This window comes from Scardinius erythrophthalmus, assembly GCF_964197995.2.
Source record: "Scardinius erythrophthalmus genome assembly, chromosome: 24".
NCBI classification, from domain to species: Eukaryota; Metazoa; Chordata; class Actinopteri; order Cypriniformes; family Leuciscidae; genus Scardinius; species Scardinius erythrophthalmus.
The window spans coordinates 10,361,466-10,613,039 of record NC_138244.1 but is presented as its reverse complement, the minus strand read 5'-3'; the positions used below and the strand labels follow the sequence as shown (position 1 = coordinate 10,613,039).

The 251,574-nt window shown below is 37.2% G+C and overlaps 2 protein-coding genes across 6 annotated transcripts; one reads left to right on the top strand and one right to left on the bottom strand.

Moving 5' to 3' along the window:
* Positions 1-42,446: 42,446 nt before the first annotated feature.
* On the bottom strand, positions 42,447-204,514 carry agbl1 (AGBL carboxypeptidase 1). 2 transcript variants are annotated; one of them, XM_081355542.1, is made up of 24 exons: positions 204,394-204,514; positions 174,518-174,585; positions 168,374-168,437; positions 166,136-166,282; positions 163,890-164,021; positions 162,174-162,267; positions 153,505-153,542; positions 147,504-147,712; positions 146,984-147,152; positions 143,438-143,502; positions 140,814-140,930; positions 135,097-135,482; positions 131,891-131,974; positions 130,193-130,285; positions 129,630-129,778; positions 127,761-127,848; positions 127,474-127,603; positions 125,844-125,997; positions 113,614-113,794; positions 85,959-86,088; positions 83,385-83,516; positions 82,124-82,300; positions 69,122-69,285; positions 42,447-44,051 (listed from the first exon to the last, which is right to left on the bottom strand). In XM_081355542.1, the coding sequence occupies exons 1-24, from the start codon at positions 204,506-204,508 to the stop codon at positions 43,787-43,789; spliced, it is 3,351 nt and encodes a 1,116-aa protein (XP_081211668.1). In that variant the 5' UTR covers positions 204,509-204,514; the 3' UTR covers positions 42,447-43,786. The 2 variants fall into 2 exon arrangements, with proteins under 2 accessions (XP_081211668.1, XP_081211669.1); XM_081355543.1 differs by lacking the exon at positions 204,394-204,514 and adding an exon at positions 193,749-193,908.
* A 2,446-nt stretch (positions 204,515-206,960) lies between these two features.
* On the top strand, positions 206,961-222,211 carry enc2 (ectodermal-neural cortex 2). 4 transcript variants are annotated; one of them, XM_081356725.1, is made up of 4 exons: positions 206,997-207,121; positions 209,496-209,606; positions 211,558-213,405; positions 220,921-222,211. In XM_081356725.1, exons 2-3 carry the CDS (start codon positions 209,543-209,545, stop codon positions 213,369-213,371), a joined length of 1,878 nt encoding a protein of 625 aa, XP_081212851.1. In that variant the 5' UTR covers positions 206,997-207,121; positions 209,496-209,542; the 3' UTR covers positions 213,372-213,405; positions 220,921-222,211. The 4 variants fall into 4 exon arrangements, with proteins under 4 accessions (XP_081212854.1, XP_081212852.1, XP_081212851.1 ...); XM_081356728.1 differs by lacking the exon at positions 209,496-209,606 and having other exon boundaries at positions 206,961-207,045; XM_081356726.1 differs by lacking the exon at positions 209,496-209,606 and having other exon boundaries at positions 206,974-207,121.
* Positions 222,212-251,574: the final 29,363 nt, after the last annotated feature.

The window sequence follows — 251,574 nt, the reverse complement described above, 5'->3', positions numbered from 1 at the left end:
TCCTCCTGTTCCAGCTGGCAGCACTCCCGTGCAAACTCTCACCTGGGCACCCCTAATGGATAACATGCAGCTTTGCACATCATCCGAAGGAGAAACTCCGTCTTCAGTTGCACAACACGACCTGCCAAACGTTCTACCAACTCCTGGAAGGGAAATTCAACAGGTTACTGCTCAGGTACAAGGGAACTGGGATATTTTATTTGACTTCATGAAAAGACAAGAAAAAAATGTGAATGATCTTACCCAAGAAATGAAAGTCACTTCTTCTCACCACAAAAGTCAACTTGCTGACCTTACTGCAAAAATGGAGGATAACAAGAGTCAAGTCTTCACTCTGTTGACCACCACCAAACAACAGGAGGAATCTGAAACAGACAAGTTGACTAAAGCTGTGAAGCAAATGATTACAGATGAACTGAAAAAGGTGGAATCTAATATGGTGTCGGAAATGCGTTTCATGGTGGACCAACTTCAGTCAGAAGTTCAGCAGGACCTCAAAGCTGTTCAACACGCATTTCAAATGAATCACGATCACCATACCACAGAACTTCAGCAATGTGTCACTCAAATTAACAAGTTCTCTACATGTGTAAAGGAATTGAAAGATGAGATGGAGAGAGAGTTTCAAGGACTCAAAAAACAGATTGAGGAACAAAACGTGGCACCACCAGTTTCCAGCACCCGCATTACTTCAGCTCTGCCATCTGGGTCTTCAACTTCTGCACCTCTTCAACCGTCATCTGTAATAAAAAGTGACCATATCAGGTTAACTTTTCCCACTTTTGGAAGGCTATCAGATGATGCAGACCCCCTACTGTACCTAACTAAGTGTCAGGATTTCTTGGCTCTCCATCCCCTCATTGATGTGGATATCTTGGCCACCTTCCGTACTGTCCTACATGGGACCGCGCGTGACTGGTGGGAGGTCAGACGTTCCAGCATAACCACATGGAGTGAGTTTGAGGCAGCTTTTCTTTCTGCATTCTTATCTGAAGATTATGAGGATGAACTGGCTGAACAGGTTAGAACAAAGATCCAGGGTGAGAAAGAATCTATAAGAGACTTTGCTTTTTCCTACAGAGCACTTTGTAGAAGATGGAAGGCTGATCTAACGGAAGGTGAAATTGTAAAGATGATACTGAAAAACATCAAGCCGTACCTGGCCAGCCAACTTCGTAGTCGAGTGAGTACTGTGGAGGAGTTGGTTAAGTTAGGACACCAACTGGAAAAAGATCATGAACAACAGCTTCGATATGAAGGTCGACTGGGTCCAAAGCAGCCCCCCACATCACAAAAACCCTCACCGAACCGACCTGTTGAGAATGCCCCCGTTCAATGTTGGAGATGCAGAGGACAGCATCCGCCAGGGAAGTGTCCACACTATATACCTCCACAGTCCCCGCAGCATCCATATTCCTCTCCTCAGACAAGGGGTCAGTCTTCGAACAACTCTGTTACTGCCACGAGAATGCAGAAGCCTCCATCGACCATCAAGACGACCATAATACCCACAGGCCCTAATGCACCGATGTCAGTACCTCAGCAATTGGTTGTTCCCATCAGTATTGCTGCCTGGACTGGAAAAGCCATCGTGGATACTGGTGCAAGTTTCACTCTTATTCATGAAAGTCTCATGAAGCTGTTTCCATCATCCACTCAGCTCCACCCATGGTCCCGTGGACCTCTCTACTTGGCAAATGGAAAAGCAGAGATTCCATTAGGATGGATGAATACCACCTTACAACTCCATGACCAAGCTTTCACCATACCTGCTGCTGTTCTGACGTCACAAGCTCTCGCCTATGCTGTAGTCCTAGGTTTGGATTTTATCTTCTTCAGTGGGATGCAGCTTAATGTCATAGACCAAAAATATTCTTTCAAGTTTTCTCTTGAAAAAGAGTATCCTTTTCAACCAGGCAATGCCAGTGTACCAATTGTAAGTCCAACACAAGGAAATCTGCCACAGAAGAAAATCAAACAGAATCTATCTTTACTAAGTTCTATTCCACCTCCATCTACTCAACTGCTAATTCAACACCCTGACAGTATGGATAAAGAAATGTTAATTCAAAAGGCAGTGGATGAAGCTCATTTACCTCCAGATGGTAAACAACAGTTGCTCCACATCCTGCAAAGCAACCCTCAGGTGTGTACTCCCCGGAAGGGACGTACTGATGTTCTGCAACACCACATTTATACTACTTGCCAAGTACCCATTAAACAAAAACCATATCGCATGTCTTCTCTAAAACAACTTGCCATGGATGAGCAACTTGAAGAAATGCTGATGGAAAGAATTGTTGAACCATCTCACTCTGGTTGGGCCTCACCAGTGGTTTTGGTTCCTAAAAAGGATGGAAAACTTAGATTCTGTGTGGATTACAGAAAAGTTAATTCGGTCACAGAAAGTGATGCTTACCCTTTCCCCAACATTTCAGAAATCCTGGAGTCACTCTCTGGAGCTGCCATTTTCACCACTATTGATCTCAACAGTGGCTATTGGCAGGTGACAATGAACCCCGATAGCAAAGCCAAGACTGCCTTTATTACACCTGCAGGGCTCTATCAGTTTAATGTTATGCCTTTTGGTCTCAAAAATGCTCCCGCCACATTTCAGAGACTTATGGAAACAGTCCTGGGGGAGTTAAGAAGAAAAATATGCCTCGTCTATATAGACGATATAATCATTTACTCACCTTCGATCAACCAGCACTTCCATGACCTTCAGACAGTTCTTCACAGGTTGGAAATGGCTGGGCTAACTATTAATTTGAAGAAGAGCAAGTTCTGTCTGCAAGAAATCACCTTTCTGGGACATGTTGTCAGCATTCAAGGCATTTCAGCAGACCCAGGTAAGACAGAGGCCATTCACGTCTACCCTGTGCCAAAAAACCTGAAGGAGGTTCAAAGGTTCCTTGGATTAGCGGGCTGGTACCATCGGTTTGTCCCGAACTTTTCAAGAATAGCCGAACCCCTCAACTCACTGAAAAAAAAAGGACAACGATTTCAGTGGACAATACAGTGCCAACAAGCATTCGAACAATTAAAGTCTTGCCTCACCTCATCACCCATCCTTGGCCATCCAGATCTTGCACTCCCTTTCACCGTTTACACTGACGCCAGTGACACGGGTCTGGGTGCAATTCTGGCCCAACGGAAAGGTACTAGGAAAGATACTAGCAGGGAGGAAGTGATTGCATATGCAAGCAGATCCTTAACAGGAGCTGAATTAAATTATACCGCAACTGAAAAGGAATGCCTGGCAGTAGTGTGGGCTTTAGAAAAATGGCAACACTACCTGGAACCCAAACTTTTCACCATTGTCACAGACCATTCCGCTCTACACTGGGTCATGGGTTCCACCAAAACCACCAGTCGTCTCATCCGTTGGGTACTGCGACTGCAGAAATTTGATTTTATAATAGAGTACAGAAAAGGGAAACTCAATGTAGCACCAGATGCTCTATCCAGGACTTCTCAAACCTCAAGTTGCAGTCTGTACACCAGCCACAAGGACCCGGAGCTTCCATTGTCAGATGTTGTCTTGTGGGAGGAACAACACAAAGACACTGAAGTTACGAAGTTATTACAAGCAGTTGCAGAAAACAGTTTAAGTCTGGTAGAACAATACGAAGTTGTTGAGGACAAATTATATCATAAAACATGCCTCCCAAATAACCAGTTGCACTACCGTGTGTACGTTCCCAGTAGTCTTCGGCCCTCTCTGCTGCAGCACTATCACTCCAGTCCTCTTAGTGGCCATGGAGGAATCTACAAAACGTACAAGCGACTCCAGGAAGTAGCATTTTGGCCTGGCATGTGGTCTGATGTGAAACGTCATGTCAAAACCTGTCTAAAATGTCAAACTTTGAAAAATGATAATCGAAAACCTGCTGGAAAATTGCAGCAAATTACCACCACACACCCAAACCAAATGCTAGGAGTTGACATCATGGGTCCCTTACCACGGAGTTCAAATCAAAATGAATACCTGCTAGTGTTTGTTGATTATTATTCGCGATGGGTTGAGTTATTCCCCATCCGTCAGGCCACTGCACAAAGTGTTGCTTCCATCTTCCGAAAAGAGATCCTGACTCGATGGGGCGTTCCGGATTTCATTCTCTCAGACAGGGGTGTTCAGTTTGTCTCAGTTGTGTTCAGAGAGCTGTGTGAGAATTGGAGCATTACATCCAAACTAACTACAGCCTACCATCCACAAACCAACATGACAGAAAGAGTTAATCGTACCCTCAAAACTATGATGGCAGCCTACGTAGATGACAATCACAAGAAGTGGGATCAGTTCTTGCCTGAGTTTCGATTCGCCCTGAATTCCGCCATCCAAGAGACCACTGGACTATCTCCAGCAGAACTCCAGCTTGGCAGAAAGCTCCAAGGACCAATGGATAAAATACTTCGTGGCCCTAACTTATCTCCAGACACTGCTTCTTACGATGTGGTCCACCACCTCCATCAGCTGCAAATGCAAGCTAAAGAAAATAGTGGAAAAGCCAAGATGAGACAACTGAGGAACTATAATAAAAAGAGAAGAGAGTCAACTTTCAAACATAAAGACAGAGTTTGGCTGCGAAACTTTCCACAATCAAGTGCAAAACACCACTTTAGTGCAAAGTTGGCACCAAAATGGAAAGGACCGTACCGTATCCTGAAACAGTTGGGTCCACTGAACTATCAAATAGCTCGGGAAGACACAGGAGAAGATGTACGTACAGCACATGTCTGTAACTTAAAAATGTGTTTTCCAACAGCTGAAGAGTTGGAGTCTCTGGAAAAAAACAACTGTATGAGATATTTCAAGAACCCTCGGATGATGAAGAATTTTTAGGTTTCTAATACATGTTTTTTTTTTAACAACCGTGGGTTGTTTTCTTCCAGGGAGGGAGAGTGTGGCGATTTAAAAAAAAAAAAAAAAAAAGGAGCTTTACGCCACATCTTCGTTTTGTTTACTTTTATTTTTACTTTCACTTTGCGTGTATGGGGAGGCGTTTTTCAATTAACGGAGGAGGCAAGGAGGATATAAATGTGGGTTCGTACCTGAGAGAGGTCGCGTCATCCGAAGGTTTGAAGCTGTGGGAGTGTTTGTTTGGATTGGTATTACCGTATGAAGGGGAGAGACGGCCGCTTGTGAGCTGAGGTTTCCTGTGAGTGATGTCTGGTGCGTCGCGGAGTTCACTCAACTTCACTGCGTTGCACATCCTGATCATCTGGTTTTAATAAAGCTGAAGACAAGTATGGGCTGCTTAATCCGCCGAAACGGTGCCTGACAACAACACCCCCTAGATCCCTTCATAAGCAACAGTACCTGGTACTTGGTCAGTACCTGTGCGCCGCCATTACACCCACTCATTCATTCATGCACGCACTCGCAAAACATTCACGCACGCACTTTTGATATGTTTATAAGTATTACTGTGATTGTTTATTGATTATTGTACCTTTTAAGTTTGTTGATGTTAGTAAATTTGAACTAATTAACAGAATGTTTATTCTATGTTTTTTTTTTGAATGGTCCTGGACGCGAATCTGCCTATTGGAAACGTGACACAGGTGACGCGGCGATTGCTACAGGGATTTTTTCTTTTTCTTTTCACCCTTGAATTGCATTGTTGAACAGTTTTTTTTATTTTATTTTTTTTTTTGTTTATTTTTTTGGTTCTTGAAGGTTGTTTTGTGTGTTGTTTTTGGGACATTAAAAAATAAATTTCTTCTTTTTGCTAACAGTTGTCGCTGACAATTTTTTTTTTTTTTGTAAATATTGTAACCGGTGGTTTTTGCTATCCGGGGAAAAATACCATCTTTGTCAGGAAATTCCTGGCTGGCGCCCGAACAGAAAGAATATATTATTTCTTTGAAAGACTTTTTGTGCCAGGGTGGTCACCACCGTTACACCTTTATTACAGTGTAATAATACATTGTGCTATTATACCTTTATTACAGTGTAATAATACATTGTGTTATTATACCTTTATTGCAGTGTAATAATACATTGTGATTCTACCTTTTTGCAGTGCCATAATACATTGTGAATTATACCTTTATTACAGTGTAATAATACATTGTCTTATTATACCTTTATTACAGTGTAATAATACATTGTGTTATTATACCTTTATTACAGTGTAATAATACATTGTGTTTTTATACCTTTATTACAGTGTAATAATACATTGTGCTATTATACCTTTATTACAGTGTAATAATACATTGTGTTATTATACCTTTATTACAGTGTAATAATACATTGTGTTATTATACCTTTATTACAGTGTAATAATACATTGTGCTATTATACCTTTATTACAGTGTAATAATACATTATGTTATTATACCTTTATTACAGTGTAATAATACATTGTCATTCTACCTTTTTGCAGTGCCATAATACATTGTGAAATTATACCTTTATTACAGTGTAATAACACATTGTGTTATAATACCTTTATTACAGTGTAATAACACATTGTGCTATTATACCTTTATTACAATGTTATAATACATTGTGTTATTATACCTTTATTACAATGTAATAATACATTGTGTTATTATACATTTATTACAGTCCCATAATACATTGTGTAATTATACCTTTATTACAGTGTAATAACACATTGTGTTATTATACATTTATTACAGTGTAATAATACATTGTGTTATTATACCTTTATTACAGTGTAATAATACATTGTCTTATCATACATTTATTACAGTGTAATAATACATTGTGTTATTATACCTTTATTACAGTGTAATACATTCTTATTATGCATTTATTGCAGTCCCATAATACATTGTGTAATTATACATTTATTACAATGTAATAATACATTGTGTTATTATACCTTTATTACAGTGTAATAATACATTCTTATTATACATTTATTACAGTGTAATAATACACTGTGCTATTATACCTTTATTACAGTGTAATAACACATTGTGGTATTATACCTTTATTACAGTATTTACGTTTATTTCACTTGGCCAAAGTGAAATTCTGTAAATTATAAAATTAAATTTACAGAACTTCACTTGGGCCAATTGAAAAATTTAGATGTTATCGGTCACTTGAAATTTTTGATTTGGGAGGGTTAGAAATTTTTTACAGTTCCGTTCCATCTCGCGCTCATGCAAACTTTTCAAAATATAGGCTACTTCACTGACTGTGAGTGCGGATTAATCTAGTGGAGCTTTCTTTTCAAGCGCTCAAATCACTCCCGATGGAGATTATATCAATTATACTTGGCAATAAATAAATAGGGGGAGACCGGGGATGGAAGTAGCACTTTTTGTTTGAGCATCAGTGACTCAAAGGTTGTTTGTGCTAGATCTCTCAAACTTTGATACATGGTAGCCACATTTGTCTACTACAAATAAAACTCACTTGGACTGGACACGTACTTCACAATCCCAGATTATGTGAGTTAATGACAAATACAACAAGTTCCATTGTTAAAACCTAAAAACATTATAGCTGGGGATAGATGAGAGGACATTTGCTGAAATAATATCCACACTGTCTAATTTATGCAAGAACTTCATTGAGGAACAAAGAATAATCCGTTTTTAATAAAGTGAACCATTTAAAGTGACAAATTGTATTTTGTAAATTGTATTGTAAAACCTATTGTTATGTGAATTTTGTGATATCACATTAAAAAAACAAAACAAAAAAAAAACAGAATGTAAACACCAAGATGCGCATAAATTTGAAATATGTGTACAAAAAAAACGTATGTGCTCAACTGAGGCAGATCCCTCAATGGATCTGATTGGTAACTGGATTTATACACTGAAAAAAAAAATATTAATTGAATTTAATACAAATTTTTATGGTAAGTGGTTGCACACAATTGATTTTAGCTACATTTAAACAAATGCATTAAGTTGAACTTAATACATTTTAGTTCAACTTAATGCATTTGTTTAAATTTAGCTAAAATCAATTGGGTGCAACCACTTACCATAATTTTTTTTATTAAATTCAACAAAATAATTTTTTTCAGTGTAACTGGACCCATTGGAATTATCATAAGGGGTTGGTTGTAACATTTTTAATGAACTGTTACAACAATCTCCACCTCAAACAACCATAACATTGCAAACCGTTTTACCATGTGGGTTTGAAGTTAGCATGAACGCAAAGCATCAAATTAAACTAGAGGATTGTCTACTTTAAGTTATGTATATCAAATAATTGAAGCATCTAAAAATAATCTTGATAAAAGATTCACATTGTTAACATAACCACAGCTCTTTTCTGACTCAATCTGACTGTCATAACTGACCCCGTGTTACAACACTCCTATATCTCCCCCTATAATAAATATTAAAGTTATATGTTAATGATTTATAAAGAAATTAAAATGACATAGTGTGAATCTAACAACATATAAGTCTACGCATTACTTGAATAAAAAAATCGAGTTGTAACGTGCACAACTGTAACTGCATTCCTTTTAACACTTTTATCCCCAATACTGCTCACACGTACAGTGGTAAATTGTCACCATCAATGCAACAGGATCATATGGATATGAAATACCTGGTCCATAACAGTGATGTATTCAGTGCTCGCCACACATCCGAGCAATGCTCTTTGCTCCCTGCAGACCCCCATCGCCCGCAGTCTCCATGTTCCCTTTAATCATTTTAATGGACAATTCTGGGATTGCAGGCGATCTGGCAGCTTTTAATGAGATGGGCTTTTACCTCATATACCTGCTGTGGTGTTTTATAGTTGTGGTAGAAGGCTGCTCTTTGTTGTAATCTGTTTGTTTTCGCTCTAGCTTCCGCCCCTCACCGAGTCACCCTTTAAAAAACTTGTATAATCCCTTCGGCGAGGAAAATGTCAATCAGTTTGCTCTATACATTCGGCATCCGATCTATGGGGTGTGAAACATGCTCAAAAGACAGATAAATATGCTAGTGTTTAACCTTGTGAATCCTGGGAAGAGATTTGAAGCCTCTAGTGGTGTGTAAAAGTAAGCTAAAGACAACTAAACAGCTTCTGTTTGGTCATCTTTTTTAACATGAATTTGTCTTCTTCTGATATGAAGCTGGGTATTCCTGGCTACAGTTTTGGGACCACTATAGGACCGCATTTATACGATCTGACGTTTTTTTGTACTTGCAGTTTTATACTATTTTAGAGCACTTCCTATTCAATTCTGTATTTGTATTATTAATTTTCAGGAAAAATTTAGTCGTTTAATTATTTAAATTAAATTTATATATTGCCCTAACCAACCCCTAAACCTAAACACTTCCGTTGGTAACCCTATTGAAATATACAGGTCTACTCTGTTGGAGTATTGGCTAGGGGGCGCTGTCACAAAAAAAAACTGCGGTCCTGAAATTGCAGCCTCCAGTATTACAGGAATATGTTTAGAGCAAGTTTACTAGTATTGGGAGATATTTCAGTGACTGTTTTTCCAGGTTACACCAGTAGGTGGCGACAAGTGACTGATTACAACTGAGTAATCGAATCATTCATTCAAAGGATTCGTTCAAAAGTGCTGATTGATTCAGAAACGATGCAAATGATGATGGTCGTTATTTAAGTGACTGCTTTGACTGTTGGTGGAGTAAAACATTTAAAAACTAACAGTGATATTATGTCTAAAATACAAGTCACTCAGCATTATAGTATTTTTATTGAACTGTTGTACGTTACCCATCATCTGCCATATTTAACAAAGAATAAATGAATGGAGATAGATTGTTCATAAATATAAATGTCAGCGAATTTATAGGGTTTGTGCAAATTTGAGATCTGTTTATAATATTTTTTTGGGACCTGATATGGATCAAATGCCATCAAAAGTATCTCTGTTCATGTGTTTTTGTATTCACCGTCATTACTCTGCCTCTGCTGACGGTCATAAATGTGGCGGGATGGTAAAAGTAAAATGACTGAAACAGATTAATACACACATATGCAGAGTATGGACAGGAGCAGTTCATCACATTAACTATGAAGTATGATTTTAACATTTAAAGTCAAATAAACAACTTAAACTTGAAATATAGTCTATATATTATACTATTGTGACTACAGTATATGAAGAATATAGGCCTATAGATCATCTTTGTTTGTAAATAGCACATCAAAAGGTAAACTCTTGTCAAATTAGATCTCACAAAAGAGAAAGATTAAATGAATAAGATGACGTCTACAGCATTTAAAAAAAAAATCTATATAAATACTGGTTAAGATATACTTCTTGTCTTTCCACAGAATTTCATATTTGACGTCTGTTATAATACAGTGGTTTTTGCATTGCAGAATGTCTGAGCGGCTTTCTTCCATACAATGTAAAGTAGATGTGACCATCATGTTCTTTTTTTTGCATATTAAAAGCAGCAACAAAAGAATAATAGCAAGAAACCCATTCAGAAGACCATTCATACCATTTGTATACTACATTGCAAGTTTTCTAAAGCTTTGTGTGTGTAATATTCACTATATTCATTAAAAATCTTGGTCAGCATTCACTTCCATTGTGTGGAATAGAGCAGCTAAACATTCTGCCTAACATCTCTATTTGTCTTCCAAAGAAGAAAGAAACTTGTACGGGTTCTGATGAGGGTGAGTAAATGATAGCAAACTTTTTTGTGTAATTATTAATTAAAATTAATTAAATTATTTAAATTAATTTAAAAAATCATTTTTCACCATCCCTTTAACCCTCTTGTGCTCCTCACAGTCAAAAATGACTTTTTCAAAATAAATTTTTCAAAATTATTATTATTTCAATTAAACGAACGTACTATATTTTAGTTTGATAATGTTTTTTATTTAATATTTTGTATTTTTAGGGGATTTTATGGTACTAAATTATATTTATGGAATAGGTATAATCCATTTATTACCTGTTAACCACTTTTTGAGCATAGACCTGAAAATAAAATTTCCAACTTAAAATTTTGTTAATCTTGAATGCTTTGGATCATAGACTTAAAGATCTCTTTTAAAAGAAGAGATTTGGCAGATAAAAGGTAGAGAAATGTAAGTTTATTATTATGAAAAATTTACAATATTTTTACATTTTATATGAAATATATATTTTCCAGAACGTTTTATTCTAAAAGTAATTTACTCTTTTACTAGATGAAATTAATCTCCCATTAATTTCTTACAGAAGCGTATTGCATTCACTTGAGGGAAAAAAAAATCTACTGTTTTTCTGAATTAACGAGTTAATTATCTCAGAATTACGAGATAATTTTTCATGAAAAAAAAGTTCTTGCTCTGTTTTTCTGAATTAACGAGTTAATTATCTCAGAATTATGAGATACATTTTTCTCGAAAAACATTTACTTCCATGCAATCCAGCTAAAATCGATCTCCTGGCAGGATTTTGAGGGATCTCATTAATTCAGAAAAACAGAACAATTTATTTTTTTATTAAAAATTATCTCATAATTCTGAGATAATTAACTCAATAATTCAGAAAGACAGAGCAAATACATTTTATTTCAAGAAAAAATTACCTCATAATTTTGAGATAATTAAGTCATTAATTCAGAAAAACAGCAAAAAACTTTTTTTCATGAAAAATTCTCGTAATTCTGAGATAATTAACTCATTAATTCAGAAAAACAGAGTAGTTTTTTTTTCCTCAAGTAAATGCAATACGCTTCCGTAATTTTTAAACAATACATGTGTGACTATTTTATTATGTCCATGATTTGTGTGTGTGTGTGTGTGTGTGTGTGTGTGTGTGTGTGTGTGAAGTAAAAAATTCTATATATATATAAAAATAAAAAATGACCATACAGCACCAGATGGTTGGATACCTCAGGGACCGTCCCTAAATTGTTCCTAAATTTTAAATTGCCTTTTTTTTTATGACATGCTGGGAGAAAAAAAATAACCTGAACATTGGAAAATTTGTCTGTCATCTCTTTCATTAAAGATGATGAGACGTATCAGGGTACGATAACAGAGCTATAATGTTACATAGTCATGATGCTGGCAGTTCGCATCTCAGAGCAGAGCAATCAAATGGTTTCTGTGCCAGCAGTCAAAATTTAATGATAATCTGTGTGCCAGACAGATTTTGTCTATTCAGTAGCTAATAAACATTCTTCATATAGATTATTTGTGAGATTGTAATATGTATCATTTTGGTCATATAATGCAATATATCTATAGTACAATCACAGCAGCATTTAGAGGCAGGGAAGCTTGCACACTGGATTTTGAGATAGTTAGATGGACACAACTAGAGGCCACACCGCAAGGGACAATTGGAGTCTGAGTGGAGACATAATGGACAGATAAGGTCCAACAGCCCGGGGAGATTAAATGACAAGACACTAAGTGGCTTTAAAGATTACAAAGGGGAAGCAAATGGAGACACACACACACAATTTTACAATCTGCTTGGAACTGATATTATAGTTGTACACAGAACGCAACTAGGGCTGGGGTGATACATCAAATATTTGCAATGATTTTGCTGGCAAAATAAAATGATGCAACATTGTGAATATGATCATTTTAATATGCTTTTATTTTGCAAAATAAATGGACAGTTAAAAAAAACTGTCATATTTCACTCTCTTTTCGTTCCAAATTTGAATGACACTCTTTCTTCTGCAGAACATGAAAGAAATGTACCATGAAAGTTAATGGGGACCAAAACAATGCGTATAATAGTATAAAAAACATGCATATTGCATATTATACATATTATTTTTAACACAGTAGCATTTCAAACTTGAATGGAACAGTGTTTTTGAACAATGTCCCACTCATAAAGAAAAACTTATTTTCTTCAAATTGGTTAAGTGAATGATTTAGTGAGTCACTCAAAGACAGTTCCTGATCTTAAAGGAGAACTCCGGTCAATTTTAACATTGAGCTCTTTTTATTGTAAATTTGGAGTGCTGTCAATACAGAGAACAACGACAAAAATCGGTGTTGCCTACACCGTGTTATCCTCTTTTTAAAATTTGCACCCTGTTGACTTCAATGGGGCAAGTTATAAACCTGCTTTTAGCCTCTTAACATCCTTGATGTGTCATTACAAGTGCACAGGTCATGTGAGTGATTCCTTCAGAGTGATCACGGGTGAATCTGACTGCAGTAGATGTGAAAGATATGAATAAAAATGAAGTTAATTCGGCCAGCGCTCATACCTGTATTTACATCCTGTTTTCGGTCGAAGTCCAAAGTAGTCGATTGTCGAGTTCACGCGCATGGGTTTAGTTACCTATGATCACGCGCGTGAACTCGACAATCGACTACTTTGGACTTTGACCGAAAACAGGATGTAAATACAGGTATGAGCGCTGGCCGAATTAACTTCATTTTTATTCATATCTTTCACATCTACTGCAGTCAGATTCACTCGTGTTTACTCTGAAGGAATCACTCACATTGGCTGGGCACTTGTAATGACACATCAAGGATGTTAAGAGGCTAAAAGCAGGTTTAAATATTGCCCCATTGAAGTCAACAGGGTGCAAATTTTAAAAAGAGGATAACACGGTGTAGGCAACACCGATTTTTGTCATTGTTTTCTGTATTGACAGCACTCCAAATTTACAAAAAAATTAGCTCAATGTTAAAATTGACCGGAGTTCTCCTTTAATCAGTATTTTGAATGAATTGGTTGAGTCGATGATTCAGTGATTAACTTGTCGCCACCTAGTGGCATATCAATGTAATCAACAGAAAGATACACTGAAAAAGCATGTATGTTAAAAGTAATATCCCACAAAGTAATTTTGCATCTGCTTAGCTTAAAATGATATACATTTGCATTATACCACCAAGAAACATAAATGAGCTTTTGTCCGCTGCAGATTACAACATCAGCACTCTGTTTGTTTCCTTTGTTTTATTTTAAACCTTCCAGCAGTGTGTCATACTATCTAAAGCAGTGTGTTCAGCGGTCTTGCTGTTGTTTAATTAGCACCATCTACCATGTAATTACACACACGGCAACACTGGAAACTGTGTGCCAGTTTTATCCAATCTGAATCAAAATAAGAGGAAGGGGACGCAGTTATTTTCTGACTATGATCATAACACAGAATTGGATTATTATGGCCCTTGCTCAAAGGAGATAAAGCAGCAGTATAAACTCTCATAATACATCTTATAAACATGGCCGCTAAAGCTGACAGCACGGGCTGATGTAGTCAAGATTGCACTGATACATTGCTCTCTCTCTCTCTCTCTTTATTTTTTTATATAGACATTAAGATAATAAACTAAACTCTTTTCACACTGTTACTTTAGTTTAATTGGTCCACCAACAAATGTCCAGCAGTTAATCACATCTCAAATCATGTGTTGTGGTAATAGCATTCTGGTTTGGAAATTACATTTGTAAGGTTTTTTTTTTTTTGGAATTCAAAAAAATTACTTGACATATTTGTCTTGCTAAGGCTAATTTATATAAAATATAGCTAGCATTTTAGGTCTCACAACTGTTTTTTTTTTTGGTTTGGTTTTATATTCAGGTTTTCATATCTTTGATTTTGGATAATTCTCACAGTCATGGTGACTGAAATGTTATTCCTTGCCCTCATGTGATCTTGCCCTGTTCTTATTGGCTGTTAAGGTCATGTGTTTCTGTGTTCTGTTTTGTGATTAGTTTATTGTCATGATTATTCACGTGTTTCTTGTTAGTCATTGGTCTTTGTGTATAGCCCTCGTGTGAACTTTGTCTCTTGTCTTGATTTTTTATCTGTATTCTGTTGCTGGTGAGTTCTCTTCATGTTCAATTTTAGTACATGGCTTTTAGTCAAGTTATGTTCATGTCAAGTGTCAAGATTTAAGCAACGTACGAACAGACCCCTTGTATTAACACTTAGGAATCTTTATGAATCACAATTATTCTTAAGTCTAATAAGAGTAAAATTATGTCATTCCTAGAATTTTGACAGAAAATTTTACTGCATGAGTGGCTTCATGCATACGGCCCCTGAATTCAGTGTCCAAATTTGACTCCTATCCTACCCCACAAATTGATGATTTGATTGATAATCTTGGAATCTTAATCCTAATCTTAATCCAAACTCCTGTTACATACTTTATGGTTCTGCAGAACCAACATCCGGTCTGAAACTGCTGGCCTGAAACTGCTGTTACAGATGATGCTGTAGAACCAATGTCCGGTCTGAAACTGCTGGCCTGAAACTGCTGTTACAAATGGTGCTGTGGTTCTGCAGAACCAACATCTGGTCTGAAACTGCTGGCCTGAAACTGCTGTTAAATATAGTTCTGCAGAACGAACGTCAGGTCTGAAACTGTTGGCCTAAAATTGTTGTTACAAATGTCAATGTGAGTTCTGCAGAACTAATGCCCGGTATGAAACTGCTGGTCTGAAACTGCTGACCTAAAACTGTTGTTACATATGACGCTGTGGCTCTGCAGAACCAATGTCCGGTATAAAACTGCTGGCCTGAAACTGCTGTTACAGATGATTCTGCAGAACCAATGTCCAGTCTGAAACTGCTGGCCTAAAACTGCTGTTACATATGGTTCTGCAGAACCAACGTTTGGTCTAAACTACTGTTATATAGTTCAGCAGAACGAACATTCGGTCTGAAACTGCTGGCCTTAAACTACTGTCACATATAGTTTTTCAGAACCAACTTCCAGTCTGAAACTACTGGTCTGAAACTGCTGGCCTGAAACTGCTGTTACAGATGGTTCTGCAGAACTAAAGTTTGGTCTGAAACTGCTGGCCTAAAACTGCTGTTACATATGACGCTGCATGTGGTTCTGCAGAACCAACGTCACGTCTGAAACTGCCTGCCTGAAACTGCTGTCACATTTGGTTCTGCAGAACCAACGTCACGTCTGAAACTGCTGGCCTGAAACTGCTGTTACACATGGTTCTGCAGAACCAACATCCGGACTGAAACTGCTGTTATATATGGCACTGTGGTTATGCAGAATGAACGTCTGGTCTGAATCTGCTGGCACATAGTTTTACAGAACCAATGTGCGGTCTGAAATTGCTTTTAAATGGTGCTGTGGTTCTGTGGAACCAATCTATCTACACTGTAAAACTCTAACTTCAGAATACTCAATTATTCTACTCTAATTAGCTCAAAATATTTAAGTAAATAACTCAAAAAGTAAATATTCATAAATCTGATTAAGCCAATCTTAAGTTTATATTTCATTTTATTTAATATTTGAGTACACTGTTTAATACTACTATGTACTAATTCCAAAAAAATAAATAAACTTATGTATGACTCATAAGCTAATGAATAGATAATGCTTAAGTTCAGCAAAAAAAAAAAAAAAAAAAAAATACAACAGCTGTATAATTTTATTTTCTGTCTCTGAACATTGTGAAAACTCTACAAATAGAAAAGTTTCTGAACATTTTTCAGTGCTGTTTTAAGAAATCAGACCATATGTTTGACAGAAGAATTTGAAGAAATACAACTCTTAAAGCAATGCATCACACTGAAAATGAAAAGTATAGCCTATATATATAATTCCAAAAAATATATAAACCATGCATCAGACTGAAAGTGAATTAGAAAACATATACATATATATATATATATATATATATACATATATATACATATATATATATATATATATATATATATATATATATATATATATATATATATATATATATATATATATATATATATATATATATATATATATATTACATACAATATAAAAATAAAAAATAAAAAATACATCAAGTTTATGCTGGCCTGCAAAAATGTAATCTAAACCACTAAACCTTACAGTAACAACATACTTCTTATGACACTGACTGATTTCAGTTCAGTAATCAACGACTGTTGTTATGCACTGGGCTAACGTTTGCAGGTTAATTTGCACGTTACAGTTCTGTAATTTTGGCAATGTTCACTGCATATTCCACAAATGAACGTGACATAACGGACATGCAATACTTACATTACATTATCACACCAAGTACTCTCAGTCACTAATGGCCCTTTCAGATAGGACGCGGACCGCGCTGCGCTATGAAATGAAACCGATATATTTCAATGGCTTGCGCCGCGCGACTCGGACCAAAGCGGAGCTCAGTAAAAAGTGGCCAATAAAAACGGTGCATCCACACAACCGCGGAAATCAAAATTAAAACTCCGCCTACTTTTGCTCTGGCCAGCGTAACGCAAATCAATCTGTATCTGATTCTGAAGGGCTACATTTTTTTCTCCATTTAATAAAGAACTATTTCGTCAGAAAGATATTTCTTGAGAAAGAAATACAGTTACAAATTCAAGCATTTTCAAGCATTTTATCCAAAATTCAAGCACTTTTCAAACCTTGAAAACACAACATCAAAATTCAAGCACTTTCAAGGATTTCAAGCACCCGTACGAACCCTGAAGTTAAAGAGAGCTTGGTAAATATAGTCAGGGGGCCAAAACTGATATTAAAACTTTGTTGGACACTTTTTGGTACAAGTATACAACCTATCCAGTATTAATATTTAACCCCTCAACATGTGTTCAACTTCTAGCCAGGTTGACAGCTTAGAAAATGTTTTTTTTTTTTTTTGTCCATTTTAACACTATATTCTTAAAAGTGGTAAAAGCGGATTTTTTTCCTCAAAGTGCTTCCATTTTCTTCCATGTTACCTATTGTAATTTTGGGCAAATGTGCAATATAATCCAATTTATGTGCAAGCATGATCTTTAAAAAATAATAATCAATAAATACCACAAGAGTATCACACCACAAGGGTCACTGTTGTGTCAGCACAGCTGTGATTTGGCAGCAGATTGGGGCAGTAGATCCAGAGAAGATGATCACAGCAGGTGTCAACAGTACAGTCTGAACAAAACTTTATAAAGGAGTGAATCACACAATCACACAACAGATTAACTTGATCTATTTGTCTACACAAATGTAACCTGCGTCGCGGCGACAATACAACCCTCACTTACAAATAGCGAAATATGCAAATGAGCGTGAAGTGCACCGCTTCAAAATTTGGACCAGTGACCAGAAGACCAGAATCGCTCAAGAGACTGCGTTAACAGCAAGGGGAGAAAGAATTTATGACAAGCACTCGTTGCGTTAGAAAATTTGGAATGATGTATTAAGGAATTAAATGATAAAGCAGTGAAATTTAAAGTCCCTGTAAAGGCAATTCAAAAAAAAAGTTCTAAACACATTATAAATGTTAGAAATGTATTGCTAAATCATATTACAAAGACTGTGCACTGTGAAGTACTGAATTGTGGAGTTAGACCGTTAAACAGTTTTTCACCGTTGCTGTGTTCCGGATTTTTTGGGCGGGGCTAAAACGGGGGCTCGATGACGCACTGAGGCCCCCTGAGCTATTGGACACGCCCCTACTTGATGACGCACTGGAGCCCCATTCACATCAGTTTGCAACTCAATCGCGAGTTACTGTCAGTACGATTATTTACTACATCCTACAGTTTGCTAGCTAGCTATGCCTTCGTCACGGAAATGCGTATTACCTGGATGCGATCACGTACAAAACAGATCGGTGTCCTTATTTAAATTTCCGAAAAACTATCATATCAACAAGAGGTGGATTAATTTTGTGAAGAGCCACATGATGGAGAGCTGAGGATCACCGCCAAAACCCGCCTCTGTAGTGATCATTTTACACGGGATAGTTTTATAAACTTTCGTCGCAGACAACTGGGATTCATTCACTGATAATCCGCTGTTACTGGTGAATGTGGCCGAACCGACTATCTCCCGCCTCGGCCTTCATCCTCCCGTCGCGCCGACAACTGGTGCCATCGTCGGCAGTGCGTGCCCACCAATGAGTGTAAGTTGCCTTGTGTGCTTATGTCATAATTATAGTAGGTAGTCCAGGCTCGAACATGTATGGCTTTGTAAAACAAATTAAGCTGCTAGGAGCATCCTTTCCGGCTGTAGCGGTGACAGTTGAGTGTTGTTGTGAGTCGACGGCAGCGAGCTTTCCCGCGAGTGGGCGTGGTTTCAGCGCAGCCAGCGGACACGCCCCCAGCGTTTGAGAGCAGAGACTACTGCTCATTTTTTCAAGATTTTGATCGCTTATTTGATGTACTTGCCGGCTTTTTTTATCATTAAAATTTGACTGGGTGGCTAATAACACATTTTTCTGTGGTGTGACAAACTCAGAACACATACTTAATTTTGACTTTACAGGGACTTTAAAACATCACATCACACAGGAGGGAAAAAAAAATATATATATATATATAATGACCAGGAGAACAGCAAAGATTTGCCGTGGAACAAATAAATGTAACCTTAATATAACCCTAATTTATATTTCCTATTTAGTTTATAATTATTATTGTTTCTCTCCTTTTTTATTACCTATTTAGTTTCAAGCTAATAAATTTAATTGACCCTTATTCTATTAATATATGTATATAATTTATTTGTTTACCTATTTATTCAATTTGTTTCTAATTGGCTTATTTAAGGTTAAGTAAACGTTTTAAATTCAAATGCAATCCTTCCAAATGATAACCTTATAAGAATACCCTTTTTACTCTCGTTCTCCAAGAAAAATAAATACAAATAAAATATAAAATCAAAATGAATTGAAATGAAATACAATGGATTTTGAAAAATAAAAAATAAAAAATAACAGTAGAGAAAATAAAATACAGGTCAAAATTTACTGCTTAATTAGCAGTCTCAAATTCAATACAATTCAGATTCCTCTTTTTATATGTATATAATTTATATACACACTAATTCTCAGTTCCAGTTCGAATGCCGCTCTCACGAGATCCTTCTTCCGCAATGTATCTCGGATCAACACAGTTCAATTCAGATGTGTGCACACAATCATACCACTCCGTTCGTTCCTTGATTCACAAACTCGGTCCTTCCTTATATGGGCAAATGGCTCGCCAGTTCCCGCTCGCAACGGTTTTTTTTTCCCGATGTGAAGCAAGCAGGGACAATTCACATACAATTCTCCAAAATCGTCCGGTGTCCAGGAAATGTGCAGCATCCGACTCAGAAAAGACAAAAAGTAGAAAAGAAGGAAAAAAACAAGAAAAAAGGGGAAAAGGAAAGAAAGAAAAAGACCCAACCTTGCAAAGACAAGGCCAAAAATACAATTAGACATTCCTTTCAAAAATATACATCATTAGAGCAGTTAGTCTGCATTTAAACAACATCCAACATTTTTTTTCTTTTACTGAAATTCCGTCTTACTTTAGCACATATAGTTTGTATGTGCAAAGAGCTATTTTTCCGATGACGCACTTAGGCCTCATCTGCCCGTATTACATGTGCGTCATGACCGCGCATTAACTCATAGCTCAAATACACGACGAAATTCGCTAAAATAACCTCAATTAACCACTCGAGGTGGCTTTTAACTCTGAAACATGAATTATTCAACACATACATGCAATACTCTTCCCATTATAAACGAAAAGGGTCAACTCTTTTACATACAACAGCATATTACATCAGAATTTAGTAATTCAATACAATTTATCAAGTATTTTACACACAAAAATAATTATTTAATTACAACACTCACCAAGAGAACTCAATTCATCGGCTATGAAGGGCAAAACTTCCAACTTTGGAAATGTATTCTCTTCGTAGCAGTCAATATCACGTTCACTCATAACGTTTGACTGATGAATCTCACTCCGCACTTTAATCTAAAAGTTTCTCTATTGTTTCTCTGATTTAAATCTTGGTTTGTTTGTTCTAATTCTCGTTTCTTTCTTTAGGATCGCACCAGCAGCTTCTGTAACTTGAACTAGCCAGTGTTGCCAACTATTTTCAAAGGAAAGTAGCTAACGCCTCCCCTAAAAGTCGCTAAATGTCGCTAGATGACGTCATACGTCAATTTGCATATTCATGGTGTCATCGCGGCTTACTTGCGTTCTGCCTGCCTAATGTTTTTTTTCTCGTTAAAATAATGTACACATACTGTGTTTTTATAGAACATACTATACTATAATATAATATAACATAATATAATATAGTCGAATGTCCAATAAAGCTGTTCTCATTTACTATATTTTTTTGTCAGACAATAGAATGAGTAGCTGTTGAATGACTATTTTTTTATATGTGTAAAATTATCTGAAGAGAGAGTTCGGGAATTGGGTGAACTAAAGCATTGTGATAGTGAGTATTACAAGTGATAAGCACAAGTAATAAAATAAAATGGTCAAACTAAATTATTTAAATATAAAACAAAAAATAAGTGATAAGTCCGTCCATGGAAACAACACTGCTCATTCACGTCTGTTCCGTGCTGCTGCTGCTCCTCTCTCAGCCATTCACTGAACAGAAGACGCATAAGAGAGGTGTGTGACGGCAAGGAGAACGCAAACCTCGCGCTCGCAGGACTGTGCTGGCAACATTTGGAGGTTACTGATGTTTGTCCAAAAAGTAGCTAGATTTGTCGCTAGTCGCTTTTTTGAAAAAATGTCGCTAAAGGGGTCTGAAAAGTCGCTAAAAATAGCGACAAAGGCGCTAAGTTGGCAACACTGGAACTAGCCGCTTCAGTGTCTCGCAAAAAGTGTTGCATCACCCTTGCCCTGAGTCCACCTATTAAGGCGGGGCTAACTCCCACTCGTTGAATTGAACCAATCTTTGTCTTGCTAAATTGGATAAATTTTCTAAATGAGTTTTATGATTTTAGTTTATGCATTTTCTTATTTTCTCTTAGAATCTTAAACTTTCTATTTTTTTTCTTTCCCCACAGACATTAATAAAATAACTGTTTTATCTATATTCACAAGTGTTAGTCTTTTTTTTTTCTCTCTCCTTACATCAACATAATCTCTTTAGTGACCTGGGTTACACAAACATTTACCTCAAGATTCTACCATTCTACCATCAAATGTTGCCAGAAACAGGTAAGCTAAACTGTTTTCCAACTAGCTATATACTTAGCAGACATACACTCACCTAAAGGATTATTAGGAACACCATACTAATACTGTGTTTGACCCCCTTTCGCCTTCAGAACTGCCTTAATTCTACGTGGCATTGATTCAACAAGGTGCTGAAAGCATTCTTTAGAAATGTTGGCCCATATTGATAGGATAGCATCTTGCAGTTGATGGAGATTTATGGGATGCACATCCAGGGCACGAAGCTCCCGTTCCACCACATCCCAAAGATGCTCTATTGGGTTGAGATCTGGTGACTGTGGGGGCCATTTTAGTACAGTGAACTCATTGTCATGTTCAAGAAACCAATTTGAAATGATTCGAGCTTTGTGACATGGTGCATTATCCTGCTGGAAGTAGCCATCAGAGGATGGGTACATGGTGGTCATAAAGGGATGGACATGGTCAGAAACAATGCTCAGGTAGGCCGTGGCATTTAAATGATGCCCAATTGGCACTAAGGGGCCTAAAGTGCCTAAAGAAAACATCTCCCACACCATTACACCACCACCACCAGCCTGCACAGTGGTAACAAGGCATGATGGATCCATGTTCTCATTCTGTTTACGCCAAATTCTGACTCTACCATCTGAATGTCTCAACAGAAATCGAGACTCATCAGACCAGGCAACATTTTTCCAGTCTTCAACTGTCCAATTTTGGTGAGCTCGTGCAAATTGTAGCCTCTTTTTCCTATTTGTAGTGGAGATGAGTGGTACCCGGTGGGGTCTTCTGCTGTTGTAGCCCATCCGCCTCAAGGTTGTGCGTGTTGTGGCTTCACAAATGCTTTGCTGCATACCTCGGTTGTAACGAGTGGTTATTTCAGTCAAAGTTGCTCTTCTATCAGCTTGAATCAGTCGGCCCATTCTCCTCTGACCTCTAGCATCAACAAGGCATTTTCACCCACAGGACTGCCGCATACTGGATGTTTTTCCCTTTTCACACCATTCTTTGTAAACCCTAGAAATGGTTGTGCGTGAAAATCCCAGTAACTGAGCAGATTATGAAATACTCAGACCGGCCCGTCTGGCACCAACAACCATGCCATGCTCAAAATTGCTTAAATCACCTTTCTTTCCCATTCTGACATTCAGTTTGGAGTTCAGGAGATCGTCTTGACCAGGACCACACCCCTAAATGCATTGAAGCAACTGCCATGTGATTGGTTGATTAGATAATTGCATTAATGAGAAATTGAACAGGTGTTCCTAATAATCCTTTAGGTGAGTGTATAGCTAGGCTAATTTACTTTCATAATTACTAGCTTACTTACTAATAGGTAAATTAAGTTTTGTGCAGATGTGTAATGGAAATATTATATTTTTAATTTATTTGCTGCACATCAGCCTATTTTACAGTCTTCTATAACTAAAAGTGTTAATAAGTTTGTTAGATAGCAAAGCCCTCAGTTTATGTCAGAGGACATTGTAGTGATCCACTCAGAAACCAATCAGACTAGTGTAGTGAAAAATTTCTTTGCCTTCAGATGAGATGACATGGATCCAGAGGGAGCTGTAAGCCTAGCGTCCAAAGAAAAAAAAAAAATAGGAAGAGATATTGATTGGGAAAAATGTTTCATTTGTCAAGACAAATATGGAAAATACAGCCAAGATAAAGCCCTTTGATTGAAGTGATTTTTCAGGAAGTGGTGTCTTTGTGCTCTTTCTAGAGATTATTGTAGTATAATATTGTGCAATATTTTTTGCAATATAATAGACCATTATTACACACCATTATTTGCATTGCGCTTAGCTTGACCTTGCTTATTCAATCCATTCAGTCTCAAAGGGATGAGACTGACAACCTGAGAGCCAACCTCTGCCAACCTGAGAGCCACTGCTTTGATGAGGAAAAACATACCTTTGCCATACGACTATTACATAGTTATTACTACTAACTAGTTACTAACCACTAACCCTAAAGAAGTGAGAGAGCAGTTTTGTTAGGATGGAATTAATAACTATAGTGATATGTGAATTAAATATAATTTGTGTTACAACTAATACACTAATTAAGTCAAATAGCACCATAGACCATCATCTACAGTTCTAAATTTCCGCCTTGACATTAAAGTATTATAACTTGTGCAGCATTGCACTGTCTCTCCCTACAAGCTTTAAACTTGGCTTGACTCATTCCCATAGATATGGGTACTGATTGATAGAGGTTTTGGGATACTAGGTTATGTTTCCAAGCTGATATTCACTTTGAAAACTGGTTCTCTTTAGGCGGAGATTGTTTTTTTCATGTTCTAGTTCTGTTGTCTCTTACACTGTACAATAAATGTTCATTTTGACACTTCAGCAGACATCCCATGAGTGTTGGCTTTCATTTGATACCATTTCTATGAATATGGTCCTTGTGGTTGTGGAGATATTCAACATTTACTGTTGGCATGTCGTGTTGAGCAGGAAACCAAAAAATTGGCCTGAAATTGCTTGTACAAGTCACACACACACAAAAAAAACTCAGCTTGACAACCACCCTAATATCTTACCTATGGGTGTCTTCTAACTAAAAAAATAGGGTGACAGCTTGTACCAAACCATGTCCGCAAAAGTCTTAACGGAAGCCCTTTTCAGAATTGGCCCCCTGACTAAGACAGAGAATGATAAAACCCACACTAAGTGCACACATATCCTACATTTTAGTCCAGATCAGTAAGCTATTTTAAGAAAAAATGTATATTAACATATAAATTAGATAATTAGATCATCTCATTTATAAGAAACAAACCAGAATCTACATTCAAACCATACGTGGGAAGTTTTTTAATGTGGGTTTTATCATGTATGACATTGGAAATAATCAAAATATTTGAGTGAGTGTGCAGTTCAACTCTTTACTACATACATTATTATAAATGTATGTAACACACGCCTATTATAAATGTGTCTTTTGTGTGTTCACACAATAGACTGTAAAAAAAAAAAAAAAAAAAAAAAAACAAGTTCACTATTTCCAATATCCACTGTAATGTTGCCCCAGAAACCATGTGGAGAATGTTTTAATGCAAGGAGTAAACGGTCTTACCAGAAGAGGCCATCTCACGCGAGCTAAAGACAGGCAACAAAAGAAAATGAATTTTGAAAGTGAGTAGAGAAGACTAGGGGCAGCTGCAGTAAACCTACATGTGGTTAGCTAAGTTTGAGCCAGACAGAACATCAACCTGACCATCCAGAACTTTTTGTCTCTCGAAATAAATTATAGACCCATCCACTGATATATAGAAATGAATTTATATCTACCTACCTTAGCTTTATCTAGATAATCGTTTATGAATAATAAATGTTGCATCATTGCTAAACAACAACTTTAGCAGATTAACATACCTCAATTCGTGTCGATGCACAGCCTCCCCCTACTGGACGCATCAGGAACAACAGGGGCGTAAAACTGCCTCTTCCGGCTTCAGGTCTGTGGACTCCCCCTACTCTTAAAATGATTTCTGAAGGATCATGTGACACTAAAGACTGGAGTAATGATGCTGAAAATCAGCTTTGAACACATGAATAAATTACATTATAAAATGAATTAAAATAGAAAATATTTTTACTGTATTTTTATTAAATAAATGCAGCCTTGTTAGACATCTCTCAAAAACATTTATTTTTTTCAAACTTTATATAGGTAACAGTTAGGCTACTGTATAGACGAATCCGGCGAAACTACCGGAAGTAAGCGGGCGCCATTACTGAGCTGTTGCTGGGTAGCGTTGCGCCATTGCCTCCTATTGGTTTGGTTGCGTCCACTGGAATAAACAGCCCGCGATTTACGACTGTCACTAACGTTACATCTACAACTTTACTATTCTTCCTCTGCAGTTATTTGAACAGTATAAGTGTTGTTAATGGTCTGTGAAAATCGGACAGGTCCTTTAAGAACTAATTTATCATCTGGTAGAGTGTGCATTATTTGACCAACCCATAGGCTACGGAGCTTAGATAATTTTTTTGACCCTCTATCAGTGACCTGTAGTTGGCATTTTGTTGATCATCGGATGCCAGGCTAAGGAGAAAATACTCTTAAATACCTTTAAAACAACCGAAGGGGCGCGTTGGGGCAGTAGTAGCATTACTGTATTTGCTTGACTGTGACTCTGAGAACCAACAACGCTAGCAGTTAGCTGTACCTTACCCTTTCCTTTTGAAATGTGAAAATGAGATAAATAATGGTCACAAAATAAAAACATGAATTCGTTTATTTGATATCATTAATTTATTTATTGTTGCCAAATGGACAGATCTTTTAATAGTTTCCTCGTTAGCTTGTCTAGCTACCATAGTTATCTTATTGCCAAGCTATTTTCATAAATAATCTGTAAGATCGTTTGTACCTTCATCTGTGACTGGAGGCCACTGTCTAACATCATCAACCCAACAAGTCATACTGCCTGGCTGTAGCTGTCATCGAGGGTGCGTTTGCGTTATCACGGAGGTTTGTTTACATACTAGTAACAGCTCAGTAATGGCGTCGCCACAAGATGGCAGCCTACACAGAACGCTCGTCGGATTCGTCTATAGGTTAAATGGCAGCTCGCAAAGTTCGATCAGAGAAACGCCACAACGACGTGACGTAGATGACGTAATTTTCGCCGCAGTTACTATACTTAAAAATATTCAGTAAAGTAGTGGTTTGCTCAAAAGAAATTATCCACACAAAAATAAAACTAAACTGCTCGTCCAGAAAATGTCATTGTTTTAAGTATCATGACACAGATTTTAATTGTATTCTCAACTTTAAGTTAAGTTAGTTCGGGTTTACAGTGTCTAACTACTAAATTGAACAAAACTATTTCAAACTTTCTGGCTAGGTTTTCTTAAGCCAGCATCAAAGTTGGTCTACAAACTTTTTAATCTTAATTTATTTATTTATTTGTATGTTTGTTTGTTATTATTATTATTATTTGCACGCTACTGTTTTTACCGTGGTACACAAACATTTGATAAATATCAAATATTTGCGTACCACGGTAAAAAACAGAATCATGCAAATTAGATGCTACTCTAACTTAGAGGCAAAACTCGTGGTGGAAATGATGCCACAAATGAGGAAAAATTTCTTGTTAAATTTTATTTTACACAATAAATATTTAAATGTTTATGATGGTGATTATTATAGTTTTTATAATAATGCATTTTTTTTTTACTTTTATTCAAATAAAATGTATTCATATTTTTGAGATGGATTTTCATATTTTTAAATCTGGGTCTGGGACAAGGCAAACTAATAAATAAATAAATGATCAATTGGAAGGTAAGTAGTGTAAATGAGTAAGGCATGGTAGAAAGTTTCCAAGAACATCTATTTTTGTTCAGTCGCTCTTCAGAAACTTCAAGAAATTTGTAAATTGCTTGTAATAAAATTTGTCAATAAATATTAAGCATAGTAAACAAAACTGAAGACAAAATGCAGTGAAGGTGCCAACTCGATAATCATGCACCTCCATCAATCTAGATCTGCTGCAGATCTTATGAGGAAAAAAGACAAACACCTGAAAGCCAAATTAGGAAGCAGATGAGGTTCAGCTTAGTTGAGCTGAGCGTAACAGCTACACTGGGCATGTGGCGGGTACCCATCATCCACCTCATCTGTCATACCGGCATCTATCAAACTGACAGTCTTTCATTCTCTCCACATGTTGAAAAAGAGGAAAATAACACACTAAACAAGTGACAGTGATGAAGAGCAGTCTTCCACAACCGACTCTACTTCGCATCTAACAATCTCTGCCACGAGCAGGTTTGATGGAAGATACTCCATGACTTAAATGACATGTTCTTTTTAATAAGAAAACACATGTAAAGGATAAGGGCCTCCCCTATCATTTAACATCAAACGTGGTCCCGTGAGAGCATAAATGCATTTTTATCAGCGGGACATCTGAGAAAGGACATACTCAAATATCCTGAAGCCCATCTCCTGATCCTCTCCACCACTGGGACTAAACTAAAATGGCAGGACTAATAGTGATTTCTGGGTCATGGAGAAGAAGAGCTGGAAGCAGTAGAGCAGACACTTTTATTTACTGAAGAAAAGAGCAAAGCTTGAGAGGAGTCACAACCAGTACAGATGTACGTGTTTCTACAACTAACTGGTGCTTTGATGTCCCAGTAGGGGACAACAGACAGACGGACGGAGACAGACAAACCCATCAAATAAACATTTCAATATTGATTGACACTTTTCTCTCTTTTTCATCACAGCCAACATATTTGACCAAAATGTGTTTTCCCCGAGAGTTCTTTCTTGATTACCAAAGGATGTCAGTGATGAGCATGTTTGAGATCAAATATGAGACATGTGATGCATGATGAAATCAAAGAAAAATCTAAATTTAATAAAAATTTTATAATTCATCTTTAATTGTACTTAGAATGTATAAAATGCTATGAAATAAAGCTCTAAAATGTTAAAGATGTAATTTACATTTCTGGTCCTGTCCGGGGTCAAAGACACGCTCTTATATTTCTGATAGCTTTACTTACTAATTTTACGAGACAAATCACATCTCCATCAAGATGAGCAGCTGCACTTTTCTTGCTCTTCTGGACCTCGTATTTTCAGGATGTTGTGGGACATGTTATGGTTGTTCAGAGAAATTTCTTGGAAAACATTTTGAAGGTCCATCTGCATTCACATAAAGACTACACAGCTTCTTTATAAAATGTAAGAGAAAACCATGCATACCCATTTTAGTTCATGTGCTGAAGAAGAGATTATGTGAAGGGAAACACATTCCAGTCAAGCATCTGCAGATGACAGGAGCTGAAGTTACCCTTTAAGCATTGCGCGATGCCACCTTGATGCGTTTCAGTCTTCTCTGATGAGCTCTGGACAGCTGAAGCGGGTTCTCATGGGTTCTTCCAGACATGCTCAATTCCTGCTCATCGCGCACAATGTGTTTGGTTGCTGTCCGTGGTGCTGAACGCCCGTCTGTGTGTAAGCTGGGCTGACAGCGGCCTCACTTTGTTTGAATGCGAGTCAGTTCCAGTTATACCTATAACACAAAGCCCCAACAACCTGTTTTAGTACACTTGCTGTGCAGGAAGAAGAACAGTTCACTTCCTGCATGATTAGATCTGACCTGCCAAATAACTGCTGTTGAAAACAGGACGTAATTGCAGGCTCATAATGTGAAAAATGCTGTTGGCAGTGTTGTACTGCAATATTTGCAGCAGCTGTTCATTGTAAAAAGTTTTTAAAGTTTTTTCTGTTCTCCCTCTAAAGTTAGAAACAATGATAAAAGTAAACAAGGTGTTCATATTTCATCTGTTATCAAAATAAAGGTTTCTCAAACAATAATGAAAGCTATATTACCATACATACGTATGATCTGTGGCTAGCTAAGGGAACTTAAGAGTTAATTCACTGACAATATTGTAATTAAGGTAGTCTAAAAGTTCAAATAATATTGACATTTATTTTAGAAAACCAAAAGAGTTAATTTACTATTTTGCGGTTCATAAACTGCTCGGCTTAGCAGATCAAATGTAATTAAACAAATCATTTTGAATGCATCAAACTTAAGATGTTGCAAAATTGGCAATCCATTCACATAAAATATAAAAAATATTTATATGGATCTCCCGATGAGTTTTTTCCTTTCACTGATCATTTGATTAAAAAAAAAAAAAATCATAGATTTTTTTAGCTTTTCAAGATTAGTTTCATATGGAAGCTTGTTTCCGCCACTGAATAATAAATAAATAATAATAACTGCAACTTTTTATCTCACAATTCTAACTTTTCTTCTCACAGTTGCGATATATCTAATCAGAATTGTGACTTTTTTTCTCAGAATTGAGAGATATGAAGTCAGAATTGTGAGAAATAAAGTCGCAATTGCGAGATATAAAGTCGCAATTCTGAGAAATAAAGTCGTAATTGCGAGATATAAAGTCGCAATTCTGAGAAATAAAGTCGCAATTGGGAGATATAAAGTCCGAATTGCATAATATAAAGTCGCAATTGCGTGTTATAAAGTCAGAATTGTGAGATATAAACTATTCTGAGGTAAAAAAATAAATAAATAAAAAGTCCGTATTTTTTTCCCTTAGAATTGGACTTTATATCTCACAATTGTAAGTTTATATCTCGCAATTCTGAGAAAAGATGTCAGAATTGCGAGATATAAACTCGCAATTATGTGATATAAAGTCGCAATTGACCGTTCGCAAAGACCCGCCCCCCTTAGTTAACTGTCGCTATGTCCGACAAGCTACGCCGTTCTCACGCCACACCATGTTCTCACGCAGTGAAAAATACATCGCGGAGCAGAGAGGAGACTGACAACACGCTGACAGACCAGGTTACTTTTCGGTTACGTTTGATATTAAACATATTAAACAAAGTCTTACCTTTCAAATTTGGTCATTTTTTAAAAGAAATTTCAACAATAAATACCGTTTTGTGGCTCTTTAATGTGTCGTGACAGATCGCTGTAGAGCATCAGTTAAAGCTGCTCGTGAACCGATCATCTCTTCTTTCTAGTTATTTATAGCCTCAAATAAACATGAACAAACATAAGAAGGAATGTTGTTTAACACGGAGAGGCGTCAGTACACTCCGTTTTTCAAGTTCAAATACTCCCATGTTAATCTACTAACTCTCCTGACTGCTTTGTCGGACAAAATGGCGGATGGCGAAGTATGATTGATCAGATCACCTGTCAATCAAGCTCCCTGTGAAGGGTCAATTGCGAGATGTAAACTCACAATTGTGAGATAAAAAGTCGCAATTATTATTATTTATTTATTATTCAGTGGCGGAAACAAGCTTCCATAGTTTCAAGATCTAAAATGTATCCTATTGACAAAAGAAAAATGAAAAATTCTCCTGCAGGAACAACTCATGGCTTCACTCTGTTATGAACAGAAGATTAAACATGCTATGATAATCTTTCCAGTCAATTTTTTTTTTTTTTTTTTTTGGTATGATTGGGTGGAAAAAATTCACCTGAGACTGTGCCACTCTAATTAAAGAGGATCGGGAGTCTTTCCTCTCACGGACTTTCCTTTGTTCCCTCCATTCTTGGCAGAGTTAATACTCTCTTCCTTTGTAATCTCCGTCTGTCACTTGTGAAACCTGACCAAAATGAACGATGCACAGAAAAATATGTCAAGGGAATACACCAGTTTGTCATCCAGCATTGACTCATCATGATACATAAGAGGAAGAAGATGTACTGAAGCAGACTAAAGTCAGAAAACACATGATATATAAAATATCACCAACACAATTTGAAACTAAACATGAAAATAAATAGATTCAAGTGACAATACAAGTTATAAATGAATTATAATTTTTCATATGAATATAGAGGTTTTATAGGTTTTTTAAAAGTTAATTAAGTGCACAATTTTAACATAAGACTTTTTTCCTGTCTTGGCTGTGTTCATTTCAAAGGCAGCTGAGCTTATCTGAGCTTTTCATCACCAGATGCTGAATAGATTCAGTCAATAACAGCGAAGCTTCTAAATCCTAAGGAGTTTGTCCATGGCAGATTGAAGTCATCTTCTGATGAGACTGTAAAACCATAAAAACCTTGAATACTGATAGCTATCTTTACTAAAAGCTGCACTTTTATAGTGTGTGTGTGGGGTGGGGGGTATTTCTGTTGTTTTAAATGCTTAATGCTTTCTGTTGTTAAATTCTTTTCTTTTAAGTAAATTTGAAAATTTGGCTTAATTGTTGAAATGCATTTTTCATTCACTGTATGTGTATGCGCATTTCTGTGGATGATGGGGAATGATTAGCATTTATGCATATCAGTTTAAATGGAATGACAGAAAAGGACACAGTTAATGAGTAATTGTGCGCTGTTTTAATTATTGAAGCCACTGACCTAGAACATCCTCAGGTCTTGGTGGATATCAGCTGATTTATTTTAACGCTTCCCATTCTATTAAAAAAACATAATAACTAAAGGTCTGTGCAGAAAATGTTCTTATGCTTATAATAATAATAACAATAATAATATATTTGAATCACACTGATTTGCATTAATTGTTCTAGTTTTTGGACTGTTTGATGATAATGATGAACAGGTTAAGGAAAATGAACTAAATTCAAGATATATTCTCTGAAAACAAGTCTTAACTTATGCAATTTGCATTATTGTGTCAAGGATGTGTATGTATACACACATGTGTATATGGCACTGACTTACACACTTCCAAAACTTCTTGCACAGAGTTTGGTGTTATGAAATGCCAGAGCCAGAATCAAACCTGTACAGAATTAGAATCAGTGAAAAGAAGAAAACTAAAATAAAAAAATGAGCTTGTACAGACACTGTGGAATGACCTATTTAAGTTCTGTGAATTAGGGACAAAATCTTATTATTGAACATGGTACATTGCTTCTTTTTTTCTTTTTTTACATTGCATAAATATTTAAAATCTTCAAAAACTCCACAGTTGAAGCTGCCAATTTCATTGGCTCACTTCAGGGAATGTTCTTTCTATTTCAAAGCTGTTGATGCTTAAATATGACCAGAAAGCAGATGGAGATCAAGGTTTGCTGTCTGTAAAAGTTGTTGGGCAGATCCGAAGTAATATTATCATTGACTTTCAAAGTGGTTCTTCTGAATAAAGTTTTTTTTTTTAACTTTAAAAAAAAGTAAAAAAAACTTTTAACCCCCCCACCCCCCCATGCCAATGAGGCATCAAATATGTATTTGTTTATTCTATATTTTTATCTCTATGTAACATATGCTGTTTACTATAGCCATAAAGTAAACTTTAGTTCTAAACTAAAGTTCAGAAGTTTTCTGCTAGTCTCTCATGTTTCACTATCCTCTTTAGATTCGGCTGATACGCACAGGCACCTTATCAACACGGGACACGCTTGTTTCTGGAGATCACCAGCTCTCGACTGCGGTCGGCTGTTCACGGCACATCCACATACCTGATTCCAACAGACATTCGGTAAGTCTTTGGTAGGTCTTAATCATCCTCCTAAAGCTGCTGCTATAAGTTACAATGAATGCATTACAGTTAAGTACCGAAGGCCTGGCCGTCCCAGATGGGATGAGAGGGTCCACAGCTGGCCATGTTTACCAAGCATTTACTTTCCTAATGGGAGAAAAGAGAGAGGGAGAGAAAGAAAAATAAAGACACTGACTTGGCAGGAAGTGGCACACAGCTCAGTCAAAGAGTTTTTGGCAGAAACAGCGATGCTATGGATATTCAGTGCTTTTAGAGAATAGGATGGAAAATCAAAGTACAGTTAATCAAAGTATTAATCAAGCTGGAGGGAAACTCTGACCTCCTGATTTCAGATCATTTTGAACCTGATAAATGAGTGATATTTTCCATGTGATTAATGTCTTGATTATCAACAACAACAAAAAATCCCCCTAATTTTTGTCCTTTCTCGTTTCGTTTTTTGTTGCATCTGAAATGTATTGGTAATAATAATGCATTGTATGGTTAAACAAAATGTAGGTGAGTATTTATTATGAATTTCCCATTAAAATCTTGGTTTTTATAATAATTTCAGGTTAATTTGAACAATATTTATTGTAGTTTATAGAATTAATGTGTATTCACTTATCTTGATATAAAGCAATTTTATTTTATTTTTTTTTTGCATTTTTTCTAGGGAGATGACATTATTTGCATGTGTATCTGAAATAATAACAATAAATTGTAACAATAAATATTTTTGTACAGTAGGTGAGCGCTTATTATGAATTTCCCATTGAAAAATGATTAAAGTCTTAGTTTTTATAATAATTTCAGGCTATTTTGAAGCTCTTAAATTATCAATATTTATAGAATGAATGTATATTCACTTATCTTAATATATCTAATGCTTTTTTATTTGTATTTTTTATTTAAATATTTTGTATGTTGTATCTGAAATAATAATAATAATAATAACAAAGTGCACATTAAAATAAATAAATAAATAAATAAATGTGAGCACTTCCCATATAAAATTGCTTTAAAGTCTTAGTTTTAATAATATACGCATGAACCTGCATGAAAACTAACTAAAATGACATTTATGATCAAATTGCCTTATTAAATCATTAAATTAATTTAGGAATAATTAGTAAAGCATAGTCCAATGAAGTATTGCCCCAAATGGTTGGTCTGATAGTGTTAAAGTACATTTTATCGAAAATAAATTACACAAAATAACATTTTTTTTTTAACTGTAGAAAGAAACTGTTGTAAAAGGAAGATACAAAAAATATATATATATATATGTATATATATTTTTTTTGTATCACCAATATACGCCCCATCAGCCATTGAGCGCCTACACTCGAATGGAGTGTAACAGCAGGACGTGTGCCCAGCTTCCCTCTGCCCTCTACCTGCCTGTGTCTGCCAGTGTGTACACACACACACATTAAACATGTATGATGCCCATCCTGAGCAAGACTCCATTATTTATTTACAGGAACCGTTTCGTCCCAATCCCTTCATGGAATACAAATGAAACATGGCTATTTGTATTCCAGATTGCATTCATTTCCGTCGATAAAAACAGTTCTTTACTTCTTCAAAAACACATTCTGTTATTTCGTCAAATAGCTGTGCTGTTGTTTACAACCACTGTGGCTGTTTTGAGGTTGATTTAACCGTGTAATGAGTGTCACAATTGTGTTAATGTATTCGTAGGGTGAAATCATTTTAGTTAAATCTGATGTGGCATGAATATAGAAATATGATCAGAGAACAATCTGTTCCAAACTCATAATGCGACAATCAACTCTCAACAAGCAATAATTTCAGGTGTGTTCAAGGTGAATAAAAATTTAGGATGCCAGGGCGCAGATGGAAATCAAGGTGGCAAACTTATGATTGCCGTCTGAAAAAGTTGTTGGACAGATCTGAAGGAATATTATCACCGGCTTCTGAGGAACCGCATTGAGAGCCTCGGGAAAAGACCTTGAATTTTGTAGCCTTTCCGTCACTTTTCCAGGTTAAACATTGAGTTTTCTAAATGTATTTATTTTTGTTGGACAAACATGCATTTGCTCCATGCGCTAGGATTTCCACAGACATTTTTCTTGATTTTTAACTCAAGCATCTCGAAAAACACATAAAATCCAAAACTCTGCTCCGAGATATATGCCCATTAGCTGAGCAGAGGTGAAAATGATAGCCAAGGGGGAGAGAGATGTTATTTCTACAGCGTTACGAACAGGAAACCAAACAAGAGACAGACGATCATTCTTGTGTGGCTCTGTTGCCCACAAAACATATAGAGGCACTAATTTAATTTCATGTTTCATTGGCTGCTGTGGTGCCACAGACAGGAACGTTAGAATGGCATCCCGAAGGTTGATGTGTGACTTTGCAGACTGCATGGAGGAAGGTCCTGATTTCTGAAGTTTCACATCTTATCAGTTGTCTATGGAGCTTTGCAACTTAAGAAACTATCATCTTGTGTCGAAAGATGATTGGTTAGTAAGTGCAGGTATTTCAAACCTGATATCATGAGTAATCATAGCTTTTTGTATGTAAAGTGCAGTTCAGTATTAGCATATTGTCTGTATCTAAACTTTAGAAATGTTCGCAATGTTCACAAATTCTTTCATTAGGTTTATAGAATTTTGAACACATATACTGTAGATATAAAAAATAAACAGAAATAGCTATATAACATTTAAACTATAAATATAACTGTATTATACACTGTAAAAAGTGAACAGTTGGATCAACTTAAAAAAAATTACTTCAATTGGTAACACCTAAAGAATTTAAGTTTTCTCAACTTAAATTATCACGTTTTACGTACACACACACACACACACACACACACACACACACACACACACACACACATATATAAATATAAATATATGAAATGTAAATATACAAATATTTTATAATATACAAATTAAATAAAATAATATTAATTAATTTTATAATTATTATTTTTATTATATTACGGATATTATATTATTTATGCATTTAGATACTGTCAAAATTCCAGTATTGTACATTTTAATATTTGTTCAAATTTACAAAAATATATGTGTAGGCCTAATTGTTATGCAAATATAAATATTTAATATTGAGCTACATTTCTACTAAAAAAAAAATAAATAAATAAAAAAAAAAAAACATTAACATAAAGGGGCATCATTATAGAAAATAGAACGAGTGGCTGTAAAATTGGTATTTAAATGTATTTGTATTCCAAGACTCCTTTCAATTCAGCAGTCAATATACAACAGTTGATATAGGAATTCATATTAATATAGCTACATAACAACTGCAACATAAGGTTAAAAGGCTTTATTCCTCCATTAAAACTCCTTTAATTAATTAATTTAAAAAAAGATGGTCTGCCTCAAGAAATAATAAGTAGGCCTACTCATTTCATTATTTAAATGAGCATAGACAAAGCAAATCAATAATAGGATAAAACCAAGTGGACATTGCTTATTAATATTATACTCACAGTCTGCATTTAAGACGGTGAAATGTCACCTTATCTCCTTCGTTTGCTTATTTTTGTTCAGCTTTCTTCCAGTCTCTCTCTAGAGTGATTGTTCTAATCTAGGCCATAATGAAATTCCCTGCAGAGAAACATTATGTGTAGGGGGGGCGGGGGGCGGGGGGCGGGGGGGCTGAATGAGGGGATATTTAAACAATTTATGAGAGCACGACACACAAGCAACTGCCGTCACCTTTTTCATAAAGCAAAACTGATAAAGCTTCGGACACACAATAAAACCTCAGATCACAATTAAACCGAGCGTTAAAGTGGAAGCTGCACTATGTCTCACGGCAGTCAGACGCTATTGACTCGCAGTGGGATTAGCTGTGTTTTATTTATTGCCGATAATCTATTGCTGAGTTCTTGTTGAGCGTGATGATCTGGAAGAGTTATGTTGGAAAAAGCAAACAGAGAAACATTTACAAAAAAACCTTGAAAAAGTACAGGCTGCAATCACGAAACTGCTAAACCAGCCATGAAATGTTTTTGTCTGGACGAGGGTTTGATCGATCTGGCTGTTGTTGCGGTCAATGCTCTACACATGCAGGTCAGAAACAACTCAAAGCTGATATTTAATACACAAAACAACCTTCAGGCTATCAACACATGCAATCATAACTTTTTGTATTATATGCTGGTTGACAAGATTTTAAATTGCCCATTAATGTCACTGAGTTCTCAAAAAATGCTGTTGAAAGTGGATTGGATGGAGCACTTGTACTTACACACTTGTAGCCAATCAGCAGGAGGGGGCGTGTCCACTCATGATGGGGGAGGAGAGAGAGTGAGCAAGAGGGAGATTTGAAGAAAGATTGTAGAAAGGCATTACAAAAGAGAAAAAGGTCAGAGTAATATCACTTAAAGGGGTCATGAACTGCATTGTTTTATAATGTTTCCTGTTGTGCATTTAGAATGTTAGTATGATATTTACATCAAAATGTGTCATAATTTAGAAGTAAAAGGCATTTTTCCTACCCTGATTTTAGCCTCTGATTTGAATGCTCTGTTTGAAGGGGCGTGTCTGCTGTGAGACTGCAGTGATTGGCTGACAGCTTTGCATATGAAATAAGTATTACAAGTGGAACTCTCTCGAAAACTTTTAGCAAGCTTTTACTATTACAGCTCTCAAGGTTAACTAATCGTGTAAAGTGTTGATGATATAGTATTATATTTAAATGGCATTAGATAGTGCCTAAAGCAGGGATGGGCAAACTCGGTCCTGGAGGGCCACAGCTCTGCAGACTTAAGCTCCAACCCTGATAAACTCTCCTGCCTGTAGCTTTCCAGTAATCCTGAAGACATTGATTAGCTGGTTCAGGTGTGTTTGATTAGGGTCCCAGATAGATAGCAACCATCTAAGCAATGTTAATCTGTATTGAATCAACATCTCTTTTGCTCCAGCAATTAAAGGGATAGTTCGGCCAAAAATTATATTTAACCCATGATTTACTCACCCTCAAGCCGTTCGAGATGTATATGTCAATCTTTTTTCAGACGAACACATTTTCAGTTATTTTAGAAAATGTCTTAGATCTTTCAGTGGTTATAATGTGAAGTAATGGGGTCCAACTTCGTCAAGTCCCAAAATGTGCATGCATCCTTCACAAAAGTAATCCATCCGGCTCCAGGGGGATAAACGAAGGCCTTCTGAGGGGAATCCGTGCGGTTTTGTCGTAAAAATATACATATTTAAAACTTAAAAATAACTGGCTTCTACGTCACGACGCTTCCTACGCTACGTCATACGCTGCATCCATCTCCGTGAACGCGCGTCGACCGCTACCGGAAGCCAGTTATTTATAACGTTTTAAATATGTATATTTTTACGACAAAATCTCCAGCCTAGAACAGAGTAAAAGCGCTCAGATTCTCAATGCTTCACTTGAAGACCAAATTAGCTGGAGATACAGTCACAGTTACAATGAGATATTTGGAGTAAGATCACAACCGGTGTGGTAAAAAGTTAATTAGCTGCTTAAAGCAAATTGCTGCTACGGGCTACTTGTAATTTGATGGAGTTAAACCTTAATCGTACTTCTTTTAAGAACTGTTAACTAAAGGTTCTTTGGTCGTAATGTTGTCTTGCAACCTGTATTGAGCAGAACCAATATTTGCAGCACAATTCAATCATGGCCATCCTTCCTCGGATTGTCAATAAAGCGGCTGTAGCTTTCCTGACATGAATGGTTAGTAGTGCAACACATTTTCAAAGTTGTGCATGTCTCCCTGAGAGTAGTGCATTAAATCCCCTTCGCAAGAGCAGAGAAAGTGGTCAATTATCCACTACAGACAAATTTAACACAGGTAATTTAGTGTCACACTCTTTTTCACGACTCTTATCTGCTATGACAGTGAAGCCTGAGGCGAAAACAAACTTGAAAGCAAAGTGTGCAGGGGCATTACAAGGGAAAGGATAATTCTCTTTAAAAAGGAGATTTTTTTTTAAACTTCTTTTTAAAGGAGAGAAAGTTTGTTCTGTAGGGAATACGCTTTATAGTTTCCAAATGTCTATACCAGTCAAAAGTTTGAACATACCTTCATCCTAGACTATTGACTTATGTAAAATATGAAACAAATAAAAGCTCTTGGATGCTTTGTAAACAGAAATGAAAGAATTTCCAATTATGATGTTCCTTCACTGTCTATTCCAACCTTATTGAAAATATTATGATGGACCCCATTGACTTCTATAGCATTTACTATGGAAGTCAATGGGGTTCATCAACTGTTTGGTTCTTCAACATTCTTCAAAATATCTTCTTTTGTGTTCAGCAGAAGGAAGAAATTCATACAGGTTTGAAACAACTTGAGGGTGAGTAAATGATGACAGAATTTTCATTTTTAAGTGAACTATTCCTTGAATGGGCCTTAACGTATCAAGATACAAGAGATACATGGCTCAGTAAAGTTCTTTTACAACCAGCATTCATAAATCAAAAAATGACACATAATATCCAGATGGCCCACTGACAAGAAAAACAAATGGCAGAGTTAATGATCAATGTAAACAGGTTTCAGTTTGATAGGAAGATCTACCACACAAAGCATCCAGCAAAATCTAATCAAGTTAAAAGGGAATGACGCTCATTATAAACAGAGCTTCTAAGCAATGTTTTATTCATAACACTCGGATGCTTTTCAATTCTGTCATATGTTATCCATTTTGGACAGTATTAAATTTCTCCTGAGGAGTTAGAGGTATAAATTAAAGATGAACCGGCGTCCTTCTTGAAATGATCCTCCTGTTGAAATTGCATGTGTTTTACATGCATGTTTTTTTTTTTAACAAATAAAGCACCTGTTGATACACACTTTTATTTTATCGGAATGAACTGAAAAATGCATAAGCAACATCCATATTTAATGAGAATCTTTTAACAGTAAAGGTATGGAGACCTACAGTTTGCATTGACCTCTCAAACCTGGCACACTTCTTACAGGGATATTTCACCTAAAAAATCAAAGTCTCTCATCATTTACTCACCCCCGAGTTGTTCCAAACCTTTATGAATTTCTTTCTTCTGCTGAACACAAAATACATATTTTGAAAGTCGGTAACAAAACAGTTGATGGGCCGTTTGACTTCCATAATATGAAAAAAAATTAAAAAATAAAAATACTATGGAAGTCAATACATCAACTTAAACTATAATAATTTATAAAGATTTGAAATAAACACATAATTTAAATATTTGTTATGTGGAAAATATATCTATATATTTTAATTTGTGAAAAAAGTAAGAAAATATGATTTAATTGTATTTAATATAGGCATACACAAAATGATAGCTATGAAATTACCATTAGCAAAACAAAGGAGTCATGGTGCGTTCAAGTCCTCCGGGGAAGTTCGTACTTAAACTTCGTGTTTACGGCGGCAGGTGCGTTCAAGTCATTTTCGTCGGAGTAAGATGGCGGTGTGTACTTTCTCTTAATTAATTACACAAAAATACAGCAAGGTTCTACTCTAGTTCTAGAAAATGAAGAACAAAGAAATGTGCATCAAGTGTGCTTTGTTTTTTTTATGTTTTTCATTAATTTATGAAGCCACTGCAAACTTTATCGTTACATTGTTGATATATTATAATGCCAAGTAATTAGCTTACTTCGCTGTAAATAGAAAACCCTGACAATATCACTGCTAAATACCTTTCGGTTTTGTGGTATCCGCCGTGTTTCTCACTGACACACCCACAACTCGTAAAGATCGGAGCTTAAAGAAAATCCCGAGCTCCCCACTGGTATTTACGACATTGTGGTGGCGTTCACGTGCGTTCAACTCGTAAATACGAAATATACGAGTTGAACGCACCATCAATCATTTTATTCAAAAAAAATGCTTTAAAAGTCGTTTCCACCATATAATGCTATTTAACAATATACATATGCAGTGGGAATATTCATAACATTTCAGAACAATGACAGTTCTTCTGTTATCCACTGTTACATCCTAGATTTTTAATGGGTAAATCAAATAAACTAGTGGCTTCCAGAAGAGTTTTGAAGTAAGTTTTTTAACTAAAAGTGTACATTTTTGATGAAACAACCCAAAACAATGTTTAGTAAGTAATATATATTAGAAAAAAGGCCTATAGAACCCTAAGGTTCTTTACTTCAAAAAAAAAAAAAAATTATATTATAGTATTATAATTGTATTTTATACCTGACAGAACCCTTTAAGGTTCTATATAGAACCATTTTGTGTATGTATTGGCATTTGAAAAGTCTTTTGGCAACATTATGCCGTCCTTCCTTGTGTCTCTGAGCACTACAGAGCAGCAGTGTGTAAAATCGGAGCCCCCTATAGATATTTGGAGAAAGCCAGCTGCCAGCTGAACATATGTGGTAATGTAGTAATCACTATCACAGGCTTGAGAGCTCCTGCAGGGTCATTCCTCTGCGGGCCTCGGCCGCCAACGTCTCGGTCTGCGGTGGGTATAGCGCCAGACAGAGCTGGAGAGAGACACAATTAAGAAATGCAGTGGTGTGTGTCGTACCTCGCGTCTGCAGCATACCAATGAAGACCAGCCCACCTCTCCGGTCTCAGGTATGGCCCACCCCCGGCACGATCTAATTAGACCATCTCTTTGTAAATGGGAATGAGATTACAAGACCAGGATAGCATGCCGTTTGCCGCGAGGTCACAGCTAAGTCATTACCAGGCCCTAGATCGAGCCCTGAATGACACAGGGAGAATGAAAATTGAGTCATTGCCCATACTGTCTTTATCAGAGAAATAAAGACTTACCCTTCTGTTTACTAGGTTACATTCAGTGCATTCGGTTTTTCTGTGTAGAAACTTCACTACGGTTGTTTTAACTCCTGTGCAGTGTGTGTGTGTGTGTGTAGGCTATATATAAAAGGCCCTATATGACTTATAAGCTGTTTTCTCATGGGGACCAAAAAAGAAGAAAAAAAAAAGATCCCACAAGGTCAAAGATTACTATTATTATCCTTGTGGGGCCATTTGTTGTGTCCCCACAACGTAGGGTTTACCAGGACCACTCAATCTCCCTCTCTCACACACACACACGCTCACACACTTATTTATTACTGCTATTAAAGCTATAGTATACTATATCATATGGGTTGCAGGACACCGCTGCATGCTGCACTTAATAACACCCTTTAGCTATGATTCTATTCATAAAATGGCTATATTCATTTCAAACAGAAAACATTATAGAAATACAGTAATATTGCTGGTCGGTTATCAAACTTCTGTCCCACAGACCGAAGATGAACACATTTCACGCAATGGCAGAATTACCTTTGAGCTAAAAGCGTCAGTCTCTTATGGCTGGCTTCTGTTGGCTCCTGAATTTAAACATGGACTGACATGAGTTAGTTTTTGTAGCTTTGCTCTCAAACCAAAGGCTGTGTGGGTCAAAACTGTGCGGAGATGACAGAACTCATTATATGAAACATTCAGAGGAGAGTTTGGATGAAATCTGTCTCAAAGGCTCCGACTGCTTTTGTAAAACAAATTACATTTTTTACCGAAACCCCAATGTCAGCTTAAATTGCATAAGATGAAAAAAGGAAGAAATTAAAGACCAAGACCACAAACAGCATTTATCTGACTGTATTTTACATTTTATTTAGTGTCCGTCACTTTATATTGTTTCAGTGCTCATAATATGACTTATCAACAATGATTAACAGTATGAGTTTTGTTCACTTAATAACAGTCGTAAAAATGTCACAGCAGAAAATTTTCGTAAACACCTTTATTCTTTTCATTTTTACTTATATATCTATGTAAGCATGTTTATACATAAATATATTAAAAAAGAAAAAGTAATACAGTATCTCTCTCTGTATATACATTTTATACGTATTTATGAGTATTTGTGCGTATTAATATTTTTATGCTTAGAAAATCGCACATTAACCTAACAACATGTTACTACAGTATATGTAGGCACTAGAGCAAGGACACCTCATTATATATGACCCTGGATCACAAAACCAGTCACAAGTCACACAGGTATATTTGTGGCAAAAGCCAAAAATACATTGTATGGGTCAAAATTATCGATTTTTCTTTTATGTCAAAAATCATTAGGATATTAAGTAAAGATCATGTTCCATGAAGATATTTTGTACATTTCCTAATGTAAATATAGAAAACATTTATTTTTGTGAGTGAATGCAGCCTAATCGTGAACATAAATGGACAACTTTAAAGGTGATTTTCTCAATGTTTAGATTTTTTTGCAGCCTCAGATTCCAGATTTTCAAATAGTTGTATCTCGGACAAATATTGTCCTATCCTAACAAACCACACATCAATGGAAAGCTTATTTATTCCGCTTTTAGATGATGTATAAATCTCATTTTCAAAAAATTGACCCATGTGACTGGTTTTGTGGTCCAAGGGTCACATATTATGAACTATCAAGTATCACTTTGATACTAAAAACTAAAACCATAAAAACATCTATGATAATAAATATACATTATTAAAGGTAAACTTTATATGCAGTGCTATCTTACAATGTCAAGTGTTTACTAATGCGTTTCAGTGCAAGACCAGTTATATGGCAGAGTACTTTAGTGAACAAGCTTCCGGCTTCTATTTAAAGTAAGAGCAATCGTAAACAAACCCACAACACCTGCAAACGATTCACCGCAAACACCAAAGGACCGAAACACCCAATGAGCTCATCACGCCATTATGATTATGCATTACTCTTCAAGTGCTGTTTTATGTGAGAAATACATATTCATGTAGTTTATATCAGGGAACACAGGTGGAATCTCATCCATGGGGTGTGCTAGCAAATGTTTTGCAGGTGTGGACGTCTTATTTAATTTCTTAGACTCAAGACTAAATGCTGAATATTTCCGTTTCACCCTTTTGCTCAGCTTATATAAAATATAAACAGAAAAGGCAAACAAAAGAAGCCTAACACAAGTAGCCGTTACTGATGTCAATGGCGTTACGCTGTCCACTCTTGATGGTTAGAGTCTCCAGGGCGTCCTGCTGCAGGTAGTGAGGAACAAGGTGGTTCCGTCGCCTCCCGATCCTACACACTTCCTCGTCTTCATCCTCTTCCGCACTGGACGTGTTGCCGTTCACCTCCATGTCCAGTTCGTTGGCACCAAACGGGTCACTGCAGGAGGAATACTCGATCTCCTCTGCGCAGGGCGGCTCGTCGTCCTCGAAACAACTGACCAAATAAACACAAAGGTCATAAGTTGGCTAGTAAGTGGTGTTATCATGTTTTGGTTACTTAAGGGGAGACACCCCAGGTGAATAGGAAAAAAAAAAAATGAACTAATAGATATCAGCATGAAACTTCCCCAGTTGATTACTGACATTAAGACAAATATCTTTTGCATTACAAGTTTTTAGAATATTTATGTTTAAATATGCAAATTAGGTATTATCTCATTAAAAATGTGCTAATTTACATATTTTTCAAGAAGAGAAATCTGAACATTGGATAACGCCAGATTCAAAATTCTTGTTTCATTTTGTTGACCTATTAGAGTCAAAGGTTTTTACAGAGGGGATTTTGGATATCTCTTTTTATCACTCCATTAATCAGAAAAGACTGTCAACAGCCCAAACAAATCTAGTTTCGCCCCGTTTTTAGGCATAAAATGTTGTATAAATCAGAATCTGAACGATATATGAACAAATCCCTCGGTGAAAACCTTAAGAATATAGATAGGAATACAACTGGAAGGTTTGGTTTGTGTAAGTGCTGCTGAAGTGGAGATTTCTGGCTCAGAGTATGAGAAAACCATTTTGAGAAAACGGCCTTTAAAGATTCGTATTGTAAAAATTCATACTTTTTTAGTGGAAACAACTATTTACAGACAAAACATCTTATCAAATCATTAGCAATCAACAATACAAACCACCTAAAACACATCAAAACTTATATAACATAGCATTTATGGCCTTCAACTGAACAGAACCCCAGTCAAAAACAGTCAAAAACACACACCGGAAATGTCAGAGCACGTCACGTGATGCATCTGAACGAATCACGTTGTCAGAAATTGACATCAGCCAATGAGATTTCGCTTTTAGAGTTGAATGCCCCATTGTACTTTCACGATTGGTTGCTGATAAAAAGGAAATGACCATATTTGGATCCGACAGCATTGTACAGGAGAGAGAGCTCTCAAACAGTATATGACATGTGATGACAGTGTGCAGGCAGCGATCACAGAGCTGCGGGATGATGTAGAACGCCAACTTTTGTTGAATTTAGGAGAAATCTACAGATGCAAATAGACAAAGTGTAGTAAAATAAAGACCTAAATGTGTATTTCTGACTTTTTTTCACCACAAGTCTGAAAGAAGACATGAAGACAAATAGTCGAAAATCTCAAAATTGACCAGTGAAAAAAAAAAACGATGTTTTTGCCTGCCGTGTCTCCCCTTAAAATAAAGCTGAAATAACATTAAATATAAATGTTAGATGAAAACCGAATTGCAATTAGTCAACTAACTGAAAAAACTAAAATAAAAACTATTTAGGACTATTTTCAAAAATCAAAAACTCATTCTGAAAACTCAAGCTCATTTATAAATGCCGCATTTATAAAAAGTGCCCTAGCATTTTTAAACTTGTGCCGATTATAAGAGAAGTCACAGAGAATTTTTGTTCTTATTTCCATTTTATTCTATTTAAATGGTATCCGCAAACAGTGACTGACTGTCGTAAAGTTGAAAGCAATACAGATTTAATAATGGAAATATTTAAATCTAAGCCGTGACTGATAATCTGGTTTGTTTCTGATCTTTTTTGTTTTGGCTAATAGAAGTTCTGAATGGCTTGTGACCGCGATAGAGATGATAATGTTTTGTATCCGAAGCATGAGCTGTAAAGGCTCCGCCCTCTTCTGGAAAGTTGGGCGGGGAGCAGCAGCTCATTTGCATTTAAAGAGACATGCACGAAAACAGCATGTTTTTCCTTCCACTCAAACATGTGGGACTCATTTACAGCATGATATAATAAATGATATGTGGGGTATTTTGAGCTGAAACTTCACAGACACATTCTGAGACATATTACAGCTTATAAAAAGAGGCATAATATGTCCCCTTTAAAAAGTTAGTAGCCAAATAGGCTGGTGAGTGCTTTTGAAAAAGGCCTTAGTTTTGAAAATGAAAATGAAAAAAATGAAGTGCTCTGTAAATCATCACTTCATCACCACAGAGCAAAATTAATCTGAACGGAAACGCATCGCTCTGTCCCCGCTGCTGCATCTGGCGAAGGACGCTGTGACCTTGAGTTTGCGGAGTGTTTTGATTGACAGTAAACATAAAGCCCAGTCACACTAATCAGATCAAAACCACAGGGATCCATGGAGAACGTGGATGTGATGAACAATCCGATTCGCCCGTCCTCGCCACCGGTATGTGTGTGCGCGCACGTGTGAGTCTGTTTATCATTTTCTCTGCCCTGGGTGGAAATTAAAGGGAAAAAAATAACATCTGGTGTGCCACAATGTGAAGAACAACATTGTATTTTCCCCTCTTCATTATATGGGAAAGATGAGATGACGCTCTGGGTGAAAGACAGAGTGTGTGGGAGCGGTCTCATGAGACGCAGGAGACATGTCCCTTTCACAAACAAATCACGTCCTCTTGACTCGCAAAATGAACCAATTTGTTATGCGGTTGTCAGTGCGGCAACAGGTGCGCGCTACTCGTCTATTCTTCTGCTGTGACTGGATGTCCAAATTCAGTGCGGGACACATAACAAGCAGGGATATTAGTGTCTGTTTTGTGGTCGAGCACCTGTCTTTTGTAAGGAGAGATGATTTGCATATATATACCACATGACTGAGTCTAATAAGGCCTTTTGAGTATTTGAACAGTTCTTTATAAACAAAGATTAAACAAAAGCTTATGGAGTTTAGAGAAACCTTTTGCTTTGAAAACCGTAAAGGGTGTGACAAGTCGTCTGTTATTTTTTGGACACAAAAAACAAAAACTTGTTCAAGCATTCTTGCTCGCCGCTACTAATTAAAATGATTCATCAAGATATTATGGAACACCTAAAGGGACATGGTGATGGAAAAAATATGAGGTGGAAGAAAAAGATTATATGTCAATGCTTTTTGTGTTCTCTAGCAAATGTTTTTTTTTTTTTTTTTTTGCGAGGAAACGTAAAGCTATTGCGAGCGAATGCAAAGACATTTTGGACAAACATTTTGGGATAGCAAACAAAATCACCATTTTTCCTAGGAGAAGTAAGATATAAAAGGTTGACGATACAATAATATAAAACACACACACACACACTCTTGTACATCTATCTTTATGAGGACATTCATTGACACAATGCAATCTCTAGCCGCTTACCCTAACCTTACCCATCACAACTAAGTGCCTAACCCGAAACCTTACCCTAAACCCACCCTCAACCTAATTATAACCTTATCCCTAAAACCAAGTCTTGACCCTCAAACAGGCCTTTAAAGGGGTGTCAGAAAGTGAGGACTGGCCAAAATGTCCAATGGTCTAAAACTCAAACTGGTCCTCACAAAGATAGTTGTACAAGTACACACACACACACGCACACACTTATTTAATTTTAAACTTCTTTGGAAGCAATTTTGTCCTTTGAGCTCTGGAGACTCACTCATTGAGTTATGACACTGCAGGAAGGACAAAATCATTATCGACTTCCATAGAAATACCGCAGAGACGTGTCAATATCCTACAGAATGAACTCATAATGATCGGTTTTGAGGAAACAAGGCACCTTCATCTGTGTAAAGCTACACCACCTCAAACTATACAGTTTAACAGTGATGCAGGTTTCTGACTTGATGAGCTCTATTCTTGACTTCTCTGAAAGCAAAGACTTACTGTGCTTATGCAGGTCTGCTTTCAATTACTTTAAGTGGCCGCTGAGCGAGAGCTGTGTTCATTTCTGCGCCGCTTGGCCACGGCGAGTCCATACATCTTTATGCCATTCAGCAGGTCGGCTTTTCGGCACTCAATCATAAAAACACAACACCGCACATCTCGAAAGATCGTAAGATGACAGTGTAGACGGAATAAGAGAGAGATAGATACAGGGGAGACTAGGGCTCGTTGTCTCACTTTTTTCTCCATATTTGATAAGGCAGCTTCACTTTCTGTAAATGTCTCTATAGACACGTAGCTTAAAAAATATGCAGTTTATTAGTGTTATTTTAGTAATATGCATATTTGTATTACATTTAGTTTTATATTTTCAGTTTTAATTTTAATTTTAGTTTCAGTAACAATGTAATGTGCTTTTGACATTTAAAAAAAATAATAATTCCACTTAGATTTATTTATTTCAGTTTCAATCATTTTAGTACAAAATAACTTATAATAAACTTATTTTAAGTTAGTTGCATACGCAACACTTCTAATTTTTGCATTTTAAGTTTAAGTATTTTATATAATATTTATATTTATTTCAGCTTTATTTCACTAACCAAGTTTTTAACTGTTTAACACCACTGAACTTAGCAGGCATTATAGGGTAAACTTTCACAGTGGGAACTTGCCATTAAAATCAACATTAATTGGCATTTACAACCCATTTTTCTGTAATGTGACATATTTCCAATTGAAATGGTGTTATCAATCGAGAAATTACTGGATGCTGAAAAGTAAGCGTGCATGCCAGAATGGAACTCAAACAAGGCCAAAATAGCTATTTGACTATTGGTTAACATTATCCAATAGGCCCAAGTGATGTCAAAGGAAAACGAAATTTGTTTAAGAGGAAAAACAAGTAACTGCATTATGATTTAAGATTATGAACACGATATTTTGTGCTTTTTGTAATAAGTAACAACTACCCCGGTCTCCTCAATGGAAAAATAAAGCGCAAAATGGAAGAAGATCGAATGAAATGTATAATTCAATTCCATAAAGTCAATGGTGTCTTAGAGGAAGTTAAATCTGTCCTGTGTGGCTAATTTGCTGCAGGTTTCCAGAACACAATCACCTGCCATTTCAATTAATCCAAGATCACTTGTAATTCACTGTACGGATGGAGGACAATCAATGCCTATCAGGAGGATTATGCTGCTGTGGCTGGAGACTGAACACAGGGACTCTGGGCGATAGATAAGCGGATAGTTGCAGGGTTTGCGGCTGACCACTTGGCACATAGCACTTGCTTTTAAATGCGCTTCCACTGTCAACCAGCAGGGGCTAACTGGACTGTGCTAAACAGACATCGACTCCTTGATTTCGTCATCCTAAAAGCAGAGGGAGGAAAAAAACAAGGTTGCTCTTGCTTTTTAGAAATATAGTATCTGATATATTTTAGCTATAATCTAACAATAACGATACAAAGCTTCAAAACGTCCTTGTTTCCAGTATCTCAAACAGTAGAGTATGGTGCTAGCAATGGGTTCGATTCCCAGGGTAAGCAAGAACTGATCAAATACGCAGCTTTGGATAAAAGTGTCTGCCAAATGCATGAACGAAAATGTAAGGACACCCAGAGTAATTACGTAAAAATGAGACATTCAGAAATCAGCATGGTTATGATGTTACAAATATGTATGTCCATCCATATTTACATATCAACACATATTCAATAGTCAGCATTATGGTGGAGCATTAGTAGTCACTTCATATTCAAAGAGGATAATCTCTTTATTATATTACATTATATAAAATGTACAAATAATATATATAACACATATATGTACTGTATGTAAAAGCCTATAAATTCTGTAAAAGTTAATACATAAAGTATTACGTAAATATTTGAACATTTATTTTGTTATATTTGTCATATTTAATAATCAGTTTTGATAAATTAAAATATTACATATTATCTGTATATAATTATGTTCATTTAAACAAAATTTTTAATAATAATTATTTCAACTAATATTGCTCATGTGTAATAGATTAGGGGTATAATAATTATATAAATCATATAAAATAATTATAATAAATAATCATTATTAAAAGCCAGGCAATTTTGTTTTTAACCCCTTACCAGACAGCCCCAATTTTGGCAAGCTTTTACTAGGTTGTGACTTTTACTAACTGTGTGAGTGACATTATTGCATCAGAGATGTGTCACTTTGCTCACAGCTGATTGATCCAGTTTCGGTTTAAGATCTCTCAACCAGAACACAACCAGACCCGGAGCAGGTTAGCCGTGGAGCGTGATGAACACTGCTAAGAGCCAAACCACTTTCATGGTGTATGAAAAAAAAATCTCGGGGTTGGGCACACCTATTATATAAAATGTTTTCACCGTTTGACTTGTCAAATGCTCGTCTGATGTAAAGATATAACAATTCTGCCCTGTTTCCTTCCATCCCATCCAGTGAGTGTTTACCCAGCAGATATAAGTTCTTATGTCTTATGTTTTGCTATAGTTTTGATGGTTGAAATACTTGATTTGCGCTTTTGTCAACTCTAAATGCTCAGAGTCATCTCTTAGACATGGGAAGCAGCTCGACAAATCCACTATTTTGGTTTAATGATCTACAGAAGTCTCTCTTGGCTCGGCTAAATTGGTACGTGTGCTTCTGAAACACTAGCGCGTTCTCCATTTGTCACCTCGCCAGCACGCTAGCAGAAAGAGTTTGAATTCCACTTTGGATAGTTGCTAAGTAAATATATCATTCATTCAAGTATTATGCAAATATTTACAAGGCCTGTGCCACATTTCGATGAATATGAGTACAGAAATGTGGCAAAGACAGTTTTTTCCCTCTCTTGTGGAGCACCAAACGAATCAATAGTAAACAGAAATTGACCCTGCAATCTACATACACATTGTGAATGCAGACATTTGATTGCATTATTATTCCGACAGGCTGTATATGTCTGCTGGGACGATGATTTCAAACAAACAAGATTTTCTAACAATTTGTTTATATTGTAGGCTATGAACTGCAAAAAAGCAGTACAATGCTCATTATCATTACCTTGACTAACCTCACATAGTTAAATGTATGCCTTAGCATTTTGGCTGTTTTCAGCATATTTTGCATTTGCAATTCAAAGGTATTCTCAAATCTTGTCAGGGGTGATCAATAGACCACAAACTGTGGCTTAGACATCATAAGGAAAGCATATTTCTGTTTGCTTCTCTGGATATTCAACAGAAGAAACTTTCTGTAACTTGAAAGACAAATATTTTTAAAGGTAATATAACTTTTCGAAAGAAAGAAAGAAATCAACAAAATGCATACACACAATAACGTTGCAAAAGATTGGTACAAATTATTATTTATTTTTTTAAAGAAGTTGCACTTATTAGATCAAAAGTACAATAAAAACAGTAATATTATTACAACTGAAAATGATTATTTTATTTGACTATCTTCAGTGTCACATGATCCTTCAAAAATCATTCTAATATGCTGATTTGCTGCTCAAGAGACATTTATTATCATTATCAAAGATGAAAACAGTTGTGCTGCTTAATATTTACTTTTTTCCTCCACAATCCTTTAATAGATAATTGAAAGAAATATTTTGTTACCTTATGAATGTCTTTACTGTCACTTCTGATCAATTTAATGCATCTTTGCAGAATTAAATGAGTTCATTTCTAGGTCTTTTTTTGATAACTGAAGAACACGTAAGAGCGACATTTTCACACGGGTTATAGATTCATTGTCAGGCCTAAAATGAGATTTATGTAATTCAACCACAAATATTTTATTTACATAAGTCATTTCCTCATTTACTCTCCCATGGCTTGTCTATTGTGTGTGTAGGCTACAATAGCTCAGAAACCTTTTGTTAGTTTTGTAATTATATGCAATCTCTATCGGATTATCTATGTCATCCCATCGACGAATTCCAGAGCAATCAGAATCGACAATCAAAACACAATGGAAGTGAGAGACGGCCTCCGTCTGCTCCCACCATCACCTCCTGACCAAGAACAATCCTCGGGTCATTAGAATTCTCCCCTCGCTTGTTTGATAAAGAGTCTTAGCGGCTTGAATTTTAAAAGCCTAATTTTGCAGTGAAAAAAAAAGAAAAAGAAAAACAGCTTCAGTTGGGGCTGGAGAAGACATCTCTGCTCTATTCAAATCAAAAAGCAATGAAACAAACTCATTCAGACACGAAGCTGCTATTCTGACACAAGTTCAAGATGCATTCAAATCACTATATTCATGAACAGCGGATTGTGCCATAAAGTTGATTTGACCAATTTCAGTTTCAGAAACTTCATTTTCTGTAAACCCCAACCAAACTTTGATGCCACCATCAAAACTTTACTTTATTAACACTACGCTCACAGAGAAATGCTACTATAAAACACAGCTACAATAATATATTTTCATATTTGGTAACATTTTGAACTAATTTTTCATTTGTTAACATTAGTTAACTGAACATTAGTTAACAGTGAACAATACTTCAACAGCATTTATCTTAATTAATGCTAATCTCAGCATTTACTAATGCATTTTAAATTGTATCTGTTAACATAAGTTAATGCACTGTAAACTAACATGGACATTTTTATTAACAAACATTAACAAAGGTTAATAAATACTGTAAAAATATATTTATTATATATTTACTTTACAAATATATTGTAAAGTGTTACGAATATGTATTTATAAATCCAAATATTAAATTATGAGTCTTAACTCTTTCCCCGCCAGTGTTTAAAACAAAAAAATGTCGTCAGCCACCGCTAGCATTTTTAATCATTTTCACAAAATGTTCATGGCCCCTAGAATATTTTGGTGTATGAATATCTGAACATGCAATATATCAAAAGAAAGAACTGACCCTCTGCTTTTAAACAAACAATCAAATAAACCCTGTTTTATTCTATAGCTTCATGTATTCTTTTTATATCAACACTTGAATGTGGGTAAGTTTCATAAAAAAAGCAAAATTTTGAGCAAAAAGCTGAAAGAATCACGTTTTTATATGAAAAATCTGAGTCAGAAGGATGATGAAAACATAGATGGAGTAGATCGAGTCCATCAACACCCCCAAAGATTCACACTCTTACAGTTCATCCTGGGTCGACATTTCATTCAGTAATTTTTTGTTTTGTTGAATCAATTGTTTGATTTATATGCTTACACATGCTATGGCTTGTTTCTGCTTCTTCTTCGCCTGTGTTTTGATCCGGAGATACTCTATGTGTAATAGCGCCCCCTAAACACTAAGTATTTTTTTTTGCTATTTTTCAACAAAACTATTAAATCTGTCAAATAATGCAGTTTTATCTCTGAGTAAAGCTGTTGTTCAATCGAAAAAGATAGAAAAAACACAGTTATTCAATAATGATAATAATAAAAACAAACAACAACAAAAACATTTAACAATTTCACAGCTTATATGGTTGTTCTCTTACGAGAGTTCTCTCGTACTGCGTTTTGCTAAAAACGCTATGGGAAAAGTCTCTTTTCACGAAAACACTGAAGCAAAAAATTATCCTTAATTTTCATATATGTAAAACGCGTTGCGGCAGCAGCAGACAGCTGAAGCAAGACGGCTTGTCTGCTCATTGGCTGCTCTGCGGCAACTGCATAAGCCTATCGAGCGCAGGCTGATGCAACATCAGGCCAATGAGGGCGCTTCGCGCCCTCCTCGCCACTTCCCGCCGAAACGGGCGTGGCTTATCCCTATAAAAGGAGCTCGAAAAGGCTGATTCACTCAATTTTTAATCTCTTCAGCGAAGCGCACGCATCGCTGGATCACGGAAGCAAGCGTCGTTCGAAGCAAGCACTTCAGCGGGACGAGCCCTCGAAGCCGCTGGCCAACGCCGCCTTCTACAGCCGTACCTGCTGCGCTTTCCGACGCCTATATCCTTTATTGCTATATTGCTCTGTTTTCTGTGTGTGTGTGTGTGTGTGTGTTCGCTGCAACACTCACCCCTAAAAGAGCTGCGTCTTTTTCAAGACGCCTTCTCATGCAGCGCTCGCGCTCGCTGACGGCGAAACGCCCTCACTCCGAGCCAATTGCCTACGGTGACTCTGAGGACTCGCCAGGCATCCTTCCGAGGCTGCCCTTCCTGGAAGCGGACGGCGGGATTAGTTTTTCTTTACGTTACAAGAAAAGCTACCCTGCCTCCGCGCGCGTCATTCACCGGCGAAGGAGAAAAGAGTGTTCTCAGTCCCACCGTTGGTCGGTCTCTCCTATTTTCTCTCATATTTCTCGGTTCCCTGTTCGGCAACTGGAAATATTATTGCAGCAAGTGAGTCTGTTATAGCACGCTTGCCTGCCAGCAAACGCCGAAGAATACATGTTGACGCCACCTTTGCCGCCAATGCTTCACTCTGTCAGTCCCCTGAAGGCGACTGCAGAGATGCATTTTGCAGCCAGCGAGCGCGTAGTACCCGCTTGCCTGCAACCGAACACCGTTTCTACGGTTCCCGTGCGTCACTGGCGAAAGGAGAATGGAGTGTTTTCAGCCCCGCTGAAACTGGGCGATATCTACTCTTCTCACATTCAAAGCCTATATCCCCCTGTGGCTCAGTGGCGGAATTATAGGTTTTCCGCATGGGAGACCGGAGTTCTAATCCCGGTCTAGCGGCATATATTTTTATGCCGCCAATGCTTCGCTCTGTCGGTCCCCTGAAGGTGACTTCGGAGATGCATTTTGCAGCCAGCGAGCGCGTAGTACCCGCTTGCCTGCAACCGAACGCCGTTTCTACGGTTCCCGTGCGTCACTGGCGAAAGGGGAATGGAGTGTTTTCAGCCCCGCTGAAACCGGGCGATATCCACTCTTCTCACATTCTGGCATATTTCAGGCGTCTGAAAATGTTAGTATTGCATGTCGTGCTTACTCGCATGCCTGCAAGCAAACGCCAGTGTGGATAATACTCGCGCTGACTTTGTCTATGTATCTTCACTGTGGTCCAGTGGTAGATTATTAGACTCTCGTGCGGGGGATCCGAGTTCGAATCCCGGGTCTGCCGGTAGAAAATATTTTGCCGCCGAATGCAAATCACTCTGTTTGTTCCCCGAGAGGCAACTGCAGACGTGTTTGTTTTCGCAGCCCACGAGCACGTGGTACATGCCTGCAAGCAAACGCCAGTGTGAGAACCAGACATGGTTCCCAGTTCTGATGCAGTTGGCAGATATCGCTCCATGGCCACTGCCGTTGAGGAGAGATCTCCTCTCGCAGGCCGGGGGCTCGATTTGGCTCCCACACCTGGAACTGTGGTCCATCATGTGTGGGCGCTCAACGGATACCCGTTGGTCTCACAGAGGGAGTCGTGAATACCATCACTCAGGCTAGAGCGCCGTCGACTCGGCGGCTTTATGCTTCGAAGTGGTCGGTTTTCTCCGGCTGGTGTACAGCTCGGAGCCTTTCACCCCTCGAATGTGAGGAAACGGAGGTTCTCTCCTTCCTACAAGAGCTGTTGGATAAGGGCAGATCCCCTTCCACGCTCAAAGTGTATGTGGCGGCTATTTCAGCGTTCTCTGGTTCAACGCTGGGTCAGTCGCTGGGAAGGAATGATTTAGTCATCCGCTTCCTCAGGGGAGCTAGGAGACTGAATCTACCCAGACCTCCTTCAGTCCCTATGTGGGACCTTTCTACGGTCCTGGCGGCCATGAAAAGTGCCCCTTTTGAGCCTATTCAGTCTATCAGCCTCAAACACTTATCTTTTAAAACAGTGTTTTTGATGGCTCTCGCTTCAGTGAAGCGCATAGGCGACCTGCACGCGCTCTCTGTGAGCCCGACGTGCTTGGAGTTTGGTCCTAACGACTCTAAGGTCATACTCAAACCTAAGCACGGCTATGTGCCGAAATCCCTCAACACGCCTTTTCGGGCTCAGGTTATTTCCCTGGCTGCCCTGCCGGCGTCGAGTGAGGAGGGGGACTCGAGTTTTCTTTGCCCAGTTAGGGCTTTAAGAACTTATATGTCCCGCTCTGCTGCCTTCAGACAGACAGAGCAGCTCTTTGTCTCGTTCAGCGGACGTTCCAAAGGAATGGCTGTTTCGAAACAGAGTCTATCCAGATGGATAGTTGACGCCATAGCGCTGGCTTATACTGCCAAAGGCATTCAATGCCCGTTGGGAGTTAGAGCGCACTCCACGAGAGGCGTTGCTTCCTCGTGGGCTTGGTCTAGCAGGATTCCCTTACAAGATATATGTATGGCGGCAGGCTGGGCCTCTCCGTCTACATTTATTAGGTTTTATAACCTAGAGGTTCCCGCCTTGCAGGCTAAGTTTTTGTCGGTGTAATCTACTTACAGGCGCTATGCGCTACCGACTATACTGGGCAGAACTATGTAAGACCCACGTTTTCCCGCATTAGTGCAGGCTCCCTGCCCTGGCTATGTGATGTCGTATTCGTGTCTGTGGACATGTCTATATAAGGACGGAGGAAACCCCTTCCGTCTTTAGACTCTCCCCATGAGGTAATGTAAGCCCACGGACGCTACAGTTTAGGGAATTGAGGCTTCCTCCCTTATTCCCTGACTCTGTGTGAGTCTATCCGGTGATTATGCACTGTATGCCTGAAATAGCTTCCGGTGATCGGTGTTTTTATCCCGGCACGCACGGCGTTTTGCAAGGGGTTCCCATAGCGTTTTTAGCAAAACGCAGTACGAGAGAACTCTCGTAAGAGAACGTACTCGGTTACTAACGTAACCTCGGTTCTCTCTAGAAGAGGGAACGAGTACTGCGTTCCCTGCCGTGCGTTTGGTTTGCTCTGGTTCGCTTCGGCGATCAAAATTGAGTGAATCAGCCTTTTCGAGCTCCTTTTATAGGGATAAGCCACGCCCGTTTCGGCGGGAAGTGGCGAGGAGGGCGCGAAGCGCCCTCATTGGCCTGATGTTGCATCAGCCTGCGCTCGATAGGCTTATGCAGTTGCCGCAGAGCAGCCAATGAGCAGACAAGCCGTCTTGCTTCAGCTGTCTGCTGCTGCCGCCATGCGTTTTACATATATGAAAATTAAGGATAATTTTTTGCTTCAGTGTTTTCGTGAAAAGAGACTTTTCCCATAGCGTTTTTAGCAAAACGCAGTACTCGTTCCCTCTTCTAGAGAGAACCGAGGTTACGTTAGTAACCGAGTACGGTTTCTTGGACAGAAGCATCTGCTTTATACTAGGGCTGGGGTAAACGATTATTAATTAAACGATTAGTCGGGCGATTATTTTATCGATTAGTCGACTAATCTAACGACTAATTGGAATTATTTATCCTGTCTGTTATTCGCATATCTCTGTCGAACCGACAAACTCGACAGCTGTCTGGGCACGAGTAAGTGCAGTGCCAAGTTTGACGTTGTTTGGATGAGAAATGCAAAAGATATGTCAAATATATCGGTAAAAGAAGCACTTAGAAGGTTGTGGTTTAAAAATAAACATTCTGACATAAACACACTGTTTACTTCTGAATAATATAGTATAAATGTGATAAATCCTTTTTTTATGCAATTAATCCATTGAATCAATATAAAAGTTATTTTTCACATTGATACTGTTGAAAATACACAACAAAGTAAGTTGATCCACATATGACAGCCTCTGAACTCGGTCAATACTAATCTGGACTAAACATAGGCTACATTCAATAAGCCATCGCTAAGAAATACCTTCTGAACGACGGCGACCTTCTTTTTTGACGGCGATCATCTGTAAAATGGCTTAGGTCCTGCTCGGTTTTCGTTGACTTTTAGTACAAGAATTGAAAGTTTTTTGAAAGATCCCCTGGGGTTAACGTGTCAGCATTCGACAGAAGTTTGACGCTGTCGTGTGAGAACAAGCAACAGTCGGCATTTCTCTTCCTCCCGCGTGCCTCATCTTCTTAATCTCCTCACGTAAATGATTAGATTTCGATGGCTTACGTTTCTTCCCTACGGCAGAATCTATGAAGGTAAAATGATGCCATAAAGTATTGCATGCGCAGGGTAAGATTTGTGAAAGTGTACATAAGATTGCAAGCGTAAATTAAATTTGCATGCGCAAGAGAAGATTTGTAAAGGTGTAAATCGCCTTTCAAGTGTAAGAAAAAAATATTTGCAGCATTTAACTGTTATTCGTAAGTGTAATTCATGTATTGTGAAGCTGCAGCTTCATGCTAACGCAAAATAAATAGGATCTGTATTCCTCTGACTTCAATTTTTCCGCGCTTACACTTTTGGCACGGTTTTTGCGCTCAAATACGGCCAAAAGTATTGCAGGCCCGTGAACAGCAATTTGCGACCGAAAACAACAGAGTTAGGAACTGCAAAACAGATTCACTGCATACAATCAAACTTTGTGTAAAAAATAAACTGTTGCAAATGTCTAAATGTGTGCATAGGGCAACAAAGTTACCGAAATAACCCGATTTGTACAGTTACGTCTTTCTTTTACCTGCGCTTCCAGTTTTGGCACGATTCTCTCACTGAGTTTTGCAAGCGCGAAGAGGAGGGCGGGTCCACCTTCTTCATGTAGCCAATCAGATGAGCTTCTCGCTGACTCTAGGTTTACTCTTATCTGATTGGTTCAATAAACACGCCAGTCACCAGAACACATCTTTATCTTCATTTGGCTCAGAAACCTTCTGGTTGCCGAAATGGTACTTTTAATGCACACATACATGTTAAATAAATAGATAAACAAATAAATAAACAAATAAGTCATGATTGCTTAATAAGCTGTGCACCATTAGGATGACTATATGAGTACATACTGAATTTCGAGCTGGTGTGTTAAGAAAAAAAAATAGTATCTGAACTACTGCATGCATAATTTCACCTGTCTACTGATTGGTAGGATTCCACTATTATGTTACAATAATATTTTTTCGTGTATTTAAGAGCATCTCTATGCACCATTTATCACCTGTAATGCCATCGTGTAACCACTAGATGGCTGTATAGCCCTATATATGAACATATCAAGATGCTGTATATTCCCTGGTTGCTGGGTTTTTATTCAGACATAATTAGTTACTTTTTGTCAAAGTTGAGTTTATGTTGATTTAGTATCAGTTTTTCATTACAGTCAAATCTGGACACAGAGAAAGCATTAAGTTATTTATACTAGCTACATATAATAGCTTGATCAGTCACACGAAAGTAATCACTAAATCAGAATCAATATTGGCAGTGCGACCAAGACATATTTCAAAATATGTAATTGAGTGTTAAATGCCACGAACAGAGACATGATGTGAAAAACACTGCATCAGAATTGTATTATTACATAAAGAATGGGTATTAAATGTTTTGATTGTAAAGTTTAACATCTGCTCAGTGGTGTAACAGATTATATAATATATCAAATTTCAATCCAGTAACGTTAACACCAGCTTGAAATTCAGTATGAATGTTAGTCAGCTTTAATCAGCTTAATGGTGCACAGCTTATTAAGCAATCATGACTTATTTGTTTATTTATTTGTTTATCTATTTATTTAACATGTATGTGTGCATTAAAAGTACCATTTCGGCAACCAGAAGGTTTCTGAGCCAAATGAAGATAAAGATGTGTTCTGGTGACTGGCGTGTTTATTGAACCAATCAGATAAGAGTAAACCTAGAGTCAGCGAGAAGCTCATCTGATTGGCTACATGAAGAAGGTGGACCCGCCCTCCTCTTCGCGCTTGCAAAACTCAGTGAGTGAGAGAATCGTGCCAAAACTGGAAGCGCAGGTAAAAGAAAGACGTAACTGTACAAATCGGGTTATTTCGGTAACTTTGTTGCCCTATGCACACATTTAGACATTTGCAACAGTTTATTTTTTACACAAAGTTTGATTTTATGCAGTGAATCTGTTTTGCAGTTCCTAACTCTGTTGTTTTCGGTCGCAAATTGCTGTTCACGGGCCTGCAATACTTTTGGCCGTATTTGAGCGCAAAAACCGTGCCAAAAGTGTAAGCGCGGAAAAATTGAAGTCAGAGGAATACAGATCCTATTTATTTTGCTTTAGCATGAAGCTGCAGCTTCACAATACATGAATTACACTTACGAATAACAGTTAAATGCTGCAAATATTTTTTTCTTACACTTGAAAGGCGATTTACACCTTTACAAATCTTCTCTTGCGCATGCAAATTTAATTTACGCTTGCAATCTTATGTACACTTTCACAAATATTACCCTGCGCATGCAATACTTTATGGCATCATTTTACCTTCATACGAATCCACCACAGGTTCATCAATGCCGTCAAATGTATTAATTTTTTTGTTTGTTTGTTGATCAAAAAGTGCAAAGTAGATAAGGGTGTCAGAGATAGGATGTCGGGTGTCAGAGCGCCACTGTTACTGTTTACAATGCGTGGAATGGTGCGCTGTGATTGGTTGAGCGGATTTATGGCATTCTGCAGAGAAAGGAGACTGGCGTTTGTCGCGGTTTGGAAAGAAAGGGCAGAAACATGGCAGAATAACACGGCGGGCGGTGTGAGTGTGGCGAGCTGTACCTCCGGGAATGGTGCAAAAAAAATAAAAATAAATAAAGAAGCGTCGACGCAAAAAATATGACGTCGACGTAATTTTGACGTCGACTACGAACCGCTACAGCACTACTTTATACATACTTTATACTATATCGACTAAAAAAAAAGGACAGATACGATTAATGCAGTTAATAAGCATAAAGAGGCAGCAAGATGCTTCATGTTAATGACATTACTGATATTTTAGCTCATTAGAATGCAGAATCATGATTTAAATACACTAAAAAATGAGTTAAGTATATCTGGAGAGAGGTGTACACAACCACATGGCATGTAATTACTTCTCAAATCCCCTGGTTAAGACCTGCTCCAAATATATATATATATATAAATAAAATAAAATATCATAAACTACTTACAATGGATTACAGTTTCACATCCATAAACTACTTATGAGGTGGCAGCAAGTAAGGATAAGACAGATAATACTACTAAAACTGTACTTACTTTTCTCTAAATATCATGATCTTTCCAAAATTATGACACTGTGACTATAATAACTGCAATCAAAAGTTAGTCAAGAAGATTTAAACCTGCAAACTATTAGCAAAATACTAATAAATGCTAATACTAATACTAATAAACTAGCATATATACTAATAAATGACACAATATATATTATTCTAATATACTAATACATGTACTATACTAATATATAAAAACTGAATCAGTTTAAATAAAAAGTATAATAAAATTTTTGCCATTAGCGATTTAAAAACATAATTTTTGGATTTAAACCCGTTTAAACTATATAAATAATAATATATTATAATAATTTACTAATAAATGTACTATACTAACATATACTCATATATTTAAATGCAGTCATTTTTATTAAATTATTTTAAGATTTAATTATTTAAAGATTAAATAATTATAAAAAGATTAAAGAAAATTATTATTATTATTATTAATACTTATTACTATACAATTTTTATTTTTGAAAGACCTATATGGTCAATCACTATTTAAAGAGAAAATGTCAAGTAATAAAAAAAAAAAAATCAGTGGTAAAACAAAATCAACAGGCATTTTAAAGACCTCAATGACATGCATTATTTCAAAATAATACATTTTCTACCCTGAACAAAATGTCAGGCTCTGCAAAAAAGTCCAAAGTTCCGGAAATAATTTAATTTGCAGATTAGAAGGGGCAAGCTGCGTGCGAGGGAGTGTTCGTGTCTGCGTGACGGCAGGGAACAGAGATTCAATCAGCTCTCTCCTGAGAGACGGCCATCGCTGCACAAGGATACGCAGCTCTTGTTTACAGTGTGTGCTCTCACAAACTATTACAGACACCTCATAAGAGATCTGCCAGCAAATATCTCCAAGAAGGCATTAAAATCAACGCCACTCAAAAGCTGTTTGCAGCCCACTTTTCAAGCTCTTATCTTCCCCTCCCTTCTCTGTCACTGCGTCTGAACGCATGCTAGTAAAAGATGTGCAGAGGTAGTTTCATTTTACAACACATCCTGCTATCAAGCCTGTTCATGCGGGGACTGTAACACAGGGAACAGCGGCTCTGAATTTTAAGTATGCTTATAATGATTCTTTTGGAGGGTCTGTCCAATTGTGCATTCATAATTAAACGTGCAACTGAACAACTAAGGAATATGAAGTTCTGGCAAACTTTCAGAGGTGCAATACAATTAGTGGAGCTTCCCTGCGGTTGATTGGTTCAGTGATTTTTGGTGGACTGTTTAGAAAAGAATTCCTAAGATGCCATTTCATGGACTAAAAAGTAGATTTAGCACATAAATTTAGTGCAAAAAATTTGCAAAACTGCAATGTAAAAATGAACAACCCCTGGCTCACACGCAAAATTATGTACGAACTTTTGCTGCCTTCAGTGTATTTTCAGAGCATTTTTTGAGTTTTAAATGTTATTTTTATATATAATGTCACTTAATGCATTAAATAGCTTGATAAAAAAATATTTACATATTAAATATTAAAAAAATAATTATGTTAAAAAAAGAAGGAAAAAATACCATGGTGAACCAAAATTCCATAGTAAATACAAGTCATTTGACCTCATTTACGAATGGGTAGTTATAGAAAAATGTTATTTTTCTGAACCTATGACCGACATACATATGACAACTCATAAACCAGTAGCATCCCATACCAGAAATGCACTGCTCTCTTGATAGATAAAATGACTAAAATAGGTTAGTGCAATCAATTTCACACATTCACTTAGCGTAATATATTTAAAAAGTAAATTAAATAAAAATAATTATGCAATTAACAGCCCCTGACTTGATTATAATATGAATATATATATATATATATAGTGCTATGCATAAGTTTAGACACCCATGCTAAAGTTGACTAAAAAGAGGAATAAAAAAATCATCTTTTGGAAATTGAACTTAATGCCTTAATTAAAAAAAATAGGAAAAATCCAACCTTTAAGGATACCAATTTTCTTTATGAATGAATAATGTATCATAAATAAATAAATGTTCTTCCTTAAAATACAGGGTGCGTAAGTTTGGACACCCCTATGTTAAATTCCCATAGAGGCAGGCAGATTTTTATTTTTAAAGGCCAGTTATTGGCATGGAGTACTTTCCATAAGATCATCTCTCAATGCAAATCAAACCAGCTATTAGGCTAACTGAAATAAAACCATGCCAATCTCTAGGTATGGTGAAGGCTATGTGATGATGTGGGGCTATTTTAATTCCAAAGGCCAAGGGAACTTTATCAGGATGCATAGTATCCTGGATCCATGAAGTAACTGGCCTTTAAAAATAATAAATCTGCCTGCCTCTATGGGAATTTAACATAGGGGTGTCCAAACGTATGCACCCTGTATTTCAAGGAAGAACATTTATTTATTTACCATACATTATTCATTCACAAAGAAAATTGGTGTCCTTAAAGGTTGGATTTTTCCTATTTTTTTTAATTAAGGCATTAAGTTCAATTTCCAAAAGATGATTTTTTATTCCTCTTTTTAGTCAACTTTAGTATGGGTGTCTAAACTTATGCATAGCACTGTATATATATATATATATATATATATATATATATATATATATATATATATATATATATATATATATTGTATCATTTTATGCAAATATATGTGCATTTTTTAAGTTTTAAATGGCATTTTTATATATAATATCACTTGATGCGTTAAATAACAGGCTTGATAAAAAAAAAAATTTACAGAAAAAAAAAAGAATTATGTTAAAAAAAGAAGGAAAAAATACCATGGTGAACCAAAATTCTATAGTAAATACAAGTCATTTGTACATACGACATACATACATATGACAACTCATAAACCAGTACTCCCTCAGGAAAATAACTAAAGAATGGAGACTGCCTTGGAAAGCAGTGTGATGCATGCCTATTTCTCTCTAAAGAATACTTAAATGCTCTAAATTAATTGAAATGAAGCAAGCTAACTGGCGGGTTCAACCTTCCTCAGTTTCCTGAAGGGCGACCATCATTTCAGAGTGGATTAACAAGTTAATGTAGTTTGTGGTAACTTTTGATGGAATAAGTTTCACAAGTCGGCTCAATTTTCATTGTTGGAATAGCTGAAGGTGCTGGGTGAATCCGAGGACAACATTGCAAAAGGATAAAACGGGCCAATTGCCATGTAAATTCAGCTAGAATTGTTGAGGAAATATTAAAAATGATAATAATCAATTGCTGTTGTTCTTATTAGTGTTATTTCTTGTTTTTGCCTGTCTGTTTGTTTGTTTACCCTTTTAAAGATCCCCCTTTTGTCTCTCAATTGAATGTGTTTCATGGTTGACTAAGCTTTCAACTTCGAGGCTTTGGCGAAGCGCTCTGATGTGGGGGAAGAAAAGAAATCGAGCTCGGGAAGAATTACACAGCGAGCCAGAACATACCGTGGGGACTCATTTCCAAACTGCGTAATGAAAGAACTGAACAAATGTGTCAAGCTGTAATATAAAATGTCATGAAAGGTGTGGAGACGTTCAAAGCCGTTTTTATGAGAGCTGGTTATCTTCTGAGGGGTCTGGCATCAAAACGGCTTCTTGGACGTCTTTAGTTCATTAGATAAAAAAACACTTGCTGGTAAGTGACGTCATAAGGAAGCGTTTCTAAGGAGACTAAAATTGAGGTCAGACACAAAAATTTAACTTTTCATTTTAATGCTCAGCCGTGATAGAAGCCCATTTCCGAACCTATTCCAAAAAAGTCATGCTTTATTATTAGAAAATCAATTCTGTGGACTTTTTTTTTGAACTATGAAAGCAAAAAGGCTGAACTTTTGACACAAAATTTATAATAGACTTGAACGTGAAGAGTGTTCATGTGAGCCGCAGGGCTTCATTTGAGATCTAGCAAGTATTGAGCGTTCTGTCGGGCTACACAAAAGTGTTGGGCAGGAAAATAGCATCCATCTGAATGTGAATTGTTTCCCTCACAGAGGAGTCGCAAACAAAAAGGGCTTCCTCTCAGCTCTGAAAGCGCTCGCTTCTCTTTTGTGTCTGGGGCTCGAGGTGAATTAACCATCCACATGACTTTGTCTGGGATGATTTTGGATGCATGCCGTCAGTAGAGCCGGCTTTCCTGGACTGACTCGCAAAAAGCACAAAAGGCACGACTAGAGCTGTGAAGTTGGCGGTCACTGCCTTTGAGTGGAAAGTGATATCCATCTGTTGTCATCTGCTGTGCTGACTGTCAAAAGAAACTGATCAAATCACTACAGACCTTAAAGCAGAAAAGACATCCTTAATAGAGATGGTTTCTCTCTCTCTCTCTCACTCTCTCTCTCACACACACACACACACACACACACACACACACACACGTTGGGTTTCCATGTTTCATGGGGACTTTCCATAGACAATGATTGTTACACTGTACAAATTGTATATTCTATCACTACACCCTATCCCTACCACTAAACACAACCATCACAGAAAACGTTCTGCATTTTTACTTTGTCAAAAAGACATTCTGTTTGACGTATAAGAAGTTTTCCTCATGGGGACCAAAAAACAATTACCTGGTTTCCCTACGTAGTGACATTTTTGACCTTGTGGGGACTTCACAACGTAGGAATAACAGGTACACACACACACTTTTGTTTTGCTATACTTGCAGGCCCTCCGTAGACGTAATGGTTGTTATACTGTCCAAACTGTATATTCTCTCCCCTTGCACTAACCCTATCCCTAAACCAGCCCATCACACAAAACTTTCTGCAGTTTTACATTTTCAATAAAACACAATTTATTATGTTTATTAATCAATTTCCCTTGTGAAGACCAGCCAGAAATTTGGTCCTCACAAGTATAGCAAAACACGCCAGCTGAAAATGAACCAAACTCTAACCCTAAAATACAACTGACCTTTTCATTATTTAGTGTCTTTTTTATCCAATTTTCCTTTCAAAGATGTTCTTTTGGATTAAAAAAAATGTATGCCGATAATTATTTTCACGTTATTGTCCGTAATTGATAGATGGCTTATATTAAAATTAGGGCTGTCAAACGATTAATCGCGATTAATCGCATCCAAAATAAAAGTTTGTGTTTACATATACGTGTGTGTATGGAGTATAATTATTTTCTATATATAAATACACACACATGCATATATATTTAAGAAAAATGTGTTATTTATATATAAAATATTTATATATAATATAAATTATATATAATATAAATATATATACACAGTATATACATGCAAATATTTCTTAAATATATACATGCATGTGTGTGTATTTATATATAGAAAATAATTATACACCGTACACACACATATATTATGTAAAAACAAACTTTTATTTTGGATGCGATTAATCGCGATTAATCGCTTGACAGCCCTAATTAAAATGTTATACCATTTTGTCTAATTAAATACAAAAATGTAAATAAATGCTGAGTGAATTTAGACATCACACTATTATAATGTACAGTATGAAAAACAGATATTCATTGTGAGATCTGGGAAATATTTATAAAATAATTATAAATCATATAAAAATAAACATTCGTCCATCCATTTGCCAAGACGCTTGCCCTATGTTAGGTCATGGGGATGGTACATCTAAACATAAACAGAAAAATCATAAAAAATTAATTAAATATAAAATCAATAAATATAAAAATAAACATCAAATAAATATTCAATTTCGTCCGATATATATAAAATATTGGCCAATGCTGAACAAAAACGATAACCAATATAAATCGTGGAACCCAAATTTTTACATTATTTGTCAAATGTCAAAAAACACATTGGTGCACATTGGTTGCGGTTGAGGAGATTACCCTATGTAAAGCGCTTTGAATGCTGAGAAAAGTGCTATGTACATGTAATGAATTATTAAATGTTCAGTTATTTCAGTCAAAGACTGAAATCGTAAAAGTGTATTTGTCTATGAAAGTAAAAAAAATGATGAGCTATATCTTACATCCATCTAAGTAGAGCTCTGGTTCTGGCTGAACCAGACAAGGCTCATAAGCAGAATTCTACAGTTGTGCATAACTGAGTTATGCAATACTCTCGGGTTAGACCAGTCAAGTTTACAGTTTTCTCTTCAGTAAAGGGAAGAAGAAGAGGGGAACAATAGAAATGCCGTGAAATCCTGGAGAAGAGAGAGGGGTGGGATAATCTCTTCAGAACACTGAGCGGTCTGTGCGGACAAGATGTAACAATTCAAAATGCACACAAAAGGGATTTAATTGAACTTCGTAGAAATCAATAGCTCAGCTTTGGTCCATTTCATTCCATGACAGAAATCAAGACTCTAAGTGAATTTTAACTTGAGGATACTGGGGAAGGGAAAATAGAGGGAGAGGAGAGAAAGAGTGTGTGTAGAGAAGAAAGGAGTTGGAGAGACGTAAGGAAAACAGAGAAAGTGGCAGTGCTCCCAGGAAACCCCTTCAGTGGCAAATTGAAAACTTGAAAGGGAGCTGATGCACTTTGAATGAGTCTGTCCACGTCCCACAGCTCGAGATCATATTTAAAAAGCCAAAGTAAAATGGCTGCCTCACTTGGCAACAGCAAATCTGGAATATGACTCTTAAAGATCATTAACAAGGTCACTTTGGCAACGTGGTATAGTGCTTAGAATGCGGCATTTTACAGATATTCCTCATTCTATTTTTACAGTACTAAGAAAAATCGAACCGAGAGTTATTACGTCATTGTTCTATTTGCATACTGACTGCAATTGGTTGGTTAATTATGTGAGTATTCAGTATGCAAATATAGACATCTACACAAGCTGCAGACAAAAAAAAAAACAAGACGAGCAAAGTCATGACAACAACAAAACACCTCTGATGCAGCATTTTATTTACCCAGAACCACATCCTAACATTTAAATTTACCCAAAACTTCAACATTTCCTCCCCATATATTTCCTTCAGGACAAACACATTTTCTCACACTTTTCTGCAATTATTTCCTCTTTAAACCACCTAATATACTCCATCTACATATTGTTTGTAGATTGTTTATGCATGTTAAGTTTTTATATATTTTTTTTTATATAATTTAAGAAAGCCCCGCCTCCACTCACTCACACCAGCTCAGAGATCCACTCGATCAACTTTACTGTAGAAGACTCTGCACAATGGCAAGTGGAAATACTGGTTTAATTCAGCCATATATGTTTGAACCAGAAACTGATTCAGAAGAAGAGAAAGAGTGAATTATAGGGTTGTCTACAAGTCGAGGTATCAGAATGGTAATGCGTTTTATGCATCTCTCTACAACGTCGGACACATAACGGTAATTAATATGATTAGCCTTTGGCTTGACTACGTTATCAAACAGCTAATAATGTGCTGCTAATGTTACACAAACCATGTTCCCCTTCGCCACCTCATAGTCAGGCCTTCTAACAATCAGAACTCAGAACATCAGTGGAGAAAGACATATAGTTCATCATAACATCGTAATATACATCATATACATAATTCACCTGCTATATTGATAAATGTACCCGATTGTTCATATCAACAGAAAAATATAGCGGGATAAACTGGACTCCCCTGCTTTGCAGCATAGTAATGATGACATGCTAAAGCCCGCCCCCCTCGTGACGTGATTGGTTACAAGGTAGTTTGTGACGTAAGAGACACCGGCGATTTCAGACAACGTTCTTGACTGTCTTTGTTCACTACAGTTTTAAGAAGAAAATACTCTTCAATGGTGTTGAACTATGAATTTGCGCATGGCTTGTCTTAAAACACATTACAAACACCACAGAGACAAATAAACAACATTAAAAACTTGATTTTTTACCACAGGGGGACTTTAATTAAAAAAAAGTGAACCATAAATGCAGAACCCCATCAATTTCTCTCTCCCTCTATAATGTTCCTAATTTTAATAAAAACTTTAATGCTATTCCTTTGCTGCTGTGGGCTTGCACTGAGATTCCTTTAGGAAATGCGCATCTAACTCTTATTTTCATTCTGCTCCACCGAAGCAGAATCGTTATCATAATATAGTTACAGACAATTATAGTCATCAAATATAAATCCCACAGGGCCAGCTGAATGTGCATATACTAACAAAAAAGTGTCTAATTTCAAATAATTAAATGCAGCTGAGTAATTTGTGTGTAGCAAAATAAAAAGATTTATCGTTCAAATGAATATTCCTACTTTAAAAGGGAATAGAATAATTCTCAATAACTTTTGTTTTTTACATTTTATTCAAGGCCATGTCTAATTAAACTCTGCCGTATTCGCAAATTTGAACATCTGTATTAATAGCAAACCCAGCTGAGAAGCACTGTTTTAAAGTATTGAGTATAAACCACTGATTTAGAAAACCTTTTTATTGTGGTCTATTTTGACGAGTTTTGAAGCCAGAGACGTATGTGAGGTCAAAATATCTTCATTTAAGACTCACGTATTGGATTTGTGGTCGAGCAGTCTGTCGTCCAGGTCCAGCAGGGCAGGCGCGTGTTGGATCAGACGGCTGTTATAATGGATGGAGTTCCTCCTGAGGGTGAGAAGACTCTGGCTGAACTTCATTCCCATCTCCTCCAGCTCCCGCGTCCCTGTCTGCAAGCCCTGCGAGGTGAAAACATTTGAGATTTAAGATTGACAGACTGATTGATGGGGGCTGTCAAACAACATTTACAGACTTGTCTCTTAATTCTGGAGCCGTTTCGCAAGTGACCCTTCTGCGTTTGCTCTGTGAAAATGTATGAAATTTAAAAGACATGAAAATCATTGATTTAAAGAGCAAAATAACAGTAAAATACAAGTCAATCAAAACAAGGTTGTTAGATTCAAAACACCGAACAAAAACAGACAACAAAATTAAAATGTCAATACAAAACAAAAAATACAAACACAAACCAAATATAAAAAACAAACCAAAAGAAAAAAAACTAATAAAAAATAATAATCAATATTTAAAAAAAATAAATAGACAACAAAATGAACAATTCAGATGGTAAAACTAAAGGTTTATGAAAAAAAAGTTTATTATTAGCATTATTTGTTTGCAGATGCCACTCGGTTTGATATTTTTTAATCTAGTAACATTAAGTGAGTCTTCAGAGCCCAAATATCTTGTGTGGCCACTGTATTTGCAGCCTTTTGTAGCACATTTGCTGAAATTTAGCTGAAAGTAGCATTTAGTCAGGTCCCAAAATGAATCTGCATTGACACCACAATGTTATTGCACACTTCCCGCTGTGCACAAACTCTCCTCTCATATAATGCACTGTTCCAGAAATAACCGTTAATGGAAATTCAGACACTAACCATATTTTCTGCCACTAGTAAACAAACACCGCACAGGCATTGAAACGTTCACGCTTTTCTAGGCACACAAACCCCAGCAATAACCCCATGAGTCCTGACTCAGTGGTTCAATGAGCTGTGGATTACTGCAGGTTAACAAAATCAATAAATCTGCAGCGTCTCCATGTTTCTTCAGCGCTCCACTCACTGGTGAAGCCAAAACAAGCATCTACTCATCTACGTAATTATTCATGCTTCCATCAAATTCAAACCAAAACATCCATTATACTGTATATATTTATGATATAAAGTAAATGTCTTGAAATAAACTATATATATATATATATATATATATATATATATATATATATATATATATATATATATATATGAAGACTTCAGATAAGTGCCATCTGAAATTTTCTTCTAGAATGATCATTTTTATCAAGCTTGTATGTTTATGCTCAGTTATTTCACTTTAATGGCAATGAAAATTACCTATTAATTGTCATTAAAGTGAAATTACTGAACCTAAATGTACGAGCTTGATAAAAATGCTCATTTTAGAAGAAAATTTCAGATGGCACTTAGAGGCTTTTGCATCTGAACTCTTCATTCTTTATATATATACATTTTAAGCTAAAATCTAAAGATAATAAAGAGATTCAATCAAGACATCATGCATCAACTATGTGCAGTCAGTTGTTAACAGTCAAACAACATGAAAACAGTCATGATTACAACTTTTTTTCCCCCATATCATATTGATTCTTGTCCAAATAAAGTCTTTAACCTTGCCTGTTTCAACATTCAGTTTTCTGTCAGATTACGCCTTTCATAACATCATAATGATTACAGATTATTTCGTCACGAAGCAGCTGCACCTGCTCGTTCAAGCATGTTATTGGCGTGTGAACGCTGCACGCTTCCCCTGAGAAAGTGTGGCAGTGAATCCCCGTGAGCCCTTCATTCACTGCAACCCTGGCCTGGTGAGATTGATCCCCGTTTGCCTGCAACGCAATCTCCATTAGAGACCATTCATTATGAGCGATCGCTGCAACCAAACCAAGCGAGAAAAAGGTGGCACAATTTTTTTTAGATGAGCCACCACACTTATTTAGTCTGCATCTTTCACCCCATGTGATGCCTTCATCCAGTGCTGGGAAGACTACTTACCAATTGTAGTCCATTACTGAAGGCAAATTACATCATGGAAATTAATGAATCTATTACATTACACATTTTAGGTAATATGATCAGACTAATTTTTGATTAATTCTAGATGACTTTTGACCTAACTCGTTTATCTCATTGATTTAAAAAGGACAATCATGTGCCATATTAATACAAAACTACAAAGAATTTTTTTTTTGTTATCAACAAATACATTTTACATTAAAAGAAATAATAATTTTAAATTAAAATACAACATTTATTAAAACAGGTTTTTAATATTTAATAAGTAAATAAATATTGTAATTTGGCTTCTCGATTTTCGGTATAATTAAAGCCTCCTGACTAGTGGCTGCTCTGTGCGTGCAATTCCATAAAACTGCAAGACTTTTTGAACATATACAAGCAAAAAACTTTTAAACGGTACATTTAAAAAAAATTGGGATATTAAATGAATTCTGAATAATGTACAGGCATTTTTGTGAATATTAAGCAGTCATGTTTAAAGTAATCATCAATTAAAAAAAGACTGTAATATGATTATGAGTACTGTAAAATGTAATGTAATCTAAAATGTAATGTAATCTAATTACAGGTTTTTAATTTTTGGAATCTGATTACATAAACCAGATTACAATCAGTTACTACCCAGCACTGCTTACATCCCTTCTTTCTCTCTTTCTCTTGCTGTAGAAAAGCGAGTCTTGGTTGTGAACTCAGCATGCCAGATGAGTCAGAAGTGAGCTAGCGTCGGCGCTAATACCTTAAGAGTCTCGCCACACTCTGGGGAAGCGGCCAAATTAATGGGAAGCCGTGTAAGGAAGAGAATGATGGGCGAGCAACACCAGGCACACCCACCTACACCTGACCTTTACGTGATCAAGAGACAGAGTACAAAAACACACACACACAAACGTCCACGCCGTAGACACAAACTCACTCTGTCAAGACCGCCGCAAACATAAACAGACGTTTACCCGCAGCCTCCCTCCAACCGGCCAATGAGACGCTGAGGTGCCAAAAGCGAGGGAGAACTGCTCAGTATGAGTGCGGCTGTGTGTTCTGGGTATCGCTCTTCAATAATTTAGAGGCAAAACGGGGGGTTACATGTGTAGAATGCATAGAGCCTGGGCTGTTTGTTCGGAGTCGAAAATCGATTCTCACCATGTTTGCATTGAGAAGGCCACACTGATCATTTCAACTGACACAAGGCCCTTTTAACTTCCTCTCGGATGCAATCGCTCATGTTAAAACACTTGTATGTTTAGAGAGGAAGCTGAACCCATTAATGTTTGCATCCAGAATTGCAAATTAAGCACAGCAAAGCAACTACATCAAAAACGCTGTCAAGAACAACCATATCTGACATAGTTTTACATAAAAAATAATAAATATGTATATAATGCAGATGAATAAAATGTTTCACAAGGAAAATGTGGAAGCAGTTATGAACAGCTCAGTAGACGTTCTTCAGATGTTTGTACAACATTCAGATGATGTTTTGTGATATTTATGATTCAGACTGATGCGCATGAACCTGATCTCTTAGGATTTCAGATATTCGCACACTATATTATTAGAAAGTTCCCACACTTTCTGCAGTTCATTTCCATGACATTCAGTAATTTTTTTATGGATCATTTAAAAAAAAGATTGCGCTCACAAAGAGATTTCCTGACATTTTCACATTTTTCACCACAATATACAACTTGAATAACAATAAAACAGACAGACATTTGAAGGTAACTGCAGTTTGTTACTGGAACAGTCTCACATAAATTTATGTTGAATATTGGTTGTTGGCCAAGCATTCGCGTCTGCGTTTGCGTCCTTGCATAATGTGTCTTGCCCAACGGGCATCTTGGCGATGTATATGTATGCGTTTAGTGAATAAAGACATTTCCAGGCATCAGAGCTGATTAACTGATCAAAGAATCCGAGTAATTTGTTTTCAACCAGTTAACAACCGTTGATTTAACACTCGCTGAGGAACAAATAAAGCAAAAATATGACTTGCGTAATAGATGAGTCCCAAACACAGACAAATATACACACTTTGCATGCTCTTGTTTGCAAATTAGCCAATCTAAATCACTTTGTGCCTAGACTTTTTGTGTGACAGAGAGAGGAAAATAATTAAATAAAAAGACGCTTGTTCACTTATGCAGCAAAGCGTTTTGGTCGGCAGGGGCAAATTCCTTGTTTATTGGAGTGACAGTTTTTCTCTTTGATAAGGCCAGAGTTGAGGAGAGCCAAGCAGGCAGCAGGAAGACTGCCAAAACCACACACAGGCATAGCAGCTATCATGCCCTTTCAGAGGGCCCAAGCCATTAGAGAGGTAAATTACCCCTCCTGATCGCTCTTATTAACTCTAAGCTAATCTCAGCGGCATACGGCTTGATCACCATGGCACTATGCCACTGAATAGACTGGAATCAATCGTAAGAAATGGCCCCGTGGCAGCAAATAAAAAAAAAAATCTCGATTTTGGAGCATTAAAGTCGAATAGATGAAAGGACATTCATAGGGATGTGAAAACTACATCTTTTGTGTAATATAGCGTATAAAATATATTAAATATACGATAATGTATCATGTACATTCACATACATTCACAAAAAAAAAAAACAGTGCTCGATACAAACAAATCAAAATCACTCCGGTAAAGACACCAAGGATGATAACTATGAAGATAACCATAACCGATATCCGATTAGCCTCAACATCAATGCATGATGTTATTTTTATTATTCGTTCTTGATCTTGTTTTTGTCATGTCTGGAAGTATAGAAAAGAAGATCCAGCGACTATGGTGTCAGATATGCTAATAACTTGTTCAGATGAAATACTTTTCAGATATACACCTGAAATGGTGATCACAAGCAACTGTACATCTCAATTCCATAAATGACTTACATTTTTCTTTTGAACCACAGAGGGCGATAGAGAGGCCAAAGTACTGTAGTGCAACATTCACTACATTTACTATTCCCGCTGATTTACTCCAATGAATGAGTGAATAAAAATGTGTGAGCGAATTTGAGTGCACTTGAGGAGCTGCCGAACTCGACACGCCATCTTAAAAACAGCCAAAGATGTCTGTGTACATTGATCACCATTGAAAAATCGATCTTCAACAAATATATAGTCTGAACAAAAAAATAAAATCTTGAATTTTATGGTTTAAGTTATGGATTTGTTAAAACATTTTTGAATGAATGAATTTGAAAAGGTGAATTTATCATGCTAACAGCTAACAACCCGTTAAAGCTACTTGTCAAAAGAAGCTTTAAAAGTAGTGATGAAAGACTAATATTGTGTCCAAATGCTAATTTAACATCTTGCAGGTATAAAATAACGCAATTTCTTCTCCTATATGTTTAAATATTTAAATGCAACAAAACGCAGGATCTCTAAATTCATAAAAAAAAAAATCTAGATAAACTAAACTAATCGACTCGTCATCCTGGCCAAATTTTTTTTTTCAAGTTCCAAGTGATTTTGTACATTTGAATAATTTTTTTGAATGTAACTTTGCTAATTAGCATGTGGCATGCTAATGTCACTGTCGGCATTTCAAATGACAATGATGTATAGCATCTGAACTGTCTGGTCTTGCGTTGCATCGCTCGCTTACCTCCTGGCATATACACACAAAACACACCTTTCTTCCCTTCAGCCTGCAATCATAAATCAATGACAAGTCACACAAATGCTAACTAGTGGCTACTTGGCCACTTTCAACCAAGTGCTTTATTTCCCCTGAGGCTTCTGTTGCTACGTCTTGTAGTTAAACAATCTAGCAGGAATTTTTTTTTTTTTTAAGCAAAGAACTCTTTGGAACTGTTTTCCAATAGAGGCCCAAGCATATCAGAGCTCTGCTAGCAAGCCTCAGTGTCATTGATAAAGTGAGTCATGATCAGAGTTACTGACTCAGCGGCTCCCTCTAGTTCTAAGCTGTAACACTGCACCACTGGAAATTACCTAACATGTGTTTCTTACACAATCCCTAGAAGAGTAACAGAGTAAAATATAGCTGCAAGCAGCAATTATCAGGGCCAAGCGCAAGAAGACGATAAGACATGCCAACATGCTGCAGTGTCAGACCAACTGCAGCAAGGAGGAATTAAAGACATTTAAAGAGGATTTTAGGCAAAATGGCTGAACAATCATATATACAGTAATTAAAAATATGATTTAACGGTTTATCACTTTCGACCAATAGGTGGCACATTTACGAAATTGATGTGGTGTGGTCAGAGTGAGGTGACAATGACACATACAAAGTTTGGTGTCAATATGTCAAGGCATTGCAGAGATAAAGCCTAGTCATTTTGGCATCATGCCTTAACTTTGCTACTGTGGTATACGAAAACGGTTTCGTCTATCGACACGAAATCCATAACATTTTGTCGGCACGGCCTGGAGATGATACGATTAAGATTTTGGTGAAAATCGGACAAATGGTCTAGGAGAAGTTCGAAAAAGTAGAAGAAGTTTAGCTGACTATGACAAAAATGGTATACTGGCTAACCTTTCCCGCAAGCGGTTCTATGGGCTGCCATAGACTTCCATACGGAATAATAAGAAGAAGAAGAAGAACGCCAGCAATTTCAAGAGGTGCCTACGCACTTTCAGTGCTTGGCCCCTAATTAGCTACTGTTTTTCTTAGATGATCTCTGAGAAATATCTGGAATATCTCTGACAGTGGTATATTATTTTTTATCTCAATGCTTCTCATCATTTATACTGTGATTAAAATCTAAGTTTTTTGGGGAAATTAAAAGTTAGTCAAATTGCAGAAACTGCTCAGAAAAATCTATTTATTTTGCTATTCTAGCATGATAATAAGATTTACTGCATATTATTATTAGCATTTACACAGTATTGTTTTATCATTCCTGGCAGTAATTTTGTAATGTTTTTGTTAATTTTAAAATCAACAAATGAGCAAAACAAATTTCTTGCTACAGTAAATGCTAAATAATAAAGTATATATAAAATAATAAATAATTTCATCTTTCATGAAGTCCTACATAAGCCGTGTTTCGTTGGGAGTGAAATTGTAAAGAGAGTCAGGGTTGGTTTTGATCGACCATATGTTTCCTGTGGCCCCTGGAGTTTCAGCTAGAAACTTTTAAAGATTGATAATCATAAACTAAGTGGAATTATTAAAGATGATGTTAAAATTAAGCTCATGCAAACATCATCTGTTTATTCAAGCGAGACACATCCAGTAAACATCACACTTACAAATCACATTCCATAAATATGGTTTGTACATTGTGCCTAAAAACATAACAAATAGTCTCAAATCTATTACTCTGAGACAAAATGAGTTCTTAGTTCCTGAACCTTCTTTAAAAAATTCTCCTTTAAACAAAAAGCCAAATTAGAAAGCTGTGATTGCATTTGAATTATTTTCTTCTGAAATGTTAATAATCAGAGACACTAAGGAAGAGCCATTGTATCTCGTTGTATCCAAGTGCATATGGGATTGTCGACTTTTAAAAATATTTTTTTTTACAGTCAAGTATACAGTATCAATGTTAAAATCCATTTCCTTTTAATAATACATATTTATATTTTATAATTTTTGAAGTAGAAAATGTATAATTTCAATAAACAATAACAATGAAAATACTTTATTATCAATAATAATAATAAATAAATATATTTATTTACTAATTTTCTATACAATTTATGCTAACTAACCTTCATCGTATGTCATAACATTTGTTTTAAATATTTCAAAATCCTAAAATGGTGTTTTTTTGCAGATTTTGAAACTCTACACACGATGGACTTTTTAACCCCACTGCATAAAAAAAAAGTCCAGGCAGCTTTTTTACTTACTTGGACATGTCTATCTGTTTGTGTGTGTGTGTGTGTGTGTGTGTGTGTGTGTGTGTGTGTGTGTTTGTGTGTGCGTGTGTGTTCACATGGTGTGCATCAGTTTGAAATGAATCTTTATTTAAAATCCATGCTCTCTTCCAGTAGACCAGGCAACTGACATTTCCTCTCATAGTCCTGCATGACACCATCATTTAAAATCAGCTACTGATAAATAGTGAATGGAAACAGAGATCCGATTCTAAAAGCTGGACCTGCAGCAATGATTTAGAGAGGTCTGTGGTGTTCATCGTTTGAAGTGCTAGCTTTCCCTTCACCTTGGAAAACATAGAGATGGAGACGCCGGAGGCATCCAGAACATCTAAGCGCATATCACACAACCAAGAGAGAGGAAGTCCAGACGAACGTCGAAACGCATGAGAATTTCAATCTCACAACATCTGAAGAACACTTAAAAAGAAGGAATTGTTTCATTTAAAACAATAATTGAATCAAAAAAATCTTACATAATATATATTTATATTAATTGTATTAATAATTGTATTTATTTACATTACATATACATTTTGATTTAATTATAATTCTTTATTCACAATATGATATATAAATGTATGTAATTATATGAAAATTATATGTATATAATTTGTAAATCATTTAATTTTTATTTTATTATTATAATTATTTTTTATTATATATATATATATATATATATATATATATATATATATATATATATATATATATGAAGACCTCCGATGCAAAAGCCTCTAAAAGCCACCTCTGCCAAAAAGGAGATAATTATATTGAGTGAATGCTCTCTGCACATACTGTAGTATAAGTTTATCAAATACTTTCACTTCAAACTCACTAAATCTCAGCCTCAGCCCATTCAGAAATTATGGTACTTGGGTAGAAACCTATACATAGGAGCACCTGATAATATGTATATATATATATATATATATATATATATATATATATATATATATATATATATATATATATAGATAGGCCTATATATATATGAAAAAGCTCTTGCATGGTGCAACCACAGATTAAACTTTTCCATAGACTCGTCTTTGGCGTATAATTTAATGGAAGTTCTCAGCTGATTGTCAGACCTGCACACTCAGCACAGTCAATGTCCTCAGTTTGCTGCGCCTTGCAAAATATTGCCGTGGCCATAATTAAAAGCCGTCCTTTGATATTAATCACATATTATGAGAGTTGCTTTAATCAATTTGCAAACATCAAATTACTGTCTCGAGCATATGTTCCTCAAAATGGCTGTAGCCATCATTATTTCTTTTTTTTTTTAAGAGATCCAATTAAATTTCTGGAAATCGTATGGGTCATAACTCCACTTACTGTCCTGAAATACAATTATCAGATCAGTCATAGTCTAGGAAAAGCCTCTCAGTGGCAGCAATAGAGCATCCCATCCAAACAGTCAATCTGATTCATGTCTCCAGCCTGTCGCAGTTGATCCACAATTCACCTTGTATGACACATTTATCCCAAAGTGAACATGAAACTGAACTCACAAGCCATTTTCCTTCTAGAATGTCACATATTTTTGCAGTATGGGATACGATTTGAATTGATTGGATAAGTAAAAAAAATACAAGCCAGAATAGAGCCAGGTGATTGGAGGGATTAGGCCAAAATCTTGGTCTTGGTGATGTCAGCCATGAAGGAAAGTTGCTTCAGATGATGAAACTTTTTTTTTTTATTTGGACTAATGTGCACTGATGAATCGTTCACATATAGATATAGATATATATAATTTCATGAAATGAAAAAGCAATGTCTGCGCTGAAGCTGTGTTTCTCCAAAGTTTCTCCAACCTTCAAACAAACTATACCAAGTCTAAATATCTGACATTGAATCAGACAGTATTTACAGCATATTACATGTCAATTTTAAGTTGAGGAGATAAATTACCCACTAAAAATGTTCCAAGTTTGCTGCAAACTCCCTGTAGGCTCACTAAGCTAAAATTCAAACTTTGCTTCACAGTTTCGTTTCGAGACAAAAGTGTTTATCCTAGCTGCGACTAAATTGAACCTAATCAGAATGTAGCACTCGGCATACTTAATTAAACGAACTTTGTACCAATTTCATCACGCCTCTCGTTTATCTTAATCCACGTGTTTCCTCAAAAAAACGACAATAGCTGATTAAGTTTAGAAGAGAAAGAAGTGCAAAGGAAAGGAAGTGGGGAATTTCATTCGGCAGTCTGAAATTGCAAAGCTAAGGTGATTAAAGGTGCCGTCTTTGTGATGCAAATGAGATTCCTTTTGAAGATTATCCTTCGTTTGGCAAAAGACACCACTGCTTTGAGTGGGAGACCGTCAGAAAAGGTCCTACCGGTGTCATTGGCAATCTTGGAAAATGGATAAGTTTCACTTCCTTTTCAGTCCAGAGCAAAAAAAAAAGCTTGCCGCCCAAAGCTCAGATTTAGTGAGATGTTTCTTTTATGGTACAGGTGTAGCTGTCTATCTGATCAGGGATTCGACTAGGCAGTGATGACATTTCAGAGACAGCGTTACTCCGAATGACCCAGGCTCTGATTTACTGACTGAGAACGTAATTAAGCTTCGCTCCATTCCCGAATCCCAGAGCTCGTCTGAGCTGCTAATTGGCATGAATTAGCTGTGAACAGAGGGAGTTTCTATCCACTCCCCACTCTTTTCTCTCACTCTTTTTTTTTTTAATGTTCCCACTCACACTAACTCACATTAAAGGACCCGGAGAGGGCCCACTTGAATTGGCTCCACAGTCTAATGGTCTGCCAGGTTCCTGACATCGGCAGTGAATATTAGTACAGACTTTTTAATCAAGAGACTCTCGGGCTGCCGCCCATTGCTAAAAGTACATGTACCAAAACATCTGGCCTGCCAGCTGCGCTTGTATGCCCCGCTCGTAATGAAATGTCTGATTTTCTGATCCATTAGTCCAAATCTATACACATTTAGAAGCTCATGCGTCCTGCATATTGTCCGATACGCTCTTCAAACACCAACAGGGATGTGGATTAGTCTGACAATGGACATTCGGATAGGTTCGGAAACACAATAACTGACTTTAAATGACTTATAGTTATAAATCGAATAAAATATACATTTATACATCAAAACTATATACAATATTAATTATAAAATAATAATAAATATAAAAAAGTTTATGTTAATTGTTTTTTTTTTTAAATCTGTTTATAAAATGAGATTATATACTGTTTATATACACTGTCTTTTTTAGTTGCTGAAGTATTGAGCACATAAACAGATTTTTTTTTTTTTTGAGAGAGACCAAGGCTGTTCCACACGCTACTGTTTTGAAAGAAGAAAGCAAAGTGGCTCTAACCAGCACAGTGAGAGACATGGACGTTCCAGATGCACAACAAGACAAGGAGTACATCAGAGACTACAGTCTGAGAAACAGACCCCTGACTGGTGCTTGGCTGGCAGCTTCATTGAACAGTACAAACTAAACATCAACAGTCAGGAGAAGACTCCAAAATTTTTTGGGCAGACTGCCAGAGAAGATCTAACACTGACACATAAGAAAAAAAAAACTGTTATTGAGCAAAATAACAAAAATTGGATGGTAAACAATTATGGATGGATAACTCTAAGGTCTTGTTAGTCAATCCTGTCTTACTGAGAAAGAATAGGGCTGTTCTCACCTGTCCACCTGCTAGCTGGCACAGATCCTGTCTGTTTTATTTGAGCTACAAGTCCCATTTTGACTGGGAATAAGAGATTAAACTTAATAAAATGTCTCCCTCAAGAGCTGACATTCTCCTATCAGACATTTCTCCTCAACCATTAGCACTTTCTGAAAACATTTTTCTTACTTGCAAAACCTTTAGAGGTGCAGTCCATGGTCAAGAGTAATTCGGCACCCTGTCCTTTATTAAAGGGCTGCCAGACCTCCCGGAACGTTCACAAATGTCACCGCGTTAGAATCACTCTACTTTGACTAAATCCCATCTGCCAGTATCGCTAATATTACCAAGTTTGGCCTGTACAACATGACTGTTTGCTTAGCTAGCTAAGTACCAAACCAAGTCCTTTTAAGGCAAGCCAGTTCACTCAGTGGCCATCTTGGGTAATGTCCCCAGGTAGCTATTTTCTATATATTTTCTAGCTACTTCCTATACAATAGTACAATTTGTCAAGATCATTTTGCATTAACAAATATCAAATTAGCAATAAAATCAAAATGCATATCTGCTTCTTATACTGTACCTGGTACCAAACCAGGCAAAAACTCTGCATAAAAGTGAAAATGAAAAAAACGAGAAAAAAAAAAAAAAAACCCTTCTGGAAGTTAATTCTCAGGGAAGCTGATACGCAGGTATCTAGGCTACGATCTGAAAACCGCATGTGGCTAAATAAGCAGGTTAATGAATGATTATTAAACTTGTAGATGGGGCGAGGATGAGTAGATAATGAATACCTGGGAAAACGAGGGATGGTCCCTTAGACAGCATCATTAGAGAAGAGGATGGCTGTGGGAAAGCCAGATGGAGAATGCCAAGGGATAAAAAGAAGGTCAGATTTAAGCTAGGCGCTTGCAGCTAATCTGATTAAAAATGGAGTGTGGTATATTTCAGCCACATGAAAGGGATAGTTCACCCAAAAATGAAAATTCTGTCATTTACTCACCCTCAAGTTGTTCTAAATCTGTATGGGTTTCTTTGTTTTGTTGAAAGCAAAAGAAGATATTTTGAAGAATGCATGTAACTAAACAGTTGCTGTTTCCCACTGACTTCCATAGTATGAAAAATAAATACTACGGAAGTCAATAGGGACCAGAAACTATTTGGTTGCCAACAATATCTTCTTTTGTGTTCATTAGAACAAAGAAACTCATACAGATTTAGAACAACTTGATGACAGAACTTAATCAAGTTGGAGAACTATCCCTTTAAAAAGTTACATCGTATGAATATGTGGAAACCTCTGAGATGGCGATCTTTGCACTAAAATTCTGCACGCAAAAGTGGCACAACCGTTTCGTGAAACCTCTGATGTTTATCGAAAAACTACAAAGTACAGGAAAGTAAAACAGTTCATTCACTAAACCGTGTATTCGACCGACCCTTTCATCTAAAATGGCTGACCTTGTAGATGCCCTGATTGCAGCCGTTGTAAGTGCTTTCCATGGTGTAGCTTCGGAGAACACCGATCTCCCTCCAAACGACCACCCGCGCTGTGGACGCCCGAGACTTCTCCACCAGATAGTTGCAGTTGTTGAAGGAGAACGCAGGTGCTATTCTGTCCAGAGTTTTTGCGATGGTCTGTCGACACAAACAATGCATACGGTTTGAAAAAGTATCATGCATTTCATTGTATTTGCATTTTTATTCCACTGTTTTTAGTTCTAGTTTTGTGTATATTTAGTTTAAGAGACTATTTTGCATAGATGGCAGACATCAGACAGACAGCAGCCAGTGATGCCATATTTTTCACATTACAGATTCCACAGATTTACATACACATATCCCTATCCTTTAACTCAATTCGTCACAGCCTGTATGTTGGGGAGAAACTTCCTTGGGCACTAAACTGTTATTGAGATCTCACTCAGTTTTGTAACACTGATTCTAAAATAGAAGTAATAAAAATATACATGAATGAGAATGAACATATAGTAAAGACTATAGAGTTGTGAAATGAATGTGAATAAGATCCACTATCAGGCAAAAGTTTGGGGTTAGTAAGATTTAAATATTTGTATTCACCAAAAATGTATTTAATTGATCACTAGTGACAGTAAAAACATTTATAATGTTACAAAACATTATGGTTTCCACAAAAATAAAGTAGCACAACTGTTTTCAACATTAATCATAAGAAATGTTTCTAAAAAAGCAAATCAGCATAATAAGATGATTTCTGAAGGATCATGTGACACTGAAGACTGGAGTAATGGCTGCTATGTCATCACAGGAATAATTTACGTTAAAATACGTTACGTTTGATCATTTCAGGAGAATTTGTTAAGAAATGATCAAGATCATATTAAACATAGCACATTTTTGATTGCAGACTGGTCTCTTGGCAAATCTGAGCACAGTTTGAGACATTATTTAGACTTGGGTCGGTTTGAAAATCTGCTAAACGATGTGACACAATTCACAGCCAATCAGAACATATTATGTTTAATATCCACTTGGCCAATGAGATTTTTCTATGGGCAGAACCAAGCGCAATGACATGGTAACAAAAAACAAGAAATCAAAAAAAAAAAAAATCGTCAAGGGACAAAAACAAAAATTCACCACTTTCTCCCTTTTTATCGTATTATCATCCAGGAGAAACATTTGAGATATTAAAGATGATCTCATGTATGAATGTCTTTGTTATAGGCAGTAAGTGTACCCTGTATCCCGGGTCTTCTTTTAGGGAGGCCGTGTTAATGGGAGATCCAGACTGCCACAGGGTTTCCTTCATACTGCAGCCGTACAGAAACACATTCTTCTTCCTGGAGTGACCGTGGTAATCGCAAAACACCTGTGGGATGTGATAACACAACAGTTTTTCAAAAGACATAGAGCGAAAATGGCAAGATTGTGCTGTATTTGTGCGTCTGTGTGCGTGAATAACAGCCAAGGACAAGGAGGTCAAACATAAGGTGGAAACAAAACGTCTTGTTTTAGCTTTCATGACACGACAGCAACACAGCGTTAACTTTAGGCCGAGCGCAACATAATTCATCTTGTCACAAGACACATATACGTGTAAAATGAGGGGAATAAAACGCTAGACAATGCATTGAGTTTAGACTCTAATTCAAATGTTGTCTCTTGTTACCACTAATTGGTTGACAGTGCATGTCAGCTTTTTGTAAAGGCTCAACAAGAGGACTCCATCCTCATTCATTAACTGCACGTCACATTTTTTTACATTGTAAGTTTTGGAGAAATGACAACGTTCCTTTGACCAGGTAGGCTGCATAATTATAACTGTGATCAATTATGAATTGTGCCATTATTGATATGTAAATCTGGCTAATTGTGTCAAAGTATTCGCTAATGTTCTTCGCAACAGGTCAGTACCACTCAATTACAGGCCTGCCAATGGTCGTTTCTGAATACTTTTTTATTCACTTAATTGCATAATTTATTTTAAGATAAATATTTTAACATTCCATCAGTTCCAACCCGTTATTTGATTTGATTTTTTTGGCAAGCATCAGTTTGGGTTGTACTGGAATGTTACTTGACCATCTTTAATAGTGTATTCTCTCAAAAGTGTTGGCGAACCTACTTCTGTTGCTTTGTTTTCCCCCCCTGACTTGCATAGATAGGGCAATGGGTCCATTACTCCATTTCCTGAGAAGCTTCTTTTGAAAAAGGACAGGGGGTGGAAAGGGACGGAGGTAAAGATAGATGCTATTCTTTAGTGCTTTAACAGCATCAGAAGAAGCTCAAAGGAACTGGACAAGACTCTATGAATAGACCTGACTAAAAATAAAAAAGCTCTTAATTTTGTTAGGAGACATGAACTAGAGGTCATCTAAAACTCTGTGACTCTTTCTGCAAAATATATAGTTTTGGCAGTAGGTGGCAGCGGTGACTGTCTTTATTAGTGAGACATTCAAAAACTTTATGAGTGTATTATTACATAATTTACTCAACTGATTCACTCAAAATGCAGATTCCTTCAGGAACAAAACAAGTGACTCTTTATGAGTGAATCATTGAATCCTTTAATCAAATGATTCATTTCAAACAAACAAGTGACATTTATCATTTTATTTATACAACTGATTTGCTCAAAATGCTGATTACTCCGTGTGTCCCAATTTGCATTCTATACAGCCGAAATAGTATTCTGGATTATTAATCTTGAATGCTATATAGGGCAGATGGTATAAAATGGAGGAAAAAGGGACTGTCTTTATCAGCTGTTTAATCATCTACTTTACTGATTCTATCAAAAAGCTGTTTCATCTGGGATTCATTCAAAACCTTGAAGCAGTGAGTACACTGTCTTCATGAGTGTGTGATTGAATCCTTTAATCAAGTGTTTCATTCAAAAACATTCATTCATTCAGGAACGAAACAAGTGACTGTCTGTATGAGTGAGTCACTGAATCCTTTACTCAACTAATTTAATTCAAAAACACTAAATAATTTATGCAGTTCGAGAATTATAGAACTATACCCCTGTCCGTCGTCTTGTCACTGAATTATTAAATAATTTGATAACCCTCGTTTCAATTTATCAGTTGGCTGAGGCAAATTAATAATTTAGTAACTAAATTTAAAACTAAATCTTTGTAAGTGAGGTGCAATGGTAATATATCTATTCTTTGTAAGTGAGGTGCAATGGTAATATAGGTAATATATCTAATATATCTATCCTCCAAATATCAGAGATGCACAGTCTCTAAGTAATTTCAAATCTCTTTTAAAAACGCATTTTTTTAGGTTAGCTTTTACTTGATTTTTTTATTTTATTTTTTGTATCTTGTTGTATTGTATTTTATTGTAGTGTTGTATTTTAAATTTGCTTGTTCTAGTATGTAAAGCGCCTTGAGAAGCTGCTTTAAAGGTGCTATATAAGAATAAAGTTATTATTATTATATTATTATTCTACTCTTCTTAAAAAATATATCTTAATTAGTCACTCATTTAAGTCAGTCTTTCTGACATGATTTCATAACTTGTAATACAGTTCATTTAATTAATTTAATTTAATTTAATTTAATTCATTTCTGATCAACACTGAAGTGCTTGGATCCACAGAGGTCTTATTCTTAAGTATGTATGGTCTGGTCTAATATCCAAATCGGTCGTACCCAACACACATTTATGGATTTGGTCGCCCCTGACCTGCATTTAGAAGCGGAAAGCTTCAAGATCATGGAGCAATTTCCGGCGGGCCCCTCATGGAACTTTAGGACTCAATAGGTCAGTTACAGTGCAGTGAGATTTAATGGAAACTTACCAGCGGAGTCCTGCCTATGCTGTTGAGGTAATAGAGGAAGCCTTTGGTGTGGTAAATTGTGGGGCTTAAATTAGGGTCCGGCTTCAGCCACTGTCTGTTGAGATCCTCAGCGGTGAGAGAACAGCGATTACTGAAATAAATGAAAAGAAGAGAGATTAAAAAGAACAGAAAGCCAACTTTAAACTAACTAAAAGTCCTATTTGGATTTTATGAGCACTTTAACGATTTTCCAGGGATCAAAGTAACATCAAAAACCATCTGAATTTAGAATCCAATATCTGATTCAGCGTACCTGTGTGTTTTAAGACAAGATAACCAATCTGACTCTCTCTGTGTTTGTCTGTGTACCTGTGTGAATATTAAAACCAGTGCAATTGTGACGTTCCCATATCAGCGTCTTCCTTTACAGGTTACTGAAAGGTCGCCGGTGAACAGAGCTATCTAGCGCACCACACAACCAGTCTGTTGATTAGAGAGCGAGCAGCAGCTGAGCTTTATCTCCAGATAAAATCCTACTGGCATTTGGAGGCAGCTTGCCAACTATGGACTCCCCCACATTCAGTCCCTGAAAGCCAATTATAAGACACAATGTTCAAACATTAACAAATTGATAGGCCGCGTTTGAAATGGCTGAGCGAGACAGTTGACTCTCTGATCCGTGTGATGATTTCTCTGCAGCGTTCTTGATCTGGAATGAGCCAAAGCCTGTAATATTTTAGTAAAACACAATCGGCACCTGAAAATAAACATTCTGGCTTTTCATCAAATTCTGTGGTTGTTTTCACAGACATTGGTAATGGGTGCGCAAAAACAAAAGATGGAAGCCGCAGTCTTTTTTGCCTCTGAACAGTTTGTTCAAACAGACTTTTTCAAAGGATATTAGCGATTAAACTAAGATGCTGTTAGATGTATTAGAAATGAAAGGAAAAGCAGAACTGCATTGACTATAAATACAACCCTCTGAAAAGCAAGGTGCTGAATAAGTTTGCGCAAAAAAGCCAGAATCTCCTGAGACTTTCATGATAAACAAAAATGCCATATTCGAGGGGTCTGGAGACAAGGAAATTACTGTATTTTGTAGGCGACAAAACACGCTTGTTCAGGCCAGTTTCCAATGTACCCCAGGGGGCAGCAAAGTGGAAACGGCAAGAAAATTTTTCCTCCTAAAAGCTGTCTATAGTTTAAAGTGAAATCAATTCGCTGGCAGATCGGGCTGGGTTTACCCAGTCGGTCATTATGTATCAACTGCCTGATATTTAGATCGTAAATATTTGATGAACCAAACTGAGACTTTTGCAACGAACAACATCAATGACTTCATGTTTTTTCCTCTTTTTTTTCGGGGCACCATTTTGTTCTTGACAGGAATAATTTATGAACACTTCTCTGCTCTTGCGTCTGATGACAACTGAGAGGTGGAACAGTATTTTGTCCCCTTTTATGGTTCAACGAAAACTGACGGTTCCTCTAACACATCCTGCTTTTAAAATGTCTACTTCTCAATATTTCACCTAGTGCACTGCAGTGAGTGACACATTCTGCAGTAGCCCAAAGCAACCCTGGTCTCAAAGGCCAAATATAATTCAAACACAATAGTTCCAGGTTTATTATTTAAGAGAAATAAAAGAAAATGACTTCATCCAATACCAATTAACACATGAACTGAATGTTTAATGGCCATTTTACTCAAACTAACCTCAAAAACACAACATTCAATGACATCTCGAAATAGAACACTTATTGGGCATTTGACTCCATCCACCTTAAAAACAGAATGTCTAATGGCCATTTGACCCATGTAGTATAGGCAGTTGACTATCAAAAACAAAGCACCTAATGTAATTTGACTCCACCCATCTCAAAAACCAATTGCCTAATGATCATTTGACTCCACCCACCAAAAAACTTCAGGCAATCTTGGTTCCCAAGGTGCTTATCAAATAGTAACTAACCCATGTAGTGTAAGCATTTGACTCCGACACAAAAACAAAATACTTAATGGTAATTTGACTCCACCCACGTGAAAACAAAACACCCAGTGGACATTTTACTCCACCCACCTCAAAAACTGAATGCCCAATTATCATTTGAGCTTCGCCCACCTCAAAAACTCTTGACTCAACTCGACCTCACAAACTAAATACCCACGGGCCATTTGCTTCCGCCAACATCAAAAACATCCAATCAAATGCCTCCTGACTCATTGACAAAAGCAAACACATTACGCTTCAGCATGCAAATGCTAACTGCACTAGAAACATTTATTTCACAGCGGGCAAGAGCTAGTTAAGACTTTAATTAAGAATACTGTTGTTCAAGTGTATACGGATTATAACACAATCATCGTTTATACAGTTTATGAACCAAAAAGTTATAATGAAGCCATTAACGCAAGTCACTCCCCCTTTATAATCACCCGCTGAAAAATAGAAAAGCATTTGATGCTCACTGAGATAAGAAATGACAGAACAGTGGGAGTTTTTGGAGAGAAAACTGCATCTCATACATTTGTTCACATTAACTATTCATAAGGATATGAAGTGGCTGTCAATGAGAGGAATCAATGCAAGTATCACCTCACCTTCATCCAGAGATCACGCTCAGTTTAGCTACAACACAGATAAATAAGAGAATGGGGGGAATTATCAAAGCCTCATCTGGCTTTTCCTATCACTGCCACACTGATGACACACAACTCTACCTCTCATTCCAGCCTGATGACATTTCTGACTGGATGAAGAACCACCACTTTCAACTAAACCTTACAAAGACAGAGCTGCTTGTGGTCCCGGCCAACCAAACACTACACCACAACTTCTCCATTCAGCTTGGTTCGTCATCCATAACTCCATCAAGGTCAGCCAGGAACCTTGGAATCGTGATTAATGATCAATTGAACTTCACAGACCACATTGCTAGAACTGCCTGATCCTGCAGTTTTCCCTTATACAACATTAGGAGGATCAGGCCCTTCCTATCAGAGCATACTACACGACTCCTTGTCCAAGCACTTGTTCTATCCAGACTGGACTATTGTACTGCTCTCCTGGCTGGTCTTCCAGCTTGCACTGTCAAACCTCTGCAACTGATCCAGAATGCTGCAGCAAGACTGGTCTTTAATGAGCCGAAGAGAGCACACGTCACTCCTCTCCTCACTAAATTGCACTGGTTGCCAGTTGCCGCTTGCATCAAATTCAAGTCACTGACGTTTGCCTACAGAACAACCACTGGCTCTGCTCCCTTTTACCTAAACTCATTAATTCAGACTTACGTGGCATCCAGGAACATACGCTCTGCAAGTGAACGCAGTCTTGTGGTGCCATCTCAAAGAGGCACAAAATCTCTTTCTCGGACCTTTACCATGACTGTTCCCAGCTGGTGGAATGATCTGCCAAACTCAACCAGAATGGCTGAGTCAGTGGCCATTTTCAAGAAACGGCTGAAGACGCATTTTTTTCAGCAGCACTTAATCCATTAATACTAACACTTTCTCTTCTATTCTATATCTATTTATAAAAAAACAACAACAAATAAAACAAATACATGTACTGCGCTAGATTAAACTGGGAAGGGTCATGGCACTTGCATATTGTTTTCCTATTGTTAGTTTAACTGCTTCTATTGTTCTCATTTGTAAGTAGCTTTGGATAAAAGCTAAATGAATAAATGTAAATGTAAATGTCATCTCGCTCTTCCAGTCACATCCGTCCAATACTGATATATTTTATGGGTCTAACTGCTAAGCATTATGCAGTGCGATATAGATCTTGTATAATTTGCTTATGATTGATTTGGTAACCATTAGGAAAGGACACAAAAACGATTCCTCGAGCCACCTGATGCAACAATAATCTCAGAAATCGATAAGCAATCCTGGAGTTACTTAAATTGTATGATTGTTGTTGTGCAGCACTTCTCACCCAAAGTGCTGTTTTTAAATATGTTTTAGTTAATAAATAAACAAATACACACACACTACTTCATTATCAGACTGTTATAATACTGACACCGTCTTTGGGTCTTCATGTCCTCTCAGCCGACACTAACCCTTTGAACTCACACACACTATTATACTGCGCACACACAGTCACTTCCTGATCAACTTACTGAAGCAGGACAGTTCAATTTACTCTCATGGTTACAGATAGATCAGTTGGATCAGTCTCGATAGCTTTTCGGCGCCTCGGCTAATGAGGTTATATCCTCGTTTTCTACTCAAATCTCCATCAGCTGAGATGGGCACAATCAGTGACGTTTAGTCGAGCGAGAAGAAAAAGGAAAAGATATAAAGATGGCAGTGTTGTGAACTGACCGTTTCCAGAAAAAAAAGGATACTATGGATGTTTTTGAGCCAATTAAGGTCATCATGGCTGATTGGTTGATGGTACCATAAGAATGTACACTACAGAGCCTTTTACTAGCTAATATATGTCAGAATTTAGTTTGTGTGTAATTATATATATATATATATATATATATATATGCAACAAAAGCAAGGAGGACAATTCTGTATTTAGAGTGTGCACTGTTTGGTGGGACACGAAGACCTGCCATTAACGGAAATTGGAAAGTGAAAATTCATTTTCACTTTTGTTTGTACTGTGCTGATGGCATGGATGATAGAGGTTGAGGTCAGAGAAAAACTAGCCGACTCTGTGAGCCCAGATCTGATGATGTAAAGTCTTTCTCCCACACGTCTCCTCTGACTCATCAGTACTTAAGGGAACGGGTATCTTGTTGGTTCACCTTCAAGCTGAAAGTGAAGTGTTATGTTGTATTTCAGCCATCAATAATGGATAGTGCTGTTGGCTATTGTTTGATTCATGAAGAGAAACTTGCCGGCCGGTTTTGACAAGTTTCCTCTTCAGTCTGCGTATAAAGGCCTGTTCACATCAAGTCCAATGATTCTCAACAATATTGGAGCTTTATTGTTTTTAAACAAATCAATGTTTTTGGATCTTTTTTAGAGAACTGACTTGTTTTTTAACGTGTTTTTTTCTTCCTTAACAGACTGAAAGAAGGTGCTCACTGGTCACCAGGTACTGTAATCTACAGTACAGAAATATTCACAGAATGAATTAGTAAACATACAAATTACAAACAACTTTTTAGTGAATAATTAAACAAATCTGCATTAATCTTTGCGGAATGCAATCAAAAGTGTCAAGTTACAAAATGAATCAGTGAACAGATCTATGTAAATCTTTAGTCAATGAAAACAAAAGTCAAGTCACAGAATATAAAGTACTGTATTTATACACAAATATTTGTCATTCTCTGAATGTTTTTATACATCTAATCAGCCCCATTGTGAATGAGTTAATCGATATATATTAATCATACAGTGTATTCATTTAAAATCATGTCAAAATTTTGACTGTGCACACAGGCCATAATTCTGTAAACCTTTAAACTGCACAATGCAGTAATTATGCTCTACCTTTTTAGAAGCACATTCTTATCAGTGGAGGAAGAGGGGCAAGTAAGCGTGAAGTGCATTTATGGTGAATATAGAGAGACGTGACTGTTATGGTAAAATATAACTTTGAAGAGAGGCTGCAGGGATTATCATGTTCATAATGACGTTCCATTCAACAATTAAACTACAGGAATGATGAATTATTAAATGATAGGTGTTATCTTGAGGCAGAGTTTTCCATTTAGTGCTTTTTAAAAAGCAACTTTTGCCATTTGTTTATCAGAACTAATGTTCCTAACAGTGTTTTATAGATTGCAAAGCAGCAGCGCCAAAACAAGTTCTGAAGAGAGGAGCTGCTGGCGAGTTGCTTGTGACTTCAGAACACGGTGATGGTTCTGGTCATGAATATTAATTTGTTTAGGTGTTAATAAATGCCACTTTGGGTTACCTAACAACCTAATTGATATTATTTTGCCAAACCCTTTTCTTAAACTTATCATTTTAGAAATCCACGTTCCAGACTATATAAAAAAAAAAAAAAAAACAGAATCAAACATGAATTAATTGATAATATGTCTGCCACCACTTAGAAGATTGGGGATGATAGAAAATTAAGAAAATAAATGTATAGCATATATATATGGATTATTACAACTAATGGCAAAATGAACATTTGGAAATGTAAACTGATATTTCCTACTGACACACTACAGCAAGAGATATAAATATCTGGCCTAAAACTGAAAATACTAGAGTGAAAATACTAACGTGCCTAAGACTTTTGCATAGTACTGAATATATATAAAGATGTAGCGTTGCTGTCTGTCCCTCTGGGAATTGGTCTAATTTCAAAAATACAAGTATTACAATTCTCACATCACTACTTAATGACTGTGAAGACGCAGAAAATCTTTTTTTTTAATTAATGACTTCCAGAGTGAAGCTTTGCATCATTTCAAGAATAGGGAACAATCTGTCACCCCAGTGAATAGTGTGGAGTGCTACTGATTGACTGACTCTGCCACAGAAAAACTGTGGAAAAGAAAAATGGAGCACCATCTTTCATAAGCAACAAAACAGGGACATCAGAGAGAAGAGGGAGGCATTAGCTAAACCTTGAGTTCTCATCACAACACATTATGAAAGAAATGAACAAAATATAGATCTCGCCGCTCAAGGTCACAGAGGATTAGAGTGCTTTAATAAAGCAAGTAAAGCCTATGAAATCTGCAAACAATTGTCTTCATAAAGAAAGCATTCTGTTTACATAACATATTCAGGTTTGTCAGAAGCATCATGCCCTCTCAGATTTTTGAACTTGATTTTAGAAAAAAAAAGAAAAGAAAAAGTATGTTACACCCAGTGTTGAAAAGTTACTTTTAAAAGTGATGCATTACAATATTTCGTTGCTCCCTAAAATGTAACTAATTGTGTTAGTTACTTTCTATGGAAAGTAATTACGTTACTTTTAAGTTACTTTTTCTCACCTAAGCTGGGCTTGCTTGTTTTGTTTTTTTAAATAAAGACATTTTGGAAAATGTACAGACCCTTTCACACCAAAAGTGAAATGAATAAGCCTCAGTCTGAAGGAAATGCAAATTCACACCTGTACAGTAGAGGGCGAAGCTAAAAAAAAAACCTTTAGCTGTGCTGCCATTCTGGATTGCAGTAGAATAAGATGCAGGAGAATAAAGTTCAACACTTTTACTTCAGCAATAAAAAACAAAAAATGAAAGACAAATGTGATGTTTATCTAAAGTGATTTTTGCTTATTAGTATGGTTGAATTAGATCATTGAAGGTCAGCAGCAAAGACATTTGTTAATAAAACTACTCAAATGTCCTAATTGAACTAAGACCTAATCCTGGCTAAGTCTAAACCCTGTCTGTGAAACCAGACGAAAGTATTTTAGTTTTATTTATCATATTTAATTATTGCAGATGTGCTTTTATTCATTTTGAGGAATATTTAATATGTTTTTGTTCAAGTGGGATGAGTGCTAACATTTAGTTTAAAATGACAATAACCATCATGTTTACACAGCGGCACGCACAACGCCTCATAGGCACAGGAGAGGTGTCAGTCATTAAATGGGAAAACAAAGTAAACTGACTTATTTGAAAAAGTTAATCAGATATTTTGTTGTAATTTTAAAAGTAATGCGTTACCCCCAACACTGGTTACACTATCTGCAGATATTTTGTTTTAAAATAAACATATTGTCATTTACCCTATTGTCTCCCTAAACCCATTGGACACAAAAGAAGGTATTATCAAAATGTCAAAGCTGCATTAATGAATGTTTAGTTGTTATTTTGCTCAGATAAAAAAAAAAAATATGTAAATTATTATATATCTAAATAATAAATACATTTTATTTTAATTGTGATAATTGTGATAAAATATGATAATGTATATACATAAAATAAATATGGATTTGAACCTGCATCCCCTTGCACACTAAACAAGAACTATAGCACTTGACTAAGTCCTTTATGACACTGATTAACTTGAGTAACAGTAAACAAGACAAGAAAACAGAAATTTTTGGTTTACTTCCAGAAAATGTGTCAAATATCTGTTCTTTTTGTATTGAAATATCTGTGCTGAATTACCTTGGCTCTGCAAATTAGATTCCTCAGACTTCCTCAAACAATCACAACACATTTACTTCCTTAAACAGTCACGACACATACCTTTACTTTCCGTTAACCTTGAGCAATGAAAATTCTATGCTTTTCTTATTGTGAGTAGTGACTGTCTTTTTTTTTTGCTTCTAAATTAAATATAATTTCCAATACAACATATGCCTCTTTAGTCCCTCATCCCCATTCAAAGCTCCGGCAAAACTATTGTTCCAGTGCGGCTACATGACTGACGTGTCCCTCAGGACAAATCCTAGGGAATGAGACGGGGGAGCAGATGTAGGACACGAGCATAAATGACAGCTACAACAGAGACTCTATTTGGTTAAAAAACGGCTTTGGTGTTAATATAACCAATTAAGCAATTCCTCAAGCACTGAGTTCAACATCCATCATTACCGATGAATTCATAATGGCTTTTGCCAAGCAGATTTTACATTGAACATCAAGTGGCCACACAACACAGTACCAAAATGGTTTATCGTACAAAAGTAACAATAATGGCTTTAAAATCAAACATTTACATCTATTAACATTACCATGAACATGAAAAACGAAAAATGGACACTTTTGTTACTAAATATGCCATATTTTCCGTTACTTTCATGTTAAGCAATCTGTCCATGTTGACATCTGCATAATTTCTGAAGAATTTGCATTGAGCTAATGAGAAAGGAAGCACTTTCTCCTCCCACTTAAAAATTTAAGAGCCTAATTATTATGCTACCCAAAATATACATGAAAATATACCTATTTGCATTTTTTAAAGGGATAGTTCATTGTCATTGTCAAATAATTGTCAAATAGTCATTTACTCAACCTCACGTCACGGAACACAAAAGACATATTTTGAAAGATGTTGTTATATTGTTAGTTTGAATGCTTCTATTGCTCTTATTTGTAAATGAGTAAATGTAAATGCAATGTCTTGGAAAATGTTTTGTCCAGGGACAATGAAAGCCAAATGGGGTACCCCAACATTCTTCAAAATATCTTTTGCGTTCTGCAGGGGAAAAAAAGTCACACAGGTTTGAAACGAACGAACTATCCCTTTAATTGCCTTTATCCTTGTTTTTTGGTTTTCAACCGACCAGTTGAGAACCCCTGACAAGTTTCATCAACCGAAACGGCTATATTGATTTGACCAACCCAAAATATCCATCCACGCTGAATTCAATCTGCATTTCAGCATAAATGGACCACGTAGGTAGCATGAATCCTACTATAGTAGCGTATAATTCAGCTGTCAAACATGACCTTCATGCTTCCTACGTACTCTTCCAAAACGCTTCATATTAGCTTGTGTGTGGCACTTCTAAAGCGCAAGGTAATCAGCATCAGTGACAGGCCAACACAAACCAGCCACTTGCCACTTCCAGACGCCCCCTGCTCCTATACCGGAATAGAAGCGTCATTCAGGTCTGAACGCCTTGCCTACACGTTCCTCAAACATCTGCACTGCCAAACCCTGTTAATATCCATCAACATAAAAGGGAGATGACACCTCTTTCAGAAATGTGAAATGAACGTAATGCTCTCCTTGGCTGCGGCTAACACACACGGTAACCGGTTACCAGCGATTTGGTCCCCGCATTGGGCGCCACATGCTCCTGCTTTTCCCTTAGACAGAAATAGTATCTCTAAAGTATCCTATTCTTTTCCTTCCAGTGTTAATCTTAAAGAATGGTGTTTAATTGCAAGTATCGAGCGTGAAAATGGTACTGGTGGTATTTCTCCATTCACAATGATGATTTCTAGCCAGGAATCAAAACGCCTTTTTTGTTGTGCACGACTGGGCAGCGCGGCATTATCACCAGTGCAGATTGCATAAGGGAGATCTGAAGCGGCCTTGTCTTGAATATTCATGTTTTGCTTATTAATGCCTGCAGGGCACACAAATTCTCCAGGGGGAGACGGAGTCATATGAGCTTGTTTAATATCCCCCTTTTGTTTGGCGTGGCAATTATAGAAAATGAAGCAAATACAAAGTCGTTGAAGCTCGATCGACTCGCTCGCTTGTGAATTCAAATATTCATGATGAACTTGGGGGAAAAAGTAAAATAAAGCGGTCATTTCATATTCCCTTTGTAATAAGGACTGGAATCTTCATTACACGCGCTCGGTATTATAATTTCATATATTGTGCAAGATGCCAGAGTGTGATAAAATATTCAATTATATTCATAATGCATAGAAGAAAAATACTACCGTGGCAGCAGAAAACCGCTTTTGAGTTCAAATAATCAGGAATTGGATTATGGTACTCTGGAAACATGACACCCTATTTTATTTGACGTGAATGAAAACAAGGCTGTGAGGCAGTGTTACTATGTTCTCCTAATATAAGCGAATTTGTTTCTTCATAAAGTCACTTTTAAGGAAGTCATGGGATCCACAACTTCTGACTGGGATTAATCATTTGGCAATCAATATCCAAAAGCAATAGTTTGACATTTTCTGTTTCTATTTTCCCCAGCCCCTCACCCGATTTTCAATATTATAATTTTTTTTAAAAAATAAAATAAAGTCAAGTCAAGTCAGATATATATTTGTATAGCGCTTTTCACAATACAGATTGTATCAAAGCAGCTTCACAGTATTAAATTAAAATAATACAAATATTCTGGCCAAAAAACGGTATATTTTACTTTTTTTCTGCTGTAGCAATCAAAAATGCAAGAAAAAAAATCTCCAAATCTCTTCTCACCTTCCTAAAGGCATTACAAAGTGCAGTACAGACAGCTAGAAATCCCTCTTGCTTGAACGAACTGCATGAACTGTATGTGTGTTCAATACTGAAAAGAGAAGCACTCCTCACATCTACTGTAAAATATTCCCACACACCAGCACACATGACTGCCCACACACACACGCTCTTATCTTTAAGAATGCGGAGGTTCACTTTGGCTTAGAATAATCACGTCAACCGCCGTCTACGGCCAAGCGGTCACACCGTGGAATTCAAATGAGCCCCATGTAAAATACACAGGTTTCAGCTTCATTTAAATAAACAAGCAAGTTTAACACTATGCCTCGCTCTTCAAAGGCATCTCATTACAGTGTGTTTGTTGAAAACAATATTATTGTTTAGGCTTGTAATTTATTAATTCATCTCTTTTTATTCTTACGAATTCCTAAAATTTTCCATTGCAGCAGTGCAGCTGCGTTTGTAATCAGATGTTTTTCATACCTCAGAAGAAGAAATAAGATCAAATATGTTGAATGATTCACAACTTAGGTTTTAAGCCACTGCTGGTGCGAAACGATGTGTTTCAAAAATATGCAGGATAGTGCAGAATTATGCATATTCAGGGGTGATGTTGGATCAAGTGCTTACATATTCAAAACTCCCACAAACACAGGGTTCAGGTCATTGTTTGGTTTCACAAACGAGAAGTCAGGAGCTAAATAACTAAAAATAAAATGCTTCATTATTGCCCAAAAATATTCATATCTAGTATATTATATCAGGAACATACTCTACGCATATATGCAAATACAGACACAAATGCTTGTGGTCTTCTAGTACATACTTAACATGTTCTTGTGGCAGTAACAGACTCCAGTACTCAAGGGGGCGCCAGAGTTACCTTCAAATCTCTGTGGCATTAAACTAGGGCTGCGTATCACATTTGGTGATAGATGAGCAAATATTGAATAAGAACAATAGTAATTTCTTGCTAGAAATGACATCAAAAAATTTGGTCAAAAACATACATTCACACACAAACCATCAGCCACAACTTTCAGACGGCATCTTTATTTTGAGCTCAAATGTCATAGAATCGAACGCACAGGATTGCGGGTTACGTATGGTCCATGTATTTAGGCAGCTCCAGCCCTACAGGATTCTCTTCAAACTGTTTGTTCACAATGTCAATATTTAGGCTTATAAGTAAAAAATCAATTTATCAGTTTCCCAAATGACTATCAACCATAAAAAAACTGTGAAAATGCTAAATGAGTTGTGAAGAAAAATAGATAAAATCATTCAAGTAATCAACTGTAAATGTGGATAAATAAATTAAAGAATGTAGAATTAGACAATCATAAGTAATCAGTTAAATTAATAAAAACAAAACTAGTAAAAAAAAATCTATAATAATTATAGAAAAATTATTATTTTATTTGTCTACTCCCCATTCTATTGCCCTATTATTGACTTCCCACTGAACCAAATCTGCTGTGATTCACTACTCGGTCATTTGTCGATGTGACCCTTATGATTAAACATTAATGTTGCAAAAGCCCCGTGTGGTTTTGTAATAAAACACATTCTGGCACATTTCAGAACACAACAACACATGAAATCGAGAAGTATTTGCATTCACGTAATTGTGTGTAATATGTTTCATGCCTTAACATCCCAAAGCTTCAAGTCCTCATTTCATCTCATCTCCTATTCTAGAAAAATCAGAAATAGTAAAGCCTTTTCTGATAGTATGCGTACCAGCAATCTGTCTAAGTCTACATTTGGGTTTCTGCAACAAGCTTCAATTTGCCTAGGCAATAGAGACTTACAGTGTCATTAGAAGTATTATGTGTTACTGACATGAAGCTGTCGCTTCACATTTACGACTAGCGCAAGTTCTGTTCTGCTGGGTTAACTGGGGTTGCTGGGTATTCATTTGGCTCTTTTGATGTGAACAGAACAGGCTAACATCTAGATAATAGTTTGTTCTCATCTCAGACATAATACTGATCCTCATTTTAACGCTTTGAGATGAAAGCGATGTCAAATATGCAAGCTTTGTTGCTACCTGTTAATTCTTGACACTCATCTGCTAAGTCTAAGAAGCATCAAAACAACTAGCATGACAATCCAGCACAACTGAAGGATTAAACTCTTATTTTGCTCTCAAATGAAATGCAAGCTAAGCTACATCTATCATTTGCGAAATGACAGTTTTATCATACATTTACACTCCTACATTTGGCTTGTGCCTGGCAATCACTGGATCGGAGTTTAGTCCCGGGAAGTTCTGTACGAGTTGAGGGGGATAAAGCGAAGTGCTTCGCTTACTCATAGCACTCAGTGTTATCTTGCCCGGACAGCATGGCTGTAATACTGGCTTATGTCTAGCTGTATAAAAATCTAAACACATACGTGGCAATGTTATTGTACAGTTCAGGTGCTTTTGCCAATAGAGGACAGAGCATTCTGTGAGGCCTGCAGTTTTATTCAGATATACCTCGCTGTCTTAATTTGTCCCCAGGCAAGAGTTGGCAAAGGAACAGAACTTCTTCCTGAGGTGAAAAATAGGCTGGACTCAACTGAAAACACAAGGCAGTGGTCATATTAAGAAGAAAATTAAGACCAAACAACAACTGCCCTCTTATTTCAGGTAATATTAATACTAAAATTAAGCTTAGTAATAAAAAACGACACTCAACTCTTTTACAACGATGCCATTCCTAAAACAATCACAGCTATATCATAATAATTAAGACTCTAATGTTCACAAATACGTCCATTTCTACAACTAATTTCAAGTGATACAAAACAGCTGTAGTCACCATGAAATCAAAATGGACAATTCTTGTTTTTATGGATATTGCAGAATTTATTATAAATGATTTATCCGTGTACATCGGATAAATATATATATTTATTTATTTATTTATTTATTTATTTTTTCTTGCTCCAGAAGCCATTTCACTTGAATATACATCCCAATTGGAAAGAAAAGACTATTGCAACTTCTGTTTCGCGTCGACTTTAAAGCACTAGTCATATTTGATTTAACCTAGAGACTTTAGCAGAAAATCTACGCTGGTCTTTTCAAAATGGTTGTCGAATTCCAAAAATCACAAATAAAATGGCCCACAGAAGTAGCCAATACAACTTGTGCTCTATATTAGTCTTAACAATTCAATAGGTATATATAAGAAACAAACTGAAATTTAAGCCATTATTCCCTAAAACTTCCCTCTCAAATTTTGAAACTTTCAAATATTTCATGTCAAGATGTGTCGTACCAGATTTGACGGCAACAGAACCCTTGAGCTGTACTATATATGAATGTACACAAACAAAAAGTCATACAGGTTTGGAACAGCATGAGGGTGAGTAAATGACAAATTTCATATTTGGGTGAACTATCTCTTTAAAATGTGTCATCATGTATTGTTTGATAATACTAAGTATTAAGTTATCCAATTTCTTTGCTAACTTTCCTTCCCACTTTACTTGAGGGATACTAATAGAGTGTATTCTCCAGGATCCACACTAAATTATATTGTTTTGAGTTTCGCAGGTCTGAAAACATTAGCAGTCCACCCTGGAGCAAAAAGCAACAGAGAAGTGCTTCTTCCTGCCTGGATATAATGAGCACTGTATTTTTAACATTCATTGATCTCACCAAATAAGAAAGAGGAAGGAAGAGGAATTCACATTGTCATTTAATTTTATGATTTTTTTTTATGACCCATCTATGACCTCCATGGTTTAATTGACAAGTTTTTGCCAACAAAATAACATGGTCTATTCAAATGAGCTCTCGAATTTGGGACTTGGAAAAAGCACAGCATGCTCCACAACTGCGGGAGATTAATTGAGTAAACGACAAGGTTTGATCAAAACCGAGGGTGCCTATTACAGGAAGTGTCGGCTTACAGTTAAATCCAGAAGAAAGGCACACACTATCACCGAAAATCATAGACAAGCGGTCTCAACTAGTGGGTTGTGCTAACATGCTAATAAAATACGACTATAATTGTACATACCACTGACATAGAGAATAACACTTAAACCGACCAACTTAGTATAAAAAAATAAAATGATAATAAACAAATGTAAATAAATAAGCAAAATACTATTATAACAAACAAACAAACAAACAAACAAACAAATAATTTTATAATAAAAAAATCAACAAACTAATATGTTAATTAAAATAAAAAATATACAAAATAAACAAAATGACCAAACAACCAAAATAACTAATTTAATAATAAACTTTTAACTGCTTATAAATTATAGTAAATAAACAAGTAAATAAAATTAAAAACTACAAAAATAAGCAAAATAAGCAATTAACTAAAATAAATGAATAACACTAACATAAAACAAACAAATACCACTTTTTTTCTCCAGCATTTCCAGAATGTTACCGAATATATCTGAGTATGCAGGATGCATCCACTTGGTTTAATCCACTTATACTGCATTATATTTCATGAGATATCATATTTTCTTTCCATACGTCAGCATGGTAGCAGAAGGGGAACAGATGCTACGTAATGAATCTGCATTGCATCCGCTAGAGTTTTTATTAATCCGGGTCATCGTAGAATGCCTGGTGGAATTTAGTCATAAGCCACCGGACTGTGCTTTCCATCTGTTGACGTCGTTTCAACACACTTCCGAGTAGCTGTGTCTCCATCAGACAGCTGATAAAGCCAGTGAGATGAGTGGTGAAGCGTCTTCAACAAATAGAAAACAAAAGGTCAGTTTGCTAATGAATAAATTCTTCCAGACGTTTGAATTTGTATCGCAGCTCTGGCTCTCATGCCAGCCCATTCTGTCTCTGCGTGTGCAATTTCCTGTGACGCTCAGCAGGCCATTTCTCAAGTCCTTATCACTCATATGTCCTAACGGTGATGATAATTACAACCCCCAAATACCGTGTGGCTTATACCCGCTGACACAGCAGGCCCGCTTTGAAGACAACCAATACAAGCAGTTTAATAAACAATACCTCAATGGTGTGCCACCGCTTCTGGATTCATTGACCTGCGAAATTGTCATTGCCTCCACTTATAAAGCATGACAGTCCCTTGAACTCTTTTGTCACGAGTCACCTTATAAACAATAAACGGGATCCTGCGCAGATAAACTTGCTGGCATTGAACAATTACTGGTGTTCTTACCAAAGCAATAGGGAAGTTCATGGAAAAAGGAGGGAAAATGTCAGCTTCATGAATTGTCATTTTAAGAAGAATCTTTACAATGAATAAGTATGGTCTGAATCATTTGTCTGAATGTTTAAATTCGCTTATGATTTTAAAGAGGATGTTGGGGTAAAAAGTAAGTTACGATTATAGACAAGTAGCAGAAATGTTACAAACAACTCAAATTGTTCAAACGAATTGATTCACGGAAATGAATTGGACTTCCCATCTCTGGAGGAGGATGTTTAATGGTGGGGGCTGGTGAGAAGGGCCTTGAGATTAGACCCAAGACCCTCTTTCCATCTCATCATGGCCCATCCATTGTGACTGATCAACTGCCCCAGGGTGCAATGTGTTACGTGGGCCTTGCTGCGTTGATTTCTGTTAGACTCTAGTGTAAATTGAATGGATGGAGCTGCCAGCTCAATCCTAATCTTGGAGCCAACAGCAGGTCCCTCAGCCTCTGACAGCCAGATAGCTTGTGGAACAAGGTTTAAAAAAAATGGAACAAACGGTTGAGCCCACACCAAAATGTACACTTTTCTTTCAGAATGGGGGACAGCCTAAATCAAAATAAGGTAAAATGTATCTTGCATACCATCCAATCATAAAGGATCTTGAAAAGCATTAAAGTATGAAAAGTTACATGCCGGTCGCTATCTTCGGCCAATTTCATTATCCTCCTCATCTTTTTCCCCTCAATGACAAATGGACCATGCGGTGCTCTCTCGCAAAGATAAGCTCAGGATAGTATTCTTCCATCATCTTTTTCAGTCAGCTTTGATTTGGCTGATGCTTCGCTGCGTGCTCTGAAATTTCCCTGTCCTCAAGCAATATCAAGTGTGAACTTTTGTTGAAGCAAATATTCATTCCTCTACATAAAAGTGCAAAACAAACATCTTTTCATTTTACTACATCTCACAAAACATCCAATCCAATATGGAACAAATGCATCACCTTGAAGTGTATTTGAAGGTGATTTGTTTATTAAGCCCAGGCTCAAATCTTGACGCAACAACCGTCATGCTCATCTTGATTAAATTCCGTTCTCAACAACCCAGACTTAAAGAGATACCTCACAAAAAAAATGTAAATTCTGATATTATTTATGGATCCTCTCAAATTCAAATAAAATGGGTACTGGAGCTTTCAAGGTTAAAAAAGAAGCTAAAAGCATCATTAAAATGCATAAGATATGTTATGATATATTTGTGATTAGTCAGTGAAAATCTCAAAATTGTGAATTAATTTAGAAAGCCATACTGAAAAAAAACCTCTCGAAATTACTCAGAAATTGCTAGTGAATTATATATATCTTCTTTCAAATCTCATACCTGCACACACTACAAGATTCGAAAATCGTGGCGCATCACACACTACAAGACATTCTTAAGATTATAATGCCAGATTCAGCACCTCGCGTGACCTCACGGGGAAGCGGATGTAAACCAAATGGATACTGTGTCGAGGAAACTTGCTGTAGACATTAAATGAGGAGACATGATAAAGGCAGGCATGTTGTTTCAACCAGTCATTCCTCCATCTCTGAAACTCCTGTAGTCTGAGCCCGGCTTAAAGGTCAGTAAATTACTAAATTTTCTAAATGAGCAGATTTCTCGATTTTGGGTGGAATATCTACCTTTATGTCAGTGAATATAGTTACGGAACCAGTGGTACCAAAAGAGGACATCACAATTCACTGCACGTGGCGTTAGTATTAACTGACTTTTCTCCCTGGCTTTGTGCATCTTTATTAGGTAACACAGCTGCTTCCATGGAAGCCATTAGAATCCCATCGACACATTTGGTGTAGTAAACATAGATAATCAATAGCCTGAATTTATGGTCGCTTAGAAAAAATAATCAGCATACATCAGCACTCTGATAATAGGGGACGGTTGGCTCCAGATACAAGCGTAGAACACAAATGGATAGATTATAAAGCAGAAGGTCAGACGCTCGATACGGATCAAGCATCGCTCCCTGGAGATATTGCACTTCAAGGTGTTGGTTACGTTTAATTTACCTTGTGCGGTATGGATAGCGACATCTTTGTCTAAATAAATCAGCTGATGTCCGTGGTCGTGCTCCTTCATCCGATCAGGCAAGTGGATCATCTTCACGCCTCTGCTTTCGACCACCAGAAAAGCTCTTAGATAGATGTCCCTAGGTCACAGCCATTCGTTCTGGATGGGGCGATTTCTTCAGTTGTGCGTGACCTCTCCATCCCCCTCCATTTTAAACTCCTTCATCGTGTTTCTCTTTTAGGATGACATCCAGCAGCTCATGAACCTGAGAGCTCACCGTGAGAGATTACAAAACAACGAGCGCCTCCACATGTGAGAAATGTGTCTGTTCAGCAGCCTGTAGGCCTGTCTGATGAGTGGGCCTGAATTACGCCTCACACTGGTCAACCTCAAAAGGCCATTGATTGTTGGCACATATTATGGCTTCAAAGTCTCTTAAAACTACCAATAAGGGCTAAAACCAACAGAAACCCTCTTTAAAGACAACACAATAAATAATAGTGGTTGGACAGAGCGTAAACAGTGCAGTAGGTTATTTTCTAGTCATTAAAAAAGGAAAATAAATGGAAATAAATTGAGTTGAATTGAATTGAGACCAAAATAAATTCATTTTTTGGACAAACACAAACACCACAGATGTTCAATGAATAGAAAATTCAACAGAGCACTCTTCACTACCACTTTTTCATGACAAACTTAATTTCTTGCAATTATTCACTTCATATCTCAAAATCATCTCAATTTATATTCTCATAATTGTTAATATCTCATAATGTTACTTAATATCTGAATATTGTGACTTTTTATTCTAAATTTGGTTGAAAAAAATCCAGATCTTATTTTTCACATTATCACCAAAATGTTATTTTCATCAACTAGCCATTTGTAATCATTTCAGGTGGTTATCAAGTGTGGTATGATTTCAGGTATATGACATGACAAAATATTGCCAACATGTGAAGGGCATTGAAATGTCAAAAACTCACAAATAAAACTAAACCGTGTACAAATTAACACTGGGTGGCCATCATCTGTACCAAAGCAACTCAGAGGAAGAGAGAGAGAGAAGGAAGAGATGAGGAGGTGAAGATGGTGGGGGCTTGGCTGAGGGTAAGTTGGCTGTGGTCACTGTTACCCCAACGGAATGATGAACAGCACGGGCCAATATCCATTTTTCTTCTACCTGTCTGCCTCCAGCCCACGGGGGCCTCCACAATATGTCACTGTCGCATACTGGACTGCCCCCATGCATCAAAACGTTTTAATACAGCTCAGCCCACTTCCAACCATCTCCAGGTTTGGGTTCATGGACGGGAAGCCGCCCCCGATCTGTGTTTGTTTCATGTGCGACACACTATGAATGAATCAATCCATGCTTTGGTGCCTTTACATGTACAATAAAACGATCACCTCACTCCCGGTGAGAACAAATATCGCTCAGACCGTCTCATTGTGAGATGTTTTTGACCGGTTTGTTGTTTTTTTCAAATTGTCTAGGGGAAAAACATACGAATGAAAGGAAAAGAACAAACAACAAGGCCGGAAATGAGTGGCTGCAGGCATTGGAAAACAGGCTGATAGGACAGATGGGGCGTGCGCTGGAGATTACAGAGACTGTTTAAACAAAAACGGTTTCCATGTTTCCAGAGGGAACAATGAGAAACAAATCCTTGTTAGGAGGGATAGTTTTTTCGTTAGGGGTGAGGGACAGCGGGATAAGGCCTGAGGGTAAATTTTATATTATACAACCTTAGCATCTTTAATCCAGCTAGGTACTGCAGATATTAATGAATCGAGGGAAATAGCTAGAAATGTAGAGCAAATTCAAGGCCAGTTTCAGAATGAGAAAAGCACAATATTACACCCCACTTCCTCTTGTGCAGCAGGTGCCGTGTCTATCCAGCCAGCCAATACCTTGAGAATAAAGCCAGAATCTGCGTCAGCACCAGTAGCTGAACAGGGTCAGGCTATCTTACATTTCCTGTCTGAGGAGGGGAAAGTGTGTTTCACGCCCCAAGAGCAGCCAGAAAAAGCGTACATTGCCGGGACCAAATATTTCAGAGTTCATCTCGCTTTACAGAGCTGAATCATTTCCATTGACGTGACAGTATTGTACTCCATGTTCCTGACAGGGGTAAAGAATATCCCAGCTGGGTTATTTCATTACCTGAAAGCTGTCACTGGAGAGTTTCTGAGTGTCAGCAACAGGCAGAAAGTTGCTGAATTGAATTAGCGCCAGGTGTGGTGCTGGGCACAGCTAAAACCGACTTGCCACGGTCACGGAGTACATTTGGGCGTGGGCAAGAAAAGGAACACTTTACAGAAAGTTGCTTCCAGCTGAATTGAATATGATTTTTTTTTTTTTTTTTTTTTTTATGGAGCTGCATACGCTTCATACTAGTTATGAATATCAAGGCCGATATTCTTATGAATTCGGATTTACTAAAAGGTTTGCAGGCAGAGCAAAGTGACCCAAGAATGAATTTTTTTTCTGCTATGATCCATCCAAGGTTGTATTCATATGAAGTGAAAGTCATGCCATTGAAAACCATTAAGTAGATTAGCTTAGCTTAGATTTATATGAACTACACTAATATCGCTAAACAGTTAAATATAACTTTCTCAAATACCTTTATATTATTATGCAAATGTTTAGAAATTAATGTAAATATCTAGATGTTTTTGGCCAAACAGCCTGTTCCGTGTGCCACCCAATAAATAAATAAATAAATAAATAAATAAATAATAATAATAAAAAAAAGTAAAAAAAAAGTATAAATAAAAATGAAACAAACAGTTAATTAAAATAATATATAAAAGTAAAATATAAAATAAAATAATTCACATTGGTCTCGAACACTCAAAAGCAGAGTAAAACATCATCGCAGCACTGTTGGTCACTTGGCCTCTCAAATGATGACCAGAACCATTGTATAGTGTAATTAAACCAATAACTAAACATTTTTGTATAAAAAATAAAATAAATAAATACTCAAATTGGCTCCATTTCCCACCTCAGTTCTTAATTATTCGGCTGATTAAAGTCATCTACTTAAGGAGACAAAACATCCAATATGCACGTCCAAGTTGCTAAATTGTGTACCTGAAAGACAAATCTTTAATTTTAAGAGCATCACAGAATTTAACTGTATTTATTAGGTTGAGAAAATAATTGTCTCAATGAAGTCCTTTTATGCTGATGAGTCAATCGAGATCTACAGCCTGTGAAAGCTAACTCACTGAGCTCATTTCCCAAACAAACATTGCAGAAACATGGGCAGTCGTGCCATATTCTCAAAGCAAACATTCTGAAACATGCCATAGGGTGAACACACGACACTCAAAAGTGTTGGCATCCCAGCTCACGCACAGATGACACATCAGGGGCCTCTGTGAAAAGGTACGTATGCCGGTGTGAGAACACAGATCCAGCTTGTACGGGCAGACAGCTGTGATCATTACCTCTAAAACCCTTTTCAACCATTCTGTGATCTGACAGGCCAGTTAAAAGCCTTTAAAGTTCCCCTGGCTCGCCAAACCAAAATTTTACATCACAGCCTTCAGGTTTCCACTGGTCACAGTGGTCAAACAAATTAAATTTTCAGACCAAATCTTGCATCTGAACTAACAAAGCATGATTTACTGCTTGTTTGTTGGTTCGTTTTACAGAGTCTTTAGTCAAGCAAACAAGCCGATCGCGTTCTTATCCAACGCCATATCTGGGTTGCTAGCCCACACACGCATTGGCAGCTTATGAGAGACCTCATCTGGTGATTCGCCACAGTAAGAGAAAGCACTGGCAGATGCCTGCTCAGTGCTGAGCGCAGCCTGATCCGTGCCAGCCGTCGGGCCGATGATTCATGTGAATTGCCCTAAATGGTTGCAATGTGCCAAGCTGACACTGGCCTGGGGAATAGGTGTGGAATAGTTGTCAAATATATCCAATAATCAGTGAATCAGATACATCTGTCCTCTCCAGTCAATGCAAAATATTTGGCTGAGGGAAATTAAGATACAAATAAAATGTTGCCTAGAAATGGACAATTTGAAGATTTAAAGTTTGATTCAGGCCTGTGAAATCTCTAGGATGTGCAAATCGACATATTTTGATAAAGGACAATTATTATTTATTTTTTTGTCTAGACTAGTCAGTCTTAAAGGGATAGTTCACCCAAAAAATGGAAATTATGTCATCATTTACTCACCCTCAAGTTGTTCCAAACCCATAATGAGTTTGTTTCATTGACTTCCATAGTAGAAAAAAAATATATACTATGGAAGTCAATGGCTAGCATCGACTGTCTGGTTCCCAACAAAATATTTTCTTTTGTGTACAACAGAAGAAAGAAACTCATACAGATTTGGAACAACATGAGGGTGAGTAAATGATGACAGAATTTTCATTTTTGGGTGAACTGTCCCTTTAAGGAAGACACACAATTAGGGGTCGTTGACACAATGTGTTTTTGCATTTTACTGCACTGCTTTTCGGTTATTTTTCTATGTAAACATGCTAGATGTAGGCCTGTCACAATAACTACTTTTTGTTGGGCAATATATTATCCCAGAAATAATTGCGATATTATTGTCATTTAAAGACAATTTTATGCCACTGCACTGAATATATAATCATAACAACACAATAATGCAAGTAGGCCATTTGCTAACAAAAAGTGCAAAATAACAAGTAGAAATGAAAACACACTTGCAAATGCACAAAAGGCACTTATATGGAGATTTTCCATCACAGATTTCACCCTGACTGTAAAGTATTGCTGCACACTATTGCTGAAAAACACAAACCTTACTTAGCAGTCAGATTTATATGAACAAAGGCACAGATGCCTCAACCGGCCATATCTGCTGATAAATCTATTTTTCTAGAGGTGTGTTTTTTAAAAGTTGAAGAACTTCTTTTAACTTGAGCGCAGCGGTTTATAACGCCGCGTCATGCACAAGATGGCGCGAAAGACATGAACACAACGGTCAAACACGTCCGTCTAGCACAAGTTTGCATGGAAAACCGAGTGCATTTGGACTTATTCTTCCAAAATGTCTGTAGTTGTCAGAAAAACACTATAATGCCTCGAATGAAACCTTCTTTTCACCTGTCGACTAGGAGAGCAAATAAGATGACAGAGACAGCACGATGGGAAAAATGTTGCCGACATAAATTTTTCTGTAAACATAATAGGCAATATATCGCGTCACCAAAAATTATCAAGGTCATGTCCATATTTTGTGTAATAAGTCGATATATTGATTATCGTGACAGGCCTAGCAAGATGGACATATTGGACTGCTTACGTCTTGTGTGTTTTGTACATGACACAACGTTTTAAAAACGCAGTGCTCAAGTCAAAAGTTCACTTCAACAAAAAACGCGTCTCTAGACCTTGCATTTTTTCCCCTCTTCGACTGCCCTCTGGCTCATGTTAACAAAACAAAAAATAATAATCTCTCTGTGAATGGCCTCTTAGGATAATCATATCAATCAAACTCAACTTCAAACTTTAAATTGTTAAAGGTGATGAATTTGTTAAGGTGGTTCAAATATGAACCTAGACTAGTCGTCCACCAACCCGCTATGAGGTTGACTAATTTTAGCTTCAACGTTTTAGAAAAGCAACTTCTGTTAGAGTTTTAGCATACTAACAGTTTCAGTGTCACACAAAACGTCACTCTGATTTTGAATAATTGTGAAGTCCAAATACATAATTTATCAATGCTTTATGTTTACCAGTCCAGCTTTTATTGTAAGCAGTATGAACAGAGAAGGTGATCAGGAACAATGGGACATGACGCCGCAGGCTATGTGCAGCTGATGTGTAATTCGTATGGGAGTTCACAATGTCGGAAACCCAATTGTATTTGACATTACCGAGAGACGCTTTTGACAACAGCCTCTGTGATGAATACACCCAGAGATGAAAACATAACCTCAGAATGCCTCTGTTCACACCTCTCTTGTTTTGTCCCATGCTAAGCCAGAGCAGGAAGTGAGCTCTGTAATCTCACCCCCCAATGTGTCGCTCGGCAAGATAACACTAGACGCCAAACTGCTGTTTGTCACAAGTCACATCCGTTCACATCTCTCAGTCCCTGCAGTCAACAAAAGATTGCTGAACGGATTGTCTTTTTCCAATTTCAACAAGAGAATCAAACAGATCTCTGTGAATGCTAATGCTACATGCTACATAAACAGCACCGAGAGAGCTAAACTTCACACTGTTGAATCAACAAACTTGAAAAATGTGTACAGCTGCGTGCTTCTCTCGGGTTGTTGTACAGATCTGAGTGGTTTAAAAATAATATATTGTAAATCTAGCCACAAACAAAAGCTACATTGCACCTTTCTGAAGTAAAAAATGGCCTATATAATGCTAATTTGATAAAAATTTGTTCTTAAACATAAACATTCTATACAACAAGCCATTAATGATCATCATCTAATTGTACAGTTAATAAGCCACAAATATGAGTTTGAAGTAATCATAATCATATTATATTATCTAACAGTATTATAAAAAAGTTTGTGCTAATAGCATTTCACAATGAACGCCGCTTTCACATCTCCATAAACACTTTTTCCTTGTTGTTAAAATACAATTCAAAACAGACAGAGGGTTTCACAAAATATCAGACCCCTTGACCTACATTATGGATATTCTCTTTAAAACTTGATGGAAGCAAATGTGACCTTTTCACACATTGTCATTTCCATTTCAAAGGGCTTGCAACACCGCTGTATTTATATCTATGCAATACTGCATTACCATATAAATGAATCAGACGAAAGTGCCCATATTTAGAAGATGTCCAATCTTAAAGGTGAGCTCTGCAGCTTTGTTAGTATGCGGTGGACTTTGTGCAAGTGCATTTGTGAATTCTGTTGCTAAACTTTTAGGCTTTGAACACACTAACAGTGACAAATTGAATAAAACTACAAAGTTATTTATCTACAGTAAATACACAATGCATATATCAATGTTGCTTTCTAACTGCACCAACAGCAATGCATCTGTGTTATTGAGGATGCGAGATCAGCGCTTAAGGCATCGAACGCTCTCCTACTTACCTCGGACCTGTCACCAAGCAACAAGCTGCCCTGAACTGTTAATAAAGGCTATACCCACACAGGAAGTAATACCCTTAAGGTGAATTTGGCGCTTTAAATTTGTCACTGTAATTTGTAGGGGCTGATGGGAAAACAAACACTAAATGGTTTCAATAAGAGTCTGGGATTGCATTGGTGCACGTGCTGTGAAAAATGTATTTACTCACCCTCATGTCATTCCAAACCTGTATAACTTTTCTTCTGTGGAACAAAAAAAGAAGATAGTTTGAAGAATGTTTCAAGTGTTTTTGTCCATACAGTGAAAGTCAATGGGGTCCAAAACAACAAAAATTAGACCAAATCTTCTTTTGTTTTCCACAGAAGAAAGTCAAATGAGAGTCAACAACATGAGGGTGAGTAAATAATGACAGAATTTAATTTTGGCTGCAGCTTTTAAGATACTATTTACACTAAGTACAAATAGTAATTGCCACAATTTACACTAAAGGAAAATAGCAATATTTTCTTTGCACAAAGTGTAAATAGTAGTTAAATGCTATTTATTCTTAGTGCAACTTTAGGCAGATACTATTTGCACCTCACTGTATTGTAGTAATTATAAAACAGTATGCAATACTATTCAGTGTATATGATTATATTTATTAAAATCATTAATGGATGCTGCCTTATTGGGTCATTACTTATCCCTATCCCTAAAGCCCTCCCCTACCCTTTTCACATGTTATTCACAATATTCAATACCCGTTAGGCACTTTATTTCCACTTTTCGAAAAAAATTATTTAAATGAATGCCTCTCTGAGCTGATATGCAATAGGAAAAGGTTGGAATCGAACTTAGTTCGAACTTGCCAAGAGCTAACACCACCTACCTTACTCTGACTCAATCAGATAATGGTGAGCAGAGTTAGTCTAAATAGCCCCTGCCAACAAGGTGGGCTATTTGCACTTGTGTCTCTACCCCACTTACCCTACTCTCTTGTCCATAAAAGAGCCATATCTCTTCTGATTATTGCACATTTCCAAACTTGGAGCCTATAACTTCAGGAGATCATGTGGGAATTCATTGACGCGCTTGTTATGAGGTTACTAGAGGAATAAATCCATGCTCGGATGGAAAGAGTGAGTCTCCTTTAACTCGCCGCCCACTGATCTACACCTCCATTCTCTGAGCATCCTCTCTAATACAGTTAGCATGCCTGATCAATAGCACGGCATACAGAAGCTCCTGTGCACATGACTGGAGATAAGGGGGAGGCCACGCAACAGAGGAGACCCCGGTCTCTCGGCGAGGAAACCAGGTCACCCTCGGCCGTGAGGAGAATCGATTATTCCCTGACTGTGAATAGAGTGTTGATAAGCCGGGAAGGAGAGCTGTTAAATAGGCTCAGCCACAGAGTTGACCTCTGTATTGGTTTTACACATGTAAATACTATCTAGCTCAGAACAGCAGGGGAGGTATGGCGATATCGGGTAGATTAAAACATGCTGGCATTTGTCTTTTTCATTTCAGCACTCAATTCCAAGGGCAAAAAGGTGACTGCTTTAATGTGTGCAGCTCTGTTGGACAAGATGGTGACTGAACTTTCAGGCAGGAAGAAATAGCCTGCTTACAGATGCCCAAGGCAATCATTAATATTATTGTGCCAAACGCGGGGACCTACTACTCATATGATGACGAGAGTTCACATATAACCTGGAGGCTGTGATGGAAAGATTTTTAGTTTAAACCGACATGGTTTGACATATTTGTGACCTGTCACTGAATTGTTGGAAAAAGAAGAAGAAAAGAAAACATAAAACCTCACACTCATACATACAATAATTATATACAATTACAATAATATATATATATTCATTCTAGTATTAAAAAGTATTTTTTTACCAGGACATCAAAACCAGAATCAGAATCATGGACCACATCAAAATCTGGATATCTGAATCTACATCTGACATAAAAATCTGCAACCGAATGAAAATGTTTATTTTTGTAATTTATTTTGTAAGGCCATTAGTTTAACATGTTAAATAAGTGTGAAAAGTTTAAGTTTAAGTTTAAGTCTTTTTTAAGTAAAAAAAAAAAAGTGAATTAATTATGAAATAAAAATTATATATAAATATCAAATAAATATATGTGATACATTATATGTATTACATATAATGTATGTACATACTGTATGTATATGAAAATATATGTTATTATTATATAAAGAAATAAAAGAAATGAAAGTCACAAAAAAACTGTGAAAATTACTAACGCCTATATAATAAAAACAAAAACCACAAATGAATCATGTCCCTGATCTGTACATAATATATTGCGTAAGTGCAAATCAAGCTCAAAGTACAACCTTCATTCAACCATACAAAAGTTCTCAAATGATGTTCCTCCTCATTCAACACTTACCGAGATCAAACAACACACAAACAGCAAAGGTGCCAGTATTACAGCACACGTTCTTGTATTCAAAGACAGCTAGATGCTGCTCAACAAAATGGAACAGAATGCAAAGGTTTATTTTTTTTCCCCCACATTTAAAGTTTTGAAAGTAATAAATGAAGTAATTTTGCACAATGTGCATGCATGTGTACATACTTGCCATTAATGACCCCATCAGGGTTGAGCATGGGGATGATTTTGAAGATGTAGGCCTCTCTCAAGCTCTCGGCCACAGGATCACTGCTGCACAGGAACTCCAGCGTGCCCTTCAGTACCCAGCTGGCATTGCTCTCTCCTGGATGAACTCTTGCTGTCAGCACCACACATGGCCGGTTACCTAAAAGAACCATCAGGACACTAAGGTTTAAATTTATAAACATATTGCTTAATTATACAATTATATTACTTTATGACTAATACTTGTAACTATAACCAGTGGCATGAACTGAGTAGCTTCTATTGTGGATTTCTCATTTTTAAAAATAGAGAAAGCCACCAAATCAGTGTGATGAGTGTGATGCTTTGCTGTCAGAACATTAAACGGCAATTAAGGAACGTCAGATTTTCAGTTGACACCTCCCTCGACTCGTTTCATCTGGACAGGCAATTACATCACCTTGCTGAGCAAGTTTACAAAGCCAAAAGAGAGGGACAAAGCTTATCAAAAACACATTAAAATTTAATTTAGCTTGACTATTACGGCCCTGGCTGCTGCCCCACAAAAGACGGCAGAAGGAGCAACTAATTTGTGTGATTCTGGTATTGATGATTTCATAATGAGTTTCTGCATGGTCTCTGTTTATCCGCTCTTTCACCGGCTCCGTTTCATTTTCTGTATTTAATTGAATCTGAATATGTCCATACAATTAGGCTGGGATGATTTTTTTTTCGTACTTTTTTGAGCCGTAAAATGAGATAATGCCGTTATTGCTGCCTATTCCCATTATAATGAATAGCATACGTTTGTCATGAATAGTAAGTGAATAGTAACCTACAATTTTGCATTTAGCTTAAGGGTCAATGACAAATAAGGACGGCCAAGATGATGACAAGGAAATTATTTTGAAATAAGTTAAGAAATCTCTGATCCAGAACCCCTAAAAGGAACATGGAAAAACATGAGATGGGAAGAAAATAATACAGTAATTCAATGCTTTTTCGTTTTCTTGCAAATGTTTTCAGTTCCCCTGAGACATTTCAGTTTGCAAAATGTTTGTGCTCCCCCGAGTTTGATTTCTTTGAGTTCATAATCTGTTTGTAAATTACTGTTTATATATAAGAGTGTCACGTTATTGACCCTAAAACAACAATCTGTAAGTTGATTACGGAGTATAATGCAGTTTAAATGCTGAAAACAACTATACCACACCAAAACAATACAGAAAAAAAGCAGGTATCTCTAACAAAAGTGTCCTACAGATAAAATATGCTTGATAAATATCACATCAGCTTTGTGCACGGCACTCAATTCCCCTCAAGAGCCGGCTGCTTCAGCTCCGCAAAATAAAAAAAAAAAAAAAAACGGAGATAATTTAAATTCCAATTCAAGTCGGAATCAGAGACTTCAGGCCCCCAATGTATTCGGCTGATCACCTGATGATGTCTCGCCTGCAAAGCCTCTGTCCTCTCCACTTAAATTCTCTCTCCATCTGTCCTTCATCTCTGCCTTCACACTCTCTCACTTTGGTGTTCTTGCACATCCGTTTATCACTACTCTGTCTTACCAATTAAAAAAAACGATTTTGTGCAGTAACCTGTGAACTACTGGTCTTCTTCCATTCTAAATCCAACAGCAAACTACACTGCACAAATACGCTCAAGGAGCTATTTTTGTCCATCTGTGAAAAGAAACCCCCACATTTCCATTCCATGTGTATTTCCGCCTTTAACACACTTATTTACATGTTCACACAGCTAAATTCCCAATAAAATATATGTTGTCTGCCACACACACAAAGCGAGTGAATAAAGACGTGGGAGTGCTTCGTGAAGCTACGAGAGAATGGAGTCCTTCGTTAGATCTTTGCCGCTACCACACAAGTCAGCCTTCCCACGCTCCCAGTGGGAAGAGTACAGCCCGATCCTTTAAGAACCGGGCTTTCACTCCGTGTGTACGGAGGAGTCTTTGGCACACAGTCTACTTCAACCCAAATGGTATACAGAGAAAGAGCAAGAGAAGTGAAAACAGAAAATATAAAGGAAAGGGGAAGATGAGAGGGCAAACCAACTCCCTTTTGTGTCTTTGTCTCTCCTGCTGCTTCACGGCTATCTGAGCAAACTTACCTCCCACTGACATTGCCTAAAAACATCTACTTCCTCTTTGTGTGCATGTACAGTATGTAAATGTGTGGGGTGTGTGTAAGGGTTTAAATAGCCAGGTTTATGTGCCTCTGTTGAATGGCACTTAAGACATTCAAAGGAAAGGCTTTTGAAAGTGGGGCTTATAATACTGCACATTATGAAGAAAAAAATACAGGTTTCATGGGTTCCTTGAGTGTAGTTGATTTCCATAAAGATCCAATAGAGTATGAAATGTCTCCCAGTCCTCAGATTTATAAGAACGTGTAAGTGGCATTCTTAGACTTAAGCCCTATTCGGACTGGACTAGTTTAACATGGAGAGGTGGGTAAAATAATAATTACCAGAGCTTCTCAGTTATTTTAGTCCCGTCCGAATGTGCCATCTCAGTAATCATTACGGACAATGTCAGTAAAGATTACGGCGACTTTTACCTTCAGTAAAAAGGTCCGGGAAAATGACCTCAGGTAATACTAATCCCGTGCAAATAGACCCGCTGTAAATATGTATGTAAATATTTTGTCATTTCCTGTTTAAAAGTAGTTTTCCGCGTTTTTTCAAGTATGGAGACGCTTGAAAAAGCATTCAGTTGTGTTCTAGACGCTGGGACAAGTCTGTGGCAAAACTCAAGTGTTTTCCACATACCATTCAGATCAGAAAGAAGATTGAAAGCACTTGTTAGAGGCACAAATAGGGCTGTGACGGTGGGTCCATTACCACCGCGGTAGTAATGGACCCAAATACCGGTGGTGTTGCGGTGGTTGGGGGGGGGGGGGATGGGGTGTTAAAAAAAAAAGAAAGAAAAAGAAAGAAAGAAAGAAACAACACACTAAAGCCTGAAAAGCATTGAAATAAATATCAGTAAATACTGGTAACTTACATAATATAGTAAAGTTGAATCTATAAAAAAAAAAAAAAAAAAAAAAAAAACCTTTCCACACAAAGGCGCGTGATAAAGCCTACCGCTCTGCGCTTTGAGAGGGATGTGGACACGAGCAGGAAAGAGACCATCGATCTCGTTTCTGATATCCTCATGTTTTCTACTTGTAAAAGGTATGAAGAGCGAATTTTATCTTCCACAAGGGCAAGGCATTTAAGCTGTTTGCGCGCTGCCAGAGAAAGCAAAACTAAAATCACCCCCGGGTGTGAAACGCGCTTTACAAAATGAACTTGACGCGCCTTACCAATTATCATATGTCTAACAAGCACAAACTGTGTTAAAAATAATTTGACTTACAAGTAAAAATGTTGGCTATCTGTCCTACAGCGTTTTTCTACTTTAACACAGTAAAGAATACGAAAATAATCGACCTAAAAGCGAACAAAGGAAGAAACGTTTAACGCGTCTTTGGGTGAGACGCGAGTGAAGATATGGGAAAAGAAAAAAGAGATTCCATGCAGGGATGAGTCACGATTTTTGAATATTCGATTAGTTGATTTAATTATAGAATATCTAATGTTCTAATGTCTGTTGTGCGATCATTCTCTAAAATAAAATCTCCATGTTCTGGTGCTGATGCAGTGGTGACACGTTCATGTAACCGGAGGGTGACGCAGTGCTGCAAATAACGCACATAACAGCTGTCACAAAGAACCGGCAAAAGTAATGATTATGAACGTGTCAAATATAGCAAGGAGACATTTGAATTGTTTATTAATAAAGTGTTTTGTGTGCGTGTGTGTGTGTCAGTGTCGAGCTGCAAAGATGAAGTTGACGATGCTCACTCTTGCAGTGAACGCGCCTGAGAAATGCACACTTCATACGGAAAACATAAGCATATGCTAGTCGGTTTATTTTCGTTTTGAATTGTTTTGTTTAAAAGTAGATAATTCAAGCTTTCTATAAGGAATAACTAATGGAATATTTTTAAATTCGCTAATAATCGGGTGACCAGATCGCAAACCAGAATTCGAAGCCGACAAAGCTTAAGTTTATGGGCTCACGTAGGCCACAACTCTCTCATTCGTCATGAATTCAAACTTTTCCATGGCTGCGATATAACATTTAATTGCTAGACTATTATTTCTTTTGTAAACAAAGCTTTGTGTGTCATAATATTAATATAAAAAAGCATTCATATACAAACATTTTTTTAGGCAAAACACCGCCGGTACTACTCAGCCACCGCGGTGGCGCTTTACAACCGCGGTGGTGCGGTTGTCAAGTTTACCGGCACAGCCCTACAAAACATATTTTTTTAGTGTTAGGTAAGTGCCTATTACCAACACAATCCAATCTGAAGTTAATTAATACATCGTTCGACCGGACATAACTGTTTTATAAATATAGGTTATGTGTTTGCGCACGTGATATCAGGAAGCAACTTAATACGCACATGGCGACAGGAGGGTGACGGCGATGCGCAAATCGAGTTACCCCTCCCACTTCTGCTAGTTTTACAGAGATATCTTTTCCCATGTGAATTGGCCATTAATATTACAGACGTTCTGTGGTAAAATTACATTACTCCATCTACCCTTGTAAAGTTAATCCTGTCCGAATAGGGCTTTAGACACAACCTAGACTTAGACCTAAAAGCCAGCACTTTCCTTTAGCATACATACAGTGATTGCTAATTTTACACGCTTTAAAGTGTCCATAGATGTACACCTAGACCCCACACTACAAAAAATTAAGCTAGCTTAGTATTACACTCCAGACTTAGATCCAGACATAGACCCAAACAGAGACGCAGACGTAGAGCCAGAAATAGACCCAGACTTAGTTTTAAAATGTCTTCAGACATATAACCAGAATTACTCCCAAATATAGGCCTTGACTTATAAAATTAAGTTAGTTTTACACACTTTAAAATGTCTGCAGACATAGACTGCAACATATACGCTAAAATACAGTACAGCCCAACTTATCAAATGAAGTTTGTAGTTTTAGACACTTTATTTATAAATATCCACAGAACCAGATTTAGACACCAACTTAGACCTTGACTCAGACTTTGACTGCAGCACTTAAATTAGTGGTTAGTACACTTCAGAAGCAGCAATAGACATAGTCTGGGACTATGTCTAATTTAGGTCTAGAACTTAGGTTGGAGGTTGGAGACGTTTCCTTAATATCACACACAACAAAGAGTAACAAATGAAGCTGTTAGTATTACACTTTAGCCTGGTTTCACAGACAAGGCTTAGATTAAACCAGGATTAGGGCTTAGTTCAATAATGACATTAAGTAGCTTTTATAAATGTGCCTTAGAAAAAGTAATTACTATTGTGCATCTTGAGACAAAACAATGGCACTGACATATTTTAAGATAAGTCAGTTCAAGTTGCTTTCAGTAAAACAGCTCAAACATGCATTTTAGTCTGGGACTAGGCTTAACCCTTGTCTGTGAAACCCGGGGTTTATGTCCTAAGACAATGACCTAAACTTAGACGTAGACTCCAGCACTGGTCAGAGACTTGGACAGGACAGAGTAACAAATTAAGTTGCTAGAATCAAAATCTAGCAAACTCTATAAAATCTCTGTAAATAAATGTTCATATGTGTCTGCCAGTCATATAATTTTGCTTAAATGTGTGATACATTTTTAATCATCAGTGGAACATACTAACACACTCTTCACTAATATACACGCCCAGGGAGAAAAAGTCTACGCCTCTTGATCGTGAAGTACAAAGCCAGCCTTAAGCTATCAAAACCAATCTCTGTAATCCTTTCCTGTATATGCAAATCAGGTCCAATTAGAACATATCAGACTTGTCCATTTGTAATCATGAGATGAATTTGCCCTGCAAAGCTTATGAAAATGCAGCTTTTAATTTAGCCTTTTATTAATTAAAAGTCTTCCACAGGAATCTCATTCGTGCTCATTTCTTGGGTTGTTAATTATCAAGAGTAATCCCGTTTAGCATGACAGTTTTGCCAAAAGCGATCTGCAGGGAGACACTTTCCGCGACAAGAGGATTCACTGTTTTATGTGTCTGTATTTTTTATAATGGGGTCATCCTAGTTTTTACAATGAAGGCATCTTTATTTTACAACCATATTATCTGATTTTATAATTAGACTCATAATCTTTATTTTATGCGTTCAGATTTATTATTGTGTATGACATCAACACACCAATAACAAAATCAAGGCAATTTGCATATTTTATTTGTATTAAATATTTGTATTAATATTAAGATATCAATAACATACCTAATCAAAACACTATATTAAATATAGTATATTTTATTAAAATATTTTACCACTGAACATGACTACAGGTGTATTGGCTGTAAAATGCAAAATAAAGTTATTTTGACGACAGAAATTTCATAACATTTTCCACTAATATCTTAAAATTTACTACGTCCAGACTTTCCAGGTTTGGAAATCACACTTTTAAAATTCCCTGATATTTTTAAAATGTCCATGAAAATACTGAAATTAAACTTTTTTTATATATCATTTGATCATTGCATCAAAACCATCTCATGAAAGCATAAAGATGCTTAATAATATTATGCATGTTAAAATATGTCCTCAAAACTCTTTTTTTTTTCTGGCTAAAATAATAAAATGGCAGGCAAAAAATCTGTAACATCATCAATCAGATCTCAAATCAATGGGACAAATATACCAGTTCTGAGAGCTGATCTTCCAGCCGAGCATCGGCCCCAGCAAAATATTAGTTGAAAAAAGGGGCAAAACCCAACGGCGAAGTCATTATTTTCATGTAATGAGCCCAGTTTTTGGATTCTGTCCAGTGGACTGTGGGTGAAATGGGGGTTATGACGTCTATTTGAAGAGACTTCGTGAACATGAAGGACAGAGCGATAGAACATATGGCGATATGAAAAGAGAGAGAAAGAAAGAAACATGTAGGCTGCAGGATGCATGGGGGACAGCCAGTTAATGTAGAGTCAAACGCAAGCAGAAAGGCATTGCAAATAGGATTTATCATTCACTGTCAGCAGAAGGCATGGGCAATGTGACTAACAGATAAGAACCTGTATTTCTGTTACACACGTTTAAGGGCTTTTCTAAATTGTCAACGGCTGGAAAACATTTATCAAATTTTCATGGCCCAGCCAAATAAATGAATATGTAATTTTAACAATTGAGCCATGCAAGGTCATGTGAATGCCTAAAACAATGCTGTATTAATCAGAAAGGTTATGTTATTGGTTAATTATTGGTTAGTGTGTGTGTGTGTGTGTGTGTGTGTGTGTGTGTGTGTGTGTGTGTGTGTGTGTGTGTGTGTGTGTGTGTGTGTGTGTGTGTGTGTGTGTGTAATTTACTGATTTATTTAATATTAATAATATTAATGTCTATTTAAATATTGCAGAGTATAACTAGAAAAAAGTATGTAGTTACAAAGTATAATAAAAATATTATATTCAACTAATTTCTTACTATTTATTAATTTACATAACCTTTCCAGGCTTGGAAGTCACAGTTTTACAATTCATGGATATTTCCATTTTTTATGGGAAGACTGAAAATATAAAAATACTCTTCAGTATAACAAAAAGTTGAATTTCTTGCATAGCACCCAGAATGTCCCAAATACATAATAGCAGAAAATTATAACCTGCCTGTGATATACACCTCAAGGCAATGCACACAAATAACAGTCAACTAAAATTGTTTTTGTTATGTAACGTGACATCTTTGTTATTTAGGGAGTGCTGCAAGACATTTTAACTGACGCTTTTGTAAGAAAGCACAAAAGTGTAAACGTACAGTATGCTGGTGTTGTTTACAGGTACAGCTAATCAAAGGGATTTGTTTAATTAGAACCCTGTGAGAATCCCTGAGAGTTATGCAAATACACCAACCACAAATTAAGCCGTTAAGTTTATCCGGTTGAATTGCTGCCGTATTAATCCATGTTGTTCTGTTGGTCAGCTACACAACTTTAACAGTACACAAAAGCTGACACGGCTTGCCTGATATGTCATATTAACAAGTTCTCATTCCACAACGATGTCCAGACGGTTTCTCTCTTGTTCGCACAGAAACAAGCGGTGACCCGCACCACCTTCTAATCACCATTGGCTTATAAAAGCGGCCTAACTTGTTTGTAGTGATTGATGTGGGGCACCATGATTACAGATAATCATATCTGAGGCCTTTAATTCAATAATGCAGTGGACGGGAGTTCGCGTAAGTCCTGCATCTGAGAGAAATTGTAAAGTGATTATGAAAATCCCACTATGTGTAAAGGCAAAGCTCATGGGCTAATGCTGCTAAACCCCAATGTGCTAATTAAGGTGTAATCCTCCGACAGGCAAATGTCAGAGTTTGTTGCCGCATTTTGCCACAGATAGCAGCCGTATGTGTACAGTTCACAAGTAAGTAAGTACAGTAAACTCATAAGCGTTCATTTGAAATTGTTTACATGTCATTCTATGAATCGGTGTCATTTTTACAAGCAAATGAATGTATTTTAGGGGCAGTCATGGCCTAATGTTAGAGAGTCAGACTGGTACCCGAAGGTTGCGGGTTCTATTCTGAATACCGGCAGGAAAAATTTAGGTGGGGGAGTGAATGAACAGCACTCTCTTCCACCCTCAATACCTTGCTCAATACTTGAACAAGGCACCTAACCCCCAATCACTCCCCGGGCGCCTCAGCAAAAAGCTGCCCACTGCTCTGGGTGTGTGTGTGTGTTCACGGTTTGTATTGTGTGTGTGTGTTCACTACTCACTGCTCTTAATGTGTGTGCACTAACTTGGATGGGTTAAATGCAGAGGACGAATACTGAGTATGGGTTACCATACTTGGCCTTTACGTCACATCACATACATTTTAAGAATAGAATTTTAAGAATCTAATAGATATTGGAGTTATATATTTTTTTTTTTTGTAATTTATCTTGCATATTACATATACACATCTGTCTATGGATGGCTTGATAGAGAGTCTGATTTACTGACACTCTTTTTTTTTTGTATGGATGTTCAGATTAATGAAATGCACTGTGATGTTTCGGCATGGTGTCAGCTGGGACGACACACTCAGCAGGACGATGACAGATGGATGAGGTACCCTGCATGTGTGAGTGTGTGTGTGTGTGTTTCGGGGTTGATGTTTACACAGAGCCACGTGAATCTCGCTGGATGCTGTTCACTGCGGTGAGGCTGTGTCTGACTGCTGCTGCGGCTGTCACAACAGTACTGTGTGCCAACTGATGGGAAAGATATTTTCTTCAAATTTGGTAGACTATACATATTTGGATAGAACTGTACTATAACTTATTTCTATTTAAGCAGCGATTTTGAAAATATTCCAGCATCCTTATGATATGGCCACTTATAAGATGCAGCTCGCTTGTGTTTTTTTTTTTTAAATGAGATTTTATCAAAATGTGTATACTTTTTACAATAAAAATGCATATTCTATCTAAATTGAATTGCATTAGATGTTGTGTTGTGGCAACGTGTCATGAGTCTCAATTACAAAAAATATGTTCACAATCAGGGGCACGGCGAGTAAGGGTGCAGCATTTTCACAGGATTGTAAATGCAACGCAAATTTTAGTTAATTTACATTTATTCAATTTTAGCATTAGGTAATTTATTTGTAATTAACACTTTAAGTGGGCTATTAAAAAGTATTCGTATTAGTGAGTGCAAGTCCACCTTCGGTGTTGTGTAAGTTAGGCAGTTTTTTGTGTTCGTTTTGATTTCATGTCGCTGTGCAGGTTGTTTTATTGTATATGACGGTATAAAGAGCTCAATAGCCTTTTATTTAAAGGCTTAATTTATGTCCTGTCGACCGGTCCGTTGTGTGCAGTCAAATGTCTCGGTGTGTTTGCAGGTTTAAACGAGTGTTATCACCGCTACACGTTGTGCTTCTTTGAGTTTTGACGTTTTTTATAGACTCAATATTGTTTCTTTTTTGCAAATGTGGTTTAGCACCCCCAACCTAAAACATCTTTTTGCACCCCTGGTCACAATTGTAAGATACAAAGTCCCAATATGAGCTATAAAGTTGCAATTACAAGAAATAATGTTACAATTGTCAGATATAAAATTACATTTTGAGAAAAATAGCTGCAACTGTAAAGTCACAATTACATTTTTCCAAAATAGAAACTGGCTTCCATAATAAGACGAATGTAATATTTTTTAAGAGAAATTCAATAAATATATAAAAGTATGTTCATTTTAAAAAGTAACTTTCCCAGCACTTTGCTTATTACTTATGTATTTTGCTTTTATAACTGGTATGTTGATCATCGAAGTGTTAAAATAGCAGGACATCTATTCACTAAAAATAAGTTCTGGAATAATAATCATAAAGGGTCCCGAGGCTTTCAAAGGCTAGGATAGGAGTCATATTCAAAGTGTGATGCTGTTAAAACAATATCACAGAGTCTGAATTAAAAATAAAGGATGCCATGTCACTGATTTCATCAGCCAATGAATTCCTGAAGAAAGCCCATATGAGTGCTTTCATCGTGATTTGATTACACTAGCATAAACAAATGCGCACACAAAGTTCAGGCACAGCTAATGTAAATGCGCTAATAACTGGCAGTCTTTGATCAATGGCATAAGTGTCAAGTTTGCGAGCAGGTCACTGTGTTTGGCAGTCTTTGGGAATTGTCAGCAGGTCACTTTGCAGTATGTCGGAGTGTCTTGGGGACTGTCAGCAGTCGGTTGATCGGAACAGGCCGTCCCTCCACCCCCAACCGAGCCAGATGCTCCTTGTGGGTCTATGGGGAGAAGGCTGCAGATGTTTCGCCTCCATATTCATCAGGAGACGAGGGTTGGTGAGCATCGTGCTACCCATAGGAAGTGGCCCACAGCTGGGTCAGCACGTCCCTCTAGGTCTTCCTTCAGTCTGAAACATCTATCTCTGTAGTTTCACCTGCAGCTGACAGTCACACCTGTCAGCTTTAATGCAAGAGTGGGTACGAGTACAAATTCAAAACTGTAGACTGTGAGAGTAGATGTGTATGTATGTGAAAGTAGAATGAGTGTGAATGTGAGAGTGGAAATGTATGTATGTGAAAGGAGAATGAATGTGAATGTGAGAGTAGATATGTATATATGTGAAAGGAGAATGTATAAGTGTGAAAGTAGAAATGTATGTATGTGACAGTAGAAGAATGGATTTTGGTTTATACGGCCCCTCATACATATATGCACACACACACACACACACACACACACACACACACACACACACACACACAATACACACATATATATATATACAGTATATATATATATTGCACTGGTAGCCAATAGCCGCTTGCATCAAATTCAAGGCACTAATGTTTGTAAAGAACAACCACTGGCTTTGTACCCCTATACATAAACTCACTACTTCAGACCTATGTGCCCTCGAGAAACTTGCGTTCTGGAAGTGGCACCGTTCACTTCCAGAACGCAAGCTTCTGAAGGGCACATTGGTCTGAAGTAGTGAGTGGAGCCATCATCCCAAAGAGGCACACAATCATTTTCACTGACCCTTGACTGTTCCAAGTTGGTGGAATGACCTGCCTAACTCAACCTGAGCTGCTGAGTCTTTAGTCATTTTCAAGAAACTGCTGAAGATGCATCTTTTTCATCAACACTTGATTAATACTAACACTTAATATTCTATATAAAAGAAATTGTTGACAGTTGTTGACTAACTGGGACTAGTCACAGCACTTGCATGCTGTTGCTCTGTTGTTGGTTTGATTGCTTCTATTGCTCTCCTCATTTGTAAGTCGCTTTGAATAAAAGCGTCTGCTAAAAGATTAAATGTAAATGCCTTTGAAGTGACTACCAACAAGAAAGAGTCAACCTGACTTCCTCTCAATCCATACAGTATGTGCCCTCCTAGTTCTACTAACTTTTTGCCCCCTGGAATAACATACGACTCAGGTAGTGAGTCAAGCACTGTCATCCCATCTAACGGTGTCCTCCACACATACATCCACCCACCCACCCAAAAAGACACACACACACACACACACACTGATGCTCCTCAACTCCTCCTCTGACAGGAGGCGTCAAAGCTCAGATACTCTGTACAGATTGTACGAGCACACACACATACTCCTTTAGCTTAGCACACAGGTGTGTTGACACACAAGAGCATAAATCTGACTCATTGTGAGTTTTACTGTCAGACTTACGCAGCTGGTGCAGATGTTTCCAGGCTCTGGAAGTGGGACAGGCAGTGATTGTGACTAAGGAGCAGGAGTTCCCCGCCAGCGTGTCACAGAGGTTTTGTTGCCTGAAGAAAACTTTCTGTGGGTCGACTGACTTCTCCAACATCTTCAAATGGGTCTAGAGAACAATTGCAAAAACATTTGCTTTAGTCACTAGCCATTATTACTACTGATGCACTGACATTAAAGCAACCAAAAATATATCAGTTTAGAAGGGCTGAAATCATTGACTGAATCTGATGGCGTGTTCTGACTGTGCCAGTGTCTATTTCATGCACACAATGTAGACAAGCTACAACAGGTAATCATCTCAGCTGTATGAACACTATGGCTAGGTTGACAATAATGATTTCTTTATTTAAATCGATTTTAAATCTTTTAGTCTATGCTGATTTTAGCTGATGCGCGATCAAAACTACACTAAACATTATTTGTAGAGCGCCTACCATACAATAATCGCAATAAGCTTTTCAAAGTCAGAGCATCTTTTCGAAGTCATTGACTTTTTCGAAGTCAATTTTATAACTAAATTGAAACAATAAATGTTGCTTTGATGCGTGACAGATCGGTGTAGCCTCCTCAGTTCAAGCAGCACATGAACCAATCATCTGTTCCTTTATAGCCCCTTTCACACAGAGATTCCGGAAAATACACGGATAATGTGTCCCGGGATCGTTTGATTTTGGTTCATTCACACTGCCAGTGATTTTCCAGAATCTGTGAGTGTGTTCACACACATCCCGTAAAGATCCCTTTTCCGGATTCGGTCGCACACAAACACATCGCGTACCGTTCCACAAAGCTGGCGAACGATCTCAGCTTCAGCGCGGATAGTAAGGAGCTCCCTGGTCTCTGCTTTATTCTATTTTGCAGACATTTTTTCATTCTTTCTTTGTTGATGACGAACACAAACTTTCTTCTAAGAGCAACAAAATACCCTTTTACGGCATTAGTCCTGGCTTTTGTTCACACAGGGCGCGTTCCGGGACTGATCCCGGCAATGTTACTAGGTCCTCATCCCGGCATCGATCCCGGCATCAATCCCGAGACATGTTTGCGTTCACACAGAAGGCACTCTAGCCATTTTACAGCAATTTCCCAGGATCAACATGCTGTGTGAAAGGGGCTTAGTTACAGTTGTTGAAATAACCTCTAGTTACACTGTAGCATGAAATAAACATCTGAAGACATGTCGAAAGAAATGCATCATGTCTCATGTAATCGCTCAATCAGTGTTCCAACCACGGAAAGACGTCAATAAAACTGATTGTAAACAATGTCACGTAATGTTACATACCTCAGAAAAGCCATTCAAAGTCCATAAAGTGATAGTCAACTAGAAAAAATTACTAATTTTGCTAAATATATGCACTATATTATATTTTCATCATATTTTTACTTAGTCTGTGGTAGTAATTATTTAAAGTATGTTTGAATAAATGTCAGCCACCGTTTAAATGTTTACATTTAAATGCATACATCAGTTTTCGTAAAAACAAAAATTAATTTTGGTGAATTACTAATTATGATTATTATTATCTCCATTATCTCCACAGAGGACACATATTCATACAAAGAGGGTAATTCCAAACACCTGAAGGGTGGTGTACGTGTAAGGGTAGTGGTAAGCCAAGTAGCACACATCATCATCATGGTGAAAGGTCACCGTGAAGGTCAGCGTGTAGAAAGAACATTTTTGACCTCTCCTAGGGCAGAAATTATTTCTGTGGAAGTCAAAAGCACAATTAGATGCTACATGTGCAGTATATTGAACAAAGAATAGATTTCACTTTTTCAAGAAAAAGTACAGTAAAGCGAGGTGTAGTGAAGGAATGTGGGGTTAAATGTGAAGAACTGAAGCAAAATGCAAAAGCAAAGTACCTGTAATAGCAGATTTCAGAGCCTGATCGCACCCAGTGTGGTCTGCCCTCCAGAGCCTCTCTCACAGAATACAGCACAGGCTGCATGCCTGAAACAACACGGGACAATCATACAGTAATGAACCATGTCAAACAGTCAGTCATTTAAAGGTCATTCTGTAATTGCTAAACATGCAGATTGTTAGCTTTTGCACAAAAACAGAGACGATAAAAGTGGATGTTTTTAGTGTGGCCAATTGCCAAATCAAATAATTCTAAAAATATAAAAATCCAATCATTTTTGGGTCTACCCTGAATTCAATAGGTAAACATGACACAGCTTTCCAAAAATGCGGCCTCAAGTTAAAAGAAGTTCAACTTTTAAAAAATGTCTCTAGACCATGTTGGCCCTTTTCCCCATTACACTAACCTGGAATTTTAACCGCAAAAGTGCATTCTGTGTGAACTGGCCCTTAGGATGCATTAAATTGGTTAAAAGTGACATTAAATACATTTATTATACTACAAAAGAGTTGTTGAGTTGTTGACTGAAATTAATGATAAATGTTTCTTGAGCACAAAATCAGTATATTAGAATGATTTCTGAAGGATCATGTGACACTAAAGACTGGAGTAATGATGCCGAAAATTCAGCTTTTCCATCACAGGAATAAATCAAATATATTAAACTAAAAACTAAAAACATTGAATGAGGAAAGCTAAAATCACCAAAACAGTTACAGAGCAGTTATATTAAAATAAATAAATAAATCGTATCTGTTTAAAAAAAAGCTGATCGGCTCTTTCAATGGAAAGGCAAGACATTCCTTTCTTAAAACCAACACGCTGAACCATTTCTCCAAAACACTGACTCCCCGAAGAAGAAATGATGACAGAGTTCCCTGAAATGCATTCTCTCAAAGTATATGTTTGTTGAGAGTATGTTTTACTCAAACTCAAATAAGGTCAAAAGTAAAGGACATCTCATTTAATATAGAGACATAAAACACTTGCTTCGGGCCAGCATGAGTGTCTTAAAATGCCCAGCTGCACACCAAAATTAAGAAAAGGCAGTCAAGGGCCATTGAAAACGCTTTATGGGGGGAGGAACTTTAGAAATGTCGGAGCATTGTATTTTTCTGGGAATATACGGCTAGTGTCAGATTTAAGAGCTGCTCAGGCCCACCGCTGTGTCTGAGAGCAATGTGAGGCTATGATATGATTTAGCTGCTACCACTGTGGCATCTTCTCATGCCTGGTGTGCTGTATTTCTTTTGAGGAGAGGAGGGATGTCAAAATCAGTGCCATCTAGAACAATCGTAGAATATACAACCTTAGTGTGCGGTATTAAAAACAGCTCTTATAACCCTCACCTGGTCCACATAACAAACAAAGCATTGTTTACACAAGGAGGACACATTGTGGTGATTTGAGGAGATCATGTTCATACCACAAAAGATACAGAATGAGTTGTGTACCAAAATTTTGTATTAAATAAGTGTACCTTGGATTAAAGTGTGCATAAATACCTATTACTAGTTCTTTTGTTTTAGTATCATTGAGATACTTTTATAGTTTAAATGTATTTTTACATTTTTATTTTTATTTAGTTAATTTAAAAAACGTTGTGTTTTTGTCACTTTTTTTTATTATGTTTGTAGTTTTTAGTCATTTATTTCAGTTTTACTTTTAGTTAATTTGATAAGTCAAGTTAAAGTTTTTTATATTCTATTTAATTTTATTCATTATTATTTTATTTATTTGTATTTTTAATAGTTTTAGTTAATTATAATAACCCTGGTTTCTAAAACAACATTTGCTGATCCAGGAATAGGATATACTACTTGTGTAAACCATATGGCTCCATGGTAGTCACTAACGTATGGCTTACCGTAGTTATACTGGCTGTTTCCTTTCTCACAATTGATGATGTTGAAACGATAAGGCACGCCAGCCACCATGCCACTGACTTCAAAATAGAACCACTGATAGTGTGCAGAAGAGTTGACATCAGCATTGAGAATCAAATCATATTCATGACTGCGAAAGATAGACAGACAGGAGAAAATCAGACAAAGTGGGTGTAAGAGAGAATAGGAGAGAAGTAATGAGAGAGAGAGAGGCTGAGAAATGTGTTGCGTAAACGACAGAGAGAAATCTCACTCCATCCCTATCTGTTGTTACGGCGCTACATTTCATTTGGAAAAATATAACATCGGCTCTTTTATTTAAGCGCATCGGAACTGCTCTGTAGACGGCGTCTTTGATTTGATCTTGCATGCGTTGACGAGACAAGCTTGCTGAAAGAGTGGAAACATAAGAATGAGGGAGAGAGAGTGTGACTGCAAACGCACTACAAATGAGGCCCAAGGGCACTCGCCGCGCTGTCTGCAGTACATGGTTGAACGTCTGTGTGCTTGTGTACGTGCACTGTATTGTAATGCAGAGACTCACCTGCGGACTTGAATGGCTTTTCGCAGGTTCCCACTCTCAAATTTGGAGAAAAATCGAAGGGAACTGGGACACATATCAGTGGAACACTGTAGACTGAAGAAAGAAAGACAGAAAGAAAGAAAGAAAGAAAGAAAGAAAGAAAGAAAGAAAGAAAGAAAGAAAGAAAGAAAGAAAGAAAGAAAGAAAGAAAGAAGGAAAGAAAGAAGGAAAGAAAAAAGACAGGAATGAAGAATAGAATGAATGTATGAAGGAAAGAAAATACAGGAAAGACAGGAAGGAAGGGAATGAGGAAAAGAGAAAGACAGGGAGGAAATATAAAAAAATGAAGGAAGGAAAATAAGAAGGAACATAGAAAGAAATACAGGAAGGAAAGAGAAAGATGTAGTAAGGAAGGTAGGAAAAGATAAAAATGAGAATAAAGGAAGGAAAAAAGAAAAACAAGGAAGCAAAACAAAAACAATAAAGAACAACAGAATGAATGTTGGAAGGAAGGAAGGAAGGAAGGAAGGAAGGAAGGAAGGAAGACATGAAAAAGAGAAAGGAAGGAAGGAAGGAAGGAAGGAAGGAAGGAAGGAAGGAAGGAAGGAAGGAAGGAAGGAAGGAAGGAAGGAAGGAAGGAAGGAAGGAAGACATGAAAAAGAGAAAGGAAGGAAGGAAGGACAGAATGAACGTATAAAAGGACGGAAGCAAAGACATAAAGGAAGGAAAAAAAACAAAAAAGAAAGAAAGAAAAGACAGGAACCAAATTGAACATAGGAAGGAAGGAAGGAAGGAAGGAAGGAAGGAAGGAAGGAAGGAAGGAAGGAAGGAAGGAAGGAAGGAAGGAAGGAAGGAAGGAAGGAAGGAGGAACAAAGAGAAAATTTAAAGACAGGAAGCAAGGAATGACATTTAAAGTAGAAGGGAAGGAAATCAAAGAAAACAATGGAAGAAAAAAGAAAAAAGGAAAGTAGGAAGGAAGGGAAATAGGTTGAAGGAAAGGAGAAAGGGAAGGAAGGGGGGTTAAAGGAATTAAAAAGAAAGACATGAATGAGGGACAGAAAGGAGAAAAGGTGAAAGAAAAGAGAAAGAAAGGGACAAATTAAATTAAGTCTGATAAACAGAAAAGCATGAATAGAAGAACAGATGAAAGAAAGAGAGATACATTTAAGGACAGCTGTGCTGATTGAGCATGTTACACTCCACCATATTGTCACATTAGCTTAACAAACAAGTGAATTATCACCATACTTATCCCAGATATTGATTCACAGCAACCATGATTCTTGCTAAATCATTCATTCTACACCTTTTGCATCAATAAATTCCAGTCACGCTGCAAACGACAAGTAAATTCACAGCAGAACACTGTCCACATGATGGAGGCACACGGCTCAGATAACACAACACTGTTCTTTACTGCTAACCCACAAACTACATGACAGACGACAAGCTGTCCATCAGCATCTGAGCTGGCAGAGAGACACTGTCCATTCAAGGGTTTATCACCCAGAATGCCCCTGACACACACGGTCACGTCAAATCAAGCTTGACTGGATAAACACACACAAGGTGAGGACTGAGGAACTATACGATTAAAACCCAATCTCAAATAAGACTGCACCTAAAAATGTATTTCTACCACAATTACCCTTTTCAGATCTCTATAGTAATTGTTTCAGTTATAAAGCATTCAAAAAGAAAAAGAAAAGAACTGTTACCTGGGATCGTCCATGTCAAAAACAACCTTGTTGATGATGTCCTCTGGACAGATGAGACGCTGAATGTCTTCAAAAACTTTCCTCCTGAAAAAAAAGAAAAAAAAGATTTGAAATCAGTGACTTTGATTTCCAAGAGTAGATATATATATGTATACTGTACATAAACTAAAAGTGGCCCATATGCCATATGACTTGAGTGCTATATTGCTGTATATATAATATTACATCATCTTATAATATTTGATTTGTAAATTAATCACCATTTTGATTCAATTATTTTCAATTCATTCAATTCTCAAGACTGGCCTGAACGACTGATTCATGAATCTGGTTGATCCAGTTCATGAATTCATGAAACTCATGGTCAACAGCTCACTGGAGAGAAGATTATTGGTGAATAACGATTTACATTTTCACACAAACTAATAATACAGTATGCAGACGTCTGCCTAAAGCAGTGATAAAGGCGGGACTTTCTCAGTTCTGTGGATGAGGCAATTTCCAAATCAAATCTATAATGCCTCCTCTTTTTGCACTGCATTATGCTAATTGGCTAATTTTCTTGGTTGTTTGAGTGCATTATTTCTTTGTCGCTGATAAACAACAATAAGGCCTTTCTCTCGACGCGAATGAGCAAAATGCGAGAGAGAAAAAAACAATCTGTGTGGACTTTTCAATCCCGAGAGCAAATTTCAGATGATAATGGGGTTGAATGAATGAGCGAAAACAAAGTTAACAGTCCGCTGTGACCGGCAATAAACTGGGCGCGCTCTCATCAAATTGTTTACTTCATGGAAAGAACTATAAAACAATACGACATAAACAAGCATTCTGTCCTTCATTATGTTAAATCCTGAGTGTAGACCATTACAAAGGTTAAAAGTAAACCTTGTGAGAGTCATTTTCCTGCAACTATTGTCAAAATGTGTCAGACATGTCTAATGTGTTTTAAATAAAACATTTTTTTTAACAAACATTTTAAGATGTCAAATTCAACTGCAAATGTTTTAGATTATCAAAAGTCAATGGTGGAGTAGGAAACAATATGTGGAGTTAAAACTAACTTTATTCAAAATGTCACAGGCTGTATGACACGTTCTTCTTAAAACTCCAAAAGTGACTGTTTTTGAGTTAAAATGACACCAATAGAACTCATATAAACTTATCTTACCCTTGAGGAAACACAATAAACTACAGAAATGACTGTAATAAATGTCTATTCCCTTTAATCTCCCCCTTGCACATTGAAGAAAGTTTTCGGCAAAAACAAGTTTTCCGAAGGGGGCTACCATAATTAGATATAGATTTAAGGGCTTTTCCTCACTAGAGAAGAGTTTGGGTGTTTGAGAGCAAAGCAGCCAGCGAGAGCAGAAAGGCTCACTTAAGGCAAGAGAGTATAACTCTGAGAGAAAATATTTTAATGGATTTCATTTCTACTTACAGTGAGTTTAATGACTCAGTGCCGATGTTTACAATCATTTGCATATGGCAATGTGTAAGTAAAGATAGGCCTTAAATTGTGTCCACGTGAGCTGATTTAGACAAATGAGCTTATAAATGAAGTTTAATATTTGCATCGGTTTCTTTTTCTGGCAATCTCAACAACATGCAAACGTATAAGGTTAAAAACAGCTGCATTATGGAACACAGAATTTGTGCAAAAACTAAAAGTACAAATTAAGGCATCTTTGGGGAGTTGTTTTGAAAGCGCCTTTATGGAACGGAACATCTTTTTGTTGTTTTTCATGAATGCTTTTCGCAGTCTGTAATGGCACAGCTTTTACGAGCAAACAAAACACTAGAGTAATTCTCCTCCATTCCCCAGATATGTCTTTCAAAGTGACTGTCTCTTTAAATCTTTTAATACTGAATACTAAATGTGATCACTGGTGAATGGAGAGCTCCTTCATGTTGAATCAGGATTGTATTTGCAATACAGACTTTCATAGATGATCAGAAGAAGAATACTGTGAAAAATCTTTGATAGGATCACAAACAGCAGGGGAAAATACAGCTAGATACAAAAAAATTAAATACAGCCCTAATAGAAAACACTTTGCATATGTTTTGTTATCTGTGATGTCTTAAAGAGTGAATCACTGAATCATTGGCTCACTCGAGTGAGCCAATAGCACTGTATATGTATATGTGTAATCAAAATTATTCAACCCCCATTGCAAATCAGGTTTATTGCCAAAATTTAGACTTTCAGCTGTTTGCAATGAACAAATCAAACAAAAGTAATTGAAATAGTTCAACACAACACTTGTTTCAAGTGGTTTCCCCAAATTCAACTTAAAAGGCAACTTTTAATGACTTGATGTCTTGAATGAACACACTAAATGTTCCCAGAGACACTGTTGGAAGCATAGTTCGCAAGTTCAAAGTTAAAGTAACAGTGGTTACACTACCTGAATGGGGCAGAGAAAGGAAGCTATGAATGGCTGCAACCAGATTTCTGAGAAGGCAGGTTCAGAAAAACCTGCAGCAAGACTTGGTGGCAACAGACACTGAGGTTTCAGCTGCACAGTAAGGTGCGTACTCAACGCATGCTGGAACTCCAAGACGTACACCATTACTGACCCAAAAGCACAAGGAAAGTCAGCTCCAATTTGCTCAAAATCATATAAATAAGCCACAGACGTTTTGGGAATCTGTTCTGTGAAACGATGAAACAAAACTGTAACTTTCCGGCCCTATGGGTCAGCGGTGTGTCTGGAGGAAGAAGAATGAAGCATATGCTGAAAAGAACACTCTGCCTACAGTTAAGCATGGTGGTGGCTCAGTGACCACTTTTAACATTTGAGCTATTTCAATTACTTTTGTTTGATTTGTTCATTGCAAATAGCTGAGTCTGTACCTTTTGCCAATAAACCTGATTTGCAGTACATTTTACAGTACATTTTAACGTATTCTTTATTCTGATTTTCTTTGCTTGTTTTTTTTTAAACATACAGCATGTTGCATAAAAACTGTTGAATTTTCCTATTTAACCAAAGTAATATTAACAATTCTCCATATTTTTGGGTCAGCAAGTTACTATGCAAGACCTTTTGTTCCTTTAGCAAGGGATTACATTTTTTGGTACCGTGTTGGGTCGCCACTTGTGAACCAGTTGAGAATTTGAACGGATAATTCCTATTAACTCCTTCCTTTAGTCAAAATATATGTGGGACATAATTTAAGTGAAAGATTTAAATTCTCACCTCTGCACATGTGGTGGTCTTTTAGCCATGGGCTCTTGCTCTTGAGGAGGCAGGTGTCCCCAGAAGTCAGGGAAGGCTAGGATGGAGTATCCAGCAACAGACTTGGTACTGGCAGCAGTGGCGGTGTAGAGACGTGGATTATGGTTGGGAATGCAAGTCCCGTACCTCTCCAGAAGCCTGTCCACCATGCTGGAGTGGCCTTCCTGGCCTCTCCTGGAGCAGCTGAGGTAATGTTTATGGAAGTCTCTTGTCTGGAGGTGATTTTCTTCTTGGTCGGAGAGCGATGGGGAGTCGCCCTGGTTACTTGCCGTCTTCTTGTTCAAGTCCCTGTCCAGAGTGCTGTCATCATCTGAGCTTTCATCGACCTCTGAGCTGGAGTCCAAATCCTAGAAGACATGATTTCCCAACTGTTAGAAAGAAGCTGCAAATCTAATGTTGATATTCATGGGGGAAAACATCAAGAGCATCCACAGATGTCAGCTCTTTATACTTGTGGCCACATCAGCAACTCTTAAATCAAAAGTGTAAGAGAAAACAGCAAAAAGGAGACAAAGAGAGATTACAGTAAACATCACCCACAAGATATCCTGTTTTCCCCCTGGCACCGCCAACCACACAGTACCGCAGAATAACAACCCAAAATAAACTCTAGAGGAAATAAAAGGGTTTCTTGAGAGAATATTGAGGGAGGAAAGCCAAAGAAGGGTAAGGAATTGTTTTGAGGATGCAGCCCAGAGTGGTGCACATCACTTCCAGCTTTCTATTGACTTCAAAAGGGTGATACTGACAGCAAATAGGGTCGTCCAATTACAGTCTTTGACAGGCATAAAATGAACTGTATCAAAATAGCCACGGGCCCTAGCTGCTTTTAGAGCAACCAAATAACAATTTAAGCTCACGCCTCATACATTTCCATAAATTTAGCGGGAAAAGGGTCCGTGGTCCAATTCCCTGGCTCATCCCAAAGGTGAACGTGAAATGTCCAAGAAACACGATAGATACGATGTGCTGACTGATGGAAATTCCAGCAGACATCATGCCGATAAAAGCCTCCATCATCTGCGTTTACCTCCCTATGGAAGATCTTTGAAATCTGAACGGCAACCCACGTTCCATCAGTTGCTCTGATCTTCAGCACAGTGCACATAAACTGTATACCATCAAAGTGAATTTGTTAGATACACTTTAGTACTGCACCCTCTGCTATATCATTGCATTTAAATTTCACTTTTTCCACTCCTCACACTCCTAAAAATATGTGTAAACACAAAAACGCCACAACTTCCATGAATACCAATAGCCGAGGATGCATTAATATAAATGAACCCTTGCTGTATAAAAACGTCTCGGGTTTGAGGCTGCATATTGCATCTCAGGGGGGGCCTTGCTTTGTCATATTCGTTTTTCGAAACCACAAATAACAACACTAAAACAATGTAGCAGCACAGATATGTTTTTCAAAGACTTATTTTAATCATGAACTTGATACAGACAAGTACAACGGCCCTTTTGATGAGCTCTGGGAGTGGGACTGTGGGAACGTGTGCTTGGTTGTTCGTTCAAGTGGGTGAGAGGGAGAAAGCAACGATTTAATTCACATAGGGAACGAACTAATCTGTTTTTAGGTCAATTCAATTACACAATCCACCAACCATTAAAACCTATTCATGTCTGACGGTTTTGAAATCAGCACATAAAATAGCAAATAAATTACCAAAATTGTGACATTTGGGAAAGTATTCCGCAGCTGTCAAACTCAATTCAGAATGGATATTTCTGGCTCAGCAAGTTTGCAAATATCATGAATTGACTTGAGTTGTCACATACAAACTGATTTGGGGGAAATTTTGAAAAGTGTAGCTTTTCAAGCTATAAGGTACTCAAACTATAATGAAGCAATTCTTATAAAAAAAAACTATAAAAAGCAGCTACATTGAAGCTATTGCAGGGGAAAATATAAGCATAAATAAACATTCAAAAATCAAAACCTTAATTCACAACTTACCAGTAAAATATTAAAGTGTCAAATTCATACACAGCTGCCACTATTAAAATAAAAATAAAAATCAGATTTGTGTGTAGGGCAATATAGGGTATATAATATATACTGTATATTATCAACACAAACATAAAATAAAATTATAAACTAAATATTATGAGTAAGCTATTTAAAATTGTGCAGTAATGCTCGCCATGCCTTGACAAAGGAACTGTGTCAGATACAAAACAAAAAGGCTCATGCATGTCGAGTCTTCGGCTTAGTCAGCAGAGAAACCAGGATGTTGGTGTCATGCTGAATTGAAATGCACATCTAATTTTCAACTCCTGGCTGTCCTGTACAGTATCACACAAAGAGTGGAATATCAAAGGGAAATGTATTATCCTGAGGCGAGTCCTCGGGGGAAGAGACCCTTACGTTACCCTCCCTCTGAGAGCACAAGCTTTGTGCCAATCTCGCTTTCCGGGTTTATGTTTCACATCTCAACCCTTTATCAAGCCCACAATATTTCTGACAGCTCTGCAGTTTTACCCGTGTTCTCTTCCGTGCAACACAGGTATCTTCAAATTAAATTTAATGCTTTTTAATGCCTTTTTTTACATTTTTAATGCCATACATGACCCATGACTAACCACGGATATTTTATTTTATACAAATATATATATTAGTGCTGTCAATCTATTAAAAAATGTAACTCGATTAATCACACATTTAACCCATTTAATCATGGCCTTTGTTTTGGCCCAAAGATTATAGGTGGAGCATCGTTGTCATGCAAGATTAATAGCGGGGAACTGATTGGCATGAATGTCCTGCTGTAAATTCTTTTCATCTTGGTATTTTGCACAGCATGAATAATGCAGCGATGTGATTACAATCCCTGCGTCCAATCCAGTCGCAGACTCTCCAGATCACAGTGGCATTTAATGATAATGGGAGAGATACATGAAAGATGCGTACGGAGAAGGGATGGACAGTATGCTTTCAGGGTTTGATATACTGAGTTAAACCAGAAGAAAACAATGCAAAATTGTATAATGAACATTAGTACATTATAATCAATTATAGACAATCCAAAAAAAAGAATTCATTTTAAATAATATAATATATTATAATATAATATAATATAATATAATATAAATATAATATAATATATAACTAAAGCAAAGATTAATGTCCAAAATAAATTATAAATAAATGTAATGTTTTCATGTTTTTTATTGTGATGACAAATTAGAATTTATTGCATTTTATATTATGAGCAATAATAATAGCAACAATCTTTTTTTTTCATACAGCCGTAGTATTAAACAAATCAAATTAATCACACATATAAATGGGACAAATCCATCTAAGATGGTCGGGGTGAGTAAATAATGACATATTTTCATTTTTGGGTGAACTTCTCCTTTAATAACTACTCATTATGAGGAAGAAGCATGGCAAGAACTGCTTGGCCTTTATGTCTACCATTTGCAGATAGAATTGATTTTAAAAATGTTAAATTGAAACAAAAAAGTGAATTAGTAGCTCGTCATTTCCCTTCGAGACCTGGAATTACAACATCAATACGTGCGAGAGGAAATGAACCAAGGAGAAGCAGCTTTTCAACAGCAGTAGTACATCATGTTATATCATTTGAATTAAAATAGTGGCAGCGTCTGAATAAGAAGGGAGTTGAACGTCGATGGACCGGGGGTGTGTTGACATTTCTATTAGTTTGAACTCATCGCATGCTAAAGGCAGTCACGCAGGGATTTCTGCAAGACAGCCGCAGGCGTGCTATTGTGCTGCTAGAGCAGCCGTCAATCAAAACGATACCAGTCGCTCATGATGGGAAGGGTGGTGACACATTTAAAATGAAGAGTCACACTGAACATATTATAGAACTTGAAATGTCATCACTCATTCCTGTCAATGAGCCTACGGTTGACTGACCCGCAGCAGGGTTAAGAGCAGAATGGTGAAATCACCAGAGGTCGTGCAACCAGCTATAAAGACAGTTTGATATTGATTTATGATTTATGACATTGTTTTTATTCAAAATAAAAACTGAAAATAAATATTAGATTTTGAATGTAGGTAAATGAACAAGAAATATTTAAGGTTCAACACTATTTCTGGATCACTGTATATATGTATGTATACATATGTATGTGTGTATATATATATATGTATATATATATATATATATATATATATATATATATATATATATATATATATATATATAAAGCTACCACATAATTATTAATTTGTGACTACTGAGGGATCAGATGAATCATTTTTTGTGGACGTTCAGTTTTCCCCAGAACACTTCAGGTCAGCATAAACAGGAACAAAATCACTCTATTAAGATGAAGAGTGAGGCAAACATGCCGGCGTTGTAAGGATTTTTTTTAAAGCATAATGAGGTAATTTTCGGTACAAGCAGTGTCCCTGTTGTGCTCTTAAGCTGCATAGTGTTGTCGTTGCAGTAGGTATTATAGCACATCCTGCTCCCATCAAAATCTCTTACAGCTTCCACACAAGGTCCATTTTCACCCCAAGTGCACTTAGAGACACTTCATATAAACTTTATCCTGGGTGTCTACCATTAAGAGCAGTACACTCGTAACTTTCACGCCTGGCTGCAACAACTAAACCCCAGAGATGCTGACGGTTTCCAAAAAATCTCTTTGAAATATTTCTCAAGAGCGGATTAAAGTGAACATGAAATCAAAATTCACCCCATTTACATTCTTAATGCACATTCCTGGTCTTATTGTGCATGGATTATCAGGCACGTTATTCTCAAGAAAAATGAACGCCATTTCATGTTGTCATCATCCTGAAGTTAAGCATTAATATTCTGGGTTCTATATACTGTTAGTTACACTCAATCGACAGCATCTGTGGCACAGTGTTGATAGCCTAAAAGTGAATTTCCAAAAATCTGGGTTGCATTCAAACACAATGGAAGTAAATGGGGCAAATTTGTGAACAAAATATTTTAAACAGTGTGTGTGTGTGTGTGTGTGTGTGTGTATAATCGTTGTTTCAGTAGTATAGCCACAAGATAACAAGAATATGCATGTTAGCATGATTATAGTGTCAAAAAAATCACTTGGTAACCCTTTCTATCTAAAGTTATACCCAATTTTATAACTTTATCATCGTGACAACATGTCCTAAATCACTGTAAAAATGATTTAAACAGCTTTACAGCTCAAATAATACACACATTTTAACAGAATATCTATTGTAAGTGCTATTATGAAATTAAAAGCGTGACATTTTTGCTTTTAAAATCCTCCGAAAATTGGCCTCATTTCGTTCCGTTGTATATGTCTCAATTATAACCTCGATTTTGCCTTTTTTAAAGAAAACAAGGGAGACTCTTAAAAAATAAAGGTTCGTCATTGGAATCTATGGTTTCATGAAGAAGCTTAATCCATTGTTCTTCACACTAAGAAAAAAAATGGTTCTTTTAAGAACTGTTCATTTAAAAGTTTCTTTGGGGAACCAAAAATGGTTCTTCTATGGCATCAGTGTGAAAACCCCCTTTTGGAACCTTTTTTCAATGTAATCAACATTATTTCATAAATGCTGACGTTTAAACGTATCTTGTATTGAACCTGAAATCTTTTTGAAAAGCATTGTTTTGAAATACAGTGCTGATGTAGGTATGGAGGTTCAATGGTTTTGGTTTACTGCATCAGAGGGTGAAGACGTTCACCTGGAAGTCATGGTGCAGCTCAGGGCAGAGGCGCACATATTGGCCCAGCTGCTCCAGGGGTCTGTCAGGCTCTGGTCGGGGACAAAGCTTGTTCACATCTGTTTCCAGGTCATCTTCCTGCCATGGAGAAACACAGAGCTATAAACGCTGTTCACTCATAAGCTTGACTGCAGACTGAAAATATATGTCTTCCCCTGTCACTGCATGTGAGGACCAGAGGCCATGTGACCAGCTCCAGCCAACAGAATGCAGCAGGCTCTGACCTTCACTCTGTCTATCTCTATGGCAAGTGGGCCAAGCAGCAGATAAACAGGAATTGCACACCTTATTTGCCAGGTGAGGCATATGTAAGCGGTCACCCCTACAGCTGTGGTGTAAATGTCAATCTCACACATACATACGGAAAAGACATACGGGTTTAATAGCATCACTTTACCCAATTTCTATGGCTTTTATAGATTTCTGAATATCTTTCCAATAAAGTGAGTATTAACTTGAAGATCAATCTCACAATCTAAACACTTACATTATGTTTTGACTAGGGCTGTCAATCGATTAAAAATTGTAATCGATTAATCGCATGATTGTCATGAGTTAACTCGTGATTAATCGCACATTTTTTTATTTGTTCTAAATGTTCCTTAAATTAATACTTTTCAAGTTTGTAATACTCTAATCAACGTGGGCATGTATAAATATGGATGCTTTATGCAAATGTATGTTTATTATTGAAACCATAGTCAACATAGAGCATGAAGACGAGACATGTTTCAAAGGTCATAGATGTTTTTCAAAGAACTTGTTCATGTCTATTAGACACATGTAGAAAGAACAAAGAAATACCAGGTTCCCATTACTTCTCTTTCTTTGCACTGAGCAATTAACACAAACATGTTTAGATTTTTGCATGACAGGGCAGCTCTTCTGAAAATGCTAAATGAACATTTATTATTTATTATTAGGCTACATTATAGTTTGTCTCTCTCTGTGCCCATTTTGATGAAGCTAAATTCTCAATAAAACAGTTTTCATTGGTATATTTTACTGTTTCTGTTGTCAAACAACGGAATGAATATGAAATGGTGACTGAAACGCGACCCATTAAGACATAACCAGCTCTCCATTCCAAGATGTTAATCTGCACAAAAATCCTGATAATCGAGCCGTCGTCTGATGAAATCAAATACACATAAGATAAACACAATATCTGTTTTGCGATTTCGGCTATACTTGCATGTAAAATTAGAGAAGCAACATCATATCTGTGTTTAACTGAATTAAAGTGCTGCGAGACGCAGAGAGAGAGGTGCGCGCGCATGCTGGGAGAGCAGTACCGGCGGTACCGGTAGATTCTCAGAAACTAAATAAGGTTTGGGCGCTTTGTTGAAGGGAAAAAAATCGCTAAATGGGTCAAACAGAAAATACGCGCTGCGTTAATTGAGCGTTAAAAAAAATTGTGCCGTTAATATGATTTTGCGTTAACGCGTTATTAACGCGCTAACTTTGACAGCCCTAGTTTTGACATAATAAAAGCCTACTTACATTACAAATACACCTATAATGTTCACATTTTATACAAATAAAAATATTTTTATTTCTATAAAAAAAAAATAAAACATTTATTGGCCCTTTAAAGCACCTTAACATTCTTGTGTTTTTTTACATTATGAGGACAAAATGGAAGAGAAAAATAATTATAAGTGGATAAACTTGAATCATTTAAATATGTGGACATGTTTACAATTATTTTGGCTAAAGAAAAATCTAAAATATTTCATTTAAAGGTTAAAATTATTAAAAATAGATATATATTATTTATTCATTTATTTGTTTTGCATGGCATTTATCTGCTGTAGATTCACATTAAATTCAACCTTTCTTATTCAGAAAATTGCCTTAAATTACCAGATTAATATCAGTTTTTAATTGATTTATTAATCTCAGATTTTTTGTTTTTTTATCAAGACTCAAATACCGCCATTTCTGTCACTGAATAGTAGAAAAGTAGCATATTTGGAGAGTGTCTCTCAAAACAAAGTTTTAATGTAAATTCTTCAGTGACTGTCAAACAGTAGAAATATTATGCCCACATATACTTATATGGTATGTGGGCATATCAGGGTCACTGCTAACCAATTTGGGTAATATTTCACTGTAAATGTCCATAACTAAATCTTAGAGCATGAATTCACACTACAGAGTGGGCATAAAGTACCATGTGGCATCTTAGTCATGGCAAGAGGATGAAGCGCAGACATGGAAATAAAGAAATGCATTAACAATATTTGAAGAGAGTGTATAGGGCAGAAGAAGATGAAAGCACTTTGGTTTGGTGGTGCCGTCTCAGCAGCGACAGGATTGTGAAGTCATTGATTTATGGCTGAATCAGGGGCCCTATTATTGAAGTTATGTGAGAACAGGAAGCCGCTTGTGTCAGGCTCCTGTCAAACGCAGAACCTGCTCTTCAATCACATTTTAAGAGGGAGAATGAATCAGTGGAATTTACCGCACATCGTTCGCTCTGTCAAAATTACGACGCAGGATCGAACAGACCGCGATGTGTGCGTGCATGCGTTGAAGGTGCTGCTCACGTCTTCCTCGAGAACGAATCTCAAAACACTCACGTAGTCCCTGTTGTCTGGCTCCTCGTTCTCCGTGTCTTCGTCACTGTCATCTTCTAAACTGCCATCTTTCAATAAGGAAGAAAGAAAGATAAACAACACGCGAGACTAAGGCGTAAATGTCAAGATGAGCAAAATATGGCAGTTCATCTGTAGGATCAAACAGGACCTGCCCAGAGTCCTCAAACATTAGCTCTTTATACCTCTGATGTGTTCACATAAAAGCAGATATCTGCCACATACTCTGGTGGAGTATGGTATGCTACCAGAAAGGACAGACAACCATCAAACAAAAAGAGTTTCCAAGCATAATTCAGTTGAAATAAAATAAAAAACACAAGTAAAAATCCAAAATAAATAAATATAATTATTTATATTAAATAATTGTATAAATAATTAAATATATATATATATATATATATATATATATATATATATATATATATGTGTGTGTGTGTGTGTACACATAAATAACATAACATTTAATTTTATAACAACCTCTGCTAAACCAAATGACTGGTTAGTGGTTACATAATTTTTCTTTTTAAAAAGTGTGTTCAAGGTATTTTATTTGGTGTGGATGAGGAGTAAATTGACTGTGGGATAAATTAGGATGAGTCATATATTTTAGAGGGAGGATGTGAATTAATATAACCCAGTTTATGAGAGCTAATAATGTTAATGGCAGCATTGCTAAAATGTCAAAATCACATTAAGTAATTTTGCTGTTAGAACAGTGTTAAAATTGTAGTGTTAAACAAGTTTTAGCTTAGCTTTGCTAGTTTAAGTGGATTTAGCTGGTCTCCTAGCTCCCTAAACCCTTCTAAAACCATCAAAATAGGCTAGCCTAATAAGCTTGATGGACAGCTAAGACCAGCAAACCACCTTAGGCTGGTTTAAGATTTTTGGTTTCACTTTATTTTGATGGTTCCTTTAACACATTCTGTTGACTATAAGTAGCGTTACACCTACAGTACATGTCTAATAACTCACATTAGAGTGTTAATAGAGTATTAGAAGGACTGGAAAGTTTAGGGTTAGAATAACAAAGTTACAAAATTGTCAACAGAATGTTCAAAAGGGACCATCAAAATAAAATGTTAGGGTTTTAAAATAGTTATATATAACAGATTGATGCTAAACACTAAACCACTGCCGTAATCTCTTACATCACCTAAGGGTGTTTTCCTGTGATTTTCGCAGCTAAAAGCTAGTAAGACAGACGAAACAGGCCAAAAAGGAAGTACTACAGCTACAGTCCAATCGTCTTGGAGATTAACATCATCTTATCTGCCTGGCCAGATTGGACAGCAAATATGCTCAGTGTTATGGGTCACTCATATCTTTCTGTTTAGAAGGGTTTGTCTTCAGCAAAGATGCTAACGTTAGCGGTTAGCATGTTAACAGTGCGAAAAACCTGCAGAAACTCCTGGATTAGTAAGCAGGGTGGGTCACAGCGTTATCTCAAACCAGATAGAGGCGGCAACACGTATCATCCCGGTGGGTAAAAAAAGTCAACCGCACTATTTATTACGATAAACAGATAATCATTTAGTTCGGTCTGATATCGGCCTTCCCAGCTCTCCGGCTCCCTTGCTCGAGATAAAAGAAATGGGAAACTCATTAGTGAGAACGGCCCAGCAGGAAAACTATTGCGTGGTGTCTGAATCTATAAGGTGTTACGTATGAAAAGTGTGTTGAACAACAATATTCTAGACTTTTGTGCAGAGAAAAGGATTAACGCATTAATACATGTGGTGGAGATGTGTGGTACGTACAGTACATATATAAAAACGTGCACACTAACACGCTTCACTATGCTGTAGTGAGTCGAGCACCCACGGTGTCATTGGGCAGGGTTGCCTGGGCAACCAACTCAGAGCTCCCTGCAAAACAAGTGAGTATAGACTATTGTATTGTGGGTCAGCGAAGAGCAATCTGCTGTTCTCTGGCCAAGCATATCTTCCGTTTCTTGTTTTCCTTTACTCTGTTTACGGCTGCTCGGGTTCCGACCTTGTTCAAAGAGAACATTTGCATAAGATGACCTAGTCAAAAAGAAAGACGTCTGCCAATTGAGGGTTGCACTGTAGTTAATTTATGCGCAATACTGCTGTACAGCATTAGAGTTAGAAAAAACAACATCTTAGTCAAAATGGCCTCTGAATCTGGTTTAGAACGACTGATTCCTCACATTGCCTGCTTTCACAAGGTTCAGTCTTGACATTTACTTCACAGCAAAGGTCTGAATGATCACAACTTGTATGGCTTGTATAGCTTGTATGGCTATATGTAATAAAATATGTGAGAATATCCCGAAAATATGTGCATTTGAATTAATAATTGTATAAATTATTATTAATAATTAAATAATTGTATAATTGTATTAGCATAGCACACATTTGGATTTGTGCCAAATGAGAGAAGTAAATAAGCGTGCATTACCCACATGCCAGTAGTTACGCTTTAAATAAATTCATTTATAATTGTTTAATGAATTCTATAATAATTTATGTCTGTTTCATACTTTGTTTCATATTTTTCATCTTTGTTTTGTTCTGAATACCATTAAATTTAAAAAGGCTTTATTAGAATAATAAAATGTGACTTATATACCGATGTGTCACAATCTGTGTGTTTAGATTTGTTTTCATGGACTTTTAGTTTGCATTCATCAGTTTCCTGTTTCTTGTGTTTCCTTTGTTCCTAATTTCCCACCAGTCATCAGTTGTCATGGACACTCATCTAATCATCACACCTGTCTGTTATGTTGTCATTATCACTGTGTGCTCTTTGTGCTCCTTTCAATTGTCTGGTATTGTTTGTGCTATGCACACTGAAGCGTTGTGTTTGCTCATTGTATTTATTAAACTACTCAGTTATTTTAAACTACCTTCGTGTCCCGTCATCATCCTTGGACACTGAACATTACACAATGCAACTTATCAGTGATTTTTTTTTTCTCTCTCAACAATGTAATTTGGACCGTGCGACTTATAGTCAGGTGTGACTTATTTCCTGGAAAATAAGGTAACATATAGAAAAATAATTTAAATTGAACATGGAAGTGTCAAATTTAAATCAGTTTTGAATTCAAATCAATTCAATTTAAATGAACATTGTTCAGTCTTTTGTTTTATTGATAATTCTATTATTAGTTATGAAAAACAATTTGTTGCTTGGAAGGAACCAATGAGAGGTATGGATATAAACACTTTCAAACTTTCCCAACTCGCATACTCTGCATTATACAACTCCTACTATAGAAGTCTAATAGAGGAAAAATGGGATATATTGTGTTGGCTGAAAGAATTTTCTATACTCATTAAATGTCCAGCGCCTGTGTGATAACAGGGGCAAATTTGGCCTGGCCGATAAGGACTTTGTCAGGCACTAATAGCCAAAGGCAGTGTGTAAAGGCTAAATATCTCTAGTGGGACAGACTCAGTGTCCCTAACGGACAGACTGTGCGAGGAGAATAATAGTAACTGTTGGGTGTTTGGCAGTGCAATAAAGAAGCTGGCTTAAAAACCCAGGGAACATAAACCTTACCGTAAAGTCCTAAATCAGCATCCCAGTCATCGACAGGCCTCCCAGGAAGAGGAAAGCTGTAGGCACTCTTATCTGAGGTCAGTGGAAGAGGGACTTTGGGATTGCACTTCCTCATCAGCTGGATCGCCGGTTCCACCAGAGATTCAAGGCCTTTCATGGTCAAGCAGGTCTTCAGACGAAACGTAATCAGTTAGAAATACTTCAAGGTGCTACATGTGATCTCCGAGCAACTTTTCCTTTCGGCAAAATATGTAGCAGAAGCAAAAATTTGCTTCTTTACAGCACATTAACAGACAGTTAGAGCATCATCTGGAAGCGACTGGGGCTGGTTTACTTAGCAAGGTCGATAAAAATCACAGTGTGATATAAAGGCAAATGATTAAAGCATTACGAACAGAGAAATGTAATTACGGAAGGTAGTAAAAAAAAAAAAAAACGAAAAAAAAAGTTCAAACACAAAAAAATATCACAATATGAGATGTAATGAGAACTTTGAGACCATAGTGGGCTGATTTATCACCTGAGTGGTCTGGAAGAGAAGACTAATGCCACCTTCGGCGACCATGGCATCTCTGCCCACATCTGAGTTGGCGGCACGTTGCAGGCAATGCAGTAGGGCTCTACGGATAGGAATATTTTTAAGGTTGGTGTCGTTGCTGTGCCAGTCTTCGTACACCTTCAGAAGATCTGCGATGTAGCCTTTTGCGACGGCGGTCCGACAGTTGACCTCTGTAGAAGAACACAAAGAAAATTCTGTATCTTTAATCACACATTAAACGTTGATTTATTCTCTCAGCAAGTAAATATCAAGTAAGATGTTCAGCCTGACCAACAGCCTTAAATTGTAATGTTTTGTCAGAGAACATGTCTAGAAGTCAGTGTTGAAGCTACTACAACTGTAGCTTGCCAGGCTAAATGCTAATCATATTAACTTTACTAAGCTACACTACAAACTGCTTTACATATCTACAGTGAAGCCAACTAAATATTTTGCTATAAAAGAGGCCTCTGTGATTCAGTGAATCAATTCCGTTTGAACCAGTACACTGAATGAAACCATCTGAACAAACTGATTCACTTAAACAAATCAGACAAAGCTACATATGAAGTTTATAAGTATGTTTAAGTATTCAATAGCATGTTTTGTCAAGTTACGCCACTGCTTGAAAAAAAAAAAAAGTTTGTTTCTGCTGACTCGATATTTACAGTAAAGATGTCCAGCCTGACAGGTAAATATATTTAGAAGAATGTTTTAGGGAAGCTAATACAGCTGTAGCTTGCCAAGCTAAAAGCAAATCATAGTTAGCTACACTAAAAGCTGCTAAAAAAATGATCTACATGGAAGCTAACAAATATAAAAATTACTAGGATATTGGCAGTTTATTAGTACTTATAAATAATAAGGAGTTTATTGAGGCAAATAGTTTGTTAATAGTGAGAATTGGACCCTAATTTTAAGTGTGACCAAGTCGTAAAATGACGCAGACACTTGAATGACGGCCAGTTGAATGAAACCATCTGAATGAACCAATTCACTAAAACAAATCGGATAATGCTACATGTGGAGCGGGAAAAAGACAACTTAGCAGCATGTTTTGATACATGCCTTCTTATGGGGAAAAAAAATTGTTTGTTACTGGACATGATGTTACATTTGAGAAATGTAACTAGGTGTGTAACGACTCTACTTTTCTATTTACCACTGTAAATATTGCTCATACTCATTAGCTTAATGACCAAGATGTATATCATTCATTATCACTCTTTCCAAGTCCTTTGTCCATAAGGCTTTTGAATAATTAAAATCTAAGAGGCTGACATCCATTTAACCAAGAACACAGTGTCCATTTGAATACATGCCAAATTTGTTTTTGAGGAGAAAGAAGCTTTTTTGCTAGTTAGCATGTTAGAAACAGGCTAATATTTATTGGAAGCATCTGTATGTATCATTCATATTCAAATTGACCTCTCTTTCTCTCTCACTTTCTCATGTCACGCTCTGTTGCGCTATGTATTAATAAAATGTAATAAGAACATACATCATTCGGGCACTAAAGAGCCATATCAACAGAATGCAATAACACTGGGATGATGGAGAGGGAACAAAAAACCATGTGACTCTGCTTGTCAGAGCGAAAAGATTTCTCAGTGTGGCACAAAAGGTTAAATGAGATCAAAAACAAGATGGCGGAGAGAGAGCCACTCTAGACGAAGACTTAATTTCCGTTCTTTAAGTCAGTGACAGGTCTGATGCCTGAGGTAGAGCACGGTTATGTCTCATAGCGCTCCTTTGTTCTCTATGTCGTGAATCAGTAAATCGTGAACTAGAATACTGCCACTAGCAAGGGTCTTGTTCTACTAACCATTAGGACACTGATGACTCAATTACTTGTGACGAAATTACGAGGTCACGCTAAAATGTAGCTGGTATCAATAACGTCGCTGTGTAATATGCATCATGCATCTCTGTTGTAGCTTATAAAAGTACAGTGCCATTATGAAATATGAGTTTGTCCTTTACTTTTTATTAAAAAATAATCCATAATGGCATTCACACATAAATATAGCATAATACAAATATAGAAGAAAAAAAAATAGGACATAAACATAAAATAAAATTTGAAATAGAATCTAAATAAAATAATAATAGTGAAAAAACTTTTTCACAAAGAACTTTTAAGTGCACTGACTAGTGAACCCTTTGATACTACAGTCCCCCCTATTACTGTCACAATTAGGCTGCCCTTGTACATATACAATATTTCCTACATAGAATAAAACACCTAGTGATGCAATTCTTTGTTTGTGCCAATAATCTGTATCTTAGCAACCAAGTTTGATGACATAATTAACTTCTAATATCTAATATCAAAATGGTCACATTAATACAAACACAAGCTGTCTGCTATAGGGATTCAAACAGTGACTCATTCAGTTACAGCTTTAGATGAATACAAAAAGAAAGATTATTTTATATTTACATCATTGCTGCACTAAGTATTCAATGTTTTATATGAATAAACACTTAATTCGAAGCTGTTTAAAGGGTTTAAAAACTAGTGAGCCGTTTTAGTAATGCAGTGAGCTGTTTTGTTGTCTACTAAAGTTGGGCATTAACATGGCAAAGGAAGATTAACAGGAAGATACTCAAATAAACATAAAAATACATAGCGCATGAATATTGGATGAAAGGGTCCGTTTTTGTTGAAATTGAATACATTTTTTCTCTTGCTTTGTCAGCCACCTTGGATGGAGTTTGTCGAAATACATTGCGGATCATCAAAAATCCATGCACAAAAACTATAGCATATAGTGTAAATAATATAAATGCAAAATAATTAAATATAAAATAAATAATTATGAAATTTAGAAAATAAAAATAGAGAATACATTAAAAGAACAAACAGATTGAAATTAAGGAAATGTTTCAAATATTAAGGCTACGCAAAAGAATCAGCTAAAGATTGAGGTCACTGGTGAGCTCTATCAGCAGATAAACCGAAGCCAAACTGTTTATTCAAATGAACTAAATGTTTGACTTACAGCACTGCACTGAACCTTGAGTCCATTTGGGACCAACTACTTCATGTTGATCTGCTTTGTGGTTTCAAAGATTCACTAATAGCATTACAAAGAGACAAACAGCTCATCACAATGCTGTTGGTGAAGTGAATATTGTAGTTTGTGTGTACAATTAAATGGGAGTATTTTTGTGCCCACAACCTATGCAAATGTTTTTTGTTTTTTTTTAAGAGTCCACCTCTGGGACTTCATGAACACCTAAAACAGTCCCACAGGAAACAGTTAACGATTAAATGGAAATTTAGTTTTATTACAAAATGAAAGTGCTACATTTTAATGCCATTTCAAATCTATCTATCTATCTATCTATCTATCTATCTATCTATCTATCTATCTATCTATCTATCTATCTATCTATCTATCTATTTATCTGTGCAGAGGATTTGTTTCAGATTCACTGCGTGTCTTCCACTGATCTCTTTCCAGGATTGAACTGACATTATTAAATCAGTGTTTGAAAGCCCACCTGCGAAACTGTCAAAAGAATTTCCACTCTCCTTGTTTTAAGAGAAATCCTCCAAGCTCCGTATTCGGCTGGTTTCTCCATAAATCTCTCAAGCCGAAGACGCTCAGAGAAGGGCAGGGGCCTCCATGCGAGGGAGCTCGCAGGACTCTCAGCCCAAAGTCTCATTGCTTCTGTTGAAGGGGTTGGAAAGCGGCCAATCGCTCTGTGCACTCAGCGCATCTAATGGAGGCCGTGGCAGAGAGCAGCGGGAGTGTTTGCGATATGAAGGTCAACGGTATTTACTTCCATGCACGCAAACCATTCGGTGATGGAATTACAAAAGGAAATAAGGGAAAAAGAACAACACTTTCATGTTGTTCTGGGTAGTTACGGAGCCTTGGGAATAATACTTTATAACGGAGAGCTGAAACTTGAAGGTGTGTGTTGTGAATCTACTTCTTTGGCTCGTATCCCTCCAGAGCTCCCGGTATGGGAGTCATGAACTTAAGAACACTGCAGTTCTATGACTTGCACAAATACAGCAATCTGAAATATTAATGCCTGCGATGGTTTCTATCAGGCTTGGACTTCTAGAAGGAATTTTTGGTGCAGCTAATATAGCCTTAGGATTTTCTAGGAGAAAAAAGCAAGGTCTGGAACAGTGGAATATGGAATGTGATGTCTCAGAATATGAAAATGTCCTGTCATCGCGGACTCAGGAGATTCGTTCTCTTATAATCACTGTTACAAAAGCTGCAGCGCAGATCTGATCCGTAGAAAACATGACAATACTTCTGCAAAGCTCGCTGAAGGAAATATGGCCATGTTAGATGATTATCAAGCATTCGCCAAGTCCTCCGGAGAAATAAAAAGCAAGCAGACAAAAAGGCACAGTCGACTTAGCTTTGCCCGATGGAGGAGAATTAATTGCGGCATCACTGGCCAGACGTGTTTCTTTTAGAGGAGGCTCCTAAAAGCCCCACAGAGCATTACGTTATTCACAGGCTCACTGACTGCAGAGCATCAACAGGTGCAGCGCCTGTGTTCTCAATGGGAGAGCGCAGGACGAAACTCACAGAGTCACACTGCCCCCTGCAGGACCATATGTGAACTGCAGGTAAAGTGTGCTAGTATACAAGGATGGATAAATAGCTCTTGCTCTATTCTGTTTAAAGCAACAACAAAAAAGCAACTCAATTTTACTCTGTTTTTGGGTTGAGTATGTGATTCTTGTGGAAAAAAAATAAACCTTTTTTATCATGGTGCAGAGAGAGGGCTTGTTTTAAAGCAACATCTCACACAGTATTTTAACGTTAAACTGTTTATGAAAATGTCTAAAATCTAATAAATCAGCAACAAATTGTTAATGGTTGTAAGAGGCATAATTTTTATATACACACACAGAAACTCCAAAATGCTATTTATTTTAACCTAGATGATCCATGACAGTTTTATGTCTTGTGATGGCTGTTTATGAGTCCCTTGTTTGTCTTGAACAGTTAAACTAGGAAAATCTGAAAATGCATTAAGCAGGGGGGTGAAAACTTTTTTTAATTTGAAGAACAGGGTAAATTGTACTTAGTTTGTCTTCTGGGAAACATGTACGTATCTTCTGTAGCTTCTGAAGGGCAGTCCTAAAAAAATGTGAAAAAAAAATGTGAAAAATCTTCATCATGTTCATAAGTTTTCACCCTCTAGCTCTCCTTCTTGAGCATCAGTGAATGTTTGCAGCTTTCGTAGTAGTTTATGAGTCCCTAAATTGTCTTCATTGTGAAAAGATGGATCTCAAAATAATAGGGTACACATATGCAAAAGATGCTGGAAATCCAAAGAATTGGCAGGACCTGTAGGATTTTTCTGAGGAACAGAAGTTTAACTGTTCAGGACAAACAAGTGACTCATCATGAACAACCATCACAAAAGAACAACAACAAAAACAGTAACAACACGCAGTTCTGCTTATGATCTCTCTTATAATACCTATAATTTCTAAAATGTATATTTTAATTACCATTTTATTTTTTGTCACTTCATTTTGCTTTATTTATATGTTTTGGAACAGAGCTAAGGTGTCTCAAACCACAATCACAGCATAAGCATGCTGGGTGAATATGTCCACAGAAATATTATTGTAATGCACCCAACATGTTCATAAAACATAAAGCAAAAGGCAGTCGTGGCCTAATGGTTAGAGAGTCAGACTGGTAACCCAAAGGATTCGGGTTAATTTTTCAATACCCGTGAGCAAGGCACCTAACCCCAATCGCTCTCCAGGCGCCACAGCAAATGGCTGCCCACTTCTCCAGGTGTGTGTGTTCACGGTTTGTAGTGTCTGTTTGAATGTGTGTGTGTGTGTGTGTGTGTGTCTGTTCACTACTCACTGCTCCTAATGTGTGTGCAACTTGGATGGGTTAAATGCAGAGGACAAATTCCAAGTATGGGTTACCATACTTGGTTTTCACTTCATAAAAGAGAAAAGAGAAAAAAAACTTACTTGAGCATAACATTGCAGCAAAAGCATTGGTGGCCGCCCTGTGGAAAAAAAAGAAAACACATCTGACATTAACAAATGTATATGAGGCATTTCATTTCTGCAGTTGCGTCATGCTATTCTATCCCCCCTCTGAACACACATAAAGCTAAGTACCGTGGGCACACTTCCAGCTGCACTTAGCATTGGTGGGGTGGTGGAGAGACTGCTGCCTTATAGAAATATATAAATAAATAAAAAAAGATTGCTGTCATTGTGATCCTGAGCATTTATTTTGCAGTGACAGGGCCGCTGATTCAGCACAGTCTCCATATTCCTGTACCCGATACACATGGGGCGAAAGTAGAATAATTGTGAATGGCTTTGCAACAATCTGCCAATAAATATCACCACTGGCCTGTCGGGTGACACAATTCAATGTCTTGAAATATGGGGAGAGAGCAAGCTATGATTTTGAGCTTCTGAGATGAAAAAACAAGGAATAGAAAGAAAGAAAGAAAGAAAGAAAGAAAGAAAGAAAGAAAGAAAGAAAGAAAGAAAGAAAGAAAGAAAGAAAGAAAGAAAGAAAGAAAGAAAGAAAGAAAGAAAGAAAGAAAGAAAGAAAGAAAGAAAGAAAGAAAGAAAGAAAGAAAGAAAGAAAGAAGTCTACACTCAAGTGCACCATTTGAGACTGAGCCACAGAAATACTTTATTCTGATTAACCCATCCGTGCCTTTGTTTCCGTTCCATTGCTTTAGTTCAGTCGTGGCCATGTTTTATTCATTCATGTCTTGTTAATATGAATTACGAATTAATACAACATGTTCAAATTTTAACAAAAAATTTGAAAGTGCTCAACGATTTCTTAATTAATGGACAGATATATAGGTCTATATATGCGTGCAGGAGTAGTTATCTGTCCTGTTACAAAAAAGGACAGACAATTATTAAAAGTATACGTGAACTTATGAAATGTGTAGCATTTTATTAGCGAATTATTCAATGAAAAACTCCAAACATTTGTTTTTGTGACAAATATTAAATAATGTAGTGACAGTTTTAACATACAAATCCACCACAAACAGGCTACCACTTTTAATAATTCCATTCAAAGTAAACTACCTTTTCTATATTCTATGGCAAGAATAATATCAAATGATTCAATGATATAAATAACACTGCATAACTGTTAATGTGGAAAAATCTAAAATATGGTAGTACGGTGAAACCTACAGTAAAACGTAAGCACCGGCTCTCAGTCTTGTTATTTGTTCTAAATAACAAACGCATACACAAGTTAAAAAGTATGCCTACTAAATTTGCTCACATCATAAAGAACTACAATGTTTTTCTTAGTTTCAGTTTAAGATTATCCACCGACTGCAACCGTCAAATCTATTTCATTGGCAAATGCGCTTTGATATGTTCGCCCTGATAACAACTATGGTCTATGCCAAACAACTACTGTAAGTCTATGGTTGAAGAGCCTCTTAGTGGTCAAAAGCTGCAAATGACGCAGAAACGGCGGCGCTACCCACAGCGACAAAATACTTCTTCTGGTTGAGCACCATCTGTACCTCTCATTTCACCTCATTAATCATTCCATTGTGCATCTTTACGCTTGGGCTTTTAGCTCTGTTTTCTTCAACAAAAAAGGTATATCTCGGTCCTTCTTGTACGCAGCACAACAGACTCCTTTGTGCTATCCTCACAAACAACATTATCAAACCAATTTCGACTCTCATAACATCACAATTGGAATCATCTTGGAGAGCTTTTGATAGGGGTCACGCTGCAGCGACAGACCACATTATCATCACCGGTGGATCGAGATACGACACTGAGCAGATCAATGTCAAGACCATGTGTGTTCAAACCACATGCACTGTGAACAACAACATTGGGCCTATTATCTACATGGGGTATCTGGCTGTAAATGCTGCCCTTGCCATTCAATTATCAGACTATTCTTTGTTGTGCATCATGCAGTCTTAAACATTCCGTTCACTTGACTATCTGATGCATGTTCCACACAAAACCAGAAAGAACTTGGATCTGGACAATTCTGATCTAACTTGATTAAAGAATGTCTGAATTCCTGAATTCAGGATATCAGCAGAGTTTTTAATATCAAATTTAAAGGCAGGATAAGTGATTTGTTCCTGATTTTTTTTTTTTTTTTATGTTGGTTCAAAATCTCTTCACATCCTGTAAGCAATCACTAAGTTAAGTGGTCTAAATGTATTTATATGTATATATATCGTCTGTGGAAGGCGTAGGAATATAAAATGTTCGTCCAATCATTGTATTGAATGCAATGATACGATGTCCTACCTGCCTGTCAACGTATATATTTGTTTTTATGAATAAATGCTGTTAACGTTTTACTCATCAATGAATCCTGAAAAAAGTATTCCAAAAAAATATATTAAAGAATAAAGTATAAAGTCGGCAACACCTAAGCTCCAAAATTATCAAAAATATTTATTTTCAAGACAACTATCGCATAGCGTACGATATTTTATTTTATTTATATAAAAAAATATATTAAACAGCACAACTGTTTCCATCATTGATAATAACTGAGTATCAAATCATCATATTAGAATGATTTCTGAATACCTCCATGACACCCTACTCGCGCAATCACACATCATCAGTGCGTTTCATGCTATGCAGAGTTAGACAGACGTCAGTCACCGAGCAACGCAACCGAAACAGCAGTCACCTTTTACAGTTCCTCCTAAACCAAAACAACAAAAGAGTGTTATGCTGCATTCACGCGAACAACTTCAGTAATTTGTAAGAGATGGAAACCTGTGACATTATAACCGGAGCAGTTTGTGACTCGAACTTATGTGTTTCAATGTGCAGAAATGAATCTGCAGCAGTCGGGCGGTACAGGTCAGTGCTCTTTAAATTGTTTATGTTAATTATTATTGTAATGTTCTGTGCTTTGACACATGATTTAGTTTGTTTGCTCCCTGCTGTACGCATTCATGTGTTTCAAAGGAGGCGTGGCTTTGGAGACGCTCTGAAGGGAGGGTGGGATCTTATGCTTTCAAAGTTAGCTCGCTATCACTAGCCTCTCTGAAAATTGCCTACCCTAACTTTTAGGCCTAGGCTTTTTAATATTTTTTTAAGACTTGCACAAATTAAATTAAGACCATATGGGCAGGATAGGGCGATGTCTATTCGGTAGCATTCTAAACCATAAAATAGCTGTAAAAACCTCACATTTCAGCCTTTAAACAATTTTTAAGAAAAGGGATGAGTCAATTAGAAATGATTATATTTATATTCCTCCAGTTAAAGGTCCCGTTCTTCGTGATCCCATGTTTCAAACTTTAGTTAGTGTGTAATGTTGTTGTTAGAGTATAAATAATATCTGTAAAATTATAAAGCTCAAAGTTCAATGCCAAGCGAGATATTTTATTTCACAGAAGTCGCCTACATTGAAAGGCCCGTTTGGACTACATACCTCTACTTCCTTCTTTAATGATGACATTAAAACCGTTTTCTGACTAACCTCCGCCCACAGGAATGCTCCCTCAACTCTACCGAAATTTGTTTATGTACTTGCGCACTTATAATAACTTAATGTGTTTACTCAGCTCTTACGGTGATTTTCTGAAGTAAAACTGACGCTTCATCTTTTGTGTGATGTACAATAAACTTTATTAAACTCATCAGTATATGTTTGATCATCATTCAGACAGCAGACTTGTAGGCTATTAATAAATAATGGATGCATACAAGCAGATGACAAATACGTTATAATAACCGTAATTAAACTACTAAACTATACCTGTTCCATCTCTATACAGCACTCTGACTCTGTAGGCATTATTGTCCGACTCGAAATGAACACTGTTACTGAGAGTTTCTGATATTATCATCATTCCGTGAGATGAAATTGTCCTGAGAGACTGAGCGCGAGCTCATGAAACTCCGCCCCCTGGGTCGTCCAGCAGCAGCTTATTTGCATTTAAAGGGCACACACTAAAACAGCGCGTTTTTCTGAGCCCCAAAAAATGACAATTTAAACATGCTGTAAAAAATGATCTGTTGGGTATTTTGAGCTGAAACTTCACATACACACTCTGGGGACATCAGAGACTTATTTTACATCTTGTGAAAAGGGGCATAATATGGGACCTTTAACAGCATTGTGTGTATGCTACATACAAATTCTGGGTAATTTTTTGCTGTGGGCTGAATGAAAATGCAAATTTCACTCTAGGTGGGCTTTTGGAACATCAGAAATATAACAGTTACCCTGGTAACCCACGTATACAAAGCACCTGCAATGTCAAATTTCTCTGAAAAGCAACGAGTTTGCAGGTGATATAAACCATAAGATAAACAATGTAATAATTCATCAACAGAAAATTATTAGCACTCTGCAGCTGCTTGACATAAATCTGTGGTATTTGTTGATTGCGAACTGCATCGAATGAGCCTGTAGAGAATGACAGTAAAATGAATAACAGAACGACAATAACGAACAAACAATATATAGAACAAAGGAACGTTTTACAAAACGAATGACAGATATAACAAAAAAAATGTTATACAGAACAAATGATAGAAAGGACAAACAAATGTTACAGGTAGAATTCCAGACAGATAAATAGATAGACAGAACAAACATTGACAGATAGACAGTCAGTCACTGGTTATGAAAGACTTCATCTAATTTGTTGTTTCTCACTCCCTGTGTCTCTAGTCACACCATGACGCTGTAAATCTTGAAAACCTCATTGACATACACCAGTATGTAGCCGGACCCCTACAGTGCGCAACATTGTTAAGACTCCATCACAGAGACAATATGTCATTCCCTGTTCACCAACTGCAAGAGAGCACAAACAGCCCAGCGGTTGAGCAGACGGGAGCTCGCTGACGCAAAACTGCTATTCTGTCCTCAGGATCGTCAAGCCACTTTACCCACAGCCTCTCTGTTTGCGGACTCTAGGAGCTCCATAAAGAAATCATATCATATCTCGCTTCAGCCGCTGTCAGAGTCTTTGAGTCACGCTGCTGATATTAATGCAAACAACGGCGTATTGCAATTTCGGTGGCAGGCAAATGCCATTGTTTCCCCAAGCAAACGGCTTGTCGCTTCTTTGAAATGACAAGCGGTATCAGTCGGTAGGACTACGAGCATCAGTGCACAGATGTTCTGCAGGGATTTGAGCTATGAGGCCAGGCTGTCAGCAGAAAGCCAGCAGACAAATTTGACAATAAGGCAGATCTGTTGATCTGTTCTGCCTGTGTATTTTCTTTTTTCCATATTCATCAGAGAGTGAACAGAGAGAAATTCTCAACGTAGATTGGAACTCTTTGCAGCGCACTGTAAAGGCCTCAGAGGCCGTTTTTAACCAATGTATGTATTACAGAGATATAGGCTTTCAAGTGATACTGAAGTGCTGTCAGCAGTCTAGAGGGATTGTATGTGTGGATGTAACAGCTTATGACATTTATAATCTGAGTTTACATGATTTCAGTGTGGGAAAACAGTTCTGCCAAGGGGGATAACCGGATCCAAAAGTGCAACTTTCCCAGAGCGATCAGTTCATTGAAAGGTTTCAAAGGTGAAATATGTAATCGCAAAACAAAAACAAAAACATGTCCCAGTGGTCTCTGGCCATGTTTAAAACAAAATTATTGCTTATACTGATTAGTGTGCAATAAATACTGCATACTAGCATTGGAGTGTTTCCCTCTTTTCCATCTCGCTTTTAAATCGCTTATGAATGCCAGTGCGGCCGATCACATTTTACTTTTGCAAATTAGCGGTAATTCGAGGGAGGCAATAGCTTGAATGGTGAGTTCATTATTATTCTTAATGAGAAACACAACAACAAAACAGCACAATGTCATAGGACTTTTATTAACAAAATGAATAAGACGGTTTTATTAGCAAAACGAATTAGCACGGCAGTCTCGTTGTTCTGGTGCGCTTGAAGGTGTGTGTGTAAATTAGAAGTGTTTCCTCCGGATGCTGCCACCTTCATCAGGCAAACTTTACAGATTGCCTCATTAATGTGTGCAGGTTCCCTGTTAGCACTGGGTTTAAATCCAAAATATTGCAGAAGAGGTGCTTTTACATTTCGCTTTGAAACCAAATCTTCCGCCATTGTCTTATCAGTCAGCTCGTCTCACTCTCGTCACGTGATAAATGAATCGGACTCCTGCTGCTGTGATCTGTGCTTCGGCTCAAGCTGAATTTAGCAGATGCGTTCAGATTTTAATTGTAGTGTCTGTTCTCAAACTAAACTAAATGATTTTTAGTGATAATGATTACTATAAGAAAATCTAAACGACGGTGGGAGGCGGTGTGGCGGCGGGCAAGTGATGTAATCGGTGTGCAATTAACACAGACTGTCGCAGCAAGCCTACTTAATTAAAACATTTTTATTATATATATACAAACAGAGCTTTGCATTGTCTACAGTATAACTACTATACAAGCCTAATGCATAGATATTAGTGTGCTAGCATGTTATTCTGAGCACAGTCCGTCTCCGCTAGTCTCCAAAGGGCTAAGCTATCTTGCCTCATTCTCTTGTTAATTTGGTGCTCACTGCCAACAGGTTAAGTGAAGCATCAGTGTCTAATTGACGGCCTGACCAATTAGTGGCCAGAGCTTCTGCTGATTGTGTAGCTGCTCTTAAATCGGAACTAAAGACTAGAGCTAATCAATGCCTCTCCAAGTCAATGCGATAACCTAAGGGCCCTCTCTGGCTGCTTAACTCCAGGAGCACAGCTCTGAGCCAGATAATGTCAAATTAAACCAACAATATTCAATGTAAGTCTAGAACTGGGTTACACCCTCATCTGATAAATGTGCTTGCCGGCTTGGTGCACTTGCAGATTTTCTTCTCTGGCGCGTCCATGTCAGAATTCCCACAAGACAGGAAGTGTACAGGAAAGAGAGAGAGCATTCTAATTAGATGGCATTCTGCTGTAATCCGCTGTATGCGTGCAGGGAGCTATCAGCAACTTGATATGGAATCGGTCCAGCTTTCCAACAGTTGGCAGAAGAAAGTACAGCGCCCTCTCTAGGCTCTCTGCAGTTACCCAACAGGGCTAGTCTGATGCCAACAGCATGTGTGCAGTGTTTTATCTGCCAGATGATAATATTTGGAACTGTTTCAAGATCAGCAATTCTTTTAATATAATGTTACAGAATTCCAGCAGAAGGAAGTCTATCCGCCAGTCATTAAATGCTCAGTACTACACAAAGTTTTTATGATAATACATTTTGTGAAATGAAATGCACTTTTCCTGATATCCCCTACACAGTGTACACTGCGTAGAAACAGTGTGAATCAGAACACAGCTTGGATCAGGGTCTGCTGCTCTGTGCAGCATCAAGACACACTCAACAAGCGCTGCACACTTCATGTGGGAATGCGTTTCCTGTCACTGCAAGTCAAGCACTGTTTACCAAAGTTAGGCTAGTAACTGCCAATCAGCACCTGGCTAGCACATATCTATGCAGCACATAGTTGCCAAACCCCTGTAAACAAGCATGTTCTGAGCATTTCAATGAGCACGACTGCTAAAATGAGTTGTATCGTGCATGCAAATTTCCCAGGACTGGATTTGATCTATGAGTTACAATGTAAGACGCTGTTTACACAAGACCAGAGCACAGAGGGCCGCATCTTCACGGTTGTGTTAGCATTTTTGGTTTGATAATCTGTCATGCCACATGCAGCGCAGCAAACAAACACACAACCCCCTACAGTCGACAAAATGAAGTCACTAAATATCTTAGGCTAAAAAGTCAAGTTGCGCAACTTCACTGAAACTAGAAACCATTTTTGACACTGGTTTAAGGAAAAAAAAAAAAGGCCTCGTCACCTTGCCATTTTCTACAAACAAGCTCAGCCTTGAAGCACAAATATTTAACAGAACATCTGCTATTTCAAGGGTTTGACATTAGGATTATGCTGTGGCCTTTAAAATAGCAAGGTGAGTCGGGTTGTGCCTGCAGGCGAGACAGAGACTCATTGTGCAGCGCCTGAAAAGTCAGACTGCTGACCTTCTGGTGTTGGAAGACACTGAAATCACTGAAAGTCAAATGATGACCCACTCAGATTCCAGGTGATATATATATGTCCTTATTTAGATTATTGCACTTATTAAATGGCATGAAAAATGACATCATTATTATTATTACAATAAAACTACTACTACTACTAATAATAATAATAATAATAAAACAGAAAAATAGTGGTAGCTATTTTTCCATTTAAAATCAATTTTATCATATAAAATATTGTCATACATGGCATACTGCAGTTATAAAAAGGTATTCAATAAATAGCTAAAATTATTTATTTAACTATTAAACGAATCCCACATTAGAACTATTTATATATTTAATATAAAAAAATAATAATAATAATAGTAATAAAAAATATAAACCTAAATAATACTGGTAGGGTCAGGGTCTATGTATGTCATAATTATAATATAATAATATATTATAATATAAGTTTTAGAATAATTAGAAGTTTTAAAAATAATAGAAATCTATGGTATGCATACTTAGTTATTTTGACTAATGTAAGAATGCGTGAGTAATGTAATGACCAGCCTTCCCAACACTGTTCTTACCCTCAAGTTGGAGCAAGAGCATACGCCAATGACGCACCCACATGAAATTTGATACTCACTTGACGGTGCGTAAGTGTTTGGTGGTATGTGGAGATATAAGCTTGAAGACCACATCCAGCCCTCGGTTCTTCCCCAGCAAGTCGGCCGTGGTCACTAAAACACCAGATATGTAATTAACACAATATAAAAAGTCTTTGCAACATTGCTGAACCCAACACCACTGAAAATATAACATTTCATAGTGCTGTAAACCGGATCCCCATGTCAATCTTGTGTGGGGGAGATCGTTCTCCACAAGGATAGACTCAAGGGGGAATTTAAAGAGACCATCGAAGTCCCAACTTCATCCATATAAACAAGACATGTGCCCAGATGATATTTCTTCTATTAATATATTGTGCTTGCTACAAGCTACCTAGCATCATAAACACTGACGGTTGCTACAGCGGAATCAGTGTCCAAGAGCACAGGCTGTACGTCTAGTGTTTCAAAAATATATAGATTCCAGCTTTTATGATAAAACATAAAAGAACACTTCTGGATGCCTTTTCGGAACGATAACTGAGTGGTGCATTTCTCACGGTCACAACCTGAGAGCTGAAATTCCCGTGCTGGTATCATTCTTAGGATAGCTGTCACATAACTGATAAACAGACCCCACACTATCAACTCCGCATACAGCGAGAAGACGACTGCATTTGAAATAAAACCCAACAAAGGCCGATTTGCATTTTATGGCCGATTACCCGTTATCGCATTCTCCATAAAAACAAGCACTAGTGGAATTGCATACCAATAGTAAATCAAAGGTGGAGGAAAACCTCCTCCTACCACATGTAGAGCAAAAACACAATATATTCATCTTTAAGTTAGATTTTAATATGGTGGGTGCATAAATACAGCAGTAATGAAGGTTCTGAGCAAATGGCACAATAAGAACTAACGCTTGGTTTGCAATTTCACTTGAATGCTCTATAGCTGGAAATGTGTTATGAAAGTTGGGAAAATAACCATAGATACAAAGAAATAAACAGATGTTCATCAAAAAAGCTGTTATATAGGAATTATATGAAACCGCAGAGGTACACAGGGAGAAAGTAAGGTGATGGAACATGAAAATGGAACGAGACTTCTCAACATGGAAAAGCCATTATTGTAGATTGTGAAATGTGAATTGTTGGGAACTGTTTTCAATTCCATTACACTTTCTTTCAAAAGTCTGTCTTTTTTCCTCTTTTTTTTTTTTTTAAAGAAATGACTTTATTCAGCAAGGATGTATTAAATTGATCAAAAGTGACAGTAGACTTAAAAAAAAATCCCTATATTCCAAATTAATGCTGTTCTTTTGAACTTTCTAATCAATGAATCCTGAAAAAAATGATCAAGGTTTCCACAAATATATTAAGTAGCACATTTAAAAATATATTAAAATAAAAATCAGTTATTTTAAATTACAGTAATATTTTACATTATTATAGTTTTTACTGTATTTTTAATCAAATAAATGCAGTTGTTAAGCATAAGATACTTCTTTCAAAAACATATTTTAAAACCCAAACAGAAGTGTATATTATAGTTTTTATTTAGTTAGCTTTTCAAGATTAAAACTGTCATCCCAACTGAGATTAATTCATGCAAAAATGTATTGACAATTCACGTTTTTAGAGTCAAAGAAGCTACTTTAGCTTATTTGAGTGTAGCTCATCTACTTTAAATCATGAGGAGAAAGCTTAGCTTAGGAAGGCAAAAATGAACTGATCGCAGATCTGACTCACCAGAAGAGCAGAAGACTTTGAGGACCCAAAGACAGGCTGCGGCTCTCCGGGCATTCTTTGCATTCTGTCTTAACAAACCCAGAACCACCAAGACGGCATCTGCCTTCTGTGCTTTCAGACCAATTTTACGATCTGAGGGAAATAAGAAAAGTATGTTCCTCTTTGACATTCATTAAATGTACATTTGTATCATCTTGTTTGACAGTGTTTGCTCACTACAGGGATCTGGGAAGGCAACATTTTTGAGCTGTTGGCAGCTGTGATGAAACAGATTACTTTGGTTTGGAGATCAAAACCACATTTGCTGGGATGTCTAATAGGGAAATTGGGATATCAAAGGGACAACTTCACTTTCAAATTCAAATACAAATTCAGATTCATTCTAAGTCTGAATGCAAGAACAGGAGTGATACACTAGATCAGCCCTAAACAGTTTAAGGTTAACATGAAATCATTATGACCCTATTTAGATTTAACACACATTCATGGATTTAATGTGTACAATTCCTTAGTAAATAAATAAATAAATACTGTAGGTAGGCTTCAATATAGAGGAGAGACCACTGATCCCATTTGATTGTACAGTAGTATCTAAAGGGGCTATATAAATGTTTCATTCATTCATTCATTTAAGGTTGGGAACAACATTATGGTTAGTAAATGATGACAGTATATTTGGGTGAGCTATCCTGTTTTTAAGATGAGAAATAGCATAGTTACTAAAATGCAGTAGGATGTAACAGTATTTCCACATTGTAAATGAACTATTTATGGATCTGGAAGTGCATATCATTGCACCATTTGAAACAGACAATGATCTCTGCTTTGTAAATGCAAATGGATTATTGAAAACTGTGTGCGTGCTGGAAAATGCGGTCTGTAAAACCCCACTGCCCATGAGAAATGTTATAGAAATAATTCAAATCTACCACATGACCCAGCATCCCGCAGGCCCACCATGACTGCAAGCGCTTACAAAAACAGCTTGATCACAAAAAAAGTCCCTGTTTGCGACAGATGGAGTTTGTTTTTAGACTTGTTTTGTCTAAATGGAAAAGGAAGACGTGAGGACGAAAGAAAACATTCCCTGAGGTTCTGACTCGCCCTGTTGCTGAGGTTCATTAGGACAGACATCAAAGTGCAAGAGTGGAACGCTGACAGACACAAGATCCACCGAGGGATCAAACACTCACTCCTTAAGTTACACAACATCGAAACATTGACCATGCTTGTGCTTATATGGTGACCTCTGACCCCACAGGATCGAGGGCTTTTACCTGACCCGACAGTGACCCCACACATGCTGTCTGCACCCTGCACACGAGATGTGACTAATGGCCAATCCATATATGAGAGGCATCTATTTTTGTAAGGTGCTATTTATAGCAATTCAACCATGAATTCAGAAATACTAAGCACTAAATATGACTAAATTATAAATCGTAATGAGAAATATGACTTTTTCCCACAGTGAGAATGACTGAAAAAAAAAAAAAGAGTTGGGAGAGAAAAAAAGTCAAATTGAATTGGAGTTCAACAAATCTGAGGTTATTTTTTGTCCACACAAAAGTTGTTGGGCGAATGACAAAAAAAAAACAAGATTTGACGTTGAAAGAATAGTTTAGCTAAAATATGGCATTGATTGTTTACATATCCTAATGTTGTTTGAAACCAATTTCCTGCCATTTTTTCCAGTGGAAATTTGAAATAAAATTCAAATGCTCTTTTATACACTAGCTGAAATGTAGGCCACCATTTACCGGTGTTGTTATAGTTAACGGAACCTGTTACAAATTGGAATAAAGCTGAAGTAAGATAAACTATAAATATTAGATGGAAAAATGTAGATATTAGATGTAATATAAATATTAATAAATAAATATTAGATGAACAGTAGAAATGATACCTTGACAACTAACTGAAATAAGTTGAAGTACTAAAATTAGTAAAACTAAATTAGTAAATAAATTAAAGCTAAACAGAAATGTACAAAAGCTAAAATGACAAAAGCACATACAATTACTAAAACTCAAACTTTAAAATTAAAATTAAAACTGATAAAATTAAAAATATATGAATAAATACTATAATAGTATATAAATAATACTATAATATTTGCATTTGGTTTTTGCATTGCTCAGGGAAATCTGTTTTGTCATCAGTAAAATAACACTATAATAATCATAGGTTAAAAAAAAGTTGTGTCAATCATTCCCGTGTCTCCTCCCCTTCCCCCCCCCACTCACCTCGGTGGCCCACCTTGGCCAACAGGTGCAGTAGCGGCAGCAGGACGGTGTAGTTGGGTGTGAAGCTGTGGGCTGAGTTCACCAGAGCCGTCAGCAGAGCCTCACTGCCTCCTTTCGATATCATATGATGAATCCGTCTGTCTGTGCCTACAGGAAACACAGCCATAATTTCACAAAATGTCAAATTTAGGCTGATAACAACTCTCAGTGGTGCCATCTTTGCCACTGGCGGATTATCACAAGATGATGTCTGGGTTTATTTTCGACTTTCTTTCAGAACTTATGAAAATTCGTGCTGATTAGAACTTTGTGCTGGAGGCTGGTGAATAAATTTGGCTAATTACTTTGCTGTGAATTCATTTCAGATTACAGGATTAGTATAGCACTGCTCCACCTCTACAAGAGTATTACTCGATAGATTTGTTGGTGAATAATAGACTAGAATAAGCCCAAGATATGGAAATAAATATAATTGAAAGTGCAGTTTATATAATAAGATCCTGGGAGAAATGTGCAGTGACGTCATGTTTCATTAGGGCTGCTTTAAAAGGTTTCATTTTGAAGCTAATCCCTCTGGATTACTGCAGTTTTTTCAACATTTCAACCCATCATATTTTTTTCTGTGTTCTCTCAAGTTCTCTTAATTTAAATCAAGTACATTATTTACATTTGTTCATTTAGCAGATGCTTTTATCCAAAGCGACTTAGAAAATGAGAAAAAAGTGATTCATTACACAGTTTCTTCACGCTGGGACACGATAAATTGAAATGTATATGAAAAGTATACTGTATATGGTGGTTTCTTCAATTATGGGCACTTTTTGTCCAGTGATTGTCTTGCCTTTAACCATATTCTGTTGCAGATATTATATTTAAAATATTTTTTTAATAAAATTGCTTCTTTGTCTTGCTTTATATATTATAAAGACCCTAATATTATAGTATTATTATAAATACAAAACTATAAAATATTTTCAGACATTTTTCATGCATATTTAACAGGTTGACAGGACAAAAAAAAAAAAAAAAAGGTACATTTACCTTGATTATTCTTTGATTTCTTTGAAATCACCCCCATCTTATTCACTATTCCCTACATTACTCCACTAATTTAGTCCACTTGAATTCGGACACTAGTGCACCGGAAGGGCTGCCGCTTTTGCATAGTTTGTCCAGCCGCTCCAGTAACTCTGTCATGGAAACTATTAATAAACCTTAATTAAACAATTTAACAATCAATTAAAAAGGAACTCATGATATTACGCTGTACCCACATTGGACCAGAGGTTTGGAAAATGGATGGATGGACTATTCAGCTGCAGGCGCCATCTACTGGTCAGACGCGGGAATTCATTCGGCACACGACTCTCACATTGCATTATGGGTATTCTCTAGCCGTTGAGCATACATCGGTTGTACACTCATTATTGTGGTGTATTGTGGGATCGAATGAGTGCACTCAATGTTCACAACTACAAATGGCTGTCCCCTCAAACAGTGCCCCATTTAAGGCTATAGGAGGCGATTTCAGACACAGCCTCTGTTTTCTTTATGTCATATTTCATCTCAAGCATAATCTTCACTGACACTGTTGTCTCCTTTGTAACCAATTACACTAACTAAAAATTTTAATTGGGGCAAAATTGTTATATAGAAATGACACCACAGCTGAGTGTTGTAATGTGTATAAATTAATATAAATATTTTGTAAAAAAAAACAATAAATTGGCCAGATTATTTTACGCTAGATGATCAATTTAAAATATTATTTTTTATTATTGATAGGAACAACAATAAGTATAATAATAATACAATGAATTTATGATAGATTTTCATATTTTGAGGTTGAAAGTATAGGTTCAGATTCAGAATAAGAGTAAAACAAACAAAAAAAGTCATCTGAAAAGTACCAATAGCATAGCAAATGCATGCTGAAAAGCTTTTTACTGAGCTTTTTACTGTTTTACTGAGACTTAAATAAGCAAATAAATAAATAAATTATTGTTAAAATATATTACAGTAGTATAAGTCAATCACCAGAACATAAAAATGCCCAAAGTTGAAGAAACCTATATATCAGCATATTTATTTTTTGTGAAGGTGGTTTGTGGCTTTATTGGACACACATGGTTTCACTCCTTATGGTTGATTAAACAAATTTCAGCACACTTGCAATCAGTGCAGAGACGTGACAGAAAATGAATCAACAAATTTGGCTGTAGGTAAAGGGCATCTCACCTGCTGACAACAGTTCATCCAGGACATTGAGGATGTTTAGCATACTCTCGATGTCTCCAGCGTTCTGGAAAGAGAACAACACACTTAAACAATGAAGCTTAAAGGGGGGGTGAAATGCTCATTTTCACTCAATCTCATGTTAATCTTGAGTACCTATAGAGTAGTATTGCATCCTTCATATCTCCAAAAAGTCTTTAGTTTTATTATATTTATAAAAGAAAGATAGGCTGTACCGAGTCTTTCCGGAAAAAAACGAGCGGCTTGAGGCGGGCCGTGTGGGCGAAGCTAAAGCTGTGCTAACGCGCCGAGCTAACAACAACACACAGAGACATTAGAAGCAGTTTTACTCACCGCCCGGTTCCAACCACGACCGCGAACCTTTATCATTGTGACTGCTCGATCCTTAAGCATTAGATGATCTGCAAATCCGTCAATCTGGGCTTTGTTTATAAAACAAGCATCGTCGAAATGCAGGGAACAAACAGTCTTGCACAACCTCTGTTGATGCTCTAAAAAAACAAACTCCATCCACTGGTCCCTTAACGCCGGGTTCTTTGGGAATCTGTGCAGGGCTGTCTTGCCCTGGCAACCAAAAACCCACTTCTTTGGTGACATTGACTTCCCTAAAGCCGAGCGTTGCACTTTGATGGGCGTACTGCTTTCGCTCTCTTGCTCTGGTCTAAGGTTGCGCGCGTGCCCGCGTCCTTCCGGAGAAGTGCCCTTAGGACCCGTATAAGGAAATTCCGCTACATCTGACGTCACACATGCCCATACTCGAAAAAAACTTTCCGAAACTTGTGACAAACCGGAAGGAGCATTCTTGGAACAGAAATACTCCTTCAAACGTACAATTTAATTTTTGAAACTTTGTCCATGTTTAGCATGGGAATCCAACTCTTTAACAGTGTAAAAAACTCAGTATGCATGAAATAGCATTTCACCCCCCCTTTAAAGTTGAACCTGGCTTCTGCATTACGATTACCTATAGTGTCCACACAAAATTTATCTCAACAAATAGGAAACAATCTAAGCAACTAAGATGACATTACTATTTACAACCCATGTGATATATAGCGTTGAGTGTGTCCTGGCTGGCACAGCGAAATCTTCCAGCATTGTGTCTCTTTTCAGAATGCAATGGGGGCTCGTACCCCGGCGGGAACCCAGAGCCCTGTGGTTAAAAGCAGCAGCAGTTGACGGGTAGGCAGTCGGGGGCCGAAATCCTCAGAGAAGGAACTCCACAGCTGGGGATTCAAGCTTCGGCTCTCATTATAGGGCAAAAATGGCAGAGAAAAAGGAGAGAACACAACACTGTCCTGCCTGCATCTGTGGTGGCCGTGTCTTTCTGACAGTGGCCATTTAATCCTATTAGGCATCTCCACAGCCAACTGCTCCACAAAGAGTTCTGTCCTGCCAGGGAGCTGCCGCTCTTACCCACATTAGTGAACCGACAAGATATGGGGCTAGTTTCTGTAGGTGTGGAGACATATTGTTTGGGCCTATAATAATAGATGCATTCTGGACCGTGTTATTTTAGAATTATTTATATACTATTACAGTATTTATTAAATTAGCTTTATTTTGAAAAGATTTTTAGTAGTTTTAGTTAACAACAACACTGGTTCTGGATATAGCCTATCAGCAGGATATATTGTATGATTTATTTTGGCTGCTTTTTTTGTCTTTAAATTGTTTAAAGTCTCCTGATTAACAAGAGATAGGGAAAACGTTATTAAAAAATGTACATTTTTTATATTTAACCCTTTTAGGTGAACAGTGCCACTTTAACTTTTATTTTACATTTTTCCTTATTTACATTTTTTTATATATTCATTAATTCAATGTTACTTCACAAGTTACTTCTCAAATCTGATTTATGTTCCTGTACATTCAAATATGGCACATCAAGATGCTTCACAACAGGTTTCACATTAATGATAATTATGGAGACAAATGATATTTGATCATCAAACCAAGAGAATTAAGTATCAATTAAGAGCTGCAGCAGACGAGAAGATTTTCAGCAAATTATGACTTACATTTTTAGCTTCTAATGCATGAATTTGGAAGACTCTAAACTAAAGGGAGCACATGGATAGCATGGATCATTTTTATACATTTATGGTAGTTGTTTGTCAGTTTTAGAGCATAATAGCTTCATTTTGATCCTTGTTCATTGGATACTAAAAAAACAAAAAGTCATTTTGCCAAACAAATCCTGTTGTGTCCCACAGAAGAAAGAAAAATCATAAAACTGGGAAAAACCTGAGGGCTAATAAATGATATTTGGGTGAAACATTACTTGGTTCATTACTTGGACTGGGCTTTTTTGTGTTTTTTATGCAAAATCCATATAACTATGAAATATATGGAAAAATATAAAATGTGACATTATGAACAAATAAATTTATACATTTTGTTTCACATTCTGTGGCATTTTCACTCCAAATACCCCCATTAATTTTTGACCCTAAAGGTGAGTGGTTTTAATGAAGAAACTACATTTCATTGAGGATGAACTTTTACACTAGACTAGTAGAATAGAGCGTGCGCTCTTTCTTGGAAATTGATGGCCCTGTCATCAACATCTGGGATAATTCCAAACAACCATGTTAATTACTCAACATTAATGAGCGTGACCAGCATACAGAGCCAGCTGGCACATCATTAGAGCATTACATCAACAATCTTTTAACAGAATAATCCAGTGACACTTGAAATTATGAATAATTACTTCTATTTTCGTCCGGCATCACCTATGCCAAGCTACAATCAAAACGCATTGCTTCTCATCTCTCAATACGGAGAAGGACATGAGTTAATATTCTCAGGAACCCACTTGAAAGTGAAACTCATTTCATATCCGCGTTCATTTTTAATTCTTTAATGAGGAACACTGACTACCTCTCTGTGCACACCATTAACTTTTAAGACGGTGGCAGGAACGCACCGGGAGAGCTTTGGGCCAGGAGCCCCTCCGGAGGGCAAACAATTCTAAATAGCGCAGAAAATCTATTAAAAGTTATTCTGACACACCTTAAAATGGTTTTTTACATCTTAGACACCAAAGACAGGACCTGGCGTGTCTCTGTGAGGTGATACGAGAGCTATAAAACAGGAAGGGAAAAGCAGGGGAAGAATATGAAGAGGAAAAAAGCTCCGACACAGCACCCTGAGCGTCTGTGTCAGTCTCAATTTGAATTAGCGGGAATCCCATTTCAGGCATCAACAGCTTCATGTCAAGGACCGTGAATTTGGAACTTATTGCCACGTTTGATGCCAGTCATGGCTGGAGGAAGGCGACACACTGGCTGTGGCTAATCGTGAGGGTATTACTAGCTACCCTTGTCAGTTTGCGTTGTAATAAAGGAGTCAATTCTTCAGAGCCGAGGCCACATGGCCAATGCCAAGCAGTTGCAAGCATCCTTATTTGAACTGACAGTACATACAGAGGCACTTTTATCTGAAAATTATAGCTATTTTCTGTCACACTCAAAGGCGCAACATTTGTATTATACATTTTTGTTAGAACTAATATATTTATAATATAATTATATTTTCATTATATATATATATATATATATATATATATATATATATATATATATATATATCTGGCACACATTTACTGAAATGAATAGAAAAGGATGAATATTACAGTCATTGAACTGTAATATAGATATGTACATACACTTCCATTCAAAAGTTTGATGTTTGGTATCGGTAAGATTTTTAACGTTTTCTTATTTTTCTCTTATGCTCACCAAGGCTGCTTTTTTTTTATTTAAAAATATTAATTCAATTAAATATTATTACAATTTAAAATAACTTTTCTATTTTACAATGTAATTTATTCCTGTGATGTACTCCAGTCTTCAGTGTCACATGATCCTTCAGAAATCATTCTAATATGCTGATTTGCTGCTCAAGAATAAAATAAATCAATACTTTTATTCAGCAAGGATGCATTAAATTTATCAAAAGTTACAGTAAAGACATTCATAATGTTTCTATAAAAAGATTCTATTTTTAAATAAATGAAATATAACTTTCTATTCATCAAAGAATCCTGAAAAAAAAATTTGCCCACAACTGTTTTCAACATAATAATGAATGTTTTTTGAGCATCAAATCATCATATTAGATTGATTTCTGAAGGATCATGTGACACTGAAGACTGGAGTAATGATGCTGAAAATTCAGCTTTGCATCACAGGAATAAATGATACTTTAAAATATATTAAAATAAAAACTTGTCATAATATTTAACAATATTACTGTTTTTTTATATGTGTGTGTTTATGGTGAGCATAAGAGACTTCTTAAAATCTGTAAAAATCTGTAAAATCTTACCGATCCCAAACTTTTGAACGGTTGAACGGTCAATTTAATGGATCAGAGAACTATTTGCTTCTTAAAGAAAAACTAGTGAAACTTTACAGGACTATAAGTTCAAGATCATTTCTTTTAAAAAACACTTGATATGCATTTACGTCATCAATGTTCTCTGTTCTACATTTACAAATACATTTTTCCATTCTGATGAGATCAGAATGAAACCTTTAGTTTAAAGCTTTCATTAATCTCACACTGAGCTCCTTGCTGCACTTGCTTTCCCCCTTCTTCTTACAACGCTCATATCAGCAGGAGGGAATAAATCTCATCTTATGCTTTTCACATGCAATTAATCGCTTTGACGCGTACACTAAATAATTTCTGCTCCTCTGAGCTTGATTTTCATGCAAGAGGCAAAAAGTTATCTGAAATCCGGCACGTCGCCCTCCTGTGAGCACATAAGGCCTTTGCAGTTCATTGGCAGCAACTGATATACAGATCACTGATATGAAATCAGTCACCATAAGCTGTGTAAGTGGATAAAAACCACATTTAAAATGTACAATTTGGATTCATATGAGACATTCTGCGCACACAACAAATCTACTCAAAACATATGGAAAACAGGGAACAAAATATAATGTTGTCTGGTTCATTTTAAACCAACAATTACTATTGTATCGATGGATGCTGTTATGCCATTACTGTGTCTGTAATGGTTAGAATAAACCACTATTAACTACTTCCAATATCAGCAAATAATATCAGAATTAAATCTGCATGTGTATGAAGCCACTTCATCCCATATAATCCTTTTTACTTAATCACACGGCACTCTGGAGTATACTTTATTTGGACAATCTTTTCTATCATGGCATTATTCAGTCAAATGCTTCACTAAAATGACCAGGAAACTATATAACTTGTCATTGCCCTGATTTCCTATTAGCTGTGCAAAATTTCTAAGATTCCTGTGGATAGAAGTTTACAGCATTTCACTAATATTCCACCAAAATAAAAGCTCACAGATTTGAAATTTTGAAAGTGAAGACATAAATATTAGTACTGTAAAAATTAAATAATCAAATATTTTTTTTTACATAACTATAATTTACAACAGTAATATATTTACAGTATATCTTCATTTTTAAAACAATAATAATATAACAACAATAAAAATAAGCCCTATACACATGCAGCCCTATAATTTTAAAATAAAAACAATAACCAAAAAAGATTACCGTAAATATTTTATCTGTTTACTTGTATGTCATGTGATCCCAGGAGGTACTTTAAGTACATATTTTACATATAGCCTATATTTGATATACACTTAGTATATAGTGTAATATTTTACGTCTAAGGGGTTCGGCTGACAAACAAGTTTGAAAACTCCTGGTCTAGTGCAACAATCAAAAAAGTGCAACTTAAAAAAAAAAAAAAAAATATACCGTTACCATGCAGTTTGCCTTGTAAAATAGTTGTTTAGTACACACTAGTTCAAAATAGCGCTCGCAATGATACCGCCATACAGTCAGCAAATTGCAGCTAAGGTTTCAAGTATTGCGCTCCATCACGCATGTAAACGTAACCGTATAGAATTTCGCCTTGGAGGGGGGGAGGGGGGATATGTTTACATTAAAGCACAGGCAATACTTTTCATGGCCCTGCGATACCATGTAATTAATCTTTCCCACTCAACACATGGAAAGTGTCCTGCATGTGTGGGCAGTCGTTACCAGCGCGCTTGCTTGCATCTGTAGGCCGTTCCTATGCTTATGCATGCGTTCAGAAACAATGTGTGTTTACCTGCAACGTGCTGAGGAGAACCTCGAGTCCGCTGGAGCTCGGCGATGCCATGGTGGGTCTCGATCGGGCTGAAGAACGGAACGAGGAAGGAGAAATGAAAAAGAGGTTAGAGTGACACAGAGGCAGCACCTTCTCTCTCTGTGCTTAAACAAGACAGACGGGTACAGTTAAAGCAGAGAGGGGTTCAGCTTGTCGCCTGAAACTCTATCTCCCTCAGATAAACCCGCGGGCTGCTCCAGTTGTGCATGGACATTGAGATGAGGCTCCTATTAAAAGGGCCTGACGAGACACAGGGATTAAACCAAGCCGAGCATTTCACAGTAGAGAGGACACGGGCTGGAGGGATATCAAGAGGCTGAGGAATCTTCTCCGAGTGTGTGTATGTGTGCGATTAGGAAGAGAGGCGAGCGTGTGTGTGTGTACTATACATGCGTGACAGAGCTAATAGAGGCAGGCTGTGTTTAAACATGGACTGGCACTAGCATTAAATAGATCATCTATCCCTGAAATGAATCTCGACTGAGAGTGAATGAACGTGATTAGTGTTGAACACACATTCACAGCTGTGTTTTTGCTGCTATAAAGGGGCATCTGATGCTGAAGAACAATTAATTAGGCAACATTTGTGTTACCAAACTCAAAGGCCTATAGCAGTTTTACCCATTAAGGTCATTTCCAGTCATGAAATTACAGGCAACCACTGCATTTTAATCATGATCACACAAAGACGCTACACACACGTAGCATGAATGAGCAGTTGTTTTTTTTATTTAAAATAGGTTATATAATTTCAAGATTAAAAGCAAAAACAGCATGATCTGACTGTGTGGCTTTGTGAAATTATGCTACATTAAAAATACCTGCACAAAACAAAAACACCGGACGGACTGAATAAAAATGCAAATCCACTCTCTGTCAGTAGGTGGTGCTTATTTAACAGCAGCAACATAAAACGGACTTTGTCTAATATTTGGCATTACAACAATGGCTTCTAATGACTCAGTTCCCTTCAGAAATACATTCATATAAACCCCCACCCCCAGTTCAATATTTATTATTCTCTTTCAATATTTAGAGCGAACAGTGCGCTTGCAGATCCTAGTACAATAAGCTACTATTTTCTCTGCGGGCGCATATGTGCTCTCCTCTTTGAGTCCGTCTTCAGCTTGTCCTGTTGCCAAATTCTGACCCCTGCCAGATTATTACCCCTTAGTATAGATGGGTTGAAGATTAAGTGTGGGGGTGGGGTTAGGATTAGGCAATCAGGTAGTTTAATTTGGCGGGGAGTCGAAATTTGGCACAACGCCGTTTCAATTTATGGCCAGTCGACTGGTGCATCTCTAAAAATCATTCTAAATTTAAAAGAATAGCAGAGTCCACACCACAACTATATCAATATCATTGGAGTCATTTTCAGATCAATTTGGTTTTTCCAGCTGATAAACAATAAAAACATTGACAGCCAATCAGAATCCATCCTGCTTTAAAGAGCTTGAGCATTTAAAGCAGCAGACAAAACTGCAGCGCACGCTTAATAAACAGAACGATATTGTGTGTTGGTGTGGACTAAAAGCTATTGTTATCTTTATAGTTATCGTTCTTGGTGTGATCGGGCCTTTATGTGTCTTGTTTTGACTAAAAGTTGCATTAGGCATACAATTTTATCCAAAGTGACTTATGAATAGGGATGTACAAATAATGTTTGCTTTGGAGTAGATGATAGATAGATAGATAGATAGATAGATAGATAGATAGATAGATAGATAGATAGATAGATAGATAGATAGATAGATAGATAGATAGATAGATAGATAGATAGATAGATAGATAGATAGATAGATAGATAGATAGATAGATAGATAGATAGATAGATAGATAGATAGATAGATAGATAGATAGATAGATAGATAGATAGATAGATAGATGCAACTTAATTTTTCATAATTTGCTTGTTTAAATCCCAAATTGTGACTTTGTATCACAATTGTGAATCTATTTCTCATAAATGCAACTATCTCAAGTGACTGACTATTCTAAAATATCTCACAATTACATTTTTCATAATTTTTTCCTCTGAGGTGGAAATCAAAAGAGATCTCAATATGAACTCATATTGAGAATATTTCTCATCAGATTCTCTGAACACCAAATGATCTGGGTAATGCCATCCACATAGTTACTGTAGGGATGCATCAACATTTGTTTCATTTTTTATTTCTCCAAAGAATTTCTTTGAAAACCATACCTGAAGCAAACCTAAGAAATCTAGTATTCTGGGTTATGAAAGAGCAAATAAATTGTGTTGAAAGGGCTGCACATACAGTCCAACTAAAACAGAATACTGAGAGAAAATCAATACTGCAGTTTGCTTCGATATATACAGTAGGTTCTTCAGGTTATAACGTTTCTCTATATAGACATTCCCAGAGCTCAGATAGTATTACAGCTTGTGTTCGAGTTATAGATGTACTTACAGCATAACTTTCGCACTGCCCCATCATCAACAGATGACGAAGTGCTCTTTAACATTTCATAAATACACAAACAAGCATACAGACATAATATACATTACAAATAGCTGTTTAATTTATCTAAACGATATATATAAGTCCACACAAAAACACTATGAGAAATAGCAATGGAGCTCTGTTATATGGAAACCTACAGAACGTCAGTAATTGGTATTAGTCTAAAGGCCTATTAGTAATTTACTTTAAAAAGATTCATAATAAAATGTTAGTCAAAATTGAAGCCTATTATTTCTAATAATATTTAAACTGCAAAAGGACTACTGAATAGAGTTGAACGCAAAAAGATTGTTGGCTCTTGCTTTGCGTCTCTAAACACTATCCAGTCTTTCTGATGTTATGCTGACTTACTGCATGAAGTGTTATCATGCAAGAACAAAATGATGATGCTTTGGAAAAGCGAGCCAAGCCATTCTATTTCCCAAAGCTCGTGATTGACGTATTTTTTGGCGAAGCTAACATTATGTGGTGAAAAGAAGTGTGCAGGAGGACGGTGTGTGAAGTCGATGCCAAGATATAACGTTAGGCTATATAGTCCCTGACTGCTTTCAAAGTCAAAAAGAGGGAAATTTAGTCCTGAAAACACACAGCACTTCCAATATCATGAAATGGAATTCTGTAATTTACTCACCCTCATTTTCTTCTGTGGAACACAGTCATTTTTTAATGAAAGTGGTAAAGTTCCAAATGACAAAAAGCACCAAAAAGGTATCATAAAAGTGGTCTATACGACTAGTGTGTAATCTTCGGAAGCCATACGATATTTTTATGTGAACAACATACAGAAATTGACGTCATTAATGACTTAACGTCTACTTAGAGTTTATGAGAGAAAATAGTGCGAATTTGTAGATGAATCGTTCTTTTGAGCCGGACCTTTCGAACCGGATGAATCAAATCCGCTCTGAATGATTCGTTCGGGAGTTCAACTCAATGACTCAATTGCAGCGTGAAGAAGCCATTGTATGGCTAGAAAAGAGCTTTAATACAGCAAGTGATAATATGCTGTAATGGTGCTTTTGTGTCCTATAAGCCTGAAATGACCAGTAGCCAACAATTATTAAAAAATTTTATCTTTTTTGTGTTACATGAGAGGAAGAAAGTCAAATATGGGTGAGTAAATGACAACAACTTTTATTTTGGGGTGAACTATCTATCTCTTTAAGGCTGCGTGGTCATGGTGAACGTGATTTCACCAAGTACATATTCCTGGAACAATATTCCAATCAAATTTGAGGGACAAGTTTACAGTTTATGTCAAGTTTAGGCTTACAACCAGGGTTAGGTGCTTACATCAGTGTAATTTACCTATCATTTCCCTCTGACTTTAGGGATAAGTTATGGTTAGCACTTTAGAAGAAATTTTTAGACAGGAATGTTGTTTTTTCAAAACTAAATTTGTTGATCCATGAACATGACTTGGCAAAATCACTGTGACTGACTGTATGGTAATGGGTGGGGGGTGTAAAGAAAGTAGCAGCATCTTTACAAATTTACACTCACTTACACTTCATCTCTCAGTCAGACCTTAGAATGATCTCTATCATGGGCACTATTTAATCACATCTGCCGACTACATTATATGAAAGATGGCTAAATGTTCCATCAGGCAAAAGCAATACTGTGTCCGTACGCACAGCTATTTATACCACTGTTTTAGGACACGGAACATCAGTAGAGGGCATGAATGCTGGGTGATGACAGCTCTGGTGCAACTGATGAGATCAAGATGTTGTTCAGAGAAATCAAAGTGAGGATAAAGACCCTACAAATGCAACACTGCCAACCTGCATTGGCCACTATTCCTATGGGATTTGTTTTCTGAATTAAGTATTTAAATAGGACATCAGCATGTAATTTGCTTTGTCACAAAGCACATCTATGAAACACACATTTTACCTGGCTTAACTCTAGCAGAACATTTATTTAACAAAAAGACAAGAGCGGTGGCACCTGTCATGCCGTTCTATTTGCAGTGCGTCATCAAACCGTTTTGTATTAATGGTCCAATCAGAAAGAATGTTTATAGTCAGCAGCTGATGAAGGCTTATATGCATCGTTTTCATTAGCTGAATTTCTGCCAGTAACCCGAGTCCTTCCTCTACTCAGGATGATATTGTTTATGTTTAAGAAGCCAAGACAGACAGGCTATCAGAATAAAAAAAAAGAAAAAAAAAGCTGAGTAATCTTTGCAGAGGGAACCCATACAATATGCGGGTCAATGACGTGACGGGTCTTTTTTTTTTTTGTCCAAAGGCCTTAATAATAATAAAAAAACAAATATATAACATCCAAAGTATGTAAGGTAGTACAACTTGATCTCTTTTACTGAATCCAAAAGGTTTTAATTATATTTTACTACATATAAAGGTATTTTAAAGATTTTGAAGTGTCAAAAGGTCATTCGGTAAAACCGATATAGTAAATATTTAAATGGAATAATATTGTTTTTAATAACTAAAGGAACTACAATAATACAAATATAAAGCAGATAAGGCTCTTTTTTTTACATTTCCCCTTTTCTCCTTTCCCTGTGCAATGTTTTACTTGAATATGTTGGAGTGTTTAGAGTAATGATTACATTTATGAGATCAGTGATCTTTTTTTTTTTTATATATTTCTTCTGTGGTACACACTTTATACTATCTCAACAATGTTAAATCAGTTTTTAACTTTCAAATCAGTGGTTAAACCGAATGACTTTTTTGGTGACATTTTTTCCATCTTGTAAAAAATGACAAAAAACAGTGTTAATTGATTGTACAAACCACAAAATCTTATTGTTAACACCTAGGTAAACTAAAAAAAATGGTTTCAAATATAGTTATATCTCCATTCTATTTTTTTACACTTCTAAAAACCTTGTTCGTCAATGACCCATGCAATGTTGGCATTAACTTTTTTCAACAGACTACAAACTACAATCCAGTAATCTGTGCACAGACTTTTAACTTAAAACACTGCAAAAAAAAAAAAAAAGTAGCTGAAGCTGAAATGTAGTTTCTAATGAATAAGCCATTTAATAACACTTTTTTAGAAAACTAATGGCCCTGGATCTGACTTAAAATTGTTATTGGATGAGCCACACTTGAAACTAAACCGAAATTGAAAAATTAACTATTACTTGGCAGATATTATTATTATAAAAAAAAAATGAATAAAAAAAATCATCCTAAAGTTAAAAACACACACACACACATACATCTTGTACATCTATCTTTATAAGGGCATTCATTGACACAATGCAATCTCTAGCCGCTTACCCTAACCTTACCCATCACAACTAAGTGCCTAACCCGAACCCGAACCCTTACCCTAAACCTACCCTTAACCTAATTGTAACCTTATCCCTAAAACCAAGTCTTGACCCTCAAACAGGCCTTTAAAGGGCTCTCAGAAAGTGAGGACTGGCCAAAATGTCCTCACTTTACTCTCTTTGTCCTCACTCCAATGGTCTAAACCTCAAACTGGTCCTCACAAAGATAGTTGTACAAGTACACACAAACACACACACACACACACACACACACACACACACACACACACACACACACACACACACACACACACACACACACACACACACACATTATACGTGTGAAAACTATGCTGAATAAATTTAAATTACTTCATTAAATAATATATTTGATAACATTTAAATTATAAAATTAAATATATATATATATATATATATTGTTGTCTTAATTTTTATGATGTAATTATTATTATTTTCATTATAAAAATAATAAACTGCTAAAAGAAAATTAGATAATCAAATAATATAAGAAGTATATTACAAATAATAATAATAATAAATGAAATAATAATAAATCTAGATCTCTGTAATTGTAGAAAGTATTTGAAGTATTTTGAGCTGTGTGTTATTAGTTGCAAACAAAATTAAAATTAGTGATCCTAAAACAGTTGTGTGTTTTGGGTAACAGGTTGAAGCCCGACACCAAGGGACCTAGACCTTTTCCCAGGCGTATACTGATGAGCTGACGCAGGACATGCTAACAACAGCTCCTGGTACAGCATCCGTCTTCACCTCTGTCCTGTTTCCAGTGACCCGGTCAGTCATTATCCGACTTGAGATGTTTTTCGCAAGTTCGGGTTTCAGAGCTGTGAGTTTCCACCTCTCCATTTGTTCCCAGGCTAAAATAAGAATTAGCAGCTCTTGCTAATTGCAGCTGCGATCAAGGCCTTAGGATTTCATCTTAGAGCAGCGCACAAGCCCATGAGAGGTAATTGGTTATGACAAGAATCTTTCAGCAGTTTATAGATCGCAAAGATATTAAAGACCTTAGGTTTTTTCTCCAACCACCCAAGATAATTTGTTTCAGGCTTTTATGTTTGTTTTTTTGTTTGTTTTTGTTTGTTTGTTAGTTTTTTGGCCAACTCCAGGATTGTTCGGAAACGTAATTCTCATCTGAATCGAGTTTTCAAGGTGGAATTGTGCCAAATTAATTAAAAAAATCTTTTTTGAGTACCGCTAAGAACAGTAGAGTTACAATTTGACACTTTGTGCAGTAATTATTTGGCTCAATGGAAGCTCATTTGCAGTTTGTATAATGTATAATGCATGAATGAAATTGCATTGCCACCATGCCACAGTTATGGGAGCTTAAGAGAGAGAAAAAGAGAAAATCTTAAGTCTAGCTGGGTAAATTGGACCATTATAATGAGAGCAACATGCTTTGCATAACATTTAGTATGTTGGAATATGATCTTTTGACCGACCAAAACAAACTGTTGTAATTTGTGAATTAACTCCCATCAGAATGCATTGGAAGTTTATTGCAGAGGAGGCATGGACATGTTCTTTTAAAATCACCATGAAAGACTGAAAATGCCATCTGAATAGGGTTTAATATCATCAACTTGGCCATGAAACTAATGGTGATAAATTGAGTTTGTAATGGTGATAAATAGTTTTTTTTAATTTTACAAATGTAACATAAATAAATAAGGTATATAAATGCACATTATGGTTTAAGAGTAACCTTGTTTCATCACTAGAGGGCAGTATATGAAACATGACTAATGCCACAGTGACAAAACATAATAATAATCAAAATGGAGTTAGAGTATTGTCACATCAATATTTTTTTTTTTTTTTTTAGCAAGAACAGCATGAAACATTTACAAGAAACTGTCTGTAATTCATCAAATAAGTTGTAGACAGCATAAGAAAACTAACATCTGAGTGCAGCATTCCTCAGATATCTGGACAGTTTGCCATCAACTCTGACGCATCCAGAGCAAAAGACTGAACTAATTAGACGATGGTGCGAGATGTTCTCTACTCGCATCTTGCCCCCGTAGCATTACTCAGCATTTCCCTCGAGTACGGAGCTCTATTTAAAAACATTTTTGACCTTCATGTTTGACTAGACTAAATAGTAAGAGGATTAAGACGGGGGAAAAAAAACACCCCTTCCTTTGCCAATCTCCTCCCACCCATCCACCAATGCTAATGTTGTCTTTCACATCTTAGCCTTTTTCATCATCTGTCATGTACAACGACCGATGACCATTAGTAAAATTCAAAGGGGCCTGGGACAAAATTTGTTACATACGTGAAATGTACCATGACAAACTATGGAAGTCTGTTTTCTCCTGAGATTAAAAAAAGGCCTAAGTCACAATTGAAAAGAAAATATACTAAATCTAAAAAGTCACATTTAGTGCATAGAATACTATATGAATTACAGTTGATTCAACCTTATAGTTGGTTATTGTATTGTACTGTATGTGAATATGTATGTTTAGTTGCACGTTGTCATATTAACAACTAGTTGCTAAGTCTCACAAATCTGGGTTCACAAGCTCACACTTACATATAATTAAATAGAGTAAAGGTTATGTGTATTTGGCGTGCTGTCTGAGGGGAGGGCGCCGAACTCGGAATTTGGCCCGAACCCAGAGTACTCCCCCATCCCAGGTTGGGATAGGAATAGTTAGAATTGAGGATATGGGGTGGTGGAGTGATGCTGGAAAACTGTCATGGAACAGAGTCTGCTGTATATACCTACTGATGATCATTGAGTTGTTTAATGAATGTGCTCCTCCCGTGTTAATTAGGTTAATTATTTGAACATGCTCCTCCTGAACTTTATTAATAAAACATAATTTAGTGAGCGGTGCAGAGATGATGTCAAATCCCAGATGACTAATTCACCATTTCCTATGGGGTTTTATAATTGTTTTTAGAGTAACTCTAAAAATCTATGAGTAAAATAATGTCTGTGGTAAACATAACGTGCCGATACCTTTTGTTTTACAATGTAAACTGCAAATGCAATGTAAAAAACAAAACAAACATTATAAAACCCCATAGGAAAATCTCAAGGGAAACAGTGGCGTATGTCTCAGACATAACTATATAATGAGTTTCGGTTCAGTGAGGAAGTCTGTTGTGAACTCTTTATCTCTGAACTGACTGATTCTGATTCAAACCGCTCAATCACAAGCGCGTTCCCATTCAGTTGGTTCACTCGGTACAACACATGACTTGCGGCATTTGCTGAAGACACCTTTATTCACAGCTCAAAAGCCAATGAAGCATGAAGACGTGGCCGGGGGGTCACTTGCCCACAGCATATAAATGCAGTTGCATGCGTCATTCCCTTTGCTCTTCACCACTCTGATAGAACACCGCCATGCCACATTCACTAGAAAACCCACAATGGTGAGAAGTTTTTAGCTCGAGTTTAGCACAGCTAACAAACTTTTTCATGAGAAACATCTGAACACAAGTTCTCACTCTCCTATGGCATGTGGGTGTTTGTGGTGTACTCACGAGCACTGTCCATTGTGTTTGGAATAGTCCACGTTTATGCTGGATCTCTCCAACCCGATACATGTGTTGCACTTCCGGGAGCACTATCGTTCTGCATTCGAGCGGCATGCAGCGTGTGCTCGGCGGGGCAGTGGCCTCGGCCATATAGTGTATCTGTATATTTAGCCATACTGTGAATCTGCGCCGAAGTCCTGTAGAGTTCGATTGAACACACATCAACAAATATGGAAACTACCAATCTGCTAAAGACGATTATCAAGCTTCTTATTTAAAGCCATCTATGGGCAGTTACATTGATGTTGATGCACATACTGTATGTGAGGAATATTTTTCTCAGTAAGTGCTTAGGGAGGATCTGGTTGACATCTCTGTCATGCAGACAAACCTGAAATGATAGGTTGGGATTATCAGTTCAACTCCTACTGTGCCGAAAAGGGCACTATGAAGTTCACGGCACACTGTGTAACTTGTACTAAGCCGCTGGGAGTACAGCAAGTGCCAAAGACCGAGGCCAAACTTCGGCGTTGAGTCAAGTTAAAGGACACAAGTTCATCCAGATACATTGGCATATTCATATATTGACAAATGCACACGCAACTCAAGCACATACACAAAGCAACTCCCACTAGGCATGTCGATCATCAATCATCAACAGGGGATTTATGGAAAATCAGCTTTCTCATCGATAACATTAATCAACTTAGTGAAATTCCAGCACTACACCGGATCAAAGGTAGAAGCCTATATTGCATGTCAGTAACTGTATATGGTTTCTTAAAATAGTTTGGCACTAGACTTGGTTACTACACTACAAATCACAACATAAAGAGTTGATATTCCATTCTCAGCACTGATATCCAAGGAAGAAACCCAGCCATTCACTTCACACCAGAATGATAAATTAGGAGTCACCGAGCTGTGGCAGACAGATGGAAAAGAGATAAACCTTTGCGGCGAGCCAAATGAGCCACTGAGAGAGAGAGAGGGAGGGAGAGAGAGAGAGAGAGAGAGAGAGAGAGACAGAGAGAGAGAGAGAGAGAGAGAGAGAGAGAGAGAGAGAGAGAGAGAGAGAGAGAGAGGGGGGGGGAGGTGTTATGGGCTTGTGCGTGCATTGACATTTCTCTGCATTACTGTATTATAAATACAAACAATAAATCCACAGTTTATAGGGGTGTAACGATACACCAATGCCACGGTTCGGTTCATATCACGGTTTTGGAGCCACGGTTCGGTTCGGTTCGGTTCGGTTCGGTTCTGTTTGCTGTGGGGGCAGGGTTCATGGCAGGGCACCACCAGCAATAATAACACTAGATTCACTTTTAACTTAATAAAAACAACAACAACAATAATTTAACTTAACTTTAATTAATTTTATACATTGGCTTCATGTTTTCTTTAGAGCAGTTAGCACACCTGAGTTAACTAAAATGAAATAGCCTAAATGTCTCCACTGACTAGTCAGAAATAAACTGCTCACCTGAGTAGGGTTGCCAACTTCAGAAAAGTAAAATGCGGGACAATTGTGGTTCTTTATAGGAAAATGAGGGACACTCAAAATATTTACTGTATCGCACAATGTACATAATTTCAGTGTCTGCTAACTGTAGTTAAGTATAGGCTATGTTTAAAAGGTTATCAGACAAACACATTTGTATTGCTTAACCTATTTATGTACAATTTAATTCTAAAAATAATTTTAATGTCATACAAAAAAAATATGTCACATTACAAACAAACCACCATTCAAAATAACCGCATTTATCTGAAATGGAAAGCTTTTTTAACATTATACATAGGCCTACAGTTCAAAAGTTTGAGGTTAAGATTATTTTTTGGGGAAAGTAATTAAAGAAAGTAATTGCCTACTTTTATTCAGCAAGGATGCATTACATTAATCAAAAGTGACAATACATTTATAGTGTTACACAAGCTTTCTATTTCAAATAAATATCTTATGATCTTTACATTCATCAAAGAATCCTGGGGGGGTGGGAGGGGGGGAACAAAACCGTTTTAAACAAATAATAATCAGAAATGTTTTGTGAGCATATTATTCCCTCAGGTAGATTGCATGTTTTCTTGCGTGGCTGGATGTTGGACTCATGAACAATAATCACGTTGTTTGCATTCGCCAAAAGTGATTTGCCGAAATCAAAACGTGGACAGTGAAAGGAAATTACCGTTAGCGCGAGACGAGTCAGGCCTGAAGCGGAAGCGGCCAGACGGCAAAGGATTATGTTCGCAAATCAAACAATGATTAAAAAAAGCTGTGATATGTCATCATATTGGATGATGACAGGTGTCGGTGATCATTCTCAAGATTCGTGATCAGCACTGCTGCTGTTGCTGCTGTATCAATATCAGTCAGTGCAGTGGCGCAAAAAGTGGGTATGCGCTATATGCGGCGCATAGGGGCGCGCAGCACCAGGGGGGCGCCAAAGCGATGGTCTTTTTTTTTATTTTATTTTTTCTTTATCTATACGTAGACTGTTGTGCGTTTCTAAATAATTTCTGCATTTCCTCAATGTTATATAATTTTTTAGAGGACTAACAGGCTAGAGTAGGATATTCATAAGATTCCATCATATAATTTTGACATAGAGAGGGGGGGGGGGGGGGGAATATCGCGAGCAGGTGGGGGCGCCGTGAGCGCTGAGCGAGCACGTACGAGTCGAAAAAGATGGATAAAGCAAAAAAGCTGTCGGGACTAAAAATAGAAAAAGATAGAGGGGAAAGGAGATGGCATGTCAATTGATGCGCCAGCAGCTAAATAAGTGGATGGTCAAAGGCAACCGGTAGTGTGACGTCCACGCATGTAGGCTAGGAGATTCCCGGTGGGCCGACGTGCTTTTTGGGCTGATACATCTAATAGGCTATTTTTTTTTTTTGTCTTAACGGCCCACAAAACTCGTACATCGACGGCCCATTCGTTTTATTTTGTTTTGCTTAATTGGCGGCGCTGGGTTAGTGCCGTTGTAATAAATTGGTAAAAAAAATAATAATTATTACACACGTAGATCAGCACACGTAGATCCTTTTCTTGATTGACACTGGGCTGGCCCAATTACATCTTTAATTTGAAGTATAGAAATTAGTACAAAACTAATTATGAAAGTTTCCTTTAGTTTTCAGTGCATTTGTTTAACAATATATGGCTATTACTATCATGGGACTAATATTATTACTATGTAGTAGTGAAATGTAGACACACTGTTACTAAAAAAGGTTTGAATTTTTTCTTTGTTTAATTTGCTCACTGAATATGGGTTGGAGCTTTTAATTTTGAACTCTCAAAGTGCACCAGATTGATGAATTCAACATTAAAAAGCACCAAATTTTCTTACGGGGGAGCATGCCCCCCAACCCCCCTAGAGAGACAGAGGTCCTGTCAGCAGTGTATTCAGCCCTGCAGAAGTATACTTCAATTTTAAGAATAAATGACAATTTTATACTTATTTCATCTGTTAGCTATCACTCATTCCTCTATGTACATGGCTACATGGCACAGTTATTTATTTCTTTGTTGTTGTTGTTGTTTTTTTGGGTGTGGTGGGGGTGCGCCAAAATTGTTGCTGCATACACCTCTGACACTGGGTAGTTGCGCCCCTGAGTCAGTGGTTGTGACCGCAGGGTCTTCAATCACAATATGCCGTGGCGTGGAGTTGCCATCCTGAAGTGCGTATGTAAACTCCCGAGTGTGATCGATCACCCAAATCACGTGACATGCACTTTATTTAGTAAATAATAATATTATAATAATATTTATTAAAACTACAGCTCTTATTAGTTGTTAAAAGTGTACTCATTAATTACTATTTAATCAAATGTCAAGGAAGAAAAAATAGTTTTGTGACAAAGTGAAGTGAGAGTTGGGCAGCAGGGGGCGGGGGGCGGGGCGCGTTCGGTTCGACATGATAGTATCGCGGTTCGAACCGTGGCTGTTGTATCGCGGTTTTTCGGTTCGGTTTGAATATCGTTACACCCCTAACAGTTTATGTAAATCCTGCATGCAATAGGTTCATTTGTTTATTAGGTAGAGATGCATTAACTCTGAAAAAAAAAATATTGAAGCCACTAATATTTAACTGATGATTTTCAAATTAACTTCAATATCTGACAAATAGCCAATATTATATTAAAAATATATATATTTCTTGGTTATATGAACATTAAGGGAACATTCCATGTTATAATTTTGCCAACATTATGGGAATGTTACTTTTGAGTGTTCTCTAAATGTTCTGAAACAAGTAGTAACATTTAAAAAAACAGACTATTATCCAACTAAAATGTTTCAGGAAAAAAAGTTCCATGAACAATGAATAAATACCATTTTTGTGCTAAAGTTTTGACTTTAAGAACAGATAACTTTGAAAACAAAACATATTAACATTACTGGAAGAACGTTTGATCATAACTTTGAGAGAATCTTGCTAGAAGTTCTGAAAATGTTCTGTTTACTGGGTGTGTGTATGGTATTAATATATTTCCTGAACTGTAAACAATGATTTCCAAGTTGATTTGACAAAAGAAAAAAAAAGTTGTTAAAATTTTGTTCACATGAATGAATTTTAAGGCAACCAGGTTACTTACTTTAACCAATAATATTTTGTACAATGTAATCATTTTAATTAATTTATTAAAATTATTTGAATATATAAATGGTTTTTTTTCTAATTAAACTGCACTAAATTCATGCACTTCATTGACATCCCTATACAATATGCTCTAAGCTCTTGCCATTTTTTTTTTTTCCTTTGTGAATTGTTACTCATGTACAGTATGTCAATACAGTATGTTGCAGTATACGAGTTTGCACATGAATATATAAATGTTTGTGTTCCATGCCTTTTATCATCAGCAGGTCATAAATGTTACAGGCAGCCATGCTTCACCTTTGACCCTCAAGGGGTCACCTTGGTCAAAGGCTCAGAAACGCACCTGCTTAAAAGGCCAGCTGCTCATACCAGATATAACTTTATTGCAAACTGTTCAACCCTCATGTATGCCTATATGCAGTGTGCCTACTATACCCAGATTGAATTTGACTGTTCCATGCCTTGTTCAGCTTTCTTCCAAACCAAGATCACAATCTTCCCACTAAAAGGTTATATATTAGGTATTTTATTCAGAATAAAAAATAAAATAAAAAACTGAGAATTATTATCAGTAGCAGTGTCTAAGGCTTGATTACAAGGTCTGTGTAATAGTGAACAAGTCAGATATAGCATTTTAAACTCTTCACATTAACAGCTGATAGGGCATATATGAGCTGGCCCTTCACATAATAATTGCACTCCTCTCCTATTAAATAGCAGCTGCATTATGTAGACATAATTATGCCATTGACTTCTATTAAGTGACATTTGGATTGTAATTCAGAGTAAAATAAGGTTTTGCTCTCATTTATAGGGGAGTAAGAGGTAAGAGCTAGTTGAACATTCAGTGAAATCATCTATCCTGTTCTGACATATTTCCTATTCAAACAGGAGGTTGGGGCAGAACAAATTACACATATTGTCCTTTTTTACAGCCAGTTGCCTTTAGTTTATGTTCCTGAATAGAAAAAGCAAGGAGGACATACATTTCCACCAATTCATACTGTATGCTGCTTAAAATTAGAGTAGCCTACAAAGCTACTTCTGAATTGTTGCTAATGGAGAGAAAAAAAAACAAGTTTTCCCCAAAATAGCAGTAGCACCTCAATGCAGTACAAAAGATCCGAGGGGAGGAGTCGGATCTCATATAAGGGGTGGAGATTGGTAGGTTTAGGGGTGGGTCTAGGGATCAGGGGGTGGAGTTGGGTAGGTTTAGGTATGTAAGGTGGGAGGAGTTGGATCTGGATCCGACTCCTCCCCCCGGATCTTTTGTACTGCATTGAGGACCATCTCCAAAATAGGGTGGTTTAATTCTACCAATGGGGTTAAAGCTAACCAGCGAGACAAGCAGGGGTGAACCAACTAAACCCTGTCCCCTGGTCAGAAGCATTACATACAATTTCATTGTAGGGAGCATTTTGGGGGCATTTACACAAGATTGTTTTCAACTAAAAATGGAAAACTTTTAAAGGAGAACTCGGCAACTCTAGCGAACTCTAGTCACTTCTTCGCTGATTTTCCCTTTTGTTGTCGCATGTTTTCCCCACGAGCTCCCCCTACAGCTGTGGTGGGGCGTATATTTCACAACACAGTCGTAAAAAACTCACTTGCGGCAGCCTCCTCCCCCTCTCTACCGCTGCTCATGTGCGTTTGTTTTGATCGGAGCAAGCCAACTGTATCGCGTGGAGCTATGTCTACTGAGGTGGGTAATCTGGTAATACATCATACATGCGTGTGTGTTTATGTCGAATTGTCGTAAAGCGATTCGTGTTTCGCGCTCGTTCTCGTTCTCATTCTCGCTTCTCACGAGACTTCCAATTTCTATCTTGCCGGGACGGTAGTGAACAAGTTGCAAGGTTGGTTTTCCGCCTGGGAACGCTGGGGGGAGCGGGGAAAGTCACCAATATCACCAGAACAGGTTGTTTAACCATCCAAATGATTTCTAGACAGTTTTATTAAGTTAAAAAAGCTACCAAGTTCTCCTTTAATGCGTTTTGCCCATTCATTTACACAACAACGCCATTTTGGGGGCCTGAAAATGCAAACTTTTAAGAATGGGTTTCAAATTGCAAGTTCTTGAAAACTATATCGTTATCGTCTCTGTGTAAAACACAAAAGGTGAATTAGTGAAAAAGGTGGCGTGATGCACATCCGTATTACGTGTTTAGTCTATAGGCGCGTAGTGTTTCATCATAAAATGACTTCGACATCAATATGGTCTGGCAGCATAATAGTGCGTTTTTTGGTTGTTTTCAGTGATTGTTTTAACAACGTTGTCGTCTGTAACGCAAAGAACACAAAGGAAAATCGTTGTGTAAACGCACCCTTAGAAACATGATGAATCATCAATGGTGCATTTTCTAGAAAAGAGAGACTGTAGATTTTAAATGTGTACATCTGCTAAAGCTTTTAGGCATTAGCATAGATGACCTCAAAGCTAACATACATGGACACAAAACACTCTAAATTTTGAATTCATGAGGGCTTTGAGGAATAATAAATCCCCTGAATAAATACAAACTCACTCCTGTTGGGCTTAAACTGTAAACTAAATGTTTAAGAAACAGATTACTATTGTTAGCTGAAATTGTGTTTTACAACCAAAAGTTTACCTCTGGGCAAATGATCTATTTTCAAAAAGCTCTGCAAGATCTGATGATTCATTTCTTCCTCAGTTCAAAGCACAACAGCATTTCTTGGATCAAATCCAGCAATTACGAAATGAGGAGGAAAAAAAGAAGATTTTCCAGTGTCTCATTCTACCAAATTGACTGTTCCCTGGGCAACGTTTCATTGCTTAGCAACTGTCACATCTAACATCTAACACACATATAACATGCTTGAGAATAAATAAATCTAAAACACGACTTTCATACTTTGACAGCTTGGATTTTACCTCGGAGCATTTAAACAAAGGCTGAAATAGAGCAGTTGTCAAATTAATGTTTCATACAATAATTATCACGAGATTTAGTAAATTAACAGGACTAGTCACTGACCACCTACACCCCTCTAAACCATATATATATATATATATTAAACCTAATATATATATATAGTCTTGTGAATCATTTAGAATCCTTTTCGGACCATCAGTAATCAGTTTGAGAACCACTTCTCTATATTAATGAAAGAATGCTAGTGTCATTAGTGGTCTTAATCACGTGCTATGCTCTGCCAAGTCATTTTTAGAAGCTTTTAAAAGTCCTCCGTGCTCAACATAGCTAGTGCCATACCACTGCCATGTTCATTCTATAAAAGCTTCACTCAGTCCTTAGTAATGATTCCTACGTAGCACAGTGGGAAATACAGACAGATACCTTAGTTGCCAATGAGCTGGTTACTAAGAGTCACTTAAAGTTCTACCAAAAAAAAAAAAAAAAAAGTGGGAAAAGTGATTTGGCTAATCATTAGAAGAATTATTAGCTGAAAGGTAACACTCCCGGCTCAGGCTACAATGATAAATGTTCATGATGGGGTCAGATGCTTGGTCAGAAGTTGAACTGCCAACAGTTCCTTTTGGCTTCCTCTTCTATGGGTAAACCTTTTAAGATGTACGCCGTCTTTGGGTTTAACTCGCACGCTTATCAACTTACTCCACAATATTTCATTAGCATTTAGCTGATATTTTAAACGGCATCAGACAATGGTGTTGCATTCTTGTTCTAATCCGTTTTTTTGTTAGGTCTTCTAAAAAAATAGCAATGATAAAAAAGAGCAATGTTAAATGGAATCCCCTATGCCTTTGGGAGCCAACAAATCCAAGCCGTCTCCATTAGGGCAACAGCTGCTGATTAAAACAAGCACCATGAAGGGTAGGTAGAAATGGCATGACTTATCCTTGAACTTCAGTGGGAAACTAGAAACCCATGCATTGAGAAAGAAAATAACAGCAACAACCAGCAGAGTCACTGGGTTAATCGTATCCACTTGAAAAGTGGCATTAGCACAGCGATAATCCGCTATATCAAAAATAAACTCAATTAGAGATGATTATCGCATTACTTTTTAGAAAATTATAATGTCTTTAAGGGGCAAAAGTCGGACCACCATTATCTAGGCTCTAGCCAACCACTATCAGAAAACATTCGGCACAAAAACAACTCTGAATACGTGTATAACGTACTATTAATAAAAAACAGTTTGACCCTGAAGTCCCCTAGCAGTGTTCAGAGTAACTGACACATCAGCACTGCCCGCTGGGTTTTTGGCTTAATCTCCCTAAAGCCTCTAATGGCACGGCAGAATGAACAAATATTTAAATGCCTCGGTGGATACAGCCACGGCTAAAATTACACAGAGGGGGTCATATCTTTTTTTACCAATATTGTTGAAAAGTGTAAACTAGAGTGCCACACATTTACACAAACGCATGCTAACATTCAGTTCTATAACTAAGAAATAGCGTCAAAGGTTGCAGATATCACATCCCCATAAACGGCAAGGTGACTTCATTACAGACAATACCACTGAATCCCTCTCTAATCCAGACAGACAAGAGTCTATAAATTATAACCTACACCTGTGGGACATGGACTTCCTAAAGCCAGAAGAGCTTTAATGCTTTCATTCTCTCTCAATGGCATTCTCCTGGCACAATGTGGGTAGTGACTGTCACTCAGCAGTGGTCCTCCTCGTTTAGTTACATAATACCATAGGATAAATATCCCGACGTTTGAGAGGCACACTTATGGATCGTGAAAAACAAGATGGTGGGGGCAAGGAGGACAAATATTGAAAACTGCTGAGTTCACGGTTGAGGCTGCAAGATAAAAATAATGTCGATGGAAATAACTCATCTCTCGTCTTGAGCTTGGTTAAAAGAAAAGAGCAGGTGGGACTTGAGACATTCCATGTGGTTGCCCAGAATCAATGAGAAGAGCCAAGATCAAGATGGCAGAGACAAGAGCCCCGCCCAACCTACTGACTCACAAGGCAGTGCCTAAGCACACATGCAAATGTTTGAGCGTCAACAACAGTACGACTACATCAATCGGGCAGAGTATCTCGATAATCAAGCATGATTGAGGTTGACTGGTGCATTTTGTAAATGTACCCTGCGATCCTCTGCAACAAATCATATTTTAATTGATCGCTCTATCAAGACTTAAAAACAAAAGGTACATCAAGCTCAACCTGGTCAAAAGCTGTGAAAGGCAGCAAAAGACCACTGCATGCAAGTAAAACAAGTCATTTGCTTGTGCAAGCTCCAGTGTGAGCTTTCTTTACACACAGCATGCTCTTGCCAACTGCAGGACTTGATGTGCATTCAGAGCATTGCAGAGATTCATCTTCTCGCTTACCCCCATTACTGAGGCTTCCACACTGTTTCAGCGTCGCCGTCCAGGTGAAGTGACCCGGCTTACTGTAGCTGTACATCTTGGGATGGTCAATAGAGTCAGAACCAAGTACAAAGAATAACTGCCAAAGAATAACACAATGTGCAAGTATGTCCAATATAGATTCCTGTGTGCTTCTACCTACTACCACTGCCTCTAGCCCACTCACTGAGTCCTGAATTTAAGGGTCGCACCTGGCCGTTTTTTTAAAAGCCCCCCTCCCTTTGGGTAAACTCCCTAGCTGGATTCCGGCCTGACAAAAAGTAACAGGGGGAAGTGTAGAGGCCAATGGGATGTAAATCAGTCCAGGGTGCACAAGTTGTCTGGGGTGGTGTGGTGGCTTTCTGTGGGGGGTTTGTGTTGTGGTTTTATGCAGCTTCTTCAGACAGCTTATATATGGTTGGGTTTATAAACGTGTGTGGTTGCATGGGCGGTAGACTCAGAAGCTGCCAATGGAGGATGTCCAAACTGCCTCTTGATTTGTCTGTCCACACCACACAATATGAATAGCATGTTATGCCAGGAATGCATGAGTGAAAATAAACCCTATTTATGCAAGCATGCAACGGGCTCCCTTTGATCGGCATGACACAAACACTAACAACTATCACTGCAGCACATATGTGCATCCTTACCCTATCCATGTTGTCCACATTTAAAGGGATACTTCAGGATTTAGCATTAAGCTTTGTATTAGTAGAAAACCTGTAGTATTTTCGAATTACCGTGCTTTCCACCCTCATATCCCCCTGAGACGAGAGATTTATGTATTTTTTGTCTGGAAAAAAATCCTCAGATGACGCAAAAATCGTCATATTGCGCCATCGGAGGATTTTCTGGCCAAAGGCTAAAGACTACAGCCAGTAGGAGGAGCTGTCCCGCATGTTTTCAACCCGCCCATAGAGGGTGGGATCTCACTCACAGAATGTACACAGTGTCAGCCGTCTTTCTTTGGAAGCTAAGTTAACAGGCTCTTGTTCTGTGAAGAAAGCTGAGTAGTAGGGGTTACCATCCTCCTTTTCCCGGACTTGTCCGGCGGGCAAGATCGTTCAAAATGTCCGGGATTCGGCTTTTGCTTTCTGCAGTCGCCATTCATCGTTTACATGCACACCTTTTGTTTCAATCTAACTGAATTCATTCCGATTGGTGAATCTGAATGTAGTGTTTACAAGAACACTAAACAAGTGATCGATTGATGTGTGTTTTAACACTGCTAAGAAAATTCCCGCTCCTCCGTGAGAGATACGAGACCGGCGCGTCTCAGTAATGACGCCACCGGCCTCGCGCCGTTCTCCCGCGCCCCGCAGCCTCGTCCTGCTCGCCACAGTAAACATGTTGAATGGCGGCTGTAGAACGCAAAAGCAGAATCCAGGACATTTTGTGCGATCTCAAAAGCCCGGGCAAACTCATCACGGAGACTCACTGGTAGCCTAGCCTTGTTGTTTTCAACTGCGCTCTCTAACCGGTAGGCGTGGCTTGGGAGTGGCTTCCTAGGGCAGCGAAGCAAGTGCATTCTGGGAGTTGTTGTCTTTCATCCACATAAGCCAAAAATACATTTTCTGGCTTTTCTCAGTCTAGAAAGCTCCAAATTAAAAAATTTCTTCACATTTCTTCTACATAAATGACCTATTTTAAATACACATTCATCTTTCCAGAGGTGAAGTATCCCTTTAAGATTACTTATTCTTCTCCCTCAAGCTCTGATAAACTGCATCAGAACAAAACAGTTGTACATCACCATCTAAAACCACCATTAGCGTCAACTTGGTTGCCAAGTTCAGACAGTGATGTTTAGTTGCAACAATCACAGGAACTTCACTTGGTGCAAGAACATTAGCCTGCCAAGACGGAAAGTGCACAATACGCCACAGCTATGCATGCATGGGAAGCTCAGAGAAGCATATCTTGTAAAGACAGATGCCTACAACTACAAATTTACGACTGCTTGGCCGTCTCCCAACCTTTTAATTAACACTTTACATCAGGAGAGTGACTCCTGCTTGCTGCAGAGCTTGTCAGAGGCCCAAATCTCTTCTGGTCTCTAGGTCTTGTTTTCCAGGCCTCTTACTTGAAGTCCTTACATTTTGCTCAGGTGAAATGTGGATTTCAGTTGAGTTTCACGATTTGTGGGATCCACTTTCAGCTAAGTTACCTTGAAAACACCAGCATACTTGCATGGCATTAAGGGATACACAAAAGATGATATTTTGAAAAATGTCCATACAATAAATCCATTAGGGTTGTTGTTTAGACCTCATTGACGTTCAAAATATGTTCTTTGTGTTAACAGAAGAAAGACATTCATACAGATTTGGGACGACATGAGGGTGAGTACGAAAACTTTAATTTTGGACTTAATCCCTTTTAGTAACCTAAGCTGCAAGACCTACAGTAATTTGTCAAACAGCATCACATGAAAAATACAGAATGGTTGGCAAGGTTTATGAGCAAAGTTTTGGTGTCCCCACTAGGCTTCTTACGCTGCTAACTGCCAAGGTTGCGCACCATTTAGAATTTAATTGAGAATGCCTTTTGAATTTGAATTGAGGCAGCAAACAATAACCAGAAATGCAACTTAAATGTGAATGTAGGAAGAATTACAATGAATGGAAAGTCAATGAAATTATTTAAGGAAGGACGGATGGACAGATAGATAGATGTAACATTCATAAGTGCAGAATGCTGAAGCTCTTGTACCAGTGCAAATGAGACATGCATAATCTATGGTTGTGTTTCAAGACCTACCAAAGGGAGCAGAAGATGGTCTTGACAGGCATCCAGCTTCAATGGTACAAGCGTGGGACCTGAGGCGGTTTTTGTAGCTATTGTTTATCTTTGAGAGGGGCAAAATATATATAGAGAGCTCAAGGTACACAAGCTTGCTCGAGAACAAACTGGAGGTTCAAGGGGCTTATGAAACCACAGGTCCAGTAGCCAGCTGGGAGCAGTTTAATCCCAGCCAAAGCAGGCAGAGCGTAATCATATTTTCTGGGGATACCTTTCAGCAGACCCCATCAAGTCCCTCACAGGGAGCTTCATCTCTAAAACAACAGAAAACACTCCTCCTATTTCTCCCTCACCTTCCCTGTGGCATCACTCTTCTTACACATGGAACAGCACTTTGCTTGTTCTTCCTCCATTCTGAGCACAAAAATGTTAAATAAGTTATCAACCCGAGTGATGCAGGGCACCTATGACAGACTTCTATGCCAAGCTCCTCGAGAGGCCCATAAATAAATAAGAGCAGACCTGAGGATACTGGGAAGAGTTAACCACTCAAAGCTGTCAGTTAACAATCCATCTTGAAATCTCGATGTGAACCATTCCCAAGTTAAAAGCAAAAATAAACATCTTTCCTCATGACTCCTCCATTCCTTTTGTAAAACACTCCACAAACAAGCTCCTCAACGTCAGTTGTTTTGGTTTAAAATTTTGGCATGATAAAGAGAATCAGTAGCAAAAACATTGTTAGAATCTCTGTGGTTCAGTGAGGAAAAGAGAGCACATGCAAGCATTTGCTTCTTGAAATCAATAAGTGAATGAGAAAATCAAGTACACAGCTGGCGTCAGGAAATTATTGATGAACTGTGTGGGCTGGATGTAATCCTTGAAAGTCTCACCAAGGACACACTCTAAACGATGAAGCCAAAATAAATTATTGCAGTCCACCCTGAACCCAAGCTGAACATTTTAAAAGCAAAAATGTTGTAACAAATTCATTTTACTACCAATTCATTATGCACCATTAACTACACATGATCATTTTGAACAATCAGTCATTAACTTATTTGTTTTAAGTCTCACAAGACTTAAATTGAACAAAAAACATCAGTCTGCCACTGGAGAAATGTTATACTGTATGAAGACATGCAAAGAATACCCTTACAGTTCATAAAACAGGCTGTTTTAATGTTCACAGTTCATGAATTTAATTCTGATGCTTTTGAAGGGGGGTGGGCTTGATCAAGTGATGACAACAATGCTTTAATTTCACATCTGAGGCCAATTTTCATTCCACGCTTAGACCTTCTTACAGGGGAATTACACAAATGTGGATACTGAGACCCTTAAGCAGACATACTTGTCATCTAGTGCGCTTAGCAAAAGATAACCTTGGTATGAAATGCACGTAGACAGACATCTCCAGTTGCTGGCTCCCACCAGTTAATAGATTAAATTTCTCTCAGGTTTTAAGAGTGTCTGATTGTTTATTTTCATCTGATAACCACGGTAAAGTGAGCGAGCAATATGGCAGTAATCACAACAAATCAAACGAGAGACATCTCAGTTTTTTATCTCAAAGGAAACTGAGGTCCTTTGCTTATGATTCTGTGTGAAGCTATGGGTTTAAAAGCCTTTTTACACCTCAGAGTAAATAAATAGAAATGTGACTTTATGCGACAAATATGCGACAATTACAATGTAAATTCACAAAATTATTCAGTCAAAATTATTTATGATCATTAAAATGATTCAATTATCTTGTAGTCACAAGTGTTTGATTATAATCTACAATCTACAAGACAATTGTGACTTTTCTAATGGTATAGTTGCAGCTATTATCTCACAGTTGCAACTATTTTTTTATATCTCAAAACTGTTTCATTATTGTGACTTTATTTTAAACAATAAGACAGAAAAGGGCTTCAATACATGGGTCTCTGTTGTGAATATCTTGCTATAATTTTTATATAAATAAAGGGACAGCTATGGATAGGGAAAAAGTAGAGGGCCCAAGTTCAGTTTTACAACTTTCTCTATTGAAATTATCAGAAAAATCTGTCAAAATGTTTACTTCAAAGCAGCCAGCGATGCTTAATACACCGCTGATCATGAGTTTAATCGCCATCTGCAAATCTCAACATCAAATTAAAGAGGATGACTCATTCCCTCATGGTCCACTAACTTAAAAATACCACGTTAAGCATCTTTTCTAGCCATTAATGATATTTTTGGAGAGAGACGTGATCAGAGGGCACAGCGTTCACTGCCAATTCCGTATCTCCCCCTTTCATCAGGGCCACAGTGGACACAAAACTCTTTTCCCACCTGTCCTGCAACCTGAATGGGATGTGCATCTTATATTTTGTTCCCAACGCAACAGGACCTGCGCTGTGGAAGTATCCCGCAGCCAGGCTCAGGATTTTCCACTGGGCTCTTTTGTGAGCCAGAAAGCCTGACTGTCACTCAAAATGCCGGCTGTAACATGAGCAATCGACCAAGCACTGGCACTCACATGCTGGGGATGTCTGAAATAGCACTTTCCATAAAACATGCAGAGAGAGGGCAGTGAAATCTGACCTCAGGATCGGCTGCCAGCTCTCCCACCCCACTCTAATATCCTTATCCCCACCTACTCAAATCCTGCACCAGCAACCTCACAATAAAAACGTAAACATGTACAGAGAGAGAGAGAGAAAGAAAGGGAGGGGGGAAGCCAAGGGTCTTTCTGAAATTTCATCAGTCATTTACTGCAGCTGCAGGAACATAAATATCTGTTTGGGGGAGGGGCACATTCTACACAAAATATTAATTAAATATTAAATTAAATATTCAAATCCATATCAAATGTATTTTCACCTGTATGAGCAGTACGCTAACAATTTTACAGATTTATGATTGTCCAGTGCTCAGAATGTAACATCATCAGCTGCATACAAAGCAAATCCATACTTTTCAGTAACGCAACATCTGCATGTGAAGCCCAGCTATTCACGCAAGTCAAATAATATAAAATTATAAAAATTATTTAAAAAAAAAAAGAATAATATAACCTAAAATGGTTATAAATACTGCCCGGCCAAAAAAAAATGTGTTGTTTGGATTTAAATAGCCAAATGCCAGTGAGTCTATAATTGGGTCATTATTGCAGTGATTATTAAGTTTTTAGCATGTTATATGTTTGGCAACAGTTCTTCTAACTCTAATTGATGTGTGTAGCTTTTCATTTCTTAAACAACCATGTAGGAAGACACATCATGGCCATATTCCAGGATGACAATGTCAAGATTCATCAGGCTCAACTGTTGCTAAAAAAATCACTGCAATAATAATCTAGTCAGAGACTCTTAAAGTCCCCCTGTGGTGAAAATCAAGGTTTTAATGTTTTATGTCTATGTGGTGTTTTTAATATGCTTTAAACATGTGCAAATGCATAAGTCAACACCATTGCTGAGTATTTTCTCCTTAAAACTGCAGTGAATCAAAGATGCGGTTTTAAATCGCTGGTGTTTGTGACATCACAAACTACCTTGTAACCAATCAGATCAACGTGTGATCGTCAACGAGTGGATCTCTGAGCTGGTGCGAGTGAGTGGAGGCGGGGCTCATTCGCATATTCATAGAACTGCATATACTAAATGAGGCAAGGGTGTAGAGTTACATTCAAGCTATTTTAAGGCATGAAGATTTTTTTTTTAAGGAAAAATTGTGTGTGTATACAGACCCTTTCCAAAAAATTAGAATATCATGGAAAAGTTTAATTTTTTCCATAATTCCATTCAAAACGTTAAACTTCCATAGATTATAGATTCAGGGCCCACAACTTAAACGATTTCAAGTATTTAGTTGTTTATTTGTACATAATATGGGCTTCCAGCTCATAAAACCCACGAAAATAGGATTTCAAAAAATTAGAATATTACATGAAATCACACAGTAATTACACAGTGATACCATGGTCATTGAACCAGGTTTTGGTTATTTTGGCAGTGTGGGCAGGTGCAAATCCTGCTGGAAAATGAAGTCAGCATCTCCATAAGCTTGTCTGCTGAAGGAAGCATGAAGTGCTCTGAAAATGTCCTGGTAGACGGCTGCGTTGAGTGGACAGCACAGTGGACCAACACCAGCCGATGACATGGCTCCCCAAACCAACACAGACTGTGGAAACTTCACACTGGACTTCAAGCATCTTGGATTGTGTGCCTCTCCATTCTTCCTCCAGACTCTGGGACCTTGGTTTCCAAATGAGATACAAAATTTGCTCTCATCAGAAAAGAGGACTTTGGTCCACTGTGCTTTATTAAATCCAGTCAACGCAGCCGTCTACCAGGACATTTTCAGAGCACTTCATGCTTCCTTCATTTTCCAGCAGGATTTGCACCTGCCCACACTGCCAAAATAACCAAAACCTGGCTCAATGACCATGGTATCACTGTGTAATTACTGTGTGATTTCATGTAATATTCTAATTTTTTGAAATCCTGTTTTCGTGGGTTTTATGAGCTGGAAGCCCAAATTATGTACAAATAAACAACTAAATACTTGAAATCGTTTAAGTTGTGGGCCCTGAATCTATAATCTATGGAAGTTTAACATTTTGAATGGAATTATGGAAATAAATAAACTTTTCCATGATATTCTAATTTTTTGGAAAGGGTCTGTATATGTATATATATATATTGTGTGTATATATATATATATATTGTGTGTATATATATATATATATATATATATATATATATATATATATATATATATATATATATATATATATATATATATATATATATATATATATATATATATATATATATATAACCAGCTGAGAGACACATTGATTTATAACACGTGTTTTTTTTTTTTTTTTAACAATGCATGGCTTGTTATCTCCCTCTTGTGGTCACACTGTACCTCACAACCTCATAAACTACAGGAGAAGAATGTCATGACAGCTCTTGACATGGTCATGACAGCTAATATCACACACTCTTGACTAGTCTGACAGGAAATGGCATTAACATGTAAACACTATTTACATGCATTATAGATTAATACACTGCTGTATTTAGCAGTCTGTAGTATTTCAACCCAGTTCATTTAAGACTTTATGAACTCACTGGCCAGTATAAGCAGGGCAATTAACTTCAGCAGTAATCAGAGGAGATATATTCAGACGGGACACATTGAGTTATGAGACACTCGTAGGGAATGGGAAGACCGGGTCTCGGATTTACAGCCACTGAGTTCAAACAGAGTTTAATTTACGTTAATAAAGTTGCTTCACTTGAACTGCGACTCCGGGGAAATGATAAGAAAAGACGCACATGCTGCCTCACATAAAACACTGTAAGAGAGCTTTTACATTGTTCATATTTTTTACAAAAAGAAAAGAAAGCTCATAAATTCCATCAAGTTGCTTCACAAGCCAGGAGTCAAAAGCCCAATTTTGCGATACGGCCCACTATTTGGGCATTATTTTCAATGTATAATAAATTAATTGAAATAATGGTGTAATTATTTGTTTGTTTGTTTTTTCAACCAAATTTTAAAGTATGTGTTGTTGCAGACATCGATAAAAAAGAAAAAAAAAGAAATTCAGAAATAAAAAGTGTGACAACCAGTCCTCCCCCTTTTTTCTAAATATTTATCTATAAAAAGGTCTATACTGCAGCAAACACAGTTAAGATTTAAAGGCAGAAGACTATCCTCATCGGATTACATCCTCATTAACTCTCATCTTACCCTTACCGGATGATGAAAGATAAAAGGGAACAGATGTTACGAGAGCAAAATGAATTTCTGCATTTCAGTTTCACATCTTATGTGATGTGAAAATCTCGCAGGCATGGTTCACTATTGCAAAACCTTCTGCTTTCATGGCTGACCGTCAGTAATTACTCTCTATCCGTAAACCAGCATGATCAGAGCAGAGGAAAAATTGGAAAGCTGCACAGAATAACAATTAAACAAGTGTTTTTCTGGATTCTTAAACCAACAAAACGTCTCAAAAGCAAACAGTTATAAACTTCACAACCACAACAAAACCGCAGGTTTACATGGACAATGTCTTCCAGACCTTCTGCATTGGATGCATCGGTGACTGTGAGCTGTTAAGATTTAAAAATGACAAAAAGGACCATAGACATATTACTGTAATCTTCTGAAGTCATATGATAGTGTGAGTTGAAGGCTAAAAGTTTGGCTTGTTACGGCACTTCTTTGATTTTTTGAGCTTAACAACTTTGGTCACCATCCACTTTCATTATAAGCAGCATGAACATCCTGCCTACCATCTCTTTATGTGGACTGCGGAAGAAAGAAAAAAAAGTAACGCTGTTTTGAAACAACATGAAGGTGAGTAAATGACTATACGCTCTGTTACTACACGCATTCTGTTACAAGCGTAATACGTATACCGTAATCTCTCAATATTTATTTTTCCTCTTTTGGAAAGTCATGTAAACACTATCATGAATGTTTTTTCTTTTGACGCTGGAGCAAGTGGGAATATATATTTGTTCACATTAGACGTTTACCCAACTACGAAATTCCACTTTTGAGAACCCGTAGGCTAATGTAAAAAGGGTCACAGTATTTCAGATATAATCATTTACCTTATAACTAATGTACTTGGATAAGAGCAACAAACACCATTTTTAGTCACATATGCTTATTAAATGGTTTTAGGGCTATTTAACTATTTAGGCCGGAGATTCCGAAACTATAATACCTTTATATTTTAAGCTAATATTTCAATAATTTAACAATACTTTTGTGTTCATGGTTCTCTGATGTCGGTTAATGGCCACATGGCATGATTTACTGCATCTGGTTTGGTTTGGAAGAACTTGACTGACCCGCACAAAGCCCAGACCTGAATCCCACTAAACACCTTTTTGGGATGAATTGGAACAGCAGCTGTGATCCAGACCCCATTTGCCCAAAATCCGTCCCTGACCTCACTGAGGCTCGTGTGTCTAAATGGGAATGAATCCCCGGAGTCATGTTCCATCATCTAGTAGTGGAAAACCTTCCCAGAAGAGTGGAAGCTGAAGGAAGACCAGCTCCTCAAGCCCATGGTTTTGAAATTTGACAAGCACATATGGGGATGTTGTTTAGATGTACTTTAACCATCTATTTATGTTCCCACATGACAAAACACCTTATATCTGCCCAGAACCACTAAGCACTTTTCAAAACTTATTAAGAAATTATCATCTGGTGCCAGATCACAGTGTGTCCTCGGCACATTATTCCGTTTCACGGATAGCGTAAATGTCTAAATATAGGGCTTCAAAACCACAACGGGTTCATCTGACGCTTCGTTTGCTTTATCATCATCAGCTGAGGGAGACGCAACGCCATTAGCACCTCTCGCCCAAATGAACTGTCACGCAGACGACAGCAACAAAGACAGCAGACACTGTGAAGCTTCTTTCAGGCTCACATTTGTGCACTGCAAACCAGTCTACTGGATTTTTTTAGAGAAAACATTTATATCTGTACAAATATCTGATTTCAAAAGACCGTCCAGTCAAATAAATACCTTATTGAAAAGATTCTTGTATGAATGATTTTGTGATCACACAGAACCCTAAACTGTAAAAAAATAAACAAGTTATCTAAAAATATGGTAATGTAAAAAAGAAAATAATGCAAAATAATCAACCTAACAACATTAATCTGATTACTATACTTTTCAGTGTAAAAATATAGTGTCTGGTTTGCTAAATCAGCTTTATCTATATTATTGCATATTTTTAAAATGCATTTAATTAAAAGAAGCATAAATAAATGTATTTAAAAAATGCATATTCACTTATATTGCATAAATGACAAAAAAAAAAAAAAAAAAAAAAAAACAATGAATATACAGTACTATACTTACCACTGGTTAAGTGTTGTCTCAGCTTTCTAACCAAAGATGATTTGGAAAACGTCCATGGTTGGGTGGCCTGTGCAGAGGCATCAGGTCCAGGCTTGACTTCACGCGTGTCTTCCATGTTCAACTTGCGTTTTTTGCGAGGAGAGGAGAAACTGCCAAGAAAGAAATGAAATGGCCTTCAATCAAATCAGGTGTAAAGACAAGTCAGTGCAGTCAACCTCTGTCTCATAGAAGCCTCTTTACAAACTGTTCCACAGCAAGAACATTTCATTTGAAATTCACAGCACCACTAGTACGTCATGTGGGCAGATTTGACTGTTTGACAACCAGTGCAAATGGACAGTGCAATTTACATAAAACCCAGCACTGCTGGAAAGTTTACGGTGATCTTCTAATATCAGTAGGATTACAGTCTTGCTATTTTAGGGGGCATTTGTCATCATGGTGGGATAACCCAAGGGCTCTCCTGTGACCCTCTTAGTGGCCAGCTGCATATCTTTGGTGCATAAAGTTTAAAATGATGAGGGACATTACCATCTTCTCATCAGGGTCATCCATCAAGTGGACCCCACATGAAATGTAATGCCCACGATGATGAGCCATCTTTCAAAAGACACATTACAAAAATTGAGATTTATTACCAGTTCTGAATGCTTTTGAATGGTGTTCTGTTCACAGACAGACAGATGCTTATATTCATTGCTAAAAAATACAAATATTATTAAATATATATAATCCTCCTTTTGGCAGCTGGCTGTCCCTGTCTGGTTTAAAATGGCACTTATTCATCATGTAAAATTAGATATGTCGTACATGGGTGCCTTTCAAGTCCTAAATCTTTTTTTACCCCAGCAAAAGCTGCTGTAAGCACTGCAGTAAATCTGTGGCTTTATTAGTACTACGATTTCATGATCTGACTCCTAATGGCCGCAGCATATGCCGTCAAAACTCTGCCAGTCTTGCATGTTAACACAGTAAAGATCAGCACATTTCTTTACAAAGAACCTTTGGTCTCAGATTAGGTTTAGGCATCTAATGGAGGATATTCCCTTGGTAATTTTGCAGATGGAACATATTTAATTATGCCCACCAATGAAATTCAACCATCTCTTTAGCTAAGCAAGAGACAAGGCAGTGGTTTCAATGCACTGGCCCAGAAAATGCATTCAGACTCGAATCGAAGTGAACTTGATCGTATTACACATGCTTCAGCAGCACAGGGACAGACTTTAAAAATTCACAGGCTGATGAACCCAGAACACCAAGAGATGGAATGCAACCACAGACCATTAGCACTGACTGTGGAATAAAAAGAAAAAATAAGAGAGCCACCAAGTGATAATATACATTCATACATACACACACACACACACACTTTTAACCTAAAATATTGATGTTCATTAAAATAATTCCCTGCTTGCAAAAAAATAAATAAAAATAAAGTAGGCTAAATTACCATTGGGAAATAAAAGTAAACAAACATAAAAATAAATAGCATTAAAATATAAAATAGTATTTAGCTCAATGGTTTTCAAACTCATAAACCCTCAGGCCACAAGGAGCACAATTTAAGATAATTTTACCCAAAAAAGTAGGGGTTGTCTATGTTTACAGAAGATGTTGATTTAAATATATTTAAATATGTTTGTTTGTTTGTTTAAATAAATAAATAACTTTAAGAGAAAATATTTAAAATATTTTAGGCTCTCATATACATTACAGTGACAATATAAGTCAGTTGTTTAATTTCAACTATATGAACTTTAGAATATCACACTGGGATTTATATGAAAACAGGCCTTTACAGTTTAAGAAGGACAGAGTGGATAATATTTCAAATAGCATGAAAACTGAAGATGCGTTCGTTTGTGAGGATTAATACTGAATGCAATTAAAACCTATAGTATGCCTTCACTTCAGCAGGGCCCATTAAACTTTTATTTTGGATGCATAATGATGGAAAATTGGAACATGTCTCTATCATCTGAGAGGTCAACAGAGTTCAAGGTAACTTACGTGTTATGATTTATCATAGCTATGAATATAACAATCCCACTAGATGGAGCTAAAGGCATTGCATTTAAAAATCTCAATTTCCAAGTGTGTATATGTATATATATTTACATGGATAAAATAAAATACATGGAAAGGGATAAAAGTACTGATAGCACTAATTCTGTGCCTTATGAACGGCTTGCTAATTCTATAATGGCAATAAAATAAGGCCCGTTTTAAATTATGTTTAAAAATATGGGCTATTATTCAAATAGAATCACATATTTGCCAAAATACTGCCAAGTTGAATTATTTTTTTTTTCATTGTAGCAATTTAAAAAGCGTATGAGAACACAAAAAAGTCACAATACTTCCCTGCTAATTGTTGTGATCCTTGTGTCCATCGCCAGCTCTCACGCTCCTCCCTCTGTTCAACCATTGGCTGCTTTGCACAGAAAACAGCGCAGACTTTCAGCTCGGAACGTTCCTATTGGTTACAATTTATATTTGCATAAAGTCTCAGTTCGTGATTGGACAACGGCATGTCAATCACTCTTTACACATTCCCCCGCTTTTGGATATTACCTCAGGAGACTCCACAGTTTTTCATCAGTGAGGAGGACTGGAATGTGAACAAAGTAACAGCCAACCAGACAAGAGGTGAACTAAACTATGATTCCTTCCCTTTTTCTATAACCGCACAACGTCAGGATTTGCCACTAACGCGCAGAACACTGTAAGTATGTCATGTCTTTCTAAAAAAAAAAAAAAAAAAGTCTTATATTAGAGCAAGAAGCTTAAGATGACTAACACTCTAACGTTAACCAACATCTGCACTGTTCTTCCTGTTTTGGTCAGAGCTGGAGAAGCCAATACAGTCAGTCAGGATTAGATGTGGATAGGGACTGGTGACCTCCTGGGTGTAAATCGGAAGATAATGATCGCTTACAGGGAAAGCAGCGTCTTTGCGTGTCTCTAATCGCCAGGAGTTTGTCAGGCTTTCTTCTGCATGTCAATACGCTGAGTTACAACTCTCCGCTAACAGCATTAGCTCCTCTCATTCACAGTATCGTTACTGAGCGGTCGCTTAAGATTAAACGCACCCTAATCTGTCATTTCGCATATTACTGATATTATTTTGTATTACAATTACATGTTACTTTATTGTAAGTTATCCAGTTATCTTCTTACATTGTTTAACGCACTAGCGAGCTGGCTAACTCTAGCTTGAGTTCGTGCGCGCATTTCTGAAGTCTCGAATAGTCGCCGTGTATTACAAAACAGCCTTATTCATTGCGTTATGTATCTTAATGTTCACTTTTTGAAGTCTAAGGAGGCGACTGGTTAACTGAGGGAATAACTAAGGTAAAATTGTTTCTTTTATTTTATTATTATTTTCACCCAAGCCCGCGCCACAGTGCACCTGCTCCTACAGTGTATGTACACTATTCAAATATGTTTGTGTGATAAGAGTCAGGAAATTCACAATGCATCACACAAGGTTCAGGGTTCATGTATAACGGCAGTATTTGAAGTTCATTCTGGTTATTTTTACATTGGTCATAGTTCGAGTAAACAAGCCCGTCTAACCTCATATTGGCTGCTATTTAAGTTACTCTTGCAAAGTTTTTTTTGACCCTAAAATTGTCATTATATTCGCCTTAATTACTCAGCTGTTACATTTATGCATTACACTACCAGTGGTTCTCAGTTTTGTTCCCTAACACAAAGTTTTGGTGTGCCTCTCTAATTTAACAACCGATTTCAATTATCGGCTCATTTTTAGATGCTGTTTGTCCTAAAATGGGTGTCTAATAGTGTCATTGCAGGTTTGTGAAATGCTGATTTCACTCTTTTATGTAGTTCTAAGAAATAAGGAACCAAACACGGGGCTGTTTTTAATGCTTTCACTAAAGTTTTTGTCGACATCACCACCAATATGGCCATACTATTAAAACCTTCTGTAACATTAGCAGCAAACTCAATTTACAGTTTATGCAGTTTCTCATTCTCAATTTTAAGTAGGCTATTGTCTGTAGCAACTAGTGAAGTGTTCGGCTAGGAAAACTTTGTACCTTAATTATATACCCCTAAAAGGTAGTAGTATCTTCAGGGAACATATTACTGGTCTATGGTACTAACATGCACCTTTTGGGAGTAGATAAGGTACAAAGTTGTCCCTTTAAGGGTACTGTCCCAGTGACAAGCTGTTGTTCCTCTAAAGGGATTTTTTTTTTTTGCGAATATGTTTTCGATAGTGATTGACATTCTTAATCCAGAAGACATCTGCGACAGCACCCCTTTGGGAGAAACAAAAAGAACGTGCTGTGTACTGCCGCATTTCGAATTGCAGCGGTGCACAATCTGCACATAATCAAGCTTGCATATCTAGAAACATCTGTGTCCACATACTTGTGTAAAATCTTTTAGGCTGAGTGCTGATAGAAGAATTTGGTCCTGGTGATGGACTTCATGCAGGCCAGTGATTCATTGAGCTTTTTCAAATCAGTGAGGTTGCCAGCTTTTGACTTTCCTCGAACACACAAAACGCACCTCCCTCTCTCCTTTGCTGTAGCTTAACTGAAATACAGCTCTAGAATACCAACATCCTCAGTGAAAAGAACCTGGAAAAGCTATTTAGTCCGAGGAGCTTGGATATTTACACAGGAAGAACATTCAAAGAAAATAAGACCTTTGTGCCTGAGCCTCTCAGTGGCATTGCAATTAAAAGGTGTCATTCATGCTGGTGAGAATATCCGCATGGATAGGTAGTTAGTTTGTCCGCATTGAATGATTCAGCAACTTTGGCACAGCTCATGCTGTTGTTGAGTGATGGTTACCATGGGTGATGGGATGAACCATGCAGGAACTCCAAGGCAGTTTCATCAAGCTGTGAAATAATAGTTGGGCTTCTTTTTCAGCTCTTTTTTTTATTTTTTATTCAGCAACAAACCTGAGCATAATTCAACCGTTGTGGAATTATGCAACATTTAATCTATTGTCACGGAAGCCATAGCTTGCAAGAAATGCCTGGAAACCCTCACAAGGGCGCTCATATATATATGTGGAAAAAATAAATGCATTTCTCTTTGTTCCCTGGTCCCATTAAGGACAACTCTGTCGACCTGGTCTGTTGAGGGGAAGCTTTTTGGGACCAATGCAGACCCCCCCTCAGATCCTCACTGTCAGTGCCTGTGCGTGGGTCAGCAGTTTTTGTCGCTGTAAGTGGTTTTAGACACCTGCTTGCTCCCTGTTCTCGTTCACCCATCAACAGCCCTGCATCCAATCCCAGCCTCCCAGTTGCCCTTATCCCCCTGCATAGCTTTCTGCACGGATAGCTGTGACCTTGCATCCTTTGTGGTCAACCTCTGGCATTGTGATTCATGTCAACTCGAGAGTGTGATCCATAAAGACCCTGCTGATGTTTGTGCATGCTTGCGCCCCTCTCTCATCACAATAACCTCAAACCGCATCAGTTAAAGAATCCAGTTTGCATGTAAGCACATTCACTTACACAAAGAGCCACTGGTAACATAAAAAACCTTTGCAGATGAAACCTAGACAGAAAGGGCAAAACTGTCTGCATTTCACCAAATCATGTGCTGCATAAAAGCAAGCCTGACCAAGCATAACACTTAATGGGTGTTATGTATTTAATTGACAGGAAAATTCTAGCAGTTTGTTCATGTCATGCCGCATAACCTGCGCTTTGTATCTTCAACTGCCACAGCCTTTTAAACCTAACAAATAAATGTTAAAATATTCAGTTTTTGTTGTAGGGCTGCACAAATGGAGGGAAATCATACAGTCGTTCTCAATTATTTCAGTAGATTATTGTATTCTTGATTATTCATTTTATTAATAGAATTTACAATGATTATGCAGGGCAACTGCATGCCATTTTTGTGTTTTTCTAAATGAGTATTACATTTTTGTACCAAATTTTAAAATTTTGATGGCATTATACGGTAACTCTCGAGAATTCCCCCAATGTCAATCAACAAACTCATCTAATTTACACTAAGCTTTGTTGATCATAATAGGAGCGTTCTAGTTTTGCTGCATTGCATTATTGGGTGTTGCGTCTACATTGCAAGCGCACCATACTTTTCACTTTGGTGCTAAAGCATTTCTGTGGAACACCAATATGGACTGGTTGTTATGTGTTCAATAAACATGTCTGTGATTTTTTTTTTTTTTTTTTTTTTTTTTTTTAGCATTGTAAACAATGTAAAATTATACGGGAAAAAAAACAACACCTTACACAGTTAATTACAAAGCTGTAATTGTATTATTGATTATTTTACTTGAAAAGCTGTGTGAAGTTGCTACGTAAGATTGATAACCTAAACAGTAATTTTGGTACCTAAATAAATAATAATTTTTATTATTTTTTAATAGTTACGTTTTTTTTATTTATTTTAATTGTAATAGATGTTCTCTTGCAATTTTATTTCTTTATAAATTTCTCAAATTTGTTCTAGTAAAACTACTATTGAATAGTTTAGCCAGGATGCTCATATAATTTTTTTCTTTTTCTTTTAGTGTTCATTGTAATTATGGTCTTATTGAATTTCTGAGGTTCTGTTTGCCAAAAACAAAGGATTACTGATTTACAAATCTAAATTGTATAACAACCTGTCAGCATAAAATGTAAGAATTAGAGACTGAGTTGATTAATTGTGCACTTTGTATTGGCTTAACAGTGTAAAGATGGATTACAGTTCTCAGATCCTCTGAACAAATTTACAGTGAACTTAACTGTTGATGTAATATTTCATTGCTGAAAGAGCTGTGAATATCTAGTAAAATGTCAAGCAAAGTTTGTCTAGTGAAGGATGTAAAAATGTCATCCAGGCAATACATTTTCAATCTCTAGCCATTATACACAAAAAAAGAAGCTTGTAAAAGATTACTGTGCCAAGGCATGACAAACACTACAACCACATTTAAGCTAATGCTAATCATCCAAGATTAATAGTTACGTTGTCTGCAGCTGAAAAAACTGGAACTAGTTGGCTCTAGATTTTGTTGATACAGCACCATACCACTTTCTCACTGGTGATTTTATTGCCAAGCATAAACATGTACAGCAGTGAGTCATCCCCAATACTGAAGATACTTTTTAGATCACTTGCTAACCTCTTGTGTTGTGCTTTTTTATTTCCCTAGTTCGGGATATTGGGACCAGTGAAAATTTGGACGTGCTGGAAAAGATGTCAGTCAGCGTCCATGAAAACCGCAAGTCGAGGACGAGCACAGGCTCCATGAACATCTCGCTCTTCCACAAGCCCTCTCATCCAGACAGTGTGCTCACCCACCTCAATACCCTTCGCAAACAGTGCATGTTCACAGATGTAACGCTATGGGCAGGCGACCGCTCCTTTCCCTGTCACAGAGCTGTGCTTGCTGCTTGCAGTCGCTACTTTGAAGCCATGTTCAGCGGTGGCCTCCGTGAAAGCCTTGACAATGAGGTTAACTTTCGTGACAGTGTTCACCCAGAAGTTCTGGAGCTGCTGTTGGACTTTGCTTACTCCTCACGTGTCATCATCAATGAGGAGAATGCAGAGTCACTTCTCGAGGCTGGAGACATGCTACAGTTTCATGATATCCGTGATGCAGCAGCAGAATTTTTGGAGAAGAATTTGCACGCATCAAACTGCTTAGGAATGATGCTGCTCTCTGACGCTCATCAGTGCAAGCGCCTTTATGAGCTGTCATGGAGGATGTGCCTCATTCACTTTGAGACTCTTCGAGACACCGAAGACTTCTGTGGCCTCTCGAAAGACAAGCTTTTGGATCTCATCCTGAGTGATGAGCTGGAGGTTGAAGATGAACAGATTGTGTTCAATGCGGTCATGCGCTGGGTTAGGTATGACTTAGACAGTCGCAGAGACTATCTTCCTGAACTGCTGCGAGGACTACGCCTCGCGTTGTTGCCTTCGGGATGCCTCATTGAGGCCGTGGCATGTGAGGAACTTGTGATGTCAGATAAAAGGAGCCGACAGATTGTTGATGAGGCCATGCAGTGTAAGAAAAAGATTTTGCAGAATGACGGCGTTGTCACCAGCCCCTGCGCTAGGCCTCGCAAAGCTGGGCACACGCTTCTCATTCTTGGGGGTCAGACGTTTATGTGTGATAAGATCTACCAAGTGGACCACAAAGCAAAAGAGATCATCCCTAAATCAGATCTTCCCAGTCCCAGAAAGGAGTTCAGTGCATGTGCCATTGGCTGCAAAGTTTACGTGACAGGAGGAAGGGGGTCAGAAAATGGAGTGTCGAAGGATGTTTGGATATATGACACGGTACATGAAGAATGGTCGAAAGGTGCCCCAATGCTAATTGCACGTTTTGGACATGGCTCGGCTGAACTTGAAAACTGCCTTTATGTTGTGGGGGGTCACACTGCTATAGCAGGTGTCTTCCCAGCCTCCCCTTCAGTATCTCTTAAACAGGTTGAGCGGTATGACCCCTTAACCAACAAATGGACAATGATGGCACCACTTAGGGATGGTGTCAGCAATGCAGCAGTGGTCAGTGCCAAGCTGAAACTCTTTGTGTTTGGTGGAACAACCATCCACAGGGACAAGGCCTCAAAGGTCCAGTGCTATGACCCCGTTGAGAACCGTTGGACCATAGCAGCCGAGTGCCCGCAACCCTGGAGATACACCGCCGCTGCCGTTCTCGGCAGTCAGATATTCATAATGGGTGGTGACACGGAGTTCACGGCAGCGTCCGCCTACCGATTTGATTGCGAGACCAATCAATGGACGCGTGTAGGTGACATGACTTCTAAAAGAATGAGCTGCCATGCTGTGGCCTCTGGTAATAAACTCTATGTGGTCGGTGGGTACTTCGGTACACAGCGGTGTAAAACCCTGGATTGTTATGATCCGACGTCGGATAGCTGGAACAGTATAACTACCGTGCCTTATTCACTGATTCCAACTGCTTTTGTCAGCACCTGGAAACATCTTCCTGCGTAGTCGCCTCCAATTAAAGTGTATGGAGCTGATCTGGGTAAGGTTTTTGGCTTTACTTTCATTCATGTGCTCCTTTGTGTTGAAAGACTCTATACTGAAATGACTATTCTTTCTGAATGTAAAGCCAATCTCATCTGAGATATATACAGACACAAAAACACACACACAACTGAATCATTTTGTATTGTAGGTGCTTCCCCTGAAAAGAGCTTGAATCATAATTCTAAGCAGAGTAACGATAGAAGTCAGCAGGCTGTCGACCTTCACACATAAACAATGATTTCTGTCAAGATAACTGCATGCCAAAATGTTAAATTGGGGCTTGACAGCCTTCTTTGAAAGCAGCTGAGTGCGCCTATCTTATTGAGGCTTTTGAAAGTGGTTGAGCAAAGAGAAAATGATTGTGTTAAACCATCTGGATGTCTAGGAATATTAAAGAGCAGGCGGCTGTCATTGAAGGGCAACATCTTCAAGAGGGTTGAAGGTTGAGGCTTAAACATCTCATGAATTCTCACTTAAGATCATAGTGATGCGTCAGCACTAGTGAGCCACTGAAAAATTGATTTGTGATCTACATTACAACGCTTTTTCTGTCAATTGGCAATTAGGTTGAGTGAGAGCACAAAGTGGCTTAATCTCTGTAATTACAGGCTGCAATGAGAGACTCAGCGTAGAGAGATTTAGGGAGGAGGGTGCTTATTGTTGCTGAAACAGCTGCTAAAGCATTTTGTTTCACATCAACTGTACCATCTAAAGCACAACGATGTCTTTTTTTTTTTTTTGCGCTTAAATGTTGACCACTGAAAATTAAGGCAAAACATGTTTTATGGCATGTTTTGCTGAATGTTTTCAGGTGGCCAGAGGACAGTCTTGGCTGAAGATGTGAACAGAAACAGTAACATTGAAATGCGATTTGCAAATTTGCAGATTTTGCTTTTCCCACTTGTGCATTGAAGTCCCCATGCCCAGAAGCAATCATTCTCTTTGGCTGTTGGTGAATTAATAAAGAGCTATTTATGTGCTTCATTAGATGAACTATTTCTTATGTTTGAAGGGAGAATAGTTTACCGAAGGTACCTGCCACCTTTGTTTTATAAATTACTAGTTTTTATATTTTGTGTATTCTTGACAAGGTACAGATATTAGCCCAATTTCAGCTTTTAAAGCTATAGATGTATTGTGCAAAATTAATTATTGTATTTGAGCCTCTTTCTGTCTATACAAAATAAAATCTTTTTAGTCATTCTAAACAACAGCTAATTTGAATTATCAATTTTATTTGGCCTAGTGTGTTCAGCCAATAATTTATTTTCAATGCATCACTACAGTTATTTCACCAATGATCTTTTTTTTTTAAATGTCTGTTTAAATTTTATTAATAAATGATGATTACTCTCACAAGAAACAAGAAAACTCTCCCAAGAAACAAGAAAACTCTCCCATCATTTCCATTATAAGTTCCCCCTATTTTACTTAAAACAAAAGCATAGGCTAAGTGTATAAATGTAAAGCACTCGTTTGCATTGAACTGTAAAAAAAATTAATGCTTATTGACTAGGCCTATATGAAATGCATTAAGCTTCGTTATAATACCCTTTCTTCTATAGGCATCTTAGACTCTATCATTTCTGCCATCATAATATCTAGTCTGTCAGCACTTATTATACCTAATAGGTCATTACAGACTAACAATATTTGCATGAATAGCCTTTCTCAGAAGCCAGCGAGCCCCTTGTCTGCCTGAAGTTGAAGTATGGTCTGCCTGCATATTGGTTTGTAAATGGACGCAGCAAAGGTTGTTGCTTCTTAAACCTAATACTGAGGAATTGCAATTGTGCCGACGGTCTCTATGAGTGCGTCATAACAGTCAGCTGAACATCTCTCACTTGTGTCATTTGAATTAGACTGCCTGGGGAGGGACCACAGCCATCTCATTGCATCTCCTGGTGATTAGAAAATGATTACTTCTGTGAGTAATCATTAACACTCTTCACCAGCCAGCAACTCCGTTCACACCACAAGTGCTTCATTTCACAGTGAAGCAGGTGGCCCAGCAAAAGCTGGGTTTTATAATTAGCCCCAGGGGGCACAAAATCAGAATGTCTGGAGGACGCCCTGGCAGGCCTGCCGAAGGATGTTGGCAGCAGCAGCGTCCTCCAGGAACGCCCACAGGAAGAGAATAAACAGTTGAATGTGTACCAACCAAAGGGTTAAAGCTTAGCTGGTTAGCGTGGCTCTGCTAGACTCTGCTGGTAGCATTTTATTTTTTTTTCATTGACGTGCATTAAAATTGATCGGTGTGTAGCGAAATGGCAAATATTTCTTTATAGTAGATGTTTTTTAAAGGATGCTAACATTTATATTTAAGCTGGTGTTCCGTCCGCTGTATTTGGCCTCTTTTTCACCGTCTGGCCAAACCGTTCATTTCCGAGCTGATAACGGAGCTCTTTGGAATTGAATACAAATGTGTCAGTCGTTGCCTTGGTAACGTAAGAGTTTACAGGCAATATTTGATGTAAATTGCATTATAGAATTGCGACGTCACTACACGCATTCTACCAGGATGGCTCAGGTTAGCCAAACATCATGTTTACACTAGTGCGTTTTCATTTAAAAACAGCATTTTGAAATGAAAACGATCCTCGTTGTTGTTTACACGGTCATCGAGGCTGGTATGTTACAGAACCATTGAGAGAGACGGCTCTGGGCTGCGATTCCCAAAAGCATTGTAAGCCTGTTGCTTGTTCACAGTTGATCGCAGAACAATAGCCACCAACGGTCTCTACGGTCAGCTTAGGCTTACGATGCTTTTGGGAAACTGAGCCCTGTTCTGTTAATGTCGTGTTCTGGTAGCGTAATGTGAGCAGCCACGCCTTCGTTTTCAAAAGTCTCAGTTTTGGTCCGTTTACACTGAAACGCAACCCCGGACTAAAACGGGGTCTGCAGTGTTTCGAAAACAACTCAAAAACAACCTTGCAGCAGATCTGACCGCCCTTGAGCAAAGATGGCAGATTTCAAATTCTTCAAGTACTATATAGACCTCCCACACTCTCCTATTCATCTCTTTACCCTGTTCAGCCTCACAACCTTCTCTCTCCTGATAAAGTAACTAAAGAAGTGGGTGATGAAAGCAAAGGCTGGTGTGTTTCAAACTCCTACTGAGTTGAAGCAATGAAGAATTGATAGAGATGAGTATAGGCGGCCCAGCTCTATGGTCTCACTGTCTCACACTTAAAATGCCTGTTGGTCTCCATAGTGGAATGTCTCTGTGTCATTATGAAAAACTAAATAGAGAAGAATGAGCTTCATAAATGATTTAAAGGCTTGCATGTGCAGGGTTGGGATTCCACTTTCAGTTTATAAATATTTTAAAACCTGCAGCGGCCAGGGACAAGGAGAGAAGTACCTGAATGTAATCCATTTCAGAAAGCTGTGCATCATGCTAGACAACAGGATAATTGAATCCCACAGTCTAAATTTGACATTATTAGTCATAATCAGACAGCCTTGCTGAAAACTGTAAATCAAGTTTCACGGCATAGTATGTTTTTCTAGAGACCTAACGTCCCTAAAAAAAAAAAGGAAAGAAAATGAAGAAAAGCTTTTAAAGTGTAGTGGCAGAGGTTTCCATTAAATGAAAAGGATTATGTAAAGCTTGTATCATGTTAGCCCCTATATATATATTTTTTTCTTTTATGCCACGCATTGTCAAACATTTTATTCATGAGCCATTATTTATATACATTAATATGGTTTATAAACTGCACATTATTTTCCATGTCAAAGCTCAAAGTTATAGTTCACCCAAAAATGTAATCATTTACTTGCGTTGATGTTGTTCCAATCTAACTTTCTTAGTTTTTTAATTCTTAAAATAAAATGTTTTTGGCTATACAATAAAACTCAATAAACATTGGACCCCACTGACTTTTATTGTGTAGGCAAAAAAAAAAAAAAAACAATACAAAACTAACAAATTGTATTATCTTTTATATTCAACAGAAAAAAAAGTTATTTTTTTTTATTCTTTTTTTTTTATTATTATTGGATGCATTGTGTAATGTTTACTTAAACTAACAAAATCTTCGTGACTGTGCATGTGAACATACTTTCAGGTAATTTCAGGCCATTTCCTTTGCGTTACCCCACCCACAACACTTTACCTGAACAAAGACCTTTCTCTGCACTACAACTTGACTGGACTTTCTCAAACCACTTCTGTTCGGGAATCTCCCTAAGCCATGTTTGATGGAATCAACTAGCATTTGTGTGTGTGTGTGTAATTTCAGAAGGAAAATGCTGGCACAGTTTTGTTTTTTCCTCAGAGTGACCACTGGATAAATGGTCAGAAATTGCCCATTGCCCAAGAAATTCCAAAGTATGTGAGCTAGTAATGCTTTTAAAAAGTAGCATCAAACTTGTTGTTGATTACTTTACAGGACGTGAATTATGACCAGAAGCTCCAGGTAAATATAATAGGGAATATTCAGGCATTGGCCTGTAATGTCATCTCTTTTGACACCCCTGTAGCACATCCCATATGTCCTCAATAAGACTTAGTTACTGCTTTTTCTGCCAACAGTGCAGTTTCATTGGCAGCATTGTGTTCAACTAATCCAGGTAATTTGCCAGTTGGAACAGTTCTGACCCCTTGCCAACCACCACAACCTCCCGTCCCATCCCCTAAAGGAGGGGGCTTTAGAAAAACTAAACCAGCTAATTGTTTTTTCTGTTACAGAGCCCATAAATCGGATTGGGTTTTAATCTAATCTCTCTTTGTGGCATGCATGTTACTAAAGCAGGAAACACGATGTTTTGGCAGTGTACACTGTTCTCCCAACTGGTGGAAACAGGCCGATACAGGTAGCAAAAGCCCAGATTTCCCATGCACATCATCTTCTCTGACCCATCAAGCACTGACACAGTCTGGTGAAGGCTGGATAAGCTTTGCCTGGTCATGGTGCCCTGTTTAAACTAGCTGTGGATTTGTACGCTCGAGTGGCAGACGCCCTGTTTCCTGGAACGGCACTGCTCACTGTAATCAGTCTTTATACTGATATTTATCCTTTACCATCAACGGATTAGGGAGTAATGCCATGTCCACTTTAACCTATCTAGACAACAAAGTCTGGTTTTTAATAAGCATAAGCCTATAGTGTTTGCAACATGTTTTACTGATCTCCACCGAAGTGCCTGTTCTGAAGGATTGTTGAACCATTTTTTTTAACTAAAAGTTAGTTACAGTTCCTATTGGGAGCGACCACCATAACTTGGGAAACAAGTACATTTGCATTTCAGTTGGACTAAAGTGTCTTCTTTATAAATGTCTTGTATTTAATTCAACTGAAATCATCAGGACTAACAAACCTAGATAATGCAATTGCATCTTGGCTTCATCCAGCATGTATAAACGTTAATCACACTAAAATTGGCCTAGATCTTGATGCTTGTTCTGTTTACTTTAAAACAATAAAAATAAACCGTTATTGAACAGTCACAATAACTTTATTTCTTCACATCAATCCATTTAAATTTATAAGATGGAAGTTTAATGAACATTTAGATTATTTTTTTTTTCTGGCAATTGAGACTGCATTGTTCTAGTTTTCGGGATGGGACTCGATCAGGAGAGTAAATGTTAAAATTAACCCTTTTTTGTTGCATTTCTGAGTAAAGGGAAAGGCTTATGTTGGTAGTTTTGTGGTTGCCCTTGTGTTGAAGAGTGCATATGTATGTGTGCATATTTATATATAGCTAAAATACTTTTAAAAAACAGTTGCATATTGCATACCAACATGTGGCAATGTTGTGGAATTTTATAATGGGGGTTTTCCGTTTATGTGTAAAATAAAGACAACTTGACTTTACTTTTTGACAAAATGTCAAAATATAGGCAAGTTATGTTTACCACAGGCTTTATTTTACTCATAAATTTAAAAAAACCCATAGGAAAATCTCAAAGGAACCAGCGGCAAATTAGCCTGCCAGGTTCTGACGTCATACCTGCACCACTCTATTGCCATTTGTTTTTTAGGTTTGATCAACAAACATAAGTTGTTTGAATGGACTTGTTCTAGTCTTGTACCAACTTGTTTGAAATTGTGTGTAAATGGGAAAAATTAATGAGAGGGTGGAATCGTTAATTTTATTTATTATTTTTGTGTTTTTTAATTAGGGCTTTGTAGACAAGTAAGTGTAGTATTTCTCAAGATAGAATTATACACTCTATTCACCTGCCCACAGGGATTTACCTTGAGCTTTTCACCTAAGGCAATAACACATCTTTAAAAAAAATATGCACCTCATTTCTACACACAGCAGTTTTATCCTCTACATCTGAAAAGTATTTTAAACCGTGTCAACAGCATTCCCTTCAAGTGCATGTGGCAGCTATTATGCCAGATCAGAATCTCACACTTAATGAATCATAAAGCAGATGGACACATTTAAGGCGAAACCCACGACTGGGATCTGCAAAATATTTACTTTGTTTTTGGTTTATAAAGAGTAGGAGTCCGTTTTGATTGATACGTCAATGGCATTGCCAATACAGGCTCTGAAATAATTTCATTGTTGTGGCTTAACCGCTTAAACCCTCTAGGGGAGGCATTAGCTTTAAATTGGAATGTATTTGAGGTGATGAGAATTGAATTAGAGGCAGTCAGACACCCCTGTTGAGCAAGCTGCACTGGTGGGATGTGAAGCTGATGTAAGAGATTGATTTTAAATCTTCTGTAAGCGTAGACTCATTGAAAGTGCTACGAGACTGCAAATCCCATATGTTCTCCACGGACACAACAACAGACAAGGTTAGTCTTTGATTGACCGTGATTGATCCTGTTACTTTTTCAAAGTAATTTCAAAGTGTTTTAGATTCAGGTCTTGAGTCTCATTTTCTCTTTTCTGCGTGCTTGTTCGATTTTAAACTCTTCAGTTTTTGGTTCCAACTAAGTAAATTTACAACCTTTTTCCATTGCAACAGCAGATAATGCAAGATATGTTTCTCGTATGGTATATCAATACATGGTATCGATACAGATTTGATTCTGGTTCACAAGATCTTGATTTGATTACAAATGATTATTTTAAATATATTTTAGTTATGTCTATTTTTCATACTGCCAATGTTGTTATACAGGACAGTTTCATACTAGGTCAAACTTAACTCTACTCATTAGAAAACCCAGTCGTTTCAAGAATTAGTCTACACCAGTTCTGCTGTTTGTTTAAAAAGAATCAAGTCACTTGTGAATCAGACTTCATTCTTCGCTTTGTATCTGAACGACTGCAAAAACAGGTTTGTTTGTTCGTGAAAAAAAAACGAACTTGTGTTTCCATTCCAAACTTTTTGCAAAGATTGACTAAGCTCAATACTTTGGTAGAGAATCACAAGAAATGTGCTTTCCTGTCTTCCCTTTCTTTTCTCCCAGTCAATTTAAATTGCCTCTTACAATTGCATCAAGTTTGAGTGCAATGACTGGGTTCAAATTACAGAGATTGGCTTGGAGTTGTGAGGAAATCTGGTTTGAAACTGTGCCATCTCTCATTGCAGGTGTCATGGTCTTCTAGCCACTCTGAATGGATGGCAGCAGAGCTGGATTGTCATTGGCTGGCCTGAAGCACCTCTGCTCGGTGGACGTGGTGTGGCTGCGGTCGGTCACGGCCACTCTCGAAAACAAACCATCTATCCACTGCTGAGAGGAGCCACAGCGAAGAGCTGAAAAAAGAGGCCACAAAGGCCTTTTCCCTACAGCACAACGCTAACTCATGCCATGCTTGTTCATTGCCAAACAAAGGCACAAAGACACACTACACTCTTGCACCAATATCTTCTCTTTGGAGACTCTTTTGCAATCCAACAAGGTCAAGAACATTCCAGTGATCCATGACGAACGACAACTAAAGCATGATTTTCCTTCATGAAACTTGCTTCTTCACTTTCAATGGCAGTACAGCATGTTCATGTTACTTCCAAAACGCCTTACGGACACCGTGTCAAACGAAACAACTGAAACATCTACAGATATGCAGAACATCCCCATGGGAAAGTGCAAGTTTACTCGAGCAGGAGGTAAAATTCCTGTGGGACTAGTATCTGTGAAATGAGTTTTAAACTGCTACTTGTATAGATTCTACAGCACAATGTATTATCAAGGACTTCCTCTCATTTTAAGATTTCTTGAAGGTTTAAACATTTGATAAATGCAATTAATTTATGTGTTGGTGATTAAAAACAAGAGTAAAGAAAAAAAATTGCACATGAGACTATATGATGGATGATGAGGGCTTTGGTGTTTTTTACTGTTTTCCTCTGGATTTGAATGCTGGATTATGTTTAAAAGAACATTATGGGTCTGTCAGCAGCATTTGAAAATATATGTATATGCTTTGCATAAGCTTCACATATCTGCTTCTGCATCCTCCAAAAATGGACCTATTCATTTACATTTTAAATGCCTCACCATAACCTTTATTTTTGCTTGTTTTTTAAGAAAAGAAGGAATAGTCTAAATTATTGTTTGTGGTTTGAGTTTAATTTATATTGAATTAAAGAAAAATCCTTTTAAGATCAACCACGATTTTGAAGTTGAAGGTTGGGATTTTGCTCACAGTCTTAAATCTCTTGAAAAAGGTTATGAATTTGAATTTTGTTTCAGGGGGAGTTTGTCTTCTGTAATAAACGGCTCACTGCTAAACATTTCCATTTGAAGGGGACTTTCTGGGATTATGCAGCAGATCCCACTGGTGTCCCTGTGAACTGAATTCCTGGTGCCTAATACCGGTAGATGTGTTGCTCATTCAGTCTGTTGAAGGGTTTGAATAAATGATTTTTTGATGCTTGCAGACTGGTTTCATAAGTACCCTGGAGGTTTAAAAATGCGCCTGGATTCCTCTCTGAAAACTCCTCCACGAAACATCCAAGGTTTTTTGACGTAACCGGAACAAGCTTTACATTTTTAGCTAAATCTAATAATGCCCAAGCTAAATCCGCAGGGACCTTTAGAAGTTTTATCCATTGCTTTCCCGTTCCTACAGATAGAATTTACATGTGGTAAGGTGCATTGTTTTTGGTTGCACAAAATAATATTTAGTTCATATTTTTACATTAATAAAAATACAATTTTATAAATCACAAAAAACTATACTAACATTAATATTCAATTAGAAATGTTTAATATATTTTTAATTAGAATTTTGTTTCTTATGAACAAAGGAATTCATGGATACTGAATGCTGTACTGGTCAAGATAGGGCCCTACACACCGGGACGAATATCGGCTCGTGTTATTCGCCAGCGTTTTTCAACGCGTTTTTTGTGTTCACACCCAAGCGATTTTCGCTGACGATGAGCCGAGTGAACATGCAAATTAATTCCCTGACATTAGATGCCGCTTAATGTAAAACAGAAACCACTCCATAATAGTTCTCTTTTATCAAGATTTTTGTAGTCGCTGTCGCGTTTGTCATATAGCCTAGTTATTTATGTTCCGACACCAACGAGACCAGCAGCTCTACAATAATCTTGCCTTGCATCTTCCTCGTCTTATTTCTTCCCGGCAGTGTTTAGACCCCACATACTCATTCCTGCTCCTGGAGAGCCACTGTCCTGCAGAGTTTAGTTCCAACCCTAATTAAACACACCTGAATCAGCTCATCAAGCTCTTCAGAATCACTTGAGTATTCAAAGGCAGGTGTGCTGAAGCAGGTTGGAACTAAACCAGTGTTGCCAACTAATTTTCAGGGGAAGTTGCTAAAGGCAGATCGATTTGTTGCTAAAAGTTGCTAAATGACGTTGTGACGTCATAGCGTTATGACGTCATTACGTAATCGCAAAGCAAAACTACGCCATTATGAAATACGTAGATATTATTGTTTGTTAAAGAAATTTTATATATATATATATATATATACTTTTTTTTTTTTCTAAAAAAATTTGGTTTAGGGTTTAGTTACTAAACTAACTAAACCCTAAACCAACTTTTTTTTAGTTAAAGGTGGGGTATGTAATTCTCTTTTTTGGCCATTTTTTCAAAATCACTTGAAATCCTATTCCTAAACCCCTTACAGCCACTGAGATAGAAACGCTGAAATGAAAATTATGCAATTTAATCATCTGTGGAACGGGCAGGACTCGAAAAACTCCAGCCAATCATTTCCAAGATCACCTAGAATCATTGGACAGTAAGTGCGTCAATCAAACGGTCGTACCATACCCCTCTCCCCCATCCATGTCCATGTTCTTCGAATGGGTGGAGTCAAAGGAAAGAAGGACCATTTGAGTTGTGTATTTTCAAAATCTGCCGGCCGTTTTGCAAATCACATACCCCACCTTTTAAGACCTAAAACAACTTTTTTTAGTTAATGATCTGTAAGACTGGGGCTTTATTAATGCTGTTCATTTATTCAAGTAATTTATTTGACATTTGGGTATAAAGTGTTTTAATTCTACAATATATGCTGTAAAAAGGCTGTTCAACCTCTTCAGGTAGAACGGTGACTATTGCAGTTCAAATTTCCTATTGGAAGTTGTGGTGCCCTTACCAGCTCACCACGCCCTTGCGAGTGTTGTTTGGATTAGAGTCACTTTCCAAAAGTTGCTAAAAGTTGCCAAATAAACTTTAAAAATTGCTAAATTTGTTGCTAGGTGCTTTTTGAAAAAAAAGTTGCTAGGGTAGTCTGAAAAGTTGCTAAATCTAGCAACAAAATTGCTAAGTTGGTAACACTGAACTAAACTCTGCAGGACAGTGGCTCTCCAGGAGCAGGAATGAAGACCTCTGGTTTAGACGCTACTTGGTGTATATCTTGTTCGCCGTTATGTATGTGTGCTCGGCAAGACCGTTTTGTGTTTGAGCGCCCCCAAGTTGTGTTTTACTGTAACTTCAGAAGCTCCAGACACGTGAACAAAAGCGCCAATCTCATTGATCGGATAGTTTTTGACGCAGCGCGTCAAACCAAAAAAACGAACCCGAGGCGTTTTTTAAAAAATGACGCTTTTACGCGTGGCGTTTTTCGCGCCGGTGTGCACACTCACATTGGCGCCCTTTGTTTACGGTGCGTGTCCACTACAGCGGCAAAAGTCCGCTCAGTGCCGCTGGCAACGCTATAACGCCTCCGCTTTGGGGTGTGTCTGTTGCGAGTGTGTTTAATCTAAGTTTTTTACAACTCACACACAGTATAATCATCAGCGATGCACGCGATTACATTTAGAAATAGACAAGCTTTGTTTCCAAATGCCCCAAGCAAAGATATCCTTTCAGTTTTATAAACTTTTATTAACCCAGCCAATATAATCACAATGAACACATCCAAAATAAAATCTTTAACATATACAACAACTGCAAAGCGTCTAATTTGTAAACAAAATGATTTACGCACTAAATCCAGCATAAACTCCAGCACAATTTGCATATTTTTAAACTCTCAAAACAGACGTCACATTCCGAACCTCACAGCAATTGGCTGCCGACCGCGTTTTTCGCTTGATATTTGCATAAAGTCAAAAACTGCCCAACCTTTTTGACGCTCTCGGTCGCTCTCAAAGCGTTGAGAGCGACCGAAAGCGTCAAAAAGGTTGGGCAGTTTTTGACTTTATGCAAATATCAAGCGAAAAACGCGGTCGGCAGCCAATTGCTGTGAGGTTCGGGATGTGACTTGAGAGCAGAGTGCGAATTACCCCACCATAATTGGGGGGTACTGCTCCTTCACTTCTTCTATGACCATCATGGTCCACTACTACCATATCAATCTCTACCGTGATCGCCAAGTGTAACATGTGTTGTGCAACACACATATACATGTTTTATAGGTGTAAACATGGTCTAAAATAAGATAATTAACTGTGTATTTTTTGTAGATCATCATATATAGCCTAATATGTTTCCCACATTTTTTTTTTTGTTGGAGGAGCTTGGTATCTCTAGGGGGGTCCGGGGGCATGCCCCCCCGGGAGAAAATTTTGTACATTTTAAAGATAAATTAATTAATCTGGTGCACTTTGAGTCACCCGAATCCACTATTAAAAATAAATAATCCGCCCGCAAACCGTCTATATTCTTTGATTTAGATATCTGCATCTGATCATCACATTACAATTATTCAAATTCTTAGTGTTAAGCATGATAATATGGTAACATATCACACTGAAGTAGGCTGATTTAAAATGAAAATTTATTTAAAATAAAAGTTCTTCTTTTGGCAAAATTACATTTCCTTAATAGCCTAAACAGAGGCTTTACCCTTCAAACTTAAATTGTCAATGTTTCATTACGTCACTGTTTGAAAACACTCAGAATAATTTTCTGTACCTTTATAAAGGGCATTTTCCCCTAATTTTATTAAATGAATGCTCCATCTTTCATTTCAAATTCTTATATTTGATAAATATATTCAATTAAAATAATTAGACACTAGGCTGTTACCAATAAAATTAAATAATTTACATTGAAAATTATAACTGTATTAGATTATTTTAAATATTTCTGTATATAGAAATAAGGAATGTTGAAAAGAATGATACTTTATGAAACTAGCGTTTTGTCATTCAACTGACACTTGCGTGAGAAGTTGAAGTCGTTCTCTATCTCCGTTGCTTCTAGCGCCACGGTGGTTAAAAATGGTACGGTCCACAATAGGGGTGTCTGAAATCGCTGTACATTAAAACTATCCTACAGTGAGTTGACTTGTATTGTAACTGTAATTACATTTTTTCACAATATCAGAAAATATATCTGACCCCCCCAAAACTGATATTTCTGTCCCTTTGGGGGGTACTTGGTCTTCATTGGGGGGTATAGTACCCCCCAGTACCCCCTGTAATTCGAACTATGCTTGAGAGTTTAAAAATATGCAAATTGTGCCGGAGTTTATGCTGGATTTAGTGCGTAAATCATTTTGTTTACAAATTAGACGCTTTGCAGTTGTCATATATATGTTAAAGATTTTATTTTGGATGTGTTCATTGTGATTATATTGGCTGGGTTAATACAACTTTATAAAATTGAAAGGATATCTTTGCTTGGTGCATTTGGAAACAAAGCTTGCCTATTTCTAAATGTAATCGCGTGCATCTCTAATAATTATACTGTGTGTGTGTTGTAAAAAACAGAGATAAAACACATTCGCAACAGACACACCCCAAAGCGGAGGCGTTATAGCGTTTCCAGCGGCACTGAGCGGAGTTTTGCCGCTGTAGTGGACACGCACCGTTAGTCACGAGGCGTTAAACGTCGGCGAATATCGCGCGCGAAATTCATCCCGGTGTGAACAGGCCTTAACACTTTATTTAGCATATTAGATAGCACACTTGAACAAATGTTTTTTTTTTTTTTTTTTTTTGCAAAACAACATAGTTCTACAATATCTAGGCTACATAAAAAACAATGCAATTTCATTTCTTTGGGTGCAATAGGTCTCGACGTTTACGTGTATAGTGTAAATTAAGCTATGTTTACAAAAAATATCAAACTTAATTATTGGTAAGCAGCCTCTTTTATAGGATGGCAATGGCGATGCCAAAAGCAGATTTATTGTGGCTGTTTTTTAAACATCCGCTTTATTCCTTAAAATAGGAGAGGGCGCTGAGTCCAGGAAATTGTGCAGTCGTCTGGAAACGGAGGCTGGCATTTCAAAATGATTCCTTGAGGCACCTCTGTTTGCAAAGTTTTTATCGAGTTCAAGTTTACTCTTGAGCATGTGAGAAGCTATTAGCACATCTGACGCTGACTGACTGATACATTGGTGCACTGCAGCAAGAATGTGTAATAGTCGGTTTGGAGTGAGACGGAGCTGTGTGAATATTTCAATTTCGAGAACTAACCACTTCATGTGCAGTACGGGCAGTGGGACATTTGTGATGTATTCAACATCTAAATAGTTTTGTCCTCTTAGGAGATAAAGACTCTAGACTCTGCAATTTCCTTTCAAGCTTCTAATCTGGTACGGTGACTGACAGCCCAGTGGATTCTGGGAGGGGGTGAGGAGGACAGACAGACAGACGAAGCACCCTGGGTAAATGGAAAGTAAATCCTCTGCCAGGCAAGAATGTTGAGCACAGTCCCTCCTGCCACTCATTTTGCCTTTCAGGCCACCTGCTAGCCCTGAGGACTGGGCTCACATAACAGCCACTGCTGCTGCTGCTTAGACACCAAAGGAAAAGACCTCCACAAGGTTCAAGAATATGCAAAACATCAACATTTTAATCACCCAGTCCTTGGGTAAACCTTCCGGAAAATATGTCCAGGTCACATTCACTTCCTTTTGCACACATTATTTAGCATCATAAACATTATTACAATTTAAAGTCACCATAAAATTAAAAAGGATGATCCTTGTTTTTATGGAATGCTGCAGTACTTTTGCAGTATTTATTCTTTTAAAAATTCATGTGTCCTCATAATGTTTAATCAAAATAACTTCCCTATCGCTCCTCTCCAATGATGTGTTTACTGGCGTGAGGACGGGACGACCTGTGTCACTCACATGAAATCACACCAATAGCAAACCACAACCATCCAATCAATTCCCGGTGGACATATTTTTTCTTGTTCAAGAAGTTGTTTCACTCGCATATACCTCACAATAGGGAAGAAATAACTATTGCAGCTCCTGCTTAATGCACACTTTATAGAATTTTTTTTCTTTTTAACTATATTTTAAAATGTAATGAATGCTGAAGCCTTTACTCCAGTCTTCAGTGTCACATGATCCTTTAGAAATCATTCTAATGCTGATTTGGTGCTCAAGAAACATTTTTTATTATTATCAATGTTAAAAACAGTTGTTAAAATTAACAATATTAATATTTTTGGGGAAATGGTGACAATTTGTTTCAGGATTCTTTGATGAACAGAGAATTCAAGTGAACTTTGAAGCAGTTTGTATAGCAGTCTAAAACCACATGTACACTCTAATGAACATGAATTTAAACCAGATTTGCAAGTTCAGCCTCCCCTTGTGTGTTTAAAGATGTTTGATCTTTGAATGCAGTTGTTTGGCAGATCAGCATTGGCAACCTCATGCAGAGACAGTTTGCTAATTGAAATGCAGAAATGTGTTTTTGCCTCGGTTCTCTCTGAACTGGTGCATAATTGAGGCTGTAAAGCATTTCGCTCATGTATATTTGAACAGGTCTCTCCTGCCCGTTTGAAAACTCCCTGAAACACTTCAGCACAAGTCTCGCTAACTTCAAAAGCATTGAGTGGTTTTCACACTGGGCACGTTTTGCCAAAAACAAATCTGTAGATTTCATCATTGCTTTTATCATTTACATCATTGCATCATTAATTTATACATCTGTTGAGACAAGAATAAAGGATTGTAATCCTTTGTATACATTTTCAGTAGGCGGATCTTAACATGGACAGGTTATGTGACATTGCCTCACCCCAAAAAACATGAATAAAAACTATGCCAGGTGAAAGAAAACAAGACCCATAACCACAGTTTGTTTTGAGTGGTCAATTGCTGACTGGCAACAGCACAAAACCATTGAATTAAAGAGGAATTTAGAAAAACATTTAGGGAAAATGAAGGCACATTTCCACCTTGGTCATGTTAATTCTCTTGAATATTGGGTCAAAGCAATTTGTGGTAATATGGTTAAAAGCATTTGTTGAAATGAACAATTGTGATAAATCTTATTTTTCAGTAATTTCTAGAAAGATCATTGTGAATAAGATCTCATTCCCACTTTCAAAGTAAAGGGGCTTTTGATACTTTGCAGTCACGTGATATCTGGCGGGCGACAAACGTATCAATATGAAGAATTCAGAAACCCTTGTTATTAGCGACACCTGTGGCCGTTAAGTGAACTGCACTGTAGTCACTGACTTATTGCTCGTGCTCGTGCTCGTGCTCGTGCTCCTACAAGAGACTGAACGTGAGTCAAGCCCTAATATTCACGGCAAAGTTTTCTTTTTCATTCTTAGCTTTGAAGTAAAAAGAAGCTGGAAATACATTTGTGGATATGCTTGCACTGTTATGATAGTTTGATTATACAGTAAGTAGGCCTATATTTCAAGTCAAGTTGCCTAAAAAGTACCTAGGATATCTGAGACTAGGCCTATAGATCTTGCTATGTGAGACTATAGTTTAAATGAATCCCTTTACTTTGACAATACAGTACAGAATAACTCTTTCAGCATTATCATGATCATTGTAAAAACATTTGTTTCATGTGTCATAGAACGTTACATTGGCTACTTTTAATTTTCCCAACAAAAACGGCACTATGCAGGCTTTCCTGGGCAGCCTAGAAAGTCGGGAAAGGTCTCATATATATATATATATATATATATATATATATATATATATATATATTGTATTATATTTAGGGCTGTCAAAAGATTAATCGCGATTAATCGCATCCAAAATAAAAGTTTGTGTTTAAATAATATATGTGTGTGTACTGTGTATAATTAAATTTGTATATATAAATACACACACGTGCTTGTATATATTTAAGAAAAATGTGTAATTTATATATAAAAAAATACATTTATATATAATATAAATTATATATAAATATATACAGTATATGTATGCAAATATTTCTTAAATATATACATGCATGTGTGTGTATTTATATATACAAAATAATTATACACAGTACACACACATATATTATGTAAACACAAACTTTTATTTTGGATGCGATTAATCGCGATTAATCTTTTGACAGCCCTAATTATATTATATTATATTATATTATATTATATTATATTATATTATATTATATTATATTATATTATATTATATTATATTATATTATATAGCTATACAATTATAAAATATATAATTCTTAAATCATTCTAATGTGCTGATTTGGTGCACATTTATTATCAATTGCTGCATAATTTTTTTTCTTTTCTTTTTTTTTCTTTGAATAGAAAGTCCAGAAGAACAGCATTTATTTGAAATAGAAATCTTTAGTAAAGTTATACATGTCTTTACTGTCACTTTTGATTGATTAAATGCGTCCCTAAGCTTAATGCTTAGTAAAAGTACGTACACACACACACACACACACACACAGACACACACACACACACACACACACACATACACACACACACACACACACACACACACACACACACACACAATATTAAACAGTAAAATTACAGCCTTTCAGCAATATTATTTTCCAATTAAAATTACAAACTTATTTCAAAACGCCAGCAAAAAGACTGCAAAATATTGTGACTTTTTTAATTTATAGCCCGTTCCAACTCAGTAGTAACACAAAATGTATTGTCAAGTTAGTGTGAGTATTTTTTTCACTCTTGGAGATTATAAAATAAGAGGGAACAAAATAGTCACAGCATGTTGCAAGACTTTCCCTTTCATAAGACAACTTTAATTATATAATCGCTATCAATTATAATTATAGCCACCCACACATATCCTAGAAGCACTGGCAGCGGCCCAGCTCATTTACACATATGGTGTACAGTATGAGAGCTCGAGATAAAACACACACAAAGCAGCATTCAGACTCTTCATTGAATTCACTTTCTCTGTGGTTCGAGCTGTCATGGATACCACTAGCTCATTAACCATTCACATTTAATTAAAGCGGACACACAAGATCAATATGTTCCATTAGATCCAATACGTCTGCGACAGAATAAGCGGACGACACCAGCCGCTAATTTCCCCAGTGATGGGATCGACAGCAGCCTGTGTTGGCCTGCTTTTAAGGGCCTGAAGATGGCATGCAGCTTAGTGGTGTGTGACACACACACTCAAAAGAACACCCCTGGGGAGGAAGCAGAGGTCACGGATTAAGCTTTGAGCCGACTTTCTGAAGGATGTTTAGAAGTGTCTGTGTCTCTCATGTTATTGTTAATGAAGAGACCGGCCTGAATTCCTTCTTATGGCAAAAATGTCTAAAAAAAATCACTTTTTTCAAAGGTTTTTAACAATTAGTTGGCGCATTCATGCTGTAAGCACATTGATTTCTCAGTCTGAGACCATTTCAAACTTAAAGGCATTTTTATGTGAGATTTTTTGCTGTCAGTTTTACAAGCCGAGTGGGGTGGAGAAGACTCGAAATATTCGCTGGTTTCAGGTCAAGGCTGACAGTGAAAAATGCAGAAAACAGGATACTCTGCGGGTCAATGTTCTGTCAACAAACGCAGACTTTAGAGTCAAACGAGAAAACCAAACATAAAACTTGTTTGTGCTTTTACGAAAATGGAGCTATGGGAAAACACTTTTAGTACTGTTTCTCTGGACGCTATCACTTTAAATCCTTGTCTTTGGGAAAACTGGGGGTTCATTTAAATCTCTTGTTTCGACCCCCAAACAAGTGTGTAATGGTAAAATAGCCAGGTTTGCTACTATTTAAAGACAACTTTTATTCTCAGTTGCCCATTATTATGCAGACTTAGAACTCCACACAACATATTCCCGCTAAAGGACATGCAGAAAGCTCACAAATCAACAATATTGTTCAAAAAGCTCTTTTAAACTAATAGAATAATACTGAATGTGTCTTGAGCAGCAAATCAGCAGATTAGAATGATTCTGAAGGATCATGTGACACTAAAGATTGAAGTAATTTTTGACCAAATAAATCTTAATGTTTCCAAACATCTGACTGGTACTGTATATGGTTATCTGGTTTGTGGGCTTTTTTTTGGACGTTTGAAAAGATTTGCCGAAAATCTATAATCCACACGGCAAGAATTATGCACTTTCCTGTCAAATAAAACTGCTTTTGTACTTATGTTAATCTTTTGAGTTTGACGTTTTTGGAGATCTAAAAGAACAGAACAAGAAAAAAAATGCATTGCTTTGCATATTTTCAAGCTCAGACAGGCTCAGAGATGAAGTGTTGGCAGTCTGAGGATCAGTCTTAACCCTCAGGTTTAAGGGATCCCCCGGTTTCTTTCCCAGTGTTTACACAACATTCCATAGTCTGAGACATCAGTGTCTGTAAATACAGGGCCCTCCGGCCCAGGTTCTCCAAACATTACTGGCCCCTGATGTCATCTGTCTGCTGACAGGGAAAGCATGCATGAACCTTCTGCTATGGAAAAAGAAAAATGCAACACCCTAAAGCACTACAGGCCCTAGCTAAATGTTAATAACAAACTAAAAAAGGTTTGTTAAACTCTCTTCTGTTCTGGAAGTATCCACGGATGCAAATTTCGAGAACCCACTGGAACTAAATGCACCTTCCTGCTTGGCACACCGCATTCAACATCCCTGGTTGTAGTCTTGCACATTTTTTAAGGATGAATATGCAAATTAGGATGCAGGGCCAGAGAGATGAGGTGACGAGGGAGCTGCGTTCACACGGCCATTCTGCTCTTTCAAAGTAGGACACGCGTTTGTTTACCCCCGTTGTTTGCGCTCTTTCCCATTGTCTTGGGAACGGAGGGAGAGTTATGTAAGCAAGGTTGCCAGCAGAGGAGCATGGACACGAGCAGAGGGTTTCAAACCCTCACGCCATATGAAGGAAAGCTATTTTGGTGGCTCGTGAAGCACATGTAGACTCAGCGTGAGAAGACAACATGGTGAAGGGCAGATGGGAAAAAGAAAGGGCAGTGACACACAGAAAAAGAAAGAGAGCTTGTATGGAAAAAAGCCTTACCGTCATTAAAATAAAGGGGTGGTTGATTATGCTTTCACTTTCTTAACTTTAGTTAGTGTGTAATGTTGCTGTTTGAGCATAAAGAACATCTGCAAAGTTACAACACTCAAAAGTTCAAAGCAAAGGGAGATATTTTATTTCACAGAAATCCCTTTTTAAGGACTACAATGAGCTTCTTCATGGGTTAGTGACATAACTAACCTTAAAACTGACATAAACCCCACCCCCGGGAACACGATTTATAGATTATCATGACGGAATATGCTAATCAATGACTAGAAGATAGTTAACTCCACATCAGCTACATAAATTCATCAACTAACCATTCAGAAATGTCCGGTTGAATTCTACATGTTGTCACTTCTTCTTGAGTCTCTCCATCATTGTCCGACTCTGGGTTGAACATAAAAGGCAAAAGGTTTTTGAAATTTTCAGTGCATGTCTGTGTGAGGTAATCGGAGCTGCTAACACACACACACACACACCAGCTCTTGAAGCTCCGTCCTCTGTGCCGGGAACAGCAGCTCATTTGCATTTAAAGGGACACACACAAAAACAACACGTTTTTGCTCACCCTCAAAAAGTGACAATTTTAACATGCTGTAAAATATATCTGTGGGGTATTTTGAGCTAAAACCTCACATACACACTCTGGGGACATCAGAGATTTATTTTACATCTTGTGAAAAGGGAATTATACCACCCCTTTAAGAATGAAATGTCCTTATCTTACTTCTGTTTGTGCTTTTGGTCCCCATCTCAGATTCCTCTATCTACGATTTACAGATTTTAAATTTCTTGCAAGCACATTGAAATTAGTCCTTTGTATTGTCTTATAAATAATTACAACACAGTCCACAAGGACAGAAGAGGCTGAATCAATTATTTAGGATTTAGAGTGTTGCAGGGTCATAATAGTGCTGAGCTGAAGAGCCAGCGGTGAGCCTGTCACACATGTGCAGGTGGTATAATTGTGAAGTGTCTGGTTTGAGGGGACACCGTGGCCTTCACACCTCTCTTACCTCTCTGGTGTGAGATTGAAATAATGCCATCAGGGAGACATGCAGGAAATGAGCATTTGACTGACGGGACAGCCCTCAAAGGGTGAATCCCGCAGGACCGACAGGCAGATTTCCTGATATCTGCTCTCTTTCATGCATTTTTAATAATGCAATTTACACATAAAAACAATGATGCTTTCACGCCTGCTTTTACAACTGTTCTTGCCTCAGAGTATTGATTAAAAATCAATAGTGGGACAAAGAGCAAAGATGCTCAAGAAATCGTCAATGGAAAGATGTGCACATTTTATTAAATCTTTTTGAAAGAAGTCTCTTGTGCTCACCAAGGCTGCATTTATTTGATCAAATACAGTAATATTGTGAAATATTATAATGACTTAAAATAACTGTTTTCCATTTTAATAGGGGTTTAACAATATATCGTGTCACAATATATCGCAATACAAAAATGCTACAATATAGTGGATAGTGTCAGTATGTGTATAGTTCACCCAAAATAAAAATGACTGTAAAGGGAAAAATGCAACTTTACAGAGTTTTAGTGTCAGTACTACATTAAACTACTATAAATAATGTTGAATATAATGTATAATAATGCAATTGGGAAATATTTGAGGGTCCTGATAATGTCAAATGGAAAAAGTGGTAAAAAGTGTTTTTTACTACAAAACCAGTAAAAAGTGGCCTACATTATTTTAAATACACTCACCTAAAGGATTATTAGGAACACCTGTTAAATTTCTCATTAATGCAATTATCTAATCAACCAATCACATGGCAGTTGCTTCAATGCATTTAGGGGTGTGGTCCTGGTCAAGACGATCTCCTGAACTCCAAACTGAATGTCAGAATGGGAAAGAAAGGTGATTTAAGCAATTTTGAGTGTGGCATGGTTGTTGGTGCCAGACGGGCCGATCTGAGTATTTCACAATCTGCTCAGTTACTGGGATTTTCACACACAACCATTTCTAGGGTTTACAAAGAATGGTGTGAAAAGGGAAAAACATCCAGTATGCGGCAGTCCTGTGGGCGAAAATGTCTTGTTGATGCTAGAGGTCAGAGGAGAATGGGCCGACTGATTCAAGCTGATAGAAGAGCAACTTTGACTGAAATAACCACTCGTTACAACCGAGGTATGCAGCAAAGCATTTGTGAAGCCACAACACGCACAACCTTGAGGCGGATGGGCTACAACAGCAGAAGACCCCACCGAGTACCACTCATCTCCACTACAAATAGGAAAAAGAGGCTACAATTTGCACGAGCTCACCAAAATTGGACAGTTGAAGACTGGAAAAATGTTGCCTGGTCTGATGAGTCTCAATTTCTGTTGAGACATTCAGATGGTAGAGTCAGAATTTGGCGTAAACAGAATGAGAACATGTATCCATCATGCCTTGTTACCACTGTGCAGGCCAGTGGCGGTTCTACATTGAATTACACCCTGGGCGAAACCCCCTTCCCCCTTCAATTCCCCACACAGTGAAATGATAGATAATAGAAAACCGCTTCGCGGCGCAAAATTATTATTATTATTATTTTTTTGCTCGTGCCGGCGGCGCCCCCCCCAAAAATGCCGCCCGGGGCGATTGCCCGGTTCGCCCGTGCCAAAAACCGCTACTGGTGCAGGCTGCTGGTGGTGGTGTAATGGTGTGGGGGATGTTTTATTGGCACACTTTAGGCCCCTTAGTGCCAATTGGGCATCGTTTAAATGCCACGGCCTACCTGAGCATTGTTTCTGACCATGTCCATCCCTTTATGACCACCATGTACCCATCCTCTGATAATGCACCATGTCACTAAAATGGCCCCCACAGTCACCAGCCCTGGATGTGCATCCCACAAATCTCCATCAACTGCAAGATGCTTTCCTGTCAATATGGGCCAACATTTCTAAAGAATGCTTTCAGCACCTTGTTGAATCAATGCCATGTAGAATTAAGGCAGTTCTGAAGGCGAAAGGGGGTCAAACACAGTATTAGTATGGTGTTCCTAATAATCCTTTAGGTGAGTGTATATCTAGTCAGTAAAAGAGTGTAAGCATATTCGTCATTCTGTTTTCAGCTTTAGAATCATGAATATTTTTATTCTGGTGTCACAATTGTCCTGTGCATTGGGTTACCAGCACCAAGTCCAAGCCTATTAATTTACACCCCCCAATGTAATACCAAATTTAGCATTTTAATCAACAGTAAAAAAAAAAAAAAAAAAATTGTTAAACTTTTACCATATGTCTTGGAGTATCACAATAATATCGTATCTTGAGTTGAGGATCGTGATATGTATCGAATCGTGACGAGGGTATCGTTACAACCTGACATTTTAATGTATGTATTACAAAATTATTCCTGTAATCAGCATATTAGAATGATTTCTGAAGGATCATTTGATAATGAAGACTGGCTACAGAAAAATTAAACCATCATAGGAATAAATTACATAAAAAATACTATAAATTGTAATAATATTTCACAATATTTTTGATTAAATAAATGCAGGCTTGGTGAGCATAATTTTTCCAAACATTATTCCAAACTTTTGACTAGTAATATGCATTTGTAACTTCAACTTTGAACCTCTGGAGCAACTGTAACTGTGGTCACCTGGGAAGCACCGTTGGGTGAGATCTCCAAACCCTGTCCTGAAGGGCCGCTGCCCAGTGAGAACTCGATTAGCTGGTTCAGGTGTGGTTAATAAGGATTGGGAGCTGAACTTTGCAGGACAGTGGCAAACCGGGAGCAAGATTGGACACCTCTGCTGCAGGCCATTACCAATCATGGTCTAATTTGTAAATTAAGGCTACCCGACCAAAGCAGTGAGACAGATCTGAAAACAAATCCCACCGAGTCAGCAATCCCTAATGTAATTCAAATGGACCTAAGGAGATTTGGCTGATTCGTGCCTCAACTGAGTCGTCACCGAATCAGAGATCCATGCTGATGTTTGCTGCATTATGACTCATCTGCAGAGCCCTGAGCCAATGATGCAGCGATCAGGACGGCCTCCCTCGAGGGCCTGGATCCGTATCGCACATTCATCTCATTGCAGGGGTACTGATCCAGGATCGGGCTCTTCGCCCTGCCCAGACTGATTTGCATCATTTTAATGCAGGAGGTGAAACCGACCCTGAAACAGCTTGTGTTACGCAGACGGCTGGGGTTCAGGCTGACCTCACAGCGTCCAGTCTGCACTGACGGGTCACCTTCCTGTCACTTAATGACAATGAGCAAAATCACACCTGGTAACAGACTCTACACACATTCATTACAATAAAAGAATAAATAAAGAATAATAAATATTAAGATACAGTATTAAAGGAAAATGAAAATTACCGTAATTTACTGACCCACATCCAGTATGACTATTTCAAAAGCAGAAAAAGGAAAGTCAAACAGGTTTGGAAAAACATGAAGGTGAGTAAATATCCTTCGAAACACTCGGAGAGGTCTGAAATCGACTGCCATGGTACATGTACTGCTTCAAAGAGGTCTTTGCTTTATAGACGCAGTGTATGTGCATGTCTCCAAATATTATTTTTCTGATCAATGAAATTCTAAGACTGCATTTACTCAGTCAGCATCTTTCTTTGAGTATTCTTTTTAATTAAGAATGTCAAATGACAATGCAAAACAAAAAGATATGGATCAAGTTTGTTCAGTAAGAAGTCTCTTATGCTTAGCAAGGCTGCATATCAAAAATACAGTAAAAACATTAATATTACAATTTAAAATAACTTTTTAATACACAAGACAACCAAACTCAAATAAGGCCCACATATTTGTATTTCTGTTGCTGCCGGACTGATGGTCACCCTCATGTTAGCGATCCGGCTGACTGCTCCTGCATGATGTTACATGGCTAATGAGGTGTATCATGTGAATGGCTGGAAGGCCATCTCATCCACCATTGACCCGCTTATTGGTTTTCAAAGACTGCAGGCACAAACAGATCAGTGGCGTATTGGCAAATGAGACGAGAGTCTGTATATGTGACTGATCAATGAAGCGCTGATCCCCACGCTCGCTCACAGACACATTCCTGGTGATAAGCAGCATTCGCTACGATCATTAAGCACTAGCAGACGCCCGTGGCACGCGGCTAATAATAGGATACATCACACTTGTTCTTTTGTCTGTGATTTGCTTCTGCATGACTCAACTACAGTGAAGGACATTCCAGTGTTGAATCTCGCTGAACAGACATCTTAGTTTCCTCTTCCTCTGATGCCTGGATTTTCAGACGATATCTGATCCCGACTGATCATTAGCTACAGAAATAATGACTAGCACAGTCTACAATGCATAAAAACCTTCTAAAATAGCATAATCAAGGTACAATAATGCCAGACATTTCTGTGGGTTTCTTTTCCTTTTAATTGGGTATACAAATTCTGCAGGGCTCTATACTGGGACCGATTTTATTTTCCCTTTATATGCTCCCTCTAGGTTCTATTTTTGAGAAATTTGGGATTCAGTATCATCTGTATGCAGCTGAAACATGTGCGTAAATGTGTCATTCAGTCCCTGCATGAATGTTTGACTGAGGTTAAGGTGTTGGCTGGCGAATAACTTTCTCCAATTAAATGAGGAAAAGACCAAGATGATTTTATTTGGAAATAAGGGGTGTGTGGAGGACGACTGCCTGGGGTTGTTTCCTGGGAAAAAAAACGTGAGAAACCTTGGTGTCATTTTTGACTCTGAGCTTAAATTTGACCGGCAAATCAATGCTGTTGTTAAGAATAGCTTTTTCCATCTTAGATCAATGTCTAAATTGAAGTCTATCCTCTCTTTTGAAGATATGGAGAAGGTTGTTCATGCCTTTGTGTCATCCCGTTTGGACTACTGTAATGTGTTGTATCTGGGGATGAGTCAGGCCTCTCTCTCTCATTTGCAGCTTGTTCAGAACTCAGCTGCCAGACTTTTAACGGGTACTAAGAAGAGAGAGCATATTACTCCTGTGTTCATCAAACTACAGTGGTTACCCATATGATACAGAATTCATTACAAAGCGTTGTTGTGTGTTTTTAAGGCTGTGCATGGTGTACATGGCCTACATGGAGTATGTTACTGATTTAATCAGTCGCTGTCAATCCAGTAGATCTCTGCACTCAAATGATCAATTGCTCCTCATGGTTCCGCGATCTCGTTTGATCGCGTGATCGGGCATTCTCTGTTGCAGCTCCTATAGGAATGACCTTCATCTGTCTGTAAAAGCTTCTGATCAAAAAGCATTGGGTGTTTTTCAGAGTGTGCTTAAAACATATTTGTTTTCTTTAGCATTTGTAAATGCTTTGTAAGCTGTGTATGTCATATGTTTGCATTGTTTTTGTTTTTTATTTTATATTTTATATTTTTCTGTACAGCACTTTGGTTCCACTTGTGGTGTTGAAAGTGCTCTATAAATAAAGTTGAATTGAGTTGAGTTGAAAAATAAATAAAATAACAATAATAATAATAAACAGCATTAAGCATGTGTCAGCAATTTTGTCCATTAATTACAAAAATAAAGTGATAGTCTAAATATTACATGTTCAGTATTAACAATTAAACATTACTTGACACTTTTAATGAATTTGGAAATGATCTCAAAAGGATAATTTCCAGAATTACAGCTATGTTAACATAAAAAAACTGACTAGTTTGAGACTGGGAGAGCTACCCATAAGGCCTTGCACCAAGCAATCAAAAGCATATTAATGTACTTTCAAGCTTATTCAATGACAGATTGACTGACTAAAAAAATGTATATAAATAATAAATAAAGTAATGTATAATGATCATTAAGAATATAAATATAAATGAATAATTTATTTACATTTTTTTTTCTTCATTTAAGTAAATAAAATTACAGCAAATAAATAAAAATAAGTAAATAAATGAAATGGATAAATAAAAGAAATAAACATTAAATAAATGAAATGGATAAATATAAATGAAATAAGTAAAAGTAACAAACAATTATCAATTATAAACATATTATAAAATAGCAAATAAATATAAATAAAGTGAATAAATGTGTTTTATTTTTTATAGTACATTTTTAAGTATTTTTTATGTAAATAGTAAATAAATTCAGTGGACAAATATAAATAAGTAAATAATTCAAAAGATAGACAGACAGACAGACAGACAGACAGACAGACAGACAGACAGACATATAGATAGATAGATAGATAGATAGATAGATAGATAGATAGATAGATAGATAGATAGATAGATAGATAGATAGATAGATAGATAGATAGATAGATAGATAGATAGATAGATAGATAGATAGATAGGATGAACAAATGGATGGACGGATGGACGGATGGATGGATGGATGGATGGATGGATGGATGGATGGATGGATGGATGGATGGATGGATGGATGGATGGATGGATGGATGGATGGATGGATGGATGGATGGATGGATGGATGGATGGATGGATGGATGGATGGATGGATGGATGGATGGATGGATGGATGGATGGATGGATGGATAGATAGATAGATAGATAGATAGATAGATAGATAGGATGAACAAATGGATGGATGGATGGATGGATGGATGGATGGATGGATGGATGGATGGATGGATGGATGGATGGATGGATGGATGGATGGATGGATGGATGGATGGATGGATGGATGGATGGATGGATGGATGGATGGATGGATGGATGGATGGATGGATGGATGGATGGATGGATGGATGGATGGATGGATGGATGGATGGATGGATGGATGGATAGATAGATAGATAGATAGATAGATAGATAGATAGATAGATAGATAGGATGAACAAATGGATGGATGGATGGATGGATGGATAGGATGAACAAATGGATAGATAGATAGATAGATAGATAGATAGGATGAACAAATGGATGGATGGATGGATGGATGGATGGATGGATGGATGGATGGATGGATGGATGGATGGATGGATGGATGGATGGATGGATGGATGGATGGATGGATGGATGGATGGATGGATGGATGGATGGATGGATGGATGGATGGATGGATGGATGGATGGATGGATGGATAGATAGATAGATAGATAGATAGATAGATAGATAGATAGATAGATAGGATGAACAAATGGATGGATGGATGGATGGATGGATAGGATGAACAAATGGATAGATAGATAGATAGATAGATAGATAGATAGATAGATAGATAGATAGATAGATAGATAGATAGATAGATAGATAGATAGATAGATAGATAGATAGATAGATAGATAGATAGATAGATAGATAGATAGATAGATAGATAGATAGATAGATAGATAGATAGATAGATAGATAGATAGATAGATAGATAGATAGATAGATAGATAGATAGATAGATAGATAGATAGATAGATAGATAGATAGATAGATAGATAGATAGATAGATAGATAGATAGATAGATAGATAGATAGATAGATAGATAGATAGATAGATAGATAGATAGATAGATAGATAGATAGATAGATAGATAGATAGATAGGATGGATGGATGGATGGATGGATGGATGGATGGATGGATGGATGGATGGATGGATGGATGGATGGATGGATGGATGGATGGATGGATGGATGGATGGATGGATGGATGGATGGATGGATGGATGGATGGATGGATGGATGGATGGAGATAGGATGAACAAATGGATGGATGGATGGATGGATGGATGGGATGAACAAATGGATAGATAGATAGATAGATAGATAGATAGATAGATAGATAGATAGATAGATAGATAGATAGATAGATAGATAGATAGATAGATAGATAGATAGATAGATAGATAGATAGATAGATAGATAGATAGATAGATAGGATGAACAAATGGATGGATGGATGGATGGATGGATGGATGGATAGATGGATATATAGGATGAACAAATGGATGGATGGATGGATGGATGGATGGATAGGATGAACAAATAGATAGATAGATAGATAGATAGATAGATAGATAGATAGATAGATAGATAGATAGATAGATAGATAGATAGATAGATAGATAGATAGATAGATAGATAGATAGATAGATAGATAGGATAAATGGATGGATGGATGGATGGATGGATGGATGGATGGATGGATGGATGGATGGATAGGATGAACAAATGGATGGATGGATGGATGGAGATGGATGGAGATAGGATGAACAAATGGATAGATGGATGGATGGATGGATGGATGGATGGATGGATGGATGGATGGATGGATGGATGGATGGATGGATGGATGGATGGATGGATGGATGGATGGATGGATGGATGGATGGATAGATAGATCTTGTCACACATAGCCTATGGTCAGTTGCAGAAGGCTAATGAACTCTGCATCCCAAAAGTGCAAGCTTCCCACTGAGCTAAATCATTCATTTGACTCCTTATATATGAAGGTCGGCAAAGTCTTTCCCCCCTTCCTTTTCTTTCATTTTTTGAAGCCGTCAGCATGATAGCCAGCAGCACAGAAACATGACGTGTCAGACTGTGAAAGTCCTCGGTCACACTTCAGCAGTCACTGTAGCAGAATAACCCTTCCCGCTTCAATCTCCTCCCCGTCACCTCCTTTCTCCGGATAATGGGGAACAAGAGGGGACATGCAGTATGAAAGTACATTCAAATTTGTCAATCAGTTGGCCGTGTAAAACATTCAGAACAAAGTGCAATACATAAACCACATCGAAAATTTGAATAGTAGTAGTTTCAGCCCTGCCGACGGGCTCTCAAAACCCACCTCACGGGCCGAGTGCTTCTGCAAGAGCAAGGGTGCTCTGTACTGGAAGCCACTAAAGAGACGCCAACAAATCCAGTGCAAAGACAAAAGCAGAGCTGACATGAAAAGACGATCCTCGTCACAGACACTGCACCATTGTTTGCTTTGTGGAAAGAGCTCGCAAGAATGAACTATCATCCTAATTAGTCACACACTATTAGCTAGCTTAATTACCCTGAGCCCTGAAGCCACAAGCCTCTCTGGCACGAGAAATCTCTCCGTTTCATTGTGGGTTTTGGGGAAAGTGGGCGTCTCTGATCTCACTTTGATGAGGTCGACAGGCCAGATGCAGCTGGCATGCTTGAGTTTTAAATGTGATCTCCTCCAAGTTTGTCTATTTGGACCTAATTAACGAAACTGCCAATGGCAGCAATTTGTTAGGCGCCTCGTTCACATTTAGAGTAACATGATGTGCAAGATTGTGATCAGGAGACAGGGAGATTGTGCAACTGCGAGGTAAGGTCTCTCTGGGAAACCGTTTCTGTGGCCTCAGATGGACATTATCTGGGTTTTAATCTCATTATCTCGGTGGTTCTCCAAGCCAAACATTCAAAACGTTGCAGTGCTGGGGGTCTTCCATTAGCAGAATTGAAAACCACATAATGCATGCAGTGGATTGCTTTCATAGAAATATATCACTAAGTTAAGAAATAGTTGATTGAATTGTCATGCATAAAGTAGACCTTGATACTAAAATCAAACATTAATAATAAAAAAATATATATATAGAAAAATATATCAAACAGGGTCATGTTGAAATATGAAAAATGTGGAAATTCAAAACTTAAATGGAATTTTTGTTAAAAAAAAGAAAAATCTACTCCAAAATCTACTTCAAAAAACATTTTTGTTAAATATAATATTATTTTTAATCATGAAATTAATATTAATTAAAATACATTTTAATTTACAAAACTTTTAAATAATTATCATAGTATACAAATATTTATGATATATTAAAATAACTATTACAGGTGGTATTTGCATTATTTTTATATGAATTAATTTATATTTTATGTATTTATTACAATTATGGAATAAATGGCATCTACAGTTCAGTTAAGAACTTTTACCTTTCCAACGCACAAAAATTTCTTTATAAGATTATCCAAATTTACACTATGAAGCAAAATGGTTCTTTTAAGAACTGTTCACTAAAAGTTATTTGGCAAACCAAAAAATGGTTCTTCTACGGCTTCCCTGTGAAAACCCGCCCTTTGGAATCTTTATTTTTAAGAGTGTTTGGTAGAGCACATCTGAAAATCTATAAACAAAGTCAAAACAGAACATGCTTTTTGCAAAGAGTCTATAAATGCATGGATTCCAAAGCACTTAAAATGCTCTAAAAGCCTTTCTTAGCTAAAGCCAGGCAGAAGAGGTCCATTTCAAGTGGAAGGTATTAAAAACATGAAGTGCTATTTTCAGACGGCACTGTACGAAACAGCGGCCGTCCCGGAGCTAAGCTGCCTCAGAGCTGCTGAAATCTGCAATCCCTCTGGCCTCGAGTCAAAACACTCCATATCCTTTAAAGTTCAACATAATTAACATTTAACACTGCTTATGTGCATGAATAATCTTCTGAAGAATTCATGCTTGAGTTTAAGAAATCCGTTAGCACTTTCCACACCGCATTACAGAGCGTGCAGCCCGTCTTGGGCCGGCTCCCGCGGGGAATAGCACCTGTCACAAGACAAGCTGTACTCTTCAGGGTCTACGGGGGCAGCCAGGCAGAGCTAAGCCCAGGCGTGAGCTCGCGCTTCGAGTCATCATCTTCACCTTTCCTTTCTCTCGTTTCTCTGAAGGTTACGTTTCTATGCATATCATTTCCTGTGAAGCCTTGGAAAAAGCTCTCGATTCTCCCAAAAAGGGCCTCTGAAGAATTAACGGTCGGAGAAAGATCTACAACAAGACGTTACCCCCTCTCATTCCTGTCGCCTATATAAATTAGCATTTGAAAGGACTTGTAGAGGCGTATTCTGCGGAAGGAAAGGGGAAGACAGAAAATGGCTATGGTGAAGTGCAGAGTTTCCCCTCACAGTCAAACCATTATTCTTCTACTAGCTTTGAGGAACTCCTAAAAGAGGTCTTTGTCGAGCCCATATCCATAGGTATTTCTCTCCTCTAATGGATCCTCATTACGACATTCTCTGCATTGCAGAACCGGTCGTTAAATCTTCAGACTTTGCGAAGTCTTGCTCTTTTCAAAATTCAGTACATTATAGGTATTCCTCTCACACCTCAAGTGACTTAGTTTACTGATCCTACTACCTCTTTTTCTCACCACCTTTTCTGGCCACTCTTCCCGTCCCATTTCTCACTATGGGGTGGTATTTGCCAAGCAGCTGTCAGCGAGAAGATTCCCAGCTCACAGACATCAGATATTGGATATCAACAGCCTTGTAACCAGGGAGCCTTGCCCAACAGGAAACACTTACTGTAAATCACGCCTATAGCAAAACATTTAAGATTCTTCATTTTTAAAAGCTTGTTAAAGCATGAAAGTTTTGGCTTTAATATTTGTATTGTGTGGTAACCGTTTTATAAAAGCAATAAAGTATTTATTATTGGTAATAAGCTTAGGCTATTGCTTACATAAATGATTCTGAGTCGGTTCTATTAAGACTCTGGGGTCGGCAGTCAATGATCAATGCCGATTATAGCCTGTCAATCAAAAGGGTGCGGAAAAACATTTACATTAACACATTTGGCCAAAGCGACATACATTGCATTTTCAAGGTACACATTTACATTCTTATCAGTTCTTGCTTTCCCTGGGAATCGAACCTATGACCTTGGCATTGCAAGCGCCAATGCTTTACTGTTTGAGCTACAAGAAAGAAGAAAATCTCTCATGTGTTGACTAGTGACAATAACGCTTTAACAGTTACAAAAAAAAAAAAAAAAAAAAGCGACGTTAATGCAGGCTTTATTTGACCCTATGAATCACCCGTAGTTAACCAGATCTGCGTTTTTTCCCTACATCAAACATTATATGTCGTGCCTCCCGTCCAATAGTCGCAAACAGCTTTGTGCTACTTCTGATAAGAAACAAAGTCTCAGCTATCAAATTCTGAACATTTTATCACGAAATCTAAACGAAAAATGGCGTTTTGGCGCTTTTAAATGTGACGTGACGCTGTAGCGCCTCCGTTCAAGCAGCAGCGCGAGTTCTTAAACTTTAATACAAATTATATCTAGAAAAACATACATGAATATCAGAAGGTATGTTTGAAGATACAGTACAACTTACCAAAATCCATATCATGACTCATGTAATCACTCAATCTGTGTTTCAATTGCAGAAAAACTTCAATAAAAACAGCTTGTGAACAATAGTTGCATTTACCTCAGGAAAGTTAACCAGTGTTCACAGTTCATTAGTTAGCTATAAAAACACTAGGGAAGAGGTTATTTACTGTTAATTATATAATGTATGTTTGAATATAAAATAATATCATTCTGAATAACTGGCTATCAGTATCGGTGGAGAAATGTAGTATCGGTGCATCTCTAGTCTTTACAATAATAGTTCACAAAGATGAGTTACTGGTTTGAATCACTCTGAAACACTGCCCTCTACAGAATTATAGCAGACATATTTTTAATATACAAGCAAAATGGACATCATAACTGAAATATATGCAAACTAATCAGAATTACAATCGTTCAAGGCTTTTATACCCCTGCATGCCATCATGGACTGGAGGAATGCAGATGAAGTCCTCTACTCTCGCCTCGAGACTGGGTCACTGCATTCTTCCCCAGTATTAACAGCAGAGCAGACTCGCCGTTTGATCCTTTGTGACGGGGCCGACGGTCCAATTGAAATTTCCTGCTTGCTGACTAGAGGAGCCGAGCTCTGTGTGGCTGTTCCAGCGAGGACACAATCATCCTGACACTAATGGAATAGCCCAGCGCATACAATCACCACACAGAAGCTTCTCAAAGAAACCAGGACGGCCCGCCAAACACCCCCCATCACCCAAGCTCTAATCTCCTTCAAAACAGGCACATTAAAAGAGAGCATCTGACAGCCATAATAGAGAGAGGGGGTCGGTGAACAATACTGCCCCATCCGCTGCATGTCTTACCATTGGGTCTTACTGTGGCCCTGACTGAGAGAAGAATTATAGTGGCTTCCTTTCCTGTTAGAGGAGAGAGAGGTTCCTCGTCACTCATCGATTCACCATTTTTTTTTCTCTCTAGTTTTTGGCTCTGTACTGGGAAAGCCAGTCTAGATGGGTCAAATGGCTCGTCACTCTGATGAGTGTTGTGATATTCTCAGTCAGCTTTAAATAGAAAGGAATAATACATCTTGTTAAATGAAGCACCACAGAATAAGTCATCAAGGAATTTTCCAAAGCTGTGTAAAGCATTTACAGGGGGAAATTTAAATTGTGTAAAGTCATCATGAAATGGAAGTTGTGATAGTCTTCTCTTCCCTATTGTGAAGCATATCCGAGTGAAACCGCGTCACGGACAAGAAAAAAAAAGTAGGGTGGGATCTATTTTGTCCATGGGGAATTGATTGGATGGTTGCGGTTTGCTATTGGTGGATCTCATGTGGGTGACAGGTTGCCCCGCCCTCACGCCAGTAAACACATCATCAGAGAAGAGAAGTCGCTGCAAGAGGGAGGAGGAAGTTATTTTGATTAAAAAAGGGCACAGGAATTTAAAATGATGCGCACGAATAAATCACTTAAAAAATGCAAATATTTTATTAAAAAACAAAATAAGAAATGCCCATTTTGATTTTAAAGAAGTGTGAATCTATTAAACATTATTTAATAGGCCAATATGAAATGCTGATTTTGTGCATTTTTACAGATTTTCAGCATTTCGCCTTTTTAACATGTTGTGACAAGTTACAAAAAACTGATGAATGCACTAAATTTGGCCATTTTGAGATTTTCAGCATTGACCAATTAGTGTCTGCGTCGCTGAAGTGCTCTACAATCTACCATCAGCAATCAATAGATAATGAACAATTAGTTTGTTTTTAATGATTTGATATATATATGAAGAGTTCAGATGCAAAAGCCTCTAAATGCCATCTGAAATTTTCTTATAGAATGATCATTTTTATCAAGCTCGTATATTTAAATTCAATAATTTAACTTAAATGGCAATGAAGATTACCTATTAATTGTCATTTAAGTGTAATTACTGAACTTAAATATACAAGCTTGATAAAAATTATCATTCTATAAGAAAATTTCAGATGGCATTTAGAGGCTTTTGCATCTGAACTCTTCATATATATAAAAAAGTACAATTTATCAGTATCTGCCATTGAAAAGCCAATATTGCTCAGCAAATAGTTAATTTATTATTGCTTTGGAAAAAACTAAATGTTTTAAATTGCCAATGAATGATATAATAATAAATAATAATGAACAGAAATATTTTGGCTATACCAAATTATAAAAAAAATGTATATTTAAAAAAAATATTCCTCAGCTTCCTGTCAATTCACTGTCACCCAAACACCACAGGCATGCAGTTGGCCAACATGCAACAGATATTTAAACATTACCTACTGTCCCATTACCCTTAATTGACCTTGTTAGAAAAAGCAAGATAAATGTATAAAAGATTGATGGATTTCTTTGTTCTTGTCTGTCCTCCTCCAAGAACAATGACTGTGAATAGAGTGAAGAACTGCAACAAAAGCTGACAGCGAGGCACAGCAGAGGCTTCCTGATTTAAGGTAGCAGGTGAAATATGATTACAGCTGATGAGAGCCAATGGGCGTCAGGAAACCCAAACTCTGCAGTCTCATCAGGACCGCTGGCTGGGGGAGGGGCGACACATCCTCCCTCACTGCAGCACCACAGACAATATCAGAGATATAGACAGCAGGAGAAAGATAAACGGAACCCAGAGCGAAGGATCACGCTGATTTACGAGACGGCACGGGATGATGGTTTTACGAGGCCTGTCCTGCTACGAATCTCATCGTAAAACAAAGCGATTGGACAGCCATTTATTAAAAAAACAGACAGTCTTGGGTTGATCAAACACAGTGACTTAGGTTGGTTGATTGGTGCTTAAAAGACAAAGTTTATTAAGAAAAATTAAAACAATTAATACAAGTTTAATTATTGAAAAATTACTTACCTTTTGTTAAGTAACTTTTAAGTACATTTATTTTTCAGGATTTGCACCTGCCCACACTGCCAAAAGAACCAAAATCCTTGTTCAATGACCATGGTATCACGGTGTAATTACTGTGTGATTTCATGTAATATTCTAATTTTTTGAAATCCTGTTTTCGTGGGTTTTATGAGCTGGAAGCCCAAATTATGTACAAATAAACAACTAAATACTTGAAATCGTTTAAATTGTGGGCCCTGAATCTATAATCTATGGAAGTTTAACGTTTTGAATGGAATTGGAAAGTGTCTATATATATATATATATATATATATATATATATATATATATATATATATATATATATATATATATATATATATATAAATAATACAAATACATTTTTACACATATTAAATACTGATACATAAAAAAAAAACTGATATAGGTTGATAACCAATATGTCATGCATTTCTTCTTTGAGAATTATATTAAATTATGTTTCTTCACCAATAGTTAGACCAGGGGCCGTATTCACAAAGCATTTTATCTTACCACTAGGAGTACTCCTAAATCGCACTAAAAGATTTTAGCTAGGAGTTTTCTCTTAAAAGTTATTCACAACGCCTTTCAGACCTACTCTTAGTAAAGAAAAATGACAACTCCTAAACTAAGAGTGAGTCTTCGTTGCCATGGATGACGTCATTACTCATGCACGAGCTTGACTGAAGTGACCACCTTGATTGGCTGATGATTGTAACGCGGGAATGATTCCAAACACCTCCCCTACGATGATGAGTGACAGGTGACAGGTCTGAGAATGCGTGCGCTACACAAGTAGTGCGAAGGACGGAAGATGATGAATAACTGAATAAATAGCCTAAATGAATAAAGAGTAAGGCAAAACAAAAAGCCTAGTAGCCTAATGAAATATATGGATTGATGCAATATCTTTGCAACATTATTGAATTAATCTGTCACTATATGCCTCTGCCTACGTTTGCAAAGAGAAGAACATTTTAATTTGATTCACTATGAAACGTTACAATTAGTTTACATGCAATGAGTAGCCTAGTTTTGGTTGTTGTTGGTGGTGGTGTTGCATACCTAGTTATGCCTACAATGCAGAATTTTTCCCTCGCGATTGGAAGCTCCTGTAGCCGCCGCATGCGCATCTCAAAACATCGCAACGTGAAATGCCACAAAAAGCGGTTTGTGAATAGGTCTTAGTGAGTTAGGAGTCCTCTCGACTTCTTTTAAGCTGTCCCAGGCTTAGGTGCTACTTTTAGGGCTAAAATGCTTCGTGAATTACTCTTAGTGAAAAAAATTAGGAGTCCTAAAGTTACGAGTGACACGCCCATTATTTTTAGGAGTTGCTCCTAAATTCGCCAGTTAGGAGCTACTTTTAGCCTTAAAATTCTTTGTGAATACGGCCCCAGAACATGATGAGTCAGACCATTAAACTTCTATCTCAAGAACCACTATCTCAAGTCACTAAATAGATTACAGAAATGTCCGTATTCTCACTTCCTTTCTCATTGAATGGCAGTCTTGAGTGGACTTAATGAAATGTACCATCGTTTTTCTTCCGGGTTTATTAAACTAAACTCTCTCTGGAGATTCTAGCTTCTCTCAGTAGAACCTGCCCTAATACAAAATGAGATATATCCACCCTCACAGGAAAACACAACTATTTTACGAAGTGGTGATTTCATATGAATTCGTACAAGGTGAATTGTATGAAAATATAGATTTAAATGTATGAAGGTCCACCGCTAAACCTATATCTTCTACATGGGTGAAAGCAGATGGTGTGAAAAAATACAAATGAGAATGTACTAATATGAATTAGCCACAAATTCGCCAAAATGTAAAAGTCACGAATCGCCATGAGATTGCGTTGGATATCAAACCTGAATAGAAATAATCGAAAAGCCAAAGCCAACCTTATCCCAAGCAAACCAAACAACAATTTCATGAATGCTGTTCTTCTAGGCGTATAAAGGCCACAGTCCTGCACGTATCGGAAAAAAACAGCAGCACAGAGCTATTGTTCTCCCTGACATACAACTGATATTTATACATGGACTGTCAGCGCACAACAAAGGCTCAGGTTTCCCAAGGTTGCATGTGGATCCATTGTTCTCTTTGCAAAGCGAGAGAAAGAGAGATGGAAAAGCAAAACCCAATCAACAGATAGACAAAATGGGACAACAATGACAGATACTGAGGGGTCATTCACAAATACAAAACATTACATTACTGGGAGTTGACATTTATAAGAAAGGTCACAGTGCAGGAGACAAACTAGAAAAAGCTAAAGAGACCAATGAGACACAATTTTGAGCTTCTGTGCTGCTTTAAAACAACAAAAAAGCAATAATTCTCAAAAAAAAAGTGTATCACTAGCATAAGCCACCAAGACTTGGACTTTTAAATGGATAAAGACGAGAACATTCCTCTAAGGATGAATAAAATCACCTTGTAAACAAGCAGAAAAATGAACATCCAGTCTTTAATCTGACAAGGAACAAGTCCTTTTCAGCTTAGCATTACCCTTAAGCACGGTTTCCTACCTTTGTGCTGGCCAAAAGAACAGGGTAGCTTGGCAACAGGAACAAAGGCAAAGTCAATGAAGTCCAAAGGGGAAAGATGCCATGGCCCCACTTCAAACTCATCCAGCCAACCTCATGAGAGAGAAAAGAACACATTTAGGAGGCA

What these genes read in the sequence shown, in the direction of transcription:
- agbl1 (XM_081355542.1), bottom strand. Translation starts at nt 204,508, where the DNA reads ATGGAAGACACGCGTGAAGTCAAGCCTGGACCTGATGCCTCTGCACAG. An exon ending in GGCCAAGGTGGGCCACCGAG is followed by an intron (nt 164,022 to 166,135) that starts GTGAGTGGGGGG and finishes TATTTCCCTCAG; the next exon opens with ATCGTAAAATTGGTCTGAAA. An exon ending in GATGGGGTCATTAATGGCAA is followed by an intron (nt 86,089 to 113,613) that starts GTATGTACACAT and finishes CATTTATTTCAG; the next exon opens with TAATCGCTGTTCTCTCACCG.
- enc2 (XM_081356725.1), top strand. Translation starts at nt 209,543, where the DNA reads ATGCAGACCCCCCCTCAGATCCTCACTGTCAGTGCCTGTGCGTGGGTC. An exon ending in GGTCAGCAGTTTTTGTCGCT is followed by an intron (nt 209,607 to 211,557) that starts GTAAGTGGTTTT and finishes TTATTTCCCTAG; the next exon opens with TTCGGGATATTGGGACCAGT.